The sequence below is a fragment of the Triplophysa rosa genome, linkage group LG16 (genome assembly GCF_024868665.1).
Source record: "Triplophysa rosa linkage group LG16, Trosa_1v2, whole genome shotgun sequence".
NCBI classification, from domain to species: Eukaryota; Metazoa; Chordata; class Actinopteri; order Cypriniformes; family Nemacheilidae; genus Triplophysa; species Triplophysa rosa.
The window spans coordinates 3,884,735-4,164,123 of record NC_079905.1 but is presented as its reverse complement, the minus strand read 5'-3'; the positions used below and the strand labels follow the sequence as shown (position 1 = coordinate 4,164,123).

The 279,389-nt window shown below is 38.4% G+C and overlaps 31 protein-coding genes, 1 long non-coding RNA gene and 1 other non-coding gene across 75 annotated transcripts in view; 11 read left to right on the top strand and 22 right to left on the bottom strand.

Moving 5' to 3' along the window:
- LOC130566846 (nuclear GTPase SLIP-GC-like) overlaps positions 1-3,991 on the bottom strand; it is a 15,349-nt gene extending 11,358 nt beyond the window's left edge. For 4 of the 5 annotated variants that reach the window (XM_057354639.1, XM_057354640.1, XM_057354642.1 and 1 more), the window contains exon 1: positions 786-1,908. In XM_057354639.1, coding sequence (XP_057210622.1) covers positions 786-1,873 — 1,088 coding nt within the window. In that variant the 5' untranslated portion in view covers positions 1,874-1,908. Of the gene's footprint in view, positions 1-785; positions 1,909-3,612 lie in introns of those variants that run through there. The other variant, XM_057354643.1, reaches the window with a different exon arrangement.
- Positions 3,992-4,464: 473 nt separating this feature from the next.
- On the bottom strand, positions 4,465-12,932 carry LOC130566848 (uncharacterized). 3 transcript variants are annotated; one of them, XM_057354645.1, is made up of 9 exons: positions 12,633-12,932; positions 12,175-12,277; positions 8,753-8,961; positions 8,159-8,201; positions 7,940-8,049; positions 7,618-7,859; positions 6,634-6,793; positions 6,407-6,514; positions 4,465-6,276 (listed from the first exon to the last, which is right to left on the bottom strand). In XM_057354645.1, the coding sequence occupies exons 3-9, from the start codon at positions 8,952-8,954 to the stop codon at positions 6,188-6,190; spliced, it is 954 nt and encodes a 317-aa protein (XP_057210628.1). In that variant the 5' UTR covers positions 8,955-8,961; positions 12,175-12,277; positions 12,633-12,932; the 3' UTR covers positions 4,465-6,187. The 3 variants fall into 3 exon arrangements, with proteins under 3 accessions (XP_057210628.1, XP_057210630.1, XP_057210629.1); XM_057354647.1 differs by having other exon boundaries at positions 12,744-12,932; XM_057354646.1 differs by lacking the exon at positions 12,633-12,932 and having other exon boundaries at positions 12,175-12,607.
- A 526-nt stretch (positions 12,933-13,458) lies between these two features.
- Positions 13,459-20,882, bottom strand: LOC130567524 (uncharacterized). Of its 3 annotated transcripts, none has more exons than XM_057355705.1 (8): positions 19,730-20,882; positions 19,280-19,482; positions 19,030-19,084; positions 18,683-18,891; positions 18,384-18,438; positions 18,185-18,273; positions 17,331-17,393; positions 13,459-15,773 (listed from the first exon to the last, which is right to left on the bottom strand). In XM_057355705.1, exons 1-8 carry the CDS (start codon positions 20,845-20,847, stop codon positions 15,640-15,642), a joined length of 1,926 nt encoding a protein of 641 aa, XP_057211688.1. In that variant the 5' UTR covers positions 20,848-20,882; the 3' UTR covers positions 13,459-15,639. The 3 variants fall into 3 exon arrangements, with proteins under 3 accessions (XP_057211688.1, XP_057211689.1, XP_057211690.1); XM_057355706.1 differs by having other exon boundaries at positions 18,683-18,888; XM_057355707.1 differs by lacking the exon at positions 13,459-15,773 and having other exon boundaries at positions 16,450-17,393.
- A 7,154-nt stretch (positions 20,883-28,036) lies between these two features.
- LOC130567092 (uncharacterized) lies at positions 28,037-32,184 on the bottom strand. The gene is made up of 11 exons (XM_057354996.1): positions 31,824-32,184; positions 31,214-31,412; positions 30,869-31,100; positions 30,507-30,783; positions 30,247-30,424; positions 30,048-30,124; positions 29,781-29,961; positions 29,377-29,619; positions 29,087-29,258; positions 28,813-28,949; positions 28,037-28,633 (listed from the first exon to the last, which is right to left on the bottom strand). The coding sequence occupies exons 1-11, from the start codon at positions 32,094-32,096 to the stop codon at positions 28,518-28,520; spliced, it is 2,085 nt and encodes a 694-aa protein (XP_057210979.1). The 5' UTR covers positions 32,097-32,184; the 3' UTR covers positions 28,037-28,517.
- A 679-nt stretch (positions 32,185-32,863) lies between these two features.
- cks1b (CDC28 protein kinase regulatory subunit 1B) lies at positions 32,864-34,635 on the bottom strand. The gene is made up of 4 exons (XM_057355114.1): positions 34,500-34,635; positions 34,056-34,132; positions 33,713-33,840; positions 32,864-33,578 (listed from the first exon to the last, which is right to left on the bottom strand). The coding sequence occupies exons 2-4, from the start codon at positions 34,112-34,114 to the stop codon at positions 33,526-33,528; spliced, it is 240 nt and encodes a 79-aa protein (XP_057211097.1). The 5' UTR covers positions 34,115-34,132; positions 34,500-34,635; the 3' UTR covers positions 32,864-33,525.
- A 1,198-nt stretch (positions 34,636-35,833) lies between these two features.
- znf687b (zinc finger protein 687b) lies at positions 35,834-45,126 on the top strand. The gene is made up of 10 exons (XM_057355576.1): positions 35,834-35,927; positions 37,233-39,540; positions 40,509-40,807; positions 40,992-41,176; positions 41,315-41,491; positions 41,573-41,735; positions 41,986-42,324; positions 42,425-42,537; positions 42,632-42,734; positions 43,469-45,126. Exons 2-10 carry the CDS (start codon positions 37,254-37,256, stop codon positions 44,051-44,053), a joined length of 4,251 nt encoding a protein of 1,416 aa, XP_057211559.1. The 5' UTR covers positions 35,834-35,927; positions 37,233-37,253; the 3' UTR covers positions 44,054-45,126.
- On the top strand, positions 41,774-41,907 carry LOC130567558 (small nucleolar RNA SNORA13). Its single transcript, XR_008964607.1, has one exon. It is a non-coding gene; the product is annotated as a small nucleolar RNA SNORA13 (small nucleolar RNA).
- Positions 45,127-45,148: 22 nt separating the features above from the next.
- aqp10b (aquaporin 10b) lies at positions 45,149-49,041 on the bottom strand. The gene is made up of 5 exons (XM_057355583.1): positions 47,293-49,041; positions 46,871-47,008; positions 45,842-45,960; positions 45,544-45,761; positions 45,149-45,423 (listed from the first exon to the last, which is right to left on the bottom strand). Exons 1-5 carry the CDS (start codon positions 47,480-47,482, stop codon positions 45,156-45,158), a joined length of 933 nt encoding a protein of 310 aa, XP_057211566.1. The 5' UTR covers positions 47,483-49,041; the 3' UTR covers positions 45,149-45,155.
- A 91-nt stretch (positions 49,042-49,132) lies between these two features.
- On the bottom strand, positions 49,133-53,298 carry hax1 (HCLS1 associated protein X-1). The gene is made up of 7 exons (XM_057355584.1): positions 53,143-53,298; positions 51,542-51,792; positions 51,147-51,367; positions 50,997-51,060; positions 50,754-50,875; positions 50,456-50,564; positions 49,133-49,708 (listed from the first exon to the last, which is right to left on the bottom strand). The coding sequence occupies exons 1-7, from the start codon at positions 53,211-53,213 to the stop codon at positions 49,638-49,640; spliced, it is 909 nt and encodes a 302-aa protein (XP_057211567.1). The 5' UTR covers positions 53,214-53,298; the 3' UTR covers positions 49,133-49,637.
- A 628-nt stretch (positions 53,299-53,926) lies between these two features.
- On the bottom strand, positions 53,927-73,302 carry ubap2l (ubiquitin associated protein 2-like). Of its 5 annotated transcripts, none has more exons than XM_057355578.1 (30): positions 73,130-73,302; positions 71,428-71,565; positions 70,454-70,531; positions 69,790-69,900; positions 69,494-69,668; positions 65,523-65,618; positions 65,386-65,431; positions 63,871-63,915; positions 63,327-63,433; positions 63,139-63,198; positions 63,001-63,053; positions 62,671-62,756; positions 62,231-62,408; positions 61,858-62,059; positions 61,485-61,780; positions 61,215-61,393; positions 60,217-60,337; positions 59,947-59,986; positions 59,668-59,860; positions 59,522-59,588; positions 59,007-59,325; positions 58,809-58,909; positions 58,661-58,714; positions 58,498-58,579; positions 57,889-58,109; positions 57,596-57,701; positions 56,702-56,842; positions 55,797-55,864; positions 55,514-55,708; positions 53,927-55,293 (listed from the first exon to the last, which is right to left on the bottom strand). In XM_057355578.1, exons 2-30 carry the CDS (start codon positions 71,521-71,523, stop codon positions 55,198-55,200), a joined length of 3,612 nt encoding a protein of 1,203 aa, XP_057211561.1. In that variant the 5' UTR covers positions 71,524-71,565; positions 73,130-73,302; the 3' UTR covers positions 53,927-55,197. The 5 variants fall into 5 exon arrangements, with proteins under 5 accessions (XP_057211561.1, XP_057211562.1, XP_057211565.1 ...); XM_057355579.1 differs by having other exon boundaries at positions 58,821-58,909; XM_057355582.1 differs by lacking the exon at positions 63,871-63,915 and having other exon boundaries at positions 58,821-58,909.
- A 1,637-nt stretch (positions 73,303-74,939) lies between these two features.
- On the bottom strand, positions 74,940-91,144 carry tuft1b (tuftelin 1b). 4 transcript variants are annotated; one of them, XM_057355061.1, is made up of 12 exons: positions 91,117-91,144; positions 84,811-84,854; positions 82,637-82,694; positions 82,495-82,543; positions 82,351-82,419; positions 81,901-81,990; positions 81,106-81,216; positions 80,809-81,023; positions 76,877-76,982; positions 76,057-76,140; positions 75,872-75,963; positions 74,940-75,656 (listed from the first exon to the last, which is right to left on the bottom strand). In XM_057355061.1, the coding sequence occupies exons 4-12, from the start codon at positions 82,528-82,530 to the stop codon at positions 75,584-75,586; spliced, it is 876 nt and encodes a 291-aa protein (XP_057211044.1). In that variant the 5' UTR covers positions 82,531-82,543; positions 82,637-82,694; positions 84,811-84,854; positions 91,117-91,144; the 3' UTR covers positions 74,940-75,583. The 4 variants fall into 4 exon arrangements, with proteins under 4 accessions (XP_057211044.1, XP_057211045.1, XP_057211046.1 ...); XM_057355062.1 differs by lacking the exon at positions 91,117-91,144 and adding an exon at positions 83,016-83,633; XM_057355063.1 differs by lacking the exons at positions 84,811-84,854; positions 91,117-91,144 and adding exons at positions 83,016-83,144; positions 83,577-83,591.
- A 3,989-nt stretch (positions 91,145-95,133) lies between these two features.
- Positions 95,134-112,891, bottom strand: cgnb (cingulin b). Of its 6 annotated transcripts, none has more exons than XM_057355299.1 (23): positions 112,729-112,891; positions 112,522-112,588; positions 111,064-111,182; positions 108,385-109,383; positions 107,703-107,803; positions 107,093-107,162; positions 104,167-104,291; positions 103,951-104,074; positions 102,543-102,755; positions 102,055-102,182; positions 100,978-101,004; positions 100,491-100,587; positions 100,157-100,366; positions 99,990-100,079; positions 99,622-99,864; positions 99,323-99,493; positions 98,991-99,152; positions 98,712-98,801; positions 97,993-98,076; positions 97,193-97,311; positions 97,012-97,120; positions 96,719-96,882; positions 95,134-96,341 (listed from the first exon to the last, which is right to left on the bottom strand). In XM_057355299.1, the coding sequence occupies exons 4-23, from the start codon at positions 109,372-109,374 to the stop codon at positions 96,212-96,214; spliced, it is 3,447 nt and encodes a 1,148-aa protein (XP_057211282.1). In that variant the 5' UTR covers positions 109,375-109,383; positions 111,064-111,182; positions 112,522-112,588; positions 112,729-112,891; the 3' UTR covers positions 95,134-96,211. The 6 variants fall into 6 exon arrangements, with proteins under 6 accessions (XP_057211282.1, XP_057211284.1, XP_057211283.1 ...); XM_057355301.1 differs by having other exon boundaries at positions 111,087-111,182; XM_057355300.1 differs by lacking the exon at positions 111,064-111,182.
- A 1,010-nt stretch (positions 112,892-113,901) lies between these two features.
- On the bottom strand, positions 113,902-120,531 carry pygo2 (pygopus homolog 2 (Drosophila)). 2 transcript variants are annotated; one of them, XM_057354315.1, is made up of 3 exons: positions 117,707-120,531; positions 116,976-117,025; positions 113,902-116,710 (listed from the first exon to the last, which is right to left on the bottom strand). In XM_057354315.1, the coding sequence occupies exons 1-3, from the start codon at positions 117,750-117,752 to the stop codon at positions 115,079-115,081; spliced, it is 1,728 nt and encodes a 575-aa protein (XP_057210298.1). In that variant the 5' UTR covers positions 117,753-120,531; the 3' UTR covers positions 113,902-115,078. The 2 variants fall into 2 exon arrangements, with proteins under 2 accessions (XP_057210298.1, XP_057210299.1); XM_057354316.1 differs by having other exon boundaries at positions 118,459-120,531.
- A 3,352-nt stretch (positions 120,532-123,883) lies between these two features.
- Positions 123,884-128,746, bottom strand: s100s (S100 calcium binding protein S). Of its 3 annotated transcripts, none has more exons than XM_057354311.1 (4): positions 128,570-128,746; positions 126,083-126,290; positions 125,650-125,803; positions 123,884-124,720 (listed from the first exon to the last, which is right to left on the bottom strand). In XM_057354311.1, exons 2-4 carry the CDS (start codon positions 126,103-126,105, stop codon positions 124,520-124,522), a joined length of 378 nt encoding a protein of 125 aa, XP_057210294.1. In that variant the 5' UTR covers positions 126,106-126,290; positions 128,570-128,746; the 3' UTR covers positions 123,884-124,519. The 3 variants fall into 3 exon arrangements, with proteins under 3 accessions (XP_057210294.1, XP_057210293.1, XP_057210296.1); XM_057354310.1 differs by having other exon boundaries at positions 126,083-126,138; XM_057354313.1 differs by lacking the exon at positions 126,083-126,290.
- A 2,558-nt stretch (positions 128,747-131,304) lies between these two features.
- Positions 131,305-137,849, bottom strand: s100u (S100 calcium binding protein U). Its single transcript, XM_057354309.1, has 3 exons — positions 137,715-137,849; positions 134,040-134,172; positions 131,305-132,557 (listed from the first exon to the last, which is right to left on the bottom strand). The coding sequence occupies exons 2-3, from the start codon at positions 134,157-134,159 to the stop codon at positions 132,132-132,134; spliced, it is 546 nt and encodes a 181-aa protein (XP_057210292.1). The 5' UTR covers positions 134,160-134,172; positions 137,715-137,849; the 3' UTR covers positions 131,305-132,131.
- A 1,234-nt stretch (positions 137,850-139,083) lies between these two features.
- Positions 139,084-140,792, bottom strand: s100a11 (S100 calcium binding protein A11). Its single transcript, XM_057354314.1, has 3 exons — positions 140,685-140,792; positions 140,152-140,307; positions 139,084-139,342 (listed from the first exon to the last, which is right to left on the bottom strand). Exons 2-3 carry the CDS (start codon positions 140,278-140,280, stop codon positions 139,208-139,210), a joined length of 264 nt encoding a protein of 87 aa, XP_057210297.1. The 5' UTR covers positions 140,281-140,307; positions 140,685-140,792; the 3' UTR covers positions 139,084-139,207.
- Positions 140,793-141,367: 575 nt separating this feature from the next.
- On the bottom strand, positions 141,368-149,667 carry pbxip1a (pre-B-cell leukemia homeobox interacting protein 1a). Of its 5 annotated transcripts, none has more exons than XM_057354774.1 (11): positions 149,555-149,667; positions 146,896-146,986; positions 146,725-146,809; positions 146,358-146,452; positions 145,572-146,169; positions 145,187-145,405; positions 144,932-144,955; positions 144,221-144,252; positions 144,064-144,126; positions 143,473-143,650; positions 141,368-143,364 (listed from the first exon to the last, which is right to left on the bottom strand). In XM_057354774.1, the coding sequence occupies exons 2-11, from the start codon at positions 146,950-146,952 to the stop codon at positions 142,427-142,429; spliced, it is 2,289 nt and encodes a 762-aa protein (XP_057210757.1). In that variant the 5' UTR covers positions 146,953-146,986; positions 149,555-149,667; the 3' UTR covers positions 141,368-142,426. The 5 variants fall into 5 exon arrangements, with proteins under 5 accessions (XP_057210757.1, XP_057210759.1, XP_057210756.1 ...); XM_057354776.1 differs by lacking the exon at positions 149,555-149,667 and adding an exon at positions 147,642-148,228 and having other exon boundaries at positions 146,376-146,452; XM_057354773.1 differs by lacking the exon at positions 149,555-149,667 and adding an exon at positions 147,642-148,222.
- Positions 149,668-149,824: 157 nt separating this feature from the next.
- On the top strand, positions 149,825-154,096 carry lix1l (limb and CNS expressed 1 like). Its single transcript, XM_057354778.1, has 6 exons — positions 149,825-150,154; positions 151,312-151,475; positions 151,672-151,812; positions 151,965-152,060; positions 152,225-152,302; positions 152,521-154,096. The coding sequence occupies exons 1-6, from the start codon at positions 149,833-149,835 to the stop codon at positions 152,773-152,775; spliced, it is 1,056 nt and encodes a 351-aa protein (XP_057210761.1). The 5' UTR covers positions 149,825-149,832; the 3' UTR covers positions 152,776-154,096.
- Positions 154,097-154,652: 556 nt separating this feature from the next.
- Positions 154,653-156,700, top strand: mrpl9 (mitochondrial ribosomal protein L9). The gene is made up of 7 exons (XM_057355451.1): positions 154,653-154,964; positions 155,334-155,493; positions 155,580-155,704; positions 155,783-155,836; positions 155,986-156,087; positions 156,189-156,272; positions 156,586-156,700. Exons 1-7 carry the CDS (start codon positions 154,857-154,859, stop codon positions 156,691-156,693), a joined length of 741 nt encoding a protein of 246 aa, XP_057211434.1. The 5' UTR covers positions 154,653-154,856; the 3' UTR covers positions 156,694-156,700.
- A 1,502-nt stretch (positions 156,701-158,202) lies between these two features.
- prcc (proline rich mitotic checkpoint control factor) lies at positions 158,203-161,184 on the bottom strand. Its single transcript, XM_057355450.1, has 6 exons — positions 160,496-161,184; positions 160,363-160,410; positions 159,761-160,255; positions 159,569-159,661; positions 158,551-158,697; positions 158,203-158,367 (listed from the first exon to the last, which is right to left on the bottom strand). Exons 1-6 carry the CDS (start codon positions 160,742-160,744, stop codon positions 158,215-158,217), a joined length of 1,185 nt encoding a protein of 394 aa, XP_057211433.1. The 5' UTR covers positions 160,745-161,184; the 3' UTR covers positions 158,203-158,214.
- A 308-nt stretch (positions 161,185-161,492) lies between these two features.
- mrpl24 (mitochondrial ribosomal protein L24) lies at positions 161,493-165,312 on the bottom strand. Of its 4 annotated transcripts, none has more exons than XM_057354405.1 (6): positions 165,214-165,312; positions 162,666-162,867; positions 162,405-162,500; positions 162,211-162,314; positions 161,960-162,090; positions 161,494-161,851 (listed from the first exon to the last, which is right to left on the bottom strand). In XM_057354405.1, the coding sequence occupies exons 2-6, from the start codon at positions 162,846-162,848 to the stop codon at positions 161,715-161,717; spliced, it is 651 nt and encodes a 216-aa protein (XP_057210388.1). In that variant the 5' UTR covers positions 162,849-162,867; positions 165,214-165,312; the 3' UTR covers positions 161,494-161,714. The 4 variants fall into 4 exon arrangements, with proteins under 4 accessions (XP_057210389.1, XP_057210388.1, XP_057210386.1 ...); XM_057354403.1 differs by lacking the exon at positions 165,214-165,312 and adding an exon at positions 164,898-165,196; XM_057354402.1 differs by lacking the exon at positions 165,214-165,312 and adding an exon at positions 163,677-163,773 and having other exon boundaries at positions 161,504-161,851.
- On the top strand, positions 164,097-174,510 carry rfx5 (regulatory factor X, 5). 2 transcript variants are annotated; one of them, XM_057354399.1, is made up of 10 exons: positions 164,097-164,608; positions 165,874-166,021; positions 166,248-166,281; positions 166,532-166,614; positions 166,755-166,874; positions 168,847-168,966; positions 169,217-169,292; positions 169,405-169,603; positions 169,682-169,773; positions 169,867-174,510. In XM_057354399.1, exons 2-10 carry the CDS (start codon positions 165,930-165,932, stop codon positions 170,791-170,793), a joined length of 1,743 nt encoding a protein of 580 aa, XP_057210382.1. In that variant the 5' UTR covers positions 164,097-164,608; positions 165,874-165,929; the 3' UTR covers positions 170,794-174,510. The 2 variants fall into 2 exon arrangements, with proteins under 2 accessions (XP_057210382.1, XP_057210383.1); XM_057354400.1 differs by lacking the exon at positions 164,097-164,608 and adding an exon at positions 164,646-164,676.
- Positions 174,511-174,624: 114 nt separating this feature from the next.
- On the bottom strand, positions 174,625-181,370 carry mindy1 (MINDY lysine 48 deubiquitinase 1). Its single transcript, XM_057354401.1, has 10 exons — positions 181,172-181,370; positions 179,677-180,922; positions 179,371-179,428; positions 178,630-178,694; positions 177,646-177,804; positions 177,444-177,546; positions 176,889-177,031; positions 176,601-176,789; positions 175,338-175,475; positions 174,625-175,198 (listed from the first exon to the last, which is right to left on the bottom strand). The coding sequence occupies exons 2-10, from the start codon at positions 180,304-180,306 to the stop codon at positions 175,118-175,120; spliced, it is 1,566 nt and encodes a 521-aa protein (XP_057210384.1). The 5' UTR covers positions 180,307-180,922; positions 181,172-181,370; the 3' UTR covers positions 174,625-175,117.
- Positions 181,371-182,772: 1,402 nt separating this feature from the next.
- Positions 182,773-184,770, top strand: mllt11 (MLLT11 transcription factor 7 cofactor). The gene is made up of 2 exons (XM_057354994.1): positions 182,773-182,942; positions 183,960-184,770. The coding sequence occupies exon 2, from the start codon at positions 183,966-183,968 to the stop codon at positions 184,209-184,211; it is 246 nt and encodes an 81-aa protein (XP_057210977.1). The 5' UTR covers positions 182,773-182,942; positions 183,960-183,965; the 3' UTR covers positions 184,212-184,770.
- Positions 184,771-186,123: 1,353 nt separating this feature from the next.
- On the top strand, positions 186,124-192,632 carry gabpb2a (GA binding protein transcription factor subunit beta 2a). The gene is made up of 8 exons (XM_057354889.1): positions 186,124-186,251; positions 186,992-187,099; positions 188,810-188,977; positions 189,073-189,267; positions 189,366-189,507; positions 189,598-189,765; positions 190,445-190,557; positions 191,062-192,632. The coding sequence occupies exons 2-8, from the start codon at positions 186,992-186,994 to the stop codon at positions 191,389-191,391; spliced, it is 1,224 nt and encodes a 407-aa protein (XP_057210872.1). The 5' UTR covers positions 186,124-186,251; the 3' UTR covers positions 191,392-192,632.
- A 112-nt stretch (positions 192,633-192,744) lies between these two features.
- sf3b4 (splicing factor 3b, subunit 4) lies at positions 192,745-195,158 on the bottom strand. The gene is made up of 6 exons (XM_057354890.1): positions 195,070-195,158; positions 194,560-194,688; positions 193,819-194,355; positions 193,382-193,552; positions 193,158-193,301; positions 192,745-193,066 (listed from the first exon to the last, which is right to left on the bottom strand). Exons 1-6 carry the CDS (start codon positions 195,101-195,103, stop codon positions 192,900-192,902), a joined length of 1,182 nt encoding a protein of 393 aa, XP_057210873.1. The 5' UTR covers positions 195,104-195,158; the 3' UTR covers positions 192,745-192,899.
- Positions 195,159-196,080: 922 nt separating this feature from the next.
- rab25a (RAB25, member RAS oncogene family a) lies at positions 196,081-198,569 on the top strand. The gene is made up of 5 exons (XM_057354892.1): positions 196,081-196,278; positions 196,453-196,648; positions 197,058-197,251; positions 197,457-197,537; positions 197,672-198,569. Exons 1-5 carry the CDS (start codon positions 196,242-196,244, stop codon positions 197,794-197,796), a joined length of 633 nt encoding a protein of 210 aa, XP_057210875.1. The 5' UTR covers positions 196,081-196,241; the 3' UTR covers positions 197,797-198,569.
- A 24-nt stretch (positions 198,570-198,593) lies between these two features.
- naxe (NAD(P)HX epimerase) lies at positions 198,594-201,022 on the bottom strand. Its single transcript, XM_057354891.1, has 7 exons — positions 200,839-201,022; positions 200,354-200,537; positions 200,032-200,140; positions 199,814-199,924; positions 199,573-199,683; positions 199,137-199,284; positions 198,594-198,948 (listed from the first exon to the last, which is right to left on the bottom strand). The coding sequence occupies exons 2-7, from the start codon at positions 200,518-200,520 to the stop codon at positions 198,746-198,748; spliced, it is 849 nt and encodes a 282-aa protein (XP_057210874.1). The 5' UTR covers positions 200,521-200,537; positions 200,839-201,022; the 3' UTR covers positions 198,594-198,745.
- A 558-nt stretch (positions 201,023-201,580) lies between these two features.
- On the top strand, positions 201,581-237,944 carry oxr1b (oxidation resistance 1b). 2 transcript variants are annotated; one of them, XM_057354932.1, is made up of 17 exons: positions 201,581-201,611; positions 205,536-205,623; positions 212,425-212,621; positions 219,567-219,646; positions 222,912-223,019; positions 223,836-223,952; positions 225,835-225,987; positions 226,412-226,596; positions 226,809-227,470; positions 228,087-228,249; positions 230,431-230,599; positions 232,932-233,012; positions 234,521-234,640; positions 235,001-235,153; positions 235,855-235,950; positions 236,271-236,344; positions 236,424-237,944. In XM_057354932.1, exons 2-17 carry the CDS (start codon positions 205,607-205,609, stop codon positions 236,557-236,559), a joined length of 2,511 nt encoding a protein of 836 aa, XP_057210915.1. In that variant the 5' UTR covers positions 201,581-201,611; positions 205,536-205,606; the 3' UTR covers positions 236,560-237,944. The 2 variants fall into 2 exon arrangements, with proteins under 2 accessions (XP_057210915.1, XP_057210916.1); XM_057354933.1 differs by lacking the exon at positions 232,932-233,012.
- A 2,713-nt stretch (positions 237,945-240,657) lies between these two features.
- On the bottom strand, positions 240,658-241,622 carry LOC130567394 (uncharacterized). The gene is made up of 3 exons (XR_008964579.1): positions 241,519-241,622; positions 241,197-241,349; positions 240,658-241,086 (listed from the first exon to the last, which is right to left on the bottom strand). It is a non-coding gene; the product is annotated as an uncharacterized LOC130567394 (long non-coding RNA).
- Positions 241,623-243,603: 1,981 nt separating this feature from the next.
- Positions 243,604-248,237, bottom strand: ccdc127b (coiled-coil domain containing 127b). Of its 4 annotated transcripts, XM_057354958.1 has the most exons (3): positions 248,027-248,237; positions 247,568-247,741; positions 243,604-244,407 (listed from the first exon to the last, which is right to left on the bottom strand). In XM_057354958.1, exons 2-3 carry the CDS (start codon positions 247,689-247,691, stop codon positions 243,728-243,730), a joined length of 804 nt encoding a protein of 267 aa, XP_057210941.1. In that variant the 5' UTR covers positions 247,692-247,741; positions 248,027-248,237; the 3' UTR covers positions 243,604-243,727. The 4 variants fall into 4 exon arrangements, 2 of the variants coding, with proteins under 2 accessions (XP_057210941.1, XP_057210940.1); XR_008964539.1 differs by lacking the exons at positions 247,568-247,741; positions 248,027-248,237 and adding an exon at positions 244,702-245,063 and having other exon boundaries at positions 244,297-244,407; XR_008964538.1 differs by lacking the exon at positions 247,568-247,741 and having other exon boundaries at positions 244,301-244,407.
- Positions 248,238-248,350: 113 nt separating this feature from the next.
- On the top strand, positions 248,351-255,783 carry sdha (succinate dehydrogenase complex, subunit A, flavoprotein (Fp)). Its single transcript, XM_057355569.1, has 15 exons — positions 248,351-248,445; positions 249,217-249,300; positions 249,427-249,588; positions 249,887-250,030; positions 250,144-250,308; positions 250,422-250,570; positions 250,801-250,925; positions 251,172-251,340; positions 252,142-252,337; positions 252,617-252,788; positions 252,909-253,027; positions 254,198-254,309; positions 254,432-254,562; positions 254,946-255,059; positions 255,174-255,783. Exons 1-15 carry the CDS (start codon positions 248,386-248,388, stop codon positions 255,258-255,260), a joined length of 1,989 nt encoding a protein of 662 aa, XP_057211552.1. The 5' UTR covers positions 248,351-248,385; the 3' UTR covers positions 255,261-255,783.
- Positions 255,784-256,564: 781 nt separating this feature from the next.
- rxrba (retinoid x receptor, beta a) lies at positions 256,565-270,615 on the top strand. 8 transcript variants are annotated; one of them, XM_057354432.1, is made up of 14 exons: positions 256,565-256,670; positions 257,291-257,427; positions 257,819-258,048; positions 258,731-258,757; positions 259,857-260,010; positions 260,274-260,453; positions 261,025-261,048; positions 261,751-261,911; positions 262,044-262,173; positions 262,431-262,563; positions 265,299-265,340; positions 265,799-265,890; positions 265,993-266,098; positions 266,776-270,615. In XM_057354432.1, the coding sequence occupies exons 2-14, from the start codon at positions 257,412-257,414 to the stop codon at positions 266,921-266,923; spliced, it is 1,443 nt and encodes a 480-aa protein (XP_057210415.1). In that variant the 5' UTR covers positions 256,565-256,670; positions 257,291-257,411; the 3' UTR covers positions 266,924-270,615. The 8 variants fall into 8 exon arrangements, with proteins under 8 accessions (XP_057210415.1, XP_057210414.1, XP_057210418.1 ...); XM_057354431.1 differs by having other exon boundaries at positions 256,566-256,679; XM_057354435.1 differs by lacking the exon at positions 258,731-258,757 and having other exon boundaries at positions 256,566-256,679.
- The last annotated feature ends 8,774 nt before the right edge of the window (positions 270,616-279,389 follow it).

The window sequence follows — 279,389 nt, the reverse complement described above, 5'->3', positions numbered from 1 at the left end:
AAACCCAGTTCTGTTTGATACAAGTTGTCATAATTAAAGGGGTCATATGGCGCGAATATGTGTTTTTCTGTGTCTTTGGTGTGTTATAAGTTGCCCATGCATGTATTAGACACGTAAAATTGTAAAAATTTAAGTGTCGGAACAAAGATGCATTCTATCTAAAAGCGAATGCTCACCCAGACCTGCCTGAAACGCCTCGTGTAACCACACCCCCACAAATCCACGTCAGTTTGTGGTATGAGTTGATTAAGACCGCCCAAATGTATACGTAAGGTGGGCGTACCTGTCAGTACAATTGAAGAGGAACCTGATGTTCCAAATATGGTAAGAGGCGTTACATTTCCGTCATTTAAATTTACCGTCAATGCTTGCAGTATTCGACCAATCACTACGCTCTGGTTAACTGGCCAATCATAGCACACCTCGCTTTTAAGAGTGATGAGCTTTGTAAAATATCCTCGCGTTTCAGAGAGGCGGGGCAAAGAGGAGATACAAACATGCACGGTATGTGGAAAATACAGTGTTTTTGAACTTTAAATCGTGTATACACATTGCATTACATCTAAAACAAACAATAATATTAGTTTTAGCCGTGTCATATGACCCCTTTAAATCAAATTGTGCAGTACAGAAAATTAAAAAGCCTCACACAGGCCTTCTAATGGTAATGTGGTTTACATAAGACCTTTCTGTACTGATATTAGCCAAACGGACAAAATTAACCTGTATATACTGCATTTATGTGGCAACATTAGTGAAACCTTTCAAACTGAATGATTAATTACATTTCGCATGTAGCTGGTGGCAAAGAAGAGAAATTGATGACATCATCACTTTCATAACTTTCTGCTCCATCCGTCTGTCTATCAACATTTCCTCTGTGTAACATCACTATGTCATATTCTTCGTCAGTTCTGTTTGTTACAATAGCATGTACCCTATCTTGGTCCTCAGGTGGAAAGCAAACTATCACACTTAGTTTGAAAATAAAAAACACATGCTTTTCTAAATGCTGAAACAGCTGTGAGGCGTAGCATTTTAGTGCTAATGTTATGAGTACTGGAGTCAAAGGACAGCCCTGACATGGCACAGACGTGTCCTCTACATTTCCAACAAGGTTTTCCGCAGCACGGAAGTCCTGAAACAAATTTGGATTTGACTGTCTTTGCCTGTCCAACTCTTCCCTAATATAACCCAGCACTGTCTGAGTGTGAAGTGTTTTGGGAGTGATCAGGACAGTAACGGACTCTTTTGGTATCCGTCCCTCTGACTGAGACTCCAGGAAGTCTTCTAGACGTCTTGCTAGAATAGTTGCGATGAGGATGTAGTCAACGTTAAAGAAGTGTTGACTGTTGTCATGTGGACTTCTCACAGATTCATTGAAACGTCTCTCTGAGCAGTTAAATGTGCCACTGAGGATCCGGTTATAGAGCATCTTCATGTATGGAATTACAACTTGAATGTTCTCTTTATAGAAGGAAGCTGGAATGCCGTCTGGTCTTGGCGTGTCTGACACTTGAAGGGAATGTACAGCTGAGACAATGTCAACCTCACTGAGTTCACTTTCTTGAACCGATGATGAAGCCGTCATCTCTATCCCTAAATGATTTTTATGACTGAGCAGTTGAGAGAGTGATTGTATTTGGAGATTCTTCTGTGGAGTGTCTGTGGAGACGTTGCATATCTTCAAAACCAAAGGCTGATGGTCGGGTCTCTCTAAAGCTCTGATGTCACAACTTGTGACACGCCACATACATTCTTCTGGAGTAAAGAAGTAATCCAGTCTCGAGGAAACGTTGCCTCTGTGGAATGTATAATTCTGCTTTACAGGATGTTTTCTTCTCCAGATGTCCACCAGCTGAAGAGACGTCATAAACTTTTTCACACAGGAAAACAGATTAAAATGAATTCGGTTAAAAATAACTTTGTTGAAATAACAATTCTTGTCAATAAAGGGGTTGAGAACAGTGTTGAAATCTCCACCAATCACAAGCAACCCTGTGGTCATCGACTGCAGGTATCTTGAAAGTTTTTCAAGGGTTTCTGTGTCAGTTTGGTGGTTATAAACACTAACAAGTGTGTAGAGCTGACCCTTCAGTTTACATTTTAACACAACATAACCTCCACAGTTATCCTTTTCAACACTGATGCATTCAAAGTCTAATGTTTTCATAACAAGTATAGCTGTGCCTTTTTGGGATGGGGTGTACTTTGTATAGAAACTGCGCCACTCATCTTCTGTTATGATTTGATCATCTCCTTCCCCAATGTGCGTCTCTTGTAAGAAAACAACATCAGTGTCACAAAGTTCTGTAAATTTCTGAAATCTTTGTTCTCTGAGTCCATTAACATTCCAAGTGATGAATTTTATTGTTTCTTTAGCCATTAGCAGATCATTCATCAAAAACTTTAGATCCATATTTGAGTTCCCTGTCAAAACAAAAAAGTAAGGGAGGATAGGAAGTAGGAACAATGTGTAAATGAATGCATTGAGTTGTGAAAATACAATAAGAGAAAGTGATACTATGGTTGTATGAATGGTTTCAGCGTGGTTTATTGAAATGCTACTGTGCAAACATTTTTCTTATTACATGACAAGCTTTTTACATGGTTATCAGCATTAAAAGGTAATAATAATTTCTGCTTTTTGCAGTGCAAATTTGGTTTTGATGAATGAAAATAACTATATGGTTTTGTCAGTGAATGTGTGTGTGTGCGTGCGTGCATGCGTGCGTGCGTGTGCGCGTGAGAGAGAAACTGCTACTTGTTTAATGCTGAAAACAGGCTTTACCAAAACATTTCTGATTTGAGTCATCCATCTGTATCAAGCTCGCTAAATATTTAATGTCTGAATTCATGTTAAAAATCCGTTTTATTAAGGGCCGCTGGCATGAATTGTACACATGATGGACCAGTAGTGGAGCGTTCTTGGAGTGAATACCACAATGACTTTTTGAAAATCTGCTCCTCACTCCATTCAAAATGATGCCGCTCCGCTCATATAGTCTGTGCTAGACAGATAGGGAAAACTCAACACTTCATGTTGACAAATCATTTAAAAAGCAAATTGCAAAGCAATTTGATTCAAGTTGACAAATCCTTTTTTAAGAATTTATGTATGTCAAGTACAGTAATCATAATAAAACAGTCAAAAGATATTTGAGCTTGATTGATCATATTTTTACAGAAACATCGTACACGTTTCTGCGACAATTGAACACTTAAAGTTTGTTTCCTGAACCATTTCTGTACAATTGCAGCACAAGTGAAAGAATTACAAAAGTTACAACTTACCCCATGTGTGGGGTTAATTGTAACAAACAGAAAGATTCTGTTTGAACTCACAAATAACACAATATTATTCAATCTATGAACTATGTCAAACATCCGTGTTACAATGAATCCTGTGCTAGTTTGTGCCCTTCTCACCCCACAACACACCACAGTATTCTTATTACACTTGGGTTTTTTTCATGGCAATCTGTTTGCATGCTTTTCTTTCCTTTTACAGGTTAATCAGATGGATTTTACATCATTACTTTTTAGAAGACATTATTTACCCTTACTTTCAAACTACCTTTTAGTACAAAACTAATGTAATGGAAGAGTTACCTTGTCAGGGCGATGTCTGTGTGAAATGACGTTGCTGTTGATTCAGATTTTGTCTAGCCACACCAGGATTTAACCGTAGGGGTGCGGCCACAAAGACAGAACTGGTATAGGACTGAACATGTTGAAACCTGTTTATTGTCTTGTTGTTTACTGTAAATCTTATGTTTTAACCCTCATATTTTTCATTTTGTTCATTCTCTTCCTTGCTTGCTTCAGCTTTAATCCTGGAAACATGGCCTGCTATACTACCAGTACTGTTTAGGGTGTTGACAAAATGTTTAAATGCTCTCCTACTTTTAAGTCGCTTTGGATAAAAGCGTCTGCCAAATGTAAAAACACACAACAAAGAGTTTTGACCTCAGCACTAATCAGAAAGTCACAGTTCGAGTTTATCAACAAAGTTGTTTTTCAATATCAGGCTCTATCATGCTTATTGTGAATAACAAACTAATTGAAAAATGGCATAGACATCATTCATATTACTTTTTTGGCTGAAGAAAATGAATGGTAAACATACTTGTCTCTATCAGCTCTCTAGTTCAGTAGTCAGTTCACTGATCAGGACTCTGTGGTAAAATCACTTACAGTGCACTGAAGTATTTGCTCCCTTGAAAATCCCGCAGTGCAAGGCAAAGTCCAGGTAGCATCAATGGTCATCAATGGAGTTGCGTGCAAACAGTGTCGATCCTAGACGTCTGGGGGCCCCAAGCATACTTGCAGGGGCCCTTGTACAAATACTTAAAATTATACATAAACTTAACTGTAAACTATAAAAAAATGAAAATAATAAATCAATTAACACACTTACACGAATGAAGAATAAAAGACAAAAAAATTAAACTGACAATAAGAAAAAATTGGTATAAATTTTAATTCAAATTCTGATTGACAAAATGCATGGCTCTGGAACACGCAAACGTTGTTTTTACTAACCAAATGAGTGATTTACTAACAAAAATAAAACTTGACAAATACAGTTTAATCAAGAAAACTAAGCATACAAAAACACATCAATAATTCTCTAAATGTGATGGAACAAATTAAAAATACATGTTATCATTGGCAAACGAAATACACCCAGAGTTTGTAAATGAACTGAACCTTCAAAATAAAAATTCTCTCATCATTTACATGCCCTCTTGTCATTTCAAACCTATATGACTTTCTTTCTTCTGCAGAACACAAAAGGAGATATTTTGAAAAATGTTGGTAACAGAACAGCACAGTCCCCCATTCACTTCTATTGCAACCAATGCACGTAAATGGGGAACTGTTGACAGCATTCTTCAAAATATCTTCTTTTGTGTTCTGCGGAAGGAGGTAAGTCATACAGGTTTGAAATAACAAGACGTTGAGTAAATGATGACAGAATTTTCATTTTGAAGGCGAACTACTCCTTAAAGGGATATTTCATAGGTAAAACTAAATTTCCCAATGTTTTACTCACCCTCAAGGCATCCTGACTGACTATGACTTTCTTCTTGAAGAATAATGCAGTCGGAGTTATAAGACCACGTATCATTTTTCTTCCAAGCGGTAGAATGGGAGTGAATGGACGTAGACTCCGAAAAGTGCATCCATCGATCAAAGAACTGCTCGACACGGCTCTGTGGTCTTAACACAGGTCTTCTGAAGCGAATCGATGCGTTTGTTTAAGAGAAATATCCATATTGACAGCGCTATTAACGTTGATGTCTAGCTTGCGTTATCCCTCTGCTGAGCGTGAACCTGAGGCTTGTTTCTCCGGCAAATGATGCAGGCGTGTCGTAAGTTCCGCTGACGAACGCAGCATTTTTTCGTTTTGTTCCAATAGGATGTCGTCTCCTCTGCGCGGGAGCTCTCATCACCGTCATTTGCCGAAAAACAAGCATCAGGTTCACGCGCATAAAACATGGGGAAATTTTATTTTGCCTGTAAAATATCCCTTTAAATAAGACTTGTACAAAAACACATGGCTTCTTGTTCTTTTGCTTCGCATTGTTGCAGGTTTTTTTCCCGCTCCAGACGGATATCTTTGTTTGTATTGACCTTAGGTGCCAGAAAGATTGCAAGCAAGTGAAAATCCTTTGGTCTCTAAACAACATTTGTTACTGGAGTCATCACAGTCATGTCCTAGTGGACATCAGAAACATTATAACTAAGTAAAAACATGTTTGATATAGTATATACAATAGATTATTTGTTATTATCATTACACAATATTTATTACTTTGGAAGCCACACCAGGTTTTGTTTTGTTTTTACTTCGGACATTGGATCTGATTGTTGGCATGCACTAAAGCAGGTTGTAAGTTGTGTGCGAAACATTCTATCTGTAGATTTACAGTAAGTGACAAAGATGAAGTATAGTGATTTTAGCGATTGCAGTAGTGTTTCACTCAAAGCACTTGCATTGATATACAAAGAGATGTTTAAATAAAAAAAAGATTCGCTAAAGTTCCTTGAATGACATTTGGCCGACTGTGCATAAATCAAGAAGTAACCGAAAATTAGGAGAGTAGAAGTGAGGCATTAAGCTGTTGTGCTAGAAAAAGGCGTAATGTTTGTATTATGCAAATGATGCATGTCTGGGCAATTACAGTTGGTTTTTATGATCTTCGAATAAAGAAAACTCAAACTTGGAGGCACTGAAAGAAATCCTATCTTGGTTCACTGCTCCAGGACCTATGGAGGATTTATATATAAAGTATAGAATGGTCATTAAGAGTTTATGTTTACAAGTAACTTAATTTACAACAGTTGACTGTCTCTGAATTTGAATCCATACAAGTACACAAGAACAGCTATCACTCACCCATATCTTTTGGTTTCTTCCGACACAATCGATCAGCTGTGTAGCTCAAATGCTTCTTTATTTCAGTTTCACAATCCTTCTCAGTAATTTTATGCTTGGATGCAGCTTCTGAAACAGTAAATTCACCATTGAATGTACTGAATGAAAAGTGAAGTCAAATGCAGACAATATAAATAAACCCAAGCATTCTTAGAATGTGTGAGGTGTTTCTGCAGCTGATGTGTTACCTTTTATTATATCTGCTAAACCAAGACGAGAGAAGGGTCTTTTTTCCCCTCTCCCCTGCCAGTTAAACTCTTTAGCCAAATCATCTGTTAGGACTTTTTGCATTATATTCTTAATCACAGCCTTCGGCCCAAACCCTCCAAGTCCTGACAGGTATTTTACCTGTGAAGTAAACAAAATTACACTATTATTTATTATTAGGTTTACACATTTCCAATGAGTAATACTTTATTATATCATTGTATAGTAATAAGGACAGTTAGCTTGTAATAAACCCATTTAGAACAGGGGTTTTCAAAATTTTTGAGGCCTTCCACTCTATTCAACAATATTCAAAGGCCCCAGTGTCACTCACAAAAATTCAAAATTTTTACCCAATAAAAATGGCCAAATAATAGGAAATATCTTGTTCTTAATATATTGAAATGCTCATTCTGTCTAATTTTAAAGTATTGGTCATATTGAGGCCCCCTTGGAAGTCAGCTGGGACCCCTTGTTGGTAACGGCCCCCTGTTGAGAACCACTGGTTTAGACCATGTCCACATTACTACGTTTTAATTTGAAAACTGAGTTTTCATTTTAAAAACACTCCTTGTCCACACTCCTGTTTTATATCCTGTTCATGAGTGAAACGTGAGACACTTCAACCTGTGTCGTTTCTGTCAGATGTTTATTTACTTTCTGGCTTATTACATTGCGGCAATGTGGAGCAAAGGCACAGCGTTATTTTTTTAAAGAGAGATAGTGAGGGATAGGGATGTTGATGCAGGTAACACAAAACTATAAATATGCTATAAATAAAACTATAAATAAAAATTTTCATTGACAAAAACGTTGTCTCAGTGTGGACGGAAGGCCAAAACGGAGAGAAAAAGATGCATTTCTAAAGGAAAATGTATGAATGTGGACAACGTCTTGGAGTGATACCTGTACATTATCCTTCACTACACTGCATTATATTGTCTTTAAGTGCAGTGAGGACTCACATATTTTTTGCGCTGTACTGTTTTTTTGAGCTCCTGTTCAGTCTTCTCCAAATCTTCAAGGGTTAAAAGAGGTAGATTTGCGTTTAACGGAATATCTTTCGAGTGCGTGCTGCTTGTGCTGCTTGTGCTGCTGGGGGCTGCGTCAGAAACCTGAGTCTCTTTTAATAGTTTCTGTAACATGGTGGAGTTTTTATCAACCTTGCTCTTGATTTCTTTCAGCATTTGGAGGATTTCATCCTTGTCTGTTATGTAAAAATAGATGAAATTTACAAAGGAAAGAAAAAAGACAATTCTCATGTATGTAAAAAATAACTGGACTGACCATGAGTTGACATTCTGGACGCAGATGTTGATGTAGATGGGTCTAATGGTGGATTTTTGGACATTCCTTGTGGGTTTTCAGGTTTTTGTCTTTTTAGGATTTCAATGACACTAAAAAGAAGCAATCGAATAGAATGACATTTATTTGAGAAAAAAAACTAATAAAAATGATATAACTTTTAATAGGTTAAATCTCCAAAAGATATTTGTACATACATACTTTTTCATTCTTAGTTTTTCCTTCTGAGCCTCTTCCAAAGTGTCTATGATAACAGAAATATTTTATTAGTTAAGCTCTATTTGAACACACAGCAATTCCTCTGTATTCGTTAAGAAAAAATGATAAGACGATTTACTTAAATATTTCATTTTTAATACATTTAGTTTTTAATTATGAATATGAATGACAAATTTAAATTATGTAACTTCAGATGTTATGTTGTGTGTTGGTCATTTAGCTTTGGGTTTTCCACTGTATCGACTAAAATATAGGTCACCATATTAAGAGTGCCTATTGAGCACTTGCCCATGCAGGGCACTTTTATCCCTTAGATTTATCGTGTGTATATTTTTTATATTATTCATTTAATATAATCCATAAAATAGCACTGTTGTTGTAAAATATGTCATGGGGGGGGCTATTGGGTAGAAGTTCATTGATGCTTTTAAACGTGTTCTGCATGAATTTACTTGATCAGACTTCCTGCTGTCTGTATTCAGAAATATGATGTCACTCTGAATGCATCATACATTACTGACATTTAAAAAGTAATGTAACATTATGTTAACAAGATGTTAGAATAGTAACTGTTACCACATTCTTCATGACAGTGAATTTTTAATATATCCCATGGTATTCCTGCTGTTAAAGGCTCAAGTTTGTTTCTGACAGCTTCTGTACACTTCTCTGGTGATCTGAATGAGGGCCAGTAACATTGTCTCTTGTCTAGGGTCAACCAGTTTGATGCTGCCACCATCAATTCGTTTGAATCTTGCAAGGTAACAACTGCATACATTGTCTGCCTAAGTAAAGACAAAAATTGCATTAAAATTGAATAAATTAATAATCAATTCTCAGCAGTGTGTCGCCACATAGACATTTTTTAGAAAGATATTGAATATGACATTTACAAACATTATACAATATGAAGAATGGAAGATGGACGGCGAGGATCACACATGAATCATGAAGAGGAAACAGATGTTGTTTCATCACAGTGTTTAATAAAAAAATTAAATGTTCAAATTAGTTTGTGCATTATCCGTTTGTGTTGTGTTGGCCATTTGTTCACATTTCCTTCTAAATGCCCCCAAATTTCTGTGTACTCTAAAAACAGTTATGTTAAAAAAAACTCCGCCCACAACAGGCAACGACTTGCCCTATTAGCTAAGACACACCCCAGAGTTAGTAGCACAGTGTCCGGCATTGTTGTATACTCTTTGTAGCGATTGTATGATGTCTGTGCCCAAGAGGCATTACAAATGTAGTGTTTTGGGATGAGCATAAAATTCTCTATAGACTTCCACCATCTGACTCACTGAGGACATCCTGGTTACATTTTGTTCTTGCTGTGAAAGCTGAAAAACACTGATATAATGTGTGTTTTAGATACCTCTAAAAACACTTCTATGCCCTTTGAAGTCCTGCTTACAAACGTGTCATGGTCCATATGCTTGTTTTATTATCCAACTTGGGTCTGAACTGATAAAGCATTACTGTTTGTGTAATAGGGATGGGCGATATGGCCCTAAAACTTTATCACGATAATTCCTGGTATTTCTTGCGATAACGATAAAAATGACGATATATCCATAATGTCATCCACCGCTGTTTTTTGCGTCAAGTGATAGTAGCTGCATGTAGTCTAGACCCTCAGAAAAACAAATATTATCAAAAAGTAAAACTTACCCCAAATCAAACAGCTCCTAAAATATACCTACAGTGTTTTTGTAAATATAAAATATAACAGTGAGATTCGACTTCAAAAGGTTGTAGTAAAGAAAAGTTAAATGAACTAAAGCTCAATAAACACATAATGTCATACCTAAAACTGTATATATTCTATTGTTGGGTGGAAACGATCGATCGCATCACGCTGTCAATCACTCTCTCTTGAACTGTGTGAACCTTCTCTTCTCACAGCAACATACACTGAATCTGTCTATGACTCGCGCTACAGAAAGAGAACAGAAAAATGCGGGTAAAAGAAATCTAATTAAATAATCCATGCTTTTATACGCTCATAAACGTATTTAAAATAACGTAATACAAACTCGCATGTGTACCGTATGTGAACAGGCAGCAGTGCTGTGCGCGCTGTGTCGCTATGAAAGCACATGTGCACGGGACGCTCCGTTCATCCTGTATATAACAGGTAAGAAATCATACTAAACTATTTGCGCACGCGCGCATAACATCTAACGAATGTTTAAATAAATACTTTTAGCCAAACGAAATGTTGTGGTGTAACGCATTATGACTATCAACGAATACTTAACAAACGAATTAAATAAAACGAAAGTGAAACTAAACATTAACTCGGACGCATCTACAGTGCCAACCTAAACGAGATTTAGAGCTTTAGTGCAAACTCTTTCTCATCTTCACGTCCGCCCTCCGCTATACCCGTTTTCACTTCACATGTGAGCTGTGAATGGGTCTCACAAAGATATCTACAAAGAGAGGGGATGACGTCATCAACTAGAATTTATCGTTTATATCGCGGGAAGACTAATTCCTATCGTGTGGGGAATTTCTACCGGTATATCGCAAACGATATAATATCGCCCATCCCTATTGTGTAACCGGTCTGACTTGCAACCGCTCCGTGTAACATCCCTTGCCATAGCAGACAGGGTGCACTGCAACCTCGCCGTAATAGAATAAAAACACAATTGCGATTTCTAACGAGGACTGACGTTTACACTAGGGTGACCACCACCCGACAAACCAAATGCGGGACAGGTAATCCGTTTGTGTGAGACAATGTGGGACACCGTTGAAAGCTAGAAAAGTCAGGCTTTAAAAAATAGTGGCGTTTTAATGAGCTCGTTGCACACTGGAGTGCACCGGGGGGCTGCTTGTGACACAGCGCTGTTAAATAAACAATGGCGCAAACAAGCGTCTCATGTGCGTTTCGGGTTAAAGAGCGTGTTTCCTAATGTGACAACTAAAAACCAACAGACTGATGAAAATGCGGGACATTTTCTTAATATGCGACGTGCGGGACAAGGTGTGAAAATGCTGTGCGGTACTCATGTACACTTTCACACACTAACAGGCCATTACGTCTTAAAAAAGGCTACAGATTGATTCGTGTGTTGAACTAATGAGGTGAAACTGACGCCATTCTTACTGTTTATTGCTAAGAGCTAAAGCTCAAGGTATAGTAAGACGGGACATCCTCCACTCTGAGCATTTGACCAATCACAACAGACTGTGAAGCCGAAACAAGCGAATATGGTAAGGGATGGAAAGGTGACCAATCACAATAGATTGACCAATCAGAGCGTATCGGAAAGAGGGACTTTATACAGCAGAGACTGGAAAAAATCCAATCGTTTTGTGAGAAGAGAGACAGCAGTGAAGAATAAAGGTGAGTTTCTTTTTTTTCGAAAACTAAGAGTGAACACCTGTTATAGTGCACCACAAGAACACAATGAAGTAAATAAATATACCCTGAAATATGACCCCTTTAACTCATGTGTACGTTTTCTACACTAACGTTAGTGGGGGTGAGCGGGGCACAACCTAACGCTTTCTGGTTTCAGCTCAATCACTCAAAAAAACATTTGAGCTTGATTAATCGTATTTTTACAGAAGCAACATACACGTTTTTGCTGCAATTGAACACTTAAAATTTATTTCTAGAACTTACCATTTCTGTACAATTAGAGCAAAAGTGAAAGAAGTACAAACGTGACAAGACTGTGGGTGGGGTTAATTGTAACTCCTAAATAACACAATATTATTCTATGAATTAACTATGTCAAACATCCATGTTACAATGAATCCTGTGCTAGTTTGTGCCAGTTTCACCCCTACAACATACTACAGTATTCTTATTACACTTGGTTTTGTTTTCAAGGCAATCTGTTGCTTGCTTTTTCTTTCTTTTTCCAGGTTAACCAGTTGGATTTTACAGTTTACAGACACAGCAATGATTTATACTTAAAGACATTATTCATACTTATAAACTACCTTTCAGCACAGAACTAATTTAATGGAAGAGTTACCTTGTATGTATCAGGGCGATTTCTGTGGAAATGACGCTGTTGTTGATTCAGATTTCAAGTCACACCAGGTTTTAACCATAGGGGTGTGGCCACAAGGATGGAACTGGTACAAGAAAAACAAATACAAAGACACCTCAAAGGCACTGATCAGAAAGTCACAGTTCGAGTTGAACAACAATGTGGTTTTTCGATATCAGGCTCTATCATGTTTAAATTATTGTGAATGCAGAGAGCCCGAGGCATATCAAATGGTTGCATTCCATTCCCATTCATTGTATTGACAGTGGCGCATATTGTAAAGATTTATTATCTTTGGCTGCATTTAACAGCGTGATAGTATGGTGGTTTTTCTAGACATATTATTGACTTTTCTTATATTCTATTATTGAGTTTTCTTATATAAAATAGTTTTCTTATATAAAATAATACATTTAAAGGTAGTTATAGAGTTCATGTACTTCTCTGATCTTAACAAGGGCTACGGGAGTCTTGTACGAGTTTGAGCACTTGAACACCTGCGTATGTTGCAGGCCCCGCTTTCAGAGACCTCACAGACAGATTACTGTAACCTGTAAAACAGGAATAGTGTCAGAAGAACGGGAGAGTCGCATCTGCTCTTTCACAGCTCCTCTGCTGATCTTTTTATTTAATGCACAATCAGTACAATTCCAGTACAAACAATTGCTTTTAAAGCATTTCTTTACATTCTTTTGTCTATGTACAGCACTTGAGTGTCACCAACATCAAAATAAATCACATACTGTCACTTTCTTGTTCCTTTCTTCATATTACCATTTTGGTTAGAAGCATCTTATAAACCGCAATAATGTTATTACCAACACAAAGTGATTTTATATGAAGTTACTCATCATGTTAATGTAAACTTGAATATTTCAAATACTCTTGCTTCTTAAACCAATGTAAACCGCAATTCACTCTTTTTCTTCCCTAGAAGTATATTTATAATGGACTACTAGATTCAGCTTCTCCATGTTTCATCAGTGAGTGGTCAGTGACCATAAAGCGGCCAAACGCGACCGCAGAGTGAGCCTCCAGAGATACTTAACGCTATTAATTACACATTAACCAAAACAGTCAACATTTTGTGACCAAAAAACGTAATACAACAACAGTCAGATATAATGATCACTGGAGCATACTTAAATTACTTTTCTTCAATTAGTGTGAAATCACATTAACCAGACAACAATTCTCAAATCGCATCCCAATTACACTTACATTCACATACATTGTTGCAGGCCCCGCTTTCAGAGACCCCGCAGACAGATTACTGTAACCTGTAAAACAGGAATAGTGTCAGAAGAACGGGAGAGTCGCATCTGCTCTTTCACAGCTCCTCTGCTGATCTGAGGACGCATTCGCAGTTCGTCGTTCTGTCTGCGACTCCCCAGTCAGAATGCCAAAATAAGAGTCCTTTATTTTTCTCTCTTTGTAGCTCAATATGCAATAGTTAGCTTGCACATAAACACTGCATTAAGAAATAATGTGGTGAATGAACTTAAAACAATACAAATAAACCGAAGAAAATAAAGCAAAAACATTACACAGTTGTGTACATACTTTGTGTGTATCACACGTACACACCAAATATCTTATCAAATTACGACAGGAACTGCAAGTACATCACACACACTTTTGTAGAGAAGTTTCATTAAGAACGCTGGGTTGTTTATCATTATCACACTAAACCATGAGTTAATTTTTAATAAAACCAAGGTTAAATCATGTATCGTCCGCAAGCCCCCGGAAAGGTGTCAAGATAAAAAGTACTTGATATACGTATGTGTTATTGCACATGATATACGTATGTGTTATTGCACATGATATACGTATGTGTTATTGAGACGTCCGAAAGCCCCCGGAAAGGTGTCAAGATAAAGAGCACATGATATACGTATGTGTTATTGAAAGCGCTCCCTACAATTAAATCCTAACATGGTACGCCGGAGATCTTAATATGGTAGGCCGGAAATATAACTGTAGCAAGTGCAGGATGAAATATAACTGTAAGAGGCATAAGGGGATGGACTAATAAAAATAAGTGATGTCATGTAAAAACTGGTTGGTAGAAGATGAGGTCAGGTAAAACCTGATTGGTTTGAACTGTGATAACAACTTGAGAACAATGTATAAAAGATGGAGTCAGACATGTATTCGTGGGGCATCTACAGATGAACTCTGTGTGTCTCACTTTACTTGCTCGAGCAAATAAAGATTGAAACCTCTGGAAACCTGGCTCTCTGGTCTTCGTGAATTCTTTCAACATTGGCTGACCGACTTTTCGCCACGACAATAGCCAAAGTGGTGCAAAGGTCTGTTGAAAAGATTATGATCAGTGATACCAGTGATGTGTCATTTGAAGCTTGTTATTGACGTTGGTGAGTGAGACTGGCGTTTGTCTTCTCCTTTACTCATAAAGGCTGCGATGTCTGATCTCTTCCATAGAGCCTCGACATACAACATTCTGTGTAGACTTTAAATGTGCCATTGTTTGGCTGTTTTCGAAGCTTTGATTATGTTCTTTGTGTGTAACAATGGATGTTCATGTTTCTAGTTTCAAAAAACGCTTTATATTTCACATATGCCAAGTCTATTGTTCATCGCTGTTCCTCTTCTTCTCACAAAACGATTGTTTTTTTCTGGTTTCTATAAAGTCCCTCCTTCCGAAACGCTCTGATTGGTAAAGCTGACCCAGTCTGTCGTGATTGGTTCCCCGCTTAGAGCGTGTGTCCCACCCAAACCATATCAGCGAGCTTGATATGTGGGCTACAAATAGCCGGTCTGAATTGGAGCTAAATCGTGGCTACGCACAAAACATTAAACAAATTAAACAAAACGTTTAACAAAAAGTTGTTTTAGGAAAAACGACATGTAACCAAATTCGATGTTATTTGGGCTAGAACCCAGCAAGCAATAGCCTTCATTTCGATGTCTCGGTTAAGTATAGACCATATATAGTCCGGCTATGAGTAACCCACTTCTAGCCCAAATAACCTTGAATTTGGACAAACGTGCGGGCTATGTTTGGACGGCTTATTAGACGTGAAATTGCTTGCTGGGTACTTTCTGTATCCGCCTCTGCATAAAAGTATAACTTTACTGAACTTGTGTTCGTTATTTGTGTTTTTCTGTGATGACTTGACAAGTTTTCAGTCACTCTCAAAAAGTTAAAACAATTCCAGTTCCCAGCATGCTTAACATGGGACTGCATTAGGAGAGTAGCCTACATTTTGAAATTTAAGCATTATTTTATAAAGTTAATTCACCTGTTGTATATACAGATGCAGAAACAATTAAGAGACCATACCAAATCAACAAATTTAAACATCAGGAGTGACATAAAGTCATCCAACAGAAATGTGAAAGACTGACAGCATGACAAGACACATGAAAACTGTGATAAAAGTCAAGGTTATCACATTAAAAATACTTTCTGAACTTTGCCTAAATACATGTACAAATATTATAAGTGAATATGAATATTAAAAGGGAATCATATTCATTCATATTTTTCTTTGCAGTATTTGAGGTCTGAAAAAATACAGAGCATTTTGACCTGTTTCTCCAGTATTCATTTCCTGCAAATAAATCCAAATAAAAGCAATATTTTTATTTATGAAATTTGGGAGTAATATTGTTATTAGTTCACAGAATAAAACACAAATGAACATTTAACCGAAACATACCTATAAATAGTACATTTTAAAATCTGAAAAATGGTCTCTGAAATGGTCTCTTAAATTTTGTCCGCAGCTGTAGTTTTGACAGACTTATGCAGAGTTGTTTTAACCCAGCCATGAGTTGAAACAACCCAGCATTTTTTAAGTATAAAATTCACACTGATCCGACAAACTCCAACAAATGAGTTTGTTGGATCAATTTGAATAAGAATTTAAAATGCTGGTGTTCATTGGTGTTTTTAAGCATTTGATAATTCAGTGTAAAATACCCTTAAAGGGAAAGTTTAACAGGTAATTCTGAGGTGTATAACAATACCAACAATTATACACTCACCTAAAGGATTATTAGGAACACCATACTAATACGGTGTTTGACCCCCTTTCGCCTTCAGAACTGCCTTAATTCTACGTGGCATTGATTCAACAAGGTGCTGAAAGCATTCTTTAGAAATGTTGGCCCATATTGATAGGATAGCATCTTGCAGTTGATGGAGATTTGTGGGATGCACATCCAGGGCACGAAGCTCCCGTTCCACCACATCCCAAAGATGTTCTATCGGGTTGAGATCTGGTGACTGTGGGGGCCATTCTAGTACAGTGAACTCATTGTCATGTTCAAGAAACCAATTTGAAATGATTCGAGCTTTGTGACATGGTGCATTATCCTGCTGGAAGTAGCCATTAGAGGATGGGTACATGTTCTCATTCTGTTTACGCCAAATTCTGACTCTACCATTTGAATGTCTCAACAGAAATCGAGACTCATCAGACCAGGCAACATTTTTCCAGTCTTCAACTGTCCAATTTTGGTGAGCTCGTGCAAATTGTAGCCTCTTTTTCCTATTTGTAGTGGAGATGAGTGGTACCCGGTGGGGTCTTCTGCTGTTGTAGCCCATCTGCCTCAAGGTTGTGCGTGTTGTGGCTTCACAAATGCTTTGCTGCATACCTCGGTTGTAACGAGTGGTTATTTCAGTCAAAGTTGCTCTTCTATCAGCTTGAATCAGTCGGCCCATTCTCCTCTGACCTCTAGCATCAACAAGGCATTTTCGCCCACAGGACTGCCGCATACTGGATGTTTTTCCCTTTTCACACCATTCTTTGTAAACCCTAGAAATGGTTGTGCGTGAAAATCCCAGTAACTGAGCAGATTGTGAAATACTCAGACCGGCCCGTCTGGCACCAACAACCATGCCACGCTCAAAATTGCTTAAATCACCTTTCTTTCCCATTCTGACATTCAGTTTGGAGTTCAGGAGATTGTCTTGACCAGGACCACACCCCTAAATGCATTGAAGCAACTGCCATGTGATTGGTTGATTAGATAATTGCATTAATGAGAAATTGATCAGGTGTTCCTAATAATCCTTTAGGTGAGTGTATGTTGGCGGTGACTAGATTTCAAGTTACAGACATTACTGTTTTTCTGTAGTAATGATAAATTCAGAATTGACTTGCCTGTGATTAGCAGTGACTGCCGGCTGATATCCGGTGACTCATCATCACGTTTTCTTTTAACACCTGTCAAAAGATTTAAAATAACTAATAACTTCCTTAATACCAAGCTGTAACGCAAGCTAACAAACATGAATGAGGTTTTATGAGAAGTATTTTATACCTTGCCTAGTGATTGTGGTTTTGATATAATCAGAAAAAATAAGAAGTGTGAAATGGATTGAATGCATTGGTTTAATTCACCCTAAAGGTGAGGGGGTCTCGGGGGGACTGAATCCCCTTTCAATTCAATTCAAATTGATTTGTATAGCGCTTTTCACAATTTTCATTGTTGCAAAGCAACTTTACATACATCATAATAAAACATTTAATAAAAATTATACTAGGGGAAAATTAAAGAGAATATACAGTATGGTATTAATGGTATTATTGCATGTTTTTCTCTATGCATTGTAACTGATGTCAGTGGATTGTCAGAAACTGTAAATTATTCAATCGAAGTATATTTAATTTAGGCAATTATTTTAAACATTGTTTTCAGGACTGGGAGCCTAAAATTACAATACACCAGACCAATTTGCAATAATACCAAAACGGATATAAAAAAAGAGATATTTAGGTCTGTCCAATATTATTCTGGTTCTGGATGACAGTAGGTTGTGGCTGTAGTTGTCATCAGGTCAATTGCCCAACATCATTAAAACTATTGTTATTCCATGATTTTTATAAATTAAGTAAAAACAGCAAACAAAACAGGAGGTCTGTACTCTGGACAAACAACATTTTTACACTTCAGAAGCCAAAAAACATTCATCTTAGGCCATATATAAGATTCTTAAAGAAACTGGTTATCTCACCAAAGGTTTGAGTGGATTGTGATGTCAGCGCTGCATGGATTGGATTTATTGTTTTTTGTTTTTCAAAACACCCAAGAGAGGTAGAGGGCCTAAATATATATATGCATTTATATTGTATATTTAATATGTTACATTTTATAACTTTAAGCGATTGTAGCAAATGTATTAAACTTAAAGAATCCAAATGTTTATTACTTACCGTTCCATCTGCTCACTAACTGCTTCACGTTTCTCTTTAGCCTGCCTATATGCGGCTACAAGACACGCAAATATTTTATTATATTATGAGAGTACTTTATGGAAAAAGATATCTTAATTAGAAAGTTAAACATGGATTGATCATCAGTTTGAAACATTGTTCAATATTGTCTGTCTGAGATAAGCTGCTGTGCACTCATGCTTCATGAATTTACTTTCAATAGATTTATATCATTATATGAACCTCATCCCATTGATAAATGCTTGTACATGATGCATAAAAAGTACCATATTCTTTACCATATTCTCCATGAAAGACCATTTTTAATTGCTGCCAAGCATTTATTCCTCTTGCAGGTTCAAGTCGGTTCTTTATAACGTCTAAGCACTTTTCTGGTGTCCTGAATGAAGGCCAGTAACATTGTGTCTTTTGTTCATTTAACCAGTTTGTCGGTATCACAGTCAGCTCATTTGATTCTTGCAGGGTAATGACTGCATACATAGGCCTACTTTGTGAATAACAGAAAGAATATAAACTGACTTCTTGATTGACATAGGTTAACATTATCATATTACAAAAGCACGTTTTAAAATTAAAAATTAAGTTGCACATTTAAACGTGAAGGATCAAGATGTTTATTACTTACCGTTCCACCTGCTCACTATCTGCTTCACGTTTCTCTTTAAACTGCTCATAGGTATCTACAAGATATGCAAATGTTTTATTAGATTGACTACTTTACGGAGAAAGAGGAAACCATAATATATCTTTGAAAGTTGTCCTAATCATCAATTTGAAACATTGTTATTAAGTTTGCCTGAGCTACTGTGCATGCATTTTTCATCATGAATTTACTTCAATCTCATTTTACATAAAAGTACAAATTAAATCTTTACCATGTTCCCAATGACAGACAATATTTAGTATCTCCCAAGCATTTATTCCTTTTGCAGGTTCATGTTTGTTCTTTATAACTTCTAAGCACTTCTCTGGTGTCCTGAATGGAGGCCAGTAACATTGTGTCTTGTGTTCATTTAACCAGTTTGTTGGTATCACAGTCAGCTCGGTTGATTCTTTCAGGGTAATGACTGCATACATACTGTGTGAATAACAAAAATAATATTTGTTAACTGATGTCTTGTTTCACATCAGTAAACAATATATTACAAAAGCATGTAAAAATGAAACACAATACTTCTTTAAATGAAAGAAAAGGGCTCTGTGACTGTACATATACGGTATACGCAAGGACAAATATGTAAAAATGTTTAATCATAAGGTACAGTAAGACTTTTATTTATGTGGCAACATTAGTGAAACCTCTCAAACTGAGTTTTTGAAATTACATTTTGCATGTAGCTGGTGGCAAGGTAAAACAATAGAGGATGTCATCACTTTCATCACTTTCTTCTCCATCCCAATCCTCAGGCTCACGTCCCACTCTGTTTAGATGAAATGGTTCACCATTTCCTCTGTGTAACATCACTATGTCATATTCTTCATCAGTGCTGTATGTCACAATGGCTTGTACCTTAACTTGGTCCTCAGGTGGAAAGCAAACTATCACACTTTGTTTGAAAATAAATACATGCTTTTCTAAATCCTGAAACAGCTGCGAGGCGTAGCATTTTAGTGCTAATGTTATGAGTACTGGAGTCAAAGGACAGCCCTGACATGGCACAGACGTGTCCTCTACATTTCCAACAAGGTTTTCCGCAGCACGGAAGTCCTGAAACAAATTTGGATTTGACTGTCTTTGCCTGTCCAACTCTTCCCTAATATAACCCAGCACTGTCTGAGTGTGAAGTGTTTTGGGAGTGATCAGGACAGTAACGGACTCTTTTGGTATCCGTCCCTCTGACTGAGACTCCAGGAAGTCTTCTAGGCGTCTTGCTAGAATAGTTGCGATGAGGATGTAGTCAACGTTAAAGAAGTGTTGACTGTTGTCATGTGGACTTCTCACAGATTCATTGAAACGTCTCTCTGAGCAGTTAAATGTGCCACTGAGGATCTGGTTATAGAGCATCTTTATGTATGGAATTACAACTTGAATGTTCTCTTTATAGAAGGAAGCTGGAATGCCGTCTGGTCTTGGCGTGTCTGACACTTGAAGGGAATGTACAGCTGAGACAATGTCAACCTCACTGAGTTCACTTTCTTGAACCGATGATGAAGCCGTCATCTCTATCCCTAAATGATTTTTATGACTGAGCAGTTGAAAGTGTGATTGTATTTGGAGATTCTTCTGTGGAGTGTCTGTGGAGACGTTGCATATCTTCAAAACCAAAGGCTGATGGTCGGGTCTCTCTAAAGCTCTGATGTCACAACTTGTGACACGCCACATACATTCTTCTGGAGTAAAGAAGTAATCCAGTCTCGAGGAAACGTTGCCTCTGTGGAATGTATAATTCTGCTTTACAGGATGTTTTCTTCTCCAGATGTCCACCAGCTGAAGAGACGTCATAAACTTTTTCACACAGGAAAACAGATTAAAATGAATTCGGTTAAAAATAACTTTGTTGAAATAACAATTCTTGTCAATAAAGGGGTTGAGAACAGTGTTGAAATCTCCACCAATCACAAGCAACCCTGTGGTCATCGACTGCAGGTATCTTGAAAGTTTTTCAAGGGTTTCTGTGTCAGTTTGGTGGTTATAAACACTAACAAGTGTGTAGAGCTGACCCTTCAGTTTACATTTTAACACAACATAACCTCCACAGTTATCCTTTTCAACACTGATGCATTCAAAGTCTAATGTTTTCATAACAAGTATAGCTGTTCCTTTTTGGGATGGGGTGTACTTTGTATAGAAAATGCGCCACTCATCTTCTATACGGTTTATGATATGATCATATGCTTCCCCAATGTGCGTCTCTTGTAAGAAAACAACATCAGTGTTATGTAGTTCTGTCAATTTCTGCTCTCTTTGTTCTTTAAGGCCGTTAACATTCCAAGTGATGAAATTTATGATTCCTTGATCCATGAGTTCCCTGGCGAAACAAAAAGTGAGGGAGGGTAGGAACGAACAAAAACTAAGGATTTTATATGTGATGAACCTATGCTTTCAGTCTAATTCCCACTGGTCCAGAACAATTTAGTGGTGCGGACGTTGTCCCTTAACCTTTTAAAACGTATTTCTAGTACCCCAGAATGATCTTGATGATACTGTTGCCGTTTAGGTACATGCTTACCTGTCTTCCGTGCTTCTTGGTTCTTTACAGCAGTAAAATCCGGTCTAGTAATAAAAACAAGTTTCAACTTAGATTTGAGTTAACGGTCTTTAAGAATACAGGCTTTTACGAAGCAACATGCTAACCAATTGTAAGAAAAAAAATTCTGTAGCGATCACTTTATATTCAGCATAGAGCTGCATCTCTGGAACTGAAGCACTGTCAGTGGGAAACCTCAATTTAAGACTATTATTGCCATTATTATGCTGCAGTTTTGCAGACACAGGCAGGGGCGTAGCAAGCTTTTCAAAAGCTTTTCAAAGGGGATGGATGTGGTTTGTTTGTTAACAATAAAAACGATGAATACAATGACAGAAGGGTACAAAAGACATACAAGATATAAAAAGCTTCCCATTTAAAAGAGTGATACTAGAAAAGTATAAAAACACACTCGGTGGTAAGCTTGATAGTGACATGGGTCTGACAGGACTGTGACTGAGACTGCTAAATTTTGCTTACTTGCGCCTTGAAAAGGGGAGATATAAAAAAACGCCCACACAAAGCTTTTTCTCTGGTGGTATAAATAATGTAACAATTTACTGTTTTTAAACATTAAAATAATATACACTTTTCTTTCATAGTTCTTCAACAGGTATGCAAACAATGACATAATTTCTCACTTTTTCTCCTCAACACGTACAATCAAACACAACAGGTAAATATCCACAAAAGTATTCAGCTAATCAACAAACAATGCTCAAAATATCAAAATCAATTGCACTGGCAATAAACCCATAAATACACTGCTTAACAATGACAATTTGTCCCTCCTCCTCGTCAATTCCCTGCCTTCTTCATCACAGTTACTTTATACATTGCATGCCACATACATAACCGAATTTAGCTATAGCTGCTGAACAATATCCCAATTAGCAATTAGCATTAGTCTAAAAAACGAAATATAATACAGAAAACACTCGACATGTCAACATAACATAAACAGAACATCTTCCCAAACACATATCAAGCTTATTTAAAAACCTCGAAAGCATAAACACTCATTCAAAGTACCTGGAAAAGGGAGATGTAAATAACCATAAGTTCCCGCCTCCCCAGCACGAGCTGACCGATAAATCTAACACACCAAGAGAGGCGGGACTTAAGGCAGAACAGCCAATCATCAGCCGGTCATACTTAAAGCCGGTGTCATGTTTGAGAGGGAGGGGAGAGGAGGCAGCCGCAGCGAGCGCAGACACAGAGCGGCCAGAGAAACGGAGGAGCGACTGCTGTAGGCGTTTGTGCAAAACTGCGGAAAAAGTGCAGGTGTTGAACCCTCTCACCGGGAAAAGTGTGGGTGTTAAAACAGCCATATCCCCCACGGGTGCAACGCCCCTGGACACAGGTGCTGATACAGAACATACTTTGTAAAAGTCCCTGAAAAAAACTAACTAACTTTAATTTTGTTTGTAGACATGATTTCATCGTAACAATAAAAACCCACACCACGCTGAAGAAAATGTCTTTGTAATACTCATTTTAACAATACTGTGTGATTCTCACAGATTTAGAGGTGGGTCTTGTAACAGCACTGCCTTGACTCATATTTTGTCTCATCACATTCCTCGAGCTTAGTGAAGGATGTTATAAACACTTACATTTACGCATTTGGCAGACCCTTTTATCCAAAGCGACTTACATTGCATTGTACTATACATTTGTTTCTGACCATGACGCCTCTGCCGGTTGTTATTTGTCTTTTGCATGGTCTGCGTTTGTTTCAGGAAATTGGCTTGTGAATTGCAGAACACCGGCGCATGGGATTCCTGTCTATTTAAACGGCGTTCTCCGGCTAGATGTGTGTCCTTTCCTTTTTGGACTCCATATTACATTTATTTCGTTGTATTGTTTACCTTGGCTCGAGCTGTGTTCAATTACATCTTTCTTTTTAGTATGTTCTGTTATATATGCGAATAATCGTGGTTAATCATTTGACAGCCCTAAATTTAAACAAAAAAAATAAATGAGGAGTGTAATTAAACATGTGGGCATAAATAATCCTAATATTATTAGACCACTTTGGAAGACATAAACAACACTGGTCCAGACAAATATTCCTGTTTCAGTTTTTTAACATTGCACAAATGTTTGATTAAAATACAACCAACACAGCTTTTATTACCAAATCAAAACGTTGAATTAATATCTTTAAGATTTAATTATTTGTGTAAAATTATATTGTTTAAATGTTGTAGTGTGTTTCGAGAATGTGAAGGGAAATTGCGCTGTACCAAAGTGCCAAGTGATGAACTTCCTACCCTGTGCGCAAACCGATCGGAGCATCAAAGTATCGCGAGCCAAGAGCGATGAGGCAAGTGCTTCCGAATCGTTAACTTTTCACGGTACTTCGACAGCACAGGCAACGATTCACGAACACACCTCAGTGGACGGTCAAAGGAGTCCGGTGTGGATACCTCACCTGACCAGAGAGAGACGTAAGCCACTCATCGAACGCACTAAAAATTCGTGCATTGATTTACCAGCCGGAGAAAACATTGTATCAACTGATATATATTGCCGAATATCTTGCACAGGTAATGTCATACATTACGTAAACAAGAGGAGTCACGAAGCCCTCTCCTGACGTTAGAAAACACAAACGTGCAGCTAAACTGAGGAAAAAATATATTCACGTTTCTACTGCATCATAAATATACTTGAGGAACAACACATCAGTTCAAAGCAGTTCAAAGTGGTTAGACAGGAGACACGTAACTTATTGTTTAATGTTCATATTTCATCGCTTGTAGTTAGGAGAAAGTATTTAGCTGAAACTAAACCGATATTACAACCACTACATCATGTGAGGTAACTTTTTTTATTTATGTGTAAATTGACGGAAAGAAAGTTACCTTGTCAATCTCTGGACGACGGATGGAAACGAAACCAAAGGTGAAGCAGCCACACGGAAATAGGAGGTACTTACTTAGGAGCTAACGTTACTTGCAAATCCTGTGTTCGTACAAAGACTTCGCTTTGTGGTTATAACATATTTATTTAGATTACATTTAGTATTTAATATATTTGCATGCAATGATGATGTAATATTTATATTAACATACATGTATTTATAATATTTATTACGTAATATTTCATTAATTCGTTTAGTGTTCGTCTAGAGTATCAGACTAGATTAATCAGGCCAGAATGTCAGAGCTGAGTTCATTTAAGGTAAACATTAACAGTGTTGGGTGTAACTAGTTACTAAGTAATTAGTTACTGTAATTTAATTACTTTCCCCTTGAAAAAGTAAAGTAAGGGATTACTCTTATTTTTTTCTGTAATTTAATTACAGTTACTTCTGATGTAATTAAACTAAATACTTTGTGTAATATGTGTGTGCTATAGTGGAATTGACATCAAAATTCAAAGTCTAACTTTAAAATCCTTGCTTTAATGTATAATTCTCACATTTGTAATACTTTGGTGAGTTAATAAGAGTACTTTATGTAGTTTAATATTATTTATTTGAATGAATTAAATAAGCCGTTTCATGTCTATCCTTCAATCACTTAAACCATTATTCCTTCCTACAGTGCAACAATACTGGGGAAGGTAAACATTTATGTATTTCAAAATATTCAAGTATCTTCAACACACTTAACATAAACTTTATCAGAATCAGAAAGAGCTTTATTGCCAAGTGTGCTTAGACACAGGAATTTGTCTTAGTGACAGAAGCTTCCTGTCATGGCTCTGCTTCATGTAGTCATGTTTTTCTTGGTCCTGTAGCAGAGCCATGACAAAGTCTTTGGTTATGTGTGGAGAGAAACATATTATTGTCCTTTTGACAATAATATACGTTCTCTCCAGTGTCTTGTCATTGGCCCTGCTCCTCTCGTTTCCTTGTTATCTTTCCCTGAGTGTTTGATTACCCACACCTGCCCTGTGTTATTATCCCTCGTTTGTATTCCCTATATAATACCCTCATATTTCATTGTCCTGTGTCGGTCATTGTATGTGTATGGTGTGCGTTCTACGGTGTCCGTAATGCCTGTGTCTCTTGTTGCTGTTTCGTCTGTTGTAGTAAGTGTTTAGTTTAGTTTAGTCCTTGTCAAGTTTATGTGAGTCTAGTGTTAAGTTAGTTTACGTCTCCATTGCTTGTATTGTTATCTGGTTCTTGTTTTCACCCCATCGCGGGTTTTTGTTTTATGTTTATTGTTAAAATAAAGTCTTTTTGTTCTCCCTGTACTCCCGCTGCCTGCAATTGGGTTCTTCTTCCCCTGTGTTTCGTGACAGCTTCCAGTGCACATACAGGTTAAAAAGGCACAAGTAACAAAACGTAAAAAATAAATATGTGAGCGACAATACACATTTGACAATATTAGACAAAAGGACAATAGACAGTATATTGTATGTACAGATGTGCTATATACAAATGATACTGTGTTACTGTATATACAAGTTATGCAATGGAATGTGGATAGCTGAATATTTTATCAACAACATATGTACAATAAATGTAAGTATATAGTTGTGTATTGCACGTGTTTTATTGCACAGTAGAACATTTAACTGTTCATGAGGTAGATGGCCTGAGGGAAGAAACTTTTCCTATGTCTTTCTGTTTTGGTGCTCAGTGCTCTCTGTAGCACCGACCAGACAGCAGCGGTTCAAAGAGAAAGTGTGCGGGGTGTGAGTGGTCGAGAGTGATTTTGTGCGTTCTTTTACTCACTCTGGATGAGTCCAGTTCTTGTAGATTGGGGAGGGTTGTGCCAGTGATTCGCTCAGCAGTCTGGACTATCCGTTGTAGTCTTTCGAGGTCAGTTTTTGCAGCGGAGCCGAACCAGACAGTTATGGAAATGCAGAGGACGGATTCAATGACAGCTGCGTAGAACGGTAAGAGCAGCTCCTGTGGCAGGTTGAACTTCCTCAGCTGGCGAAGGAAGTACAGCCTCTGCTGGGCCTTTTTGACAATAGAGTCAATGTGATTGTCCCACTTCAGGTCCTGTGAGATGGTGGTGCCCAGGAACCTGAATGACTCTACTGCGGCCACAGTGCTGTTCATGATGGTGAGTGGGGGGAGTGCCGGGGTGTTTCTCCTAAAGTCCACTATCATCTCAACTGTTTTTAAGGTGTTTAGCTCCAGGTTGTTATGACTGCACCAGACAGCCAGCTGCTCAACCTCACGTCTGTAAGCAAACACGTCACCATCCTGGATGAGGCCAATAACTGTAGTGTCGTCTGCAAACTTCAGGAGCTTGACAGAGGGGTCAGTAGAGGTGCAGTCGTTGGTGTACAGGGAGAAGAGCAGTGGGGAGAGCACACATCCCTGGGGGGCACCATTGCTGATGGTACGGCTGTTGGATGTGAATTTACCAATTCACTCTTACTCTTCTTAGCCACTCTAATTTCCTTTGTCAGTGTGTTCTTGGCCTGATTGTATTATTAACATGGTTGCATGCACTGTATGGAAATATTTTATCATAGCATATTTTATTTAAAAAATATATATATTTTCCGGTTCCACAGAAACCAAAAGTCCAAACAAAGTTGTTTCCTTTTTTAACCAACTGTACTGCCTATAATAGCACATAGTTATCTGAGCCGTATACTGACAACTTTTTGTGTAAAGTCCTAAACTAGAGCTAGTAAATTAAATATTAATTTAATTTCTCAAAGCACAGAACACAAATGTTTTTCTAAGCAACAATGCAATTTTACAAAGGTTTTCCTCAGACATTTTCCTCTAATGTGGCCCTCAAACTCATCCTCTATCCTTTCTGCTTCCATTTCCCTGCTTTGCACGAACAAATTCTTATGTCCATCTACAGGGGCCCTTAATGAGTCAAAATAAGATGATCGATATTATTTAGGAACTTTAATTTCATCATGTTTTCATAGCGTACCTCAGTCGCGTGTCGTCACCCTATTGCGCCTGCATGCGCAGCTGCTGTTGTTGCCAGGAAACAGACGCGCACGGGCATAGATTTCTGCACGAGTTGTGTTTTCGGACCTTTCACAGGCGTAAATTAGGTTACTACGTTGCATATATCTGTTTTTGTTGCTATTATCAATGTAAATGACTACACTTAAACAGAGTAAATTGTTTAAACTTAAACTTGAAATGTATACAGGGGCAGGTGCCCCAGTAAAAGGGGTCTAGCGACGCACCTGGCCCGGGGGATGTACTATGAAGCCAGTTTTGAGCCAGGTACGTTTAAGATTAGATGTATTGTGTTACCTGTACATTTAGCATCTTTATCCACTATAGAAGCCTTCTATTTGCTAAAATACAAATAAAGATACATTCACAGGTGACATCACATTAACTATCAGTTTACACAAATTTCTTAGCACCAGTGCATATTTAAGGGATAGTTAACCCAAAAATGAAAATTCTGTCATAATTTACTCAGAAATGTATACAGGTTTGGAACAACCTTTCTTCTGCTTAACACAAATATGATATTTGAAAGAATGTCAGTAACCAGACATCATCCCCCATTTACTGCTATGAACACCATGGGAGTCAATGGAGTAAGTAAATATGAAATTTGTTGACAGATTTTGTGTTTTTGTAATCATAGTGTTGATTCATATCATCAAACCAACGACCTTTTAAGAAATATTTATTTTGTAAGCATAATATAAATACTAAAGATTACTCTCAGAAATAATATTGCTATGTGCAAGGACAAAATATTGCAGACATGTAAGAGGTATTTGTTGACCACAACAGAAGATAACGCATTACTGACAACGTATGTAATTTTCCACCACTCTTTGGCAGACGTTTCAGGTATCTCGCCGTTTTGTTAGTTGCTGCTGAGGATATCTCGGCAGACATGTGCATGTCGTCATTCCAGCATGCGTTGTCCTGCGCCAGGAACTACGTTGGCTTCCGGCCACCACTGGTTTGAACCTAGAGACATGTCGGGAATCGACATCCTCCTTTGCTGATCTGTCAGACTGCACTGATAGGTAAACCTGGGACGGGAACTTTCCGGAGCTCCTCAACAAAGGTGTCAGGTTTGTCAAATACCTCCAGGAACAGCAGTCTCATCAGGTCACTGATGTATTCTGCCATGAAAAAGCAACATTTTTGGAACCCTTGTGATACTTACACTTTTGCAAGTACGATTACGTTTCAATTTGTGTAGTATTTGAAGTATATTTCTATTTAACACCAGACAGAGAAAACTATAACTTTGTAAGTGTGATGCTTGTATTTATAACAAATTGCACATTTCTTAACGTACCAAAGGTGGGCTCCGTTTTTACTGGCTTCGCTGTAGATTGCTCCTTCCTTGATTTAGGATGCATTATCCTGTATACAGCTGTGCCCTCCTGTTCACGATCTGCATTCTCATTGAAATGCATTGCCGCAAGATAAAGCCTATAGAGATCAATTGAAAAAGGTAATAAAAATAATTACTGAAAAGAAAGTGTAATATAAGTTTGAAAATAAGACAATACTTGTGTTTTTGTTTTGATAAAAACTGATTGTTGCATAGCTAAGTGTTATTTTATTACCTGCATAGCATTCCAATAAAAGGATAAACAACATTCTTTGAGGCAAATCTCAGAATGACGCTGTGAAATGCCCCAAAAGCTGAAGTTTGATGTTGGTGGCTCAGCTTGGCCACACCTTCGAGAATTCTTTTGTTCAGGAGCAGCTTCTCTATGTTATGAAGTACCATTGTACCTGTTATAAAATACAATAACAAATGTTACAATTACAGACATGGAGAGTATAATTAAGACTGCATATATGAACATAAATAGTTTATTTGATTCATACACAAGAAATAACACTCACACACCTGGTCTAAACCATTTACTTGTGTCTCTGGACACTCTTTCTGGATGAGCGCACTTGGGGAATAGTGGATCGTCATGAGTGTGGACGTTCTGAATGTGATTAAGTAAACTCTTCCACTTTGCAACCTTCTTGGGTCCTTCCTTGGATGACATGGCTGACCAGTACATGTGATTTTTTATACCCTGCGACCACTTTCGCAGCAACTTGCAGTTTCTTGACAATTTATCCAATTTTTTGGATAGTTCTGAAATTACAAGTACAATTTAACAAAATGTAAATAATAATCCAAGAAACCTTTGAATAATGGTTTGAAGTAACAAAATTAGTACGTATGAATCAACAATAGTTTTATGAGTAAACTTAATTTTCTACACAAATATACATGTCAAATGTAATTCCATTTACCCTTCTCGAGGTGCCAAACATCATAGTACTGTTTAACATTTCTCTCCCTCAGATAATTCTGCACCTGTGTGTTGCGATCAGTCACAATGTAGTCCACATGCAACTGGTTGGACTCAAGAAGCTCCAGACCTCTGCTGAGTCCTTCCTTCTCCATGTGTGCACTGCCTCCCACTTCGATGCTCTTTGACAAATCAAATGAAATGACCAAATGCCAAATCGCATGAAAAACAGGAAGTATTACTAGTATGTACTGGAAAAGAGTGTTACCTGTAGTAGTTGAATGTCCAAAATTTTATTGCTTTTCAGATGCATTAAAGTATAGCTGCCATATTTAGCAAAACGTCCTAAATATAGAATTCATTTTTTTAGTTATTATAGCACTCTTTAAAAAAAAAATTGTTTGGTTTTACATTAGCATGACTGTAAAGTAATGCCAACACACAATAAATATAATTTAAAAAAATACCTGGAGAAACAGCACGCATATCACCACTCAATGGAATTTCACCCTGTGGTTGTAGTTGCTGGAACATGGCCTGCTGATCCATCCTCCACTTGTGATATATGGATGGTTCCAGAAACAAACGAGCATGCCTTCTGAATGTTTTGTACTGGTGTATTTGAAGATTCATTGCTCTGCAAATCTGTAAACATAGCAGAGATTAGGTAACAGGGTGTATCCTTAATGATTTAAAAACATTCTGCACACAATAATCCAATAAATACCTTTTTCGTTTGAATGAATGATCCACCAGTAAAGTAAACCGCCGCTGACATTTGTAGGTTTCCGACCGGGGTACTTCCTTTCACAGGCTGGCTCTGCCATTTTCTATTATATTGACAGTTTTCACAGACCTGACTGAATGACACAAATGTCCCAAGCCGACGTCGCTGGACATCGCAGTTTCGCTTGCACAACGGACACGTTTCGAAAAGCTCTCTTAGAGAGCTTTCAAACACAATGTACTTTGCATCAGTGTAATCACATGTAACCTCCACCCCACTAAAAATAAGGACAAAGCATAGAACATCACTGGTCGATTCAAAGCAAACAGAATGAAGAACAACTCAAATTTACACAACATTACCTAATTTCAGAAGGCTCTGCAGCAGAGTCGCCAGGCTCGTTTGTGCAATCATGAGGTTGTGGAATATCTGATATATCTTCTTCATCCTCTTCCGGCAATTCCATACGTGGCCTTTTAGCAGGTCTCGCACCAAGTCCGGACGTAGAGGCCTTTATTGGTGTAGACGGCAGATGACTCCGTGTGTTAACTTGTGAAGTCTCCATACTAGCACTTAAATCTGTTGTCTGCGTGCCTGACAGAGGAAAGGGGATTTGTATTTTTTCATTTCGGTAACCTTTACATTCTATTACAGAGACTTAAAATGACAAAGAAGTAAAGCTGGTAAAAACCATTTTACATGCATACCCTTGCTCCGTAAGTGTCCTGTATGTTTGGAAAAGGAGAACTGTGTGCCTGTTGTCTTTTGCAATGGCGTAAACCTACACTGAGTGCCTACAGACGACTTCAGTGGGTTGGCTTGCACTTCAACAGACACAGCAGGTCTATGTTCTGTTTGACACTCAGTGTGCTTGATTGACGGCATGGCCTGACTGGTAGATGTGCTCTACAAATAAATAGAACAATAAAAATGTCTGTGTTAACATGAATTTCACAATAATCCTATCATAGATATAGACAGTATGAAGGGCAATGCAGCACTCTGAAACTATGTTAATGTTATTCCTCATTTAATTGCTGTTTTTAGTGGCTATTTACCTGGACAGGTTACTAGAGCTGAAAAATAGGTCAAGTGTGTGGTGGATGATCAGAGCAAACGATGTTTGAAATGGTTTTAGAATAAATCTATGGACACTTATGGTTGTCAACAAAGCACAATTTAACTACACACGATGTGTCGTTACACTATCCCTAACGTTAGATAACTTGTGATTCGCTACATGTTTGTGTTGTTTACATTATATGCACGCAGATTGCTAACAAAACACAGACATCTGACGCTGATTTAATTACTTACCGCCTGGAGTTCCGTCTCCTGAACGGGATATTTTATTGTTGGGACCGCTCCATCATCCAGTTGTAAACGATTTGCAAATCCAGCTTCGAATTGGGCCTTGTTTGTGAAACAATCGTCAGCGAAATGCTGGTAACAGACATACACGTTTTCGCAACTCCGTTTCTGGCCGGGAAAAACAATTCGCATCCATTGTTGTCTTAAGTCCGGGTTCTTTGGAAACCTGAACAATGATTTCTTCCCCTCACATTCAAAAACACACTTCCTTTGTGCCATTGTTGATTCTTGGTCTAAAACTAATTGAAAACTCTTTCAAAGCAGCGCTGCCGACGACTTCTCGAATGTCGCACGCTGATTGGCGTGCTCTTCTTCTTCTGTTTAATGACGGTCGGCATCCAACATTAAGGTGCATTACCGCCACCTAATATAATGGAGTGTGGGCGTGAGTCAACTGCCTCCCAAATTTATACATACATGAAGAGTTTGGTTCCAGAACGAGATAACAAAACTCTTTATTATGTTATCGCGCTTTATTGTGTTAGTTAGCTGTATTTTTTTTGTTATAATGGCTTAAATCAAAACAAACCAACTGCAGTTTGATTGATATTAATTGGAATGCACAATGAAAAAACATGCTTTTTGAAAAATGATAAAAACGGAGTTCTCATTTTGGAACAAAACTCTGCATATATATTCTGATCATTCAGTTTTTTTCTCGGGTAATTTATTAAACTTCAATTGTTTGGGTGTGCTTTTCCAGAAGAATTGTCCAATTGACTTAGAAAAGTTGTTACGTAATGGTAATTCATGTTCGGAAAAAAACTTTCCATAACCCTAGGGGAGTGTATCAAGCCCAGAAATTCTACGTCATACGTCCAACTCGTTTTTTTTTTACAAGTGGACCATGTTATGCATGAGAAGCCAACACGTTTAACAGTGAAGTTAGAATGCATGATAGCATCCCCCCCCCATTTCTTTAAACAATATATTTAAAATTAACTTAGGATAAAACATTGTCTACATTCAATCAAATAATACTGTGGAATTATTTAATTAGTAAATTTAGCTGTAAAACAAATTTATGATGGTACAAACAGTGTCATCAGTTGTTATGTAGATTTACTCAAAACATTCAAACTGCACTTTATAACACAGGTTGCAATGTCTTTATATTTGTTAGTTATCAGGGCCAGCGATACAAAAAAAAGAGATTTGGAACTTAAAAGAATAATAATGCAGAATAACAATAAATACAGAGCAGCGACACAATATGTGGAATTTCATATCAGTTAAGGCAAAGTTTAAGAACAATAGATGAGGATATAGGTCTCACAGAATAGTCTACAATTAGTGTATTTGTCAAAAGGAGCACAAAGGACAATACAATCTAATCCGAGATACACCCAACATATGTGATGCATCTCACTGGAATGCACAATAAAAAACATGCTTTTTGAAAAATGATAAAAACGGAGTTCTCATTTTGGAACAAAACTCTGCGTATATATTCTGAACATTCAGTTTTTTTCTCGGGTAATTTATTAAACTTCAATTGTTTGGGTGTGCTTTTCCAGAAGAATTGTCCAATTGACTTAGAAAAGTTGTTACGTAATGGTAATTCATGTTCGGAAAAAAAACTTTCCATAACAACTTTCTCACTATGTCCATTTATTACAGTTTTGTTCCGTTTCTGATTGTTCTTATGTCACTGAGAATGGGCCGTAGGCAGAGGACGTCGGAAAAGCAGGATGTGAGGTTCTAACAGGAATTAAAACATTCATGAATTAACAGAGCAGGTGACATTTACATTAATGCTGTAAAATATGTAAAAGCACATATTTGGGTAGGATAAACCCATCTTTGCAGCTCGTCAAACAGACAGACACACATACCGGGCTGATGGATCATGTAGTGAACCCATCCTTGACTCTGCTGAACACCCAGGTTCCTCCATTCTGTCTCTGACATTAGATGGGTTCTGGGAACTTTTTTAGCGATATCCTTAGGCAGCATGACATGCCTGACAGCATAAAACATGTTACACGTTAGTCTAATTATGAATTACCCCACAAACAATGTTACCAGATCTGTCAATCGGACTTGTATTAGTGCATATAAAACGAACACATTAAAAGAATTCAAGTAAAAATAGGTTAACTTAGAAACTATGACGACATAATTAGGGTGTCAATGACAAAACGTAACAATGATGTAACCATAAGAATGAAGAGTTACCTGTATTCAAATTTGTCGTCATCGTATTTGTCAGAGTAGAAAATTTGCTTGTGAGACATGTCCTGATCAATTTGTTTCTGGATAAAAATATAGATACAGACTCGGTATATTATAAGGTGATGCCTTGATGTGCATCTTAGAAAAAAACATCAGCCTACATTTTAGATTGCCGTGTCTTTCATTTGTCGATTAACGTTATATTTATTAGAATTAGCGTAACCTCGTATGAAACAGTCATCAGAAAGAGACAGCGACTGTTTTAACTTTAACCTAAATTAAAAAGCAAATGTAGTTGTCAGTTTTATTACCCAAATAACTTATCGCTTTTACTCATGCCAAGTTTGTATTTTTCCCCAAAGCTAGTTAGCTAATCATACCACTCAAGCTGATTAACATGTCATCAAGGTACAATATTTATTAACGTAATTTATTTATACAACTTACTGTTTATCTCTTCCTAAACAACCGTGTTGTTACTTTATAAAACAGTTACTTTGTGAAGTACTTTTTTATCAATGTGCAAAAAACAACCACGGTTTTTCTCCCTGGCTCTTAAACTTCCCTCTTTCGGAGTTCTCAGCCCGCCCACATAAATTCAAATATTTGCACTACCAATACTATTTGAGAGATTTGTTTACGTCACTGCTTTGCCCCACCCTTAGCATGGATACAGTCTCGCTATAGAATACTTTAACTGTCCATCATTTTACGCTTTTTACGTCACTTATGTTCGCAAAGATTTCAAAATAAAAGTCTCGCCGTAGTTTTTGGGGTCGTGATCATCGGTGCGTTCCAAACGGGATATATCGCCCTCCGAAGGGCCCTTCGGTAACAAAACGTCACTCCAAATAAAGAGAAAATTACGCTGTTTTTATTTCTCCTTTTGCCAAGTTAATTTTAAACGGACACATTAAGAGTTACAATTGCGTTTTTCCCTCTAGAGTTTACACAAGATTGCTTTACTTTTCGAAGGGAGTGATGATCACTTCGGAACGGAGCGCAGGAGAAATGCCTTTTTCTTCTGCATAATATGTATTTCAGCGTGCCTTTTTTCTTATTTTGAATTTATATCATCTTGTGATGCCCCAGAACACAACTCTGGGGTCTCGGGGTGTTTCGGGTCTCAAGTTAATCAAGTGTCCAGTGACAGCACAACCTCGCCATGGCCCTCCTATTTAATTTCGTATTATACATGTGTCGCGACTATTCATCTGTAGAGAGCAGTATATTTTAGGGTAAAACCCTCATATGTGAGACCTCAGCTTTGGTTTTGGGTTTTAGGTGATTTATAATTTAGATTAAAATGCACTTGGCCTTGAGAGTCCTATCATAATCCCAGTTTCACTGTCTAATGTATATTCGTATGTTTAGCAAATCTGCCATTACAGCTTTTATTTAATTTTTATCATCAATTTTTATCATCTATTTAAAAAGTAATGAAATAATGGAGTAATTAGATTACAATATCAGACATAATAGAACTGTGGGAATTTGGGGGAAATTATATTTGACGTTTCACCACGACACAGCACAGCGCTCATGTGCTTGTAAAGAAACCCGCAATCCCACTAATCAAAGGCCTAAACCAAATCAACCTAAGGACAGTCCTGGAAGAATAAATAAACAAAATATTACCTCGTAATAAAAAACGACACAGCAGTGTTAAAAATATTTCTGGTAAATTATAAAAGGGTTCATATTACCAGAAAATAGGCATTAAAACATGTAACCATAACAAAGAAATGACACAAATTTATTTTCCGGTCGATTATGTTCCTCGTCATCTTTCCAGACCTGCCCGTACTCGATCGATGACGGGAAGTTAGGGCGCTTCAACTGGAGCGAGGATAGTCGGGAATCTCAAATATACAGGTAAACAAAACATCTGCCCCTGCATGAAAATACGCGATGCGAAAATAATACACGTGTGTGCAAAAATGCATGAACATAAAGGTATAATGTGGCGTACATGCGAGCAGATATATAAGCAGGTAAATGCACATGCAGTGGCCTGCGCTTAAATGACCCTCGCGACGGGGCAGCACGGACCCTGCCGTCATGACAGAACAAACCTAAAAATACACCTCATGTATATGTTTATGTCGCCCTGAGTGTTTAATTAGCAGCCTTTTTGCACCAAAGCGACATTTAAGTGACTACATGTGACAGAAGCCCTTTAATTTTAAGATTAGCGTTTCGATTTCTGTCACCATTTGTAGCTAGCCAGGTCAGTTTTTAGCCGTTCTCGTGCGTTGGTGTTGATCAAATATGCCTCAGATATCGTTTATTAGCGCGTGTTATAGTGCTGCTAAATCCGTATCTACCTTTTGATGTAATTTGTTGTTTATTTATTTATTTAATGTGGTTCGTTAAATCCAATGCGGGTTGTTTTGGCTCTTGTTGATGTAGCAGCTTGTAGCGTGCTAAACAGTCTTGTGTCTTACTGTTAACGTTACTCGTTAAAATGTATTGTTAAACATATGAATGCTAGCTCATATTAATACCATATATGTGTTTTAAAGATGTATTATTTATACAGAAAACATGGCTGTGTGCTTTGGTTTCTACCAATGCTAATGTAATACTGAGCCTGTACGTGGCTGTTAGCCAGGGCTAACAAAAGCCGATATGTGTCATTTGCTGTGCCTCGATGTGTAAGGCGTAGTTTGTTTTACGTAATTGTATGTATTTTGTTCACTTTAAAATGTCTAGCTTTTGAGTGTATTATTAAACAATATAGCAGAATAAATGTGGCTAAAATCATTCAATAAATTTCGCTTCATAGGTACCTCACCAATTAAAATCATTCATTAATAAACTGTGTTCAAATTGGGGCAAATATCAAGTATGGAAATCTATATATGTTATATATGTTTTGCTATGTGTCATTACTATAAGATTTTCACATCTAGATATAGATTGTAATAAAATCGTATTATTGTCCTAGGAGCATATACCCCTTTTCTAATGAAATATTGTTGAAAATTCTCTTTCCTCAAAATTTTTGTTTTAATTACCCCTGACAATAAAACACAATAAATTATGATCCATGGCTGTAAGTCACAGACTGTCTGTTATTTATTGTTAAAAATATGCTTTTCAATATAGCACAACATTTTTTTCAATGCATTTCTTATCTTACACTTTCCTCTGACATTTCATTCATGTGCGTTCTAGGATTGAGTCCACTGTCCCGGCATGGGGGACATGAAAACTCCCGATTTCGATGACCTGTTGGCAGCGTTTGATATTCCTGACATCGATGCCAAGGAGGCTATCCAATCTGCGCCGGATGAGGTGGAGGGGCATCAAGGAACAGGCTCAGGGCCACTCATAAAATCCGGTGACGGTTCGGTTGGAGGAAGTTCATCCCTCAGGTCTCCAAGCCCATCCACGGATTCTCAGAGCGATCCTTCGATTGTCAGCGTGATTGTGAAGAACCGGGTTCGGCCTGAGCCTTTCGATGGCGGTGACAGCTCGGAACCAGAACCTCTCAACCATAATGGTTTTGTGTCATCAGGTGGGGCAGTACATATGTCTCAGGCTCGGTGCCAGCCTAATGGGGACCAGTGGCCTATATGCAGCTCCAAGATGATTCCAGAGACCACAGGGCCTGTCCATGGATCATCCAGCACCTCTAAACAGAGTAGCAACATCTTCAATAAGCTAAAGCCCTTGATGGCACAAGGAGCTGGAGACTCGGTTGGAAGAGCTAGAAAAATGCAGCTTCTGCAACAGCAACATATGCAGCAGGAGATTAATTTAGAAGCTGCGGACAAGGCAAAAGCTCCTGCTGCTCCTAGCGGGGCAGCATCTCCGTTCTTTCCCCCTCCTAAACCACTTCTTTCTACTCCCTCAACAGCTTCATCTTCCTCGCCATCATCATCCTCTCCCTCTGTTGGTTCCCGTGTTTCCGGGGCTGTGGCATCTTCACCGCTGGCTACATCTCTAACAGAACCGTTTAACGGTACCCCACGTCTCGGTTCATCAGCGTTTAGACACGTAGTTTCAGATGATGAGGATTCAGACCCTGATTCAGGAGGATCTCTGGTCATCCATGAAAGTCCAGACTCTCCCAATCCTCCAAAACTGTCACGCCGCTTGAGGTCTCCACCTGAAAGTTCACAGTCTCCTTCTCGCCCCTCTTCAACATCCATATCGTCCAGTCCTTACCCCAAACAAGGTGACGTCCCCCTAGCGTCTCCTGCCTCACCCCAGGCTCAGCAGAACTGGCTTTCTGTACCTGCGCAGACAGGAACCGGAAAGAGTTTACCACAAGAGGAACGAAATCCAGAACATGTGATCGAGGAACGAGACTCACCAGAGAGCCCCGAGCCTGAGATCCCCAAGTCCACCATGCCAACGTCAGCGGTTACCAAGAGATCTTGCAGCCCAGCGGTGGCTTCATCACCATCTCTTCGAGAACCCAAAGAGGAAGAAGAAGAGATGGAAGTAGACAAGGTGTCAACAGAAAACGGACAGGATGTAAATAACACGGATGGGAAGGACAATGCGAAAAGGGATGGAGAGAAAACGGAGGTAGATAGAGAGGGCAACATCGCACAGTCTCTTCCAGAAGACACCATCTCGACACCCAACAGTAGTGGCAAAGCTGTAGCCGGTGGCAACGCCCCCTCGAGGCCTCTTAAAGTCCGTATTAAGACCATTAAAACATCAACGGGAGGCATCACCCGCACGGTCACCAGAGTGGCCGGGAAGGGAGGTGCCGCCAATGCAGGAAAAGGCACGGATCCAATAAAAGTCCAAACAGGCAGTCGAGCCGGCCCGGCCAAAGGAGCCCGGAAAAACGATGCCACCGCCAGTCAAGTTGTAAAAACTCTACCAGTAACCACTCTTGAAGCCAGTAGTGCCATGCTCGCTGCAGCCAGCAAAGTTCAAAACAAAATGTCTGTGCAATCCGATAAAACAAAGGTCTCCGCCACGGCAGTCAGCATCACAAAAGCCGCCAATCTACCGATCACGCCGGCTATCGGTGGAATAAGCGTGCGCCCCACGGTTGCTAAAACTAATGGTGGCACGGCTAACGTTCACGTACCTTGTAAACCGGCCTCAATCGTCAACAGCACCGGTGCTGTTATCTCCCGTAGTCAGTCTAGCCTGGTTGAGGCTTTCAACAAGATCCTAAATAGCAAGAACCTGCTTCCCAGCTACCGCCCGGACCTTTCGACTCCGCTACCACCTGAATGGGGTCTTCCTATGCCCACTGCTGGCTACCGCTGCCTGGAATGCGGCGATGCTTTTGCTCTGGAGCGAAGCCTGGCGCGACACTACGATCGACGCTCTTTGAGAATAGAAGTGACGTGCAATCACTGCGCAAAACGCCTGGCATTCTTCAATAAATGCAGTCTGCTGTTACACGCTCGGGAGCACAAGGAAAGAGGCCTGGTCATGCAGTGCTCACATCTGGTGATGAGACCGGTTACAGTGGAACAGATGATCGGCCAACAAGACACTACTCCTATAGGTCTGTTATTCAATCATTATTTTTAGTTTTGTAATAATTATTTATTTTATATTGACATTAGGGCTGTCAAACAATTAATCGCATCCAGAATAAAAGTTTGTGTTTACATAATATACGTCTGTGTACTGTGCATATGGGTCAAAGACGAAAAAGGGTTTAAGCATTAAAACTATAAGCGTAATACTGCTTTAAATTGTTGTTGTTCAAAAAAAAGAAAACTGTTTTCTGTTTATTGATTTTTTTTATAAATAAACATTTTTTCCCTGATTTACAGAAGACGCCCACTAAAATGTCATTCAGTGTAACAATCTTGTCAGGCATATTTACAACAAAAATCAATTTATGACATAATTAAGAGACTGATTACTTTCACCCTAAATGCTAATTAGTTGTAATTTTGCATTTTTTAAAATTTGCCACTATCCTAGGTTTTGCCCATTATGTCAATAAGATTTCTTTACTCATTTAAAGCACAATAAAATGTAATATGCTCCCTTATTCTTTTATATATTTTAATATGTACAAGTCAGAAAGAGCATGTTGTTTGAATTTGTTTTCTCCAAAAACGTAGTTGAAACCATACTTACATTTAATGTGCTTTCTATGGACATAAAATCACTTTTGTAAATTTCTTTTGATGGGGACATCTTAGCATATACCCACAGACATTTTGTATTTACAAGCACATACATATACATGCATTATATCAATTAAATAAAATGATTTAAGAAAAATATCAAATATAATAATTAATAAACATTTATATATAATTGAATTTTTTGGTAAATATAAATAAATACATGTAAATATTTCCTAAATATGTATACGTGTATGTGTTTATAAATACAAAATAAATATGCACACTACACAGACATATATTAACACAAACTGTTATTCTGGATGCGATTAATCGCAAATAATCATTTGACAGCCCTTTTTGACATATGGTTTTGCAACACTTTCCTCAGGTGTGCTCACTCCCTCGCTCTCTTCTACACCTCTGCCGTCCTCCAATATTCCGTCAGGAGCAACCCCACCGTCCACTTCAAGTCCACTAAAGGACTCCCCCTCTCCAGGCACGACTTTAACCCAGCCCAGCCCTGCACGCCGCGGGCCACAGAGTCCCCAGGCCCTAATGCCCCTACCCTGCAAGAAAGGCGAAGCCCTGCAGTACAACAACTTCAAGTGTCCTGAATGTCAAGCTCAGTTTTCAAGCAAACCTGAATTAGTGACTCATTTTCAACAAATCAGAGCTACTCCTAACTCGGTACGTCGCAAAACCATAAGGGTGGTAAAAGTAAATATAATGCAGGGTAACTAGAAATGACGCAGTATATAGCGATGCACTCGTACTGGCTTTAGTGCAAAACGTAAAATAAATAGCTGTTCGTAAATCTATTTGTGTGTCTCCCACCTCATCTTTATCTATGCACTCTCTCTCTCTCTTTCAGACGTGTATGCTTTGCTCTCCTCCTATGATGCTGCCTAACTGGTGCAGTGTGTCGGCCCATCAGCGCATCCATAAGCATCGTGCTCCTCACGTGTGTCCGGAGTGTGGTGGTACTGCCCGCCAGGCTACCTTTCAAACCCATCTGGAAGAGGCCTGTCTGCATTTTGCCCGCCGCATCGGTTACAGGTTCCTAAAAATTTGTTCTATTGGTCATTTGTATTTGTATGTGGCAAGGAAATAACTCCGTAATTAATGCAAATTTTAAAAAATGTAACTGGCATTTATGAGATTTACAAGAAAGGGACTTGCTCTTATATTATCCAGGTGTTCCAGTTGTCAGGTTGTGTTCGGAGGTTTGAATTCTATCAAGTCCCACATTCAGACTGCACATTGTGAGGTGTTCCACAAGTGCCCCAATTGCCCGATGGCCTTCAAATCTGCCCAGAGCGCCCAGGGCCACATCACTTCCCAGCATCCCACCCTCACAGCTGCACAGGCCAAGTATGTTGACCAATCACAAACCTCAAGTAACTTGAACAACGTTGACATTTGATCCACCTCTTGATTATCTTCATTCTGTAGGATGATCTACAAGTGTGTCATGTGCGACACTGTGTTTACCCAGAAGCCTTTGCTCTACATGCATTTTGACACTCACCTGGCAAAACAAAAGGTGCACGTGTTCAAGTGTCCTGATTGCACCAAACTCTACGCCCAGAAAGGCTCCATGATGGAACACATCAAGGTACGACCTGTTGTTAAAGCTTCATATTTGTAACATTTTGCCTTTTGTGTTACCCATTCTTTGCACATGCCCCAAGGAATGTGGTGTCAATAAAGGCATACAGTAACGTTTGGTTGGCCTTTACAAAGTGACATTGTTGTCACCTCCTCTAAAGCTCAAACCAAGTACAAGACCCACTTCAGTCTGAACTGACACGTTATCTCTCATTCACATTCATTCCACCTTTAACTGAGTGCGTATTTCCTATTAGACTGTTCACAGAGGCCTGTCAGCCAAATCAGAGACGCCGCCCACCACCTCATCTCCTGCCCCCGTCAGCAACTCTGCCTCGAAACCTAAATCAACAGAAAACAATGCTGAAGAATTGAGCCAAGCACAGGGAGAGGAGGAAGAGGAGGGGCAAGAGGAAGAGGAGAGAGAGCAGAAAGGGGAAGGAAGGGATGAGGAGGACGAAGAGGAGGAGAATGATGAAGAAGAGCAGCCCAGTTCTCCAGAGAGCGGGAGCATGGAGTGGAAGTGCAGGGACTGTAAGAAACGCTTCGTAGAAAGTGAAGATTACATTGAGCACATGAAGGACGAACATGGGAAGGTTGGTAGTTCATTTTAAATCATATGAACTTTGTCATAAGTTACAGATGGATATGAAATAATGTTTAGGACTGACTTCTGTTTTTGCTTGTTCCTTTAAGTTAATAAAGAAGTTCCCGTGCAGACTGTGTGAACGTTCGTTCAGTTCGGCCAACAGCTTGCGTCGACATGTCCGTGTAATACACGAAGGTGTAAAGAGAGTCTTCAACTGCCCGTAAGTCATGTTTATTCACCTACAGATCTCAAGAACTTCTCTGTCCTGTGTTTAAGTTTTCTCGAATCCATCCAATGTACGCTCTGTTTCTCAGGCACTGCTCAGAGGGCAAGCGGACATTCAGCAGTCGGCTGATTTTGGAAAAGCATATTCGCGTCAGGCACGGCATCAAAACCCGACAGCCATCAGAGCGACAGGTCAGTTTGGATGCTTTACCGCTTTAGGATGTCAAACCTATTTTAGGATTTGCATCTTAAAGGGGGAGTTCACCCAAAAAGGAAAATTCTGTCATCATTTACTCACCCTGGAGTTGTTTCAAATCTGTATACATTTCTTGGAACACAGAGAAAGATATTTGGAGGAATGCTTGTAACAGTTCTTGGCCACCATTGACTCCCATAGTAGAAAAAATGACAATGGTAGTCAAAAGCGCCCCAGAACTGTTTGCTTTTCCTACATTCTTCAAAATATCTTCTTCTGTGTTCAACATAACAAAGACATTTATAAAGCAATTTTTCCTACTGTGGTAGTCAATAGTGGCCAAGAACTGTTTGGTTACAAGCATTCTTCCAAATATCTTTCTCTGTGTTCATCAGATTTGGAAAATTCTGTCATGATTTTTTCACCCTGTTGTCATTTTGAACATGTGTAATTTTCTTTCTTCTGCAAAACACAAAAGAAGATATTTTGAAAAATGTTGGTAATCAAAAACCGTTGATCCCCATTGACTTCTATTGTATGAACACAAAACCAATGCAAGTCAATAGGGACCAATGGTTTTCTGTTACCAACATTTTCAAAATATCTTCTTTTGTGTTCTGCAAAAGAAAGAAAGTCATACAGGTTTAAAATGACAAAACAATAATGTAAATAATGACAGAATTTTCATTTTTGGGTGAACGGTTCCTTTATCTTGAATTTCTTCTCTCAGACTGCTCCAAACACCAGGAAGCGTTCAGCTCCAGGAGATGGGGCGGGAAGTTCTTCTGATCTTGACAATGAGGGCGGAGCTCCACCCGGAGGAGGAGGGGTCGACCCAGATGATGTTGCGGGAGATGACTCCTCTGGCCCTGCGAAAAGAACTCGAGCATCCGAGAATCGACCGGTCGAGCAGGAGGAGGATGACGGCACATTCCGCTGCACACCCTGCGGCTTTACCACCCAGGACTGGGATGAATTTCAGCGTCACATTCCCGTCCACTGTGAGGCGGAAAGCGCGCCTCAGCAGTGCCTGCAGTGCGGAGCATGCTTCGCCTCGGCCGGCTCCCTCAGCCGCCATAAATTCATCACACACCGCTTACGTCAAGGTCATCATGACAGAAGTGGCGGAAACGCGTCACCCGGGCAGTCGTCGCAGGATGGCTCGCCCTCTTCGCCTAAAGCGGGCGAGGAGGGGGAAGGAGGGGCAAGCTGCAGAGTGTGCGGCCGACGTTTTGACAAAGCATCAGACCTCAACACGCACTTCCGCACGCATGGAATGGCTTTCATCACGGCGCACAGGACCGATAAGCCCTAGTAAGAGAGCGAGACTTCAAAAACAGCCAATCAGAACAAGGCTTTGCACTGCATGTGAGGTTGACCATCCAATGAGAGGAGAGTGAGACTTTTCACCTGTATTTATGATTGTAACATTAAAACGATTCTGATGTGATCTGTCTTCCAAATTACAAAAAAAGTTTATTTTCCTTTTCTCTCCAGCATTTCACTGAATTTACACAAGGTCAAGTCACATTGATTTAGAGCTTTTGAGAGTGCTGCGCTCGAATCCACAAAGCATTAAAGCAAAAAGGTGCTAGTGAAGGTTTTTTAAGAAATCAAAAAAAAGAAAACACTGACTTTTAAATGTAACAAGATTGTACAGACATTGTAGTACTGATATTTATTTATACAAAGCATTCATTTGTCTTTTGATAATCATTCAGAATTTAATTAAAAAAAAATAAGTGGTTGGAAAAAGTTTCAGTTGTGCAGGAGATATACAACAGATATTAGAGGTCAAAGATTATTGATGGATTTTAAAAAAAGGTCAATATAAAGAAACACACAGATACATTTCAATCACAGATACACCTGATCACATTTCTATGTGTATAAATGCATAGCATACATTTTGGTTATGGTTTTTGCATTTAAAAATGTGAATAAGTTCAGTCTTTGTATTTGCATTTTTTCTTAGTTGACTTGTTAACGTGAAAGTACTGATAGTGAACGTTTTTGTTTGGACGAGGGGCCTGGTGTATTTTTATGACTTCTCAAAGTAGACATTCGGTGTGAAGGATTGCTTGTGCGTTTTATTAACTTTGTACAAACTTGAATGTCGTTTGTGTTTTTTTCTTTGGTAAAAGTCTTTCAAAAATATCCGTGCTTGTCGAAAAAGAATCCTTAGAAACAATATTGTGAACCAAACGTGTGAGTGTGAATTTATATCCTTCCCGTAATATATGTATATGTTCCATAGTCACTAGACGGCCATCTTATTCTGTGATGAACTGCCTGTTTCACTGCCGTACATTCTGTGTCATTTCTCTTGCCCTTCTTTCTGAATAAAACAGTAAATTGGTACGGTACAGATGACGGTGTGCTTTCTGTTAAGTTCAGACAATACAAACGTGTTACCACTATGACAAATATGGAATGCAAATACAATTACTTAACTTTGACATGTCTCTTCCCATCACAGGATTTTCCATCTTGTTGTTTTTACCAGTGTCAATGTCCAGTTCTGTTCCTCCCAGCTCTAGAGTTTGTATTGTTGTTTGGTGTTCAGTATCTGTGAGGTCTGTATTTGGATGATGTGCTCCAATAAGAAACTCGTAAAGCAAGGACCCAAGAAGACCACCCGTACACGTCGCCACCAACGGCACCCACCACCACCCGTGTCCAGCCCTGGCACACACACACACACCAAACTTTCAGGACGTTTTACATGGTTTTCACTAGTGCCTACAAATGAATATCATAAAAAATTGGTTTGACCACAACTCAATGGTGTACTTAGGTACTGACCTGAATACATCGTTGCCCCAGCCGGCAATATACGAAAAGAGTCTTGGCCCAAAGTCTCGTGCTGGGTTGATGGCATATCCACAGTTAGACCCCATGGAGACTCCAATCGCCATGACAACTGCTCCAACCAGGACAGGCTCCAGACCGGGCGGTGCTGGTGTGTTGTGAGGATCTCCCAATGCAAGAACACACACCAGAAGAGACGCTGTACCTATTATCTACAGAAGAAAATGTCATGAAGACATTTCATATATATGTGTAGTTTAATATTAATATCAATAAATGAAATTGTACTGACCTGGTCCACCACTCCCCCCCACAGACTCAGGTAATCTGCGGGGTAGGTTGAGAAGATGCCTGCCGTAGCCGTACCACCATCTACCGTGAGGTGTCCTCCACTGAAATGCATTATAGCATCTGGAAAAATACACACATATTAAAAGTAAGATTGGTTAAGATTAAACCCGATTTCATTTAGCCTACAACGTTTCTTAAAGGGAAAGTTCACCCAAAAATTATAAATCTGTCATCATTTACTCACCCTCTTGTCAGTTCAAACCTGTATGACTTTCTTCCGCAGAACACAAAAGAAGATATTTTAAAAAAAGGTTGGTAACCAATGCGAGTCAAAGGGTACCATCGGTTTTTTGTTACCAACATTCTTTAAAATATCTTCTATTGTGTTCTGCCAAAGAAAGAAAGTCATGCAGGTGCAGTGTTGGTTAAGTTACTCTGAAAAAGTAATTAATTACTAGTTACCAATTACATATTCAATAGTGTAATTAGATTACTGTACAAATTACTCTCTCCAAAAAGTATTTAATTACTTATTACTAATTACTTTCTATATCCTATATCAACCTTGATTAGTTAAGTGATTCAAGGATAGACACGAAACGACTCTTAATTCATTCAAATAAATAATATAAAACTACATAAAGTACTCTTATTAAATGACTAAAGTATTACAAATGTGAGAAAGATACATTAATGAATGCATTTTAAAGTTAGACTTTTAGACTGAATTTAATGTCAATTCCACTGTTGTATACATTGCACAGTATTTAGTTCAATTACATCTGAAGTAACTGTAATTAAATTACAGAAAAAATAAGAGTAATCCCTTAGTTTACTTTTTAAGGGAAAAGTAATTAAATTACAGTAACTAATTACTTAGTAACTAGTTACACCCAACACTGTGCAGGTTTAAGTAAATAATGACAGAATTATCATTTTTGGGTGAACTATCACTATAAGTGAGCAGTCTTCAATAATGCCACCCCTGGTAGACTAAGAGGCCAAAGACATCTCGGATGTTGTGACTTACCATGGTACTGAAGAGCAACCGTCGCCGCAGCCAGAAACGCACCTGAAAATTGCGAGCACACATAAAATGGAAGTTGTGTCCAGGAGAATCTGCCCAGGAAACACAGGCTGAGGGACACAGCTGGGTTCAGGTGAGCTCCTTATACAGGCGAAACACACACATATTTATAGAAGAGCAACATACGTTATATAAGACACTTGTGTTGTACAGTAGTTTGTGGAAGATGGATGTCTTTTATTTAGTGGCCCCAAAATCTTTTCATTCTGAATGTATAAAGGTGATTGGAGATGATGGAAAACAGAAAAGAAAGATGCTAGAGATCTCTCAGAACTTTCCTTACTTTTCACTTATTTATCAGTTTACTTAAACCAATTTACTGTACTTGACATACATTCGTGGATGTTAAAAGAAAATTTTCATACCCGACACCCCTTTTGCCACATAGATCCCAAACACGGTCCCCAACGCAAATCCAAGATTGATTGATAGGTATTCACCCTTAGTGTTTTGAGAGGTTGTCACCTGGGCAACTGATCCACAGCCAAAGAGCTTCAGGTAGCGAGGGGGAAAATATGGCAAACAAAACACAAAAAAGAAATCTTTTACACACATTATTTTTTACATTTTTGCACGATGAAAAAATGAACTCAAGTTAATGGCACAGTTAGATTGATGTGCATTCGATGACAGATCAGGATTACACACTGATTTTCTGTCATGGTCTGTGGACCCCATGAAGTAGCCTTGGACACCCCATAAATAAAACTCTAGCTCTGCCAATGAAAGCTGATGGTGTGTGTCAGTAGATGATTAATCAGATGAGTCTGTGATGGTAAATCATTCAAAAAAGTTCAAAGTCTTCAAGCTTGATCTTAGATTGCTGCTGATAACATTCTATGCATTTTCACCCAAAAGTACTGCAAAACAGGAGACAGGGGCGGACTGGCCATCTGGAGTTCCGGGAGTTTTCCCGGTGGGCCGCTAACGTATGGGGCGAATGCATGCAACGCGAAGACATGACAGAAGACATGTATGCATGCCACCCCCCCCGGTCGACAGCCCCGACCATGCACCCCCCCAACACCCCCGTCGACAGAATTGGTGGAGGGCCCATGTGGGCCAAAAAAGCCAGGCCCGATTTTTCTTCCCAATCCAGCCCTGACAGGGGACAAGTTTTTTTTGCCAAATTCAATAGTATTGTGTACAATTCAATGTCATTCATAGATTTTCAGATGTGGCACGAGTGTCCAGATGGCCACTGTATAAAAGATACGTAAGTGTAATGAAATCTGAAAAGTAAAACTTTGTAAGACGAACTGGTTAATAACAATCGAACTGGTTAATAACAATCATTTTGACAAATAACCCCAAAATGTTTGTGTGCAGTAGTTACAGTATGTTATGAAGAGCATTGCTACTTACTATTATGATATAGACTCCAAAAAACTCAGCCAGACATTCTCTGACCAAACTGCTCTTGATCCGACATCTCTTCAGCAGACGATCCATGATATTTGCTTTTCTTGTCTTTTTTATCTAGTTGTTTGAATTCTTGGTCTTTTAAATAAACCAATAATGATTACACCGTAAACTGTGTAGTGGTTAAAGTGTTACATAAACAGGTTTGTATATGCGTGTGTGTGTGTGTCTGAAAGGATAGGTTTAATTACGCAGCACATTGACCTTTTGTGTAATAAAACCATCATTGTTTTATTGTTACATTTTAGCTGTGGTGCATCTACATAGACCTGACAAAATGTAGAAATAATATACGTAGAAACAAGAATATATACACGCTTTGACAGTTTGTAGCGAATATGCTGAATACATATTGTTTTCAATCGAACAATAATTTTAATAAAATAAAAATGTAAAAAAATATTTTTGATGACTTACCTAAATTAAATGTTTCAAGGAGATGTTTACACTAATATCCATAAGACATTGTACTTTTTAAATATCGTGGCTGTCCTTCTGAAGTCTCGTATATCCAAATTTGCTGCTTTTCAGCAAATGGAAAAACCACTGTACTCTTTCAATGATTGCATACTGTGTTGTCAAAGTTGACAAGCACTTTTTAAAACTTTGTTATTGGTTAGATATTTGCAAAACCCAATGACAAATATAAAGAAGGACAGCAGTTATATTTTTACATCCAGTAATATGAATATTTCATCATTTTACTGGATGCGATAATGGAAACTAAGAACAAACTCTTCTCATAAGGTTTTATTAAACATAATCATTCACATTACACATATCTTATTTAATTTTCTTTATTTCATAAAACAGCCTCCAAAAATACATTTTATGATAAATAAATTAAAGTTAATGTTTATTATATTATAGCGTTTATAATGATTTAACGTTTCAGCCTTTACTGAATCTTTATTACAAAGACACTACATGTGTGGCGTTGGGCAGTCTGTGTGATTTTTCTCCTTTTCCTAAAACCTGTGGCATGACCTAACAACTGACACAGTTCAGAATGTTGATAGAATTATCTGCTCATTTATGACTGAAAGCATATTTAAAATAAACAAGGCTGGAGATTTGTCGTAGTCATTTTTGGCAAGAAAAACAATTGTTTTTTCAAAAATCAGCATCAACAACATGGTGTTTAGGCATAATGCAATCCCAAAGCAATGGATTACTTACACACTCACTGGATCTGAACACATGCACAGTGACGAATTCAATCAAACTGAACCATGTGGAATCAGATAGTGGGTTTATGAGGAACTTTTATTTGTGAACTCTTTCAACCTCAAAAGCCTCTAAAGAACTTAGAAAACAGTGAGAAATCATCTTGCATGTCAGTAGATGATCTAGAATCACCTACAACGTAGAAAATAAAAGAATTAATACTGAACTTAAAAAATTAAATACACAGTATGTGACCCTGGACAACAAAACGAGTCTTATGGGTTGATTTTTCGAAATTGAGACTTAAACATCATCTGAAAGCTAAACAAATAAGCTTTCCATTGATGCATGTTTGTTAGGATACGGCAATATTTGGCCGAGATATATCAAAATATTGAGAAAATCGTCTTTGAAGTTGTTAATCAGATGCGCTGTAGCAGGCTGTGGCTAAGAAGAAGAAACAGGTTTGTTTAAATGCTCTCTGTCATTACGGCTTACCGCTGTAATGACGTTATGGAGAGTAGAAGAACCCGAAAGCAGAAATTTTAAGCCTTGCACAGATACCAAACTTGAGTGGGTAATTCTCAAAGAGCGGGCAGCAGCGAGCGATGTTTGTAGGCGTGTTTCTGGCCATTTTGTTTGTGATTTTGCTGCATCCAAAAATATAGTTTTGATATGCTTACTGTAGGAAATTTACAAAATATCTTCATGGAACATGATCTTTACATAATATCCTAATGATGTTTGGCATGAAAGAAAAATCTATAATTTTGACCCATACAATATTTAGTTGGCTTTTGGCATAAATATTCCCATGCTACTTACGACGGGTTTTGTGGTCCAGGGTCACATATGTCAAATATTGCTAGATCTTGCAGTTATCTTTAAGATAATACATGAGAAAAGATACTCTGATGGAGTTGACTGGACACCACTAACCTGGCGTGAGAGGACCAGTTTGATCTTCAACACCTGGACTTCCTGTGATGCTCACTGTAGTCTCTTCATTCCCTTCACTGTCTCTCACCGTTCGCCGTTCTTCAACAGTCTACACACACACACACACACACACACACACACACACACACACACACACACACATCTCCATTACTGTAAAGATTAACACAGCAAGATGTGTTGCATATATTTTGTAATCAGACTTAAATACTTTTCAGATTTGTTCTGTGGATTTGTAGTGATTTCTTCAAGGAGGACAAAACTAAACAGGATCACTTACTCCATCTGGTCGGACCACCTTGGAAACGCTGACAGATTTATAAAATGACCTCATTTTGGGCTGTGAAGGTGCTGGAGTTAAGATCTGATCCAGTCCACCTGATGACACCCGTGAGTCAAGATCTACATACAAGAACCAAAGACAACCAACTAAAGCGGCAGCAATAACTGCAACAAATTACAAAACCATTTCAGAAATTGGTGTATTTACTGCGCTGTTGAACAAGAATCTGAGACATTTTACCTCCATCCTCTTTTCTCTCTTCTTCCTTTGGTCCAAGCAGACCATCTTTCCAAAGGTCATGAAACTAAAAACAAAATAAAAACAGTTGAGACAAACAGGCCAGAATCCAGAACAGACATATGTTAGAAACATGTTGAATCACTGTTCCACCTTTGAGAAGGGTCTCCGTTTAGGAAAGGGGTCATTGGGACCCTGCGGAGATGTGGAATCCCCTTCTTTCGGTGTCGCAGAGGGGGGAGGACGGGATGGCCTGCGGGGTGAACTCTCGGGAGACTTCAACATGAAATCCCTGAGCGAGTTTCCACTTCCCACTCCACCTCTGCCTTTTTCAGCACCATCCAGAGGAGGCGGGGCTTCTATCGATGGGACACCTGGTAGGCGGGGCAGAGCAGCAACAAAAAATAAAACTTAAATCTTAAAAACTTAAAAAATGAAAATGCTAAGGTAATCGTTGAAGGTATGTAGGAAATCTATAGATATAAAATAGTGGCATATTTAGAAAAATACAAATAGGATCACAATTTGATGAAAAAATGGAAACTTACTCCAGTGTCCAAACCCATCTTGGCCATCAAAGTGACCGAGACCAGCAAAGATCTCCTCCATCTCCTTGAAGATCTGGCCGAACCCTCTAGGTTCCTCAAAGCGCATCCCGCCAGGCCCAAAACTGAAACCAAATCTAAAGAGATCATCTAACGGGTCCCGATGGGATCTGGTAAAGTCATCGTAGTGAAATCCACCGTCATCGTCTTCATCTTCATCATCTTCATTCACAATCCCATCAAAGAACGGGTCCCTGATTAAAACACATTAAAAACACAACGAATATTCTAATAACTTTCACAAATAAGAACAGGGTTTTTGATCCGTCTGCTATGTAAGGCTGAATAAATACGTCAAAGGTTTGGACTAATATTTGTATTATTGCCATAAATAGTATTTTCTACATTCTAGACTACTTGTAATGTAATGTGTAATCATGAAAACTGTGAATTACATCTTTTTACAAAAACGTAATCTTTCGTTTTCCCAAATTAAAGCAGTTTAAACATGCAATTGTGTGATTTGGCCAGCAGAAGGCTTCGTTGCCCAATTTAGTTCAGCTGTTTATAGTAATCTAATCTCATGGTTTTCTGTCCCACCGAGAACACGTTTAAAAGAAAATTAAGATAATTTATCAATTTAAATAATAAATTGTACTACAATTAATGTATTGTGTTAAAAACATTTTTTACCGTTATGCGAGGTAAAATAAGTTTATATCAAGAATGTTTTGAAATTCACAACATTTCAACACAACTGTTTCTCACGAATTGAAAGGCTGCTATTGGACAACTAAAGGTAAACGTCATATTATGCGACTAATGCATTACTTTACGGACAGCTTACGAACTACTAGCTACGTTCTGCCTTAAGATCAAATGGGGCAACCGAATAACATACAGATTTAGTTACAAACTAGCTAGTAGTTACTAAGCCTCTTTACGTTCACATTTAAGAAAGAATTTACGAATGGCTGGTGCAACCCTACCCAGACCACTGGGGTAACGTTACGTCAAAATAAGAGTGATTTAGGTTCGAAACTTTGTGTGTAAATACTAACCCTTTAAATAAAAATAAATCTATAATAATATTCACCTAAGGTTAATCATAATCATTACCACGCTGTGCTTTCTAAAACACATTAAATTAACTTAAGAGTTAAATAAAATGAACTACTACTAGTAACGTTACTGATGTGACATCGAGTCTAGCCGCTGTCGAAGTTATACAGTCGTGGCCAAAGTTTTGAGAATGACAGCTTCCAGTCTGTTATTCTAATTCAATCAGCATTACAGAGTGATCTCCGGGCTTGTCCTCGTCAACTCTCACCTGTGTTAACCAAAGAATCACCGACATGATGTCAGCTGGTCTTTTTGTGGCAGGGTTGAAATGGAATGTACATGTTTTTTTGGGACTAAGTTCATTTTCATGGCAAAGAGGGACTTCACAATAAAATTCAATTCATCGGATCACTCTTCATAACATTCTGGAGTATATGCAGTTGGCCATCATAAAAACTGAGGCAGCAGACTTTGTGAAAATTAATATTTGTGTCATTCTCAAAACGTTTGGCCACCACTGTAGGTTAAACTGATGGACTCACCTCCGATCATCTCCACGATTGTAACCACCAGGGACCCCAAAAAAACCACGAAAGAGGTCAAACACGCTCATTTAAGGACGCAAACGGTCGTTTAAATAGAACCATAACAATCCTCTGTTGCATCAGAGATTGTACAGAGGAAACTAAGGAAATTCGCGAGAACTTCCCAACGGCTTCCGGTGAATCCTTTCAAAATAAAAGTCCCTGTATTCTTAAGACTGCATCGTTAATCTAATAAATCTAAACTCAATTTTTCTCATGTAGAATGGCAGAATTGGTTTAACCTGTAGTTAGCAGAACACGTTTTTTATATCGCTACTTTTCGTGACAGATATTGAACACATTTTCAGTGTTTTATATAAATAGACAAATATATCAGTTGTCTTTCCTCTGGTCCCATTTACAAATTAAGTTTGCAAAATTTCCAAACATTAGATTAATACTGCACATGTGCTGTAATAATATACTTTATCCATAATTCATCATATTTAGCTGTCTACTTGTTATTAGACATAATACTTTAATGATAAGTTACCCATTTCGTGCAGGTAAAAACTATAACCTAACACAAAGAATCAAACTTGAGTCAAAAAACACACAAGCTTTGTTTTCTTAAAAAAAGACATTCACATCCAAAAATGATGAAAATGTCTTTTTCTTGTTTATTTACTTAATATGTATATATATTTTTTACAAAATAAAAAACATTATGAAACAAAAAAATGCTAACAAGTCTGTGTGTAAGGATTTGATAGGGGAGGAAAAAGCCATCAAACAAACAGACTACAGTACTTGTGTTTTTATATATATATGTACAGACAATTTTATCCATTTAAATTTTTTAAAACGCACAGTACAAAAAGAAAGTCACTGACAAAGAAAAAAAAAGATACCCATATAGTACAATTCTGTCCATCAGCACTTTCCTAATAATCATATTACTAAAAGAATATATTTGGGGACAGAAGGTGGCGCTTTTTAAAGGGGACAATGACTGCAGGTTTGACAAGAACAACAGGCTGTGAAGAGACACTTGTTTGCAAAGGGCGGCCCAAGAAAACTCTGACCTCTCCAGTACAACACAATCCTAAAGCAAATGAGAGATTTCTCACTTACGGTAAAACGCCGAGGTCAAAATCCATGCTATAATCCAGTCTCCTTTCAACAGGGAGGCCAGTTAATAAAGACAAAAAAACTAAAGTGGAAAATGAGAGTCTAGGTTAAGGTGCACTTCTAACATCTGTAGGGTACAATATGGCTTCAAAGGAATTTACAAACTACACATTGAAGCCAGTAGCATAAGTAGAACATTCATACAGTGGCCACCCTCACAACACACAAAATAACAAAACCAAAACAAACACACGTGCACATACACACAGCTGACAGACAAAGCCTGTGAGCTCACCTATACATTTTTCATATATCTATTTATATTTGGTAAAAATAAACTTCACAACTGCATAAGCCGATTTAGAGTGATCTTTTTTCCAAAATAAAATTCGGTAAAAAACTGCAGGGGAGAACAGACATGTACATACATTTGGATTGCGGGTACTGAAAAAGCAGCAGACAGTAAGGAAATCATAAATGCTGTTCTGGGGAAACAAAATCGCGCTCTACTAAACCTCTCTTTTTCGCTTTATCCACCATTAAAAAGAAAAAGAAAGAAATTAAACAATTTTCATTTTAGAAAACAGATCTATGTTACATATGCCTGAAAGAAAAAGAGCAAGAGGCTTGGTTTTTTTTTAAACACAATACAAACTCCAAATACTCAATACTGAGCTCTTGAAGGCCTAAGTAACTATCCACACACTTGCAAGAACCCTCTCCCCATTAAGACATCTCCCCATACACCTTCCTCAACTGACGCCTTACAGTGCCTTCTCTCGCTCATAACAGTGCCACCAGTGGAATGAGGGTGGTACTGCGTTTTAGGATGACTGTACAGAGAGGAGAGGGTGCGCCGTTGGAGAAAATCGAGAGACCTCTGGGGAGGAGAAGAATCTGTTAATCCAGCCTTTGGAACACCAGACAGGGCAGGAGGGGGTGTTAATTGCCTCCCCAGCTGTAGCTGTTGTAACCAGACTTGTTTATCTGTGACTTCTGTTGAATGGAGGCGTTTTGGCTGCGCTGTCCAGAGCCAGCCTGCAATGCAGCGGATGGAAAAAAATCTGAATTAGAATATCAGTTCATAAAAGGTAAGAAAACGTGGTGAATTTAACCAAAAGTTATGAAACGGGGTGGTGGGGTTGGACAATTATTGTAACTGCCCATATAGATGAATAGAGAGACTCTTAAATATGTTTTTAAAAAAGCATTGGATTTTATTCCAATCTAGGAATGACTTAAATGTCTGCGTGTTTACCTGTCCATCCTGTTGCAGGTGGTGGTGGAGCATCTGGGAGTGGGGCTGCTGATGGGGGGTCAGGATGTGCATGTAAGGAGTCGGTGCATAAGCCGCCGCGGCCGGAGGGTTGATGGGGCCGCCGCTCCCGAGTGCCGAGGGCAAACTGAAGGAAGCGCTGGGGGTTCCTGTGTGGAAACCCTGCTTCTCGAAAGACTGTAGAGAAAAGAAAGCAATTCCTTAGCATTGAAAGGGGTGTATACGTTAGTATACTATGCCATTTTGTAGTATAGGTAGAACTCACCTGCGTCTTTGTGTAAACAGACCCTGAAATGTCAGGAACTCCCGTGTTGCTGGATGTCACAGAAACGCCTAAAAGTTGAAAAACATAACAGAATGAGGGTCAACCCTCTATTAAACCAATCTTAAAAACACATGCACATGAAGTTGAAGACAGCTAAAGTATTCAAACAGTACATTGTGGCATTTAAGTGACGCAAGTCAATTTGACCTTAATAGAACAATTAAAGAACTACTTTGCATGCATAAAGCATACAATCTTGTGACTATCAAACATGGTTTACATACCCATTTAAAATGAACCCCTGAACCCATTAGAATGAATTGAATGCATCAAGAATTAAAAACATAATACAGCAACAACCCCCTAACACACCACAAAAGTACATTTTAAGGTTTGGGACGAAATTAAAGCTCACAGTTTTAATATATTATATACGTAAATGTGTATTATATCATTTTAGAGTATATAATATATCGCTAATACCAAAAGAAATCGATATGAAAGGGGGTTATAACGTGAAAATGTCAATGGCCATTTAAACAAAAGGCACAGAAAAGGCATTTGGAATTAGATAGACAAACCTACTATAATGCAACATGCAATTCATGAAGTGTTTGAACTTACTTCCCCTCTCATACGCTCAATACAACGAGACCCTCGCAAACAAAACGGATTCGATTACATTCATATCAAGGTCACATGGTTAACTACCCTGATGTTTTCCACCCCTGAGTGACTCTTTGTGAAGCAGGCGGAGCTTCGCTCAGACCAGGCGCTCTAGAGGCACAGCATGGCTTTATCGTGCTTGACCAGTCAAGGTAGGAGCCATGAGGAGAGAGAGCGCGCTTAAGAAAGAAAAGGGAGGAGGGAAAGGAAAATGGGGTTTAGCGTGAGGCTGCACTCACCCACTCCGGGCCCGGTGACGGAGCTGGCAGGCTTGTTTTGCGCAGAAGCAGCGGCAACAGCGGCCGCAGCAACGGCTGTGCTGTAGCCGCCCTTACAGAAATCCCCGCTCCCGGCCGAAGCCTGGCCCAAATCCTCATAGCCTGCAAACGGTCAGACACAAACAGCCACAGCCCCACAGCATTAGACACACACCAGGCAGGGCCAGAGGAAAGGAGTGAAAGGGGCGGGGCATGGGGAAAGAGGCGGGGAAGCGGAAAGCCGAGAGGAGGGGTCTAATCTGAAAGCATATTGGGTGAAGGAATAATTCTCCACTCGAGTGATGTTTATGAACATGGGAATGAAGAAAAACAAAAACGTGACGAAAAGGTTGGAAAATATTTTCAAGAAAAGGAAAAAGAGAAACAACAGAGCAGAGGAAGACAATGAGGAAGGCAAACATATAATAAGATTTGAAAGTTCCAGAGAGGAACATTATGGCGCTGGATAGATAAGAGCCAAAGACCAAAGAGATGGCTAAAGGTCGACACACAGTACTCAAAAGTGGTTGATGGACAAAAGCAAGCGGCGTGTAGAAGCATGTGTAGACCCACCACCTCAACCAAGCGACCTCCCTCCCACCTCATCCTCCTTACATCACTGGTTTCACAAACTCGCCCACCCAAAGCTGTCTGACGCTTCGGCTCAGGTACAGTTTTACATCTCCTTTGATTCAAGGTAATCCAACATTTGCTTTTAAAACAGTCTTACCATAGTATTTTTCATGCAGCTGTGCGTGCTTTCGAACTTTTCAGAACACTAGGAAACATTTGACTTCCGATCGAAAAACTTGAATGTTTTTGCGAATTGCATATTAAGGTGTTGCATGAATGGGCAAACATAATGGAAGCGGTTACCAGTGCTATATCCGTGAGAGCCGTAGCCGCTTGCCTGCTGGAAGGCCGTAGCTGATGCGTTGACGCCAACATTCACACCATGCTGTTTGGACGAGGTAGGAGCCACCTGGAAAAACAAAAAAGATTCGAAATTAAACTATTATTTACATATCGCCTTGCTATCTGGATGATCCATCCTTAATGCAAAACAAAACACGTTTATTTAAGACAGACATTTATTTAGACAAAAAAAAGGCACTATGCTACAGTTTTAAAATACAACTACACGGCATAAAAAACATTTAAGTGCTTACCGGAAACATGGCAGGGCCGTACTGGAAGGTGTTGGGTAGACCTGGTACGCCAGTGTAATAGGGAAGGCTGGTGTAGCTGTATCCGGGTGGAAGGGCCGGGTTGAGAAAGGGCTGCTGGGTGGTATGGTGCGTTTGAGTCTGCGTCTGCTGCGGCTGGGCCAGCGTTGTTGCAGGGGCAGGGGACGAAGCATCACCGCGACCAAACTTCGCCAGGTCGCCAGCTTACAGAGAATTAAGATGCAGCGTTTAATAACATAAACAAACGGGCTGATTTCTTCAACTAGAAAGTGCAAACCCAAATGTGATAAAAAAAACTGAGTGGGTTGAAAGGCCTGATGGTTATCAGTTAACAACTGAGCATTCTGCCTGGCACACATTGCCCCCTGGTGTTGCTATGGAAACGAAGGACAAGATCTGCTGTTGCAATGGATTTGTAAGGTTTTGATTGGCCATTGCTGATCTCTGCAACCTATTCTCGACCTATATTTGTCATCGATCCGATGCTAGTTAGAGAATAATGCACCTGTTATGAATCGCGAATCAGCCAATCAACTCATAAACCACCGGTGCTTGATGAATAAAACAATGTCAAAATCATTTGCGCCTTACCAGAATAAGGGTTGCTTGTCAAACTGCCTTCTCTGCCAGTCAGCGGTGTGGTTGGAGTGGCAAATGGGATGCTGTAATAGTCCTGCAGGTAAAGAATTAACGTTACAACCTCAGTCTACAAATAGTCCTGCGTTGGCGTTTAACCCCTGCCGTCACTACTCACCAGTGGTATCCTGGTCTGTAGCATCTGCAAGTCATCGTAGCCATACATTTGAGGCTATAGAACAGAGGTTTGTGAGACAATAAATACATGACAAAGCACCCTCATCACAGAGTACAGAATTAGCAGGTGAAAAAAAAAAATCACAGACCAGAAAACTCACTGGATAGTGGTGAAGCAGACCAGGAGCCACGATGTAAGGATTGGGAAGAAGAGGAGGCACGCCGGGAGGCAAGTTTGGAGGTGCTTTCCCTGTTTTATGCAAGAAAATAAGGACAGACATGACTCATCATCAGTAAGTGGCATTTGTACAAAAGCACATGTTTAATAAAACGACGGTTATTCTCACCTGATGCAGCTGTGCTGCGGGACAAGGCAGTCAAAGAAGGTGCTGCAGCGGCCAAGGCTGCCGAGGATGAGGACACGCCGGCTGTTGGGGGAACCATGGAGACGCCAGCAGCGCTGTTGAGTCCCATTGACAAACTGCTGACCTGGCCCAAAGCGGACTGTGCGGAGACCGAAATGACGGATGAAGAGGGTCCGACAGGGCCGCTGTGGGGGATGGAGGCCACCACAGTAGAGGAAGAAGCGGGTGGAGCTGAAGGAGCCACGGCAGAGACGGAGAAAGACGAAGAGTGCAAGCTGGAATCTCCGTCTACACTCGCGTGCTGAGAGGAAGTCGACAGGACGACAAAAATGAGTTACACAAACTGAACCATATTCTTTAAACCTGAACAGCACAAATGTGGTTAAATTGGTAAAAATTATATGTATGCTTTCAGTCACATTTAGTTCAAGACCATATGTCAATGTTATATGAAATACTAATAAAAAGAACTACCATGTTATATAATGCAAACTCACCAGTAGACTTGTGTTTGAAGTGCGAACTGAAGAAGGCGTCAAACTGTTCTGCTGTGTTGGGAGGGAGCTGAAAAGCAATATACAAGATTATTAGCACCCCTGCTGTCATCAACAAAATGAAGAAATGCCACAAAGCATCATCGTACTTATTGTGTTGTGGAGCCAATGAGCTGGGGGAGGAGTCTTCATGGCCCAGAGCACTGAGAGGCATCTGATTAGATGCGATCAGCAGCGAGGAAGGACCTGATGAGGGGTCGGCCAATGAGGACATGTTGGAAACTGAAGGCGGGACGACAGAATCAGATGTCGGTTTCACAGGCACTGCAGAGCCTGCTGCAGCTGGAGAATAATTGGTTTGATATTTTATTGATACTGAATCTCATTCCTACATTATTATGCATGCGTTTTATGACAGCTAGATATACCTTCCAGAGATTGTGACGTTTGTATTGAACTGAACCCGTTCTGTGTGAGAAAGGAGAAAATATTACACCCAATGTTTAAATCTGCACTAGCCTAAATTCATTTTGTCATTTCACAATATACATAAAAAGAAAGGTGCGCAGACTTTAGGGATTTAAACTTGATAATAAAAATACTGTGATAATGCTTCAGCTATGAATCGAAGTAAAGAAGCAAAAGGATTTAAAACCATGTTGTACTTGTACGAGGATATTTGGGCTGTGGAATCTTACCTTGGTTTGCATGTCTTTCTGTGGTGAGGATGACACAGAAGGAGGGTAGCGCCGCGTCTGGCTGGCTCTCTGCTCGTACAGCTCCATCTGACTGGGGTTAGATAATGCTGAAGCAGACTCACTGAGAAACAAACACCACATTCATTTATTAACATCAACAAACCGTTAAACACATGCTAGAGGTAACACTGAACAATTGGATGTACTAACAGGGTTTTTCCTGCATAGAGAAAATGGAGGCAAAACTTCGTGCCGCCTCTGACTCTCGGCAAAATTACCTTGAGTGTCTTCACAAAAAAACACTGCAGGCATTAAACAAACTTCAATTTGTAACTGCAATTGCGGCATTACGACACAATACAGGAGCGGTCTCGTTATAAGCACAGCGAGGCGCTGAAGAGTTCAGTAGAAGAGCTATATTGTAGAAGAGCTATATTAGGAGCTGTGTTTGACTGCCGTTTAGGTGTTCTGCGTTCAATTTCTTAACGTGTTGTACATCATTGTAATGTTTTAAGCTGTGAAGTTGGCTCGTTGAATCAGCGTTATACTGTACACAGCGAGTTCGCCATTATGAACGCACACTGCGATCAGAACAACTCGCAACCAAATGACTCCTTTGAACCGATTCGTTTAAACAGAATGTAGAAGATCAGCAAATCATTCAAAGCTCAGTGAACCACAAGAGAACATAGGATGTGAATGAGCTTTGCTCATTTATTAAGACTGGTTAATTAAGGGCTGAAGTTAGTTGAAAAGGATAAAAAGATTATATTAAAAATTTCAACTTTTCTGTTCGGGTGAATAAATGTAATGTTTTATATAACTTGTTTTTAGTTGTCATTTTCATCTAATTTTTAGAACTTTGCAAGTGTTTTGTTAAGCCACTTAAAGGGACTGTGGGTTGCAACACCTCCGCCTCATTTTGAGCCAGGAAAAACCCTGAATAAAATATGTTTTAATGCTAGCAACCATTGCGGATCATGATACCAGACACCCACTTGCTAGCGCTTGTGTAAAGGATGTTCTGGCCTTGGTTGCCTGGTGTCGTCGTGGCAACAGATGCCGAGGCGTCATACTCCGGAAGCACCGGTTCAGAGCCAAACTGTAACGCTCCAAACTGCAGGTTTAGCCCGGATATATCTGCAGAGCCTGGCATCTCCACTGCAAGGGCTGGAATCTAAAACGACAATAACATTAGTTTTAAAGAACTGATGAATACTATAAGGTGAAAATACATAAAAGCCCTGTAATGCTGTGGAATAGATCACCTTTGTTGTGATGGAAGCCCTCTTCTTCTGCTGCTTGAGTTTGTGCTGTTGCAGGGGGAGGGGACTGGACGCCTGATGGTCCGCTGGGCCGGAAGAGTTCTGCTGAGCTGAAGCCAGTCCAGACGGTTTGGTGACAGTGGTGGGAACGGACTGGGGCATTGAGGATGAGGTGGTGGGAGGGGGCGTGGCTTTATCTTGCAAAAAGGCATCCATCATGGAAGAGCCAGTGGAAGAGGGCTGGTAGGGCTGACGTTTGGTGAAGGGACTGTGTACAGGCTCTGCTTGAGGCTTCATATCTGCAGAGAAACACAACGATGGATCAAGTTCAAAGTCTTAATTAACCAAACAAATGGTCACATGTAAACCACATTACCGTATTGGCCCAGTGTAGTAGGGTTAGTATCCCAAGTAGAAGGACTGGCGTTGGGCGGTCCACTTTGCGAGTGCTGGGCTGCCAGCTGGGCCAAAGCCTGGGCCGTCTTAAACTGCTCCAAGAATTGAGAACCAGTTGTGGATCCTCCGGTGGTTACCTTAGGGTCTCCAACATCACCAAAACCTTTACTGAGCATGCTCACCTGAGGTAAGAACAGACAAGACTACATGAAGGCAGTCACATGACTTTGTTCATATGTACAAACATCTATACAGCCAAGGAGACGATATAATAAAAGCACAACCGATAGTCCCAGTCCTAAATGCATTCCTGCCCTTTCAACAACTACAATATTCAAACACTGCTAACTGACCATGCTGTGCTGGCCGTACGGCGCACTGCTGGAGGATTGGGACAGTGAGGTCGTCTGCTTGGAGTTGCTGAACACCAAAGACTGAGGCAGAGATGGAGGTCGTGGACCCTCAAGTGAAGCAGGTTCCGCCTCGGAGGAAGATGGAGGCGTCTTCCCCAGCAACACCGCCAAATCAATCCTAAAACAACAAACACACATTAGTACACGACTGTTTAACAATACCGACAAAGACAGACACACGTCAGTACACAATCTGACAATATTTTTGTGCCTTCTGGCTTTCCTGAGCATTTCACACCCAAGTTACAGGGTGAAGCGGTTTACGTGGCTATGATTGGAGTGCCATAGGAATCTTGCACTTGTTTCTGCAAGGTTTGTTAACATAAATATCTGTTCAAGTCATACTTCTGAAACTTCTTCCTACATTTGTACCATCTTACCTCTGTCCAGCTGTTATGGTGACATTCTCTTGTGGAATGGGCATAGATGCCACACTGGAGGCAGTGAAAATCTTGGTCTCTGATAACTGCACAGAGAAAACCAAGAATTAGACTTGCTTAATCTTCAATTCAAACCAGATATAGAAGGTTTCAAGCTTGGCCCAAAGTTAGCTTCCACTCTGTGTTTGACTACAATACAATCATTTATTTGACATTGAATTCATATTAAATTAATACTACACAACAGTTATTGATTCTTTGCAGAGGACTACCGGAAGTTAAGTTTGGGCCTCATAACGTTTATGCTGTTGCCGCTGTTCAAATACTCACATCTTCATTCCAGTCCTCTGTACCCCACTCTTCTGTGGCAGTTCTCCACGCACCTAAAATAAAAACACATTTAGTTCTTTTACATCACCACCAGATGAACAATGTCATTTAGGCCATAAGAACCACAATAAGACTGACCAGGGGTGGAGTCAAACTGTCGAGGATAGCTTGTTCCCTCTCCTCCTGTAAACTCAAGCCCTGTGGAAACGGATTGTTTACAAGCCTGTCTTTTTAAAACGGATTGGTTTTGTGGTATAAAAAGTGCTTGAATGCACCATAGCTAATAGGTCGTGGGGAAGGGGGTTAGTAAAAGTGACCCAACTCACGGTTTCCATCCTCTGGTTCCAGGTTGCCAGTGTTACTCCAAGTGCTGCCACTTGTGTAGCTCTCTTCTGTTTGGGCTGGCTCAGTGTAGTCCGCTGGATTAAACGTACTGACAAAAAACAAGCAAACATATACCTTTTGACTGTCTGTTCAAAGAAACATTGAGTAAATGAGGGAGCAAAGTTGCAGACAAATAATAGCGGAAATGACAACGTACGCTGCTGCAGCAACATACAAAAAATGCAAATAAGACAAATATCTGCCACACTTCCTCTACACCTCTACTATTAAAAACACCCTCATTTTATGCCCGTATGATGCAATTATGCAAAAGATGCAACTGTGCTTGCCTGCCACTCTTAAACCCAAATCTCAGGGTAGAATCGTGACTTTAAGCTACCAGTAAAAACGAACCACATCTGGAGCGCCAAAAAAATCTGCTGCAAAGCACTGCATTCTGAGTTTCATCCGACGGTACTTACTCTTTAACCTTTGACCCTCAAAACAAAAACAGACAAGACACGCCCACAAATGTGTTCAACTCACCTGTCATCTCCTGACAAATCATATCTGGGGCCTTTATCAATCTGGCTTTAGGGAGAAACAACAGGGAGAATTATAAGCAGCTCAACATGGGCAGAAAGAAGGGGGTGTGTTGTGCGATTAGATTTGTTTGCGTGTGTGTATGAGAGTGACAAACACTATGCTCGTGGGTGAGTAACATATCTATATGTCCATTACCAGTCTAACCACCACACCTGTACTGCAGGGGTAACAATCAACGAATTCAACAGAGCCGAATGTGTGACATGGCAACGCAAAACCAAATCTAAACTCTGGGATTAAGAGGTCAAGAACAACCTAACATGCAAGTCCAAACGCACACTTCAAACCAAACACGCAAAAGGTAACAGTCAAGTAGCTCATACAGCAAAACAAGCCATAAAAAAGGGGCTTAGCTGGGGGGCTGATACTTCTAGATTCTTTAGTTTACTATGCTAAAGCGCTAAACTGGACTCATCTAAGAGAAGCTAATGTTGACATACTGTTCTAGCCAAGTTTATAAACAGTAAGACCTTCGCTCATCAAAAGCATAAACATTTTTCCCACTAACAACATTAGTACAAGCATGAATTGCATTTAATAAACAATATATTGCAAAGTCAAAATAAAGAACAATATATTGATGAAAAGTGTATCAAATTCATAAAACTCTTACCTGATCAAACATCAGCAAAGAAAAAGGTAACAACTTAAAAGCGATAATTCTCCCAAAAATTGTAATTCTGTCATCATTTATTGACACTCTTCTCGTTTCAAACCTGTATTATTTTCATTCTTCCACGGAACACAAAAGAAGATATTTTGAAGAAAGTTGGTAAGCGAACAACATCGGCACCCATTTAATTCTATTGTATGGACACAAAAACAACGAAAGTCAAAGGGTGCCGGTTAACAACATTCTTCAAAATATCTTCTTTTGTGTTCTGCAGAACAGGTTTAAAGGTTTAAAATGACAAGAGGATGAGTAAATAACGGCAATTTTAATTTTTAGGAGAATTTAGGATTCTTTTCAAAGACTAATAAAACTTATAAAATGTGCAATTGGTAAAATATATTTGTCAATGACATCCAGCATCTGTTGCGTTTATTTTAATATTTAACATTAGATGTTTACATCTTTTCTTTGAACAAAATGAATTCTTACCAAGTTTGGTTATCTATATCCTTAATGAAAAACAACAACAAAACGGTACAATGACAAACTAATCTGTATTAAAAACTAAAATGGATTGCCGCACAATAATCGTTTCTCCCCATTATTTTGTTTTTATAATTGTTGGATGCCAAAATTGACGATTATGATTAATTGCACAGTCCTGACCACACACACACACCTTTACTATCAACAGAACAGCACTTTGCATCCTAGCTTTAAAATTTAATGAAGCTAAAGATGATGAATTTGGTGAGCTAAATGAAAAGTACTGGTAGCATCCAAAATGCTGTTCTGGGGACATGTGGGAAAAAGAGGAAGCACTCTGAGACACACAAACTTACCCCATTCCCTGAGCTGAAAACCTTCCGCCTCGCCTACCAGCTCCAACTGGATAACAAGACGACAGCGATTTTATTTAAACCCAAACCTGAACAACACATACAGATGTGGACAAGATGAAGATTGAAATACTATGTACCTCTTCCTCTGCCTCTTCCCCGACGGCCTCGTTCAGTTCCTCTGCCCGCTATGCCACCAGCCTTGGTTCCATCCAGTCCGTTTTCCTGCCCACGATCTGAAGAGAAAGAACAAGGGATGAAATGAAGTTTACAGGAATAGAGCAGGAATGATGCAAAGCTCAATAGAACACAGTTTCCTAAAGACTTAATTAGTCTTTTTTTTTAGTTTTAGTTTTTGTTTAAAGTGATTGTGTTGTGGTGGTACATTTTACAAGTATTACCACGCTTTAGTTACAATATATACAATAAAATATACAATATGCAGATGCACTACAGCTCCCCCTAGTGTCTTCTATAGAGATGTGCAATAATTGCGATGATCTGAAACCATCGCGATGAGGTCAAACAATCGCGATGAGACGATTATTTAATAATCGTGACAGCCCTACACCCGATGAAAAATTATATCATGCTGTGTAACCAATTACAACAAAGATCAACAAGGCAATCATTTTAGCGAGTTGGAAAAATCGCTTTGATAAATTCTAGGGATGCACCGAATCTAACATTCTTGGCCGAAGCCGAAGCCGAACATGATGTGAAACACTTGGCCGAAGGCCGAATAATACCGAACACCGAATATGGTTTTTGCATTTCTTCTATTTATTAAGCTATTTTTTCACTATTGCACAAACTGAATAGTCAAAATTTGCTTTTAAAAATTTGTCTTGCTTTTCAATAAAATACAATACAACTTAATATAAAATTGAGCAAAACAAAATACATTAAAACAAAAAATTTAATAGCCTATATTAATTAGGCCTGTAACTGACTGATAAAAGAATGTAATGTAAGTTACTCTGTACCCCTACAACAAAACAGTTCATTAAAAAGTGTCATTCCACATTAGGCATATAAACTAAAAATACGAATAAACTAAAACTGTTGGATTATTATAGGCTACGTTGCAAAATGATTGTAAGAAAAAAAAACATCGAACGCAAACTATTCTGACTGATGCTGACTGACAACCATATCAGTTCACGTCTCTCCTCCAAACTCCGCCCACAAAAGCTGACTGTTCTCTGGTGCACTCGTGGCCGGGATGCACAGAACATACTTTGACAAGTTGTTTAGTACAGGGAACTGTGTGCGCGCGACCACTGTATGATGTCAAAGGATGTCGCGAGCGGCGGGGCTACTGTCAGACAGCCCGCTCCCGTCTGAAGTAGCCACAAGTTACCGACCGGTAAAGACGCTTTCATTCGGAAATTTACTTCCGTGCGGCAAGTCCCGTGCTTTGTCTTTCTCTGACACCTTAAAATGCTCCACACACACACTGCCAAAATGTTTGCGGCATTAATAAAGCGCACGTCTCTCTCTCTCTCTCTCTCTCTCTCTCTCTCTCTCTCTCTCTCTCTGCGCTGGTTGCTAGTTGATCGTTTCTCGAGTCATGTTCGGTAAAATTTATTCGGCCATTTCACATATTCGGCCGAATACCGAACATGCGTTTTTTGCTATTTTCGGCCGAATATATTCGGTGGCCGAACATTCGGTGCATCCCTAATAAATTCGACCTATGAAGTCATGCAAAATGCCAAATAGCATTTCAACAACCATGGGCAGCTAAAGGGATAGTTCACCCAAAAATGAAAATTCTGTTATTTACTCACCCCCAGGTGTTCCAAACCCGTTTAAATTTCCTTGTACTGATGAACACAGAGGAAGATATTTTGAAAAATGTCAGTAACCAAACAGATCTCATCCCCCATTTACTGCCATAGTAGTGAAAATAAATACTGTGGGAGTCAGTAGGGGATGAGATCGGTTTGGTTACTGACATTCTTTCGAATATCTTTCCTTGTGTTTTGCAGAACAAAGAAATTTTTGCAGGTTTGAAACAATGAGGGCGAGTAAATGTTGACAGAACTATCCCTTTAACAGCAACCAGCAAAAAAATCTCTTTAATATATCAATATGTTAATTCATAAAGTCAGTAAGTATTTAGCTGATATTACGAACACTAATTCACATTTTTTGATTCCAAAGAATCACATTTTTGGATCATCAGTTTCCAGGCTCAATCAAATTAGAGAATAAGAGCCTATTTACACCTGGTCACTTCATGCGTTTTCTCTGATCGGATAGCTATATAAAACTGATGCATTTACACTTTTTTATATTATAGCCATATAAATGTGTCTCAGCTGAACGGTTATGAATCCGATCTTCTATTCGAGTGAAAAAAATGCACATTTTAACACCATTTCAGCTGAAAGCACTCACCCTAAACCGTGTCTATGACCCCACAACATATAAATAGCCCCAGCGTGTTGCATGAGTTTCTGCGTTTCGCAGCCGTTACATTCCCGGCTGTTTTATCGGTTTATTTGCTTCAGGCGCGACTAACATGAAAGCACTTCCGTTTGGGAGGAGTAAAGCGCTGACATACGGTTTCAACAACCAGATGCATTTAGACTTGTTTCGTTTTGACTAGAATACATCCCAGATCACTGCCTGAAGTGGTTTGCGTGATTGGATTTAAATTAGTTTCAGATTGTATTTACACCTGGGCTTTTTACGATCGGATAGCCATCCGATCAGAGAAAACACATTAAGTGACAAGGTGTAAATACTCTAAATTAAACCACATTTACTCCACAAAACATTTAGAACTTACATGCAGTGTTATTAAACGTAAAGCGGAGCTATCATGCTATGTCATGCATTCTGACTTCTTTACACTTTTAAACGCGCTGTCTTATGCTTAACTTGTTCAAAAATGAGTTGGACGTATGACGTAGTATTTCTGTACTTAATACACAGCCCCAGCACACCAACTTGTTTCAGAAAGTTTTTTCTAACTCTGGATCCCTGTGTCCTTTTATTGGCCAAAAGCACGGCAAGGCAAAGGCGAAATGAGCCCGCCCACGAGCCAACCGACGAGCGAGACCCGCTTACCATCAAGGTTATCTGCGCTGCGCAAGATGGGCTGCGCTGCGACTCGTTACTCTTGCGAGAAGTTTAGGTGTGTCTGTTTGTTCACAGCATTTCAGTGATGGATGTTATATAAATGGTGGATATAACACTGGATTTGGAGATTGTTTGAAACTAAAAGATGGAGCGTCCCAGTGCTAAAAGATGCCGGACATGAACTGCAAGAGGTAAGTCAAATTAAGTCATACGTCTGTGTTTTGTTGGCAATACGTGCATAATGTACAAAACACGAAGGGATTAATGTGATGATGTGTTGCTTGCTCGTGCTGTAGTTCCATCCCACTCTCCCCACTAGTCCCACCTCTAGCATCTCGTGTTTTTCCGGAAATAATCGTACAGCTGTATCTCTCTTTTATAAATTTGATCAAACTAAATACTCTTCGAAGACATGACGTATGCAATACTACTGTATAGGCACTCAAGATTAATATGAGATTGGCAGAAACTGCCTGTGATGAGCGATTTTTAACATTTTAATCAATTAGATAACCATCACATAGTTCCTCCATATCACATAACTGACAAACTGTACCATTTGTCAAACCGAGAGTCAGATCCTAATCAGACCACAAGACATGAAGTATCGGAGCTTTATGTTGCTCTCTAACTCCGACTGAGACCAAGCGAGAGCATCCGGTATCTGCTCAAACTTTATTCTAGCACACACCGTTCCGTCACAGCTACAGAGCGAGCAGAGAGGGGTATGTGGTGTGCTGAAATCTACCCGAACATGGTTAGAAGTCGAGTGGACCAGGACGATCTGGACAACACACTTTTGTCTATTTAGATATTTAACATATTAGACAGAGGCCACAACAAGCTGATGTAGACTATGTGATTCAATCATTAGGTTACAAAAGTTCATAATGTAAGCAATTTATTTTTCTTCAAGGCAGAGGACAGACACCAGACTCATGCACTCCTGTCTGACTCAAAATGGACTGAATGAAAATGTTGTATAATTCAGAGGAAACAGCACCGTGAGACCACTCACACTCTCGTCCACGGCTGGCTCCACGGCCTCTCCGAGGAGCCCCTCCTCTGCGCCGCGCCACATCTCTTTCTCCACCCTTCTCTCGATTCTCCTTCCCTTCTTCTCCTCCATCTGTCTGTGCGCTCTCCTTCTGTCCCGACACTCCTTTCTTCTTTCCAACCATTTCCCATGAGTCCTAAGGAGAAAAGAAGTCAATTAACATCATATTCAGACTGCAATCTTAGAACTTTTGGTGGTAGACCAGCGCAAAAGTCAAAGGTGTAAATCCCAAGGAAGGAACCTTTGTATAGACTTACAGTGTCAGGACTGCCCTCCAACAGGACGTTGATGGCTCTGTTGACATCTCCGTTGCAGTCGTGCAGCGCTATCATAGACTCATCCTGATCCTTTCCTGTGATATCAACCAGCTAGAAAAGAACATATGTGCATTCTTAGATGCATGAAGACACAGCAGAAACTGCAGGGTGGAATTCAGCAGAGGATGCTGGGGTGTCAGAGCCTTATGTTGCTCTCACACTCAGACTAATACTGAGCGAGAGCATCCGGTAACGGCTCTAACTTTAATCTAGCACGTATCGTTCCCACCAGCGCTATACAGAAAGCGTTGAGGGAACGTTTGCGTGCAGCACAGAATGACAACTGCAGGTAAAAGTGCAACAGGAAAATTGTATGCAAGATGGCTGTGAACTAAAAGCAACATTTTTCTTTCACAGACAATGAGAAAAGTCACCTAAAATCAGAATCAGAAGAGCAGCTTTATTGCCAAGTATGTTTGCACATACAAGGAATTTGTTTTGGTGACAGGAGCATCCAGTACACAGAAACAGCAACAACAGTACACAGAGACCATAACACAATAGAATACAGAGGAATAGCCATTTAAGTTATTGTAAAGACCATTTGAAACTGTGGTACAGCAAAACCAGTTTCTTTTTTTATTTTACGCAACGCTGATCTCACCTGTTTGACCTTTTCCTCAAAGTCTGCATCGTTGTGGTCAGAGATCATCTGCGCGAGTCGGATCTGCTCAGCAGTGGCCTAGACGGACAAAAGCGAAATGTAGTTATATAGATATAAATAGTAATATTTGCGTCAAGATTATAGGAAATCAGCCTCATGTTATAACACCCTGAAAAGCGCAAGTCACTTCCTCTCAACACTTTAAATGATCTAAGCTTGACTGTTAGTCTGTGTACACCATCCATTGTTGTCTAAAATATTAATAACTTGAAATAAATGGTTGTTTTATAGATAATATGTTAGCTTGCATCTCTTTAAGATGAATATGTTGTTTTGGAACAAACATGGAGATCCAAAGCAAGTTAAGCAACATGCACATATTGCAACCTGTGGTTAACATCTCTGATTGCACTATGAGATTCAAGATTATTGTTATTGTTAAAGACCAGAACATCCCAAAAAATATTTCCCATTAACAAAAATGGTGCTTTTACCGTAAAATGCAGCAAGCATTTCACAACAACCTAATCTGGCAAAATAAACCATGTCTGTAGTGAGAATACAGATGAGGAGAAATAGGTCAGACTTGGACTTGTACAGGCATAGATTTGTGAGTTATTCCTAGAACCATTAAATTCATTCAGAGAAACAAATCGAGGGATAGACGGCAGTAATTCTAGCCAAACGTCTGGGGCGAGATCAATAGAACATAACTCACCCCACCACTACAACTGATTAAAGGCGGGGTAACCGATTTCTGAATGACGCTTTAGACAACTGAGTCGGCCGAGTACCAAAACAACCTTGTAGCCAATCAGCAGTAAGGTGCACAGGACGGACATTAGCGAGCCGAGTGCTGACGAAAGCGAAAGATGGGGGTAGGGGTGTGTTCGTTTTGGTGATTTGAACATCAACAACTGCTAAGAGAAATCGGACACCCCGCCTTTAACAGATAGTAATGTGTGTGATCTCACCTGGGGCCTCTGCTTGTGCTGTGACTGGCTCTGTGTCTGACCCTGCGTCTGCTCCCAGTTGCCCCGGGTCCGGCTTCCGCCAACTGAAGTCATCATTTACAGTATATACAAATAACAGTATTTACAAAGGAATAACACCTTTAAAAGAACAAAGAGAGACAAAGAAAAATTGTTAAACAACAAAAGCGAAAGAGATACAAAAACAAAACACTGTGGTGTTGACAAAACATTTTCACACACGTTATTAAATTTGCACGCAAACAAACATGCTAACTGTTGTGTAACGTTAGCTATTTTGAGAAGCCAAACTGAAAGTAAACAACGTGCCTGACGTTCCTATAATAACAACGATGACCCCATTTTGACGAGTTAAATTCCGAGAATTACAAAAGTTCTTGGTTAATTAAATAAAACAAATAAGTTAAACAAACAGCGCGACTTGCTAGTTAAGCTGCAACAGGTCCACCAAACGGCCGCTTCCGGTGCATGAAGCTGCCTTTATCGTTAAAGGCACATACAGAAAATATAACGTTATATACGACAAAGTATTTCGTTAAACGATATTAAAGACTCTCCACCTGATGCAAGTTGTGAAATGTCGAGTGTGTGGACAGCCCGCTGTGGCAGCTCTGCGCATGAGGAAATACACGGGCATGTGGTGGCTGAACGAAACTGCGCACTTAAAAACTAACACAAAAATCACTCGGCGTGACCGAAACACGCGGGACCAGCCGCGGGAAAACCGACCCACGACGCGATTAACGGACCGCCTAACGACAGAAGACAACAAAAACACCCACTGCCACCTTTAAAGGGGGTGAGAGGGCGATATCAGGAGCTGATGAAAGCTGCAGGCGCGAATACATAGCCCACGAATGATTGAATATAATAAACTATATTCCCTTAAAACTATACGATGAATACTCAAAGATTCAAGTTCACGGTCACACAAAGTTACTTGAAGTAAACACAGGTGAATAACAGGCTATATAGCATGCAAACTATCAAGGAATGCAGTTAGTAGCAGCTTGGTTCAGTCAAGTATTTATCTAACTTATTGCTTTTGAAAATAATGGAAAAGCTACAGATCAAGCTCTAACATCGTCAATTATACAACGAGCACTTACCAGTCCAATGCTACAATATGCTATTAAACTCTGTTAATAAAATAATTATTCAGAAGTGAGAGAACATCATCAGTCCAGATGATGGCCAAACAGGGCCCTACAGAAACACGTTGCTAACTCACATCTATCAAAACTGTATAAACCTAGCAAACACGCAAATCTAACCTTCCGACAAGAACATATTTTAATCGACTATAAACTAATTAAAACCCAAAATTAGCACTGCGGGTAAATAGAAGCAATGGACAGACTGACGGGTGGCTTCCGCTCTAGCAGTGTCTAACCTCATGGCCGAGGATCGGGCATCATGATGCTGGTGCTAAAAATTAAACTTTCCTAATAGCTTATCACCTCGATTATTCCCTAAAGTAAACAACAGACCATCTGGGCAAATCGCTCGTTAGAGGAATCGACGCGATTGTATTTTGTATTTGTTTTAACGAGGATACATCCGCTTCCCACACCCTGCGGCGTGAGGGAAGCTCTCTCCGGCTCGCCTGCGCACTCGACACCGAGGCTTCACCGCGGCCTACAGGCCCCGATTGATAAAAATGAACAACAGGCGAGGTACTGACCAAAGACCCGGTGGATGTCAGGGATTTGGAGATAACGCCGACCGATGGAGGCTGTAATATCGACCTCCTAATCAGACGGAAACAAAATACGAATTCTTTTGCGTCCTAAATCGATTCCGCTAGCCGACAACAAGGCCGAGCCGACTCGCGCAGACAACAATCTAGAGAGAGTCGGAATTTACCTGTTTCTCTTCCACACTGACACCCGAATCGCCGCGTCACGTGGTTTATCACAGCAAGGGCTGCTTCACGCGCAAAAGCCCGACCATGTGATCAAAACGTATTCTTGTATATGTAACAACTGATGACACTATTATGTAATGTACATATTCGCTGGCTATCTTATTATGTGTTTTGCAAAAGTGTTTGGAGTCACTGATATTGATTTAATATCGGTGGCAGCTGTGCCATACAGTATGAGAATAGAAGAATTACTGTGGAGCTGAAAAATTGTGGAAATATTTAGTGCTTGTACATATAGCGAATCTATATCTATTTTAACCGGTGTTGTAATATTTCTTAAATGGTCTGTTTGTGTTTATCCTACTGATTCAGCTTCAATTTGGTTTGATTTGACGCTGAATATACTTTGTATGTTATTTATTATGTCTTGTATAATGGCTTGTTTAGATATCATAAACTGAATATCGTGTATTTTAAGACATATATAAATAAGGCAGTGTTGTTTGTTCATAGGCCTACTATTTACGTTTTAATGGTTTTCGTGAAAACCGGTTCACAATCAGATCACTAGATGTCGTTGTTTGTCTCGAAATAGTTTTGTCTTTGAGCAGCGTGCGTACGTAACATACGTACACTAGTCGGCGTAGGTCCAACGCAGAACCATACCGTCACGCATGCACCGAACATCTTATGCTTCAAGACATTGGACAAAAGTGAGTTTAATAAAGAAATGTTTTACAAAGACTAATGTGGTAAAAGAAAGACCAGACCTAAACCATGCTGACCTCGTCACCCAAAACCAAGTGTCTTACCTCACACAGAAGCATTCATCTAGTGAACAAGTCTAACATATGAATGAATGTACATAGTTTTAAAATGAAACCCAACTTTGGGTTAGTATAAATGACAGTTAAGGTTAGTAAATGACAATAATTTATTATGACTTTGAGGTTGAAGTGTAATTGAAAATGTAGTGAAATAGACCTCTTTCTTATTCTTTAATAAATGAACAACAGCTAAAATAATTTGTATCATTAATTATACCAAGGACAAAAGTAAACTTATGGTTTCATTAAAATAATAAGCAACATATATTGTCCCACAAACAGTAATATATTTTTATTCAAGTTTCTTATAGCTATTAGCCTGTCTTTTGAGACATTTACAAAAAGAGACATGCACTTCATTGATAAGTTAAACTTGCTGCCAGCCACCATTAACAATAATCAAACTATTTTAAACAAACCCAAAAACATATATCGACTTATATTCAATTCAATTATCATTTTTTCTTGCTATGTACAGAATATTTGTTTCTTACCAAAAATTGGCATGTAGAGCTATGCTAAGAAAAATAAAATCACAATTTCCTCAGGTCATTTAAAAAAATTTTTTTTTATAAAAGCCTTTATAAAGTAAAGAATCAGAAGGAGCTTTATTACCAAGTGTGTTTACACACACAAGGAATTTGACTTGGCGACAGGAGCTTAGTGCAGAAGAAAGTGTACACATGGTGCAAACATAGTGCATATATACATTAAGATAGAAAAAATGAGAATTAAATAAAAACAATAATGCACTATATACAAAAAGTGAAAATATATAGACAAAAAACTCTTACACGTACTGTGATTAATCTTAAATAGTTTTATTTATTAGCCCTTGAGGTACAGATAGAGAAAAGTGCAAAGTACTACAATTCCATCTACAAGAACAACATTCACATTTAATAACAAATGGATAAAAGGTAAGTTCTCGCACTTAATTCAGTAACATATAAATTCATTCTTTACAACACCAGTAATGTTAATACAATACAAATACAGGAAAAGGCAGGTTTGCAAGGTTCAATGAATTATTCACTAGTGTTTATGTATATACATAGGTTCATAAGTAGCACTGTGAAATATCGGTATGTACGATAATATAAATAACATATCTAGGATAAATAAATCTGATTCCAGCTTCATCACGCTGAATGAAACCAGCTGTCAGTCAGAATAAACTACTAGATCAGTCAAAGGTTTGGTTACATTATCTTATTTTATATGTACATGTTGAAACAGAAATATTGACAGATTTTGTAGAAACACAATTTCACAAACACTTCCACGACCATTTATTATACCCAATGCAACACATTTCAGGTAAAAGACATACATGTATATACATACAGAAAGGTAAAATGCTGCTCATACTGTATATGTGCATAACAAAGAGCTTCTTCCACAGGGGTGTTTTTCATTTAATGTCATCTTCCGTCAGATTAATTCAAGACTTTGTCTCGATCACTTTAATGAAGGGCAAAGACTTGTTTCCCGGGCTTGTAGGTATTAGAGGTTTGCTATAATACAAAATGAGAAATACCTTTTATATTTTTATACATGCACAATATATATTTTTATATATATAAGTATTATCTATGGCAAACTGGTAAAATTACTCACAGACAAAAAAGTAAGGTAATATTTCTCATATTTAATTGACTGAAGTCTACAGTTGAAATGTACCTAAATACAACATGTATTAGGTAATAATATGCCATTAAGTAAGCCATACCTGTAGACAACTTTGGATCCTGTGTCTGAGTTATAAGATGTAGGCACTTGATTTTCACGATAAAACTCCATCCGATCATGCATCTCTCTGTTCTGCAGAAGAAATATGTTACAGTAACACACAGAATGCTAAACAAAGAAAAAATAAGGAAATTAAAGAATCTCTGAAATAGTACAGCCACTAACCTCAGCTTCAAGAAATGAAACTCTTTCTGTAAGGTCATTGATCATTCTGTTTCTTTGTTCGATGATGGTTCGGGAGTTTTGCACCTGTTTATACAGATGTAAGAAATTTAACAATGTCACTTACGCCAATACGCGACAAAATACCATTACTTTTACACCATTCTAACAGATTTTATATACATATACTGTATATTATAGCTCTTGTGACTTTATTCACAATCTAGAAAGATCTCTTGTACCTTTTACCTTTATAAAAGTCATTACTATTTAATTAAAATATTAAATATACAAAACTCTTGTGGAATTTTCTATGCATATCTTGCACTCACGGTTTTAGTGTGCACTGATGTAGTGGTTACATGTAACATGAGAGCTAAAGTGTGCCGGTTGGTTGACAGGGAAATGACTGCATCTTTTATTTATAACCGAGTTTGCGTTTCACTTCCACACACTCCACATAACAACCTTGCTTTGTTTTTATTGAGCAGAACTAAGGACATGCCCGATCATCTTTCCTCTTTACGTCCCTCTTTATTCTTTATTAGCATGTATCTTGAGTAAACATTCATCCTACACACTTATGAAACAGCCTGCATGCTCCATTCTTATTGTGAATGATTTATTGATAGCTATTGATGTTATTTCACAGAAAACTACTTGCCTTTGTAATATTTTATGAAAAAGCAGTTCAACAAAATTCACATCTGAAACAAAATTTGTGTCCTTAAGCTGACACCCTAAAATTGAGATTTTCTATATCTGTTTTTTGACCGTGATTGACTGTTTCAAAAGTAATCTGTGAATGTGTATGTTAAGTCACCTGTTCGATCATGTTTTTAATTTTCTTCTGTATACTTGTGAGCATGTCATTTAAGTTGTGGTTTTTATTCTTCACAGTCGCCAGCTCCTCCTCCAGCTGCACACACCTGTAGATCACAAAACATGTCATCATGATAAAACACGCATGCACATATAACACACAGTGCTGGGCTATTAAACTTACATTCTCTTTTTTGTGTATTTACATACATTAGCATTTCAAAATAAAAGAAACCAAAACTTACAAATATCAATATTTTCTTTTGTATGTACTTTTATAGTATTGTCCTGAATGAGTTGCATAACAAATATTCAGACATATTCTACAAGAGCAAACAATAATTTAATTCACAGACATTACAGTCTTCACATGCCCTTGGTTTGTCCAGACCAGTGGAAGTTTCACAGTCCAGAATATCCCAGAGACTTGCACTATCAATTCAATATGATATGATTTGAGTCAATTCAACATATGCTATTTTGTATATTACAGTATAGACCACTTCGCAAGATGTAAACACTAGTACAGAAGCACTTGCGGTTTTTATTTATTTATTATTATGTTAAATCTCACATACACAATTACACTTAAAAAATATTTTTAATCATATAAATATTCTGTTAGTTGTGTTTTGTTCAGACGTTTTGTGTAGTGAAACAGGAAGTTCTTCTGAATCAGCATAAATAAGCAATGATTAGGTCATTCAATGCAGTCGTGGCCTAATGGTTAGAGATTGTCAAACATATTAAGGCTGGAATACACTACACAATTGAACAGATTTTTTTTAACTAGACATCACACTATGCGATCAAATCTGCAGACTAGCGGCAAAATATGAGCAAAAGTCTTGCAGTGTATTCCAGCCTTTAATCATGGCCCTACTACATTAAGATTTGTTTTTGCAATTTTTATTATCTTTTAGTTTAAAGAAACTAAAATCTTGCAGTATATATATATATACACACTATGAGAACATAGCTCATAAATGAATGAGCAATGATAAACGGTAAGTCCGCTTTTATGAGTCATACTCCACTAAATTCCATTTAGTGTTATTGTGTAAGAGGGGTTGTTTTAAGATATGAGTTACCACAGCAACACACACGCAGAGTTCCAAATAGGCCAACCGGTTACCAAATTGCAGATCGAAAACAATTAACGTAACCAAGGGAACATTGTCAAGCATGACATTCACCTACAACATTTGTGCATATAAAAGTAATTATTTAGGTCAGCAACAAATCTGTCATCACACTCTAAAAAACGTTGTGTTGTTTTTGTAAGCCATTATTTGGGTTAGAAATATTGGGTCATTTTGTTGGGTTATTTCGGACGTTCATTGGGTCATTTCTGTAACAACCCAGCCAGTTGGGTTAAAATTGAGCTGCGTGAGCGGTTAAGTCAAATTTCAACGGTCGACCAGCGCCACTGCTGACAGATGGAGGTCGATTAAAAAGTCCTCGTGAACAGGAAGTTGCGATCGTTTTTACTTCGGTGTTCTAACACATTTCCGAGTGAAAAGGAATTTCAAAGGAGAAAATTTGTGGGCGTGGCTTGCATTTTTCACTGCGAATTGATTGCATGTGCAAAAACAGCTGTTGCATTTTGAAATGAAACTGGCAGCAGACTGACAGTTGAAGGGGAGGAGTTAAAGGATGCTCCGCCAAAGTTGAAGGGGAGGAGTTAACGGATGCTCCACCCAAGCCATCTAATTTACATCACGATGGAAGTGCATTTTCAGATTTTCACTGAAGATTATGAGGGTACATGAATTTTAAAAAGAAAATGACCCACATTGATAAGCTATTTAATATAAACGCTTCAATATTTCATGAAAACATATGAATTGTCAATTTTAATTTCACTGGGACTTTAATATTAATAATATTAATAAAATTAATAATATATAAATAATAATATATAAATAATTTTATTATTATTAATAAAATTAATAATAATAAAAGTGGCTCAGTGGTTAGAGCATGGCGCTAGCAACGGCAACGTCATGGGTTCGATCCCAGGGGACTGCACATATCAGAAACAAATGTACAGTATAATACAATGTAAGTCGCTTTGGATAAAAGCGTCTGCCAAATGTAAATATATACATTTTTGTATGCCGTGTTTTTTCATAGCAACACAAACGTACATCTCTGTCGACTGTTTTTATAATCAGCATGACTGTCGACGCCAACACTTGCTTTTAACCTATTTCAAAAGTAGATAAAAATAGCTTGGGACACCCCCTCGCTTTGTTTTTCTATGTCTGAAATTTTTAGGTAAGTAATAAACTTTTGTGGAAATCATACTTTAGATATTTGGCGGCGCAATCCAGTTTTAGGACCCAGCGGAAGTGTCAGGGCTCCCAACCGCTGCGGCGCTACTCAGTCAAAAGCGGAATTCATGACGAGTGTGTTCATTTAATTTCATTACATTTATTTATTTTATCATATTTTTAAAGCAAATAGCAGCAAATAATTTTTTTTTGGAGTTCATTGACCAAAACAAGAGGGGGCTTGCCTCAGTCACAGGCTAATAACAGACTTGCAGCAATGGCCTTCATTGCCAAGCTTTCAGTATATTTATCTATCTTTTAGAAAGATTATATGCGAAGGAAATCTTCAGAAGTGGGAGCCTGAAGCCTTAACTGACAAATTTGCTTGTAAGAGATAATGTCTGAAAACGTCCTGTTAGGAAAAAAGACCTAAAATGTTTCATTTTTGACATTTACACAAATATGTAATGAAACGTGTACACAATTAATTAATTAATATAATCTATCATATGACACATGAAATTAACATTGTGTACTAATTTTCACAATTAATAGGAAAAGTGTGATCCCTACAGGTCATAAGGCTATGATGTAAAGACCTATGAATTCTTCATCATATTGAAGTGTGCTTGTGCTTTTTTCCACATGACTGTACATCATTTTTGACAAAACAGTTTTAATTATAAATAATTATTGTAATAATAATAATAATAATAATACGGTGTATGTGTGCATATTTACTGAAGAGCATATATGTTTATAGGCTGGAAAAAACATCATTCAGTATCAGGAGGAGCAATAGAAGACCGTCTTTAAGCAGTTGACACGTGTTGTTAATTTACATTTTGGAGTAGGCCTATGCCAAGCCTGGCAGTGCTGCTGTTTGGTAGCTTTTAAGGTAGTTTATAATTATATGAGCTAGACTAGCCGCAGTTCTGTTTATTTATTTATTTGATTCTTGTAAATTGATACTTAATTGCTAGTAACTTTATGATAAAAGGAAGTACATAAATAAAACAACTGCAACCAAAACCTATTGTATTGGAAATAAATTATAATAAAGGTATTTCTATGTTGTGCATGATTTGTTTGCACTGCAATAAAATAATAATAAATAGGATGGCCAAAAATAATAAAAACTAGGGCTGTCAAATGATTAATCGCGATTAATCGCATCCAGAATAAAAGTTTGTGTTTACATAATATATGTCTGTGTACTGTGCATATTAACGTTGTGTTTATAAACACATACACATACATGCATATATTTAAGAAAAATATAAAAATTAATAAACATTTATATGTAATTCAAGTTATTGGAAAATATAAATAATACATCTCAAAATTGTATTAAATATATATACACATTTATGTGTATGTTTTTGTATTTATAAATACAAAATTAATATGCACATTGCACGGACACATATTAAGTAAATACAAACTTTTATTCTGGATGCGATTAATCGCGATTAATCGTTTGACAGCCCTAATAAAAACAATCAAATAATAAATAACATGTTGGCAAAAATGACCCAACAAATTAGTTATTTCATAACCCAACTGCTGGGTTAAACTTGTCCCAACAATGGGTCGGTGCTATTTGTTGGGTCAATTTTAACCCAACTGTTTTAGTGAGCAGTATTAATTTGCTCACCTGTTCTCAGAATCTACTTTTTTCATTCCCTGCTGTTTTTCAAGTTCACTAGCGGCCAATTTTTCCCGTAGCTTGACATTTTCCAGCTCCAAAGAACTCATACGCTTCTGCATGTCTTCCATGTTTCGACTCTGTTCTTCTGCTCTCGTTTCAGCCCTCTGCACACGATTGTTGTGCTCTTCCAAACAGCGCTGTTGAATTTCACGGTTCTCTTCCTAATGAAGGTTTTAAACAGTGATCAATTACAGAAATGAAAGTAAACTGAATTTCTATTGAGCGTTAACAACTTGGTCTGACCTGCAGTCTCTCTTTCTCTTCCTGATGTCTTTGTTCCATCTCTTGCAGACGAGTGTACAGATGTTTGATGACCTCTCTCAGGGTCACGCAGTTGTCTTCATCTTCTTTGCCCTGTGAATGTGCACGAATGGTCGATATAAGATTATGTTATCATCTCCCATGTGTAATGGGTTTCTCAGCCTAACAAACACGTTCGTGGATGCGTATTAGTCCATAGTGACTTCAAATCCTCTCACATGACTGCAATCATATGTGTAATTATTATTCTCAATCATGAGGAGAAGAACAGAAGAGAGGGAGGGAGGGACGATGATACGGGTCGTGCGCGTGAGAGACGCTCTTGTTGTGTAGCTGAAGTCAGGAGATATGATGGCGTGTTTAACGAGCAGCCACAAATTTGGCAAGCGCTGCTCCCAAAGGAATTGATGGGTGAGACTTTTTGCAAGTCAAGAGCAAAATGTTCATTTGCAAACGCACCCGAATCCCAGCACATGGGGTTGTAAACATAAAAACAAAGCTGCTGTTGCTTTGGCCATTTTTTGCGTGAACATCTCTATCAGTGCATTAAGATGTATAGGCGGCCTCTACTGTATGTAATCAAATGTACACAGCTTTATCCTCTCTCTTTAAAACACGGCTCTCTGGCCATTTTTTGAATGCCTTCATTCTCTTGCAATGGGAGCGTCTCGGTTTATTTGTTTGTTTGTTTACGTGTGTGTGACCAGCCTATGCATTCTTGCTAAATAGGTGTGTTTCTAATGGTGAAAGTGAGTAACTGTGTGACAGATAATTCACCTGACATTTAGAGAAGAATCCGTTCACCATGCCATTGGTGCCGTGAGGTTTACTGATGACAGTGTTGACCTTGTGTCCGTTGGATGGGAACTAGGACAAAAAACAATTTGTATTTTACAAATGATGTGTGACAACTGTAAAAAGTATTTTGTACAAATTTGCAAAGGCTTGCAAGCAAATAGAAAAACTGAAACTTCTGGTACATAGCAATTAATTAACTTTAATTCATAATTAATTATAATATAAGTTAAATTAAAATATTTAAAAAGTATAAGAAATATCATATATATTAAATACAATATATTATTTTATTTAACACATAGAACTAATATATTCTATTTATTTTACTTACTGTATATGGGGAAATCTGACAAAAAGATATTTAGACAAAAAAAATCTGTTTTTTTAATTTTGGGATGAAATAAGCTTGAGCAAAAATGTAATATGTACCTTATTGTTGTTATTATTGTTCTGTCTGGCTGCCATTTGCTCTCTCAGTGTCTTTAGGCTGTACCTCACCTGCAGACAACATAAAAATGTTACAAACAAACAGACATTTTCTTTGTTTAATGAGTGGGCAGTGACAACACCGACCTCCTGCACCTGCGGCTCTTCATCCGTCGACGACATCTGTCTCAATCACCTATAACACAGACAGACAGACGCATGTACGGTTTCATAACACACAACATACACACGCCGTCTGCTGTTTAATATTACATCACATTAAATGTACCTTAATCCTTTCCACTGATCCTCTGATCTGTTCGTGTCTGGTTTGGCTTGTCACTTTGCTGTGAGATTAAAAATACAAGGTCAAGGAACAACACAAACACAGCGGTATTGTGTTTATTTGTCCAATGAGTCTAAAGGGGTTTTGAAGAACGTATAGCTGATGGTTAACGTGTGTAATTTGCCCTGTATACGTTTATTAAATTTGTCCACCAGAACAATTTGTCTAATGTCTTGCTGAGGTTAATTTCATAACATCTAATAAGCATTATTAATACAAGTAAAACATGCAAATTAACCAAATTAAACCTTTTGTCCCTTAGTAAACAAGTATATTACACTTTTAAATATATTTATAAATATATATATATATATACACTCACCTAAAGGATTATTAGGAACACCTGTTCAATTTCTCATTAATGCAATTATCTAATCAACCAATCACATGGCAGTTGCTTCAATGCATTTAGGGGTGTGGTCCTGGTCAAGACAATCTCCTGAACTCCAAACTGAATGTCAGAATGGGAAAGAAAGGTGATTTAAGCAATTTTGAGCGTGGCATGGTTGTTGGTGCCAGACGGGCCGGTCTGAGTATTTCACAATCTGCTCAGTTACTGGGATTTTCACGCACAACCATTTCTAGGGTTTACAAAGAATGGTGTGAAAAGGGAAAAACATCCAGTATGCGGCAGTCCTGTGGGCGAAAATGCCTTGTTGATGCTAGAGGTCAGAGGAGAATGGGCCGACTGATTCAAGCTGATAGAAGAGCAACTTTGACTGAAATAACCACTCGTTACAACCGAGGTATGCAGCAAAGCATTTGTGAAGCCACAACACGCACAACCTTGAGGCAGATGGGCTACAACAGCAGAAGACCCCACCGGGTACCACTCATCTCCACTACAAATAGGAAAAAGAGGCTACAATTTGCACGAGCTCACCAAAATTGGACAGTTGAAGACTGGAAAAATGTTGCCTGGTCTGATGAGTCTCGATTTCTGTTGAGACATTCAAATGGTAGAGTCAGAATTTGGCGTAAACAGAATGAGAACATGGATCCATCATGCCTTGTTACCACTGTGCAGGCTGGTGGTGGTGGTGTAATGGTGTGGGGGATGTTTTCTTGGCACACTTTAGGCCCCTTAGTGCCAATTGGGCATCGTTTAAATGCCACGGCCTACCTGAGCATTGTTTCTGACCATGTCCATCCCTTTATGACCACCATGTACCCATCCTCTAATGGCTACTTCCAGCAGGATAATGCACCATGTCACAAAGCTCGAATCATTTCAAATTGGTTTCTTGAACATGACAATGAGTTCACTGTACTAGAATGGCCCCCACAGTCACCAGATCTCAACCCGATAGAACATCTTTGGGATGTGGTGGAACGGGAGCTTCGTGCCCTGGATGTGCATCCCACAAATCTCCATCAACTGCAAGATGCTATCCTATCAATATGGGCCAACATTTCTAAAGAATGCTTTCAGCACCTTGTTGAATCAATGCCACGTAGAATTAAGGCAGTTCTGAAGGCGAAAGGGGGTCAAACACCGTATTAGTATGGTGTTCCTAATAATCCTTTAGGTGAGTGTATATATATATATATATATAATATATGAGATAATGAGATAACTTTTTTCAAAAATCTAGTCTTTTATTATGTTATCATGTTTTTATTGTGTTTTATTGTGTTAGTTAGCTGTATTTTTTATTATGTCTTAAATTAAGATAAACCAGTTGCAGTTTGATTGATATTAATTGAAATGCACAATAAAAAATAAATAATTTTAAAAACAGAGTTACCTCATTTTGAAACCAAACTCTTCATATACTGTATATATATATATATATATACACATGAAGAGTTTGGTTTATGTGTATATACTCAAAGTATATACACATATAAACTTGTCAATTAAATTCATAATTATAATTTCATTTTATGGATTTATGATTAAATCTATTTTAAGAAAAAAAAATATTTTAAGAAAGTCTGAGTCTACTTGGTCTGGGTAAAGCACTAAAGTCAATATGTAAAAGGCATCTGAAATGTCGCGAAAATAAACCATTAACTCTTGCTATAAAAAAAGTGTTAATATAATAAACCGTAATGTTGAAATCTGTTGAAGTGTCCATAGTTCAAGAAACACAAATGAGAGAAAATGTGCATACCTGAATGATCTCCCCGAAGAGAATCAACTTCTGGATGCAGATCTCTGTGAAAGTGGAACAAGTAAAACACAGATATGAGATCCAAAAACACTGGGTGTGAAGGGCAGATAATTAAAGAAAATGAGACTAGGAGGGACATCATTTTCCAAACAGACTTTAGAACAAACCAGAAAAAAAACACAAGCTCAATTATTCATTAATCTCCATAGCAAACAGAACTGTGAAATGTCCATGTTACAAACACAATGGAAACATGTGTAAACCCTTATGACGGACAAATCTGACTTGAAGACTATAATGAGAGACGGAGGACTAAAATAACAGGAAGAATGGGACAAATCATCATTTTATTATGTAATTCAATATAGTTAATGCAGAGGCTTAAGGGTTTTGTAATTCACATCATAGCGCTGGACTGTTTGCCGTCTGTTTACATATTTCAACTTGCTTTCACTTTATCTTAACACAAAGAAAAAAATGGATCAACAATAAAAATGGGCCAATGAATGTTTTATATCGTATACAATACATATTTAAAAAATATTTTAAGGGTTGCTGGGGCCAGAAATAATGTTTGTAGAATGAGAAAAAGTGTTGAGTCGTGTATATAAATCTATAAACAAAATTGAAAATGCATTTACAAATTTCACAAATTCACTCAAAATTAAATTTTTAGTTTTGTGCTTGCTTTTGTGCATCAACGAGTTCCCACATGACTACAAAGTAACATCTATTCTACATATCTCGGAAGTGACTGTATTCTAGTCAAGACCTCAACATGTCCGTGCAGGAGAACAGGGAAAGCAAAGGGTCGGATCCTGTGGGAAGTGATGATCACAGACAGATGGACAGATATCGGTTAAACAGAGATCACTGGAACCCACTTCTGATTCATTTCACGTATAAAAGCTTCACCAGATACCAGTCAAGGGTGTGAGGAATAAAGAATGTTTGTGTAATCAGATGGCAAGCCCTGTGTGCCAGACAGATGTGAGTGAGAGGGTGTAGATGGCCATGTGGCTATCCCAGGTTAGATATCTTTTTTTTTAAAGAGATAACTGTGTGCTTATGTAAAAATGTAAAAAAACCTGTGAAATACCAGAGACATAATAAACACACAGCACGAGCGTATAATCACACGCTTCCGGACTGTAAATACTGCTGACCAGGTTTACAAGAAAGACAAAACTACAATTACTGCTTGTAAAAATGTTTTAAAAAAATTATAGGTTTCTTTTCATAAGATGCTGTAGTAAATGTGTTTTTGTCAAACTGAACGTGAAAGAACTACTTTTTTCTGAATTTTCAGTCATTTGGGTTAAAAAAGTAGTAAGAACGTCCTAATAAAGAAGTGAGATTTGCAAAGTTGCATGCAATTTGATTCTGATTAGATAAAAATATCGAATTTATCAATTTCATCAGATACATAATGCTACCAATCAACAAAAATAATATTGCAGCATTAATTTAATGTTTTTGAAATGATAAGATAATGGGGCGGTTTTCCAGACAAGGCTTAAGCCCCAGACTAACTAGAGGTCTTGATCGACAACAACTCATATCTTAAAATGTATCTTAATTTAACTAAGGCCTAGTCCTGGTTTAAAAGTGTCCGGGAATCCGGACCCATAATTTTGAGAAATGTAGTGTTATTTTTTAGTGTTGTTTTTCAAATGTGCTTGGAGGCCATATCATGCACCTTACATGTATACAAGTTAAAAAAACTTGGTAAAATTTATGTTTTGCTTTTTCCTCTCTTTGTGTGTGTGGTGTGAATGTAAAAAACCATCAGCGCTTAAATGTTTCTTTCCTACATGCCGAGCGGAGGGGGACATGTGTGACATCAAAGAAAGTACAACAGCCGGAGGGTGAACCTGCACACCTAACACACTTGCACTCGAGTACAGTGAAAAGAACACATCAACCGTGTCAGAAAGATTTGAAGATTGACATGTAACATAAAACATGTATGCAAAGCACACTTAAATACATAAACTGCCAGTTGAAAGTTTGGACACCTCTTCATTCTTCATTATGATTACTTTCACCTTTTAGAATAACTGTTAATCATATAAAATAACACAAACAAAAGTTCGGAAACAATTTAGTGACCAAAAAATGCTTTAATATTAATCTTAAATTTCATATTTCAACGCTGAATTTAAAGAAGGTTGTGTACATTCTTCATGATCTACTTTTTTAGGAGCCCCCTAGAATGTTTTTATAAAGATAAAACGAGCTGATTTTTGACAAAAAAATTAACTAAGCATTTTAACTACGTCTTGAGGTATTCAAGATCATAAGAGACATACGTTCAGAGTAATCTTCAAAACTGGAACATACCCAGAAAAGACGTCTGACAGAAAGATGCAAAGATAATTCAAATAAAAAATTGAATCATTTTGCATTCCATAGATAAACGCTGACACACCCTACGCAGCTCGCGTACAAGACTTCATGTTCTCTCTCTCAGCTCACACGCCCATATCTTATTATTTCGTCTATCTCTCAAACACCATTTCACATCTGTCGTCATCGCTAATTCTGAATCACTGTTGCTGCTTTTCAAGTGTTTAATTATTTGCAGTCTAATGGTTTGTCTGCAGTCTGGCTGGTCTGATGGGCCACGGTCCAGTTCTCTCAAACACAGTTTCCCTTAAGGAAAGATGTCATAAACAAGAATTTACTCACAAAAACACACACATTCAGTTCTGTCTCTGATTTACTGTCAAGTAAATCTTTCTAAAACCATTTAAATCTTGAATTTTTTTAAATAATGAAGAAAACTGCAAAGAATATTACAGTATGTTTATTCTATTCCAGTCAGATATTATTTCGGACATAATCAACCTGAATACTTGAAAAATGTCCTTCCTAAAAATGGGCATTAAAATAGTGGCACCAAATTGCAAAAGTAAAAAATGAACAGTGATCCCCAGAACAATCCTCTAGTCTGAACCATAGACAAATATGGGTAGATGCCATAATTGACCACTTGAGACAAGTCAAGGACTCGACACATCCAAACTTGAAATGGTCAACATTTCAGTTGCTGTCGTCACTCACAATAAAAATCATGCAACGCCTTTGACCGTTCAATAATGCAGATGATTTACGTATAGGAGCGAGGCATATGTATAGATGTATCAATGTGACAAACAGCCCCACCCAAAAAAAGGCCAATGTCGCTACGTAAATAAACTGAGCAATCTTGAAAATGCGTTTAATATTACCTTCACATTAAACAAGGCTTGGAGGAAGTATTTTAACTTTAAAAAATGACTTCTGTTCTCATCTCATCTGCGAGTTCCGATGTTTTTACTTTAGACTCTTATTTGCAGCTGTTTCTGGCACGTGACAAGGAATTTCAGCATCATTCACATGCTTAGCTCATGCCTGTATGTCTACATTCAGAGTCAGGCCAACTCAATGACAACATGACATTAATGTCAATAAACGCCACAGTTCTGAAGCTATAAAGAGAGCACATCAACAGAACTTTTCAAACAGGCTTTATTAAGCCCAGCGTCCAGGTTTCATTCCACAGCCTGCCTGTACAGTAGCCTGTGTCCATTAAACCAGAGCGTTATTCTTCTTCAGTGAGAAACATGGAGAAGAAACCTCTGAAGCTATGCTTGATCCACAAAAACGGTATTTCAGACCCCCCCGCCCATTTGGCATGTGTAAACCCAACTGAGATTATAATGACTGCATAGCATTCAAGCTTTTCTAACACTAGAAAAACATGCTGCTACAAATCAAGAGTTTGGTTCCAAAATGAGATAACTCCGTTATATATTTTCTAAAATCATGTTTTTATTGCGTTTTCTTGTGTTAGTTAGCTGTATTTTTTTAGTTATTATGGCTTAAATCAAAACAAAACAACTGCCTTTGATTGATATTAATTGGAGTGCACAAAAAAAAACATGATTTTTGAAAGATTTTAAAAACAAAGTTATCTCATTTTGGAATCAAACTCTTCAAATTATTATGTTTAGTCATGATCTATGAAACACAAAACCACTCTTATGTTTTTAAACTGTTGACCTTTGCATTTATTCTTTTTGTATATATTGACAATATGCTTTGTTTCAAGTGTCGATCTTAAGGAATTTGCTAGAACCATAACATTTAGGAAAAAAAACGAATAAATCTTCTTGACAACTTAATCTCTCAGGCCGCATAATAGCTGTCAATCACTTTGCATGCACGCACTGAGGTTTATGCAGGCTGCTGGCTGCACATCAACACATTACGCAGTATTTCTGATTTGAGGTGTTTTGATAACCAACAGCAATTAACTGCAATGCATTCAGCCACATTAAATTAGCAGTTTTACATCATCTCACATTGATAACCTCTTCTCATTCAATGTTGTTAAAACAGCGTTTGCAGAACTTGTTCAATACTTGTTAAAGTAATGTTGCGCAACCTATTTGTTGGTAATGAGAGATCTGCTTATTGACTTGGGTCCAATAACAATAAAAGCGGATCATTTAATACTCATGTGCAAATTCAAAGGATTTGTACATTCTGCCTGCGGATATCTGTCAATGCATGTACCTGTCACACTCACTTTAGGCTTTGTGTTGCGAAAGCCCTAATGTTTTGTTTATTTTAAATGTATCAAAGGTTTCAATATCAAAAGCAGAAAGAGGAGAAAATTCTATAAAAAAATATTCTTAATATTATTTTATAGGTTACGCTTTAATGTAAAAATCTAAAACCTGTATATGACATCCTTGATCAATTTTAAGTATGCATTCATTGAAATATTACCAGTTCATTTTTATACAAAAGTTTAATACAAATCCAAGATAAAGAAAGAGAGGGGTATATTGTAAACGCATTAAATGTTTTGGCCTTCTACCCTTCAACAAATATCATCTTTCAGTTTTATGAATATATTGACATAGAATTGCATGTGTGCTTGAAAGAAAAAACAAGTCGCTTTAACTGCCAGAGTTCACATGCACATCTTTTTTGAATTGTTATCTGCCTTGCATTATTAAAATGGATTAAATCTGTCATGGGTGAGATAATTTATGACTTCATCTTTTTAGAAAAGGAAAGAAATGACCTCATCTTGGCCCCCCACGCTCCTGTGCATTGTTTTGGCCAAGACATGATCTAACATTACTGAATGAGTCAGCACAAACTCAGACAATTCAATTCAGAATGAAACACGTTTCAATTGTGAATAATGCAGCTGTCAAGTTTTGTTTTCCTTTTGAATAGAAATTATGCATATACAGTACATGCTCTGGACTACAACCTGTAAATTAGTCTATATGATTTTTTTTCAGATACACGTGTATATGTGAAATACTAATAAAAATAAAAATAATTCCATAGAGGTTTTTGCATATTTAAAATCTTTAATTTCATCAGGCAAGATAAGATTACATAAACCAAACCTAGAGAATGATGCAATGACCTCAGATGCACTATAATAATAATGTGGTTAAATCCAGACTACATGAGGCGGTTTCTCGTACAGGGTTTAAGACTAGTCCTAGACTAAAATAAATGTTAGACCTGTCCAAACTGAAACCAACTTGCAAAGACATATCTTATTAAATACATTAGTGCCATTGTGTTGTCTTAAAATGCACACAAGTAATGGTTTTAGTAAGGCTTGTTTGTAAAAACTATCTACATATCCCAATTTAACTATGGACTAGTCCTAGTTTATACTAATCCCTGTCTGGGAAACCACCCCATAAATTTACACCCCAAAAAATGATTTGCAAGCGTCAGATCAGACAGAAGTAGCTACAAACACATCTAACAGCATTTCAAAACCATTATCACAACCAAACAAACGTCACATGGGGTTGGTCATAACAGTTTTAGGGCTTAATGGTTGGTGCAATTAAAAATGACAAAAAACATTTTGTTCCATGTCTTAGAAAAAGTAAAATACTGAAGCCGATAACACGAAGAATGTAATTTTATTAAAAATGTATGTCTTTGTCATTAGACGACAGCTAACATTTACCAGTAAGGGTGGAACTAAACCACAAACCACTGTCAATGCAAGACCATTTCAAACTTATTTCAGAAACTTTTTGTTCAGAAACGTCATTCAGCATTCAAGATAAAAAAAGCAGGTGGTCGCATCAAACTGCAAAATCTAATTACTCAGCATTATCTACGGTATCAAAGTCAACAAAGACCAGAATCACAAGGTAACAAATCGTATTTAAACCATCAATCATATCCTTAATAATATTTATAAATGTAGTTTAAATGCCATTCAGCAAAACGAATTGAAACGAAGGAATAAAAGGCACCCCACCCTACCTCAATGAAAGCACATGCAGACTGTGACTCAGGGTGAGAGAAGGCTGTGCCCATATATGGCAGGGGCGGGGACTTCCGCCAGTCCAGCCCTAATCGCGCCCTCAGATGACGCGCACAGCTCCGACTAGAGGCGGTTCTCCGTCATGAAAACAAAGCAGGCAACGAAAGAATATGTGATTGTTAATTGTAAAACTCTTTGCATTTTAGCTTTTCTTAATTTATTATTTGTATGTAATGTTTAATTGTGTTATTTAATTCAGCGAAGGATCGCTCTACCTCTTTAAATAGTCAGCCCCAAAATAGGGACCAGCTATTTCAGGTACGCTATACTCATTCCAAAATACTCATCATTTTGAATATGGTGGATAATATGAAAATTAGTCTAGAAACATGGACCGTCTTAGAATTAGGTCAAAAGAAGATATTCAGAACATTCAAATATTATTGGATAGAAGAACAATTTTAGGCTGTAGGTTCCATAAATGACTTTTAACTTTGGATTATAAAAAAGTAGCAAAAAATGGTTCTTTTAAAAACCTTTGACTAAATGGGGAATCAAAACCGTTCTACGGCATTGCTGTGAAGAACCTTTTGCAACCCCTTTGCTCTATCATATCTGTGTGCATATACTGTATATTAAAACAATGTTGTTGACTTTACCAGGATGGGAATTACAAGCACAAAATTTAGGCGATTGGATTGCACGTGAAGGGTCATGTGTTTATTTCTTTGTAGTAAGAGGAGAAAAACTAAATAGTTCACACAATAATTCGTTTATTGCCTGTATGTCACTCAAATAAAACAGCTTGACAGATTATTCTATGACCAATATCACAGGAGATCATTTGCATCCTGTAATATGGCGTAACAAACAAATGTCATGTGTAGTCTAAACATTTCGTGTGTGGTTTGAAGATTTGGAGCACATTCTTAACAATTTCAATAAAATTGTGCATTACATTTCATGTTCCTGTGTGTGTTGCCTGTAGCTTATCCTAGAAAAAATGTGTTGAAGGTCACATACACTCGCATCATACTGTATTTTAAAGCCACATCCCATGCATTATTGAACATTGAATATATGTGCATTTCATGTGCATTAATATAAACTACATTATAATTATATAGATTTAAATATATTTTAAGTAATCCTATGATCAGTTGTATTGTATACAAAATACAACGCCGGGGCGAGGTCACCATGGCCTAATTTTTCTTCTTTCTAGTAATATCATCTGATTTTGTCTCGGCAAGCAGTTGTAAATATGCGTTTGACAACAATCACACGTATTATAATAGCACCATTCTCATTTTAAGTTCAAGTATTCGTATCTATTTCTGGCCATTCTCGATCACATCTTTTCCTGGTTATTCTAGATAAACAGAGAATAGAATGCCATAGATGCCATAGAACCTCACCTCAACTTCACTGAAGTCATTCAGATAACATCACCCACTTGTGCAACACTGTTTGTTTAAGTTTGCTGGGTGGTGCTGAGGGGTAAAAAATGTGAGAAGCGAAGATAAAATCAACTTTGGCAACCTTGGCATCTGACATTGAGGCATTGACCTTCTTTCAATATGCTTTATCTAAACAAACATGCATGCTTCAGTGTGCAGAATGAAACATGGATAACATACAAAAACACAGAATACTATAATTCAGTGGGTCATGTTTGGTTATAATGCCAAAAGTAATATTTCACATTTACAGTCAATAATATTTGAGTTTATAATACAATTCTGTGTATAAATGTTTTCCGTTTGTGCATTGTCTATACTCCAAGATTCATGATTGAGCTAATATGTCAGGTGGCCAAGATTTGTTGTTTAGGGTGGATTCAAATGTTTTTTTCTATGTAGTCTGTTAAGACCAAACTGTGTATTTCAGTAATGTTGGCATAGAAAGTAAAAGAGGAATGGTTTCTTTAGAACTGGGCTGGGCCTGTCATCGCTTTGCTCAAGTGGTCTATTAAAGAATCTTGGTTGACAGAATAGCTCAACTAAGCCTGAATAATGGTTTTTGGTTTAGTATCGAAACTACACAAACAATACTACAATTTTCATCATGTCATTCCAACTTAGCATTGCACAAAGTACACATCTGAACTTGCATGTATAGGTATTATGAATTATACATTTCTGAAGTGTTTATTATTTCAAGTGGATTACATAAATGCAAAAGAGATCTTGTGATCTGCGTTTCACATGATGAATGTTAATGAACATGCTTTGTACTTTAGCCCGTGATAATTCTGTTTTGAAAATATATTTCGTGTTTAAAGTTGAAAATCTTGTTAAAAAGATTTTGGAAGTAATGAAAATAAACATTAATAAAGTGCAGAAAATTCTGGTAAAATGAGTCTTCTTCGACAGTTATCATAAAGAATAAACTTTTTCGACCTTTTTACTCCTTGAAATGTTATCAAATGTTATCAACGGCAACAGTAGTTTAGGTGTAACATATCTTTGAATGTTTATCTTATTATATGTTCTTCGTTCTGAAAATATATTTTTTCTAGATTCCATTTACGAGTGAGAATACTCTTAACCTTTTGACACTTTAATAGGCTACTCTGTTATCCACTTTATTAATAAAGCATTTATGATTCATCACCAGTACAGAACAGGATTGCAGATCAATGAAGGCATGTCATTATTCAGTTTTTAACTGTAAACAATTAAATGGTAAACATTTAGCAGTAAATTAGAATACCAACATATTTCGGTTTTGAATTGTGTTTATAGATAATCGTTTTTTAATCGTTTTTTATATCTATAATATGTTCTTTGTATTCTTTTCCTCTAGTAATGTAAATAAATGAACATATTACCATTTATCTCTTGTTTTTCCACCTTAAGAATTAGTTGACAAAAATGCAATGACTAAGAAATTCACAATGTTTTAATTTTGATCGTACCCACCACAACCTGTAGTTCTTGACCTGTAGCATACTACACTACACCTATAGTACTATTTGCTTTGCACATGTAATTCTTTCTGTGATTACCCCTTGTCAAAATAACATGAATGCAGTCGATTGTACAGGACTATCAGGAAGTGATAATCTACAGTGATATAAATAATGCTGTCTTTGTGACCCCATAAATAAGTGTTTTTTGTCTTGCTTCCGTTGTAAGGCAACAGCCCTGATATCATGTTTAATTTATTAGCACAGACATGTAATCTAAAGCAATGCTCTCCGATGACCCAGCAAATGTGTTAAAATAGCATCATATCTGCTTAGAGTTAAAAATACACACAACACAGAAACAACACAACTACTATGAGGTTTTTTATGAAAACAGGAGTCATCTTTGAAAATAATGTGAAAAAAATGTGATGAGGTGTGGATGAAAAAGAGCTGGAGTACGTAGAAAAAAAACAAATGAGGAAGAAGGGGTGAAGGAAAGAAACATTTCTAGTACATTTCTACAACACTGAATTTTGTACTGTCTTTTTGTTATTAATTACTTAATAAATGTTTGAGAAAAAAACATTACTAGAACACTGACTTGTTTACAGCTTCGAAAAAAAATCATATGGTGGAACTTTGCATATCTGAATGTACAGTACTTATTTAAAAACAGTTCAAGCATGCTGGGAAAGAGAGCAATAACATTAGTCAAACACATGAAAAACACGACGAGCTAACACAGACCTTGACTTGAAATGCAAATGTCTGTCATTTGGATGATCGCTGCAGGCTGTTCTTAAACATTTTTAAGGTTAAAAACAGCTGTTATGTAAAAACCTTTTTGGTTATGTAGAACAGAAAGTCTATAAACACAGTTGAAATACATTTTAAAGTTAACAATTCACACTTCATGTTATGAATGTCAATGATAAAAAGTATGTGGGGAAAAAACTAATGACATTTCAAACTCACCACCATAAAACTTCCAGTAATTCCAGTAAGCCATATCTTTAAAAAAAATGGTTTTGTAAATAATGCTAAAAAGCTGCTGAATGATCTTACTGACACTATACAATCATTCGACTTTTATTAAAAAACACAAATATGTGTGCAGAAAAGATAGAGAAGAGGTCTAAAACCAAAATAAGAAAAACTGACATCAGTTTTAAGAATAACAGACTTTATGTAACAAGGCAGTATATAAATCCAATATAGCATAAAGAAATATGTCTTCCAAAACGTTCCTATAAAGAGATAAAAAATACATTTCGTACAGGTTTATTTAGATTCTGGTCAATCTGAATATACATATAAATCTCTCAAAAAGCAGCTTAGGGTTTTTAATAGCAGTTTAAATGTCTGAAAATTTAAGGCAATTTTGATTAATTTCAAAGCCATTACTTCAAAATATTTTCCTTTTTTTGTCTTGGCACAAAAACTAAAGTTGCCATTAATTAAGTGATTTGCATACATTACGACATAATATACAAGTTTTATTCAGAAGTTTAGTTCTGTGGAAGTCCTTCATTATAGTGTGCAAACAAAATTGACAACCCCGTCATCATTTACTGAACACCATTCCAAACTCAGACTTTCTTCTCTGGAACACAAGAGACATTCTTAGGAATGGAAGTGAAGCTGTCAATCAACCTGAAATTTAGTTTAGGCTTTAGAATAAACAAAAAAAATCGAAAAAATTAAAGTACCATTTGTGAATCTGCACCATTTTTTACTTTGTATGTTTATACATTCCACAATGTATGTAATTAAAATCCTTCATAAATGTTCACTACAAACAACTGGAAAATTCAGCAATACAAAAAAAATGAATGACATCTTAAAACAAACATATCATTACACTCATAAACAGAGCAAAAACATAAACAAAAACAATTCTAATGGAGGAAAAAGGTTGACAAATCTTCACAGACTGCTTTTCATCTGTAACACTTTTTGGGGTCTAGCTACTTAACCACTGACCTGTTGTCAGTATCAAAAACAGACATGACACCTGTAGGACAGCCCGCAACAGTTTTTCACCGTTTACATTCATGTTGTGCCGAAATCACTTATGTTTTATCACTCTTTTTAATATAAATAAAGAGCAGCAGTCTTTCATGTCTCTTTCGTCATTTACTAGAAAACAATAATGTGCATCATTTTTTCTCTTTCTGTTGCTAACAGTTGGTGGTCTGGAGTGGTGTTTCAGTCAGGAGAGATGTGATGCTCTTTGACTCCGAGTAACCGTCTTCCTCTTCAGAACTCAGCGTGGACCCCAAAGTTGGGCGTCGGGCCTGGACTTTCCTCCTATCAAACAAATAAACACACACAAACCCAAAGTTAAAGAAAACAGGTATTCATAGATCAAGACTTGAAAGAGCAGAGTCTGGTGTGTGCAGGTGACTGGCTGACGCTGCGAGAGCACCACCTAGTGGGCAACATCACAACCCACCAATAATAATACTTATTTAACAAAACTTTAAAAACAGTGTTGTTGAACCATTTGCAAAATACTTATATCCATATGTACATTTTACAATTTCACCGTTTTCAATATTTAAGATGATTTAGTATAGTTTTACAGGGCTTACCATAGTTTATCACAAAACAAAATCGTATACATTTTAAAACAACATGAGGCTTGGTAAATAAACAATCGTAAGTTTTATGAACGCATCACACACTTAAGCTCGTTCTCCAGCGTGTTCACTTTGGTCTGCAGAACCTCCTGCAGCTCCCGATGCTCCTCGAGCTCTCGCAGAACCTTCCGTCTGATGCCCTCCAGACGCTCCACCTCCCCCTCGCTCTCATCCACCTGACGCTTCAGAGCCTTCACCCGCAGAGACAGCTGAACAGACATACAACAGCTTACATGCATTGGCACACACACGTATTCTCATTTCTATTCTAAAATACATTCAGTGCATTTTTAAGTCACTCATAACCTCTTTGACTTAACGTGAGATGATGTGCTTGCCTGGTCTCTCTGTTCAGCGTGTTGATTTCGCTCCTGGTCCAGGGTTGTGGTCACATCCTTAAGCTTTCTGTCCAATCTCTTCTGAGACGCCAGAATTGTGTTTTTCTCTCTAAATAAACAGCCAACAGATGATGTTGGTTCAGGTATAATGCTATAAGAAATTGCTGGAGTGTATGTGTACCTCTCTTCACTGCACAATCTGTCCTCCAGCTCCTGAACTTTGTTTTCTAACAGCGTGACTCCAGCGGAAGGTCGAGTCTGAGTGCCCAAATCAGCCAAACGAGACTTAAACTCCTTCACCTGAAACAAAGACAGAACATGTGCTGATAATGAGAAATAAATGTAGCAGAAGCATAATAAAGTATTTCAAACATATTCAAGTATATTAATTGATGTATTTAACACACAGAAGTCACTACAGTGGACAGCTATTCAAAGATTTTGATGGCATAGTGGCATATCATCCACTACAAGGGACACTAATGCATCATCCTATACAAAATGTCACCTATAGTGACAAACCATTGTATGTGGAAAATGTGTGAAAATAGCGTTTAACAAAAGCAATAAAAACACATCCAATGCACCATTGTTGTATAGTCTCAAAGGCATCTTCATCCATCTCAAGGTCATGTTCATGTATGTGTGAGTGTGTATTATATGGTTTCAATTTGTGTGTGTGTGTGTTCATGTTTTTATATCCCGGTGGGGACCTAAACCTGAATGCACACCAACACATGGGGACTCGTGTCACCGTGGGGACCAAAATTGAGGTCCCCATGGGCAAAAAAGCTTATAAATTGTACAGAACGATATTTTTTAAAAATCTAAAAATGCAAAAAGTTTTCTATGATCTTTAGGTTTAGGGGTAGGGTTAGGGGATAAAATATACAGTTTGTACAGTATAAAAAACATTACGCCTATGGACTGTCCCCACGGAGATAATAAACCAGACGTGTGTGTGTGTGTGCGTGTGTGTACCTGTCTCTCTAAGGCACTTTTATCCATCTCAAGGTCGTGTCTTGCTGAACGTTCCTGCATCAGTTCAGAGCGGAGCTGATCCACCTGAGATACAAAACACATGAAGCTTAAATTTATATCGCTGCTATGTTACATTACTGTAGCTCAAAATAATATTTATTATCAATATAATAAAAATAATGCAATAAACAGCACAATTAACTAGCAGTTACATTTCTAGAAGTCATGTATGATAGTCACCATGTGCATGTTTCAACATGAAAAAACACCCAAAGACACGAATGCAGTTTTGTTGCTTTTAGTCCATGTCTATTACTGATTTAAAGGTGCTGTGTGTCATTTTTTGGAGGTTCTATTGACAGAGATGCAATATAATATACAAAACTGTGTCTTCAGAGGTGTATAAAGACCTTACATAACGAAGGGGTCCCTTTGCATGGAATTCACCATGTTGTTTCTACAGTAGCCCTAAACGGACAAACTGCTCTACAGAGCGCATTTCGTAAATATGTTATCGCCTTCGGCAAAGAAGTGAAAATGTGACGACATCTTAGTCCTGTGTCAGCCACCATAGTACTTCAAAAGGGAGGGGGGATGGAGTGAGCCATTGGTTGCAATTCGCAACCTCACCACCAGATGCCGCCAAATTTAATACACCGGACCTTTAATGTGTGTGTGTGTGTGTGTGTGTGTGTGTGTGTGTGTGTGTGTGTGCGTACCTGCTCCCGGCTTCGAGTGATGCGTTCATTCATTAAATCTGTTCCACTTCTCTCCTCATCCAGTTCGATCTCTAATGTTTTCACTTTGTCCTGAAACACACACACAAATTACATGAGTGTCCGTTTACATACACCCCGAAACCATCCAAATAAACAGCCCTCGTTTTTTTGACTCTCAATACAACATCCGTTACAGTGCTAAACGTCAGTAGTCAATCTGTCCTGATGAATTTCACAGCCTTGTTCTTTCTTTATATGTTCACACACACACACACACACCTCCATCTGGCGGAGCTCCCTGCTGTGATCTGTGTGTGAGCTTCTCTTGGTCTCCATCTCGCTCTCCAGGTTCTTGAGACGGCTGCTCAGCAGCTCTTTATCCAGCTGAGCGCTGTCTCTCTCCTCGGAGCATGATAACAGATCTTTCTTCAGACGAGACACCTGAGACACAGACAAAGCAATGAGTTCAGCATCATCTATATGAAATCAGTATATTCTTACATCCATGAAAAATTCCTTTAACGCGCTCTCAATGTTTGCAATGAATTTAAAAGCACTGTATAATCTTCTGTTGATCTTCAATGTTGCTGTTGTGTCCGACATGAGCTCACCTCCTCCTGAGTGGTTTTGAGAAGGGCCTGAGATCTCTGTAGCTCGGTTAGTCGGTCTTTACCGAGTCTCTGAGCGTCCAGGAGCTCTCGGCGAGAACGATCTTTGAACTCATCCAACTGAGACTGAAGAACCTGTACAGACTGACGTGAATCTCCCATCATAGTTTCCATCTAATAGAGAGCGAGCATTGCGTTTGTTAATATACAGCATTACTGTTATCACCATTTTTAAATAAAGCTGTGAATTTTACCCCGCAAAGTCAAAAACGACTAGTATCATTATATTTGTGAAGACACACCTCCTTATTGATCTTCTCCAGCGATCGGTCCAGCAGTCTTTTCTGCTCCTCCAGGTCGATCTTGCCGCGTCTCAGAGCTTCTCTCTCTCTCTCCCTCTCCTCCAGCCGCCGGCTGACCTCGTCCTTCTCCTGCCCAAGACGTGACACGATGCGCCGGGACTCCTCCAGCTGGCTCCTCAGGCTACGGTTCTCCTCCTCCAGAACGTCAGAGGAGCTGTCAGGAACACTGGAGTGCAGACGTGTCTGGAGAAGATCAGAGTGTCATAAGCAGACTGAGCAAATGTAAAGAGTTTTACAGATAAATCGCTTGCAATTTGTTCCTTTTTAGATATGATCATCAGTGAGTTTTTGCATGCATGTGCGTTTACTATGCGAGCGATTCGCTCTCTCAAGCGAGCGTTGTCCTCTTGAAGTTCCAGGTTGCTTCCGATATCCTTAGACGACTCAGAAGTGGAGGTCTGCAACAAACAGATGATATGAGTGAGTTTCTTCCTTATTAGAAAATATATTCACCATCATGATTCCTTCCACATACCTGCGACGTCTTCTCCAAAGCTTTCGCGAGTTCTTTGTCTTTCTTTGATTGGTCTTTCAGTCTGTCGATCTCCATCTGTAGTTCCGTTTCTCGCTCCTCATTGGCTCTTGTCACTGATTTGAGCTCCTCCCCCTTTTTCATCATCTCCGCTTTCTGTCTGTCCAGATCTGAACGGGCGTTTTTCAAATCATCTTGGCAGCGCCGCAGCACCTGAAGATTTAAGAAAATGGTTTTGTGCATTGTCATGCATATATTTTTTTAATATAAAATATAAAACTGGATTGCCAGTGGACAAATGCTACAGAAACCGTTTTAACATTTCTATGCATCTAACCTCTGTGAAAGGGTTTGAATCGGTTTCATCTGCTTGTTTTTTGACGGCGTGCAGTTTCTCTTCAAGTTGCTTTTTGTCTTGCTGAGCTTGCAGTAGTCTGTCCAACAAGAGAGACACAAATTAGAACAAACACACAATACTACATCCATCCACTAAACAAATCTGATCAAGTCGTGATTCAGTCTGATTGTTTAATAAGATTTGGCATATTAATAAAAAGATCAAGGACTGTTTCGTTACATTTGTTAAAACAGGCCAGCGCGGAGAGTGAGATTACAGGATTCGTTTCGATTAGTTTTACACAGCTGATTTTGTTTTGTTTTCATCAGACTATACTGTTAAAATTAGGTTAACAGATTCGAATTTAGTGTGTCAGAGTGAGGCAGATATTTGACAGATTTACTTTGATCAATAACAGGTTATTAGTTCAAGTGATTCATTTATGCCCAGGTGACTGTAGACATGTGTCTACAAAACTCAGTCTCACTTCTGAAGTGCGCTGCGCTGCCCTCGCCTGGTGAATGAGAACCGGAAGTAAACGCATGCATCAGAAAAACAACAATTAACATGCAAACAAACACACAACGACCGTATCTGACGGGAGCAAATAAAGCTGTCAACACTGAAATAAACAGTATTTTAGGGAACATGAACACAATTATACCTTTGGGACAAGGTAAAGACATGTTTTTAATGCATCTCATCTCCTATCCTACATCATTTAAAATGAAGTATAATCTCAAAAGTGTGGATTAGATACATGATGTCATTATAACAGGCATATATAACATATATAACATATATATTCTTTCATCTGCAGAACATGAAAAATGATCATTTGAAGAATGTTGGTAACCGAACCATTCACTTGAAATGGTTTTGTGTTCGTGCAATAGAAGATAATGGGTACCGCCGTTGTTCAGTTATCAACATTCTTCAAAATATCTTCTTTTGTGTTCTGCAGATGAAAGAAAGTCATACAGGTTTGAAATGACAAGAGGGTGAGTTTTCATTTTTGGGTGAACTATCTCTTTAAGTTTCAAGAAAATGCGATGCGTGTTGTACATTTTAGTCCAGAGGATCAGACGACAAAAGATTTTAGCAGAACATTCTTTATATAATGAATTGCTTGAGATAACATTGACTGTTAATAATGGGAGTTGGTCACAGGATTGTTTGGGTATGATTACAACTTAGTCATCGAACTCCTTTGACAAATATGGACTTGCACCTTGAAGTGACGTCTTTAGATTTTAAAACGAAAAAAATGATATTTACATCAGAGAGTTTCGATCTGTGACCACCCCCACCCAACTCTTAACCAAAGATCCCAATACAAAAAAACTTATTATTAGCTCCATAATACTTGCTTACACAATCTTTAATAAGCCATTTGTGTTCATTGAAATATTTCCAAAACTCCTATATTTATTGGTATGTGCCATACGTTTTATATATTTGCACTGGTCCCCGGCTGAAAACAAAATCCTTGTTAGGCTTCCACATTGAGCATTGAAATACCAGTGCAATATTACGTGGGTGTTCATAGCCTCTTGCAACTTACTCTTGGTTAGCAGAACTGAACTTATCTTTCCAGTGGTCGCTCTGATCTTTGTAACTCTCCAGCTCCTCCTCCAGAGCCAAGATGGAGGCGTTTACCTTCTCACGTTCTTCCTCGATCTCCAGCTGAGACTGCAGAGATGGTCAGACAGAGAGAGTGAGATAGAGGAGCAGGTGAGGGGAGGAGGTAAAAGTGAAAAACTTTGGATCTGGATCTGATCAAACTAAATGAACTACTCCAAAATCCTGCCTCACTGTCTATTTCACATGAAATATGTTCCTATTAGCTTTGATTTTGTTGCTTTGCACAAAACTTTCAGTAAATCCTTAATGAGCAAAAGTTGTCAAATCCTATATTATGAATGAAATAGTGACATTTAAACTTTAAGACCTGTGGTGACAGATAACTAGAGAAGTCTAGAAAACTAATTTAAACATAAACCTCAGGCCTTTCTCACCCTGGAGGTACCGGTCTGTTTGTGTACACTGTACCTGTGAGACGGTCTCCATGCTCTGACGTAACGCAACCATGTCTTGGCTGTACTGCTCCCTCAGGGCCTCCATCTCTTTATCATGTGACTCCACCTCATCCTTCAGGGCTCCTTTCAGAGCGGTGAGCTCTCGCTCTCTCTGTCTCAGAGTGTCCTCCAGTTTCTGTCTCAGCATCAGAGACTCGGACAGATCTGCCTGCACTGTCATCAAATCCTGCAGAGAGAGAGAGAGACATATAGTGAGATAAAGCAACATGGACAGACAGGCAGACTGACAGACAGAGAAATAACAGATAGACAGACAAAGACATACACAGAGAGAAAGACAGATATACATATAGACTATGGATAGACAGAGACAGATAGTTAGACAGACAGAGAAATAGACAGGTACACAGACAGATAGATGGACAAAGAGATTTACAGAGAGAAAGACTGACAGACAGACGGACGGACAGACGGACAGACAGACGGACTGACAGATAGACAGACAAAGATAGAGAGGTAGACAGAGAAATAGACAGATAGAGGGACAGACAGATAGATAGACGGACAAAAAGATGCACAGGGAGAAAGACAGACAGGCAGACAGACAGATAGAGGGACAGACAGACACAGAGAAATAGACAGACAAACAGACGGACAGACAGACAGACACAGAAATAGACAGACAGAAGGACAGACAGATAGATAGGCAGACCGATAGACGACAGGCAGACGGACAAAAAGATGCACAGGGAGAAAGACAGACAGACAGACACAGATAGAAACAGACAGACAGACAGACACAGATAAACAGACAGACAGACGGACAGACAAAGATAGAGAGGTAGACAGAGAAATAGACAGGCAGACAGGCAGATAGAGGGACAGACAGACAGATGGACAAAGAGATATAAAGAGAGAAAGACAGATAGATAGACAGACCGATAGACGACAGGCAGACGGACAAAAAGATGCACAGAGAGAAAGACAGACGGACAGACACAGATAGAAACAGACAGACAGACACAGATAGAAACAGACAGACAGACAGATAGACAGACAGACACAGATAAACAGACAGACAGACAGACGGACTGACAGATGGACAGACAAAGATAGAGAGACAGACAGACAGACAGACAGATAAACAGACAGACAGACAGACAGACAGAAGGACTGACAGATGGACAGACAAAGATAGAGAGGTAGACAGAGAAATAGACAGACAGACAGATAGAAACAGATAAACAGACAGACAGGGACATAGTAAGGGGCACAAAGAGACTGTGTTCTTTCAGTAGGTGCTGTAGCGATACTGAATTTAAATCTTTCTTAGTTTAACAATAATGAAATAAAACTTTGTTGCCTAAATCGACACTCAAATAAATTCAACACTTCCATATGTCATGCTTTTGCGTTCATACTAGTTGCAATGTGTCCGACTGGGGTGACGTCCTCCTGAGCTCTTCCTGAAGCTGAGCTAACTGATCCTCCTGCTGCCGTAAGCGAGCCTCCGCCTTCTCTCTGTCCATCCTCAGCTCCACCAATCTAAAGACAGAAAGATCATATTAACTCAATTGAAATATCGCATCATTACACATCAAGTTCATACATGACTGTAAGAAAAAGGTCACACTTACTGGTCCTGAACTTCCATCAGTTCTCTTTTGCTCTTGTCCAGCATCTGTTGAAGCTGTGTGTTCTTGTTCAAAGCCTGTTCCAATTCTGTCTTTATATTGCTGTCGGTCACTAGGATCTGAGGACCCTGTGAGACACCAAAAGCCAACAATGATACTTTACTTCAACTATCAACCAAGAATCTTCTACCATTATAGAGCAAGCCCTGAATATAACCTGATCATAAATACAATAGAATAATGGTTTTAACTTTGGCTTTATTTGACTTATAATGACCCATGTTCTGTAGCTTACTAGTATGATCTTAGGGCCATCACTTACTAAGTTTGTCCATGCAAAACTTGTCTAGAGTAGTATATCATGTGTAAAAGTTTGCTGTTGCATGTGCAAAGATACAACAACTAGACTATTGACCTGAATGTTTTTTTTTTAGCAAAAAAACTTAATATTTATGCTTTTAAAACCTTTTGGAATCAGATGAAAACTTACATTGTAAGTGCATATGTATAAACATCTGCACACCATGCAGGAACGTGAAACACAAAACTTTATTTGAAACGTTAAAAAAACATGAACGCACAGCAAATATGCAGCTGTCCTCTCCTCAAATATCTCAGTCTTCTAGAATATCCCTTTCTACACATGTAGATGAGCAACCCCACACTGCTTCATACAACTGCTGTGCCATCATTATAATGACCACACACGGCTGCTATGAGGTCGTTTAAACTGACCTCTTGTTCTTGCGTCTTAACTTGCTGCTTGAATAAAAAAGGAAAGTATTAAGGTCCTCTTCTCCTAGTTACTAAAACATCTGAAAGTAACCTTTAGCACCATGGATAAGACATTATCGTGGTACTTAAATAACGCATTTAATTAACCAAGAGAAATGTAAGCTTTAGCGCAAGTTCTGCCAGGAAGACTCTGATGTTACGTCACCTATTACGTATAGATCCAACCATCATCTAACACTTGGACTATATAAGATCGTTGCTTACTCTTTACGTTCGCACAGTTGATGCCGCCGACATTCGAAAGCGCACAAAGAAAACGTTGTTTAAAAAACAAGAAGTCTACAGCTGAAAAGAATTTCTTCTGTACAGCATTCAAAAAATATACAGCAATGCAAAAAAGAAAAAACAAACAGAAATTAAATTATAATAAAATAGCAAAAAATTTAACTAAAATAAATTACAACGAAAACTAAAAATAAAAAAATAAAAGCCAATTCAAAATATTAATAAAACTATACAACTGAAAACTACAACTACAATAAGTCGGATGAGAGTTACCATGAACTTACGCAAGTAATAAATGCAAGTACGACAGAAGCCACAGTAGTAGTTATAGTAGGTATATTAAATGGTAAATGAATGCAATAATGTTTATAGTATTGTAACTCCTTAACATGCAGGGCCCATGGGAAAGGCGTTGTTTAGCATGTCAGCATTTTTTGGTACCTTTGTTTTATATTATTATTCAATCAACCATCAAAAACTATCCATCAATTGAAAGCTAAAACACTTAACATTCGAACTTGTTTTTGCAATCAGAAATGCTCAAAAATGAGGCGCTTACATAAGAGGTTAAGGTCAAATTTGAAACATGAACATTACGTTACACATACTTGAATGGCATCAGGGTGAGTTAATCATAAGAGCATTTTCATTTTTGCATGAACTATTCCTTTAAACATACAAATCACAAAACAATATGTGGAAAAAAAGGCTATTTTAATAAGCACATTGTCATCACCAAGCATCTTTTCACTGTTTACAAAAAGTAATCACAGTATACCTACACAGAGATCATCAAACATTAAAAGTCTTCAAGTGCCGGGTGAGGTATACCACACGCTACTGCTCTTAATTCACAAGACACAATGTCTCCCAGCAAAATATCGTCCCCAGCAACAGTTTATCACGCATGGACGAGCACTCAGTGGGATATGACACACAGAAGTAAGAGGTCATACAATGAGTCTCCATTACTACTGTAATCTAAACAGACATGCTGAGACCCCCGAGCCGAGGGGAAACCCTCCCTCACCGCTATCCATTTCCAGTTTAACTCAATTATTGATGGATCACAAAGGCTGAGCTCTCGACCACGCGGCCCTAATCAGCTTTCCTTGTTGAGACGACGGTTGCCAAGAGACCGCAGGAAGATATTTCACAGGTTACGCAAACACGCAGGCTCGTGATGCATGTATTAACAAGAGGACAAGATGAATTAACATATAGACACACATACTTTCTCTCTACAAAGAGTCTCACTCTAGCTGTTTGATTCGTTCTCTTTTTAATACATGTTGAGAATTATTTACCATAACTTCAAATCCAACAAGCAACTGGTGGGTTAGTTTCCTGGAAAAGTGCCGACACTGTGGCGTATTCAAATGTCGAGTTTGTACAGAATTCTGACTGGAGGCGGGACTATCGATTTATCGCCCAATGGCAAGCAGAAGCGGTGTTTTGGAAACTACTCATTCATTCAAATGATTACTTTTGAAACTCGTTTGTTGATGCAAGTGGCAAAAAGTGACTTCAGCTTTGAAGTCTGAATACAACTTAGATCTGTATTTACCTGCATGAAGCTTGTCTCATGTTGAAAAACATATATGCATTACCACAAGACTTCTATCGTACAGATCATTTTTCACATCTTTGCATTAGTACAGAATCTTATTTCTTTCTTTAACCAAAAATGTCTTGTTTGACCAAATATTTATTAAAGTTTGTAATTTGTTTCGCCGTTCCGTCTTTCCCTTTCGCTGAAGACACACACATACTCACAATCATGCAAAACCTGGACCAATATGCAAACCATGTACACAGTACACACCCTCTGTGATGTAGTGAACACAGTTGAACTCCACTGAATGTTGGGAAACTGAAACTGATGTATTGAACGTGATCGTGCGCTTACCTTCAAACCACAGAACCTCTCGTGAACGAGGCTCACTTTGCGTTTTATGGCCGTCTCACTCTCAACAGACCTAATGTTGGGAAAAACAAGGATATTGAATTAATGGAAAGAGTAGATTTACATTGTCAGAAGAGAATGTGTCACGAGAAATTAATTTATCGGTACTAATATTTGAAAAACGGACATCTGGGTTAAAGTTTTCCACTATTTTTATTGGATTTGACAGTTGCTCAGCTCCCGTGGCATCATGGGATAGAATAGTGTCGATCCAAGACACACTTACAAATCTAGGCGGAAGCAGTAGACCATCCGGGTATTTCTCGCCTATTGTTTTATGCATAGTGAGGTTTCGGACATACTATAGTATTCAGGATTTATTTTCAGCTACTATATAGTATGAAAGTAGACGATTTTGGACACAGGGCATGACTAGTGCTTTTTCAGATAAGCATCTTGTTGCCAGGGGGCAGTTGCTATGTGGTAACAAAAGTGTTTAAAGTTTTAGCACTTTGCTAAGGAGTTGCTATGGTGTTCTGGGTGGTTGCTAAGGATGGCTTAAGCTTGGACTCCTTTCAATGAACATCAATGAGATTTTATAGTATAATCGTACCCTTCTTTAAGAATGTTGTAAATGGCTTGTTTGGTCTGCGCATCATCTCCATTTGCGATTTCTGTACTCGAAGGCTGGCTCTTTATGAGGTCAGGGGTCACCTGAAAAGACATTGAAAAGATCTATAATTCTAATGGTAAGTTTAAGGGACAGTTCACCCAAAAATAAAAATCGTCATCACTTAGTCACCCTCGAGTTGTTCCAAATCTGTATAAATCTCTGTGTTCATCAGAAAGATGAACATAGAAAGATATGTGGAAGAATGCTTGTAACCAAACAGTTGTTGGTCACCACTGACTACCATAGTAGGAAAAATAATAATGGTAGTCAAAAGTGCCAATGAACTGTTTGCTTTCCTACATTCTTCAAAATATCTTATTTTGTGTTCAACAGAACATATACAGTACATTTATAAAGTGATTTTTCCTACTATGATAGTCAATGGTGGCCAAGAAATGTTTGGTTACAAGCATTCTTCCAAATATCTTTCTCTGTGTTCATCAGAAAAATACATTTATACAGAATTGAGGGTGAGTAAATGAAGACTTTTCATTTTTGGTTGAACTGTTCCTTTAAGCATTGTCATTCTTGGAGACAGAGAGGGGTGAATATAATACCAATTTCTTGCAAGTTTTACCAAAAAAAATAAAGAAACAGAAAAAGCGAGAAGTTCATAACTTACTGGTTTCTTTGGTACAGCAGGTGCCGCCTCCTTAGGAACAAACAGCTTCGGTGATTGGATAAAGGCGGAAGGTTTGGAATTGGGGATGGCGGTCACTTTAGTGACAGATGTTGGCTCTCGCCCCAGACTGCCGGCTAAAGGTTTAGATGAGCTGAGTTTGGGCACTGAAGAGGATGTAATAGGAGCATAGGGATTTATAGTTGGCGAAGTCGGTGGAGGGGGTTGTTCATCATTGGGTTTATTTAGCGCATCCACACTGGGAGACACCCGGTTGTCAAAGCGAGGCCGAGATTGTGCCTCTGAAGTGGGAGCGTCACTAGAACCACCGCCGCCGAACCGGCTGATGAGTTTATTAATGGGAGCCAATGACTTGGTGTCAATAGCTTGTGCTGGTTCTTTATCCAATGATCCATTTAGCCCCGTCCCGTTCAGAATACCACCGATCCCATTCTGCTTGACCTTCCTAAGCCCCGCTTCATTGTAATAATCATAGTCTTTGCTCTCCACCTTTGGAGCTGGTGTAGAAGGGGTGAGACGTTCGGTAGTCCTGGCCTCACCCTCTCCTTGGTTCCCCGCTTGTCCATCACCAGGTGGCCTCTTAAAAGGACTCCCAAATTCCTCATCCGGAGAACTAGCTGTGAGATCTTGGGGAGTTCGAGCACCTTCCCTTAATTCTGGAAACAAGCTGCTGTATGGAGAGGTCCGAGAGACAATTGGGGTCGAGCTCTGGGTCTGTTGGGTCTTCAGCTGTACCCCGTAAGAGTCTCCCTTTTCTCCATCCTGGAGCACCACGTACGGCTGTCCAGAAATTCCTTGCACCCGTACGGCTACTCCATACTTAGAGGGTGAAGAAGTTCCATTGCTGACAACTCCACTGGCCAGTCGACTCCTGTCTGGGAGCCCCCCACCGGCGTCATCCAGATCTTTGATGAAGCGGATCTGGACACCATAGTCCAGAGGGGTCTTCCTGTCTGCTGAGAGTGAACTCATTCTGGCTTTCTGTGATACGAAGACAAAGAATGAATGTGTCATTGCAGTCTGGCATAAATACAAATATTACGTTATATATGAAAGGTCCAGTGCGTGAAATTTAGCGACATCTAGTGGTGAGGTTGAGAATTGCAACCAACGGCTCACTCTACCCCTCCCTTTCAAAGCACAACGGTGGCTGACACAGGATTAAGATGTCGTAACATTTCCGCTTCTTTTTATTGCATTTCTGTCAGTGGATCCTAAAAAAAATTACACACAGCACCTTTCACTAACATAACTAATATACTGTATACATTAAAGGCATATTTCAGAGCCAAAACCTGAGAAAAACAAACCTCAGGTTCACGTGCAGCCGAGGGATAAAGGAAGCTAGACATCAACGTTAATAGCGCTGTCAATATGGATATTTCTCTTAAACAAACGCAACAATTCACTTCAGAAGACCTTTGTTAAGACCACAGAGCCATGTCGAGTAGATCTATGATCGATGGATGCACATTTTGGAGCTTCAAAAAATTTGAAGCGCATTCACTTCCATTCTACCGCTTGGAAGCATAATGATATGTGGTGGTGTTATAAATTTCGACTGCATTATTCTTCAAGAAGAAAGTCATATTCAGTTAGGATGCCTTGAGGGTGAGTAAGACATGGGGACATTTTGTTTTGCCTCTGAAATATCCCTTTAAGATTATTTTAGCACTAGCTGGATTGTTTGGGGGCATCTAACTGAAGAACACATAAAAGTGTAAAATGAGGGTTAAAAGTACACATGAGGGTTGAGGAGGCACAACATGAGATACAAGATCAGTGTACATGTATATTATTATAATATAAATTATAAACTTTGCTATAAATATTATTTGAGGCTGAGCTGGGTATTAATTTGTCAAACCAACTTGTTTTTAAACAACTTGCCTGGATTCTATTGCCTTCAAACTTATGACTATATCAGACAAACAAAAATGAACAAAATGCAAGCAACACGGTATGTTCCATTAAAGATTTCATTCATGCCAAGCTCTCTTATTTCTCAATACAGCGGCACATTTACGCAAATGGTATGTGAAGCAGTTTTGTATGTAATACAGCTATACGATATCAGCCGCGGTATCGAGAGTCTTCTACATTTGAAAAGATAGATATATTATTTGTTTGAGACAAACAGGTGTGCTCGCTGGTAGGAGCAGGTTCTAGCACATTCCACCCTGCTTCCGGTCTTCCCATTTTCCTGGAACACAGTTCCAGGTCACAAGAGCGCTACTTTTAGCTGCAAAGACAACATTCTTAACATGACAACAGAGCACTATGCAACGCATATGACAAATTTTTGATCAAAGACGTGGCACTTAATCTTGATGGTGCACCGAGCGGTGTATTGTTGCTTACACTGTTGTACAAAACCAGTGATGCAGAAAACATCCACAGCTATGCCGAGTATCGTCTAAAGCTTAAATTCCCTGTTTTTCTTCACTCTCACACACGGTGTGTATCACTTGAGTCCTAAAGGCCATTTTATCTGCAATTATTGCATGAATCAAGAAAAGTATTGGGTGTGTTATAAGTACCATGTTTCTTCCTATGTTAACACAACATGCACCAGTGTAGCCTCACGGGCAAAAATCCTGAAATTACTGAAAGAAACTAACACAACGGTCCATAAACATCAGACTCGGATCAATGAATAACCTGGAGTAACGGGGTCTGGTTACATTATAACTGTCAGCGTCCCCTTTGAAGCATTAGGTCCGATTAGCTACTCAAAGTTAGTCATTGTCTTCCTCCCATACACCAGATTCCAGGCATTCCTGCAAAAACGGAACCCACCATGTGATTTCTCACTAGTTACAGGAGCGTATTGAGTATAGGAAAGCATACATTGTCTGATTAAATATGCATATGTGTACTTATGACTTGACCTAAGTTTGTTGATGAGATAAAGTGCAAATAACACATCTAACATCATCAAAGGAGGTCTCCTTCAAAATGTGGGCCTTAGCTCGAGTTCACTTTTGTGCATGTGCGAGTTCTTCAATTATCGCTCATTTGTACAATTCCCTATAGCTAACTATTTCAAAGGAATGCTGAGCACTGGGTCTGACCCGGCATCAGACAGTCTGTGGGTTCAGAGAGGAATGTTACGAGACAGGATCAACAGCTCTCTGTGCCATATTTTTCCTTTCACTGCACATGCACATGGGTTATTAAGATACACTAGATTTACCTGTAATATAGTGTAATTAAAAGGATTAAGTTATGTTAACATTTACTAACCACGTGCCAATCCAATTTGATAAGAATGCACTCTGTAAAAAGATGTTTTAGGATTATAATAACTCATGCACTGACCTTCCCCAGTTGCACATGTAAGATATGGAAATAAGTGACCATTGACTTAACACGAAAAATCTCAAAATAGCCCAAAAAGTGCCTGTAGGATATAGAAATGTCTCTACACAGATGTATAATTTACTAAGACAGTCGGATACATATTTTGTTAACAACTTATTATGTATTATGTGACAGATGTTGGCTCATGTTGGCTTATTATATATTGTATGCACAATATTTGACTTTTTTAGGAAGAGAGCATATTTGTGCTAACCAGAAGCAATAGATCATTCTCACATGAGAATGTTTGACTTTTTGTGCAATTGACAATAACACTACAGTGTGTTCCAGTCGGAGTGTTGGAAATAACCAAGAGCTAAATATTAAATTACACTGACACTGGCACTTTTTCAGTAGCTCTCATTGTCCTTACGTTTCACTGTTTACGAAGAGAGAAACTGCAGGATGAAACTTTTCCAAGCCGTGACATTGCTGTTCAAATTGCGTCACACCCACCCCGCGAGTCAGTCAGTATCGGTAGGAACAAAACCAGTTGCATGTTATGCTACTTTTAATGTTGATGTTACATTTACGATAAGCTGAATATTGCTTAACTTTTTTTATCAGTTGTGTAATCCACTTGTTATGTTGAAATAGATGCATGTCATTTTTTGTTTGGATAGTTAGAAAAGCAACTTGCCGTGTATGAATATAATTACAACAACATGCCCTATTGTTTAACTATGATAATGATATCGTTCTTCCGGCGCAAACATCAAAGCAGAATCTGGATAAATAATGACTTTCTCATACAACCTGGATCACGGCATCTTTCTTCCTGCCCGTCCACTAGACACAAAGCAACAGGTGTTTCTCTGCCTCGCTAAGAGAAACACAGGCGTAAATAAGAAGCCATGTGTGATACCAGATTAAAGAACTCAAAAGCTGGACGCGAACCCAGCGCTAAGAGCAAAAAAAGCAAGACAAGACCGCTGTGAAAAGAACGGCTCTCCTTACGCTTACCTGTTTAGTGAAAGCGTCCGTAATACCGGGTAACTTTAACGAGGGTCAAAGCAATTTTGAAACCTTTTCTTGGTTTGGTCTCAATTAAAAACTCCTTTGAGAGCAGGGATGGACAGCCCACGCCAAACTGTCAGTGCGAAACAACCTGTTGCCTATGCGTCAATCGGCCCGCCCCTGCTGGACGCTCATTGGCCGGGCAGTTGTTTCAAGGCCAACAGATGGGAATTGGTCATTGGCCGAGATCCAACGTCAATCTAATGCGAAAAATGTAGGACATCATTTTGAAACTAGATTACAATGTTTATTGGAGGTAAACTTGTGTTTTAAACTCATACTAAATTATTTTAAAATGAGCAGCTTGAAATATTTGTACTTTATTTATTTAATTTAAGTTTAACCGAGATTAGTAGCCATTTTAATTGTTTATATGTTTGCTTTGTAACTTTGTATGTTTTTTTGTTCAGTTTGGGTGTTTTGTCTTAGGTTTGTTTTGTCATATACAGTACACTTTAGTTAACTTGAGTTATTTACTTTAGTTACACCTTTCTAAAATATATTTCAACGTCAAAGTAAATTTAAAATTTAAATAAAAAATATTTTAAAATGCTATTAAAAAATCTCACGGGTCACATAGAACACTTTTTTGTGGTTATTTTTTTTAAACACAGATTTATAAATTATTTAGAGATTTGTTCTGCTTGGCTTACAAATGAGGTTCATTGTAAAAAACGTATTAAATCCTGAAATTAATATAATCCCCTTTATCATATAAGAAAACCAAGTTGTAAAAAGTTAGGGTGATTTAAAGACCACATAAACAATTCTAGCCTTTTACTTAAGATTTCCCAAATTTCCAACAACGTATTAAACAAGTTTCTTTTCGCATCAGTGTAAATGTAAAAAGAAAATATGCTGGCAACCAGAATACAATCTTTTAAAAAAGCATTATTCAAGTAACACTTAATATATAAAACCTGATTTCTCATCTAAAGATTTCATTTTAATATATACAATCTGATTTCTCATCTGAAGATTTAATATACATTTATAAACTCTATTTTTAAATTACTTCAAAAATATCTGCATCTCGGATTCCTTTAATTATAAAGAGTTATTAAGTGTTTTCAGACCCAAATTTATCACAAGTAAAAGGTCAAAGAGACAGGCAATTGTAAAAAAAAACAATTCAGTTTACTTCTTACAGTAAAGAGCCTGAACCCTGCATACCCCTATAGTACTGCAAAATGCAAATGGAGGGCACCAGAGCAAGCACATTGAACAGAATACACACAAGTACATTAAACCGAAACAAATGAGAAAAAGGCAACTTGGACAAATGTAAAAAAGAGAAAGAAAGAAATTGCAAACATCGTACTCTGCAACATCATTTTACTTCGTCCTGTTATTTGGTCTACTTCATAGCCCAGGTGGAGGCTTAATGGGAACAATGAAAAGTTACGATTAAAACAGATCTGACGAAGTACTGCATTGGTTCACATGCAATCCTTAGAATACATACGTACATTGATATGGTTATGGATTACCACTATTTGCTATGCCACCAGCCACCATTATCCACTTTTGTGTAAAAAAAACAGTGAGTAGCTGTACATAAAGAAAAACAATCAAGAATTTTATTGACAGAGAATAGCAGGACCCTCATCTCTTGTCTTAAAAAAAAACACCCCTGTATTCCATGATGGACGCAGTAAATGTTCTTTAACTACATGTCTAAACTGACGGTTGCCTTTGGATGTACTGAAATGGAGATCAGTGAGAAGAGAGGTTGTGTGGTGACTACACACTTGCTTTAACATCAGTCATTGCTAAAGCGTTCTTTGCCAGACATTTGTCGAATTTTTGAGGTAGAAAGTTGGCATCAGTGCTTTGCAGATCAACAAGCTGGATTTTGTGGAAATAAAATTGGGCAGATCTGGGGTACATCACAAATGCTTGAATTCTTGTACATACCTATCAAATGTCAGATTTTCCACTACTGCCAGAAAATGCTTATTCTCAAATTTTTGTCACCAAGGTAAAGTGAAAACCTAAAAGAAGAGTATGAGAACTGAAGTTTTAAAAGTGTGTCATGGTTTCTATATACAACAAAGTCTTTAAATCTGATTGTGTTTCGTTCAGAAACAGGGGCCCTAAAAGTGCTTATGTGGTCTGAAGAACAATGCAAGGTGTAGCATCAGATTCAAAGTCTGACGTTCTGGTTTCTCTCGCTCTCCTGGTTCTCGGTCTTTTTATTCAGTTCCATTCTCCATTTCACTGTGAAACACATGACATGAAGCACCAAGAAAAAAATCTAATATCTTATCCCCCTTCTTTAACCATCTGAAGTCTTTTAACCATCATTTGCAGCCACAAGCTGGCCCAGTCCCTGACGCACATAAACAGCTTGAATCTCTTTTGTCTTGAGACAGAAGTCACAGGCCCACACTGCGGCACTTTCCCTGGTTAGCAACCCATAAGCTGGCTCGGTTAGGCCCGTGCAGTCTCTATGGAACCAACGTTGGCATGAAGCTTCACATAAGATGGCCTCCTGGTCATCGTGCACTTCTGACATGCAGAGGCCACAGGGGAACACCATGCCTCCACCCAGCTTTGGGGGCCCCGAGCCTGGGCCGGCAGATGTTGGAGCAGGCCCGCTGGGAAGAGGGGACTGGGTGTTGGGTGTAGAGTTAGAGTTGGATGGAGGATTAGGGTTATTACCTGGGGTGTTGCCACCACTGCTGTTGTTAAGGTTGTTCTGGTTGGAGTTGGGTGGCTGGTTTGGCATCGGACCTCCGGAAGCATTGTTCTGCTGGTTGTAGGGGGCGGACCCCGGGGTGGAGTTTGGTGGTGTCGGTTGCTGCTGGTTGGACGGAGTGTTTGGACCAGGACCGCCGGTGGAGTTTGGTGGTGGATGCTGATTGGTTGGTGCTTGTTGAGGCTGTGGACCATTAAGAGGGCCTGTTGGGGAAGAGTTGGGATTGGGGGGTGCGGGAGCCGACTGGGGTTGCCCTGGTGTATTGGGGTTGGGTTGGGAAACATCTGGATGGCCTGGGAAACCTCCTCCAGGATGCGGGGGTCCAGGAGCTGGGGATGGACCGGGGGTAGCATTGTTGGATGGAGGACCAGAGGGATTCATGTTGGGTGGTTGCTGTTGAGATGGAACAGGTGGACCTCCACCTGGACCACCGCCAAAGTTCTTTCCATCTTCACCTAAAGGAGGACTAGATCCAGGGTATGGCCCATCTTGTGGAGGTGGAAACTGTCCTTGTGGAGCCATACCTGGGTGTCCACCCACCATGTTACCCCCACCGCCACCACCTATTCCCATCATGTTCATTCCTCCTCCCATACCCCCCATAGGGTTCATGGGGCCATGTGGGGGCCCACGGGGACCGTGTCCTCCAGGTAAGGGTGGGCTGTTAAAGGGATGGCCTCCCTGTCCATGTGGAGGCTGTTGCTGAGGCATCCCAAACCGAGGATGAGGCGGACCTCCTCCACCACCCGGTCCACCTCCCATTGCTCCAGGTGACAACATTGGGTTGAAGCCCTGTCCAGGGTGCATGGGAGGGCTAAAATTGGGCGGCATGTTAAACTGTGATGGCCCACCGGGTGGAAAACCTCCTCCGCCACCTCCTCCGCCTCCACCACCTCCAAAGCCCGGCATGCCCCCAAACCCAAGAGGGTGGTGTGGTCCAGCGTTTGGTGTCGGGGGACCGAAAGGAGGTCTTCGTCCAGGCTGTCCGCCTCCAGGTCCTCCAGGGCCACCCATGAATCCCAAACCTGCTGTCATTCGACCGGGCCCACTGTAGCCTCCTCCACCTGCCCCTGGGCTGGACAGAAAAGGGGCACCACCTGGACCTCCTCCACCGACAGGTCGTGATGGAGGACCAAAGTCATCGTCAAAAGGGTTAGAGGCCACCAGGTGATCCACCATCGGAGTGGGAGGGGGTGCGAACTCAGAGAGGTGGGAGAACGATGCCCCCTAAAAGAAAATACAACGGATGAGAAAAAAGGCGATGGCACTGAATAGAATAATTTGAGCTCATATTTAGATGCTGAAGAGAGAGCATATTAAGACACTTTGTACATGTTATTACAAACTAATGAGGCAAACAAATCTTCAAATAAATAATAAATAAGTAATGACAATCATACGTGTTTAGAACAACATGACACAAAATTCGTTTTTTTTTTGTTAACTATCCATTTAAGCAATAAGCATAAGAACTAAATAGTAAGATATTTACCTGAGCGTTAGATTTCCTCTTTTTTTTCTCCGGGCTCTTCATCTGGGAACCTGTAGAGGCAAAAATGTATGAATGGAAATAAAAGAAATGGGAGAGGAGGGAGTAGCTTTTAAAGTAAAGCATATATTCAACATTGCAACTTTCATTCTATCAAAAACAAGGACAAGACAAGATGACTTAGAATTTAGATTTGATCTTTTTAATCAATATCAATCCATAATTAAAACTGATCACCAAATCACTACAAATAAGTGTTAATAATGTCAAACACAATATGCTAGTTAAAATAACTTTACATTTCAAGACATCAGACTTAATTTCTATACAATTTGGTATCTTTGTACACCTATGAGACCACGGTAATGAAATCTTATACATTAAATTATTCAGAAGGAATTCAGTATAGCAAAAAAGACATCTAGTTGATAAGCAGGCTTCAACACAACCCTTAAGAGATCCCAAACCCTGCACCCAGGAAAGAGGCTTGCTTTAGGGCAAATAACAAGTAGGAAAAAGAGTTGATGCAGTGTGTAAAAACAAAACAAACGAACACGCCAGGTGAAGAGACAAGTGATGCGACGTTGACATAAAGCTACCCAAAAAACAGCTCCCCACGCAACACAAGGCCACCGTACATTTAGGCATGTGCGGACAGGGAAAGGGAGATTTGCAGCCAGAGCTGTGTGGATTCCCGCTCGGACACAGAGATGCGCTGATGGACAGTTTCCTACCTTTGCCTCGTTTTCCTTGACTCTGTCCCGCCTGCTGTCCCGCCATTAAAATGAGTGTCGATGCGGTGCCATAACACCGTTCATTTACAGAAATGAGTATATTTGACAAATACCTCCTCGGGTCCAACGAGTATCACCCCGCCGTCCCAAAAACTCAAATGCAACTTCACCAATAGGGTAATGAAGTCGAGCACCTATTTAATAACATGTCTGAAGGATGCATTAGGGCCCTAAATCAGATTTGTCATATTCTGCACGTTTACACTCAAATAGTTATGTGATTTGCTTAAGCATCACAGACGTGAAAACGCAACGTCAGATTTTTGCAAGCACGCAAACCGGCCGCTGTAATAGCATGTAACGCAAAATTAATGTGATCAGAATGGACTGAATGTGATTGCACATCTGCCTGTCTGCAATGTGATCACATACAGATGTGTCTCTACCTGGACTGCTGTCTAAATGACATTTAGATGCAAACACACAAAGCATTTGACCCCATTTTAAACGGCCCGATTGATCGGAACGCGTAACGCGAGCGTAAATCACGCGTTAAGCGCAAATTCATCGGTAATTTAATTCAAACGTGAATTGAATGCGCTACATAGCTACCGTTAGCCGTTTAGCCATCAGCAAGCAAGGTACAATTGTGAAACGTTGCTCACACAGCTCATTCATATACACCTGACTGTTGCATCAAGACATGGATGGCAACCCTTATATGACAAACAATCAATGTCAAATAGACTTACGATTTAATATTTATCCCCAAACGCGAAATTGGCCATGTTAATTACGGCCTACTCGTTGCCGGACAAAGAGGGACAGCCGGAGTCTACTCGCGCAGAGCATGTGTGGAAAATAGGGGAGGTATGGCTAATGGCTGTATGTCGTTTTTACAAAATTTTCAAGTTTAAAGACATATTAATGGTAATGTCATAATATAATCTTTATGTGGAAATTTACGCCTGGAAACTTTGTTTCATATCTGCCGCTTTTTTTCTGTAATAGGTCAACATGGTTCTTGTACACCCCCTGTGAAACATATGTGTGGGCCATTCGAGATCGTACCATTTCTGCTTTCATTACGGGATGTAACAATTCTTTGTTGTACATTTAGGGTTTACTTTAACTGTGTTAGGTGATACTATAAATCGTTAAAGTAAAACGTAGTTTGTGACTTGTCGTTTTATGTATACGTTTAGTAAGAAACGTACTCTTACAGTTTTCTAAGTCCGGGCGGTTTACCCCCAAGTCCAGTTATAGGCGCGTCCAAATGTCTGTAGTTTCTGCCTCAGTTGCATTAGTGGATTTGTAGTTTTAAGGCCCATATGAACTGGCGTACGCCTACCCTGCGTTCCATTCCGAAGTGTTCACCCCTATGCCCTACTCCCTTCGAAGAGTAAAACTCTTGATTTGTAAACTCTAGAGGGAAAAACGCAACTCCCTTAATGTGTCCGTTTAAAATTCACTTGGCAAAAGGAGCAATAAAAAAAGTAATTTTCTCTTTATTTTGAGTAACATTTTGTGTGGTGTCCCCTTCCCGAAAGGCCCTTCGGAGGGCGATATGTCCCGTTTACAAGGGAACTTTTAACGGCAAAATGCAAGTTCCTTAACACTCTGGCGATGAAACAGGCGATTTAATGGTGACAAACAATAAACCGTTTTCCTTTCGCACTGATCTAGGACTGCTCCCAATATAAGTCATAAACGGAAAATTGAAGGACAACTTGTAAAACTGATTTAAAGCATGATTTACCGCGAATCCCAGGAGAAGACTGGTGAAAATCATAACATCTATTAAGACATCAACATAATCGACGTTTATCTATAAATGATTCCCATAAATACGTATTGTGATTGCAGTATGCTTTGGTGTGGCGTAGTAATCTAGTGTGCAGTCTTTTGGCGACCTCTAGTGGTTGTACAAAAGAACCACCACTGAAATGGCACATGGGGCGTCAGTTGTTCAAAATGATTGAACAATCAATTTTTACACTATTTTTTCCAATCACTTGTTTTACTGTAACTATCTTAAAAAATATTTCTGCATTAGCTGATCAGGGGTTGCTTTCACGGTGCTCTAAAAATAGCACTGAAGTTGGTACATCTCTTGTAATTCAATCTTGTAGGTGCGTTATCTATGACCCTGTGAAGTCTGCTAAACTAAAAGTAATTGGACACTATATAATTGGACGTTATAAATTCATTGTTTTTTGCCACACACCTAATCTGCATTATTCCACAATGCTTTATCTAAACACTTCATTGTCTTTTGGTGTATTTGTGTATGTTTTAAAGTACTTTCCATGCTCCTATAATTACAACATCATATCAATAAATGTAAATGAAATACCTTACATCATTGAATCATTTCATTGAATCATCCTTGTGTGTGTTTCCCCAGCGTCCATCATGAATGATTTCTGCGTTCTCAGGCCCTCGTCGAGACCCATCAGTGTTAATTTTAGCCCTGGCTTCCAGTTACCGTCTGCATTGCTTTGATTTCAGATGAATTGTTAATCCAGGTATGCTGTCATAGGCGGGATAAGATCACAGTTAAGGTTAGGTGAAGGGGTGACAGAGGTTAATGACTGTATGCGGATCAGATTTAAGGCCCCCAGGTTTAAGGGTAGAATAGCAGCAAGACGTGACAGCCGAAGGGAATCAAAAAATGGGCAAAGTGTTGTTGTCTTGGTATCGTTTCGCTGGTATTAAAGACACTGAACAGGCAGGAAAAAAGCAAATTGACACCAGCCTCCCTCCTTCCTTTTTGGTCTGCACGCTACGATCCCTCTCTTTTTACCTTTCTTAGTTCATCATCGTGATAGCTGAGTCTGATAAGAGGTCTCTTGTGACGCCAGCAGTGATCCAGTTTAAGAGCAGAGCCGTCCTCCATGAGCATAATGCATGAGAGACAGAGAGAGAGAGAGAAGCCAACCATGACAAATAAAGCAAACATGTGGAATCTAATGTAGGCATATGTGCCTAGATTTGCCTTTTTAATGGTGTAGTCATATGCAATCTATACATTCAGGGCAAAAGTCAGTGGATATCACCTCACAAAGTGGCTTTCATCCCAAAAGTATGAGGAAGAATATGAACAACTGAAGACGTCCCAAACATTTCCTTTGACAGCAACGCTTCCACTTCTAAAGATGATAGTAGTTCTAATCTCTGGCATTCTCACCTGTGGCACACTGACTGAACCTGCTCAGACACGCTCACGTTTCTCTGCATCGTGTATGATGATTTCATATTTACCCTAATGTTGTACATGGCATGCCCAAGTCTTTGATGTCATGTCTATACACACGGGTGAATCTTCGTGTGTCTCCACTTTAATGTGCTTAGGTGGAACGTGTTTTTCTGCTTGTGTGAAATGTGATATGGACGCTATTGTTTGAGATTATTATTGAGATTATTTTGTGTCATCCTGTATAGAGATGAGTCGAGTGTGGATGTCAGTGGTGGGAGGAGACCGCGATGGAGGCGTTTGTGAGGTGAGATGAGGTGTCTGTCAGGGCCCGTCCAGACAGCCTGCCCAGATAGCGGTGACATGGAGCACTACGGTTACCAAACGGGTCCGGTCAGGCGACACCGCCACATCAAAGCTGCCACAGCATTCTCAGGCACGTCCAACAGGCTGTCAGAATCTTTGCCTTTGTTAGTTGAAGACGAGATACATTTTAAACATTTTGTTTAATGATTGTGTGCAGATAGAATATACAGTATATGATCTATATAGATGATGCCACAAAACGTGAAAAACATTTCTTTAATAGGTCTAAATAATCTGGATCGCCCACGATTCAGTAATCTACGAAAGACTCCGTTTACTGCAGTTACCTCGGGAATGGTTTGTACTTGGGCGCATATAAATATATGAAGTCATTCCATTAGATAAAAATACCTAAAGTAGCATTTCTTTTAGTGAAAGATAGAGCAAGCATACTTGAAAAAAAAAAATTACAGGAAAAGTTTTGTTAGCTTCCATATTACAAAACATAACTGTAGTTTATATTATAACCTACACCGATGTGATCTTTAAAATCTATAAAAAAATTATCTTTGAGAAACAGTTAGTTGACCAAAAAAGTCTAATAAAAGGTAGGGTCATTTATTCCCAAGTGCACTTTTATTGTTATTGCAAATATTTACTGTTATATGCAATTATATGTAATGCCATCTAATGCAGTGATTCATACGTGTTTAATGCGTATACATTTTGTGTCCATGCGGTATTAGTCTTGTGCAGTGTACATTTATTATTATGAAATGGCTTCCAAAACATATGGAAGTCTTTTGTGGTCGCACTGGCATTCATTCTTGGTCACAAAGGAAAAATGCATTGAATGATTTGCTGAGTAGAACCAGTTCACCACAGAGTCCCGTCTGCCTTTGATGTGCTGTGAATCACTCATTCCAGACCAATATGGTCTACATTTCTACAAAGACGCACACAGGCCCTCATACATGTTTTCAGGGACTGTCACCACTCATTGACCAGAAACTTTATTAGCAAACAGTATTATGGAGTTAATAAAGGTTCAAAATCTGATCTTTGCATATTTTTCAGATTTCTTTGTTTTTGCATTTTTCATTATCATGCAATATTCTCTTTAACTCTGTGTTTAAATCAGCTAAAACGTCTAGATTTGACTCGTATAGTTATTCAGTGAGTTGTAAATGTACATAAAATATGTCAGATTTGATATTTGTGATTTGTATTGCAGCTGATGATTTCATTGCATGAATATCATGAAGCCTTTTAATGTTACTCTGTTCATCTTAATGAACCAAGGAGACACCAAGAACAGCTTGTTTTGCTAATGTGAAACAAGACAACGTGTGATCAATTGCCATGTAACACGAGCCAGTAAATGGCTTATATCACTGAAATTAAAGATAGCATTCATAATTGATTATACATCTTGGTCTGGATCCAAGTAATTAGCTCAGAGTATTTGCTTTTGGGAATGTGAGGGTAGGGTATACACCACAGACACATCTGAAGAATTTTTTCAATCAATTTATCAGTAATAATAGGTAAAGGTTATCAATTAAATATTGTATGTTTGTTGTTGTTGTTATTATTATTACATGAATATTTGCTAAATAATATGGCATTTGTAGTCATGGCTTACTGTTAAAAGAGCCAATCTCCTCTATTTGATCAAGGCTGGGCACAGCCCATGCGACTATTGGAACTGAAGCCCCGCCTTATAGTTTAAACAGCCAATCAGCTGTTAGTTATAATGTTTTGCTGTCAGATTCAAAATACAGCCGCAGAAAACAATAAGAGACCGTTTCAACATTATTTTTAGTTTTTCTGAATTTACTATTTATAAGTAAAACCTTGATTATTATAACAGTTTTCATGTCTTGTCATGCTGTCAGTCTATCACATTGCTGCTGAGGTTTGATTTTGTTGAAATTCAACAGACACTGGACTGGAATGGCCACAATACATCTAGACATGATTACATTAATATTTGGAATGGTCTATTATTTTTTTCTGCGGTTGTATATTATTGCAACTTAATCTTAACCAACAGTTTTGGGGATTTTTGTCTTCACCCATTCACGTAAATGCCCGGAAATGGATGCCCAGGGGTGTTATGAATAGCCATCTAGTGAACTGACGTGCCCAAAGGAGATTTAGCTTATACTTTAGCGAGACTAATTTACAGGCTTACATTTCTTTTCTGTCCTTTTCAAACGTCCTTTTGCTTCCCCAGTTTGTACAGTAAACATAGCAAGTAGTAAATCGGGTCAGACAGGTTCAGCCGGAAGTGAGTCCAGGATGAGCCCCTTTGTAATATTTACACACATCTACTGGGAATCCCCATGCCTATGGTTTTATAATATATAACCTAGCTTAGGTCATCTGGTTACTACCGGGTCAATCAAAGTTGTAAAAGGGTTTTACTACCGCACTATACCAGGGTAAACAAAGTTTATCAGCATATCTGCCCGAAAAGGAAGCCAAAGACGAAATCGCCTTAAACAAAGGCACCATTGTTCTCTGAACCTGTGCAGACAGGATAACTTCATCCATTTCACGTAAATCAGTGATAGCTAAGGATATGTGGTGTAATGAAAACAAATTCGTTTCCCAGATGTGCATTTAAAAATGATGAAAATGACAAAAATATCAAGTTTCTGGAGGTCAGTTGCACGTTTATTATAATTAAGAAGATACGCATTTGTTATTCAATACAAATAGGCAAAAAATAGATGCAAAGACAGAGACAAACCAAGTTCAACACTGAATCATTTCAGATGCGATTGCATGTGAACACTGTTAAGACTTTATGGTAACTTTGAAATGGATGTAATGATGCATAATTTCATAAATAAATTATGTAAAATACCATAACATCAGGTGATTGTTCAGAACTGTCCATAACACATTCCTTGACACGTACGATTCTTAGGCTTTTACATAAACCAAAGAACATAACCATTGCACTCAAACTGAACATTTTTAGCCCCATGTTTTTATATACCCAAACATAACATCTTTCTCCTCAATAACTTTTATCAACTGTGAAAAATAGCTTAGCGTTAGACAAACCAGCTCCTGGCACTACCCCGCGTGTTTTCCATCAGCCCCCCAAGTGTTCACCTTTGGGTTTGACAGTTTTGCATTGAAAGTAACGAACAGCTTGTGTTGAATTATGAAAGCAAATCTCCTTCAGGAACTGTAGGTTTGTCAGTCCCGATGAAAGAAATGAAGGAAGCTAGAATCTCACTCTGTTCTCACCACTACCACGCACTAATACTTCTCTCTTGTTGTGTAAGCCCTCATTATTCTTTCTTTTCCTCCGCAGCTCCGTCGCTCTTGCTGTCGGCCTTGCTTTTGGGCGGCGGGCTGTCCAGGAAGAAGTCGTTGCAGGCCACGGTCAGCGCGCCTATGAGGATGATGAACTCGGTGAAGTCCACCTCGCCATCGTTGTTGGCATCTAGGTCATTCATTACACGTTCCACAGCGTCTTTATCTTGGGCGTTCTGTGGGGGGACCAAAAATAAAACAAGTTGGAATTGAAGATGGTTCCAAAAATGAAAATAGGGTTTTTTTCCCTCATGTCATTCCAAATGTGACTATATATTTCTATATAGAATATGACAGTTATATGGAAATGTGTGACCTGAGTTTTTTCTTTTTGTGTTACATGAAAACTACACTGTTAATGGGAGAGTTCTCTCAAAAAATAAAAATTCTGTCATTCATTTTTCAGCCTTGTGTCGTTTATAACCTGTAACTCAAAAGAAGATATTTTGCATCTCAGCGGTTTTGTGTTCATCCAATGGAAGTCAATAGGGGGACCAATGTTGTTTGATTACCAACATTCTTCAAAATATCTTTTTTTGTGTTTTACCGTAGAAAGTCATACAGGTTTTAAATGATATGCAGATGAGAAAATAATGACAGAATTTTATTCTTGGATGATCTATCACTTTCGTTCAAAGTGGTGCCAACATGTGTGCCATTTTAAGAAAAGAGCCCTGGATCTGAATGCATGTGTAGGACATAATTGCAGGATCACTCTGCAAATGAATCGTTATTAAGTGTTTGTGTGATGCAAATCTTAACTTGTCTTACAGGTTCTTTCACATTGGTTTTGGCTGAGATGTACGTACGGCAGATAGCAGGTGTTCGCAAAAGTGCCACAACATTATGGTGGCAGCCAAATAAAATAAGATAAATATAAAAAAATATTTTATGTTTATTTAATATAATTTAAAATGTACAATGTAATTTAAAAATATTAATTTTGTTAAATAACTATTGCAGGTTTACCCAGTATAAGGGTACCCATATACATATCCTGTACGAGTAACAGCACAGATGCTCCCATCATTCTTTAATGTCTTTGGTGACACATGTAGACATTCATTCATAGACACTGTTCAACACTAATTCTATGTTCTCTTACCCCTAGATAATTTCCAAGCTCCTCTGTCAGCAGCTCCCTCAGTTCTCCTCGACTGAGCGTGAATTTGTCTCCTTCCTTCCCAGAATACTTGTGAAAGGTCTTGATGAGCATCTGCATCGCGCTTTCCAAGTTGGAGCTGGGCTCTTTGGACATGCTGTAAGGTGGCCCAAAAAGGTCAAAGGTTAGACACAACGAGGTGGGGCGCCCCTCGCTAGACCCAGCTGCATGCATGGTCACATGGCTAGCATGGGCAGAGCTTTTGGCTCAATTAATTCTGGCACAAACATAAGGTTTGGGTGAAGGGTAGATAAAATGACAAAAAAATTGGTCTGCAAATGTGTGAGATATTCATTTAAAGTGTGTTGTCTTTTTAAATCAGAGGAAAGGGTTGTTGAGGAAGAGGGGGGGTTTACTCAAAAAGCAACATTCTTACACATCACACTTTGACCGTGGCATCTTGGATCTTCTCTCTCCAGGTTCAGGAAGCTACTGCGCATGTATAGAAACAGACACAGTCATTGATGAGGTGCAATGAACGAGAAACTCTTTGGAGATGAATTCTTCACAAACCGCTGGAACGCTAAACAGTCCAAGCTTTCCTTATTGTGCGAGGTTTGTTGATGTAGCTTTTCTGGACTGCACTTTTAGATGTTGAGACACAAATACGGTTAGTGAGTATTGTTGTACTGTAAATACTTTAACTTTGGCACTTCTGGGAGACACATAGGGCTGTCAAAAGATTAATCGCGATTAATCGCATCCAGAATAAAAGTTTGTGTTTACATAATATATATCTGTGTACTGTGCATAATAATTTTGTATTTATTAACACATACACATCCATGCATATATTTAAGAAAAATCTAAATATTAATAAACATTTATATATAATTTCAATTATTGGTAAATATAAATAAATACATGTAAATGTTTCCTAAATATGTATACTTGTGTATGTGTTTGTATTTATAAATACAAAATTAATATGCACAGTACATAGACATATGTTATGTAAACACAAACTTTTATTCTGGATGCGATTAATCGAGATTAATCATTTGACAGCCCTAACAAATACATTTAGATTTGAAATTTTGAGGGATTATCCTGACTCATTTCGAAATTTGTATAGAGATATACAACTGTAGTTTTCTGGGCTTTGACTTTGAAAGCATCAGGCGGCTATTAATAGCTTGTGAACGCTTCCCTGCTTGCAGCATCTTACAACCACACGTGAAACATTAAACTGTCAAAATGAAGATAAAACTGCAGGCAAGTTCCCCAGGGAAACTTCATACAGGTAATGCGAGACTGACGTGATGACACACATCTACGCACAAACCTGAAGTTTTGCCAAAGAAACAAATAGTTGATTAATGACTGTAGGGGCCAAAGTTAAGTGAAAGAAAACTCACATGCATAAAAAAGTGGTATAGAATCAGAGTTATATGACTTAAAGGAACAGTTCACCCCAAAATAAAAATTCTGCCATTATTTACTCAAATAAATGTATTTGTTTTGATGAACACAGAGAAAGATAATTTGAAAAATGCTTGTAACTAAACAGTTCTTGGCCACCATTTACTACAATAGTAGGAAAAATTACAATGGTGGTCAAAGTGCCCCAGAACTTGTTCTTCTTCAAAGAAATATTTATTGCAATGTTTCCTTCAGTTAATGGTGGCCAATAAATGTTTTGTTACAAGTATTCTTCCAAATATCTTTATCTGTGTTCATCAGAACAAAGAAATTTATACAGATTTGGAAAACATTGAGGGTGAGTAAATGAAGACAGAATTTTCATTTTTGGGTGAACTGTCCCTTTAAGATGTTGTTACTGTAATCAGGCCTCTGTGCTTCAGGTTTTTGTAGTACTACACCATCTAATTGAACTAATTAGTGAACCTAAGAGAAGGTCTAATGAGAAAGCTCAAATGGTCACATGTACATTTGGAACAAAAACCTTTATCCTATAACCAAAAACCACGTCAAATGGGCGCTAACTAGAAAGCACAGGTGTAATGTATAACATAAAAGGCATTTCAAAAATAAAAGCTATAAGGAGGCAGCAGCTTTAGAAAAAAAATGGATTAACAACTAATCTGTACATACTGTACATCATACAATGAAATGCAAAATAAAGGTGCCCTAAAAGGTCAAATTATGGCACATTTTTGAAGGAGACAGGAAAATCGATAGATATCTTAGTAATATCAGAATATAACAGACATTCTGGAAATTCTCTGACACTGTGACAACCAAGACGAGAACAGTAACGTAATACCAAGTGACGAGGTGACAGTGAGAAAACTGACCGCTCTTTGACATACGAGGAAGGAGTGGTGAATTAGTTTAACTACAGGCCAAATAAGGCTTTTTTTCGCGTAAAAAAATATTATTTAAAGTTCATGCGCCTAAATCATTCAAGATGGGAACCAAATATAGAAACGTATTAAACTTTCAAAAATCCGTCGACCACCAATTCGAATTTTGGGCTACACTTTACAAAAATAAAGGGGGTACATGATGCCATAAAGAACGTGTTTCACAAAGGTTCTTTCTAATGTTTAAGGGTTCGTAAGACTAAAAAAGTAAGAAAGAAACTGTTCTTTTAAAACCTTTTTCTGTGTCAACACTGTGAAGAACCATTTGTAGCACCTTTATTTGTAAGAGTGTAGCTTGTGTCCTCCTCAGTATATCTGGTGGTCATTGCCCAAGTCCAAGTGAACCAGATCCTCATCGACACTCCACACCAAATTATATATGTTTGAAATATTTTACGATTTAACAATAGCTCTGAGACGGATATATAAAGGAAACTGAAATAAGATGTATCAGTAGAAAATCCAGAAGAGCATTCATAAGCCTCAAACTCAAGAGAGAAAGGATCCCTTTCTCCCATCGGAGTTGTCCGTCTTACCTGAATGCCTACGGAGAGCTTCCTTTGTTTGAGATGAAGTGCTGGAGATGGTGATAGACAGCCAGGGAGCCGTGGAACATATGAGGAGAGAGAGAGAACCTCTAGGGTTTAAATATCACTCACTCCCCCCTCCTTCCACAACAACATCTAGCATCTTCAGTTTCTACTGTCTACCCGCCTCCTTCACCCCTCCTGTACTCACCTTCTTAAACTCACCTGCCAGCATAAGGGCCATTTGACCCCGCCATGCCAGTTAACTCAAGACAACAAGACTCTACAGGACAGTGGAGTTTGCATTAAAGTCTTTTATTGTTGAGAAGTTAGAGATGGTCAGTCATACAGCATAGGGAAATAATGGAAGAGTACGTGGTCACTCGGTTACATTGAGCGCATGTACACTTCATAAAATGGTCATTTGTTCAGCAGACAGCTGGTTTCATGTTTCTCCAGGCCGTAATCCCTACTGCTGTTAGATTGACAACTTTTTTGCATTTTTATTTATTTAGTTGTTTACATTTAACTTAGTCTTATACATACAGCATGGGTATAAGAAATAAAAAACACATGGGTATATTTATAATATATATTTACAAGAAATTATTTTGAGATGTTGAATCTTCTCTTATAAACATTACAAAAATGGTAAAAAGTGTATTAGCCATGTTTTTGGTTGATTGGTTACCATTTGTATAACAATAGTTTTAAATTAAACTAGTTAACTGTAGCTAAACTATTTTTGTGGTTAACCGTGTTTTTTTTCCGGTTTTAGTAAAACAATGGGTCATTTTTTGTAAGGGTTCTATTTTAACTAAAAAAATTGTACGTAAAATGTAATAGTTATATAATACTTATGGCAGGGTAAAATATGAATATCCAGTCATTGGGTTATAGCCTTATAAAACAAAAATATATAGGAATTTACTAGCAAAAATATAATGGAATATATTATTGAATATTTCATTTAAACCATGTGCTGCATTTCCTTATGTATTATTCAATATATTGTAGTATATTAAATGTATTATTCTGTAAATTATCAAATATATTAAGTCATTTCATACTATACTGACTTTTAATGTATAGGAAAATATAGGGTACAACAACAGGCCATTAGTTCCGTTTGTCCATATTTTACCAAACAATTGTTTACTTTTTATAAAGTGTATATTTTAAAGAAATGTATAAAGTGTATATGTATATAAAGTGTATATTTATACATTTCTATATATTTGCATTTTTTGAAAAATAAACCCATAGGACTATTTAAAATGAACTATTTAGAACAAAGGTGATAAAAACAGCCCCAAATATATTCTCACATGACATTTTAAATCCATGTTGAAATAAAATCTCATGTTATGCATCAAGTCATAAGTGCATGCTAGTTGTCCTTTCTAATCGACAGCAATAAGCATCTTCCACAGCATGCACGCATGCGGTTAAAACATAGCTGTAAATGCTGTATGTTCAGGGATGTTAGGTGTGAACAGGTTTGCATGTTTCACAGACTGATGGATGGTGTTATAATATACTCTGCAGCGTTTGCAGAGTCAGACACACCAAAGCAAACAAGGCCGTAACAGCGCCGGTTTTACGTCGCCAGGATATACATGACAGCATGAGCTAAACGAGACCTGATCAGCATGATCTGAACGAGCGCATTTTACACAGCGTAGGATTTCACACCGATGTGGGCTATACATACTGTATCTCTATAATGCATAATGTATGATCTATAATGTATTATGTAAACTGCTAGACCGTACGGAGATATGGTGACATTTTTAAATGGTGAAAGTGCACATGGCTTTGTGAATTAGACCGTCTGGTGTTGGGATTCACAGAACACATTATGGCTTTTTTCATGAAGTCAGATAGGAAAAAATCGCGTCTTTGCCGTGTTGCTGTATCAAAATTCATTGAATCATTGATAATCAGTGAAAAATTCAGGGAACACTAAGATAAGGTTCCTCTTTAAGTCTGTGTTACACGGTTGCCTAGCATGAGTCTTCCAGGTAATACATGATTCAATGCAACATCAATACATGTCATGTCAGTAATATGGCTTAATATAAATTTGTAAAACCTAAGTTTTACATTTGCAACTATTTCGGTTGATTAAAAGCTATGAGATCAAATATTTTATATATGGTTAAAAGCCTAAAATGTAGTGAAACTGTCTGTTTGAATGAATAAGTACTGAAATGTTTTTATTAAGGGTCCTCAGGGGCCTACATCAGTGAGATGATACTTTGGGACTTCTTGAGGCTCCCACGGGGCCATGAGGGTCCTATGGTGTGGATTCCATCCCTAAGGTTTTAATTATTGAGCGCCCGCTATCATAAGCACACTAAGCATCTAAAATTGCTGCTCTTAAAGCCAGACAATGGGACATTGACAATATTAAAGGGACAGTTCACCCAAAAATTACAATTCTGTCATCATTCATAACCTCTTTCTTCTGTGGAACAAAGAAGAAGATATTTTGAGAAATGTCTCACTGGTTTTGTGCCCATACAGTTGGGGGTCAATGTTGTTTGGTTACCAGCGTTCTTTCAAATATCTTCTTGTGTTCTGCAAAAAAAAGGGAAACATGTTTGGAATGCCATGAGGGTGAGTAAATGACGAAAGCATTTTCACTTTTGGGTGACGAACAAGACAAACTGCATACGAAGGACAAACACAAAGCAAAGACAGCCAGTGGAGCGAGTTAGACATCAAGTAAAGAGCCAGCATGCAATAAAACTACATTTATTTCAAACAAAATCGCTTTATTCTCATGCAAAAAAGGCCTTGCTCAAATTTGGCAAAAATGTGAACAACAAAGCACATTGGCTCAGGTCAGTGTTCCCATCCATATTGAAAATTAACCATGGTTTACTACGGTAACCGTAGCTTTGTGGTATTTGTAATTGTAGTATGACCACGCTAGCCGCAAATTTACCATCGTCTCACCGCAGCGCCCATTGGTCAATATGTGGTATTTGTAGTAAAACTATGGTAACCGATTGTGGCAACACCGTGGTTATTTTTCACATGTGGATGTGCATCACAACACAAGTCTCATAGGGATTGTTAAATTGCCGCAACACTGAAAAATAAATGTACGTCTAGCACCGGAGTCGACTGAGTAACCCTGTCGTTATGATGTGGCACAAACAAGCAGTAAACAGTAGCAGAGAAACAATTTCTCAGATACAAATTCTCCCTTTTCTTCATTCACGGTGGCTTTGTGGAGATATTGAAGAGGGAAGACAGTGGTTGCAGTACCCTTACAACAGCTCTGGCTCATATAAAAATGAATGCAGCCCTCCGGCCACATTTCTGGCTGTTGCCAAGACCTGGACAAATTTACTTACAATCATTACAAAACCAATCACAGGTGCGCATTGTTATTAAATAAGTATTATTGAGATGACTATATGCCTCTTTGCAGTAACATAATTTGTAGTGTATTGGCCGGGTTTCTTGTGTGTGTTTTAAAATATCACAAAAATGAAAACGACAAAAGTAAAACAAACATGAAAGCACAAGATTAGTAGATCTCAGCTTTCTCGAGCTCCTATGAGGCCTCCTCGGTTTTATTCTGCTCTTCCACTTTTTTCTCTTCAGGTTGCACCTCCTCCCGCTCGACTTCCTCCTCCTCTGGCTTCTTCTCTTCCGTGGCAGCCGCCTCTTCAGCCACCGGCTCCTCCTTTGCTGCCTGTGGTTCAGCTTGTGGTTCAGCTTGTGGTTCTGCTTGTGGTTCAGCTTGTGGTTCTGCCTTCGGTTCTGCCTTCGGTTCTGCCGGCTGTGACTCTGTGTTTGCTGCGGCCGATGCCTGAGCTGAACTCTCGGCTTCAGATTCCTTTTCCAAACAACGCTGTGTGCTGACAGACTGCGCCAAATAACCGATCAGAGTCATGTACTCTTGAAAGCTGACCTTTCCATCCTGGTTGTTGTCGAGTTGCTGACGCATGTCTTTCACTGAGTTATTGTCTTCTGTGCCCTAAACACAAAGGTGTTCAGATGTTTAGTATTCTTGCAACATTAAACTTTTTTGCTACAGTAAACACCAGGATCTGCTGAAAGAATGGAGTGATGCAATATCAAATAAATATACAATATTGAATAAAAATTCTTAATTATTATTTGGTCCATGTCAGCAATTAAATTTGTTTTTTTTTTCAAAAATAAATGTTTAGTTTTCTGAAGAAGGAAATGACAAGGTTGGCACAATTATGTCTACAAAAGTCATTTCAAACCTTTAAACATAACTTTCGATTAAAGATTTTTAAGATTAGAGAAACATTTCAGTCAAGTGGTGCAAAACTTGATTTAATGATTTAATCACTTAAACTAAACAGTTTCAAGTCATAAAATGTTATTCACTGATTTTATTATGTTACAAGAAAAGGTTATAGGTTAGCTCCTGTATCTGGTTACCACTTTACAGTATATACTGTATATACATATGTGGACAAAATTAAGAGACCATTTCCAAATTATTTTCTGTTTTTCTTTTTATTTAATATTTATAAGTATGTGTTTAGGTAAAATAATCATTTTTATATTATTTTTTAATTCATTTTATTCTGTGAACTACTAACAATATTTCTTCCAAATTTCGAATAAAAATTAGTTTCTATTTGCATTTATTTGCAGAAAAGGAAAACTGGAGAAACAGGTCAAAATAAAAGATGCTGTGTATTTTTCAGACCTCAAATACTGCAAAGAAAACAAGTTCATATTCACTTTTAAAGTCACCATGAAATCAATCAGTAAAGTTCTAAGTGTTTTACACAGTGTTGTAGTGATTGTTATAAATGATTTGTCCGTGCACACCATTATTTTTTTAAATTCATTTACACTAGTAATCTTTAATCAAAAACGTTAAGCTCCTCTCCCCCTCTCAACAACAACTCTTCACCACATGACGTAAGCAACAAAAAAGAGGAAGGACTATAGGACTGTCCAATGGCCAGGCATTGTTAGCCCTCCCCTCCAGGCCCAACTTACAACAAACCAATCAAAAAGCTAAGGGCAAAATAAAGCCCAGCCCTACATTTTTTTCTAATTTCAGAAGCCGTTTAACTCGGATATACGTCACGACATGGAAAAGAAGTCAGTCGCAACTTCCGTTTCATGGTGACTTTAAGCAATACAACAGTATTATTTATACATGAATTTAGGAAAAGTTCAAAATATTTTGTTATGTGATAAACTGGATTGTTATCACAGTTTTCATGCGTCTTGTCATGCTGTCAGTCTTTCACATTGCTGTTGGATGACTTTATGTCACTCCTGAGGTTTGATTTTTATTGAAATTCAACAGACACTGGACTGGAACGGCCACAATACATCTCGAAATGCTGATTAAATGAAAATTTGAAATGGTCTCTCTCTTATTTTTTTCCCGTGTCTGTGTAGCCCATATGACATTATGAAATATTACTTTTTTTAATGAATAAACATGCACAGAGTTTCTAACCGTCAGAATGTTCTTCAGTTGACTCTTCACAAGACTCTGAAACTCTTTTGCTCCGAGGTTTTCTTTCCCTTTAGCTGACTTCAGGAAGACCCCCACTACTGTTTTAAGGGCTGCCTCCATCTTTGTTTTCGCTCTACAAACAGAAAGAACAGTGACATTGATTGACAGCTGATATAAAACATTCAACATTTTTAGTGTAAAGCACTAGTTTTCATATGGCTTTTAAATATGTCTCAGATTTGAATTGTCAGCATTAGGCGTCTGTTCAAAACCTTAACAACAGTCACAGTAATGCTTGGTTTATCAGGAGCCGCTAATGAAGTTAGAAGAAGGGGTCATTAGACGGTTTGCTCCGCGAGATAAACCCGACGCTCTATCGATTCCATTTACTTAGAATACTGTACCTGAACGTGCATGGAAATCTTGAGGGTTATAACTGACAGTCGATTGCAGATAAGGGAAGAAAGAAGAAAGAGGCAGTGCCCCGGTGGCTGTCCTAATCTTTGATAGGTCACCTGATCCCCGGGTGACCAAACCACAGAGTGGCTTCACCTTTCTCACGCGATTACCAACAGCTCAAAGACATCTCTACATTTATCCCGCTTTGTCTTTCTTCACTAACTCTCGATGGATTTACCCACGGAGAAAGGCATTTACTCTCTCTTGCATCACGCCTCACAATGTTTTACAGATCAGAGTCAAGAGTTTAGAAGAAAATGCAGACAGCCAATCGGCTTGCAGACGAACAGACGGCATTATTCAAATTCTTTGATGAGGTCATCACTCTGGCATGAAGATGTGTCAATCAAATTTTTTAAAATAAAAACAAAAACGTTGTTGCGTTAATGCAAAATGTTGTCAATTCACTACCCTGATAGCACACATACATCTGGTTTACGTCTATTTGACGTCTGCATTTACATCTGCAAGACATCTACAATACATCGTTTGCTCATCTGCAATACGTCTCGGAGATGTCTGCTGTCAGACGTCATATAGACATCTAGAAGATGTCTGTAAGATGTTTATGATTTAGAATGGATGTACAACAGCTCTTTCTAGGATGTTTAGCAGATGTTTTTAAGCAGCAGATCTCCAGATCTTTAACAGACGTATTACAGACGTTCAGATGTCTCCGAGACGTATTGCAGATGAGCAAACTATGTATTTAAGATGTCTTGCAGATGTAAATGCAGACGTCAAATAGACGTAAACCAGATGGATTGTGCTATCTGGGTAAGCACCCTGTGCACAGAAAGCAAGCAAACGTTCCCCCGTGTAGTTTTCAATTCACACATTCGCACGCACACAAACAAAACATTTCATTGATAAAATAACACAATAACATTTAGTGTCCCGTAGAGATAAACACACTCTCAGTGCTTAAAATCCTTAGACGGTTTCCGCAAATGATAGTCTGGGAACCTTATAATTGTAGTTTAAAACAAAATGCCCGCAAAAAACACCCAGAACCCTGTGTGTAGTTCGGTCAACATCTGTGTAGGTGTGTTTGTCACCTGAGAAGGCTTCTGATACCGCCAAATTAGCTGACGCACAAACGCGCAGAGCTTCCCCTTATCGGCAGCAATAACCGCATCAACAGGTAGCAAGCAATTAAGAAACATGGCCATTAGCTTAATTTAATGAGACAGAATGAGATACAGAGATGACGCAGGAAAGGCATAGTAACGGTTCGGGTTTCATAGGCTGTGCGAGAGTGAGACGTAGTTCCTCACGTGTGACCCAAAAACTACGGGTGGAATGGTGTAGGAAATCGTTTTTTTCTTCCTTGACAGATTGCTAACATACTTCCTATAAACCGCCTTAAGTACAAACATACTGTAAATCTAAGTGAGCTGCCTGCATGTTTGGGCCTCGCCGACATGTTCAGATTTCCCAATATGACAACAATGCAGACAAAATATTGTCACAATGTTTTTTCTTTAAAAAGTATAGTTACTTATTTCTGTATTTTGGGATACTGTGATGTGTCATTAACTTTTATGGTTTTAAAAGATATTTACAAAAGCCACAGAGACATCATAAAGCGATAACTGTCTGTCAAACCTGCAAGATAACGTGTCAGTCTGAATACCCAGACTGTGTCTCAACATCTAAACAACTGACTCACTGAGACACAGCCCTACTGTACAATCTGAATACTGTCGGTCCTAATCCACAGTGCATACTATACTTACATGTGCCCAAGATCAAGGGCCGTTGCTTTGTTTGAGTCAATACTGAGTTGTTGTCCCAATTTTACAACCACACCTTGTCTTTACAGTCATATTTCTAGTAACCATTGGCACCCTTCATTGATCCTGTTGACTTTTTCAACCCTTGGTCTCTCCACCCTATCCAGTGCCAGTCTTGAGTCACGTGAATTATTGATGCTTTCGGCCCTTGACCTGGCAATTCCGCACGTGCTACCCAAGACAGTCTCAAGGTTTAACCTCAAAACCACTTCAGACAGACGGCACGTGGATGGTCCGCTCAAGTTTGCTAATAATAAGTAATGAAGCGGGATCTTCCATTACTTAAGTGACTCCCCATAACAGACAAGCCCCCTTTTAGTACGTTGGAGAAATGAATAAATAACCACGCAGAACAAAAAACTACAAAGCGTTTCCATTACAGATATAATTCTGAAGCGTTTCCAGTTAAAACCATTACAAAATTTCTTTACATAGCGTGTTTTGGGCCTTATTCCCCGAATGATATAATGGGGTTCTATTGGTTTCCATCACCAGATTACATATCCCACCGATACAACCCAACACAAGAGACACAAACAATTCCCAATATAACTATTAAATCCTTTCATTTAATTTGAGTTTCTTTTCTCAGCTGGGAAATCCGTGCAAAGAAACTTTAAAGGAAAAACGAGGCATACGGGGGTTAACGGGTGACGTTTCTCTTCAATGCGCAAAAGAGATTGAGAGGTTTGCGTTTCCACGCGGGTGAACGTGATACGCGCGCGCCCTATCCGTTCGCGTGTCTTATGAAAAATTCACAAAGGAACGAGTTTGCCAGTGCATATAAATAGAAGTGGCTTAACAATCTCGAGTTGGCTCTTGTTTTCTGCACTTTGGTGAATAAAAGCGCCACTCGGTAGCTAACAGTGTCAAGTATTAAAACCCTTGTGACTTCATGTCAAGTTGGCACAAGACCTTTTATAATCCACGAGCTAAAACTACTACTATTAATATGGTTTTTATATAATTATTATAAGCATATTTTTATAGTTATTCTGCTATATAAAATATATGTTTCATAAATCACGAACTTTTACCTCTAGCCTACTATTAGTATTTTAATATAAGTCTAGATTTGTATATATATTGAATAAAATAAAATATAAAATAACTGTCGTTGGGTGATCATGGTTATTTTTTTTTTAAATTTAATGCACTTAAAAACGACGCGATGAACAACGTTAAAACCCTTAAAGGCGTATTTATTTGAGTAAATAGTAACGTGTCGCGCATTCAGACAAACCCAACAGCGGTGCGCCCAAACGGCAGATCTCCGATCAGTTGGCGGAGGGTGATCGAAGGGTGTTCCTAAAACGTGGCGTTAACGCTGTACAAAATCTTCTCTAAGTTACAAAATGCAAAGTTTCGTGCTTTTTAAATCAGTCGACGGTGATAAACAAAAACTTTTAAGAGCACTTACCCTTAAACGGGGACAGCACGGATTGACAGTTCGCAGTAGCTGCAGTAAAACCTCTAATCCTTTCCCTTTTTCCTCCCTACGTCAGAAAAAAACTTGTCAGACTCGAACCGCTGCTCGACTCTCTTCCGTGATTTTTTTTTGTTTTTGCCCGACTATCACAAAAGGGCGTGTACCTGGAGGAGGGGAACTAGTGGACAAACGTACGTGGGACACTAAATACAAAACAATAGGTTTTGATAGGAAGAATCGTAAACGTGATGTAATGTTTTATAAAGCTTTAACATCAATGTGTGAATATCAACACTAGAAATATTGGACAACTGCAAGGGGTTTTGTTTAAAGTTTAGTGGGAAGTACAAAAATGTTAACCCTTACCTGGAGCCTACACTATATCAGGCATAATGTTCATGCATCATTATTGTTTACTTTACGTGTGGCAGTGTAAGCCTTGGGTAGACAGACTTATGATTCATAGCCCAGTGGCCAGTATTATCATCTGTGTATGCTTTTGATTATGTGTTTGCAAAAGTCACCGCCTATATAAATTGTATTTTACTGACTGGTGTCAATTGTGTGGACTGTGGCCATGCATGAGTCACGCCTCTTTGATTATACGCAAGTAATAAAGTTCACCCTTGATTTAAAATATGACATTTTCAATTGTGCATAAAAAGTTGTCGGTCTAGGTTTGAAGCTCTGGTTTAACTTTATGTTTATATAAATGGGTGTAAATTGTCGATGTTAACATCAGTTCCATGTTCTCTCCTGCAGTTTGACAGCTGCGGTCATACTCTTCACCAAGACCACTTTCTTTGGGGTCACCCCATAAAACCAGAAAAGTACATTTGTATTTAGATTTACATTTATGCATTTGGCAGTCACTTTTATCCAAAGCGACTTACATTGCATTATACTGTACATTTGTTTCTGATATGTGCAATCCCTCGAACCCATGACCTTGGCGTTGATAGCGCCATAGCAAATTTGACTTTAAAAGTGCATTTGAACAAATTCCTTTAAAGTATATCATAGTTTCATAATGCTTTTTTATCTTAGTCTATTTGCATCAACTTAATATCACTTGCAAATAAGATCTAAATCTCCCTTGTTATCTATTAGAAACCAACACCCTTCCCCCAAGGCACACCTTAAAGCAGCGAACAGCTTTTTATTGTGTGGGAGATCAAATGTGTTAATAAGAACAAAGGGAACTCTGGTGTATAGACACTTCCCTCTGAACTTCTAACTGGCTGGTGGAAGATCGAAGCTGACAGGTGACAGGTGAGGCTACAAAATGTTGCCATTAAATCATTAGAGAGAGAGAAATTTTATATGACATGGTCAGTAAAGAGTCAAGGCAATAGCCCATTAACAGTGGTTTCTTTTATTTAGTGTCATCCATGTTTTAACAGGAAGTAACAGGACACAATGTAACACAATAGTTTCAAAATGGACTATTATTTTGTATAATCATAAAATGACATTCTAGCTCTTCATTGGGCGAAACCACCATGCTTGTTTGCCAGATTGCCAATCAGCTGCCAGAATTCCAGGAACGTCAGCTCCCCATCATTATTAGCATCCAATGAGCTCATGAGCTGGTCAACCACTGCTGGGTCAGAAGCATTCTGTGGGAGAGACACATGGACAGGCATGTGTTTACACTTATGATAAAATCTAGTGCTGCCATCTAGTGTGTGTTGCTGGTACTGTACATTCTTTTCTGTTGACCTATTAATGTGGCAGGAGTTCCTGTTCTGCACTGATGAGGCATTTTTTCCTTTGTCTCTTACCGATTTAGTTTGGCTGTTATCATGCTGAAACCAACCATTGTGTGTTAGTAGCATAGTTTGGATCTGTAAAGGTTCATTTTAGCCTGGATGTATGGGAATTTTGTGGAATGTACAACAATGGAGGTGTGTTTTTGTGTATGTTGGTTAAGGCCCTAAAATAAAGATTTCAGCAAACACCACAATAAAACTAGCTAACAGATAACATGACTTACACGGAAGACTGGAAAATGTAATTGTAACCTACACCAAACTATTTTCAAAATCAAAAATGTAGCTCAAAGGATGCACATAAAGAACAAAGTTTAATAAAAACTCTTAAGAAGTCTTAAGAATAAAGGTTCTTCGAAGGTTCTGTGCAGCACCTGAGGATCAGTAGAGATGCCTCTTCTTACCAAGAACCATTTTGAGTCGGTTATATGGTTCTGTGGAGATTAAAAACGTTCTTGATGTAACATTATACGTATTATTATTTTTAGATTAAGTGTATTTGTCAGAACATGGATATTTTTGTTTTTACAAGTGAACTTTGGAACTTTAGTTGGCTCTAAAGCATAAGACAAGGAGGCTTTAGAGTTGTAATATATCAAGCTATTGTAAAGTACAAGGGATTTTTACAGTACAATGTAATCCTCATGTAGTTTTACCTTCACAAGATTTGTGAGCTGGGATGTAAGCAAACTTTTAAATTCTTCTTTGCTCAGTGTGTAGGCAGAGCCATCCTTCCCAGCGTAAGTCTTGAACTGGGAAACCAGCACATTAATGGCAGATTCCATGATTTTGAGAGCAGGATGCTTAGATGACTAGAAAATAATGAAGACAGGTTATTCATTTAGGTGAAACTGACTATATCATGTTTGTGATAGCAATTAAATCGAAGCTTAAATCAAGTTTACAGACAAGTATAATATATATATATATATAATATACTAATATAAATATTCAATATACACAATATATCATACTATCAGTTACAATACCTATTAATGCATCAACATGTATAAGCTGATCAGAAAACAGATCATTCAAGGGGTATATTTCATCAGTAGCTTGACTTTTGCATGCTCTAACTAACTTAGTTATACACCAAATGAGTATAGTTATGGTTACTTTTATTATTAGAAGGAAGAAATAAAATGAATACACTTAATAATGGAGCTAAAGAACCACACGGACTCACCTGACCTGAGGAGTGATGTTGGAAGTGATGTGCTGAGTAAATGACCACATCTCAGCTTTTATATTCTTCATCTTATTGTCAAACTCAGCGGAAAACTCAAAATCACACCCCCGGCTTCTTTTCACAACCAGTCAGACTGTTCTTATCGCCACTGTTTCCATAGTGAAGCTCGGAATCTCTCACGCACGCATATAGATGAAAGCACACATGATATACATCTAACAATGTGTTTTGTTTTGTTTTATACATATAGGGTTTATGTGTTATAGCATTAGGTTTTTTTGTAAATGCAAAGAAATTGTCCATTTTAAAGCTTAACATTTCACATGTGGGTTGAGTACTCTACATCCCCCCTATCAGGTTTCCTAATTGTTGTCAATGCAAACATCTGTCATCAGGGAAATTTAATCTGATAACTCCATCAAAACTTACTCGGCATCAACTGACATACTGGAATTACACAATGACCTTATTAACACCATCCTAAGATCAATTTTAGAGGTCAGTAATGGAATTTGCTATTATACTGAATATAAACAAAAACTTTTTTGATCTGCTCATGAGGTTATTTTCAATAATTATGATGCAGCATTTATGTCTTACCTTAAAATTTTAAAATTATAAAATTTCTAAATAAATATTTGCACGAATGCATTGCATTCCACTTTTTTTTATTATCGATCAAAAAATGCACACATTGATAAACTGTGACATTTGGTCTTTTATTAATTCTTTGAAACTGTATTAAAGTCATTTTACATCGTTCTTCAAATTAAATATCAAAGGACATTGTGCCATATGATCACCTTTACTTTAAATTACGTGTTCCATCAAATAACATTTTTCTTCATATTTACAAATCGAACGAGAAAAGCCAAAATTCAAATGGTATTCATTCCAGAGATTGCAACAAAAACACACGGCTACAATCAAATCAAATCAAATCTCAATGATTCATTACAATGGCTGATTTCCAAAGACATGGAGTGAAGAGAAACGTCCAAATCAAAACAGTGCAAATAAATCCATTATTTCTCCACTTTCACTCAGTGTGGTGTTAGTGTTGAGACATGAGCCGACCATTTACTTTAGTACCAGCATTCTGTGTTCACTAATAGAGGCACATAAGCAAACATTTCAAACTTCTATTTAGAAAAAAAAAACTCAGAACATTAGTCATTTACAGTGAAGAACGTGGGGTAGAAAGCTCACAATGACCTCTAAAGAGAGGCATATACCAAACTTTAAAAGAAACCAGCTTGTTACCAGCTTAGCAAGTGAAACCACGGGCAAAACGGTATTTAAATAAAATACTTTTGGCTCTTAAAAATTAAGAGCCAAAAATATAGAAAGCTAAAAGAAAATCACTTTTCTAAGTACAATTACATTTTTAAGTTGTATTTTAAAGAAGGGGACCAGCGAGTTTTACTGCACGCACCCAGTTTAGCATTAACCTTGTTCACAACTCCATATTATGGATTACGTAATTGATCCATGTGTTTGCAAAGCACCTACGGAAGGTGACACTTTACACAGCAAGCAAGAGCCAAAGATGTGCCGTTGAAGAACAAGACACAGGTAGCTTACAGCAAAACACCCAAAGCAAAAGTGGGACGTCACTAATGACAAAACTCAATATTATATATACAAGAAAGTACATCTACAGTCTACAGAGCCTAAGACTGTTTCTCAAACATACATAGTTTTCCTTCAAGAGAGTTTTGTATCGAGCACGATCAACATTATGCCGCCGGCGTCGCGAACTTCAACAGTGCGTCCTTCTCAAAATCTTCCATCTGCTCCTCCAGTGAATCATTGTCATCCGGCCCATCTTCCAGACCGTCTGCCAAATCTTCCAAGATGTCCGCGACGTCCTCGGCGAACTCGCCGAAAAGCATCCTGTCGTGGTTGAAAACGCCACCGCTGAAGAACTGAGAAGCGAGTCGCCGGAGAGCCACCTTGTTTTCTTCGGGAACCCCCTCCAGTTTGCTCAGGTAGACCTCGAGGAGGTCCTGAAACTCAACCAGCTTGACGGGAACAATGCCTTCTGCGTATGCACAGTTGTCTACGCCGTGGCAGCCCTCAACCGGATGCCGGTACCTCCTGAGCTTCTCTTCCTGGTGTTTCCAAAAGTCTACCTGCTCATGATGGTGATGATGGTGGTGATGATGCTTGGACGGTTTGCACTGCCAAGGTTTATCTTTCTGTCTCCCCTCTCTCTCCAGTCTTCTCTCGTTCTTCTTGTGGTCCCACTCCTCTTTGTACTTCTTGAAATGCTCTTTGCGTTTGTCGTCACCGTTGTGTTTGTTCTTGCCATGTTTGCGCTCCTTCCCTTTCTCAGCCTCCTTCTTCCAGTGGTTTTGCTCTTCTTTCTTTTTGTCCCATTCTTTCTTTTCTCCTTTGTGCTCTTGGTGTTTCCTCTTCCATTCTTCTCTCTTGCCCAGTTGGTCCACCTGTTTGGAGAGCCTCTTCTGCATCTCCACCAGGCTCTCCCTCAAATCATGTCCGTTCCAGCCTTGCTTCTTCATGCCCTCCAACCTCTTCCTGCTCTCCTCCAACAGAAATTTCTGTCTCTTGAGTTCTTCTTTCTTATCCCAGGGTTTATCAGTTTCTGCTGGATCGGACTCGCCGGTGGAAGGTGGTTCAGTGCTGGGGGCTTGCTGTTGGAGATCTTCTTTAACTGAGGGACAAAGAACATTGCTTAGTAAGGAATATACGGTAGACTCAATGTATGTGCTTGCATATTTTATTCACGGTAATGTTTGAGTAATTCTCTTTCTCTTTGTACCTGCGAGTTGGGTGAGTTCAGCAACTCGAGCTCTGAGCATTTGAAGTTCGTCTTTTAAACCAGGAAGTTCAGAGATCTGCTCCTTTAACCGAATGTTTTCGTTCTCCAGCGCACCTTTCTCTGTACTGTGCTTCACTGCGACCATTTTCAAAGCTTTGTCCAACTCAGCTTTCTGAGACTGAAAAATATATATTTCAAATAATCTACACTGAAATATTCTTCCAAGAATACTGAGTGGAAAAAGTTCATACAATAGAAAATTATACGAGAATACACTGGGGACAGTTCACCAAGAAATGAAAACTCTTGCATCATTACTCACCCTCGTGTCATTTCGAACCTGTATGATCTACTTTCTTTTGCAAAACACAAAAGATATTTTTGAGGATGTTGGTAACCAAACAACATTGGCCCTTATTGACCTCCACTGTATGAACACAATACCACTTAGGCATTCAAATTCTTAAAATTCATGTTTCACGAAATAAAGAGTCATATACAGGTTTTGAACAACATGAGGGTAAAAACAAAGTTAATTTATATCTTTCGTGTGAACCGTCCTTGTAAACCAGATGACATCAAAACGCTAACCTCTATCTGGGCCTCCAATATATTCATTTGTTTATTCTCTTGGGCGAGTTTATCAAGCAGCTCCTGCGAACAGAGATGAAATTCATCAAACAAAAAATGCTTCAGGTGAAAACAACGGCTTCTCAATAAATAAAAAAAACGATGTAACACCACTGACCTCGTCACTTAGTTCGGTACCGTCGAAATCCTCTGCGGGAGGAAAAGAAGCATTCGTCATGTTTTTTAATGAGAAAGTTAAAGTGCAGTTAATGCAGTCTTGTCAGATGACAGAAACTTTTAACCAGCTCTCTAATATCACAAGACACAATTGAGTAATGTAACCAGGTGACACTTTTAAATACCAGCTTGCTTTGACAGCACGACACAAACCACATCATTTTTTGTTTAGGTATGGATTATTTAGTATCCCCGCCATTCAAATTTATTTCAGCACATTCTTAGTGTTAAGCCATTATTTAGAGTATGACACTACAAACAGTAAGAATTAAAGATGAAGTGTGTTACTTTAGCACCACTAGTGGCACCAAATGGAACTGCAATCTGACTGTTGAATGATCAGTTGAAACATACCAACATTGGCTCAACCTGTTACAATCAATAAAATAAATTGCTTTAAAAACGTTATTTTGCAATTCTGCTGGTTACTGTTAATGACACACAAATGACACACTTCACCTTTAGCCCCTCAGAAAAGCAGTGCATTGTGGGTAATGAACAGGGGTCAGGATAGAGGCTGCCCTCAGCAGCTGCCCATGAGATCAAATTCACCCGGGCCTAAAATGACTCTGTAATAAGCATAAGAGGGCAACTCCTATCCACAGCTTAAGCACAAGCATGTACTGCCACCCAGCTCACACGCTGTACCTACCACCAGACTGGTCAACCACAGAACCTGGAGGCATAGTAAAATTAATTCAACCACTGAAAATGTCAAAAACAATTCTCTTATTTTATCACACAATGTGGCATGTAATCATAACCAAGCGTTACGAGTCTCTGCATAATCAATGCTATGCATCACATCATCTGTATTAAATGATGTTCAATGGCAAATGTGTGACATTTCTCAGTTCTTATAATGTAATTTATAACTTTACTTTTGGATGTTAGTCATGCATCTCACCCGTGAGAAAGAAAGAGCCGATGCAGAGCAGCACCAGCAATCCAACTATCAGCTGATTCAAAGAGAAGCCTTGCTTCTCCTCCTTCCTCTCTGGCAGAGTAAACTCCTCCTCTTCTTCTTCGTCTTCATCGTCAGAGCTTCGCTTCAGCACTATGGTTGGCTGCACGTGTCGGAGCCTTAGACCGTCCCCTTCTGTTGAGCCGCCCGCTGATAGTTCTTCTTAATGAGAAGGTAAACAAAACATGAGCTTAGGCAACATTCACTTTCATTGTACAGAGAAAACTATTTCTTTAAACACAACACAAAGACTCAAAATCATAAACAGGTCTCAGTTTCTCATGTTTTTCATTCATGTGTTATTTATAATATTGTATGAACATCATACCTGGCTCTCTGACCACATCTGGGAATTTCCCCTGCAGCTCAATGGTAGGCTCCTCCTCCTCGGTTTCCACCAATCCAATTGTTTCCGGGTAAGGACTGTCAGGGGCGGGGCTTTCTACCATGGAGCCAAAGCCTGTATCGGCCTCATAGGGTGAAGCCAGAGGCGGGGTTTCAGGAGCAGGATGTACATCAGCTTGAATATCAACCACAGGGATTGCCGAAGAATCAGGGGCGGGGCTTATGTCTGTAAATTCAGAGACATCGTGGGAGGGGCTTATTTCTCGAAACGGTTCAGGGGTGGAGGTGATTTTGGGCTCTAGTTCAGGGATGGGGCTTTCTTGAACGGGGATATGCTGGCTGGGGAAGACATCGGTGACGTCCTCTTCAGTGGGTTCATCTAGGGCCGACTCCTCTGAAAACTGGAAGGCCGATTCTATAGCGATGCTGAACGGCACGGCACCCAGAAGGTCACTGTCGGGAGGAGAACTGGTGATGGTGTCGTGGATGACAGGAGCATGGATCTCTGGATCGAGTTCAGCAGAAGCCTGGCCAGATGCGGCCATGTCTTCAAAGCATTCTGGGGATGTTTCCTGGCAAATCTGGATTTTGGAAAGTGTTATATTAAAGTCGACACCATGTTAGTTTTGAACTAAAATGATGCTATATTCAAACAAAATGTCTATAGGGACCAAAAGGTCAATAAAGACTCTATAGACAGTTTATTTATAATATTGAGATTTTGGAAGAAAAGAAAGCACATTATAACTAAAAATAAAAATGTACATACCGGTGTTGATGCACTGACCTGGTGACCCTCCTCTGACAAGATGCTCTCCACCACTGACGTCTCAGGATCAAGTGACCTCACCTCCAAAGAACTCCCTGAAATAACCACAGATTAACAGTTCAATATTAACATTTTTACACCTGAATGACTTTCGTTCTACTGCAGATCACAAAAGAAGATATTTTGAAGATCGTTGGCAACCAAACAACGTTGCCCCCGTTTGACTTCAAGGACATAAAACCACCGAGACATTTCTTCTTTTGTGAACAAAGTCATACAGGTTTGAAATGACACGAGGGTGAGTAAATGAAGTAAGAATGACTATTTCTGAGTTACACTAAAGTGATGGATAAATAGATTTTGTAACCTGCCAACTCTTCTGAAAGACTGGGCGCATCTCCAAGACTTTCTGTCCCATCATCCACGGGGGCGGCAGGGTCAGCGGCAACCTCCTGAAACAAAATAAAAGCACAAATGACTAAACGTGATCCATTCACAAAAACATACTGACCAAGCATTATGATAAAGTTACATTCACCTCTGGGGACAGCAGAGTCCAGCTGTTACTGGAGGACCCGGTGCTGTTATCAGACATGGCCCTCTTGTGGCTCTGCACAGCACCTACAATCCTAACCACAAGCAGAATTGTACAGCATTTATTAAACCTAAGAGAAAGATACACTCAACTAGATTATTATCAAATGCAAGCTTGAAGTATTAAGCAATGGCATACAGTATAGCAGTTACGTTGTGTTTAAAAAAATATAACACCATATTTAGAGAGGGCCAATGTAAGCCACAACAGCTATTATATATCAGCACACAAACATACATGTTCATGTATAACCCATTTCAGAATGCGTCAGCAACGCAATGTTGTGTGTTCGATCCACAAGAAACACGCATACTAATAATATAATGTACGTAGGCTATAGCATACATACACTCTACGTGGCATTGGATAAAATCGTCTGCCATTTAAATACACAAAACATAAATACGCATCAAACAATACGCAAGAGACTGCTGTTTTATAAAGCGGCCCTCTAATGTGCCCAAAAACGGTCAGGCGGCGGACACATTGCATTCCAGCACCTTAACGTGGCCTATTGTTTACATGCATTCGTGGGCTTATCATGGTGATGCGCTGCGTATTTACTTTGCGCACGGTGAGCAATTCAGTTCCCACACTATGCAAAACGATCCCTGCCTTCTTCCGCAAGAAGCACACAGAGCAGATTACACATACTGCGATACGAGGCGATGTCGTTATACAACGCTTACCGTGCTTCAGTCGGTTGAGGCGCGCGCGCTGTTTTCGCTCAATGTGTTTCTACGCGTTTATTTCCAAACGCGCGATCCAAGCAGCGAACTTCGCAACTTCGGATCCGAGTTGCGCTTGTGGCTGGATTGCGGTTGCGTTTCTCTCCAATAGGACACCGATAACGCGCAACGCTACGATCCGGTCAAAGCCTAAACAGCCAATGGGAATAAAGAGTCGTGTCGGCCGGGCAGCGCTTTTCAGCTGTGACTGACAATCGCAGGTGAGAGTGACAATCTACACGTGAAGAGCTCTCTGAACAGTCTTGTCACTGACTCGAGGGAAAGCGAAGACTTGTGATGTCCCAAAAACATGCATGAACGCCCTATATATAGTGACGAGGCATGTTCTTCGATCTCCAGCAGTTTACAGACACGTCTGCACAACGAGAGCTAAATCTGTTGGGGCTTCCCAAAAGTCTGTCCGCTACAGCTGGGCTTCCCTAAATAAACTCTGACCCTGTATTGCAACATTTTTGCAATGAAGACACTAAATGATACTAAACTAAATCAATGTGGAACAACTTTTAGTTGCATTTTATTAAATTGTAACGCATTTAAAGGCAGTTTAGTGTGGTGTGGTGCTTTATGTTCACTCTGAAAAAAGATGCCCATTTTTGGCTGAATGGTTCCATGAAGAACCTTTTCTTTGGATGTTAGTTTTACAAAAGCTTCTTTAGAAATAAATGGTTCTTATAATAACCATTGAGTACATTTTTTTGGAACCACTGCTGTGAAGCACCTTTTTTAAATGGTTGTGTATTGAATAATTAAAATGTTTCGCTTTTGTACTGCTCTTTATGTTTGTTTATCGTGCAACTGCGTTGTACAAATGTTGATAACATTTCAAATGATACAAACAGAATAGTTTAATATTTAAATGACCTCTTCAGTATTCATTCTTCATGTGAGAACAACATTTTTTTAAAACAGACCCAGAAATGACACAAAAAAGATTACCTTCAAGACACAAATCCTCTTCAGCAGTCATTACACTATGCTTTCACACAAAGGTTGGTTATACAAATTGTTTCGACATTAAAGAGGGAGCTTGCAATGCCTGTGAAAAGATCATTAGGGAACACAGAGAAATGATGTAGCATACTGTAGCTCAGACAAAATACTTGCACAATTTTTGTGCATATACATTTCAGTGACCTTTGCCGTTTTAAATTTTAAAATGGCAACACTTCCACACACATAAACACAGAAGATGTATTAGTGAGGACCTCTCATAGCTGAATACGTTATTCTTTATGACACAAAGACCCTTGCATTATTCAGTATAAACCAAAATGTGCAAAGTAACATTTTCAAACCACAACTTACACACACAAAATGTTATTGGATTGTAAACCATGGGTACTACCATAAGACATACCTGAAAACATGGTATTAATTATGCAAAAACAAACTATTACCATCACAGCTAAATAAGAATACTACATGTAAGAATGTTGTTTTTATTAAAATCACAAAGTATGTAAGCAAACCCAAATGGTTACTTCACTTTAAATGGATAGTTTACCCCAAAATGTGTCATTTACACATTTACCTTTATGTTACTCCAAAATGTAGGCCTATGACTTTCTTCTGCAGAACGCAAGAGATAACCAAACAACATTGACCCCCCCGACCTTCATTTTATGGACGCAAAACCACCGAGACATTTCTCAAAATATCTGCGTTTGTTTTACAGGAGAAAGAAAGTAACGGAGGTTTTGAACATGAAGGTTGATTCAGAATTTCGGGTGAACAATGCATTCAATGTCAGGCATTCTTATATATTATAGATTGCTCTGCTTTTCTACTTATGCCACCTTTGTTTGTAATAAAATAAGTTTTATTCGCACAAAAAATAAAAAAAATATACTAACCAGTTATGTGGATCTGTGAGAGGATGGCCGGAGGTGCCACGTCACACAGTGTGACTGCATCCATTGGTCAAACCCGAGGATACGCTGCTCCCTTTTCCTCCCTATGGTTCAGTTTTGCCCCCTAAACATTAAATAATATTTACATCCATTATCCCAACAAAGCTCATACCACCAAGAAACTGTTTACGTTTTTGTCCGATGCATTTTAGCTACATTAGCGATTGATTTTAGGAGTCGCTCGCATTGCGTCGGTTTCTTTCGCATCACTTTTGGAAACAATGGAGTCACTTCGCCATCAGCGTTTACAGCCCGGTATCGGATACGGAGCGAGCGCGACCGGGACTCTTCGGTCCCTGCGACCCGGTGTAACAGGCACCCTTCCTTCGGCACAGCCTGCACACATGTCGGTGTCCGCTTCTCCGGGGCCGCCGCCACCACCGCCGCCCCTTCAGCTCCACAGCCTGATGGGAAGCGGGTTCGGTTCGATGGACATGTCGTCGGGTCTGGGTCTGTCCAATCCCACCAACCCTGCGGTGCTGAGAGAAGCAGTGGACGCGGTGGTCCGGAGCTTTGCGAAACACACGCAGGGATACGGCAGGGGTATGTGGGGTCATGTTTTGCATTGAGCGGATTTCAGGCTAAACGAATCTAGAAATGAGTATTAGCTTATTAAACCTATTATATAGGGTACTTTAGTAACATTTACCATTATTTTAGTATTGTAAAAGTGTAGTAAACATGATTTTTCTTTATTTGACAGATTGCAAGATGCATTACCATAGTTTTACTACAAATATCATGATCACTGTATATAGTGAGATAATAGAACATTTGCAGTTAAAATAGTTTTACTACAAATACCATAGTTAATCTATAGTTACTGTAGTAAAACCTTTTTGTTTTTTGTCAAATACAAGTCTGCGTTTGTGCATATTGTCATTTTGGTTGCAATTCAAAGTCTATCAAGATGTTTCCATTTTATTTCAACCCATAATCAAAAGAAATAATACAAAAATAATAATAAAGGTAAATTATACATAAAGAAAACGAAGTCTAGACTCAAAGTCTGCAAAGAACAAATATTAGGATATTAAAAAAAAAAAAAAAAACACTAACCACAAATGTACCTACCATTGTCTTACACCAACTAAATATCATTTTTAGTATAATAAAACCTAAGAGGGGTAAAGGAGGCTCATAAAAATGGTCTGTTGTCATGAAAATAATTTCACAATGCAAAAAAAGACTGTCTTCATGAAATTCGCTCATTGAGCTGTCAATCCACACGGCCCTTTAGAGGCCAAACATGCGAATCAAGCGTTCTGAATGAAGCAGACTGAACCCCCAACATGCTGACCTAATTACATTAAAGGGATTATTGTCGGATACACTCTGCAGTTTGTGTTGTTTACAGGCAGGTTAAGTGTATTAATCTACCGCCCAGACATCTCGGACCATCTGAACGCCCACACTAGTCCAGTTTCTCTTTGTGAAAGAAGGACCTTTGCACATAATTGTGCGCGTTTGTTTGTGAAGATGTTCTGTCCACATACACCACCCTGATTTCCTGTTTGAACTTGTAGCTAAGCAGTTCCACAACAATAAGCTTCCTTAAGCCATTTACTTGTGCATATTGCCTGTTAAGACTGAACTTCTTTTACAAAATGTTTTAATTAATTTCCTCAATTTTCTGTGTGTGCCATAGCCACTTGCAATAGAAAAAAATATACTGATATGATGTATTCTGAACCCTGCAGTAAATGTTGTGGAGGCGTTACAAGAGTTCTGGCAGATGAAGCAATCACGGGGGGCTGATCTGAGAAACGGAGCGCTCGTTGTTTATGAGATGGTCCCGTCTAATAACCCCCCCTACATCTGCTACGTCAGTCTTCCTGGGGGCAGTTGCTTCGGGAGTTTTCAGGCAAGCGTCCCGTGCAACATTCCCTCTTCATTTACTCTCAGATCTTCACAAAATAAATTGCCTTTGATTGCCGTCTATGTCTAAATATTTTATGTTTTCTCTGGAGGATCTCTTGGAAATGGTTTGAATAGAATTCTCTTGAGCATATTCAGGATTGTGTTACAGTGTGGTTAAACAGCATCTTTGATCTTCTCAGTTCTGCCCAACCAAAGCTGAAGCCAGACGGAGCGCAGCCAAAATCGCCCTGATGAATTCTGTTTTCAATGAACATCCGTCTCGACGCATCACAGATGAATTCATCGAGAAGAGCGTCTGTGAGGCTTTAGCTTCTTTTAACGTGAGTGTGGGACAACGACATACAGCTTTATTTAGAAGTAGGCAGAGATCAAATACCTGCTTTAGGTTTTTTTTAGTTAAGATCAACTTTGACATATTTTATACATTTTGATTTCGCTTTATAGACTGTTTACCTTCCTTTGTTTGCTACAGGGGAACAGAGAAGAAGCTGATAACCCAAACACTGGCATTGGTGCTTTTCGGTTCATGTTAGAGTCGAACAAGGGGAAGTCAATGCTGGAATTCCAGGTAAGAGCGAACATATTGTACCAGTTAAGCTACTGGAATTTGTTATTTGCTTGAATAAAAATACCAGCCAAATGCATGAACGTAAATGATTGGAACTCTTCCAGTCAGTCAGTGACACGCGAGATGAACATTGTGTGCAACTTTACACTTTAAATGTTTCTTAGGAACTGATGACGGTTTTCCAGCTCCTTCACTGGAATGGCAGTCTCAAAGCCATGAGAGAAAGACAGTGTTCCCGTCAGGTGAAAACATATATTTGTATTTTCATTTTTTAATGATTAACAATCCATTTTAAAGAGGCCATTCAACATTATGTGAATATCTGATGTGTTGGTGAAAAGTCAAATATATTCTCTCTAATCAGCTATAGAATTTATAATCCAGGCATCATATTAATTGTTGGAATGTATAAATCCTTACATAAATATACGTAAATAACATTTTGACTTCATTGAAACAGGAAGTGCTTGCTCATTACTCTCACCGAGCGCTGGATGATGACATGCGCACACAAATGGCCGCCGACTGGGTCAGCCGAGAACACACTTTATCCGGGACCATTACCCGAGAGCTGGCTGCTACGGAGCGTGAACTAGAGGATGCTCGTCTGGCCGGACGAGAGCTGCGCTTTTATAAAGAAAAGAAGGACATTCTGCTGATGGCAGTGGGGCAGTTAGGTGGCTCCAATACTACAACTCTGCCCTGCAAATGCTGAAGACCATGAAGATGTGTGACGCGGCATATGATTGTGACAGAGAAGCCAATAGAGAAGTCTCAGCACTCCAAAACTGACTTTTAAAACCTGTGTGTGTGAGTGAGGAGGCAAGAAAAAACCCAGCATTTTAATCAAACGTCAATGAATCATCAGAGGTGATGAAAGAACATTGTAACATTTTTAGGGAAGAATGTTTATAATGATCTGAACAATTAATGCATTTTAAAAACCAAGCACTATATTGCTACCTTATAACTATATCAGTATTATCCACCGGTATAACTGTCATTGATTGACTTTACTGGCATTTGGACTTATTGTGTCTTGAGTTGGAGGAGGCTATGTTCGGAATAGCATACTTCCATGATGCTCTTACTATTTACACCGTTTTACTACAACTACAAAATGTTATGAAATTATTCCTATTGTTTCACTTAATATTTTAAATAAATGTTTGGCAATATACATTATATAATGCACAGCATATAGTAAATAGTAAGGTAGCATTCTATTCCAAACATAACCTCAGTTTTGAGGCCTTTCTAAAAATCTTTGCATTGTAGCTTTCTTTGATTCTGTAATGCATGGGTGCTGCTCTTTCGCCCATTCAGTACATGCAGATTTTTATGTTCTGCATTAAACAGGCTCATCATAGGTGCATTTATTTGTCACATATGTGTTTTAGAATATGAATATATAAGCATTTGTTTTTTTAGTTAATTTTAAGCGCATAACATTTATAGTTATTCCGACTTTTTTAACGACGAGACAAGACTTTTTATTTGTTTGCCTTCCGTTACATTCGTGATTGTAGAGCGTCAATGCTCATTTCAAGGCAACATTTAATTTCTACCTCCTTGCTGAAAGCTTTTGAACATTTATCACACATACACATGCAGATTGTTTTTTGTGCAAGATGAGCAATGGATAATGGTTTGGCTGAGGGGCTTCCCTCAGAAGCAGAAATAAACCATTGATGGCTCTTATAGACACTTTTTAAACAAACAATGTTCAGGTCCTTATGATTCTGAAAATCAGAGTTTTGAAAGCCCCAATTGTATTTTGTTTGTATTTCATTGTTTAAAAATGAGAAGGTATCATATTCATGTATGTATTGAAATGTAAATTGCATAAACATTTCATACAATTTTATACAAAATGTCTGTTCTTTCCTTGCTGTGTGTTTATTTTTTTACAAACTTGTTTACCAAATTAATTTTGTATTAATACTCAAGGTAGTGAAATTACATCAGTGCATGTGAAACATTTTATACATTTTGTATTTGTTTTGTATGAGTAGTTTAAATGCCATTTTAACTGTTTTGTAAGATTTTAATGCATAACCAATGTTATTTTTTGTTGTTGTTGATTTATATACTTTACAGTCAATAAAAAGCTTTTTCTTACATATTTTACTATATCTTTTTGCACTTTTGAAGTTACCAGATCCACTAGCAAACATATGTTGGTGATATAATTGTAAGGCCATAAATTCGCTGTTAAGAGTCATTCTTTAAGGCTTTTATTTGACTTTTTCCCGAGGGACTTTTACGTTGAAACATGTTGTCTCACTACTGGGTTTTGACTATGCCTGCCTGATTTTAGCCCTGTGTAAAATATTTCGCTCATGGTTAACATAATTTATCTTGGGAAAAGATTTTTATGACATATTATTTAAAAACATAGTAATGCACTGTTTATTTGACTAAACGAATGGTCTTGACGTTTTTAGGAGTTTTCTTAATGAAACAATAATACATTATAATATAATATTGTAACCCAAATAACTTACTGTATAACTGATAATAATATTTAAATTAAATAAACGCCGCTCGCTAAATACACGTAAGTGGTATTTTTTGTTTAGGCACAAAAATGGCTGCCTAACTGGGTTTCTAGGGGTCCTATATCATCACATCGCAGTTCATGTGGCTCAGTGAAAGCAATGACAGTTTATGAGATTAAATAGATGTCTGTCATTTGTTACAACGTATTTATGTCATGCTACGCGCTGTAGTTATGATCCTTATTTGCAACTAAATATCTCCATTATTCTTCAATCTTAAAGTCGAGTGTAAATTATGTGGGGAATCACTGCATCACGGTTTGTCCTTCAAGGCTGCTGGAATTTTTCACATCTACAGTGTTCCTTGAATCGCATACAGAACTTGTCACAAACAGCATGCAAGGTAGGCAAAAAAGAACGAAACATCTTTGATAAAGCCAATTAAAAAATGTCTAGAATTCAGTCATTATTCTGGTTCTTATTCTGATCTGCCAAAGCAATTTGATATGGGATCTAGTTGAGTTAGCGTTATATTTGCATCATATAAAGTGCAGGTTAAGTATTTCATATTCCAATATTGTTCCAGACGTCTAAATACTAACTTACACAGAAATGAATAGTGTGTGCATGCATGTGTAATGTGTAAGTAATATATGATCAACTTTTGCTGCACTGTAATGCAGCAATTATATGCAGCAAAAGTAAAATATGAACAGATCACAAATAAAAATGAGGTTTAACTAAGTGCATTACTGATTTTATCTTTTTTTAGAACACAGTTGTTGTGGAGCGCTGGTGGACGGTCCCTTTGTCAAAGGAGGGAAGGCCACCCAGACTTTATGCACGAAGACACAAAGTGTACCGCTTGGTCGAGGACACAAAACATAAGGGCCAAGACAAAATGGAACTCATTCTTACACAGACAGTTCCAAGTATTTGCCCTTGCGTTAGAAAAGTTTACCATGGTAACCAACTCTTGGTCAAAAAGATTTGAAAGTTGTTGATGTTGATTTTACAGAGCTTGGTGGACGAGGAGACACAGTTTTTGTGAAAAAGTCAGTAGGCCGCAACACCTTACTACCCCAGGGCCTGGCTGTCTACCCCTCACAGGAAAACAAAGATACGTTTACAGAGGAAAGAAGGGTCAGTAATCTATTTCAACTCATTAATTAGAGCTTTTATTGACACATTCAAATGTAAAACGGTTATTTTTTTCTTTAGCTACTGAGAGAAGGACGGCCAGAAGACAGAATCCAGACACGCACCGGACAGCTAGTGAGTAATCTTGTTTGTTTTTAAATGATTAAGACCACATAACATAAAAATTGGAGTATACCTATAACTTTTAGCAGATATACTGTATATGTATTTAAGCTGAAAAAACTTTCTATATATTAGTCTTCATTGTGTGTCTGTTTTTTTAGACTGTTGAGTTCCTGAAGCAAACAAAGCTTGAAGTCGGCATGCACACTTCCATTCAGTACTCGCTCACCAAAGAGATTGTTTGCCGACAGTTTCTTAGAAAGGTAAGATTCAAGAAAATATAAAAGTATAAATACTATAAATATATAAATACAAGAAAATATACATTTGTTACATTGTGCTGTTTTGTTGAATTTACCCACAGCTTGGTGTGGTTGTACCTACACACGCCCTATCGCTTCCTGAAGAGCCAATGACAGACCTGGGAGAGTACTGGTGTGATGTCACAGTAAGCATAGATGCATTATGTTGTTATATTTTATAGACAAGTAAATTTATGGTATTTGAGGTTATCATGTATATTAAAAAACAAATAGTGAGTGAAGCTGTACTATGACAGTAGACCTCTGTCTGACCACACATTCAGAATAAATATACTAAGCTGCAAACAGCTATGATGTACTTGGTATTACCGGATGGAGGAGCCTAGGAACCTAGTTGATTTTAGGAAGCTGTAAAGTGGTACCGACTGCAGGTCATTTATAATCATTTGAACTTATAATCATTTAAACTCATAAGCTGACTTGTGTTCTATGTCTCAGGTGAATGGAGTGGACACAGTCAGGGTGCCCATGTCTGTGGTGCCATTTGTGGAGCCGAGACAACTGAGACTTATGAAGAAACAAAAAGAACAGTCTGATTCAGAATAGTGTTTAGTTAATAAAAATGTGTCGTAGACAACAACTTGGAGGATTTACGTGAGGAATTTGTACAAATAACTCTTTTATTTCTTCCTATTCCCTGCATTGTTTTTTACCTTCAGAACACGGCTTAAGTCAAGGCTGAATGTTCATTGCCGTGTATGATATTACTGTAAATCCACATACATGCTTCAATACAACGCACTGATGTGGAACTAAGGAAATTCACTTGAAAAGGGCAATTGTCTGCATCACACTGTTCTTTCGATTGTAATTCTCATTTCTTACATTTATGTGAGATTAAAACCCAAATAAACACATTCTAATATGCATCAAACATTTTTATCCAAAAACATAGTGTAATTTCTCATTCTAAATCGCATACTTAAAGTGAACACCATTTTTTAATTTTTCATGCGTATTGCGATTGTTGCCATTGTTATGCCTACTAATATTTATGGCCATTACGAAAATCAGATCAGCTTGTAAATTCCCAATACATGTTTTATTAACTTTTTGTGAAACTGGACTCTGAATGTGAATAATAAAGAGCAGCTGGTTTTTAATAATCATTTTATTATGATGATTCAAGGAGGCACATGATGCATTTCTAAATTCATAATAAAATTCAGCCTTGAGGTTTTTCTTTCACAGAAAAATAAAGCACTCGCAGTCAATCCCAATGCTAAATCGGTTTTCTCTCAAATTGTACGTTTTTCCATTTATGAGGCTTTAATCAATTTCTTCTACATTTTTGAAAGCTATTTTTCACACATTTGACAACTTGCCATAGCAAGTTAACAAAGTTTCCACTTGTTTTATTAATCTCCCGTGAGACATTAAAAATCCTATTAATTTCACGTTGTGTTGTATAGTTTATTTTGCTCAGATTTATGCATTCTTATTCCTGGCAGTGATACAGGGATTATTTTACACACAAAATGAAACATTTTTGTTAATTCTTTTATAATGCAATAAAACCGTTAACTTAATTTAGGTTTTACATTGCGTTCTTTAAGAATCTAGGTTCAAACAGAAACAAGTACTTAAAACACACAAGAAGGGGAAGATTCACTCAAACATTTGTTTCAATTCACTTTTTACATTTCTTTTTAATGTCTGTTTTCTGGTTGCACAATGGACAGTATGGAAGATGAGATCTTAGACCAAACAAGTCATAATTAAACATGGTTTCTCAATCATATAATAAACATTTAAATCATGTTAACCTAAATTTTATTATAATACAGGTGACTATGTGTGGCAGATCTAAACCTTTGTAACACAACCAAATGGAGAACATAAAAATGGAACAACATTCTTCACTATAAACAGCAGGTATTTGCTGCCATGTTAATGCTGTAATTGCAGCCGGTAAAGAATTGATTATCTTCATCTCCTCTCTGAAACAATATTAGCTGGCATGACATTTCTAAAAGCTATAAAATACAACTTTTCTTTATCGCCCATAGTCTTCTGACAAATCTGCTCTAGTGTAGTGCGCCATGTCTTGATATTCTGTGACGTCGGCTAGAATCCATACTTGGCTTGCGTCTGTCGGCGGGTGAGCTTGTTTTCAGCCCAGCTATTCTTAAGCTCCATCTCACGTTCCTTGGCTTGATGAATCAGATAAGTGATTTGGTGCTTGCGCCTCTGTTGTCCTGTTGGCTGGTCTCCTTTTTTCTGAAAATAAGACAAATACATTTTCAACTGAAATCTAAAACAGTTCTTACTAACTTAGAGAAAATATTATTTATTTAAGCATTTAGCAGACGCTTTTATTTAAAGCAACTTGGTGTGTTCAATCTAAATCTCTGATTGATCTTGTTGTGCTGCAGAATTCGTGTCTTCACTTGTTTTGCTTACCTTGCTAAAGGACTTGCGTGGCTCCAGATCTGCAGTCACATTCTTTGTCATCCACTGCTTGTTGCCGCTCAGCTGATCATCTCCTTTGATCTCCAAGAATTTGATTTCTTCTTTTCCCCGATTCTGTTTGCCCAGCAGCCGCCGAAACTGGAAAAAAATTGCAAATATTGGAAACACTATTCAAAAATCTCTCTGTGCATCTCCCTTAAAACACTCATTGATGATGTGTCCTAGGTGGTTGCTAGGGTGCTTAGATGGTTGTTAGGTTGTGCTGGGTGGTCACTGCCGAAAATTCATCAGAGGCTAAAAAGTTCAGCTCACAATTTGATTATCACAGTATTTTAAAAATAAATAAATAAATCTAAACTCAAGTAAAGGCTAAAATACACTACAAGGCTTTTGCTCAGATTTTCAGTCTGGACTTGTTGCAGAAAGACTGTGCTAGTTTGCAGACTTCATCAGTCAGCGTGTTTCTATCTGAAACTTTCTGCAAGTGTCTGATGTCTAGTTTAAAAGTCTTGTAGTGTATTCCAGCCATAACAGATTCATTTCCAAAACATAACAATATGCGATAACATTTTTGTTGCGAACACTTGTTGTAGATTGAAAAACGTTCAAGGTTTAAATGAACCTTATGGATGTAAATGAATAAAAACAGAACAGGTCTGTCACTGAATAATAAAAACTGAATACAAATTAAAACTAAATGTTAACATAAAATGTACAATTATGAAAAGAATTAAGCAAGCTAAACCCTTCTAAAAAAAAGTCGTAAAAAAACATGTTAAAAACAACATTATATATTGTGACAAGTCACATGCTCTACAACACACACACATTTTTTGTATCATGATATATCGTGTCACGATATATTATTAATCCTCTATATGTTACATTAAGCAATCAAAGACAGATTATGTTCAATGATGTAAAATCTTCTACAGACTCTTTCACAAACTGTGGCCAAAATCAAACAGTGGGCATACAGCTTTCATATAAGCTGTAACAAAGAACTTACTGCTTCATCCTCAAACATTGAAGAAGATCCAGATTCATCTTGCTCTTGTGCTTCAGGGTTTGGGTCTTCGTAGTAACTCTGCCCGTAGTAATCCTGTAAAACATACATACACATTAAACATCAGCTAAAGACATTACAAAGCGCTGCCATGTCACAGCGCTCCTTTAAAGATCGTTACACTAAACTAAGTACCTGTGAAGAAACTTCTGGCAGTTCTGGATACTGTTGGTACTGATTTTGGTCACCTTCCCTCTGATAGTCTTGGATGGCTCCAGCTGTCCTACTGTAACTTTCTGCATTAGAATCAAAGTCCAACGGAGAGTCCTCCACACCGGGTGAAGGGTGAAGAGTGGGAACATAATCTTGGGAATCTGGTTTTTGTGACATCACAGGCTGCGAGGAGCTTTCTGAAAGGGAAAAGTAGTTTTCTGGAGCGAGATCATCATCACTGCCATCTTCATCAGCTGCCATCTTCTGGCGAGCCAACTGCAAGGCGGCGGACTTCGCGGCAGCTTTGATGGCTGATGGAGATGGGCTGGTTCCAGAGACGCCTTGGGATTTACCAGCGCTTCCTTTTGGCTGGTTTGATACAGGGCGTTTAGTCAGGGTGTGGGGCACCAGGGGCCGTTGTTTTTCCTTCACCACTAGATTTTGAGGCTGGGGCAGCAAAGAGGACAGTCCACCGCCCTAGAAGAAATACAGAATAAGAAAATATACTTGTTTAACAAAGGCAATGGTTTTAATGGTAAACAGCTGATGGTTCATTGTGATGAAAAAACTTTATAAACCCATACCTGGGACGATGATTTCTTTCGCACAGGCTGGTCATCATCGGAGTCGGACTAAAAAAATAAATAACGTCAATTAGTAAAATGACTCAAGCTGACTCATTCGAACCAACAGAACTCGTGAACCAACAGAACTCACGTCTGCATGTTTTATTTCAGGAACGGTGATTTTAACGGGCTCTGTGCGCTTCTTGGCTTTGGGTAGATCCATACCCATCCTCTGAGGTTGAGGGGCCGATGTCTGATATCTGTTCGATCCGACCTCTGCTTTTTTCGGCGCGGGCAGAGACGCAAACAGTCCGCCGGACTTCGCCGTGGGTCGAGCGGGTGAACTCGGCGCGTTATCGCGATCGCTGTCGTCGCTGCTGTCGTACGCTACCAAAGACATCTCTACTGCTTATATTAGATCAGACGTGTTCATAAAAGGCTGAATGAGACGCAACGATCGCTGTTTGCATCACTTTTCACCAAAGCGGTTTAACTCGATCTCATGTCCTCCGGTAGCTGCAGTTTTTTATGGACGATTTGTGCACAAGCAGTGCGTTTATAATTCTACCGATATTGCTGATAAATGTCTGATCGAAACATAAATGTCGATTCAAAATAGCGCTGTTTGCTTGTAGCTGGAGCTGTGCTTGCACTGGAAACTCGGCGTCAATATTTTCTCCACAAGAAATTAACACATGAACGCATTAGTTTAAACGTGCCATTTTGGATAAAAACAAACGCAGATAGTTAACTGTGCGATATCGTTGTTCTATTCCTTTAAACAGAGACCCATTTACGCCGTAAACATTTTTTCTTCCACTATCAAATATCCTCAACTTCCGGTGCAATCTACAGGATTTACGCAGTGCTGACACCACGTGGACAGGTCCAGTCAAAATACGGTCCTAAACAGTTTTTGAATTATACAAAGTATCAATTTACTAAAATATTACTATGCACCTCAAAACCAGGTATACTCACATAAGGTGCAGATTCCAGTCTTGTCTATAGCCAAATAAAAAAAATGATAATTTACACAATTTAAATATTAGATTTTCTTGAAACAAGGGAGAGAAAGTGAAAAATCCTTAAGGCTATTAGAGCCCGTTTTTCTTTGTGCTGACCTCCACTTTTTATTCGATGACATGCTGTTCAGGCAAGACAGTGAGTAAACAATACAATATCAGCCAACATCTCACATCTGATAATGGCATCAAGGCAAGGAAACTGTGTACAGCATTTGGTTGTTTTATTGACAAAGTTTGAAGAACACACATTATTTTTCCAATATAAATACTTTTAGAATTTGAAGAACAGGTGCTTCTGTTGTCAAGCTTAAACATGCAGTCAAACACAGTCTCTGTGCCATCTCAGTACCAGTAGCTCTTACGGGGCCTCCTATCTTCCTGTATGTTCATTTTTTCCATAACTTCTTCCTCAAGGGTTTTCAAAGAGGGTGTGTATGTTTTCTGAAGAGCGTCATCAGGTGATGTGTCTTTAGGTCCATCTGTGACAAACAAATAGTCACGGATTGGAGCATTCATAAAACTACATTTTTCCAGTTTACATCTGAATATCTAACATTACAAAAACATCAGCTCCTCTGAAATCTCACCCTTCCACTGCTGGGGAATGATGCCATCTTTTCTCTGGTACACTGGTTTGGGAATAATGCGTCCTGTCCTGAGAGATACACGCACCCTCTCACCCTCTTCTGTGAATCTCCATTCAATACCAGTAGGCTTTCTAGAAAAACATTATTCACAAACACATACAAGCTGTAAAAGCGAAACACACGTATTCTACTGTATGGCCCTGGAGTTCTGTAATTTATGTTTGATGCTCATGTACAGTTTTGAGGCTCACCTGTCAGTAGGGTCGATAAGTGAAATATCCTTAAGCAATAAAGGTGCTTCACTGGCGATGTATGTGCCCCTGTAATCTCCAGACCTGCCAATATACCTGTAATGCTGGAGAACACCATGATTCAAACAGTTAGGTTTATTTACAAAATATCAAGTTATGTTATTCATGAATAGAGCACAAGCTCTTTTTCCTACCGTATTCAACCCTTCAAGTATGACCCAGTTCCTATGTCTGAACACCTGAGAGACTTTCCCCTGCTTTCCTTTGTCCTTACCAGACAGAATCTCCACCTGGATGAATTAAATATAACTGTATTAATAATACAATTATTTAATAGTATAAAGGATGCAAGGAATAGGTAGATTCAAAAATCCTAAACCTATGAGAAACGTGAAAGTAGAAAAAGTAAAGTGGAAACCCTATGTAGGGTCATAAAATGAGTTGGTGTGGCTTACTGTATCGCCTCTCAGAACATGCCAGTCCTCGTTCGCGATTGGTTCAACAAACACCTTTCTTCTTTTCTTGCCGGGTGGATTGACACGGCGCGCTGCTACCATCCATGGTCTGCTCGTTCCATAACGATAATCGTGTGGAAAAGCAGCTTTTGCAGCCATTGAAAGCAATGCTGTGAGTCGCATGGTTCTGTGTTAAACAGCACTAAACACAAAGAAATTATTCATAATTAAAAGTTATTACAATACATTTTGTAATGTTGCACAACTAAAAACCTTCCTTGTAACTTATTAAAATGTTTGTTTTTTTTGTAAATATTAAAGCATACTGCACAGTATTTACTACAGTTTATAAATTCATTAGTTATTACTACAGTAAGTATACTACAGTATTTTTTCATTGTAATAAGAGAAAATGTTCAAAACTCCAGTAATACTTAATGCATTTTTATATCACTTCTGATGAAAGTACCAACTAAAAAAGTATACACTTACTAAAAACAATTATGCACCTTAAAACCAGATACACTCACATAAGGTGGGGATTCTAGTCTTGTCTATAGCCAAATATAAATCTGTTATTAGTTTACACTTTTGTTATTGAGACAAGGGAGAATTTAAAAAAAAATTATCTCCTTACAGTTAATAGTGTCTATGTTTTGCTTTAAACTGACCTGCACTTTTTTATGATGACTTAATGTTCAGGCAAGAGAGTGAATAGGAAAATGTATTTTCTACATCTGACATATTGACCAACGTTTCACTCTGCATTTACAATATATTTAAAGAATGTATGCGTTTTATTAAACCCCAAATCATGTTTTATTAATCTCTTAAATCAACACGGGGCTTCGATCTATTTTAGGTTTGGCTCTAACTGTATGAAAGTGTCAGTTTAGGCACAGACATACCGCTATTTCAGTTGAGAACGTGCTTTTTCTTGTGCTTTGTAATTATAAATTTAAGAGCTACATTTTATACATACCCTGTTTAACAAAGTGACTTTATACGTACCTAAATTAAAGACGCTGTAATACAAAAATTTAATTGTACATCCACAAGGGTCAAACTTGTGCACAACGTCCGCTGCTTCCTTTTCCTGTTGAATAAACTACGTAGGTGTCAAAATAAAAGTCTCCATTGGCAGTCTACAATTAGTCACAATTTTAAACAACATTTTTCTAATTCGTGTATAATTTATAATAATTATTACTATTAATAATTATTATTTATTCGGGGTTTATCACCTTATAAAAAGCGAGACATCTATTTGTCAACTACAAAGGTTGCGTGTTAAAGACAATAATATGTTATTGAAAACGTTTGAGAGTTATATTGAATAATGAATATACCATTACGATTTTAATACATTTGTATCTACGAGAAAGACTCTAGGATTGAGTAGAGGATATAATTTATACTATATATTTATAATAAAGGGTTGTATTTATAAACCTAGAGAAAAATAACTAAAAAACACTTTAGGAATTATATATACTGCATATATACTTATATTAATAATATGCTATTATTAATACAAGGTTAATCTAGACATAACACTCATGCCCCCACTTGTATGACACACAGGAAAATGACATGTATATAAATAAGTCATTATGGAATGGTAAGGTCAAAATATTGACCTATAACGTGTATCTCCAGCATTTTAGGAGACGTACATTATCGTGAGGCCAATGATAATGTGTTTTTACTACAATAACATGTACACAGAATTTATAGCTGCCTGACAGAATATTAAAAGGATTCTCTTTTTTATTCGAATAAAACCCTCAACCAATTAAATCGCACTTTTATTCCGTATCTAAGCAAGATGACTCGGAGCAGCCAATAAGCGTCGAGCTTTGCTTTGTAGTCAGGCAGACATAACACAGTCGTCCAATCACAAAATAAGTCGAAAGGGGATTTTTGCTCTATATTTGTCTCAGGTACTTTCTTTTTCGTTTATAAAATAAACGCTACAATTGTTTTGTATGTACATGTGGTGGTGCACTAGGTAAACTTTGTAGAATGATTACGGATGTCGTTTATGAGAGGAATTAGACATGTTAATGGAATAATTTAAGGTTTTCGAGGCGAACAAATGTGGCTAGCTAGTTCCATAGCAGACATTGCTAACGATATTAACGTTAGCTAGCTCACACATAGCTCATATACTAAAACAAGAGTGATATTTACAAATAATAGCGATTCATTTTTTAATTACGTTAAACTTGCCCTTCATTTCTTGTCCGTTACGTTGAGTCGACGTCTTGTGGCCTATGGCTCATGTTAGCTGCTAACTCATGCTTATTTTACGTTAAGCTTAGCTGCTATGAGCTAAAGGCGTATTGCTGGCTATCAATGATGGCAGCATGTAGTTGAATTTACTTAACTTGAGCAAAGATGAGCTTTTAGTCATAAATAACCAATAGGTTGGTCTAGTTTCTGGTTGGTTAGCTTTGCAATACGCCCATAGAGGGATGCAAAAGATTGTAATCGACCAAAATACAAATTTCCGTATCTCTTGAGTATAATCATGCATTAAACTAACTGGTTGTAAGTGATCATATTGAATCCCGAGGTTTTGTCTGGTATCATGCATACACCGGCCCTTGTGTTCTCCATTAGTCGCATGCGTGCTGAATAGGAGGGAATGTCTGCACTGGGGCTGGAAAAACAGCCCTGCAGTATTTGGGCATGGTCGCTATCCGATTGACCTGACAACAGTTTCATGAGTGGCTGTATTTTCAAAACGGGGAAAAAATCTCGAGCGTTTAGACGTGGCCGAATTAGGCGCTTGCGTGGAGTTGTAGTTGTTTTGTGTTTACTGTTGCTGAAAATATGTTTACAATTCACATCTCCATCCTTTGTGTATGTAAATGTGGCCTAAATGTTTTGGAATTTATTTGCTGTCATACAAACTCCTACTTTTTTAATATCAGTTATGGAGCCTTTTGAGACCAGGAGTAGATGTCTATTATAAAAACTGGCACTGAAGGATGATTTAAAGACCATAACCTTTACAGCTGTAGTTTGTACTTGACCCAGTCGTAGTAGGCCCTGGTGTACATAATACTTGGTCCCATGATTATATTGAAATCGTATTTTGAGCTTCATGTAAGAAATCAGATCCAAAATGTTGAATTTGAAGTTTTGAAGTGAAGGTAAACGTAATGCAGACATATCTTGACAGCTTTCTCATATCTTCTAGAACTTCAAGTCCAGGGGTGTTCTGAATGAGGTTTGTCACTCCAGCGTGGTTGAGACATGGCAGACGATCCATTGAAGAGCGATGCCTCGGCCGGGGAGGGGGACACCGAGCCCAGCATGCTGCTGCAGAAACTCAAGAGCAACATTTCGTAAGAACCGCTTATTTTACGCTGTCACCATGATGCAGAGAAATTGTATTGTCTTGAATGTTTCCTGTTTGTAGTCTTGATGAAAAGAACATGTCTGGCATGGTCTTGTTTTCAGTATATTCATTGTTAATGGTTAAATTTGTTGCCAAAATAGAGGTAATAACTGTGTTTTTTCCCTCACATCATTTTAATGTCATTTTTTTGCTCTCTTTAATTTTTTTGACAGTAAAAATGTGCAGGGTAAAGTGGACAAAATTTTGGTAAGTGTCTTTCAGGGGAAAAAGTGACATTTGTGACCTAACCTGTAGTTGAAATGATCGCAGTTACCTGTGGTCTACTACACAAGTATTATATAAGAAGTCTAAATCCTATAACACACATCTGTGTCAGATCACACCGGTATAATCCTCTCTTTAAATTTTAATGTTTAACATTTATTCTAAGTATAACAGTTAGGGTTTACTTTTACCTTCTGTTTCTCATCATTTCGTCTCTGTATTCTCTTTTCAGGAAGATGTGCAGCGTTTCTCTGATAATGATAAGCTCTACCTTTATCTACAGCTACCCTCAGGTCCAAGTGCAGGAGAGAAGAGGTACAGTTTATTAAATCACACACATACTTCACTCAGCCTACATGCATCTGTTTTTGAGATTTTGAGATATTATAATGACAGCAAGAACGTGTGAGAAGATATATATGTGTAACATTTACAAACTACTCTGTGTATGCAAGTGGTGATTCAAACTCGGTCAACACTGCCGACCAGCTTCACACCTGCAACTGGATTCGTAGCCACTTGGAAGAACATCCTGACACCTGCCTGCCTAAACAAGATGTTTACGAGACATACCGGTAAAATATCAGCCTTGCTGAGTTGCTTATGCATGCTGTTTTCTTAAGCCCAAAGTATAGTCCGGCTGTCCGTGCGCCGCCCGCATGACGTAATTTTCATCATCAGGAGGATCAGTGGTCGTCCGCACACTGCCCATTTTTTGAGGCCACGCGGGCGGAATGCATACAACAGCACATGCCCGAATAAATGTTTGCTGCGTCCCAATTCGCCTACTTATACTATGAACTAAAAGTATGTACTGTTTTTGTTATGGAAAAGTATATACATTTTAGTGTGAATCAAAACAATATGCACACACTGGGACATATTAACAGGAAAAGGAAGTGGCCGTTGTTGCCTAGACAACATTGTGGCCATTAACTGTCACACACATCAAAATACAGCTCTTTTTTCCATTTAAAGGTCGGGTAACAAGCTGTTTCATGCATTCTGACTTCTTTACACTGTTAAACGTGCTGGCTTCTCATGCTCAACATGGTCAATTTGTTCAAAAAAAAAAACAAGTTGGACGAATGACGTAGTATTTCTGTGCTTGATACACTCCCCCAGCACTCCATTCTTTCGGAAAGTGTTTTATGAGTCTGGATCCCTGTTTCGTAACAGGGCAATTCTACCGGAAAAGCACACCCACGGCAAGGCGAAAGAAAGCGCTGGCTGCGCTGCATCAAGATTGGCTGCGCTCTGGGCCTGCACCTGCAGCTCGTTACTCTTGCGATAGTGGGAGAAGTTGTGTGTTTGTTTGTTTGTTCACGTCATTTCGGTGATGGATGTTATATAAACGGTGGATATAACGCTGGATTTGTAGTTCGTTTGAAACTGATAGATGGAGCGGTCCCAGTGTTTAAAGATGCCGGACATGAACTAAACGCAGTAAGTCAAACTAAGTCATATGTCTGTGTTGGCAATCTTGTTGGCAATCGGAGTATACGTGCATGATGTACAAAACACGAAGGGATTAATGCGATGATGTATAGCAGTGGTTCTCAAACTTTTTCGTTGTAAGGCCCCCTTTGTGTTAAGTGCATTGCTTTGCGGCCCCCCATATAAAGACGTATAATCTTAAACTTAGAATTTTAATTAAACCAAAAACATTCAGTTACACAATGCTGGAACCTCAATTCTTTTGGTTGGTGGTGTCATTTTTCTGATGTTTGATTGCATAAAATCTATGATAAATTTCTATATTTCATAAAATGCCACAAAATCTGTGGCTCCCCTGGATCCATCTTGGGGCCCCCCAGGGGGCCATGGGCCCCCAGTTTGAGAACCACTGATGTATAGTGTGCTCGTGCTGTACTTCCGTCTCCCCTGCCCGCCTCCAGCATCTCGTGTTTTTCCGGAAATAATCGTACAGCTGTATCTCTCTTTTATAAATTTGATCAAACTAAATACTCTTCGAAGATACGACGTATGCAATACTACTGTATAGGTACTCAAGATTAATATGAGATTGGCAGAAACTGCGTGTGTTACCCGATCTTTAAGTATTTATTCATTCATTGTTTCATATGTAATGTAAACTCTATAGTTATATTTATTAATTGAGTGACGCATCAGTTATTTAATTTTATTAATGCAGTGGAGCGTCACTAAACTCCGCCCACTCGAGGTGAGTTGTGGGTAATATCAGCCGTCAGAGTGTCCATCGTTCTGCACTTCGAATATCTACCGGAAGTAATAGACCATCCGGGAATATTTGGAATACTATTTTCAACATACTACAATCTGGGACATACTAATTCTACTTTCGAATACTATTTAGGACGGATAGTATGCGGATTGGGACGCAGCAGTTGAATCGGCCGAGTCAACTTGGTGAAGTACTGCGCATGTGTCTATCCGCGATTGAGTATGCTCAAGAAGCTGCGAACGCGTTTGTGCGCAAGACGGACGCGGAAAGTCAAGTATACCCAGCCCTTTAGGCTTTTGGATGTTCTAAAAATGTAATATTGTGTTTTTATGTCAAAACAGGAAGCACTGTGACAACCTACAGCATCAGCCTCTGAGTCCAGCAAACTTTGGCAAAATCATCCGCGACATTTTCCCTAACATTAAAGCACGGAGACTGGGCGGAAGAGGACAGTCCAAATATCCTTCTGCCTATGTTTCCATATGATCTGAAGAGGAAGACAAACATTTATGTCTTATACCATTCCTCTGGGGCAGACAAGAAATTGTCATGATGTCATAATTAACTATGAATTTGATTCATCAGTATTCATCAGGTTAAATGTAACTTTCCACACCAAATCATTTTTACGCTGCACATACTGTTGGTTGATTTTTGTATTGAATTTTCCTTTATGTGTGTATTGTCCTTTAACGTTTCTGCCCGCACATACTGCTATAGTGGAATCCGTAGAAAAACCGTGCTAAACATGCCATTACTGCCCAACCTCGACCTCAAGAATGACCCGGTAGGATTGTCCTCTCATTTTGCTTTTAAATCTGAACCTTTTCCTACCCCATTTAAATGTCTAGAGTCAACTTTGTGTTTTTGAATCATATGACGTGATGTGCCACCTTCAGTCTGAGCTGACAGAACTGGTGCAGACCTACAAGCAAGAGGTCACTGAAGCTGCTTGTGAGCTCATCTGTGACTGGGCCCAGAAGATTCTCAAGCGTTCTTTTGACACGGTGGTGGAGATCGCACGCTTCCTCGTACAAGAGCACATTGTTAACCCACGCTGCAGCCAAGCCGAGCTTGTCACCTCAGCAGCTCTTGCAGGTACTTCTAAGATGAAATGTGAAGTGTTTTTAGAGAGATTGAGGAGTGAAGCTAAATTTCTGTCTTTGTTTTTTATAGGAGGAACTTCTAAACCTCATAAGGTGATTAAAAAGACACCAGCAACATCTCGTACAGGAGCAGAGGAAGAAAGCGGCAGCGTGGAAAATAAGGTATTATAAAATCAGAGCGTTTTGATTTGATTTGAAAAAGAAAGTTATTTCATACAGTAAAATTGAACTTGGTACTGTTTTGTTTTTTGGTAGCAAAAGGAGAAAGATGGTGTGGAACAACCTCTTGCTAGCAAACAGCAGGTCAGTGATAAGCCAGCAAACAAGGATGAAACTGCACGTATGGAGGCCTGCATGAAAAAGTTTCATCAAATCCTTCCCAGAGGCTCTGTCCCTGAGAAGACCTCGCCGACGTGTCTCGCTCCCTCCGACTCGGGCAACGTCCAGGTCACTTTGCCCATTACTGTTGCAACCATACCGTCTCAGCCAGGCGCCACAGTCCCATTCATGGTCACAGTCGCGACCTCCGCTGCCCCAACCCCGGCTGTCCAGAGAGCTCGACTGCCTGCTCCTAAAAGAGGCCCTGATCCCTCAGCATCAGCCCCTGGGTCGGGCACGGTTCCCACGAAACGTAAAAGAGGACGACCCAGGAAGCAAAGACCGGAAGATGCAGCACCACATGTACAGCTAGCCCAACCGTCGAATCCTAATCCAGCTTTGCTCACGGGAGGAGTGATCCAAAAGGCCATGCCTTCCTGTGCACCCGCTCATCCTTCACAGTTACTGGAAATTGTGATCCAGGACCAGCAAAGCCTGGTGATCAGTCAACGTCCTGCCGTACAGGAAGTGACGGATGCTGAGCGAAGGGGCGTGGTGGTGCACTGTCAGCCTGCCCCTGAACCAGAGAATCATCAATCTGTCGTGATACTGCCGGGGCCCAACCAGCCCAGTTACGAGTTGAGCCGGGGCGTGGTCATCAAGCGAACGCCGCTGTCCAGAGAGGGAAGGCCTGCTAGTCAAGAAGCCGTGTCGCACCTTCCGCCACCGACAATATTAGGGGACAGAGGTGAAGTGGAAATAACTCTGACTCCCGTGGAGGACAATTCTATGCTTAACTCAACGGGCATCTCCAGCTCCTTTGGCTCCTCGTATGGAGAAACCCTAAAACCGGACACCCCATAGCAGCAGCAGCACACTAGCCACATACTTCTCATCTGAGACATCAAGATTGCCTTTCCAGAGCTTCTGTGAATTGCAATCTAGCTTGAGATCAAACTGAGGTTTACCACGATTGATCTGTCTAAAACAATGTTGAGTACGATCTGTCATTGTTGCAGTGGACAGTTGTGCTTCAACCAAACGCCTTTAAACCGCAACTACACTCTCGATATTTTAATAATATTAGCTTCAAAAAGAAGTACATTAGTGTGTAATTTCTGTGCCACCAAACAAAATTACAAAGGTGTCACTCCCTCTATCACTCATTGGTTGGACAAAAGAAAGTCCCGCTGGTGCAGAAATGACACACTTGACCTTTAAGAGATTATGAATTGTATATTCAAGTGGCCTAAACTATTAGAACAAATGATTTGACTGTTTCTAAGATGGTGAAGTCACATACGTTTAACATATTAGTCAAATTGTAGTTGAAAAGCACGGATATTCTCATGTATAACAGTTGAATCTGGTCCAGCTCTGATGTGTAAGTCAAATAGGAGTGACGTCTAAAAGAGGTCATTCATCAGAGTCAACAAGGAGCTGCTTACCGTCTGTTGATGCCGTTCGTCCCCTGTGCCATAAGAAGGCAGTCCGTCTTTTATTGCTCTTACCGTCTTTGCATGTTTGTGTTTGTGAACATGAATTGAGACATTCGAGTGCGTTTCTAGATGTTCAAATAACAAGGAGTGGTATTACGGGTTTGTAACTTCAGGGTTCTAAAAGCTTACGACCACCATAAGTCCCTCCCTCACCCAATGATTGGGTAATATTTACACATTCAGTTGTTAACTATAATTTATGTCAAATATAACAGATATATCAAACCTCTGAAGTAACACAACATGGAGGTCAGGAAAACACTTGACACAAGAAAACAAAGACCTCTTTAAGTCCCTTTAAAATATGCAAATAAAACTGGGGTTTAGGGCAGATTAATCATGATTAATCGCATCTAGAATAAAAGTTTGTGTTTACATAATATATGTCTGTGTACTTTGCATATTAATTTTGTATTTATAAAAACATATACATGCGTATCTTGAAAAATATCTAACATTTAAAAATTAACAAACATTTACATATAATTTAAATGATTGGTAAATATAAATAAATACATGTAAATATGTATACACATATGTGTATGTTTTTATAAATACAAAATGAATATGCACCGTACACAGATATATATTTTGTGTAAACAAACTTTTATTCTGGGTGCGATTGATCGGGATAAATCGTTTGACAGCCCTACTGTGGATTCCTTTCAAAAGCACCTGCGTCAAATCTGACCAGTTCACTGACCAGTTTAAGCAACAAAATTGAGCACTTAACAGATGTAAATAGTTTATACGTAAGCCTGAAAGGATATCAGCGCAAGTGAAGCATACCAGAACGAATTTGAAATGTTTTATTTTCCAATTGTTGCAAATGTACAGCCATCGTCACAATATTGCTACTATGAAATATTCTTATTATTAGTTACTAGTAAATTGTGCACTGGCACCCTTAAAGCATGTGCAAAGTTATAAGAAAACATTAGATGAATTTATGAAATTTGATGATTTTAAATTCAAGCTGGCATATGTGCTAAATATTTATCTATACAAATTTTACAGTGATTGAGCCTCAACAACCTGTTTTGAGTTGTGTTTTAATGGAGAATTCTCCCCTTTTTTAAATAGCTTTAAACTATTGTTGTATTCGTTTTGCACACCGTAGCTAGAAGCCTACTTCTATGTTACTTTGAACTGCTTTGGCCCTGAAGTTTAAAAATGTGAGGAAAAAAACGTAATATACAGCTTATATTTGCTAAATAATAATATCAACGTTTTTTGTGCATTTTTGTGCAAGGTTGTTGATGGTTAAAAGACGTTTTTAAAGGCACTTAACAAATAAAGCCACTCCGATTATGTATGAAGAGATTTAAAGTCAGATGTTAATATTTATTGAAATGCTGTAGTAAAATATGTGAGATGGTAAATGAGTATGGGTGATCATTTTACTATTGAGTAACGGTGCTTTAAAAAAGCTAAACGGGTTGAATGGTAAGATACTTACGGTCTCTGTGCATCAGCGGCAGAGCGGCTGTCAGACAGTCTGCTGCATCGCTGTCAATTACATTTAGGCTTGTGAAATGATGTGCTGTATATTGAAGAGACAAAATCTACAATTCTGGACACGTGTTGTTTTTACAGTAAATTGAGAAAAATCCATTATATTTCTATTTAGTTTCATTTGTTGACCTTAATTTTCTTATTTCAGATTTATTTTCCACTTAGAGGCAGTGCACAGTTCACCTGCAATGTTACGAAACAAACTTCTGCAGTTGAGATTTGCATAGTAATGTTAATGTTTCTGTCAATATTTAGACTAAAACCTTTCGCAGATAAAGCAAATTACATGAATAACCTAAGTCGTTTGAATTGCTGCTTACTGTATGAGATTACAACATTCAAATCATGAATGAGAAATATAATGAATATGAATCATCACATCTGACGGATTCAAAGCAGAAGTTTGTTATGCTCCACAAAAGAAGTTAATAAGTGTTCAAGCATTGAAAGCAGTTTAATGTTTCCCTGAGAATAGCTTTTAGAATAGTCAAGCAAATTATAATTTATGACCATTAATGGATGTAATATTAATAACCTCCTTATTGTCCATCAACATTTTTATTATTTGCAAGTACACATGACACCACAGAAATGTAAAATGTTCAGTACAACATAGTGCCTCATACAAACCACTGTGCTCTGTAAATATCCATTGTTCTTTGCATTATTTATAAGGTCGGGTTTTAGCTCTGAAGCTCTTGAGTGGTTTTTGTGTTTACTCTTTGGTTAAAACTGTTGTCCCAAAAAAAGGAAAACCAAAACGACGCACTGTGTCAAAGGGACGATTGTGTGTTGGTCATTCTTATGTTGTGACAAAATCTAAAGCAGCCAAACAAGACTTGTGTGGAACTGTTATATAGCATAAATCCTGTTTTGTTTTATATCAACCTAGTGGAAATATCTGTTCATATGTTGTGAGTGTCAGTAATATGCCATGAGTTGACCTGTCATTTTTACCATAGACATCTAATATGTCTAATGCTTTTTTCGGATTACTGCTCAGTCCATGCATGGTTTGTGTTTTGAGTACACTTTTAAAAAGTTGTTATGTCATACAAATGTCTGGCTGGATTTGAAGTTATGCCATTTCTCTAAAAAAAGATGAAATCTCTGGTGTTTGTTTGCACTTTAATTTTCTTAACGGAAAGCACACGGGGAATAGAATAAATGCAGCACCTAATATGTTGTTTGTTTTTGTACTTGCGTTCATAAAGTTTCTTCTGCGTTTTCCATGTTTAAACTGTAAAATTGGACATCTTCCATTTGAAAAAAACAATCTCTGACTGTGAGCACATTTTCATAAATGAGCACTAATAAAAAATTACGTATAACGTGTTCCTTTATATCAGGCGTTTGGAAACTTCTCTCGTGTTTTCTGAATTTTTATTTATTGGGATAATTCACCTCAAAGTAAATCTGTCATCATTTATTTACCCTCATGTCATTTAGAACGTGTAAAGGAATCTTGTGTGGAACACAAAAGATATTTTGAGAAACGTCTCAGTGGTTTTGTGTCCATACAGTGGAAGTCAATGAGGGCCAATATTGTTTGGTTACCAACGTTCTTCAAAATATCTTCTTTTGTGTTCTGCAGAAGAAAGAAAGTCATACAGGTTTGAAATGACATGATTTACATATTTGGGTAAACTATCGCTTTAAGAATCAAAGGCCACACGCTTGCTTTAACACAGAAGTAGCTTTTATTGGCTCAGCTTAAAGGACAAGACGCCGAGTGAATCAAAGTACATAGTATTACGTACTTGGTGTACTGCACATAACTTTGGATAAGACTATGTACAGATCAACTTCAGACAGTAGTAGTCTGGTATTACAATACCTGATTATTTACCATTACGATCCTTCAAATGCATACTTCAGTCTACTATAATTAGGAGTTCCTTCCTGGCACTGTAAAAAATGCTCAGAGCTTAAAATCAACTGCTACCGTTATTTGGTCCAGCAGAAAATGATAAGCGATAGTTCTGACTATGAGACTAACAGAAAGGCAAAATCAAGGGGATGACTGTGATGTAAAGGCAGACTTGGCAATAGGACGACAGGTCAGCTCGGCTGGGACTAAAGTCCTTTGTTGCAATACTGGTACAGAAGAAAGATGTCAACTGAAACTGATCTGATTTTAAACAGTCTGCTTATTGTCATGTTAAGATGCTTATTTAAAGAATACAACAATCCGAGTTGTCTTTCTTTTCTCTGCGTCTCTGTCCGCTCTGCTGGGCCGCAGGTTGACCTCTCGTCTGCAGATATAATAAGATGAGCTTTAGAGTTCAGCTGTAATCATTCTGTTAAGCTTTTATAAGACATCAAACACAACAGAATTTGTTCCAAACCGTTTGAATGTTTTATGAACAAGACCTTTACACTCTTAGAAAGTACCTGTCCTGCTGATGTCTGTTGTTGGGTTTGGGGTTGTTGGTACTCTTCCTGCTGAAGTTGTCTGGCCAGCTCCAGGTCGCTCAGGGGTCCGGGGGCTTCACCCTGCTCCTGCTGTAGAGACATCGCCACCAGATAATCCTGACAACACATCATAACACAATCTCAACATTTTCAGCTGAGTAAACAGAATAATAAGTGAGAAAGAATGTTGGGTGGGAATAGTGTCGAAATCAGATAACGAAACACAGAGTTTCAATGTGGTTTAAAGGAGTAGTTCATCTTCAAAATGGAAATTCTGTCATCATTTACTCACCCTCTTGTCATTTCAAACCTGTATGATTTTCTTTCTTCCGCAGAACACAAAAGAAGATATTTTGAAGAATGTCGTTAACAGCCCCCCATTGACTTGCATTGGTTACAATAGAAGTGAATTGGGGGCTGTGCTGTTCTGTTACCAACATTTTTCAAAATATCTTCTTTTGTGTTCTGCAGAAGAAAGAAAGTCATACAGGTTTGAAATGACAAGGGGGCGTGTAAATCATGACAGAATTTTCATTTTGAAGGTGACCTACTCCTTTAAGACCTTGGAAGGCGCTTGTTAATGTGTTTTTTGTTCCCTGTGTGGATTTCTTTAGCGAGCACACATACTAATAAAACAAACATGTTTTTCTTCAGAGATGGGTCAGACTAACCTGATCCAACTCAAACAGAAGTGGATTTTGGCAAGAAGCCTAGGTTCACAGGTAATGTTTGGACATGTACTTGTTCTCTGCTCTTACAGGGAAAAATGTGTCATCATTACTCACCCTTATGTCATTACAAACCTGCATGACTTTCTTTCGTCTGCAGAACACAAAAGAAGATATTTTGAAGAACGTTGGTAACCAAACAACCCCACTGACTTCCATTGTATGGACGCAAAACCTCTTAGACATTTCTCAAAATATCTTCTTTTGTGTTCAACAGAACAGAAAGTCATATACAGGTTTTGAATGACATGAGGTTGAATAAATGATAGTATTTTTAGTTTTGAGTGAACTATCCGTTTAACATTTCCTTACTACAATGACTTTGAAACTAAGAAACAAACAGTTCTCCAGGAGGTTTTCATTTGCTGGCTTTAGCTACTTTGCCCATTTTTGGAAACAAAAGCCATGTTTCCACACACATCTACACATCTTTCTGGCATGTAGACTCTTGCAAATCAGTCAAATGAGAAATATTTCAAATTAAAAACCTAAATCGTCCAGTCAACCAAGTCACCTGGTTGATCTGCATCTGCTGTTGCTGTGCGGTGGGCTGGCTGGCTGCTTGGGGTTTCTGGGACGGACGGCACAACCTGAAGTCCGAATCGCAGAAATTTCCATCGCCCTCCACATTATGAAGACTCTCCCACACCACGTTCTCCTCCTGCAGGAAGCCCTGATCTGTGACCAGCAGATACAGATGACCCTGCAATTTCACACATTCAACATCATATTTATAACATAATTAACCAGCAGTCAAAAGACACAATAAATCGTTTCCACCCATGCACATTTTAGTAAACACCTTGTGCTTTATCATTGTGCTGAAGTGGTTGTTCCTGAAGAACACACAGAGCTCTTCATCCTTGGCTGCTGTGTTCAGCTCACACAGGCCGTGATATGACAGCTGCGTTGCCGTGGACTCCAAAAACTGCTCCGCTGTCAAACCTGTTGGGACAAAAAGATTTTGAGAGTTAATAACTTCATTGTATGAAAGGAATAAATGAACATTTATTTACCCTCATGTCATTCCAAAACTGTTTTGACTTTTTTTTCCGCACAACACAAAAGAAGATATTTTGAAGAATGCTGGTAACCAGATTACCCCTATTGACGTCCATTGTATGGAGACATTTCTCAAAATATCTTCTTTTGTGTTCCACAGAAGAACCAAAAACACAAGGGCAAATAATTCTTGACTTGTGTTTTGCTACTGAATTATCTGTAATGGTGTGGTCTCCATATAATGATACATTGATCAACTTTCAAGGAATTTCCAGTTCCAGCACTATGAAAAGTCATGCGAGGGCAGCTGTCGGGAGGATGTCCCACCCTGTTTTAGAAACAACATCACACATACCTTCGCTGACTTTACTGCTATCCGTCGAGTGCTTGAACTCAATGATCTTCTCAACCAGCTGGTTATAGCTGAGCTTTCCCACAGCGGACACCGTTTCAGGACTCTAAAGACCAAAACACTTGCATCTTTATCTTCTGTGACATCAGGATGCAAAATAGTCTACATTTAAAGCAACACGCCTTTCAACACGCTCTTGACATACCTGCGGGTCCACAAGCCAGCCGTGGTAAAGCGGGATGTCGAGCAGATCAAAGACGATGCACTCGGGCGTGTACTCGAAATCAGATACGCCCATAAATCGCACGTTAACGTCGAGGCCTGTCGAGAGTTTGGGCAGCACGGCCATCGCGTCGCTCATGTTCTAGAAAGAAACAAGATGATAATATATAAATACCAGGGCTGTCAGACGGTTAATGGTATCCAGAATAAAAGTTTGTGTTTACATTATATATATATATATCTGTGTACTGTGCATATTCATTTTGTATTTATAAAGACATACACATACATGTATACATATTCAGGAAATATTTACATGTATTTATTTATATTTACCAAATTATATATAAATGTTTATTACATTTTATATTTTTCTTAAATATATACACGTATGTGTGTGTTTATAAATACAAAATTAATATGCACAGTACACAGACATAAATAATGTAAACACAAACTTTTATTCTGCATGCGATTAATCACGATTAATCGTTTGACATCCTTAAAATACATAGTCTTTAAGTGAGTCCAGACTTAAGTTTTAGGATCATAAAACAATATTATAAAATAATGAATTTTCAAGCTTTTGTTAATATTTTGGCTAAACTCCTGAAATCTAGTTTGACAGAGGTAACATCTTGCAAATTGAATCCTCATCATCATCTTTCCAACCATCAATATAAAGAAACAGCACAGATCTGCTTTAAACAAATGACGCTTTGTGTAACACAAACACAAACTCACAGACACAAACACACACTGTAACTGTTCCAATTGTTAATGAATGAATCACAAGCGTTCGTTCACGAATTGCCGGTCTTCAATCACAATGTCTGTCTGTATATTTGCGCTGGAAGCTTCGGAGGTTTTCAGCACAGCTCTTCTGCTTAACATGATAATTCAATTGTCTAGATACTCAACATCTGTGCTGAGAGGAGCCCGTTACATTTGTTTTCCTCTCTTTTACCTGCTGAAAATTGAGTTCCATCCCCACAGCTTTCTCTCGTGGTTTGATGGACAGCACGCACTCCCCTAAAACAACACGGAATCACAGTTAAGCGTTTGAAAATCACTTCAAACTCAGCAAGGGGAGATCTAAACAATCTGAGCTAAAGGCAATCCAAGCTCACTCTGGAGAATTGTCCGTGGCATGCAGTAATGGAATACATTAGTGTGTAATGTGTCCAAGGTACTTTGGATAAAAGCATCAAGTAAATTATTACTTATACTAACATGAGCTGTGTTTGCCAGCAGTAAAATACTGGTTTCAAAGCATGATTGTTGCTTTGACATGATACACCCTGACCACACCCCTCAAGTCACTCCAGCCATCTGTTTTCAACCATAAAGATGACTGAGAGTGAATAATAACACTGCATCAAAGGGATAGCTCACCCTAAAATAAAAAATCTGTGATGAAAACGAAAGAAGATATTTTGAGAAATGTCTCGGTGGTTTGTCCATATAATGGAAGTCAATGGGGACTAATGTTGTTTGGGCACCAACGTTCTTCAAAATATCTTCTTTTGTGTTCTGCGGAGGAAAGTCACACAGGTTGATATCAGGGTGAGTAAATGCTTTTTTGGGCGAACTATCCCTTTGAGGAGATAAGATGAGCCGTGATTTATGCAGAAAAACAGATTTTGTCCATTATTGTAAGTTAAAAAACTGAAGTAAATTCCTCAGTCAGTCATCACGTTCATCCTACCGAGGTGAGACATCAGCTCTTCTGTGGTGACCACTTCTGTTTGAGCCGGCAACTTCACCTGAAGACGAAGATGAAAAACAAACAAAACACAAAAAAATCTCTTTTTTCTGTATGTCATCAGTGCTTTACTGTAAAGTGACATCATGTTTACTGTAACACACAATAAAAACAGTCAGTGCTTCATTACTGGCCTATCATACAGCAAGAGGCCATAATAGTCATGCATGTTCCTAAAGGTTCCAGATTTTACACGAAAATCTCATTTATAAACACAATCATAGCTTCTGAGTTGCGCAGATAGCTCACCTTCCACCGCAGCAACAGAATGTTCATGATGGCTATCAGCGGGCAGGGTCCATTCTCACTCTGTGTGATGATGGCTGTCTTCTTCTCCTTCCACGTAATCCACTTGACAAAATAATACGCTGGCATGGTCGGCTCTGACGCCACATCCCTAGAAACCCCAGCACTTGCTCCTTCAGAGGGAACTTTGTCAGGTGACAATTTGACATCCTGAGCAGATTCGGTTGAAATCGAAGGTCCATCTGGTGGTATCCCATTAGTCTCCTCTGAGAATTCCAGGCTGGCCATGGAGAAAGTGGGCGTCACCTCTGACTGGCTGGGGGTGTGTGATTGGCTATTGATGATCTCAGAATCCTCCGTTTTGTCTTGGCTTTGACTGATCACAGAGTGCGACTGAGCTGCGTTAGCATCATCCTTGAGAGAAGATGTGGTGGTGGGAGGATCTTTGCGTGGTGTGATGTCATCTTTCATTATGTGTGAAACGTTCACAGGACAGGATTGCTCAATGGAACCCACAACTTCTGAGCTTATTTCCTTGTCCTGCGCTCTAGCAGGGTCCTCTTTTCTGGTTTTGTTTAACTTCTGTCCCTCTGAAATCTCACCATCGACTGTGTCTGAACATGAATCTGCCATGACCTGCTCTAGTTTGTGCCTAATTCAAATGAGCTTAAAACAGACTTTTTACTGATAAAATTACAAAATCCTGGCAGTGGGTGTTTGCCTATTGACCCCCCCAAAATTTTTTATTTCATATTCCTGAGTTTTAGCACTTGAAAGTTGGCCGCAAGAGTTTTGCAGGATCGATTCTTTGTGTCTTTATTTCTATCTCATAAAAAATGTGCTATCAGTTTCTTCTGATGTCATAAACTTTTAGGCTTCATCCATCATTGGGATGCAGAACTCAAAACTGCAGAAAGTGGCGGTTTTAGGCACACCTTTGTCTAATAGTGTTGTTTGACCCTAATTCTGGGAACAGCTGAGTCACAGAGTGTCTTACTTTGGACACACGTCAGCGTTTACACACACCTCATATACAAACAGCAGGTGAGATCCAAAGCAAGCACTTCTCAAGTAGCCATAAGATATGAGACCAGTTGTTCCCAAATGGAGAAAATATGTTAAGGACTAGTAGCACACAAAGAAAGAGCCAGAAGCAAAACAATGTGTGGGCAGTAGTAGTTGTTTTCAGATGGAGGTCTTCTGAGATCAACTTTTGAATTTCACAAAAATCCTCTCAATTCGCACAACTCTGAAATAAACAGAATGACTATTGAGACAAAAGGACACTTCAAATGTATTGTAAACACAATGCAACAACAATGTTTCTTTATGCTGTGTTAAACATTACTACACTTACACTTAAACTAAAAAACTACTGAATTGCAAATGAAACGTGCAATTGAGTAACTATTGTCATAGTCATAACCACAAGTTAAATCCAGATAAGAGTTAACAGACAGCAGTTTAGCATGCATTACTCACAACAGCAATAACTCACCATTGTGATATTTTGCTTGTCTTGACCAAAAAAGCTCTTCTTTACTCCATAAGACACGCACTGTGTGATAAATAAAAGAGTTTGGGCTGGTTTTGTTCTCCACTCGTCTTGCTGATACAGCCGTACGTCAGACTCTCTCTCTCTCTCTCTCTTTCGCTCCACTCTTTCCGTAATCTTGTTTTTGCCTGTCTCACTTCCGGTGCTTTTGTTTGTAAACAGTGACGTCATGCCGGTAGGCTAATACTAGGCTCATAACACAGCGATGTTTTTACAGTCTTGGCAAAGTGTTTTTGTTATGGTAATAAATCTTTATGGATTTAAACAAGCTGCTGTAAAGTAGATGTTATTTTAAGACGCGCTCGATTCAAATGTCTTTCATCTCGTGACATCTGGTGGTTGGAGGACAGAAATGCATGTCAAAGTTTCAAGCTCTTGTTAATAAATGAAACATAAACACATCACACCAATAGATAAAAAACATAAATAATTATAAATATAAAATCTAGATCAACACCAGAAGCAACATAAAATAATAATATAATGCCCAGTATACAGTGCTATTTTTTGTATATTTGTTTCATTCACAAAGAGAAACAAAAAAGCAAATAAAAACGTTTTTGAAATTATAAAAAATATGTATTGCTTTGCTGCAAGCACAACATAGGTCGCTAAACATTTCAGCATATATTTAACTACGTATATTCAGAAGTTATAATTTCACAAATTACACACGAAGAGTGTGGTTCCAAAATGAGATAACTCCGTTTTTATTTTTTTTCAAAAATCATGTTTTTTATTATGTTAACATGTTTTATTGTGTTAGTTAGCTGCATTTTTTGTTTGTTACTATGGCTAAACCAACTGCAGTTTGATTGATATTAATTGGAATGTGCAATATAAAAAAAAATTATTTTCGAAAAAAAAAATTTGAGTTATCTCATTTTGCAACCAAACTCTTCATATATTTTAAGTACATTTTACATATATTTTAACTGACTAGTTATAATCTTTTGTAAATAGCCTATATTTTTGTGCAGTTTTTCCACAATATTATCTATGTTTTTATTTCATTTATTTTGAGAAAAAGGAGAAAAATATTCTTTAACTAATAGTACATCTAGGCCTATACTGAAAGATAGCTTACTCAGTCTGTGCATTTTACATTAATGTCATGAAATGTTTTTTAAAATATTAAAAGATGTTATCAAAATAGTACTATAATAATTGAAATATTCAAACTGGTCACTCTCTAAGGACGTTCTACTGTCAAGATCAATATCTACAAATTGTTATAATGAAATTATGCAAGATCTTTTATTCCATAAACAGACGGGCCTTTTAAAAGGATTATCATCTAAACTAGATCGACACTGAGTCCAGCCAACCAACCCTTAAATCTCAAATTAGGCGCATCCACATATAGAAAATAGGGGTCTTCAAAGGATAAAGATACCACAGAGACTGATTTAACATACATCTATAAACGGAATCGCTATTTTCGTTATTCCAGGAGAACAATAGAAAGCCACGCCCATTCGACGGTAATTATGCACCTGTTACTGGAGGACCCCTTCAAATCAAGAAACAGCGCTGGAAGTGGGCGGGGCCAACGCAAATCGCCCACGAATGTCATGTAGTGATGTAGGGTGCGGTTTGTTCGTGCTGAGAGACGAGGCAGCCGGCGAGAACACTGGGATCATACAGACCTGCCAGCGTATTCTTGAAATCTTATTTACTGCAGAACTGAAAAATATCTTCTCACGTTCTGAGGGTATGTTTATTTGTTTATAACATACATAATGATCAGTTTTGTTTGATCCGGTTCATTGTATTTCGTAATTATTGATTGGTGATTGGTGTGATTGGTGTTAAACCCTAACCGTGATGTCAACATTTATGTAGGCTAATCTTTCTAGGTATTTGCAGGTTGAGGATAAGATCATTCCATTGTCTTTTATTGTTAAAATATTTGCTTTAGAACCTTTTTAAGGGTTGATGCTGGAAAAGCTTTCCGATGGACAAATGCATCTCTGAAATGCTTTGTCATGAGATGCGCCATCACTATTTTGGGGTGGGGGTCTCTTTTAATAAACGTGCGTGTCAGATTGTGTAAAAAAACCATGCGGGGGAGGTCATGGTCGTCATCAAAGGTTTTTACTCAGAGATTGGGCGTATTCGGCCATTACATTGTGTGACCAGCGATAAATTACGCCATGATATGACGTTTTAAGGGAACAATTGATTGGAATTTGTTAATTATTATATTATTAATTTATTAATCAGAATAAGTACAATTTAAGAGTGTGTTGTAAATGCAACACCCTTAAGGGATGTCTTAAGATAATGTGCTTTCTTCTCATTCTTTTTATATCGTAACACTTTGAATTTAATTGTAAATAATTAGATCACTAAATAAAGACATATTTTGACCATTTTAATATGTATTTATTTATAATTTGCACATAAATTAAACACTCGCATTACCTACTCTTTAGTTGTTTATTTAATTTTTCAATAATAAGAGTTCTCTGACCTACATATGAAAGTTGTTTTGCAGATGTAAATTGCTCAGGTTTCTCTTAACATAGCATGCAGTTAACTTAAAATAGCACATGGAGATGTCTGTAGGAAATGTCAACGGGTTTTAAATGGGGAGCGATGTCATGTGTCAAGGATCTTTTCGAATTCAAATCTTTGTGATTTGATTGCAACATTGAGTTGACTGATTTTTCTATTTGTGTTGATCAGTAGTGCCAAGCTGACCCTATAATCTCTTCTTAATGCACAGATCAAAATGTTAGACAAAACAAGCAGCCAGTTCGGCTCCTTCCTGTTTTGGAGGCAGCCCATCCCATCACTGGACCTGTCGGAGTTAGAAGACCTTGGCATTTCTATGGCCAAGTCAAAGGACGGGAAGAACTCCTCAAAACGTCCAGCACAGGAGGAGGAAGATTTGGAGTTACTGAAGTACTCCACATTTAACTACTGGAAGGAGCCCATTGCTACCATCGATACCTTAGATTTCAGTCTGCTGTTATAAGACACTTTGATGATCAGTTCTGTCGTTTAAACCACTGTGGTCACACCGATTCTGCTTCTGATATTGATGAATTGATTATGAGATTTATGTATCTTTATTATGCCTCACTTGTTTAGCAATGTCAGTACAACTGTGAAGACTTTGTTCTTACATGTGCTACAACATTTATGGCATTACTGATGTATTCGTTGCAGATAACAAAAGACAACATTAAATAGCTAGTATTTCACTGCCGGATGTTATGTTAGTGTTTGCTTAACTGGTCATGCACATAACATCTCCAAATTTATAAAGGTGCACGTAAAAGGCATGACAAAAATCTGAAAATGCTTTACGTATTAAGTTATTGTCTGCTAAAGCAGTTCGTGTTAAAGCAAGATCTTGCTAATTCGATGTTGGAATCTAACTAAAAGGTTTTTGTACTAAACAAATGTCCATATGAAATCAAGATCAAATGCTTTACTGTTTGCCATCATTATGTCAGATGCCAATTAAATTAAGATTGCTGCTAAATGAATATTGGAAAAAAAAAACATCAGTGTGTTAAGTGTCTTTATTTCTATAACACAACATTTTACGTATGAAAGCTGATTTATCCATGTTGAATAGATTTGAAATTTGAAGTTAAAATCTCAAATGCATAACAGTCATTCATTTTTGTCACTGCCAGCAATTTTCTTTTTCAGTTGTAACTATTTTGTACCTTGCAGTAGTTTGTTTCTAACGGCACCTGTGCCTGAGATGCTTATTGTTGTTGTACGTTATCCCTGTGGTTTACTGGCTTGATCAAAGAACAGGTGTTTTGGTGCGCAGCTGGTTATAAGTTTAGAAATGACTTTTCAGCAAAAGTATTTTCTTTAGCCTAAATCTCTAGAAAACTTTTAAAGATTCCTAATTACTAAACATACCTTCTAAAAACAGAAAGTTCATGTAATTTCAAATAATAAACAATCTCACAAATATGTTATGTTAATCCAATAAATATTTTAGATGTATGCATTTGCAACATGATGTATGTATGCGCTTAAAAGTAGTGTCTCAAAACCTAATTGCCTTTGTTGAGTTTTAACGGCATTTTTAAGCATTTCCCAATCTTAAACGCACCCTCAAATAGTGAAATAGCCAAGTAAAAATAAAAAAATCATGCAAAACAAAAATCCATGTCATCAAAATTCATTAAAAGGGTACTTCACCCAAAAATGACGATTCTGTCAATCAGATGTTCTGAAATGTATACAGATTTGGAACAACTCGAAGGTGAGTAAATGACAACATTTTAATTTGTGGGTGAAGTATGCCTTTAAAAACTGTTATAACCTATTCTAGTTTAGTTTAGTCTAGTCTAGTCTAGTATAGTATGTATTACCTTGCTCAATATACGTTTAGACCCCTAGGAATTATGCATACGTATTTGATGCAATATTGGAAATATATTTTATATATTCCTATTAATAAATCATTTTGAGTGTCTATAATGTTGGAACTTGACATAATATTTTCAGTTGCAAAAAGAAGAGTCATTATTTTAATCCTACCTATACAGTATGACTTCCACACAGTAGAAAATAAAATGTCATATAAGAGTCCCCATAAACTGATGTTGTGTAAGGATAACACCTAAACGTAATCTTTTAGCGTCTTAAAAGGTCATATTTACACCACAGAACATATGCATGACTGTCTGCAGAATATAATGCAAAATATATAATACAGCATATGTCATGAAGGGTTATCAAATGATAAACTACACGTTTACATTAGGAGAAAAAACTGAGGGATGCACATCTCAAAGGGAAGCACACGTCTATAATGCCGAATAATCCTGTCTAGATAGTCATCGCAGTAGGTTTTGCGACACGACAGCGGGGTGCGAAACGGCGTTAGTTTTATTTCCGGGGTTAAAGCAGCCGCCATATCTGAATGCGCTTAAACACAGAGACATGTTTATGTTTAGCCCGTCGACGTCGAGAAATACAATCTGGAACATTATATAGCGCTTTGATTTCCACCTAATAGACCTCCAACAAACAGGTTGAAAAGGTGAGTATCAAACGCAAAGATCCCGTTAGTTTTTGCGTCAGATGGGGTTTGTGAAGTATGCGATCAGCTCGACACTGCATGCATCTGAATGCACATGGCACATGAACTGCAACCTTTAAGCTTTAAAAACAACATTAAACATTTGTTTACTGATGCAGTTGTTTTTTAGCGGATCCGTATATTTTTTCTATGTATAAAGCTTTATATTAAGCTGCGCTGTTTGACGTGAAAGTTTTATTTTTGCTCATATTTATGTCACTTTCTAACAAGAAGGGATTTGCAAGTTGTTGTTAAATACTTTGTATTTATGTTTCGTTGAGCGATTTCAGAAATTCAAAGGGGTTCCATTAGAAACACCTAATGGTGTTTCTTCAGGTATTATGAACCATAATAGTTTACCATTAAAACCATTACAAAATTCCTTTATGTAATGTGGTTTGGGACTTACTCCAGTTAGATTTAATTGTGTTCCATTGGTTCCCATCACCAGTTAACATCCCACCCACAGAACCATTCACATTACCACAAGAGACCCGAAGAAGCCGTTATAGTTCATAGTAAAACCAATACAATTCCTTTTATAGCCACTGAATCCATTAGAATGTCTGTGAGGGGTTCTGTTGGGATGAAAATGTCAAGAATTCAAGTTTTGTGTTCCTTGGCATTGATGGATTGCTTGCTCAACATTTATTTGATAAAATTCTTTAAAGTCTCACCATTTTTGTCCTCTGTTTACCTAGATGTCATTGGTGGATTTGGGAAAGCGTCTTTTAGAAGCAGCTCGCAATGGTCATGATGATGAAGTCAGAACGCTGATGGCCAATGGGGCTCCATTCACTACTGACTGGGTTGGTAACATGTCTTAGATGTCCAAGTCATGTTTGAATTTTTGTATTATTTGTTTATTTGCCCACATTGTCAAGTTTGTCAACGGTATTATTACATGATGACACAGGACCAGATACGCCAGAATTTGATGCTTGTTATAGGTTAGCCTCAGACGTCATGACTCATGCCCACGGACCATTGGCTGAACGTCTGGTGCATAAGGCACCCTTTTCTGGAAACACTTCAGCATGTTTGAAGTTGTCATCTGATTGGTTGAATTTTACAGGATTTCCGGGAGACGTACGTGTCGCGTTCTTTAATGGTCTGCCTGGAAACAGCACGAATCCGTCTGATTGAAGTACTAGGCTGTGTTTGCATCGGTTGCAATTAGAATTCATTACATTCGACTAAACGCTAAATTCTTAAAAGAATGCGAGGTTCACTGCATAAACTCGTAAACGTTGTTGTTGGTGTTAACTTTTGACACGTTCATGAATATACACCGGTCTGTTACTGTGCGGACATTTCCACGCCTCTTAACACAAAACGAACATTTCCACTCAAAACTACTGAAATTGCTTAGGGTCTACTGAAGTTGAGGCACATTAACTTGGTCTCAATAGTTAATTTAAAAGATATTATAGTTCCAAAGGAAAATACTGTCTCAGATAAATTAGCAAGAAAGGATTTTTTAGGCATTTTGGAATGACCAAGAGTTTAAATATGCAGTATAAAAGTCTATTCCCTTTTAGGGCAGAGTGTTAACTTCCAGTGTTGGGCAAGTTACTCTGAAAAAGTAATTAACTACTAGCTACTAATTACATATTCAACAGTGTAATTAGATTACTGTACAAATTACTCTCTCCAAAAAGTATTTAATTACTTATTACTAATTACTTTCTATATCCTACATCAACCTTGATTAGTTAAGTGATTCAAGGATAGACATGAAACGGCTCTTTTAATTCATTCAAATAAATAATATAAAACTACATAAAGTAGTATTATTAACTGACCAAAGTATTACAGATGTGAGAATAATACATTAAAGCACAGATTTTAAAGTTAGACTTTGAATTTTGCTGTCAATTCCACTATTGCACACACAAATATTACACAAAGTATTTAGTTTAATTACATCAGAAGTAACTAATTAAATTACAGAAAAATTAGAGTAATCCCTTACTTTACCTTTTTTAAAGGAAAAGTAATTTAACTACAGTAACTAATTACTTAGTAACTAGTTACACTCAACACTGTAACTTACACATACATGCCCTAAAAAGGGAATAGACTTAGCTATTATGCTGCATATTTAAACTCTTGGTCATGGCTAAAAAATCCTTTCTTGCTAATTTATCTGAGACAGTATTTTCCTTTGGAACTATAATATCTTTTAAATTAACTATTGAGTCCAAGTTAATGTGCCTCAACTTCAGTAGACCCTTAGCAATTTCAGTAGTTTTGTACTAAGATGTTGTTAAAATTGATATGTTCAATGCAGTTGTTTTAAAAGAAAGAAAAAAGATACATTTCTAGATTCAACGCTATTTGTTCTTCAGACATTCCTCTTTAAAAGAAATGAAATACCAGATTTTTGAAAAATGACCCACATTTGGTTTTTGATGACTGAAAATGTGTGCATTTTAACTCATTTCTCATGCTTCATTAGTGGCATTGACTGACCCGTTTGCATTTTTCTATTCCTGTATTTTATATATTTTGTGCAGCTTGGAACTTCTCCGTTGCATTTAGCAGCTCAGCATGGCCATTACTCCACCGCAGAAGTTTTGCTCAGGGCGGGTGTCAGCAGAGATGCCCGAACAAAAGTAGACCGGACCCCACTGCACATGGCGGCCACAGAAGGCCATGAAGTCATTGTTGAGTTATTAATCAAGGTAAGAAGATATAAACTAACTTTAACACATTTTGTACGCATGACACATCTTTAACGTGTATTTTCATTAAGTAGTCTGATATTGTGATGTTTCAGAGTGGAGCGGATATCAATGCAAAAGACATGTTGAAGATGACCGCCCTCCACTGGGCCGCCCAGCACGGTCACCACAGCGTTGCCAAGCTGTTGATCAAGCATGGCGCTGATGTTCACACCCTCAGCAAATTTGACAAGTCAGCCTTTGATATCGCAGTCGACATACAACATGGCGAACTTATACACCTATTACAGGTTTGTCTCGGAGACCTAAAGCAGCTGTAAATATAACAGATTGCAAGATATATTCATTTTAAATGTTGATGAGATGCTCTAATCTGTGTGTCTTTAAGGAGGGAATGCAGAATCAGGTGAACAGAAATGCTGAAATGTCAATCACCAATGGCAGCGGCACACAGCAGTTCATCATCCAGGGCGTTCCCAACATCCAAGGGGGAGTCGTCAACCTCGCCGACTTCATCAAAACCAGCTCAGGTACAAGACTTATAAAATATCGTGAGCTGTTATGGCTAGTTACTGATTGTAAATATAGTCATTGGACTGAAAAGGATGTTTCCTATTAAGGTGACACAGAGGAGGCTATTGCTGTTAGCGCGTTGGATTCGGGGATCCAGCAAGTGGTGAATGAATCTGGTCAGAGAGTTATAACTATATTAACAGATCAACACGGAAACCTACAAACCAATGGACTTGGTCAGCCTTTCTTTGTCACGATGCAAGATGGACGACAAGGTAAAAATGCATTGATTAAATACATGGTTAAATATAGTTTTAGGGTGTATACATGTGCAGCGTATTTACATTTGTGTATATATAGCCGCGGAAAATATTGAGATGCCACTTCAAAATTGACTATTTATAGGTATGTGTTTAGGTAAAATAATTATTTTTGTTTCATTCTGTGAACTACTAACAAGATTTTTCCCAAATTTCAAATAAAAATATAGTTTCTATTTGCATTTATTGGCAGAAAATGAAAACTGGAGAAACAGGTCAAAATAACATAAAAGATTCTGTGTTTTTTCAGACCTCAAATACTGCAAAGAAAACATGTTCATATTCACTTTTAAGCAATACAACAGTAATATTTCTACATGTATAATTTTTATGTGATGACCTTGTTTTTTCACGTTTCTTGTCATGCTGTCAGCCTTTCACATTGCTGTTGGATGATTTTATGTCACTCCTGAGGTTTGACTTTGTTGAAATTCAACAGACATTGGACTGGAATGGCCACAATACATCTAGAAATGCAGAATAAATGAAAGTTTGGAATGGTATCTTAATTTTTCCACGGCTGTATATACTAGTAGACGATGAAAAGCATTATTTATTTTAATGACAAAAGTTAAAAAATATCTTCTGTGCCGTGCCATGTATTTTAAAAATGTTTTTCCATGTTTTCTCACAGTATTGGCAGTTTCAACCAATCAAATTGCAGAGGAAGTGGTGGAGGACTCCGAACCTCCTGCTCGTAAAAGGAAAATCGAGGAATCGTCCAATCACGCAGAGGCTGGTGAAACGGTGAATGTCATTAAACCCTTAAAGGAACAGTTCACCCAAAAATGAAAATTCTCTCTTCATTTACTTTGCCACCATTGACTACCATAGTAGGAAAAATTGCTTTATAAATTTCTTTGTTCTGTTGAACACCAAAGAAGATATTTTGAAGAATGTAGGAAAGCAAACAGTTCTGGTGCACTTTTGACTTCTATTTTTTCCTACTATGGAAGTCAGTGGTGGGCAAGATCTGTTTGGTTACAAGCATTCTTCCAAATATCTTTCTGTGTTCATCAGAACAACGAAGTTTATACAGATTTGGAACAACTCGAGTAAATAATGACAGAATATTTATTTTTGGGTGAACTGTCCCTTTAACCCTAATAATTACTAAGGGGATGTTTTTGTTTCAGGATAGGAACAGAATGCAGGGTTTTAGTCAAAAATAATAAAAAAACAATATCTAAAATAGATATAGAAGTGAACAAGTGTGTTCATCACCTTTCTCTCTCATGGTTTTATCTCCAGGAGCATCTCCAGTGGCAGTTACAAGAAGCCAACAGGAAAGCTCAATCCTATCGACAACAGCTAATTCGCAAAGAGCAGGAAGCTGAAGAGTACCGCATGAAACTGGAGGCCATGTCTAACGGACAGACCAACGGCACCTCTGATCTGAGCCAGGAGCAGGTCGTGTTTGTACAGGAAGAGGTGGGTATAGAGGAAGCGACTGAGGGAGAGGAGGAAGTAGTCATGTTTTCAGAAGGTGACGTCGTCATTAAAACAGAAGAGATCGATTCCTCTGATGAGCAGATAACGCTGGTGGAAGCCACGGCGGGTCACACTGAAGTCATTTCATAGAGGACATCTCGAGAGCGTGGACTCCATGATCAGACAACCAAAGAGTGCATCAGCACGGTTTTGGTCTGGTTAACTTTTTATTTTGGCAATTAAGTCCTTTTGTAATTTATTTCCTTCTGTTTTGCTTAATGTTTTTTGCATCGATGGAAAGTTCAAAAAGGAACAATCGCAGTGCACATTGTTGCACAGAAATTTTGTCACAGATGGTGTTGTTCAAGACAAATGAAAAACACTCAGGTTGGACCTCTTAAACTCCACTAGAAATATTGCTGCCTTATTCGATGTTATCACTTGTTATCAGTTTAAAATTTTCTCAGACTTAAGGTTTTGTTTTTGTAAGTAATATGCATTGGAAATAAACTTGTGCATTAAAGAATTTATAGGCACGAGGGAATGTAATTGAAAGCCAAGACTCACCAAATCAATAAACTTTCATATTTCCATTGGCCCATTTATAAAAATGATCTGTAAAAAGTGCCTTTGCTCTGAATATTTTTTCCATATTTAGGATGCGGTAGGTGCCATGAACTACTGCAAAGAATTTTTGACGAGACATCCAATGCAATTGCCATTCACAGCATATTAAAATAATATTCTTGGAGAAACATGTACAGTATGTAGGCTATGTTTTATTAATCGTAACTAAAGAATGAAGTTTGGAGAGCTCTTGTGCATAATGCAAGTGTAGCGCTCTTACAAATGTAAAATATAATTTCAGTGTCAGGAGTTTGTATTAATTTAGCCTGTATAAGTAAATGAGAGTTCTGAATAATGACGTTCTTAAGTGTTTATGAACTGTGTCTTTAATGTAGTATTTCTAATTAAACCTTCCATACAATTGTAAGACATTACCGTCCTTTCAACATTGTAATGAACCACAAACATACTGGCACTACAGTTTTAAAAAGTCCCACCCCACTTGTATTATGTGCTTAAGCGTATAAAGCTTTTCACCTATTTTTTAATAAAAACCTTGTGATGATCAAGTTTTGGTTTGTATTTTCTAGAGCTCACACCATGTGCACTACCAGTCAAAAGTTGTATATTTTTTCCACCTTTTAGAATAATAGTAAACCCATCAAAACCATGAAATAAATCAATTGTAACTGTGGGAATTATGTTCTGACCAAAAGCAAGAAATTAGTATGTTGGCAAAGTACTTGCCAAAACATGCACCCTAAGATAAGATTTTTAAGATCATGAGAAACATTTTTGTCAAGTGATCCAAACGTTTGACCAATTAAAGATATTTTGTCACTAGTTGTAAGAGAAACAAACGTGACTTTCGGACATCCATTTCAATTGATGTCTGTTAATTCATAGCACCTTCAACCTAAAGAAAACTACACTGTGTTATATAAAATGGTTTATTCCTTGTGAATTCTGTATAAGTACAATCACCAAAAATTAAGAAATCTGTATACAAAGACGCATGAGATCAACCTATTACATCAAAACATAATATGTAAATAAAAACAAGGTTTCAAAAAAGGTCTTGACAGTACAGTTTAGGGTGGCATCGGTGCTCTCATTGGACCCCTTGGTGGTGCGGGTGGACGTGGTGGTAAGGGAGGTCCTCTCTGAAAGCCGAGGGGTGGAGGTCTGGGAGGGCCAGCGCCATAACCGGGAGGAGGCATTGGGGGTGGTCCTCTCATACCTGGATGCATTGGTGGGCCTGAGGAAGTGGTACAACATAAATAAATGATGTAACATGTTTTTTTTATTGTAACTAAAAAATAAAGATCCACTTGAAATAAGACACATACCCATTGGGGGGCCAAATGGTCCTCTGGGAGGGACACCCATGGGTGGAGGAGGCATCCCAGGTGGTCCTCTTGATTGATTGGATCCAGGTGGTGGAGGCACCATACCCGGTGGTCCTGATGGAGGCATTGGCATTGGTGGCATTCCTAGAAAATGAGAATGTCCTGTTAGAAATGTTTCATAAATGTGCACATTTACCAAACGAAATAAAACAACCAGGACTCACCAGGTGGGTGCATTCCTGCCGGGGGGAACGGTGGTGGCCCTGGTGGGGGGCCTGCACCACCTTGTGCTCCAGCAGTTCCTGGAGCAGGTGGCATTTGCATACCGGGGGGCATCCCATGCGGCATTGAACCAGGAGGAGGAACATGTGGAAATGCACCAGGAGGAGGCATTCCTATAACATAAAAGAACAAAACAAATTTAGATTTCTTAGAAATATTATTTTAGACGAACAGAGATACTCAAAGATGCATCATGCACCGATTTTTTTCACCAAGTACTAGCAGCAATGTAATAAAATCGAATATATAAAATGCAAATGAACTTGACAGCGAGTGATATTTACATTGTATGGACAAAGAGCCACTTAAACATTTTGAAAACTATTGTGTCCTATGGAAAGTTTTGAGGGTGGGTAGGTGATGACGGAAAGCAACTAACCTGGTATAGGAACTCCGAGCGTGGTCATGACAGGCGTGGATACACTGGGAGGGGGTGGAGCATCCGCGAAAAGCTGGTGGGGACGGTCGGCCTGTGAAAGTGGATTTTGAGCGGCCAGCAGTCTCTCTGCGGCCGAACCGTGCCTCTCGCCCTTCGAGTCCTTTTTGAACGCATACGACACCGTGATAGGCCGATTGCAGAGATACTGGCCGTTCATGGCCTCGATAGCTGCATCAGAGGCATCAAAGCTGGCATAGTTGATGAAAGCGTAACCCTTAGAGTTGCCCGTGTCCGGGTCACGCATGATCTTGGGCGTCTGAAGGATGACACCAAAAGCGCTGAAAGTATCGTAGAGGAGTTTCTCATCAATTTCAGGGTCCAAGTTGCCGATGAAGATGTTGGCGCCAACATCAAGGTTCTTGTTGTGCGCAGAGGCTTTGTTGACTCGTATAGGCTTGCCGTAGAGTTTGATCATGTTCATGATCTTTATGGCGTAGTCTGCATCTTCTTCGCTGAGGAACTCCACAAACCCATAACCTTTGACAATGGAAAGAATATTTAATATCAGTGTACCATGCATGTACAACTTCAGAATCAGCTATAGTTTATATAGATTTTGTGAATCCACAGTAAAAAAAACACAAATTACAAGGTTTGCCATTTGCAACAAATGTATAAACATTATACTTTGACTAACCTCTCCTTTGGTCAATATATGATGTGGTGTGACGCTGGACTCACCTTGGTGTTGTCCCGTTACTCGATCTTTGGGCATGTGTGTGTTTACAACAGGACCAGCTTGTAGGAAAAGTTCCCACAGCAGAGGCTCAGAGACCTTCTCATCAAGACCGCCCACATATACAGTGGCATCTAGAAAGAAAAAAACACGGTTAAAATGGTGCATGGAAAAAAGAAAACACTATTACGCGTAACATTAGCCACTTATGTGTTTAGTCTTACTAAATCAACAGCAGACTTTCAACAAAGATAAAGCACTATACATAATAACTTTTGAGATTATTATTATTATGAATAGTTTTATCAAAAGTAGTATGAACATCTATTAAGATTTACTACAACAGTTCATTCAAATGTAAGTTAGCTTTTGTTATCTATCATTCCCAAGCAAATTTGAATGACTATCACTGAGTTGCGACTAAACAGATAGGCAAAAACGCTTTATAGTTCTGCTAAAGGTGTATTTGTTTCTGCATGCTGCATTCAATCTCATTAAGTATTTGTACAATTTACCTTGATTTCGTTCAGAAATCGGTCCCGCCGCCATGATGAAAGCGGCGTGTAAACGAACGGAAGCGCTTTTCTCCTTCGACGCAACAGCGCCAGGCAGTTACATCAGTGCTGCCACCTACAGGACAGAGGGATGAACGAGCACAAATTCTGTGGGATATCGCAGGCTCCTGCATAGTACTAGAGCTTGTTGGATGGCTCCTTTGGTTTTGTCTGTTGTACAAAATGTTTGGCATTCCCATTATCCTTGTTCATATATTTAACGCGTAAGCATATCAATAATGTCAAATTGTAAATCAACTCCAAAGAGATCCCGAAATTCCCAAAAATGACAATTCTTGCATCATTTACTCACTGTCATGTCAGTTCAAACCTGTATGACTTTCTTCTGTGGAACACAAAAAAGATATTTTGAGAAATGTCTCAGTGGTTTTGTGTCCATCAATGGAAGTCAATGTTGTTTGGTTTCCAACGTTCTTAAAAATATCTTTTGCGTTCTGTAGAAGACAGAAAGTCATACAGGTTTTCAATGACGTGAGGCTGAATAAATGATTTGAGTCTTTTCATTACCAGTAAAGACCCACAAATCCTATTATAGTTTACATTAAAACCATTACAGCCATTAAATCCATTGCAATTTCTGGTTTCTTTTGTTTTTCAGCAGGGGGAGATGAAAAGTTACTAAAGTACTAAATAGTGCAATTTAAAATTATTTACATGAGACTTCCCTCTTTGTAAGTCTTAAACATTTGAAATAAAAACGTGCGTTTTTACTACAAAATGTGCGTTTGTATTTTTATTGTTTAGAGAGATGTTGATACGTTATTGTTGATTTTATGACGTAGGTTGGCTCAGGCTTGCAGATGTGTAGACTGGTATGCATGTACTAATATGGTGAGTGATTTAATAGCTTTGTACGTGACCATGAAGTCACTCCCATAGTCTATGTGTGCCAGTGGTTTTACCTGTTTCACCTGCTCCCCCACCCTAACTGTCTCTGTCTCTGCAGAGCAACTCAAAGAAGAGCCTAGTGGAATCTGCCAGCAGAAGAACGGATCGTTCGGTTTCAGCCCCATACAGAAACCTGAGCGTCTGCTTTTCTCCTCCCAGTGGATTTTAAGCTAGAGTAACACGTAAGCTGAATACAGACTGACACGTTACAGTCCAAGGTGAACATGGGAACAGATTTGGCCTACAACTTTGTCTTCAAGGGTGAGTTTGTGTCATTAGATTTAAGATCTGATTTTTTTGTGTAGTGACCAATGTCTAACATTTTTGTTTAACTACACCTTGGTATAGAAATACGAAGTGATGATTCTCATATTAAGTGAAAGGAAAGTTTGGTCTCAAGTTCTAATGTAATGTCTAATTTGGTTTGTTTTTCAGTGGTGTTAATTGGTGAATCTGGGGTTGGCAAGAGTAACCTGCTGTCAAGATTTACGAAAAATGAGTTCAATCACGACAGCCGCACAACCATTGGAGTGGAATTCAGCACCCGCTCCATTCAAGTGGATAATGTTACTATCAAGGCCCAGATCTGGGACACCGCAGGTCTAGAGCGCTACCGGGCCATTACATCAGCGTAAGTACCCAAATGTCACGTTTTCATATTTTATCCTTTAGTTTTGATCATTCTCTGCATTGCGCAAAGGAATTTGTTGTCAATGATTTAGCATCACACCCAGAACCACTCCTTTTACAACCTGTTAACAGTTTAAGCGTGAGTTTAATTGTTTATGGATATGATGCACACTCCTGAATGGTAAGAGAACGACACATTCAGAATGAAATATTTTAAATATAACCTGAACAGAAAAAAAGTGAACAGATATTGAGTTCCTCCTTTTCTGCTGCATCGATATATCGATATATAAGGCTTTGTGTTGTAATGAAAATCATTAAAGTTGGAAGCTGTTAGGAAGCCGTCGTAACAATACAGCTGGAACCAATGTGTATCGTCTTTTTTTTATGCATATGTCTTGTTCTTGTAGGTATTACAGGGGTGCTGTGGGTGCCCTGCTTGTTTATGACATCACCAAGCAATTGACGTATGAGAGCGTTGAACGATGGCTGAAGGAACTCTATGATCATGCTGATCCACATATAGTGGTCATGCTTGTGGGAAATAAAAGTGACCTGGACACTCTACGTACTGTACCAAGGGAAGAAGCCAAAGATTTTGCAGGTGTTGTCAAAACCCTTCATAACCTTTTTTTACTTTTACTAAAAATATCAAGCTTTCCCAAAAGACACTTTAATAAAACGTAAACTGACGAATTATGCATAATTTTTTTAAATAAAAAAAATATGAGCATGCACACCCTTATTTTGGATAAAGAAGGAAATTAAGACTGACAAAACTTTTTTGCTTTATTCATTTTGCTGAAAAGAGTCCAAAGACTTGCTTTTTATGGAAACTTCAGCATTGGATTCAAATAATGTTGAATCTGCCTTTCTTGAAGTTCTATCAGGTACATTTTACTTCTTTTACGTTGATGATTATAAATGTATTTTATCTTAATTGTTGCTTTTTGTAACTTACTTTAAATAACCAATAAAAAACCCAATAAAATGTGAGAATATTTGTTGTTGTTCTCTCCATCAGCGATCCACAAGAAGGTCGCGAGTAGAGAGGTCACCAGAGGATCTATCAGTGCTGTGACGCTGGGTCATATGGGCCCCATAAGTGAGTTTCAAGAGGAAAAAAGAGGCTGTTGTAATAACTCCTAGAAGGATGAATGAACATCTACACAGTCACAAAGCCGTCAAGAGACATTAATCAATAACATGGATTACATGTCACACTCTGATGCGTGTTGCATGTCTTTACTCTTGATCCTGATTGGACACTGTACTGGTGAGAGAAAAAGGGGTGTGGTCACAGGTTTGGTAAGGGTTATCGTTTTGTTTACTCCTGGCAGATGTAAACAATAGGGATTGATGATTTGTGTTGTTTTACTGTAAAATAGGAATGGAGATTAATGTAAATTATTTTACTAGACAGAAACACGTGTCTTAGTATCTTATTGCTTAATCTAACAGTGTCTTTTTTGTATTAGACATTGTTATATTCTGCCGTCCTATAATTGCATTCTAAAACTATTTATTTAGCATTGAAATGTCAAGTTTTTTACACGCATACAGTGGAGAATGCCTTTTGATAGTTTGACATTTCTAATACACATGGAAGGTCCATAAAGACTATACTTTTGCATACAAATCCTTTTATTTGGTTACATTTTAGTCTTAAGACCTTCCGTGCGGCATGAGAAGTTTGAGTTTTTTGCAAAATTAACAAAATGAGCAACTTCTCTTTTCTCTACACAACTGCCTACAGTACGTCTGATGCACCTACCTGCAACAATTTAGGTGTAAGATGAACATTTGTGTATAAAAATATTTCATTAACAGATGTAGATGTCACTTTAAGTCTTTGTTTACATTTATTACATCCGAGTGATGGCCAATGACTCATAAAAATAAACGATACAAAACTATAATTAAATACTTGTTTTTATTTATAAATCAACATGTACAATCCTTGGCAACAGAGTTTTACAATTGATTCCTCTAAACATGACACTGATCAATCACCAAGGCCATAACTATTAAATCAGTATGAGAACTCAAAACTGTTCTTAGTGAAATATCATACAGTTATCAATCTAGAGTTTATTGTTCAGTTAAGCTGATGCACACAGTCAGTGCCTGGATACTGAGGAAGATTCAGCTCATACTTCTTTTCAAGAGCAGGAGGAACGAATCGTCCTCCCAGAAAGTGATAGCGTCCTTTGAAGTGATGGGCCGCTTTTTTGGGGGCAGTGAGGGAGATGAGCATGTCTGGCTGAATCCCATGAGGAGAGCCATTCTCTACATCCCAGCCTGGAGAGAGAGAGAGAAAGAACATTGGTATTACTTTAAATTCAGACCAAAAACAACTCATTTAGAGTAAACCAACTCAAATGAACCCAGAGAGTGAAAGTATTTTTTTCATCTGAAGGGTTGGACTGCAGTGAAATCATTGGTCATTTTTTGCTTGCTTGCATCACTGTGTGCGTGTGTATGCTCACCTGAAGGTATGTCAACGCTAGCAATGGGCACTGTGATTTTCTTCAGTTGGGAAAGAATTTCACCGAATGGCTCTCGCACGGCCCCCTTAAAACTGAATCCAAAAATGGCATCGATCACCAGATTATAGGCTTCATCTATCACATCAGCCTGAAAAGAAAGTGAAGGAGTAACCATGTAGTTGCTCAATACACATGTAGAATTCATATACATGACATTTTCACTGCAAAGGTAAAACAGGGAAAAAACATTAAAATGATAGTGGGGTATGCCAAAATGTTTAAACAATTTGAACATTAGGGGTATTTATTACATTGTTTGTTACACAGTTGCTAATGAGCCTATGAGTCGTTAAAGGTGATTTTAGTTGAACTAAGGTGGATAAAACAAAATGGGATCCCCCTCTGATATAAATGATGTGGTATCGAACGGTTGTACCTCAGGCATCTCAGTCAGGAAGGAAATATCCATCTTCTCACACTGGGTGGTAAGATTCTGAAAGAGCGGTTTGTTGGAGCGCTTCGGGTACAGCACAGATGGCTCATATCCCTGGGAAATCCACATACAATATAAATAAAGCCAATACATCTTCATAAAATATTAAGGTTGATAAATTACGCAAAAAAAGGTGCAGTTAGTTTATTTTCACCGATTAAGAAGTCAAGGAGGAGACGCTCACAAACAATTTGAGATGTCTTGCACAGACCAGTCCATCTCCTCCATTATTTCCTGGCCCACAGATGACCAACACTCTGGGTGGGGTCTTGGGCAGAGACTGTACAGGATAGCCCTATAAGACAAGCAACTGCTTTTAACGGATTTACCATTAATGGATGTCTAAAGAGTGCCCTACACAAGCTGTAACGGTGACTCACAGTTCATCACAGAATGGTGTACCTTTGACACAGCAGTGGCACAGCTAAGGCCAGCCAGCTCCATTAACTGATCCACGCTGAAGCTGTACTCGTTGAACAGTTCTTCATCAATGTGCTGAGCTTCCTCTTGTCTGTTATGACAAATAAACAGTAAACCTATAATCAAACAACTTTCACAGTTGTGTCATAAACTACATGTAAGGCAAATTTAACATTTTCATAAATAATGGGAGAGTGGGTGAAGTCTGTCTCTGATGATTAGGATGTATATGAAAAAAACCGTAAACCTGACCTAAAGAGGACTTTTTATAGCATGCACTTACTTGACCCTGACAACCACTTACCCCAAGTATTTGATTGTATTAGCCATAGTGCAGGCTGGTCTGTGAGTGAGATCTTTCCTGTAGATGTTATTGGAAATACGTGTACATGCTCCTGTGTGTGTCAGGACAGAGCCCCCTCGTGACGTCACAAGAAGACCAATGCCAAACAGGGCTCGGACTCCCAACATTCACCTGGCTGCAGCACCTGGATGTGGAAGGACAACCAATATTGTGGCTCTAAATACAGAGTGAAATTGTTTGGGACACTTTCTGACATTGAATGAATGTCCCAATGTGTCTCAACCAACCTGTATTCGTCCTACAATCTCACAAGGCAAGTCAAGTGGGAAAGTTTGCAAGCACATCAAATAATAAAAACACTGCCAACCATATTTTAATGAAACGCAATTAATGTAATGTTACAGTGTTATAAACAACGTTAAACAAGATCAAGGTTTACAATGCAAGTAACGTTATCACAAATACAGAAACATTAGTAACGTTACCTGTTTTTCTACGTCTTTATATAAGCTAAACGCGTTGCAACATGCGATATATCCACAAATGCTACAAAATAGCTCCAATCCTCTTTAATTATTTTGAATAAAAAACAAAACATGCAAGACTGTTTTAAACAAACATGATACTTGCAGCACGAAACTGCATAAACTCCGTATAAATATCCGGGTTAGTGAACCTGCAACCTCTTTTCACAATAAAAGTCCGGCATTTGCGCAATTTGAAAGATGTGTGTAAATAAATAAATGCTTACGTAAATAATGACAATCATTATAGGTTTTCATTCGTTTTATTTATCAAGCGATTTGTTTATAACTGAAGCAAAGCAACGTGAAATAACATAAAAGTCGCTTCGCGCTCTTCGAAACTCTATTTTTACACAATACACATCTTTTACAGGTGTGTTAAGGATAGTATGCCAATATATTTGTTTGTGTAGGCGCAATGTGAGTATTTTAACATTTCTTGTTAGCTGATAAATATGTCCAAAGAAGGTAAATCCTAAATTATTATCTGATATGTATGCGCTTGTTTTCTTATTTTCATGGAAGATTTGTTTTACAGGTCAGCTTATTTTGATTACGTACCCATGCCTGCTTTTGACATCCATGTACTGAGGGCAAGTTTAATTTTGGTTTGATCCACAGCACCCCTCTCGCCACAGCTCGTGATGGTATATTCCTGCTATTTAATATGAGACTCAGCATGCCAGCGTTTACAGAGTAGATGTGTACACAAGCTGACTAGTTACTGAATTAAGGTAAGCCTTTCTTTATTTTACGCGATATAAATAATTGTACATTTGGACTAAAAACCATTTATTAGGTCTGGATGTAGGTAAAACATTGAGGAGGAAAAACTCCGTATGTCTAAACATTAAACTTCAACTTAAAGAGGAAAGATATCAGGAAATAGGAAAGTACGAACTTTTATGTTAAAGATATTTAGATGTCAAATGGGACATTTGGGGAATATAAGTTCCATGCTCAGAATTATCAGTAGGAATTATTTTTTGCTAAAAGAAGTTGTATGGTACAAAATGATGATAATGATGCACAGAAATGATGATTTAAAAAACTGCACAGAAATGAATTCAGCCTAATGTTAATTCGTATTATATATGAATATATGCACCGAGTTACTTTTCCTTTACTTATTGATCCCCCTCCTTTAATAAAAAATAGTAAATACCATGTCATTTTGTTTACCACGTCATTGGGTTGAATGTGGTATTTTTTACTATAGTATATATTAAAGTGCCAGTGTATCATCATGTGCATCATTGTTCTTTTTTGTAAGGTTCTTCTGTAGCCTTATTTCTGGCCAAGTCTCATTCACTTTTACAGGAAGATATGAAGTTCAGTTCTGCTGTTTAGGGGTGGGTTAAATATATGAGTCATAATTATAGACTGACCTGAGGAAAAATATTCAAATAATGTTATGGCATTAATCCGTGGATGGTTTTATTATAGTAAAATGATGGTAACTGCTTTATAGGGAATTGGCGATTATGTGTATTACCATAGTTTTAATTTACTACAAATGTCATAAGGCAATCAGATTAGAGCTTGCGAGAATGAAAAAGTGCTTTTCAGTTTTGCCTGTTATATACTGTACATTAGATAGATAGTCAGAAAACAGGCTATATGTGAAGTTAAGATTAGACTTGTTTCAAATGTTATTTTTATTTCGTTAAACAGCAGTTTTTAATGTAAACTCAGTGTAAGTGAAACTCATAGATGCAGTATCACTGTCAGGCTGTCCTCATCGATTCATCTGAGCCAGCAGTCCTTTTACAGCCAGACAAACACTCATGGAGGCTTGCCATGGAAAATCCCAGTAAATTATAACGATAGCTGATGTCCATAAATCAGAAAAGCGGTAACAGCCTGTTTGCCTTGCTTGGAAACTGTGGTTTAGAGATACAGGCATTGAAATCACTGAAAAATGATATAGACAGTGCAGTGGCTATGCACTCATAGTTTAAAGCGTCATTGGACCGCAATGTCGATCTATTGACAAGTGGCATCTGCATGCTTGGGTGTAAATTAACCTCATTATATAAAGATGATCATTGTCCTCTCATGGTCATGGCTGCTGCACTTCAATAATTCCATCTTGTTTTCCAGCAGGGCTTTTATTGACTTATGTTTGTTGCTAATGTTGCAGGATGAAATGGTAGATTGTAATTGGATACTTGTGATTTGCAGACGTCCAAGCTAAATTCCTTCATGTTAATATACTGTGAAAGAAAATAATGTGACTGTAAATGGCTATAATTGCTATCTTAGTAAATGGGTGCTGGCTCTACGGTGCACTCGTGTCATTGGATCTGTTGGTTGCTGTCCAGTGCTGAAATCACTCCCCCTTTTTAGATTGGAGGTTGCAAGCTATGCAGTTGTTTTTCTTCAACAACTTTATTTTTTAACAGAATATTTAAATTATGGAATTAAAATGCAATTTTTGAAATGAGCATTATCAAAAACAAAGACGTTTTATTCTAGTTACGTTTAAATTTGCAATGGAATCAAAAACTGGATAGTTATTCGAGGCATGTTTATGACTTTAATCTGAGGAAAAATGATCAAATTCTCCTTTTAAGCATGTTATCTTTTGTTGGCAGACTAGTGATTTTGAAACATTGGTTTCAATGCTGTGCTAATTTGAAAGTCTTCTTCTAGAAGAGTAGAGTCTGTGCTGTGTTTAGTAAAACACACTTTGGATAAAAGCGTCTACTGAATGACTGAATGTAAATGTAAAACCAGGAGCCACAATATTCCCATAGGACCAACCAAGAATGCAGTGAGATCAAAAGTCCTACATAATTTAATAGCCAAAGAAACTTTTATTTTATTTCATAACATCACAACTCTTCTGTGGTTGTCCTTTCTTTAAGAATTTTTTTTACCAACTTTATGGAATAATATCGACTGATCAGACATGATGCTTTTTTATCTTTGCTCTCCCTTCAATGTGATAAAGATCAAGAAACCTAAACAGCATGATCCTAATTTCCTAATTATTAACATTAAGAGTGGAAATTCAATGGCCATTGCTCAAAAATGAGCAAACATTTCACTATCCATTTTAATGTGCTGCTGAACTGTGGTGCTACACTATTTGTTTGAAAAAACAACTTTATATATAACTTTAGTCTATATAGCATAGTATAAAATACCTCAGATAGTTCCTCTATTTTTCATTGTATTTAAGTTATGAGTGTTAGTTCTTCGCTCCCAGGGGCCCTAGCCCATCCAATGTAGTTCGATGCATTGTGGCTTTTCTCTGTGTGATGTATTGGACAGCATGTTTATTAATGAAACTCATTAGTGTGTTTTGATCCCCTGCAGAGGTGTGTGCTTCGTATTTGTGACTTTTAAAAAGCACAGGAGAATACACTGTTTGATTTAGCTACATATAATTGACCCAGTTAGTTAAGGTAGTTGATGTATTCTGCAGAGAAAGCTATAATTATGGGTGTTATTATACAGTATAGGATTTACATAAATGAACCTTTGGACAGTGTGGGTTTCAATTAAGTTTATTTTGTCTGAAATCCTCCGTGTATAGTGATGTTCTTTGGCAATTGGATTATGGTGCGCTGGTTCTGTTCCAAACACAGCCAGACCAATTACTGCTGTCATTTTGTGCTGTTGTTCAGGGTAATGAAAGCAGATGGCCTAAAGGTCATCCCCAATTAAAGAAAATCCATTTCCATTCATAGTGTCCCATTACTGGTTAGAAGTAATGAAACACTCTTCATTTAAAACCTTAATTTTTTTAAATCAGTTTTGGAGGACATGCTATTACTCGGCCACATTGTGGATATCCATTGTGCAAGGGCTGTTTTTGTTCCCTTCCAATCCCAGAAATTAAATGCATCTCCTCTTAAAATCTTCACGATCGTGCACCGCTTCATTTTTACCTGTTTTGTGGTTGAGGTAGATCTTTACAAGAGCTTTGCTCCTGACGTAAGATAGGGATGTTAGATGGGCTGGTGGAATAACACTAAGTTTAAGTAGAGGGTTTATTATTGCCCGTGTCTTACACAGGCTGTTTTCATACATTATTGATGCACTCTGCTTGAACTGGCAGACCTTGTTGACATGACTTATCTCTCCCCTGATCTCATTAGCTAACAAAGATTTTGATGGGAACTTTGAAGTTTTTCACAACCATGACTGTGCACATGTGTGGGTGACTGCAAACTTTGGAATTTTATGCCTTATCAAACATTAGCCATTTTAATACCTTTTAAATATCAATTAGGGTTATAAAAGATATTCGTATTGATAAGGGAACTAAACAAATACCAATTGCTTTTGTGTTAACAATATATGTAATCTATACAATAACAAATGCATAGATTCAATCTTTTGCTCTTTGGTGACGTTTGTATTAGGATAACCAAATATTAAAGAAACCTAGAATCTAATTTCTTGGCAAACATCATCTGGTCGGCAGTGAGCAGAATACAGGAAACTCACTGGCCATTGATGTAACAAGCTTCCTCTCACTACTTGTTGGATTGTGAACATCAGCTGTAATTTGCTTACCTGTGTACAGGTCACACCCCTTACAGAGGTGATGTCATTGGTCTTTGGATTTTTTTAACCTGATACTATGAGATGGTGATTGAACTGCTCCTTGTAACCAAACTCTCCTCCGCTCATTCTTTCTCCAGGTCTGGTCCATACAGCTGGCCTATCGCTTTCATAGTGTCACCCAGCCAACACTGGATAACAAGCACCCACAATGTTCAGCACAAAAAGGTTTGTACACACTGCTGTTCTGCAATATTCCTGCCGTGTTATCTTTTGAAATATATAACATCTCGGGTACAAAGAGGCCTCATGCATTTTTAGACAGAGTGTCGGCAAAAGTATTGCTTGCAAATCTGTAGATGGTTTTGCTAACGGTGTTTGGTGTACAGTTATGTTGACTTGTCTTGTTGTGTCATGTTTGTTTACATTGTCTGGTGGTCTTCCCATGTGATGTTTGAATCCATAATAAGCAAAAGTTGTGTTGATTTTTCTATTGATTTTGTGTCGGAGCATTGGCTCATTCGGTGGATGTATCATATACATCAATTTGAAAAAGCTAATCTATTTAAGTTATGAATGCATGGTTTAAAGGTATAGTGCACGTAAAAATGTTGATTCTTTCATCAATTATTCATCCTTATGTACATCCTTTCTTCTGCAGAACACAAAAGCAGATATTTTGAAGAATGTTGGGAACCATACAAAATTACCCCCATTTGCTTGTATTGTATGAACACTACACCACTGAGACATTTATCAAAATATCTTCTTTTATGTTCCACAGAAGAAAGAGTCATATACAGGTTTTGAGTGACATGAGGCTAAATGATGACAGAATTTTCATTTTGGGGTGAGCTCTTCCTTTAATATGCAAGTAGGGTGAATCTCATGGAAACAGATCCATTGCATGTTACAACTCAAAGAAATTAAAAAGCATGTTTCTCTATTTCTGTCTTTCTACTTGGGGGGGTGAAATAATGACATTTCTGATCAAGTTTCATGAGATTCAACCAAGAATTCAATGTGAATACACAATGCCTGAAGCAGACGATATTAAGAGGGGGTGAAATGAGGCAGAGCAGGATGGTACGTTTTCCCAGAGTTACGCTGAACTTTGTAGAGTTGAGGATGAAACTCCTGGAGGAACCCACAAGAGCAGGAGACGGGGGAAAACCGAGCATTATCATGTAAATGGAACAAGCCCCAGGTGAAGTTAATCCTCCATCCTAATAAATGCAAGACCACGCTGGAACACGAGTAGGGCTCTTGAATTTTGCTGTTGCCTTGTAATGCGTCATTAGGCGGTTCACACGTAAAAATCTCAAGTGGATTACATAATCCTCTCTAACACCCTCACCCCACCGCCACTGCACGCAGCTGTCATCCTCTCTGATGGATGCTACTATCTGGATGCCTCCGTATGCACTTAGTTTCCATTCCACTATTCTGAGGATGAAATATTGTCCTCCAGGCTTCTAGACGTGGTCTAATGGCCGGCCCGGTCGCATTAGAACTCTGCACCGTTTTATTGATGGAGGCTTTTTGGGCCCTGCTTCATTCATATTTTGTTATGTATTTCATCTTTTTGTGCCCGTCAGCAGTGTTTTGGGATGTTTGGAGTCGTGGGTTCGTTTGAGGTTTAATGCTATTTTTGGCTGCGACATAGCCAGGCTGTTCTCTGCTGGGAACAGTGCCGGCGTGCTCGGAAGAGGAGATCCCAATGTTTTTTTTAGCTTCCTATTAATTATATGAAAAATGGGATGAGTCACCTGCAAAGCCAGATGTTTTACACAAGATTTGAAGATTCAAACTCTGTAGAATGCAGCTGATAGACGGGTGAATGAATGGATGGATACACATCAAAAGATGGATGAATGGATGGAAGGTCATTTCCAGAGGTTATATCTGTTGTTCCAAAAGCAAAAGCCCAGTGAATACAAATAAAAAGGTACATATTGCATATTTTTTTGATGGACACAATGAAGCAACAAATATAAATTGGATCTACCAAGATTTACAGGACAGTTTGTCTATCCAAAACTGGCAGATGTGCAATAATGGTTGTGATATTCATGGAGGAAGGCTTTGCGCAGGGCTATGCAGTATTGAAAGTTAAAAGCCATTTCTTGGGGATAAAAGTAACACGTTGCTCCATCTAAATTATGCATTTAAAGAAAAATCTTTAGGAAGGGAGAGGTAGGGCAAGTTTTTGACGTACAGCTCCTAAAGTACGACCTCTATAGAATCATGGTATACCCACAAACACACAGGCACACAAACTATGACTGCACAGACTCTCAAAACCACCAGTTCCTACACAAACAATGAGCACTCAGTTCAATCTGTGTGGCTGTCCTGTGGATGTGTTTAAATCGCTGCATTTCCAGTGGAAATCTTTAAAAGCGCTCTCTAAAAGCAAGAAGATATCACATGAGATCACCTTTGTATGCTTCACTTAGTCTATGTTAATTTGTTTTGTGCTCCTTGGTTTGGTTTGATTTTGTGGGTTTCAGTTTTTTAGCTTTTTAGGACATTTATAGCAAAAACCTGAAAATCTCATTTTAAGGATTCAAATCTAACTAACAATCATTATGTCAGTCAATGACGTTTGCTTACAGAAATCTCATTCACTATGTCTGTGACCTGTATTATTTAGGGTTTAGAACTTAAACCTAACACTTGAGGGTATTTCCTTTAAAAAAGACAATCTAGTTTAGTTTTGTCTTATGCGGACAGGAGGAGTGCTGAGGAACACTGAGTGCTTACCTAGACTGGATTAGTGCAGCCTGTACTTGAAGTGAAGTTCTTACGTAATACACCTCGGGTGATGTTTGAGGAGCGATGAGCGAAGAGATATTAAATCTAACACAGAAATTTAAGGTCATACATGTATTTAAATCAGTTGATGTTGCTTTCCTGGACAATCAGTTTATGTTTTTGTTTTTTCATAGACAGATCCTAAACATCTATGCATAAACACACACACTATATAAATGCATACGTATACATGTAAATGATTGAACACACATTTTATTGGACACTGCGTAATTCATTCAGGTCTTTGTTTAACAGAGCATCTCTACCTGCTTCTTATAGAATATATATTTTTAAATCTTATGCTTGACTTGTTTATTCAGAATTGATGTTTGGTGTCTTTTAGTGCATGTCAGTTCGCTTTGATGTCATCTGTATGTTAGTGTGTACCTAAAAATGACATAGACACACAGAAAATAAGCATCAAATGACTTCAAGCTCTGAGACCTCTGAGAACTGCATAAACGGTTCTGTTGCAATCCTTATATTTATGGCAATGTTCCAGTATATCGTTTATTACAGAAATCTTTATTTATGAAGCATGCATTAGAATTTTAGCATTTTAGCTTTGTTTTGTTCGTGTCATCTGCATCTTTTTGTGAAAGCTGAATCCTCCGGTGTAAGTCTCTTTCTATTCGTTAATATTTGTACTTATTCAATATATTCAAAAAGTGACCTAGTTCTGGACTTTGATGTGGGAATCTCCCTTCAACAAAGGCGCAGAATGTGAATATTTTATGTTACCTTTTTTATCAGGCCTGTGGAATAACAAGATCAGTTCAATCTTACTGTCGCACACTACGAGCTTCACCTTCTTGGTTGTACATTTAATACAGTTTCTTTAACAGATTGGTGGTTTTGTGTCAGACGATTTTGTGTGGATCTCTCGTGTTTGTCTAGTTGTGCAGTTATGATTTATATTAGTGTGGACAATAGTCAATGCCTTCCTAAAACAGGAGTGGCATTCATTTTAAACATGCACTGGGAAACATTCATTTCTTAAGCTGTTACCTGCTAAATGCAATTGTTTTAAGTGCATATTTAGGGAATGTAAATGAGTATATTATAGGTGATATAATGTAGGTTATTGTAATGTCTTATAAGAAGCTCACATAGGGTAATGATTTAGCATCTGCTACTTATATAATATTTAAGATGTTTTAGTCAGCAGGATGTCCAGCATCTTAAAATCTGTTATAATCTCTGTTAATGCTCTCATTCCCCTCATTAAACATGTTCCATGCTGATACAGAGGTATTGTGGACGATAATTGGTGGGAATAGATCACCCTCAATTCTGTGTTTATGTTTTTTTAATAATATTACCCTTAATTCTGTTTCAAGAATTTTGACTTCTGTGGAAGACATGGAACCCAGGCTGTACCCAACATATACTTAGTGAAAACAAATGAAAATGTTTTATGATGAAATGTCAGTGCTTTTAAAGGATTTAACGCCCAATAGGAAAGGTTGAAAGCCCTTAAACGCAGTATTTAACGAAAGCCTGTGATATGATTCAACATTTTATAATAATTAAATATGAACCTATTATTGTAAATGCTTCATAATTGTCAGTAAATGGGGACAATTTATAGGATTTTCTAACATTTGTTGAATTTTGGGTTTACATGAGGATACTTTGAGTGGCTTAGTACAGAATTTGAATGCAAGTATTGAAAATGACTCTTTGAACTTGTGTTACCATGCGCCTCTCGTGTCCTTGAAGTTGTGAAGGAGAGCGCTCACTCCTCCCCTGATGGAGCTCAGTTTCATGCCCACCATTTTAATAGGCTGATTTACACGCAATGTGGGAATTCTTGACTTTTTAGCCTGTCAGTATTGATAGCTGACTGCAGAGAGATCGTGTAGAATAACACAAACCAAAATGTTTTCACATTGTGCCTAGTTCACGAAACGCAAGCAGAACGAAATTCTGTAAAGCAATTGCAGAGTGCGTGCTGGTTTTATGAACAAATAGATTTTTTTCTGATATTTTCTGTTTTTTTGTACACTGTAAACCCGAATAAGTTGGGAAAACTCAAAAAATTTGAGGTAATCAGTAAGCAAAACTAGTAAGTTTTAAGTTTGTTGTACTGTTGTTGACTCCTTTTAATTTTGAACATTTAGCAAAGTAACTTTTTTTATTTCCAGCTAAATAAATGAAAGGCCTTAAGACAACCTAAACAGTTCAGCTGCATCAACAATTAACAAACACCCTACACAGAGAGTGATGCTACACACACGACTGCTATTGCACCTCCCACAACCTAAGCATAAGCACCACTCTTATGAACGATGGTAACCCCAAAAGTCAAAAATACAACAAACTCTTCGAAATATCCAAGATAAATGAACATTCATCATTAACAAGGCTTTTTCCTTTCTAAAAACTCATAAAATAACACTTCATTTCAAAATTTACTTTCCTAATGCAGTCTCACGCAAAGCATGCTGGGAACTGAATTTCATTCTCAACAAATCGTCTTGAATTAACTTGTTGAAATTAAGTTAAACTAACTCAAAAGTAAGAATTAGTTACAGGAACTCAAAACATTTAAGTTAGGAATTTTTTTATATAAAATTAAGTTTACACTACTTAAACTGTTTAATTTCTTTGATCATTCGGGTTTACAGTGTACTGTTCCCATGTGTCAGCCTGTTTTTACTTTGTTGTCTCTTTTCTTGTCAGCTATGGACAGAAGTGATTGAACCTGCACTATTTAGTCAGCTGTTACCGGGATGCTGTTGATAAACTGTGTGATAATGCTTCAAGTATAGCTTCCTGGCATGTTGTTTCTCATTCGCTGGGACATTTGCATGTTGTAAATGAGAGCGAGTCCATTAGCTGATAAGTTCAGGATTTATGGCGTCTTTAGGATACGCTCGGGGAGCAGTAAATGCTGGTGATTTAGCTGTCACGATGTAACACAGACGGCTTTGCCAATGTCAACAGCAATATCTTAAACGGCCTGTTTTGTGGAACAGTAGACATTCACATGTTTCACAATCTATATACATACCTCTAAGCTTTAACATGGGAGGCAGAAGTTGCTTTGTCTGTGGGTTGATGGTTAATTCCTGTGACGGGACTGCGAAATTGTCTCGACAGTGTTGGGTTTTATATTGTCCCATTTCTGTCCTGGAGTTTTGTGTCCTGAGCTCGCTGTGCGGGTGAATGAGCAGGACTGATCTGTCTGAATCTAGGTCGGTTTGTCTGTTTGTCCTCGTCTCTTGGAGCTCTTGTTCTTTGGCTACGTCCATTACAGCAGCATTTCCTACAGAACTCTTCAGTGTGTTTGTGGTGGAGATGAAAAGGAAATGTTTAGTCAGGGCTACTTTGCGAAATAAGCAGAATGCAATACGTACGGTATTGATTCGGTGTGTTATTGCAGATAAGCAAAAATGTATAATACAATGCAATGTAACTCGCTTTGGATAAAAGCGTCTACCAAATGCATAAATGTAAATGTAAGATGATGGCCATTCAGTTAAAGGAATGTTGTGGAGATTTTAGCGGCATCTAGTGGTGAGGTTGCGAATTGCTTTGAGGCATTTTATATAGCGCTTTATTGTGTATTGCTGTACACCCAAAGCGCTTTACAATCATATGAGGGAGTCTCCTCAACCACCACCAGTGTGCAGAATCCACCTGGCAGAATTTTAGTGGCATCTAGTGGTGAGGTTGCGAATTGCAACCAATGGCTCACTCTACCCCTCCCTTTCGAAACACTGTGGTGGCTGCACAGAACTAAGATGTTGTTGCGTTTTCGCTTCTTTGATGAAGGAAATAGCATATTTACCAAACAATTCCATGCAAGGGGATCCCCGGTGTATATACAGTAGGTAGAAATAGCTCTTAAGGTAATAAAAAACATAAAGCTTCATTATGTAAGGTCTTTATACACCTCTGAAGACATAGTTATGTATGTTATATTGCATTTCTGTCAGTAGATCCTCCAAAAAATCACACACTGGACCTTTAAAAAATAATTAAATAAGATTAAGAGTGAGTTTCAAAACTACTGAACACACTGAACATGGTCATCTTAAAAAAATAACGCTAAAAGATAAAAATGACATAGAATAAAAAGATTGTATTAAACATTTTATACAATAAAGAACTCTCAAACACAAAAGAACAAATCTGTCTGATCCAATTAATCTTGATATAATGTAACGTCTATGAATTAAGTGCTTTTTTCCTCTTGTTTATCAGGTTAAAGAAAAAGTCGCAGTCTGTGGACATCCCTGATGAAGGTTATGCTAGTTCTCTCCTCAAAGACCCGCTGGCATCACCCATCATACCATCAATGGCCAGAACCCCCATAACTGAAGAACAGGAGATCAACACCACTAACATCCAGAAAGCTCGCACACCTCGCCGCGGAGAACTCAAACGGGGATATACCATTGGTGTGTGAGCTGTTCTTTATAACATTATTGGATAGTGTTACATGTGGTCCTGACTCCTGACAGGATGATAGAGCACTAAAATGAGTTACATTTTGAATGTAATTGTATTTTATTTGGGTGTAAGACTACACTGTAAAAATATTTTAGGTAAACTCATAATGCGCATCATGTAAAATTACTATGTAGTGTTACATATGACACGGTCATATCAGTCAAATTATTTAGAGGGACGGTTCACCCAAAAATAAAAATTCTGTCATCGTTTATTCACCCTCATGTCATTAAAAACCTATATGACTCTTTGTTGTGTGAAACACAAAAGAATTTAATTTGAGAAATGTGTCCATCCAATGACAGTCAATGGGGCCCAGTGTTGCTTGGTTACCAATGTTCTTCAAAATATCTTTATTTTTGTTCTGCTGCAGTAAGAAAGTCATATAGGTTTGGAACTACGCGAGGGTGAGTGAATAATGGAAGAATTTTTCTTTTTTGGTAAAAAAACAGGTCTATGAAGTCACCATTTACAATGTACTGATGCAGTTAATGTGGGTTTTTAAGTAAATGAGTGAAAATAGCCTAGCCTAAAATGATCAATATGTCTGTATTATTTGATGGACACTAATAAGCGCCGTGCTAGCGAGATCTTATCAGCGGAACAGTAGAGTTCAAGTCCAGTGAGACTTCTTAGTTGTGCTTAATCCAGTGTTGGCAGAGGAACTGGGCGACTGCTCTTGTGTTAAGAGACAGTAATGAGAAGAGAGGATTTCAGCCCTCTCTGGATCTCCACACATAGTAATTACTTCTGAGTCACAGCAGGTGCTCTAGTTTTTAGACTTAACTCTTACTGTGATCATATCCGGCCTCGTAAATCTCTCTCACTGTTACTTCCTGAAGATTCTGCAAATTCAAATGGATACTAGTTTTTGTTTTTGTATCATAAAAACGCAAAATAAAAATGTTAGTCGCTGGCAGATGCCATGTTTGGTTCACCTCTGGGCTAGTTAGAAGTTAGTGGAAAATTTAGTCTGGTGAAAAATTAAAGCTGATTTATTTTGGGGTTTTATGATTAATTCCGCGTTTTCTAGGCCAAATGGTTGAAAAATAGTTAGCAAGGTAGTTCACTTTAAAATATTCACAGAAACAGGCAAATTTAAACTTCCAGCCAGTCTGGCTCTTTTCATCCTTAAAGGCTTTTTACTCTTGGCTCTATTCTCCTGAAGATGGCTGTAAAGGATGCAGCTTCTTAATGGCCATCCTAGGAGCACTATTTTTAAACTAAGGTTGTTGTATTTGTAAGAAAAAAAATTGTGAATCTGTCTTCTTGTGTCCTCAGGTGGGTGAACGTGTGCATTGTTTCATACCTAATTGTTGTGCGGTAAGCTCGGTTAACTTTGCTAACACACAGTAATTACCTCCGCAAGAGTTTTCCCAAAGGAAATATACCAGAGGCATCTTGCGACATCCCAGCCCTGTTTCCTTGACTGCTAATGTTTTCCAGCGTTACCTGCAGGGTGGGGTTGACGCCAGTCGGGCAGCTCTGCATCTGTCTCATGGGACGGATGAGGCAGATGATTCAGCCATTGCGATATTAGTTCTCTAGCGGTCGGGCGTCTCCCCCAATGAACCGTCTGTGGAGAAAATCATTTCATCAAAGCTTTCAGATTAGATCTGTGCCGGTCTAGTGCATTGCATGTCGTAAGTCTAACTAATTAGGCTGTTAATCATTACAAATGATTAAATTATCGTTTGCAAGCAGGCTTAAGCAATGTTGCATCTTAATTCATGTAAGTGTCTTTGATCCGAGACTTCCCGATTAAGAGGTTTGTAAGATTTTGTAAATGCTCCTAAATGTTGCTCTGTGCAGTGTGTGCACTCTTATTGGAAGCTTAAGGGTTAAAAGAAAATCACAGTGCTGTGCTGTCTGCCTGCTTTGCCTTTAAAGCCTTTCACAGCTTTTGTGTGTGTATTAGAGATAAAAATTAAGAGACCACTCCAGTTTTGCCTTTGATAAGCATATCTACACACAATGTGCCCACTCCGTTCCAGCGTCTGTTGAATTCCTGCAAAAACACATCACCCAACATCAATGTGAAAAACAATGCAAAGACGCATGAAAGCTATGATTAAAAATAGGGCTTTTTCAATTAAATAATTACTTTCGAACTGTTCCTAAAATACATGAAAGCAATGGTATGGTGTTGTTTACACATGAATATGCCAGTTTTTGTGCCATTTAAAATTTTTGAACATGCATGAATGTAAATAAAAAACAGTGTTTTTATTTGGAATTTGGGAGAAATGTTGTCCTTACTTTACAGGATGAAGCAGAAATGATCGTTTTATTTAAACACAAATATGAATAGTAATTTCAGATAAATTAAAAAATTTGAGGTCTTAAAATAACTAAAAACCTCTTTGAAATTGTGAAGCAAGGCTGTTCTTTGCATTGTGCCATCATCTCAAACTAAATCAACTTATGTTATAAAAGGGATAATGTACAGTCAGCCAGTCGTTACCGCAAAGGAAAACCCCCAGCTCTTGTATCATCCTGAAGCGGTTTATTTTGTGATAATGACCGCTCGACTGTACATTTATCTTGATTATAACACAGCTCCTTAGTGACTAAATAAAGAAATGGACATGAAATATTGATTCCTGTTCAAATTATTTCATTATGTGAGAAGCTATAGCACAGTGGAGGAAATCAGGTTCTCAGTCAATTCTGCAGTGGAGTTTGTATCTTGTGCTGTATGAAACCGTTACTGTGATTATAATGAAGAGATTTTGTCATGGCGGCTGAATTTCTATGCAACATTTATGAGGTTATGGCACTTTTCAACCTCTGAGCAGGTTACAGTATGCATTGCTGAGCTGAGCCAGCAGAGGGTGTAATGCATTATACTGTTTACATCAAAGCTGCTTATGAGAGTTATTAAACATTAAACGGAGCAATTACGTATTTTTTCGGTTATATTAGGACTGCTTGATTACACAACAGACCTAGTTACACTTTATATTACATTTCATTAGTGTATACACAGTATGATGTCTTTAATGTACTGTAAGGTCCTTTGTTAAAGATTATTACTTGATATAGAAGTGCATGTGGCTTTACCTGCCAGAAGACAAATGTTTGTTTTGTTATGTTCCTGTTAGCTGTAGTCGAGTCTGCTACGGCACAATAATGCACGAGAGTAATGCACGGTTGTTAAAAGAATTTTACGTTAAAAGCACGTAAAGAGGTTTAGCCATCAAGTCATCTTTTCTTTAAAGTTTTCTTTGTCGATGTCAAAGCTGCAAACTTCTGCACAGCGGATATGAGCAGGCTAACTGAACGATAAATGTTGAACCGTATTTTGCAGTATCAGCAGATTACGTGGCATGTATCACAGATTCATTGCAATAGAGATGTGAGGCTGTAATACTTGGGCCTGGGGTAATTTGACCTTGTTTGTAAATCACCCACCAATGTTTAAACTCGGCAATTTGCACTTTGATTTATAGATTCATCTAAATGACTTTATTCCAAATTACACTATATTTTACTACATTTTAATCAGAAGAATTTATTACTGTAACGGACGCATAATTTTATGCTAGAACATGCGGGAGTAAAATATAGATTTATTCATAGACAAATATGTTCAGTATATTAAATATAATTGTATTATATTGTAAAAAAGTATTCTTACTAATTAAAACTAATTTGTTTTCTTTTCAGAAGTGAATGTGAGTGAACCTTGACCAAACAAAAGTGTTGTGGATGGTTACCAGGGTGTTGCTATGGTGTTCTGAAAGTGCTGTTTGTTTCTATGGGTGCCGTGGATGGTTACCAGGGTGTTGCTATGGTGTTCTGAATGTGATGTTTGTTTCTATGGGTGCAGTGGATGGTTACCAGGGTGTTGCTATGGTGTTCTGAATGTGATGTTTGTTTCTATGGGTGCAGTGGATGGTTACCAGGGTGTTGCTATGGTGTTCTGAATGTGATGTTTGTTTCTATGGGTGCTGTGGATGGTTACCAGGGTGTTGCTAGGGTGTTCTTTTTTTACACGATTGTTGCAATGCATTTGCTAGGGTGTTTCTGAGTTATTTTGACACATTGGTATGTGGTTGCTAGGGCATTACTAAGTGCTTGCTACTACACTCTAAATAATGCTGGGTTATTTTAAACCCAGCGTTGGGTCAAAAAGGAACAAACCAACCAAAGCTTGGTTGTTTCAACCCAAAATGCTTGGTTGTTTTAATGCATTGATGGGTCAAATATACACATTTTCTGGTTTAATTTAAACTCACTGGTTAGTTTTGTCCATTTTAGACCCAACGCTGGGTTGAAAATAACCGAGCATTTGTTAGATTGTAGGTGGTTGCTAGGGCGTTACTAGATGGTTGCTTACTGACAAGTCAAAAGAGCTCACCCTAGTTTTTGTGGTATTCTGGTCTCACAGCAAGTACCACTAATAATAATAATAAAAAAAAGTATTTCAGTCCATTTTCTTGATGTGCTAATGCATTCCAACAGTACCTTCTGTAGAAATCAGTCTATACTCTCTGAGTCAATTTAAGCCTGTAAAGCCACTCGGGTGTGAATGGTTTTTGCACATTTCTCCGAGTGACAGGCGCTTGACTGACAGTGGATTATAAATCCAAGTAATGATTCCAGTGGCTTCCTCACTTTCCTGTGATGTGACAGGACAGATGATGGCAGGAGACACCATACTGCTGAGCTTGTGTTTCTCATCGCTGACCTCAACGCATTTCATCCCACATCATTTTTGTCTCTAGTGAGTCTAACCGAGAGAAAACAGATGCTGTGACTGTGCTCGTATACAGTACAGACAGACATCTGGTGTGTGAATGTTGGAATCTACCTAGTATATCCAGCTCATTTCAAAAGAGCAAGAGAAAGTCCTTGCTAAGGAGAAGTGGTTTCTGCAATGCTTTAATACTTATTCTGCTGGCATTTGCAGTTTCATTACGACGCCACATTTATGGGACGAATGGGACAGTGCTGTATAAATTGGTCTCGGTAAAAATATCATAAAATGAACGCTGTATCTTCAGCATATCCAAGACTCCGTGTTCAGGTAGTTTGACGGAGTCCCTGGTGTTTCATTTTAGTTGAAGTGTGCAGCTGGCATTTCAAACACTCCTGGTATGCTGTTTTTACATCAGTTTTCCTTGAGTGAGAATGACTTTAATGGGCACTCGAACTTTCTTTTATCTTTAGAGTGTGTTAAAAGAAGCCGGACAGTCTGATGGTTCTTCATCCCTCTGATAGTCTTTAAGTTCTTCTCTGCAGGTTAAAATACTTTCTTGCATCCTAGGTTTAAACATACATTGAATTATCATTTTTAAAACAATTTTTTAACAACAAAATGTCAAGCAGCGATATCAGATTTCAAAAAATTTCAAGGCTCATATTTTATGAAGTTGAGTTCCAACTAACCGATCTGTACTGTTCAAGCAAATCTCAACTCTGGTTATCTGCTCCATTTAATTGGACACATAACATATCATTACATGAAATCCGTACCAATCCGACACCTTCTATACTTACCCAAAGACCCTTCACCCCTGTTGGTGAGCGTCTGTGAAGGACATCTGCTCACGGGCATCAGTCAGAGGGCCGTTTCCGGCCTGCTGGGAGCCGTCTACTAAAAATAACCAGTAATGGCCAAAGGTGCCAAGACAATGAGCGACTGGGAACTAGTCCTGAGCAGATAGAACAGGATGTCTGGATGATCTCATGTCAAATATAGTCCAAGATTTGTGAAGTATTAGCAAATTCAGTATGTTTTGTGTACTGAATGTGTGAAACGTATTTCTCCCGTGCTTTTGTGTGAACAGTGTAGAAGGGTGTGTTTGTTTGAATGCATTTATGTGTTTGACATAATGGTTTATTCTGAAAGTGATATATTGTTATTGTAAATTCTTATTTTATTGTTTTAGGTGGCTTCTCCAAATAATGTAGTATAACGGACTTCTGGCTTTGGAAATGAGACGCACATTTTGACAGGATTCCACATGGTTCAAGATTAAAATATTATGAAGTTTACCCATAAATGAAAACTGTTTCATCATTTACTCACCCTCATGTCATTCCAAGTCTGTTTGTTTTTCTTCTGCAGAACACAAAAGAAGATACTTTGAGGAATGACCATTTACGTCCATTGTGGACACGAAACCACTGAGACATTTCTTCAAAATATCTTCTTTTTTTGTTCTGCAGTGGAAAGATTTAGATGCGGGTTTTGAATGAGACGAGGCTAAATAAATGACAGATTTGTTTATTTTTGGGTAACCCAACCCTTTAAGGCACTCTGTTTTTATTTATTTTTCAAAAACAGATGGAGCGTTTTGCTGTCTTTCCATATGCTAGGCAGAAAAAGAGAAACCATCTAAAGATGCCACACATTAAACACATGGAGGGAGGGTATATATGTGTACGTGTATCTAAATAATATTTTTTTCCATTAAGTGCAGGTCTTAAATGGGTTTTAGATCATCCAAATTAATGATATAGATCTTATAAAGCTTGGTATACCCAAACGTAAACATTACCATGTGGTATCAGTAAGGCAACCAGATACATTTGCTCATGCAAATTATATTTATAACCATTCACAAAACATCACCATGGTTTAACAGCTTCTGATCGCTGGGACCCGGTGGAGATCTCTCAATAGACTGGGCTGGAGAGGTAAATCCAGGCACATGGTGAAGCCACTCCCACACGAGCCAACTGGGCTGCAGACTCTCTCCCTCACTCTCTCTCTCTCTCTCTCTCTCTCTCTCTCTCTCTCTCTCTTCCTCCATGGCTGGTGCTAACGGACGAACAAACACAAGGGGTGGGGGGGAAACAGTCCGTGTAAGGCGCAGAGAGGATGAGAAGAGAGAAAAGGACCATGACTAGCGTAACACGCTCTACCCCTCGTTTACTTTCAGACACCGGGCAGAAGAAAAACACGCTGAAGGATGTTCGGCGGATTTCCTTTCAGAGGCCCAAAGGCACCATGGAGTACGTGGTGAGTATTAGGTTCTCTGTCTGATCCAGGTGCTTCTGTTTACATACTGCACCGGAGCGTCTATGTGTGTGTGTTTGTGCTGGAGTATGTGTACACACATCCACATGTATGTAATTATGTCTGGGACGTATATTTGAGTGTGTATGATTGATGGTGCTGTGCTGTTATTATTTTATAATGCTGTTTAACATGCAAGCCTCCTTGCTGTCTTTAAACAGGAAACATGCATTATAAACTGACTCGTATTGTGAGAGCGTTTATGGTCTGTTCTCAGAAATAAAGCTCTCTAACGAGAGAGAGCTTTCCCACGTGCTCTTGAGATGACCTTAAATCAGGCGGTGACTTTCTCCATGGTAACAGTGGCATTGCTGGTGATGCTGGGAGAGAGTCAGAGACATGATGATAATGTGATCCATCAATCTGCTACTTTTTAAACACCCCTTAAATGGCGACTTTGTGAGTCTTTGCAGCATATGTCAGAAGATAATTTAAATTAATCTGTGTTGAACGCTTAGAATTTAAAAAGGAAACTTCTATTCATCACCATAATGACACCATAATGATATGTTATAGTCTTAAATTATATTTTGGTCTTATGCTTTACTTTAATAGATACCTAACTTGAGCTTTAATATTTTTTCCTTGTATTCAATATTTTAGTTTTTATCATATATTTTATAGTCTACAAAATTGACCAGATTTGCATTTCACTGTTTTATATATAACTCAGATAAAATAAAAGAATAGTATTAAGTAAAAATAAATCATGAGAAATCTAGTATTAAATCTGGAGAAATCTAGTATTAATAGCAATAGTTAATAATATACATATTTTAGAGAAAATCCAGAATTATGTGGCTTTAAAGGAATAGTTTACCTTCACTATGTAAGTTTTGTCATGATTTACTCACCCTGTTGTCATTTAAAACCTGTGTGATTTTCTTTCTTCTACAAGACACAAAAGAAGATATTTTGAAAAATGTTGGTAACCAAAAACTGTTGGTCCCCATTAACTTCTGTTGTATAGACAAAAAACTAATGTAAGTCAACGGGGACCAATGGTTTTCTGTTACCAACATTCTTCAAAATATCTTCTTTTGTGTTCTGCACAAGAAAGTCATACAGGTTTGAAATGACATGAGGTCATGTAGATAATGCCAGAATTTTTATTTTGAAGGTGAACTATTCCTTTAAATTATGATCAGGAATTACAGATTACAGTTTCTTCCACCTTTTCAAAATGCTTGATGGTATTAAACAATATTTATCAATATGTAATCTGATTAAAATAATATTGAAATTAGAAAATATTAAATCAAATATGTTTCATTTAGACAGTATATCTTTTTCTTTAGCGTTCCAAAATAACTAAAGCCAACAAGAAATAATTAACTCGTAAAAAAATGAATTCATATAAGAATAAATTATATTCATGGAAAAAAATTGCCTTATCATTTGCAGGACCTGCTGAGACACAAGTTCACAGGCCCATTCGCACAAAGGATTAAAAATATTTCTAGAAAATATTTTTTTGAAAATTGTTCTAATGCAGCATCCACACGATAACAATACAGAAGAACAATATCGTTGGGATCACTTTCATAACGGTTATTTTTTTCAAGCTGATGAACGATAAAATGTTGACGACCAATCAAAATCCATGCTAATCATCCTTTGGTCTGAATGCTAATATTGTCATCAGTACAAATAGCTTTATAGTTATCATTTTTGGTGTGAACGGACTTTTACATGCCAAAGTTTTGGCGAAACTGTTAGCATGAGCAAACACCAACTACTGTACAAGATTCAAGTGTTTATTCCTTGGTCATAATAGATCTGCTATGGAACTGGCATGGCAGTATTTTGAAAGTTGTTTGTAGCTGGCAAGGAACCTTTCTTCCCCCACACCTTTCTCTTTCTCATTGTCGATGTTGTGAAACCGTACACTATTCCTCTGTAATTGCACACCATCACATCCACACTAACCAATCAGAGTGATTTGTGGCCCTGTGACCACAGTGATTGATTGTCTCAATCAATCAATGCTCTTCGAGGAAGCTCTCGCTACCCAACACACTATACTTATTCCTCAAGCTATGGGAATCCATGCACATCGTGTAAGTTGATTTCATTGGTCAGTTGATACTGGAACTTTAAAAGTTAAAAATCATACTTATATATATATATATATACTTATATTAGTGCATATCATGATACATACATGTTTTTGATCTTCTGTGGTTCTCTTTATGTTGTCTATGTGTTTAGTATGGTAACTGTGTGTGAGACTGATCAGTAGACACCATCTCTCAATGAAGGGTCCATCTGAAGGATATTGAATTGAATGCAGGCAGTGAGATGGGCCTCAATTATTTATATCAGGCTGTTGAGCTGAAAGTGATACCCAATGAGAATCAATGATTTGGATCAGGTGACACCGTGATCCAGTGATCTGGTGACATGCCACATGGGGATTTATCAAAACTTCTGCAACTATAACTAGTTGCATTAAAGGGATACTTCACCCAAAAATTCTGCCATCATTTACTCACATTCTAAATCTGTATAAATGTGTTTGTTCTGGTGAACACAGAGAAAGATATTTGGAAGAATGCTTGTAACCAAACAGATCTTGCCCCCCATTGACTCCCATAGTAGGAAAAAATACAATGGTAGTCAAAAGTGTCCCAGAATTGTTTGCTGTCCTACATTCTTCAAAATGTCTTCTTTTGTGTTCAACAGAACCAAAAAAATGATAAAGTAATTTTCCTACTATGGGAGTCAATGGGAGGCAAGATCTGTTCGGTTATAAGCATTCTTCCAAATATCTTTCTCTCTGTTCATCAGAACAAAGACATTCTCTTCGTTTCGAAATCTACTTCTCAAAGCAGATCCGAATGACCGCCTGTGTTCACTTTGTATGCTTAACATGTGAAGATTAGAGCGCTTCTTGAATGCTATTTGCAAAGCAAACAACAGTCATTGTGTGTCTGTTTTACAGCCTTCAAAAAGCTTTCGAGCTTAGCAGATCTTTTTGGACGCAACTCCTGTTTATAAAGAACAAAATTGCAGAGGGATGATAATGAAACAGTTAAATAACATGTAACATATGACTATGGGGGTCTGCAAATGTATATTATTATGCAATACAAGTTTCCATTCCACGTTACCTAGAAAGCAGATATATCTTCATGTAGAGCTCTGGATTTTCAACCTGGAAAAGGACCAGAAGATGTAATGTTTGTTTTGTGTGTCTCACCTCTAGGTGGAGTCACGGGACACTCTCAACAGCATTGCGCTGAAGTTCGACACCGCTCCCAATGAGCTGGTACAGCTCAATAAACTCTTCTCTCGTGCTGTGGTTCCTGGCAAGGTGTCGTATTCACACAAAGTGTCTTGGTCTTAAATCATATTTTTGATTACTAGTTTGTTTTGTTTGTCCCTAACAATGTTAATTAAAGGATTTATTAGAATAAACTGGCTGATGTTTCTCACACTTTAATTCGTGTAATGTATGATTTTTCATAAACTGACTTTTACATTAGAATGATTTGAACCTCCAATGTACTTAAAGGGATAGTTCATCCAAAAATGAAAATTCTGTCATCACTTTCTCACGCTCATGTAATTTCATACCTGTATAAATGACTTTGTTCCGATGAACACAAAGAAAGATATTTGGAAGAATGCAAGTAATTTTAGTTCTGGGGCATCATTGACTACCATAGTAGGAAGAATTAAATGGTAGTCAAAGGTGCCCGAGAACTCTGTGTTTGCCTAATTTCTTCAAAATATCTCATTATGTGTTCAACAGAACAAAAAAATACAATCTTTTTTTTTCCTGATATGGTAGTGGATGATGTCCCAGAGCTGAAAATTGCTCCGAATATCTTTCTCTGTGTTCATTGGACCAAAGACAATTATACAGGTTTGAAACAACCTGAGGGTGAGTAAAGGATGACAGATTTTTCATTTTTGGGTCTTACTCGCCTCAAATTGTTCCAAATCTGTATAAATATCTTTCTCTGTGCTTATCAGAACAAAGAAATTCACACAGGTTTGAACTTGAGGGCGAGTAAATGATGACAGAATTTTCATTTTTGGATGAACTGTTCCTTTAAAAGCTGTGATGGCCTGTGTGTGATGCAGTTATATAAAGTATAGACGTTCTGTGCATCTTGTGGCGTAGGTGCTGTATGTTCCTGATCCAGAATACATCTCTAGTGCCGACAGCTCCCCATCCCTCAGTCCCATCAGCCCCCTCTCTCTTACCTCTTCTGAGGCCGATCTGGAGAAGACCACCACAGTAAGTGTCTCTTTATGTTTGTCCTATGAAGAGAAAATGTCTTTCTTGGCTTGTACAGGCATTTCAGCTTGGTGTTTCTGTTATATGCACGAATAAGGAAAAGCTGGAATTAAGTTCTATTGAGGTCCATTAAATCACATCTTATTCAATTTAAAACCTGCATTACTAAGTGAAACGGCTTGGATCATGATTTCACACTAATGCAATTTACATTTTGATCTATGCAATCGAGCATTTAAGTAAAATCGAAATGCCGACATGGAGGAGCACTTTGCATAGCTTGCATTTTACATGGATTCAATAATTTCCCATTTACTTTGGCTAGGTTTAATTTGTGCCTGCTCTGCTGAATGGAGCGTGTTTGGCCAAAGCTCCAAATCGTTGCTTTACCTTATTTCTAATGAATCAATGCTAATGTATTTGTATAGATGGATAGTTGCGGTATTCCAGTGGTTGGTTTTGTTCATCAGCTTTGCGAGTTATTTGTGGAACCAAGAAACTCTACACACACATATACGGTATAGGGCTGGAATTTGGGGGATCTCGGGGGAGATTTTAAAAAAGGGTTGGAGTTCCAGTTCAAAATATCTTTATAAATGTATTTTAATGTGCTTTCTTCAATTGTCCATTTTTTTCTGTCTGTGTTTACTTTGTAGTCTATAATTCCCTTTTGCACACTGCTGTTTTTCCGCTGTGACACACCGATCCCAATAATTCTGGTATAAAGACAAATTGCATTCTCTCGGGCTGTAAATTTGTCCCTCGTTGGTGATACAGGATGACAAATAAGATCATTTTAAGAGATCACAACGGCTGCTTTTAAGCTCCCATCAGTCCTTGTGTCTTTTAAGTGCTTTATTTGATTTCTGGACTGCCATTGGTTGCCAAATGGTTTGTGGCACCTCTGTTGGATTAGTGTGTGTCTCTGCGTGCATTTCTGGTTCCATATGGTCCCGAATTAACAGCCCTGCTGCCCGTGCCAGAGATTCTGGGCTACACGGTTCAATGCATAAGAATAAAAACACATTCCTGTAATAATAGTCTTAATAGCCTCCATTATGCTAATAGCCTTTAGTATTAAGTAAAAAATGCCATCAAATATCATGAATACATGCACTGAGATTCCATGGTGGGTAAAAGTTATTTCAACACTGAATCTGTATTGTCAAGCTGGAAATGACTTTTCATGATCATTGAACCTCTATTGCTAAACTGGAAATCACTTTTAGGGCCCTATCGTACACTCGCGCAATGCGGCGCGAATTTGTTTTTGTTCGTTTCAGCCCGACGCAGTTCTCATTTTCCCGTCCTGCGCCGCGTTGTTTAAATAGCAAATGCATTTGCGCCCATTTGTGCACCCATGGGGGTGCTGGTCTAAAAAACAGGTGTGTTCAGGCGCATTGTTGGCACGTTGCTATTTGGGGAACTGAAATGTGTAACTTCGCCCTGAGTGCACCCGTGCCGTTCGCTTTAGCTCATGCGCTTAGATCATTAAAAAGGTCCCTGAATCTGTATTGTCAAGCTGGAAAAACCTTTCCTCATCACTGAATCCGTATTGGTGTGTCAGCAACTGCTTCATCGCTTCCCTCATGTCCTGTAATGAGTTTACAAACACACAGAGATGCTGACTGTAAGTCAACTTCTACAGCATCATGCTTGGAAACCTTCCTCGGTCTCTCGGGTTTCTGGATGTCAGCTTTTCTACACCAGGAATCTCTCTAGAGCTTTCACCTTCTGTTTTAATGGGCTGTTATATTCAAGCCTCCTTGTTGTGCTGACATTGTGGGTGAGAAAGTGTGCACCATGAACTAAGGGCTGGGACACATTCAGTCTGATGTGGCGAGGGCTATCGTTCATTAAGGTTTTGCTATCGTCCCCCCAGGATTCAGATGATGCCCACAGGAGACAAAGCACCCCAGCCTCAGGTCACGGACCCCCACGGCCGGCCAGAGTGGTGTCATCCACCTCAGAGGAGGAAGAGGCGCTTACGGAAAAGTTTCTTAAAATGAATTGCAAGTACATTACAGATGGCAAGGTTAGTTACTTCAAGAGCTTTCTTTTCATTTTTCATTGTTCTCTTCACAATGAGCGCTTTTGAAAATCATGTTTTTATATTTTAATGGTTTTAATACAATTCAGATATTTATTTTATTTTATTTGACTTTAAATAAGTTTTATTTTAAATATGTTTCTGCCGTGTCATTATTTGAAAACCTTTTTTTCCATTATGGTCCATATTTTCCAATATCTATTTTCCATTTCCTTTTATTATTTACTCTATTAATATAATATTAATATAAATTTCAGATTATTTCAACACAAATAGGGAACAATTCTTTCTTGCAGTGTGTTTCGGACACTGACAAAACCAAATGTCTGTCTGTGTACTGTTTCTCACTTTACTTAGCCATAATGTTTTCTTTCCTCACTGGTTCCTGTCCATCTTTCTCCGTTTTTAGGGTATAGTCAGTGGTGTGTTGCTGGTCACCCCAAGCAACATTATGTTTGACCCTCATAAATCAGACTGTCTGGTTCAGGAGCGAGGGTGTGAGGAGTATGGCATCATGTGCCCTCTGGAGGAGGTGCAGTCGACAGCCATGTGCAGGGAGATCACAGACATCAGGATCAGAGAGCTTGTGCCGCTGTAAGTGACTGCGGTCTAAATTCTGTCATTTGATTTGACAATTAACAATTAACAATGACACCTGGACAACCATCCGAAATACCTTAGAAAGGTGGTACTAAGTTGCCCCTCAAAATTTCTTCAAAAATGTATTTGCGCTTCTGTCAATATGCATTTTTTGAAATTATAAGGCTGTATAAGCAAACATGCGTCCATTTTCTTTTGTAACCCAGAGATCTGGAGCTGGAGCCGTCTGTCACCGAAGTAAGCCACCTCAAAAGAGCCCCTCGGCTAAACGCAACCAACGCGGCACACCGCATCCGCGAGACGGGTAACGACAGCGCCAGTACAGCCCCTCGTAGCACCGAAGCCTCACTGTCCGAAGACGTCTTCACCGAGTCTGAACTTTCACCCGTCCGCGATGATGCTGCCGCAACATCATCTGACGAACTTCAGCAAATAAAATCCTCTGGAGCGTCTTCTGAATCCGTGCAGACCATCAACCAGGCCGCCACTGTGATAGAAGAACCTACAGCTAACAAAAAGGATTTTAAAGGCGTGACAGAAAATGCAGGAATGGAGGGAAGTTGTTCAAAGGATAGTGGTTTTGAGCGGAGTCTAAAGACAACAGATTTATCCAATGAGATCTCAGGGAATGTTCTGGAAAATGTAGCCGGGGAACAGGCCGCGAACGAGGCCGAATCACGTACCACCTCCGAATCTCTTTGTTCGGACACTGTAGCACCCGAAGATTCTGTGAAGGATCATGAGACGAGCACAGAAGCTCGTACTATGCAATCGACCAATGAAAAGAAAGAAGGGGAACAAGGATCGGCCAATGAGAACTCGCCAGCCAATGAGCTTGGTGCCAATGTGGGACGAAGTACAGATGAAGGTAACCTACTCTCTTAATACTTCCTTAAGTCAACCTAAAATTTGAAATCAACTTTCCTTTCCAATATTCGTGTTCCTGATCGTGTTGTGCTCTTGTAATCTATTTTAATAGAATAACTGTATCTTGAATTCATTAAAAAATCCTCTGCAGTTCATTTGATAATGTGTGTTTCGTGTTGACACACAGAATGAGTGTATTCCTCATTTGAACCTTCTCATACCACCTCTTTTCCGTTGATATTGCTAATATAAAGTATATCCAATCCTTGATGATATAACAGAACAGAATGTACATTGAAATGTCAGCTTACATATGATCTAATTTGTCACTTCTGCAATGAGGTTTTGGCCCTTAAATAACACGATTTTCTGTGGGTATTATTGACTCGTCCGTAGTTCCACCGATTGAATTTATACCATTTATTAAACCCTCTCCAGCACGCTAACAACTTCATCTCACTCAACATGACAGCTTATTTAGCTGACGCATGCATAAGTGCGGTGTACTAGAATCTAAATGAATCAAGTAGCATGCAATATTTATGTCTCAATTTTACCTTCTGACATAGTGAATAAAGTGGTGCAGACTCTGTGCTGTTTTTTTTTCCCCGTCCCAGTTGCGTCAGGGTCCAAGCGGAAGTCCAAATCGCATAAGTTCCTGTGTCTGAGGGTTGGCAGGGCCATGCGGAAGACCTTTATTTCCCATGCCAGCGCATCCATGCAGCAGTACGCCCAGCGAGACAGGAAACACGAGTACTGGTTCGCCGTTCCTTCTGAGAGGTCAGTGTTGTTTCCCGCTCAGGTGACGAAAATGTCATGTTGTTTGTTTACTGACCTACTGCTTTGGACCCACGTCGAGAATATTTATGGGGTTTAAAGGGTTAGTTCACCCAAAAACAAAATGCAGTCAGAATTTATTCGCCCATATGTTTGTTCAAAAACTTTTTTTATTGGAACACAAAAGAAGATATTTTGAGAAATGTCTCAGTGGTTTTGTTTATGGAAATCAATAGGGACCATGTTGTTTGGTTACCAACATTCCTCAAAATATCTTCTGTGTTCTGCAGAAGAAAGAAAGTAATACAGGTTTGAAATAACATAAAGGTGAGACTTTTATTTTGGGGTGAACTGTCCGTGTAAATGTGTAAATGGTTCTTAATTTTCTGGCCAAAAACGTTTAAGCCTTATCAAAGTATCTCTGCTACCATCTGCATATAATTTTATTGTATATTACTAATAGAGCCTTAGTTTTTTCAGCCCTAATTATGTGTTAATGTGTCTTATTAACACTACAGTGTTTTTCTTGTTCATTTTGTTTCATTTATTTTCCCCTAATATTCCTTCATTTCATTCGTATATGTGATCTAAAGCCCTAATAAGAGATTTCCAAGGATTGGGTTTCTTAGATTGTGATTTTTATCCTTACATGAATCTGTGGGTTATTCTATGTCAATCCTAGGTTTCACAGACACATTTTATCTTAAACCAGGACTATGCCTTAGTTGAATTAAGATATTTATAGGATGCACTAGAAGAAAACATGACTGGTGTGCATCCTGAGACAAAACAATGGCACTGATATATTTTAAGATATTTCTGGGCAAGTTATTTTCTGTTAAGACAGGTCCCACATTCATTTTAGTCTGGGACTAGCCTTAAGCCTTGTCTGTGAAACCGGGCCCTAGTGTCTTTAAGAAACTGGATTAATCCATAGACACTGAATGACCGAGTCTAATTACTTGACATACTAATCTAATGCTCGAACTCAAAGCCTTGTGATCTGGAATCTTTTGCTTCTATATAATACATCTATTCAGCCACTCTAAAAAAATTATGAGAGATTTACATGCTGCATATGTTTTCATCTCAAAACTAAATTATGCATAGATACATTTTTCACCCTGGAGCAAGCACTTGCAAAAATGATATGATCCTTATTTGAAGGCAGTTTGTAATATTATTCCTTTTTAATGACTATGTGTGATCTGTTTGAAGTGTACATGTACATTTATGCAAACACAATTGGCAAAGAAACTTACAGTCGTACATTTGTTTATCATTTGTTTATCAGTAGCCGTTTTGTCAGGGCTCAAACCCATTCTACGTGGCTAAAGCAATGTTGTATCAATTAAGCCTGAAAATTAAAATCGCACACTTTTGTCTAACAACTATTGACTCCTTCATGTTTTTTAAATTCAATTTTGATTTATGTCATGCAAGTATGTATTTGCGTGCAAGAGATCTGTGCTTCATGAATTAAATGCCTGATATTGTATCATAAGCTTGTGGTTATGGGAAGGGTGGCACTGATAACTGCCCCACTGTTGTCTGACCCAGTTACGTGACTGGTCGCATCATGTGTTTGAGGTACCATGCAATGGTCCACTTATTTACTTTTGCACCGCAGGAGAGTATTCTGGGTGCATTCTAGCATGCATGTTAGCGAGTGTACTTTATGTGTATGTGTGTACTTGCTAAAGCCTGAAAGCTGCGCCAAATATCCCCAGGAAACCTTTGGAGCTCGACCAAATCCATCCATGACCGGACCATTTGTGTGTGTGTGTGTGTGTGTCTGCACTTATACAGTTTGTATGCTTGTTTGTATGAGCTTTTGTGTGTAATTATTTTAGTAGGTGACAATAGGTGAGTCTTTGTCTTTTAATACCACATGCAGGACTGGGTTTCATCACTGTCAACATGGTGCAATTACCTATAAGATGTTGTTGACACATCATTTAAAAAATTGAGTAAAGCAATTGAGCAAAGTGGTATATCAGAGTACGCGCATGCATGCATTAGCTTGAGTGAGATGTCAGTATAGAAATGAATAAATAAGTAAACTTTTATTTTATAATGTAAGCCTCAAATGTGTGCTGGAGTTATGGAGATTTACAAATTCAAAGTGAAAAGTAGCGAAACGTGTATGAAAAGCTGATGATCTCTCATTTGTATTTCCTATAGGTCAGACCACCTGTATGCATTCTTTGTCCAGTGGACCCCTGATGTGTATGGAGAAGGTTTGGGGGGAGTGACCCGGGAGCCTGGGTTTGTAGTGGTGAAAAAGAACCAGGAGGCTGAAAGTGGGCACCTGGACAAACCAGTGCCTGATATTACCTACAAAGACTGGGAGGTAAGAGCGGCTGTGGTACGATAACCTAAAACTAAACAGAATATGATTAAATTAAAATACCAAATGTAGAAAGCATTTCTAAACCTCATATGTTGCTTGTGTATTTATAATATAAATGAAGAGTTTGGTTCCAAAATGAGATAACTCTGTTTAAAAAAAAATCCAAAATCATGTTTTTTTTATTGTGCATTACAATTAACATCAATCAAACTGCAGTTGGTTTGCTTTGATTTAAGCCATAATAACAAAAAAATACAGCTAACTAACACAATAAAACACCATAAAAACATGATAAAATAATAAAAACCATGATTTTTGAAAATTTTGAAAAGTTCTCATTTTGGATCCAAACTCTTCAAATATGTACTGTATATTATTAATATATTTGGTAATTTAATATACTGTGGGCCCAAAGAGTGCTTGGACACTTAAGTCATTCTTAAATATTTTTGCATGTTTTATGCATTACATAATAGATCAAGTTGATTTTCTACTGTTATGTTTGGATAATTGTGCTGATGTTTGTTATCGATGTTATACACACATTGTATTCATGATGCTTATGTTGTGTCTGTTCTCCCCACACGAGTGTGTTATTCACTGCAGCGCTGGAGTCTGTGTTCTTGTGTGTTTGTGTGTCCTTCTTTCAGAGTTCTGTCCTCAGAGCTCCTCCGTTACCGACGAACCATGTTTATGCACATACTAACATTTAAGTATAAACGCATGAGTTTTCTGTTCCCAGCCATTGTTAATGTCCATGTAGTTTGCACAGTGTCTTAATGACATATTTATCGTCCATAGGGTGTTGAACTGGGATGTAATGTCATCTTTCATTGTAATGTGTGTTTGGCTTGGTTCTTATGGTGTTCAGTAAGCACTTCATGTAAGCATTTCATCACCCCTCCTAAAACAACCTATAGGTTAGCAGTACTATTTGACTGCTACATTATATTCATAATATAATATTAAAAAGCTTACTTTTTCATATTTCTATTTATTTGTTTTAAGAGCAAACGTGATTAGTTTGAGCCAATCAGCGAGGCATTCACATGATTTATTCGAATTTTTATACAGTATATAAAAAATATTTTTTGTTCAAATATTTACAATTTCTTTATAATGGTAACAATTAGCTAAATCTTTTCTGCATTTTTTATTATGGCGGTTCTCAAATTAATATTTTAATGTTTTATAAATATTAATGTTTATTTCAAACCCTGAACCTCCTCTTGCTTGGGCCGGTCAGAGGAAAGGGTCACATGAGTTCACGCACTTCTATTGGTCAGTGTGGGATATAAACAGCGCAAAGCTGCAGTTCACTTCAAAGCGTGTCTGTATCGGATAGAAACGCGCATGTCCCGGGACAGAAGTCTCTGCAGAAGTCATGTTTTTCTCCAGAAGAATTAAGGAGGGGTTTCAGCCGACGCCTAAATACAGCTTTGGCTTGGTAATGAAAACATGCACTGTATTCTTTATGTGTGTGCGTTGAATGTGCAACGATATGGCTTATACTTTTAAGTTTGTTGTTATTGTCAAACACGTTAAGAAGACGCACAACAGCCGAAAGGAAACGAACGCGCGGGTCTTGATACCCGTTTTTTAAAGTTCAAACTTTGTCATTTTACGAATTTCACGCGAAATGGAAAAACAGCGAGACGCGACGCAAAGGGCAACGACGCCTGCAAGACGCGACGCAAAGGGCGAGACGCCTGCCAGACGCGGTTTTACGCAAAAAATAAATAAACAAAACAAATGGCGTCCGAAAATAACAACACTGAATACATAAAACGCGCTTCTTATGAACCTTTGTACAAAATAGCACGTAATTGTGAATCATTTAGGTTGCATCAACGTAAGAATAGATGTTAGCTTTTGAAATGCGGTTTTCTGTTGCTTTGAGATGTGACGTATGCAGAGCATCTGGACTTGGGCAGGTTGATGGAGATGTCGTTTACATGTGTGTTTTGATCTCGGAAGGTGAATCCTGTTAGAGTAAAGCTTATTTGCTGTGTGAGATCTAATCTGACTGCCTGGTCTCCATGCAGCTGTCTGTCTGCACACATGGGTCAGGTGGATTTGACGTATATTTCATCATTCCTCATTTATTACTTCTTGTATTGGTCTTGGTATGTTGAACAGCTGTAATGAAATTCTGCATTGTGAACATGACCCTTGGTCACCACGTTTATAAGCAGAAGAGGAATAGCAAGCGCACTTACTTACTCCATCTCCTCAGCTGCATCGCTTTGGGTCTTCGACCTTCCCCTCGTGTTTAAGTTGTTATTTGTTCGGTCGGCTCTCATGGCTCACAATTCTTCTGTCTGTGCATTAGGTAGTGTCCGTTACTGAGTACTATCGACGGATAGATGCACTAAACAGCGAGGACCTCCGCTCGCTCTGCAAACGCCTTCAGGTGCCACATGCCATGATGCACACTCAAACCTCACAGGATGGTTTAGTGGCATTTCAGTTTTAAATGGTTTAAAGATGAAGGGATAGAAGTGATAATTGATGCAAATGAATTATCACAGTTATAAGTTGCATAATGCCGTTGATCAAAAATGAAATAAAGTTGCACTTGACTGCAGTGTTTGTTATGATTTACTCTCCAGACAGCATTGATCACACTCAAAGTCAACATGAAATCCAACAACACATTTTTTACGTACATTTACAATACTGTACCTCTAAACATCTTTCCTAAAGTAGCCAGACGGACCATTGTGTTTTGGTTAATGCAGCTTTTCTTAAATCTAACGAATAGTTTTGGCAAGTTCTTGCGTTCCGTCTACGCCCACATTCCTAATAGATATAAAGTCCTGTTTCATTATGGTTTCTAATATTTAAAAGCAAAAGAGGATATTGATCAAAATAGTTTGTGATGGCTGTTTCATGTTGACTTTAAAGGAAAACTTTATTCCTTAAAGTGTGATGATGTGGTCACACTAACCCTGCAAACATCCAAGACTGTGTATCTTGACGCAAAGCTGTAAAGATCAAGCAAACAAGTTTTTATTCTAGTTTTATTATTATTCTAAATTAGGTTTTAAATATACTTTTTCTCTTAATGTAGTGTGTTATTTTATTATTTAATTTTTTATACTGGTGTTGAGGTTTAGTTTTTTTATTTCCAGTTAATAATTTTAGTGCTTCGGTTTATTTCAGTTTATCGCTAAGGCAGCATTTCTTTTCATTCAGTATACAATTTTTCTAAAAAAAAAAAAAGAATAATTTCCCCCATAGTTTTACTACATTTTATTTGATTTCAATTAACAGAAATGTTTTAATAGTTAACTATAAACCTTGGTTTTATTGTCTTGGTCCTTGGGTATTTGCCTTGGTTTGCATCGCTATTGGCGAACTTCCCTTTTTTCCTGCAAATCGAACCCTTATTCTCCTGCTGAGATGCTGGTCATTCCATAACCTCAGGAATAATTCTTCCCTTGGAACCTTTCCTGTCAATCAAACCATGCTGATCTCCATCCATCCTTCCCTTTTCTACATCAGTTGGGGTAAATACTGACGTAGAAGCACACATTACCAAATTGAAATGAAGATGCTTTTGACTTGTAATGTGTGCATCAGCGAACTTCACTCCTCATGTCCTGCTCGTAGTCCATGTAGAGTTTCTCCTTTGAGCTGAATTGCTTTTGTTGACCCCAGTGGTGGGGGCACGATACCATCAAAATTCTGGAACATTCTCTTATATCGAGAGTACTGGTTTTACAGTATTATTAATGTAATGGTTTGGTTTGTGCCATTAGATGAAGTGTTTTATATTTGGAAAATATTTGAAAAAGCATGGTAAATTGGAGCTTAATTCACTCTACATACTCTCAATACAAGATGATGTTCGTGAAATTTTGGGCAAAACAAATAACACAACTGTGCTCATGTGTACTTCTTTCTTTTTTTATTTAGATCACAACCAAGGAGGAGGTGAACTCTAAACTTATGGTAAAAAGTGACCCAGAACCAGAGATATTCAGACCCCATCTGAATGAGCCCAGTGTCCTACTGCAACCGGAGCAGATTGAAAAGGCAAGTATAAATGCTTATCGCTAATCTGTCTGGGACCCGTGTCTGCCCATATCTGTCTGTACACCTCATTTATATTCAACTCTCCAATGCCCAGACTTCACAATCTATTCAACTTCTCTATTGAACGATGAGCTGCCCTTCATCTTTAGGAGTTCTCAGGGGTCTCCTGTGACATTTTCGTTCCTACCTCTGGCATTTTGATTGTAATTTGCCCGCCAAAGCCATTATTTTTCGTTACACTTGCATTTCCAAGTCATACCCCAAAGTTTCTTTAATTCAAGGTCATGCTGCTGTAATGATTTGCCTTTATTAATTTGGGGGGTCCGTTACTCATCTCTGACCTTTCCCCCCAATTCTCAGCTGGCCAAGCACCTGCCCCCCAGGACAATCGGCTATCCCTGGTCTTTAGCGTTCAGCACATCCAATCACGGCATGAGTATCAAGAGCTTGTATCGGACCATGCAGGGTCAGGACTCTCCAGTTCTCATGGTCATCAAAGACAGTGATGGGCAGGTATGCTTTAGGTTCTCTTTTGCATTCTTTGAAAGAGAGATCAATTTGTGTCATAAGTAACACGGGTAGCGATAGCCAACAATACATTGTAATTTATGAAATTATCTTTTTTTAATGCCAAAAATCATTAGTATATTAAGTAAAGATTATGTTCCATGAAGATATTGTGTAAATTTCCTACCGTAAATATATCAAAACTTGACAAAGTTGCGAACATCACTCGCTGCTGCCCGCTCTTTGAGAATTACCCGCTCAAGTTCAGCTTTCGGGTTTATCTACTTTCCACAACGTTATTGCAGCATTAAGCCAATAGAGAGTGTTAAAACAAACCTGTTTCTTCTTTGCAACGGCCTGCTACAGCGCTTCTGATTAACAACTTCAAAGGCGATTTTCTCAATATTTCAAGTTTTTTGCACCCTCAGGGTCCAGATTTTCAAGTAGTCATATCCAAAGATTGTCCTATTCTAACAAACCATACACCACATATGGAAAGATGATTCAGCTTTCAGATTATGTATAAATCTGAATTTCAAAGTACTGACCCTTAAGACTGGTTTTGTGGTCCGGGTCACATTTGAGATTGAAATGGCCATTTTTCTATGCAAATTTGTTTTTCGTTCTCTCTATATTTGCATAATTTATAAATATTCATTCATGTGTCAAATGTTCTGGTTCATACAAGTTGTGTGTTGTTTTTGTAGCTGTTTGGAGCACTTGCTTCCGAACCGTTTAAAGTCAGTGATGGCTTCTATGGCACCGGAGAGACCTTCCTCTTCACCTTCTGCCCAGACTTTAAGGTGAGAATAGATTAGGTATACGTGAAGGGCTTTGATGGACCGGTATGTGAAAGTTTACGTCAAATATCTACAGTTTTATTTATGCATTTTGTCGTACAATGACCAGTAGTCAAAGCAGATGACAAAATCTAAAGAGAAGTGTGTGTGGCCAATATAATGTAGACCTATGAAAATATATTGGATTAAATTGGAAGAAATGTACTTCAAATTAAATGAAGCATGTTTACTAGTGGTGTCATTCTTTTAAACCCAAGTATGTTTTATACAATTTATGAAGAAATGCACCGGTTTATGAGAATAAAGACGTTGCACGTTTCTAGGTTTTCAAATGGACCGGTGACAACTTATTCTTCATGAAAGGAGATCCAGACTCCTTAGCCTTTGGTGGTGGAGGGTATGTATGGATGATGCGTTGCCATAATCTGTGTTTATAAATCAAAGATGCCTACATTTGCTCTCTCTTCTCTCTTCAGAGGTGAGTTTGGTTTGTGGTTGGATGGAGACCTCTATCATGGCAGAACTCACTCATGTAAGACCTTTGGAAATCCAATGCTCTCTAAAACAGAAGACTTCTACGTGCAGGACATTGAGATCTGGGCTTTTGAATAACGCACCCTGCATCATAGACTTTTCAAATAAATGACAATAGGAGGCAATATCAGCAAAGAAGCCCAGAAATCCAATGTACAGTGCCCTTCATTTCTGGAATTGCCGAGATGGGTGGTGAATTTTGCTGTGTGTGATCCTGCGGTCTCAATAGAAGGTTCGTTTGACCTACATCCAGGCGGATTGAGGTCGTGAACCTGTCTTAAACCCATTTGCTGCCTGAGGTCCTCCGGTCTTGAGGATAAGGAAGGGCGGCGATGGACGTTCCTGAATGTTTGTACAAAGAAATGTAGCTCATCCAATTTGGGGTTTCAAGACCTGAAATACAACCCTACTCACCTGTAGCACTGCGTCTATATCGAGCACATGATATCTAACCTCACAAGCCCTGTTATTGAGATGTCTCACACAGGCTCTGTATAATCACGTGTCATTACTTATTGTAATATTCAATACCGTGTTGCTGTAAAAATGTGAAATAACATGCAACCTGTGTGGTGCCCTTATCTCAATATCCGCCTATAAATTCTTTTCTTTCGTCTTGGCGTCAAGGCAGGTGACCCATGTACAGGTCAATGAGAAGGAACAGACTGATTTCACTGGAATTGGGGAAGTATATATACGCATATATAAATACATATAGCAATTATATATTTATATCTCTATTAGTGTACTGTGTACATAACTATCTGACGTATCGCTGTTATGTGTGACAGTGATATGGTTTGCGCTACTATCCTTATAAGTATAATCTGAATTGTACATTTTCCTTGTAAATTTGTTCCAATAAATATTTCTATATGCACAAGATGTAAACACTAATCCAATGTCAACTTGAAGCCCTTCGCTGGTGACGGAGGGGTCTCAAGAGACCGGCTCTTTATGTCGACAGTAACCTAGGAACCGTATATAAGGTGACCTGGGTGTTTGCGATGCGACGAGGGTGATGAGAGACTGGTGACAATCTCCAGGGCTTATGGATGAGTGCTGGCATGAGAAGACCACTTACTGCAATATTTACAAAGAGCCACCCAGGGCACTTGACACCCAAACGACCAAAATACAGGTTTATGGAGTGTAAGTGTAATGAATGCCCTTTTATGAACCGTATTCAACCTGGAGGTTTATGCAGAGAAATGCCAGCTGAAAACAGGCCCAAAAATTTGACCGAACTGTTATGACCGGTGTCTTGTTATGAAGGTCTGATGCTCTCTGCATGTCATAGGATCTTGGAGTCGAAGCTCTGAGATGATCCTCAGGGCCCTCCTGGTCTTCCAGAATAGTATTTGATGGTTATGTGGAATCTCAAATAGATCAATAATCCCTTCAATAAACCCTCACAGATGATTATGTATCAATGTATTAATCACAATAAAGCCTATCTAGTAATGACATTCTGTGGCATTTTCTATGTGAGTGAATGCATGAGATTGAAATGTTTAATAATGTACAACTATATACAGTAGTTTAAAAAAGCCAATAACCCATTTGAAGTTCTGTTTCATACAGTGATTTGCCATCTTTGATTCCCCCTTATGTCCAGTAATATGCTATAACAAAGCAATAGGTTGACACATTGCATTTTGCTGAACAATCAAGATATATTTGACGTTGAAAGATAAGGTAAAACGTGACTGCACATGCAAAAAACATTGTTATTTAGTCAATATAAATTTAGTACTCATGACATTCCAAACCTGTATGACTGACTTTCTGTATGACTGACATAATTTATATTTTTTGGGGAACCATCCCCTTCAAGGTTTTCCCTACCTTTGTCTCCCTCTGGTGGCTACATACGGAAGCATTTTCTTAATCAGATAGACAAGTGGTTGATGGCAAGTTTTCTTTATTCAGATACATTCCGATATTTTAAACAGTTCATGCAGGGCTTGCAAAAGAAAATCTGCCACAACACTCGGCCTCAGATGATTTGTCTTTATTTCATTCTCAAAGATTATTACTTGCTTTGAGGGCAATATATAAAATAATGAGATGTCAAGCAGTAATTCTCATGTTGTTATGCTATTTATTTTTTCCTGGGCTTAGACATCCATTTTTTTATCAACTCAATTTGAGTTGACATGTTATATTCAGCTCCAGGACCAGTTGTTATTAGAGATTTTAGTGTACAGAGACCTTATGAATTACACCCACGGATTTGTTCTCCCTCTGCTCACGATGATCCTCCTCAAATGTATAATCTCCGTGTTTAAATCTGATAACTCTTTCTGATGTCTTTCATCATTTGCTTTCAGAAGACGAATCTCCATTTCAACCTCTGATAGTTTGTTTTGAGTTTTGCTTATGTACTTTTCTGTTAACAGAGAATACAACAGGTCATTTGTACTGTAAGAAGCTGTGTGCACATTGTTTTGCACATGTTTTTAATGCAAGTTAACAAAAGCAATCAATAGATTTTGGGTGGAAACTACATGTAGAAATAATTCAAATAGACACTTACGACAAACACCAAGCCCAGAGCCAGCCAGTAAAACCAGCAGGGGCCATTTCGACTTCCAGATCCAACCCCAGTTCCAGTCCCAGTTCCAGTTCCAATTATTATTCCCACCGCGCTTATTTTGACTAATATTCATCTTATTACGTCCATTGCCATTCATATCGTTCAAACTGACTGAATATAAAATAAGAACAATATCAGCTCTAAACTATAAGTTTATTTTTTATGTAGGCTATGTGAACAAAATAATCTGTTAAAATATACTTATTTAGAAGCTTCAAACACATTCTTGAGAATGCAACATTTTTTGAGAGCTGCCACAGTTGCACAAGTACCCCTCTAACCATATAGACTATAAGATTCTCTTACCTTCTCCCTGAACATTAAAGAGCATATAGTGAACATAATGATGTGTACATCATCCTGTACTGTATGGTGTTTTATGACATTCACCTTTAATTATTCGCATCTGGTGCGACTGGTTTTGCAGATCCTATTTAATTTAAACTTGAAAGGAAAATCCCAACCCTGTTGACACGAACTGGCTTGTCTAGTTTCTTTTGCGCTTTAAAAGGGCTTTGTAGTGCAATATTTTTAATTCAATTGAATTTTTATGTGTTTTTCAAGGGCCACATAATATAGGAAAACCTCTATATCGATTTATTGTATATATTTTTAGAATTCCAGTTTTAAAGAATAGAACTGTAAAGTTTATTTTGAGTTATTTTTGCATGAACCATTTGTTTTGGAAAATAAAAATCAGACAAAGCAACAAAAGATCACATGACCTCTTCCAGTTTCACTTTTGTTGAATTAAATGACACACAGTGTGCCACACCTTATGGTGTGTGACAAAAGCTAAGGAATAGCTGAAGAGAAATAACGTGGAATCCAATAATAAAAGATGTAATGCCAAAAAAGTGTCAAATCATGCAGAACCACAAGACATGGAGAAGAAGGGACACTGTTACATTATTTTGATATTTGTGATACAACAGACACCAGTGTAATGTTTGCCCCTTTGACTGGATGGGAGCAATTTTGCTTTTATTGTTAAACTAAATATTTTTACAACTGTCCAAAAGGTTAGCGTTCATATTGATAGAATACTTATATTTTTATTACCTTTTAGCTCATATATTTTGCTAATGTGATCACAAATAATGCTGTGATTTTTTTATGCTTTTTGAAGATACACTATTCTCAACTGGTCAAACTGGTTCTGTAAATGCAAAGCTTATTTAAAATAAAAATGCCAACCTTATTGTAAACATAACCCAGATTGTGCAGTTGGCCACAGTGAGCAGTTTTACTCAGACAGATACTTTCAGACAGACCAATACATATGTTTTTTAAAGCAAACAATTCATGCAGGGCCTGTGACCAAGCACAGCCTCGTGATTTATAGCCACGTTTAAATTTATCTATTTATTAAAAATATTCTTGATTTAGCACTGATATTTTACTAAATGGTAAATAAATGGTATTTAACCTGTAACAATGTTATGCAACAAAACAAAGCACTTTAGGTACTGTGTGAGTCAACATATTAAATAATGATGTGTCAGCACTCATTCTTATGTTATTACACATTTATTATTATTATTATTGTTTTTTTGTCAAATAAGTTTTTATTGAAGACACAAATTAAGAAGAGTTACAATCTTACATAATTGTCTCTTTTACCATAAACATATACAAACAAATAAGAGAAAACAAACAAAAGAAACTAATAAAATAAAATAAAAATAAATAATAATACATTTATTATTTTATAAGACCTTCAACCCTTTGATTAACTGAATACAAGTTTACGTGTTTTATTTTACTCAATTTCACACAACACTTGTTTGATTTTAGTGTAGTACAACAACCTGCAGACCTTATGAATTACACCCATGGATTTGATCTCCCTCTGGTCACAGCGATTCTCCTCAAATGAATGATCTCCATGTTTAAAGTTGATAACTCTTTCTTATGACTTGCATAATTTGCTTTCAGATGACGAATCTTCATTTCATCCTCTGATGTTTGCTTTTAGAACATTATTTATTGTAATATGTACTTTTCTGTTAAGAAAATACAACAAGTAATTTATACTGTAAGAAGCTTAATCCAACAAAAACAATTAATGCATTTAAGGTAGAAAATACATGTGGAAATAACCAAGTATACATACTATAAACAAGTCCAGAGCCAGCCAGTAAAAATAGCTGAGACCAGTTCCAACTCCAGTTCCAGTTCCAGTTCCAGTTCCAATTATTATTCCCACCATGCTCATCTTGTCTATTCATTTTTTTACGTTCACTGCTACTTACGTCATTTAGTTTGACTGAATAGAAAAATAAGAATAATGTCCGTTCTTAACTACAAGTTTATGTATATGTTATAATAATATAATCTGTTAAAAACGAGCTGTTTCAAACATATTCTGAAAATACAAGTTTTGAGTACAAGTAAACCTTAAATCATGTGCATATATCATATTAAGATTCACTGACCTTTTCCCCGAGCATTAGACATTGAGCATGTAGACTAGTGAACACAATAATGTACAACATCCTGTTTTTATGACATTCACCTGTTATTCATCTCTGGTGTGACTGGTTCTGCAGATCCTGATAATTTACATATTTACATTTGAAAAGAAAATCTCAACCCTGTTCAGGTTGTCTAGTTTTTGTTTTGCTCTTTAAAAATGGCTTGGTAGTGCATTGTCTTTAATTCAGTCTAGGGATTTTAATGTGTTTCTTTTCGGACACAAACAGTAAAACCTTTGTATCTAACAATATTCCAATTTTAAAGCTTATTTTGAGTGTGTGTGTGTTTTTTCATAAACCACAAATGATCACATGACTTATGAGAAGGCATGGCATTTTATGTAAGTTGTTATGTAAGTTAAACAAACATGAATTAATGAGGAAAAAAGTGAAACTGAAAGAGTGGCAGTTTGTGACAAAAGCTAAAGACAGCTGTAATATATATACAGTATATAAGTCTAAATGCAGAACCTTAATAAGACATTATACGGACATTTACTTGCATGCAAGAAGGAACATCATTACAACATTATTATGTTTGTGATACAGAGGCCAGTTTCATTTTTCACCCCTTTTGACTGAATGGAAAAAATGCTTTTATTTTTACAACTGTCCATAAGTTTAGCATTCTTATTGATTGAATGTGTTTATTTATATAACCTATTAGCTGTATTTGACTTATTCCATAATGCTGTGATTTTGCATTATACGCTTTTTGAGGATGAACTATTCTCAACTGGCTAAAGTGGTTCTGCAAATGCAAATCTTTTTTAAATAAAGGAAAATCCCACTTTTATTGTAAACATGAACCAGATTGTTCATTGCTTAATTGAATTAAAATTAGGCATCAAAATTATAATACACGTCAGAGCCAGTGGTCCAGTGGACTGTGTGCAACCCAGTGTTCCCCTCTCTCTCACTGCATAACTTACTCTCAATATCCAATAGCCTATAAACTATAAAGGCCAAAAAAATAAAGAATTGTAGCTTACTATTGTAATTGTGGCATAGATCAATCGCCAGTTTATGAGAATAAAGAGACATTGCTTTGATGATTTGTCCGAAATTTACACATTCTGTAAATATGATTTTCCCGCTCGCAAGCAATAAAATATTTTCAACGACAAATCTGGGTCTCATCTCTCAGAAAAGTTTCCACAAAAGTATCAATATATTAATGACAATAAAGTCTATAATGATGACATTTGTTGTTGTTTTTTGTATGCGTGTATGATTAAACTCATAGCCTGTTGTTGTTTAGCTGTACTTCAGTGATATTTCATTGTCATAGATTTCAACCATAAAAAGAGAGAAATTTCTAGCTGATCTTTTTTTAATATAGATGGAAAAGATGACAGCATTTAATTATGTTATTAATCGATTCATGTAGTGTACACAAGCCTAAAATAATTATATACAGGTTTGGTTTATGGTAGACCTCCATTTAGTGGTTACCATCCAGCTCTGGCAAGCCAAAACAACTCAAACTCTAGAATAAGATACAAATTTTCATCTATTTCTGGTCTGTCCCTTACTATAAAATGTGAGTTACTGGAGATTTCATCTTTGCAATGGTTTTGTATCATCTCTCGATGATTCTTCTCAATTAACTTGTGTTAATAAATCTTAAAATGAACTTTTTCACGTTAAGAGTTAAAATCATTTTTTTATTGTGAGGATAAGGCATATATAAAAAGTCTATGGCCCGGTTTCATAGATAAGGCTTAGCCTAAGTCAGGACTATGCCTTAGTTCATTTGTTTGACCTTTTTTGTGTTTTGTCAGTTTTTCTTATTTTCACCTGTAAAGCTGCTTTGGAACAATGCACATTGTGAAAAGCGCTATATAAATAAAATTGAATTGGAAAAATATCTATAATAAGACAAGTAGAGGCTAATTGTTGTTAAAATCAAACAATTCATACTAACCAAAATTCAGCCTAAACTGAAATTTTTTTTTTGAAATTTTGAAATTGTACATTTTCTTTTGACTGATTCTGTATTGACACGTTCAAAATGTGAAAAAAATCACCAAACACTTTCCTTGTCAAAACCGTTTATTAAAAAATGAATACACCACCACCAAATAACAGTGACAGTATGCAGTCAATAAGACATTAATATAGATCAAGTGCAATTTGTTTCTATTGTATTAATCACTGCTGACGTCTGCTATTTTTTAGTCTGCAAGCCAAGGACAGCAGCTTCTGCTCTCTGGTGTGTTTGTAGGGTGACCTGCATCTGCCAGTATCTAAGGTACAGCCACATGAGACTCCCGTTCCTGCGCTCATCTGTGTTGAGAGGCTCGGCACAACTGCGATCATTCTTGAAAATGTCCCTGAGGCCATCCTCCATCTCCAGATGAGCAAGAAGAGGCTCTTTGGCCGTCCGAACGAACAGATCTTTCTCCAACTCAACCCTCCTCGCACGGGGCACCAAGATACTGCAAAAGGCCCTCTGCCTCTCCACCAGCCTGTACTCTACTTCCTTCAAAGCCACTGACGCCCTCCTCTCTCGATCTTTCTCTTTCTCCAATGCCTCGTGAAAAAGTGCCCCACCGGGACCTCCAGAGAGCCTAGATTTCTCATTTTCTAGCCTTTCACGTTCCAACCTGATGCTTCGCCGTTCTTCCTCGAGACGTTGGCCCTGGGAGGCCAGAGCTTGACGGTACCCATGCGCCCGTTGAAGTTCTTTCTCTAGATCAAGCTCCATTTGAGCTGTTTCTCTGCGGTTTTCAGAGAGAGTCTGACGGTATTTCAGCTCCAGATCCTTCTGGATGGTGTCCATGTTCTGGTCGTACATGACCTTGGCCTCTTCGATTTCCTTTCGAGACTCTTTTGACCAGATCCACCCTAAAAACAGCCACGAAAAACAAACAGTAACACCCTAAAATGAGAATTTTGCCATTGCTCATGTTGTTCCAAAACCTGTATAAAATGAGATTCTTAGTTAGGTAGAATGTTGACACAAAATGACTGACAGTCTCAGTCGCCATTCACTTTTATTGTCTGAAAAAATTGTTAAAGAGTACATTCCTCAATATTTTTAAGGGCTTATTTTGGTTTATGGAGTGTCCGACAACAAGTTTATGTACATACATGATGTAAAAATACTATTATTTCGTAATAATAAGCAGTTTTTATTACCTTACTTCTTGACTGACTCTCAAATGATTCGTTCCGCGATTCATCTGTGTAATCTCCGCCTTTCCGCCAGCGTAGTCTGATCTGATTGGTCAGATAGTGTAGTCTGCTGTGATTGGTCAAACGCGTTCAGCATGTGTCGCAAATGGACCGCCTATCATTACTGCTGTATTACGGTTTGCAGGTGGTTGGATATTAACAGTGTATAGAGAGAGATGGCGTCGATTTTACCTTACCAGTTCGAGCCCGAGTCTGACGAATCATTCTTTAATCCTTATACAGATGCCAGTAAGAAAAAGGACTGTTTTAGACACTTCTCTTGTAACAGTTAGTTATCACGGCATACAGTGTACGGTGTTCGTATCTTCAGATGTTATTATAACTATAGTACACCACGCAGTTCTTGAAATAAAGACTTTGCGAGTTAATATGGTTGAACACTTACATTAGCGCAACGAGTTTATAGCTAACGTTAGGTAAACAAACAGTAACAACCCCAAAAATAACGGTAACGTTAGCTAAACACAGACATGAGATAACGTCACACAAATTTAATTTTAAGTAAAGACAAAAATAAAGAGTCACACTTACAGGTTGTGATTCGGTGGAGCTTACAGGTCCAAATAAAGTTGGTATTGCAACATCTTTTAAGGAAAGACGTTTAATGTATCCTGCAGTAAAGGCGCCAAGATTGATGAAGCAATCTTCGGTAAAATGACGCGCGCAAAGTAAAACGTTCGGTTTATACTCCTTTGGTGTCGTTTGAAAAATAAATAGTAACCATTTTTTCCTCAGAAGTTCTTCCTTTGGTAGTGAAAATAAGACTGACTTAGTTTCACTACATAGAACACAGCTTCTCTTAGACATGATGCACACGTCACGAACGAGCTAGTACAGTGTTTGGGGAGGAGAGAGTTAAGTTTTCGCAGTCAGTAGGCGGGGATTTTTCTAGTGACGTAGGTACATTGTGGTTAAAGATTCGGACAGGTCATGGCTTGTTCGCGTGATTCAGAGTCGATTACCTTTTTTATAAGCTAATAACTTTGTTATTCGTTCACCTTCGGATTTACAACTTGGCAGATTGCTTACATTCAAACACGGCAAAATTAAACACTTCATGAAATGTATTTTTTATGATCTCGAGGAATGTACTCTTTAACCTTATCAAAAATGAGTTATCTTGTTTTCTCTTGTTGGAGAAAAAGTCATTGGAAGGGTTGGAACACTTAAAGGTTAAAAACTGACAACTAATGAAAATCCCAAATTCAGTATCTCAGAAAATTAGAATATTACTGAAGACCAATACACTGCGTTCCAAATTATTATGCAAATGATATCTTTCTCTGGTTTTCCTAATTTGTCGATGCAAATGACAGTCAGTATAATTTTCAAGTAATCAACAGTTAGGGTACATTTGGAATTTTATTGAACAAACCTCCCACTGACAACAGTATTTATTTAAAAAATGAAAAACTCAAAATGCACTGTTCCAAATTATTATGCACAACAGAGTTTGAAAACATTTCATAGGTTGTAAAAAACTGAAAATGGTCATTTGTTGAATTTGCAGCATTAGGAGGTCATATTTACTGAAATCAAAAGCTATTTCAATCAAAAACATCCTAACAGGGCAAGTTACATGTTAACATAGGACCCCTTCTTTGATATCACCTTCACAATTCTTGCATCCATTGAACTTGTGAGTTTTTGGATAGTTTCTGATTGAATTTCTTTGCAGGATGTCAGAATAGCCTCCCAGAGCTGCTGTTTTGATGCTAACTGCCTCCCACCATCATAGATCTTTCGCTTGAGGATGCTCCAAAGGTTCTCAATAGGGTTGAGGTCAGGGGAGGATGGTGGCCACACCATGAGTTTCTCTCCTTTTATGCCCATAGCAGCCAATGACACAGAGGTATTCTTTGCAGCATGAGATGGTGCATTGTCATGCATGAAGATGATTTTGCTACGGAAGGCATGGTTCTTCTTTTTGTACCATGGAAGAAAGTGCTCAGTCAGAAACTCTACATACCTTGCAGAGTTCATTTTCACACCTTCAGGGACCCTAAAGGGGCCCACCAGCTGTCTCCCCATGATTCCAGCCCAAAACATGACTCCGCCACCTCCTTGCTGACGTCGCAGCCTTGTTGGGACATGGTGGCCATCCACCAACCATCCACTACTCCATCCATCTGGACCATCCAGGGTTGCACGGCACTCATCAGTAAACAAGACTGTTTGAAAATTAGTCTTCATGTATGTGTGGGCCCACTGCAACCGTTTCTGCTTGTGAGCATTGGTTAGGGGTGGCCGAATAGTAGGTTTATGCACAACTGCAAGCATCTGGAGGATCCTACACCTTGAGGTTTTCGGGACTCCCGAGGCACCAGCAGCTTCAAATACCTGTTTGCTGCTTTGCAATGGCATTTTTGCAGCTGCTCTCTTAATCCGATGAATTTGTCTGGAAGAAACCTTCCTCATTCTGCCTTTATCTGCACGAACCCTTCTGTGCTCTGAATCAGCCACAAATCTCTTCACAGTACGATGATCTCGCTTAAGTTTTCGTGAAATATCTAATGTTTTCATACCTTGTCCAAGACATTGCACTATTTGACGCTTTTCGGCAGCAGACAGATCCTTTTTCTTTCCCATATTGCTTGAAACCTGTGGCCTGCTTAATAATGTGGAACGTCCTTCTTAAGTAGTTTTCCTTTAATTGGGCTCACCTGGCAAACTACTTATCACAGGTGTCTGAGATTGATTTCAGTGATCCAAAGAGCACTGAGACACAATACCATCCATAAGTTTAATTGAACAATATAAAATTAAATGTTTACGACACTTAAATCCAATTTGCATAATAATTTGGAACGCAGTGTAAAGGCAGCGAGTCCCAGCATGGGCACCAGAAGGGCATAATTCCACTTGCTGCTACCGCCATCACCCTGTTGCTCTGGTCTTATATTCCAGTCGTCAGGGTTATTCAAGTTGTTCATGTGGACTGCAGTCGTACGAATAAATAAATGCTTTTGTAGGGATGGGACACCTACAACAAGCAAATGGCAATGTCATTCAGACTGGACAAAATAAACGTGCATCATTGTTTGCATCATGCCACTGTAATGAAACTGATACGGGTTAAAGTTTGATCGTATTCTCTGGTGAACAAAAAGCGAACAGCACGAGACCACATAGCAGTTGAAATGACCTATTTGCACGACATGTACGCTAGTTTCAGCTAATTTCGTTAAATTTGCATCAAATCGCACATTTCCCATGCATAGACAAACGATACTTGTTATGTCCAAGCAAAAATATTGTTTATCATTACCTTGTACTGTACGTATTAAAAACACTTGTCCTTTTCGCACATTACAGTGCGACTTTAAACAAATCGCTTTCCATTATAGGTAAAGAAGACATCTGCGTCCGTGTTCTCAGACAGTAAACATACTTATTTAATATAGAAGAGCTATATTATACACACATACAGAATAAAATAATTAACTATATCTTCTTTAAAGCGCATGTGTATGCTTCTATTGTTTTATTATATAACGTTTCTTAATACACCCCCCCCCCCGTCCTGGATACACATTGGTACGTTCCTCCTCGCTGAAGAACTGCTTGCATCCTCTGCTAATACGTCAGTTTCAACTGGCGCGTGCGTGCTGGGCGGAATTCAGCAACATGGCCGCTGTGTGCACTGCCTCCCGTGTCCTCGGGAGAAAAATTGTATCATTTAAATCTGTAAGATACCTTATGTCTTGTGCATACTTACGGATTAATGTCATTTTGCCTGTGCATGCTGTATATTTACCGGCGTTATTCTTGGATGAAACTAAAATTAGTTGGTTTTGTAACCATCATCTGCAGTGTTAAGTAACTTGTTCCATAGTAGTCGCATTGGCTCTGTTACGTATAAGTTTCGTTGTCATGTATTTCTGTTTTTATTCACGAAACAAGCGTTGAATAATGATACTTGCTCTTGGTCTTTTACATTGGTGCTCGGGTGGCATCTTTTATTGTGAGTTTTATTTAAAAAATGTGAGGAAGTTTGTAAACGGTGGATTCACTGAAGGTCAAGCAGGCAGCGTTAGCATTAGCCATGTGATGCTGACAGCAGATGTCATTATTTTGGGTTTGATTACTTGATTGTCAAAAGTCTTCATCGGTTATTTTTAAGAGAATTAATGCAGGCTGCCTAAAAGTTGATTTGGTGTTATGGTTTCAGACAGAAGTGACTTAACGTTAGTAAAGTTTGAAGATGATTGTTGACGTGTTTGCATAACTATTCATAAAGCTGTGTACATGCCAATGAGTTCATCAGTTTGTAGTTTTTAATACATTCCTTCATATGCATTCTACAGGGTTTGTAAAAAAAACTTGAGAAAAGATGATCATCATAATAGTGATTGTTGTCGCAATCTAGGTTGCCTTACTGTGATGTATGTAAATAGTTATGAAAAGCAAGCTGTATTCTTAAATCAATGTCACGTGTGAATTTTCTCACTTTCCCAGCTTCCAACAGTATGCCAGGCAAGCAACCGCAAACTGCATTTCTCCATCTATGGCAAAAAGGGAGATGCCAAAGTTTCAGATGGTGTAAGTGTTTTACTTGTTTGGTTTCAATACATGACTCTGCGAACTATTACGCATGTTGTAAAATGTAGTTTCGCAAGAGCAAAACAAAACTAGTTGTGTGATCTTTGTGTTTTTTTTCTCCGTCAGATCTCCACTCAATATCCAGTAGTAGATCATGAGTTTGACGCTGTGGTTGTTGGAGCCGGTGGCGCGGGGCTGCGTGCAGCGTTCGGTCTGTCGGAGGCCGGCTTTAACACAGCCTGTGTCACCAAACTTTTCCCAACCCGTTCACACACAGTGGCTGCACAGGTTTGGAGATTTTCTTACATTTTGAACCTCTGGTATAAATTAAATAACACACTTTTATGGTGTGTATGTTTTTGAGCAAACTGAAATGAAGTTGACTTGTGTGCTTTGCTTTAGAATATAAAGTCTAAAGTTCACAAAGGTGGCGCTCAACCTTTGAGACGGCACCTCTTATAGTCTCTCTAAGTTTGATATGTCCTGTTGTGATCTCACTAATATTCTATTATAACATGTGCTATTATTCTATGAGTGTAAAAACTGAATTCTTAGAGAAGTAAACACACCTATTTAATAATTACAGGGTGGGATTAATGCTGCATTGGGCAACATGGAGGAGGACGACTGGCGCTGGCACTTTTATGACACAGTGAAGGGATCTGATTGGCTGGGAGATCAGGATGCCATTCACTATATGACAGAACAAGCCCCTGCTGCAGTGGTGGAGGTGAGGGACAGTGACATGAGCTGGCACTCTCATTGTTATTGTGCTCTCATTGTTAGAAAATGGGATCATCCTTTGTGTTGTTCTCTCAAGTGTTATAATGCTGGTCTTCACAGCTGGAGAACTTCGGCATGCCGTTCAGCCGCACGGAAGATGGGAAGATCTATCAGCGAGCCTTCGGAGGTCAAAGTTTGAAGTTTGGTAAAGGTGGACAGGCTCACAGATGCTGCTGTGTGGCGGACAGGACGGGTCATTCTCTTCTTCACACGCTCTATGGACGGGTGAGGGACATTCTGGATGCATTTTGTCTGGTGCTAATGAGAAGCGTTAACATTCAGTTATTAACTTCCTTGAACTGGCAACATCAGCTAAACGGTTTCTCATTGTTTTGCAGTCTTTAAGGTATGACACCAGCTACTTTGTGGAGTATTTTGCTCTGGATCTGCTGATGGAGGATGGAGAGTGCAAGGGAGTCATTGCGCTGTGCATGGAGGATGGATCCATACATCGTTTCAGATCCAAGAACACAGTCATTGCCACAGGGTGAGAAATGATGTTTTTAAGCATTAAGAAGATTTGTGGGAAAGTAAAAACTGTAGCTTTTACTTGAAGTAACGATTGATTTCTTATATATTTAGGAGTTTGTTTGGTTATGTCTGTTAAGTGGTTTGAATTAAATATGCCATTTAAAATAATAATTAAATTATTATGCAGAACGTAGGTTATTAATACATGTGCTTTATTGTTTATTTGTTTTTGAATTGTCTCTGCAGTGGTTATGGCCGCACATATTTCAGCTGTACTTCGGCACACACTACCACAGGAGACGGGAATGCCATGGTGACACGTGCTGGTCTTCCCTGCCAGGATCTTGAATTTGTTCAGTTCCACCCCACAGGTGAGCATCTACCTTTTTGTGAAAGTGATTTATAAAGCATACTTTCTCAATATGATTGTTTCATACATTATATAAGCAGTGCTGATCTGTTTTTGAACAGTTATGTATTGCAGTTTTTTTGTGTGTGTTTACATGCATGAGTATAATTGATATAATCTCTGATATAAATATCAGCCTCCTCCCACTGCTGCTCTCAGCCAACTGCTAGGACTGAGTTTCAATTGACCTATGATGTCATTCCTGTAGGTATCTATGGAGCCGGGTGTCTGATCACAGAGGGCTGCCGTGGGGAGGGTGGAATCTTAATTAACGGTGAAGGCGAAAGATTCATGGAGCGCTATGCGCCCAATGCCAAAGACTTGGCTTCCAGAGACGTGGTCTCACGATCCATGACCATTGAGATCAGAGAAGGAAGGTGCGATGTGCATTGTTTTAATATTAAGCTTTCTGTTATGTGTCCAAAACATTGGGCCTCGTTCATGAAACATTTGTAAATGTGTAAATTCCGAGTAATCCGCGTAAAACAGACCTTCCCGAAAACTCTCCTCCGGATACACAAATACTTCGTAAACTTCAGATTTGATAGTAAAATGTGTGTGCGCGCATGCACGCTCATATTACTTCATATGAAAATGCAGTAACCATTAATATGAACTTCTCCATTGTCGTGTATGATGGTTGGTCAATGTAGTGTTTGTCCTGCCTCTTCTCCACTGTGATTGGACGGCTGTGTAAAAAAGGACAGTGACGAGCTCTGCATTTTACACAAAGTAAAAAAGTAAAACATAATAAAAGACAGGGCAAAAGAACTCGTGAAATATCATTACGATACATAGTGCATCAAAATGCAGTGTCATCAGTTTGTCTAAAAGAATACAGAATGTTACGTGCGGTTTTACGCACTATTTACACGTGATATGGAGCAGGTGTACATTTCTTTCATACCACCTAACATTTTGAAAATACGAACATTTTCATGAATCCTAAAATTTACTTCAAAACGACTTTACAGATGATTTACACAAAAAATCGTTCTGCTCGTGTTTCATGAATGAGGCCTATTGACATTTAAATTGGACATACAAACACAAGAATGTAACCTGATTTATCGGTCATAAACTAAGAATCAATGATCGAAAAACCTATATTGTCCTGGATTTATTTTTACACTATCGGAAACTAACTTGTTAACTTTCTTAAAATGTGATTCCCCCAGAGGTGTTGGCCCAGATAAAGACCACGTGTACCTTCAGCTCCATCACCTACCGCCGCAGCAACTGGCTGCCCGCCTGCCAGGCATCTCTGAAACCGCCATGATCTTCGCCGGGGTGGACGTCACAAAAGAGCCCATCCCCGTATTACCCACCGTCCACTACAACATGGGTGGCATCCCTACCAACTATAAGGGACAGGTATTCTGACACCCTTAAAACTGTGATGAACTTGACTTGACTTGTCAGTTTTGCCTATGTTGTCTTTACAGTGTATTACAATTTACTACACTAACTTAACATGTCAAAAGTTCGTTTTAAACCACAGCAACATGAATCAAAACAAACTTTCTATTTTCTAGATGCAGGATTTGTAGATGCATGGTATTCTAAAGAGAAAAATGTTGTCTTGTTTAAAGGAAAATCGCAAACAGCATTCAGGTTGTGAGATCATCCTACTATTCTCTCTAATCCTCTCAGGTCATCACCTATGAGAATGGAGAGGATAAGGTGGTGCCAGGCCTGTATGCCTGTGGTGAGGCCGGCTGTGCGTCAGTGCATGGTGCCAACCGCCTGGGCGCCAACTCTCTGCTGGATCTGGTCGTGTTTGGACGTGCTTGTGCCCTGACCATCGCTGAGACAGACACTCCAGGTAGCTACATCACTTCCAAAAATTCTTATTAAACAAGCAAAATGTTTAATGGATGTGGTGCTGATGGTAATGATTTAACTTTGGTGAATTTTATAATGATTTATGATCCTGTTTTTGCAGGAGAGAAGCTTTCCCCTCTGAAACCCAGTGCAGGAGAGGCGTCTGTCTCCAATCTGGACAAGATCCGCTTTGCAAACGGCAGTACCAGGACATCAGAGATCAGGCTGAACATGCAGAAGGTACATGGGCACTTCATGGGCTGGGGAACTGAACAATACCAAAAAATCTGAGCAAATGTATCTAATAAACTAATTCTGGTCAGGATAGTCAGTAGCTAATGTAAGATTTGCGTGATTTAAAGGGGTCATATGACACGGCTAAAACGAATATTATCATTTGTTTTAGATGTAATGCAACGTGTATACACGATTTAAGGTTAAAAAACCCTGTAATTTCCACATACTGTGCATGTTTGAATCTCCTCTTTGCCCCGCCTCTCTGAAACATGCAGATTTTTACAAAGCTCAACGCTCTGAAAAGCTAAGTGTGCTATGATTGGCCAGTTAACCGGTGCGTAGTGATTGGTTGAATACTGCAAGCGTGTGACGGAAATGTAACGCCTCTTACCATATTTGGAAGATCATCACAACAAAACAGCACAAATGTTTCTAAAGGACCAAGAGCTCGTTCTTTTGACAGTTCTTTTGAAGTGTTTAATACAAGGAAGGTTTGACAGAAAGTTGGTTTTCCTTGATCGCTGTTTAGGTACGTTAAGCGTTTTTCACGTTAAGCGTTTTAGAATGTCCCACATTTAGTTGTGAATGAGGCTTTCCACACTGCTTGATCCACGTCCGACATTTCTCCCCTTGGGTTTTAGGTTTCGGGAAGGGAAAAAATTCCACAACCCTGTCCAAACTTTTAGGATACTGGCTATCAGATTTACACAATCCATACGCACAACGCTTCGGCATGTTTCCCTCGCTCGAAAGCTTGACAGACCTCCCGCGCCTAGTTACGGTTGCTAAACCATGATTGGCCTGTGGCGGTTTTCGGGCGTGGCTTAGCGAAGGGTCAATTGTACTGACAGGTACGCCCACCTTACTTGCATATACATTTGGGCGGTCTTAGTCAAATCATACCACGAACTGACGTAGAGTCAGTTTGTGGGGGTGTGGTTACACGAGGCGTTTCAGGCAGGTCTAGGTGAGCATTCGCTTTTAGATAGAATGCATCTTTTGTTCCGACACTATAATTTTTGCAATTTTACGTGTCTAATACATGCATGGGCAACTTATAACACGTATTTGCACCATATGACCCCTTTAACTTAAGATGGTCGCCCCTGTTATAAAATGCTGTTTAATCACATGTATTAAATCCTGGGTTTCTGTTGTTCTGTTGGATCTCAGACCATGCAAAGTCACGCGGCTGTGTTCCGTACTGGAGCTGTCCTGAAGGAGGGTTGTGTCAAGATGGGTGAAATCTACAAAACAATGGATGATATCAAAACATTTGACAGAGGTTTGACTGTCATTGCACTTAAAATAAATAACGCTCTTTAGGAATCTAACTGTAGGTAATATGAATATTAAAAAATAAAATGTACCATTCTGTAAAAGCTCAATTCTTTTTGGTCTGCTCAGGTATTGTGTGGAACACTGATTTGGTGGAAACTCTAGAGCTGCAGAATTTGATGTTGAACGGAGTGCAGACAATCGTCTCCGCTGAGGCCCGTGAAGAGAGCAGAGGTGCTCACGCCCGAGAGGACTTCAAGGTCAAATTTTTGAACACCGCAGAATTGCTAGTGATTTTCTGATATTCATTTGTAAATTTACAGTACAGCGATTAGAAATATTGGAACTACAAGGATCTTATAAGAATATGGCAGCTAAGAAAGTGGTGTTAGGGAATAGTCAAACCAAATTTGAAATTCTGTCAAACGCGAATGTACATCGTTTTTAACCCAAAAGAAGAAATTCCAAAGAATTGTCACAGCTTGTTTTTGATTGATTTTGTGTATTATGACCATAAAAGTATTCAGTACTTGTTTGGCATATACAGGGTAGCTTTGTGAGGGAACCACACTGAAATGAAAGTTATCAGCTGGTAGTCAGTTTGTGTCTGTAAAGACTCTGTTTGTCTTGTTTTTCCTGATAGGAACGTATGGATGAGTATGATTTTTCCAAACCACTGCAAGGGCAGGTGAAGAAGCCTTTTGAGCAGCACTGGAGGAAACACACACTCTCCTATGTAGATCCCAAAACAGGAAAGGTAACTACATCATCACCATCCTTAACCATTCCTTTGTTTACCTTAAATCTGTCTCGTAAGACTTCATGTAGGAAACAAATATGTTTTGAGCTAACATGACCAAACATGTTTCAGGTTACTCTGGAATACAGACCTGTGATTGACAACTCTCTGAACGCAGAAGAGTGTGCTGCCATTCCCCCTGCGATCCGATCCTATTAAACACATCCCACCGACCCGACCTTCTGCTTGTTATCAATTAATAAATGGAAAAATATCTTAAATAATTAATATCTTGCTTTTGATGTTTGCACTTGATACAAAACTGACTCTTCAGTATCAAAAGAGCATAAACAAATGCTATACTTGTCATATTCGACTGTTCTGTAACTTTAGTGAACTGTAACAGCTGTGCAAAATTTGTGCATATTCTATGAAACACATCCATTGCAGTTGCTTTAAAATGCTGGTAAGTCATCAAATATTTAATATTTAAATATTGAATGAATGTCATAATACTGTCAGGAAGCACTTTCGTCATAGGAGAATAGATAAAAGTAAACAACAACTCAGTTTAACAGTGTGTGATGCCAATACATTATGTGGTTTTACATTGGACCAGGTGGCCTTTCATTCTTTAATATACTCTCATATTTTCACCTGTATGTAACGTTTCTGTACATCTTGCATGTTCTGTTTTGTAGGTTCTATTTAAACCCAATAAAGATGATGAGGGTGATGAAAATGGATTGTGTGTGATGTGTGGACTTAAATGGTAGAGCGTTTGTTTGTAATGACCTTGTTTTCGGGACATTGATTGGTAATAAATTTACAATGTTATAATAACAATGTCTAATGTGTTTAGCTCACTCTTTGACATATGAACTGTACAGAACAGGCAAAATACACCATTACATTATTACTTCACCTGAAAAGCTCATTTGTAGAGTAAGATGAGTAATGTATTCTTGTCATATGTTGGTATATGTGTATAGATTCTTGTAATGTTACAGATAAATAAGTGAGAAGCTAAGTTAAACCATGCTTTTTTCATTCCAAACCTTTATTCTGACGAACACACATACAAAAGATATTTTGAAGGAAGTTTGTAAGAAAACAACATTGCCTCCATTTACTTCCATTATATAGACACAAACCAGACATTCCTCAAAATATCTTCGGTGTCCCTTTAGTTATATAAGGTGTGAATAAATGATAACAGAATTTACATTTATAGAATTCTGACGAACTAAATGTTGGTGCCAGGCTTTTACTATTATTATGTCATTCACACATTTATAAAAAAAAAGAATGTAAAAGACGCCCGCTGTACAGTTTACAAAATTGTTTACCAATTGTTTTAAATTATTATTATATGTTTTATATACAGTATAAAACAGTCTGTTTGGAATCTAGTTACACAAGTCACACACAGAGTTGGACATTTTGGCTCAACTGTTTCTCTGTATGAGCCAAAATGGCGTCTGTTTCATGGCTCAGACATAAACAGCTTCAGCTTCCTTCTCAAAAAGGAAGACCAGGGCAACTGTGAAAATCACACCGAGGAGATAGTAGCGAAGCGTCTTGGTAGTAATTAAACCTTTATTACCACGATTCGCCATAATTGTCGAGGTAAATAAGGTAAACGTAGCTGCTATGTATATTTTTAGGTAGGGATATAGATATGAAACCCCGTTGTAATAATAGTGCGCTTGCTTTTATGCTGTTTGGCTGTGAGCCATAATTTGTGCCTGCAGAGTTGTTAGCATGCCAGCTAACATGCTAATATAGGCGATTAGCCTAATATAAATACATGTGGTTTTATACAGAATATCAATATATTAGCTCGCTGTCATTGTCAAACACGACTGACGAGTTTTTCGGGTGGGTTTATATAACGTTAGTCGTTTTACGAGAAAACAAGGGCTTGTTTTGCTGCAAAAATATCTGAAACTACCAGACGAGTTAATCGGCTAACGTTAGCCGATAGAAAATGCCTTTCGCACGCATGCACGTAATATATGATGGTTTACTGGAGTAAAACAACGTATTATTAAATCTATTATATATTTAATCAACTGTATGAATTTAATAGACGTTAAAGACTTTATGAAAATAAGAATGTACACATTTCCGTCGCGTTAACATCAAAATGTAATGCAACTCGCTTGGAAACACGGTGAAGATTTTTTGTTTCGTGTGCTTGTGGTTTAGGTCTCATACACATCTACTACGTGTTTTGTAAATTGCAGGGAAATCTTGGGTTAGTTAAAGAGCCAGCGGCCCGGGCCTCAGTCCGCGGTCTTGAGTTGAACAGTCGTCCGACACCAGAGCGACTGAGTCGGTGTGATTAGCAGAGCCCGAGCGCTCATAATGGGCGACAGCAGAGGTGAGACTGTTTTTGTTTTATATCTTCTCGTCTTTGCAGTTCAATTTTAGTCTTAGAACTCTGAATTCTGATTTTGTTTGCACCCCTCAGTGTACCATTGTACTGTGTAGCATTAAAAATAGAGGGTTGTGTTTATTCAAATATTAAGTTATATGTTTTTAGAGCATTTCTATGCTTTTTTTAGAAATCCCAGTAAGAATGGTAATATTTGTAAATTTAAATTCTTATTTTCTGATATTTTTCTGTTGCTCTGAGCACAAGAACTATCTCTCCATTACTGCACAGTTGTTTATTGTAAACACATTGGTTAATGCGTTTAATGAATGCATATGTAATAGCAGTTTTACTTCACATTCAAACTGCAAGTGTAATCTTTCCTCACTCCCTGCAGATTCCCGAAGTCCAGACAGCTCGTCCGTATCTTCACCACCATCAGGTCAGCGTTCACCACCACTGGCTCCATCAGCCGCCGCCATGACTTCTCTGCCACCCATCACATCTGCGGTGAACAGTCCCATCAGCAGCATGGGTTCTCCCTTCTCAGTCATCAGCTCCTCTCTGGGTTCTCCCTGCCTTCCTGGAACTCCTTCAGTGGGCTATGGCCCCATCAGCAGCCCACAGGTGAACACTTAATACCTTTGACATTTGTACATATGTTTTTTTCTTGCGAGCAGTAGAGTGGGTGAAAACGGACTTGCATAGAAGAAGCGACCTGAGCAATATTTATAGATCATTGTATAATAAAAGCTCTTTAGCAACACCTCCAAAGAATTGTTACATTATCCATGCATTGCCCCACTGACTTCGCCCCTTTGCTAATTAATAATCTGTTAATAAATGGATGAGTGAAACCACCTTAGATACTGCATGCCACTATTTTGGCTTACAAACCACTTATATTTTGTTTAGAAAATCTAACTTTTCCTTTTGCATGTATTGATAATAAAAACTGAAAAAAATGAGCTTGTCACTAGAGCTGCAGGCTTTGGGGTGCAGTTTCAGAGGTTGCTGGTTCCAAAGTTTTAAAATCCCAGTTTATGTACAGAGGTAATTTGAGGTTTTCCCTTAAAACGGTTAATCTTTAACTGGTGATTTCGTATTTTGACCTTTCTTTTAAAGACCATTCAAAAGTATTTGCCGTTGTACATTAGAGTTCCAAATATTCATAGTCTAAATTTTTGTTATAACACAAGGCAGCGTGGTAGATTTGCACGTTTTTGAGACCAGAATAGTGAGAGTGTCGACTCACTCACTCCACAAGCTTTTCTGCCCCCCTCCTCATCACTGCATTTCTGCTTCACAGATGAGCATGTTTCCCAGAAATATGGAGGTGAGACCTTGTACCCTTTCTCACTTTCTGATGCTCCTCTTGCTTTCTTTTTGTTCATGCGTTCATCTCTGTTTGGATGATTATTTACCTTTTTTTTAAGGGGGGGTTATTCAAATGACACTGAAATGTAATCAAAACGAGATTTGTACTGAATGATCACCGTTCGCCTGTGCTCACAGGGTTTGGATATGTGATTTGGGGAAATGGATGGAAAATCTAGTTGTGATCAGTTAATGCCAAGTTCACACTACATGATTTTGAGCCCGATTTGCAAGTCGTTGAGCTCGCCGACAGGTCGGGCTGTGATCGGGGGCAAAACAGCGCGCAATCAGCGCTCGCCCATCATTATGTGTGAACTAGTAAACAACTCATCAAAGAGGCTCCCTGACGCGTCGCTGATGCCTCGCAGACGGCAGACAAATATTTAGCATGATAAATATCTAGAGCTGTCGTCCGACTCGACCTCATGTAATGTCAAGTGATTCCACAGCCAATGACAGCAAGCCATGGGTTGAGCTCACTGGAACTGCCCCCGTATGCTGATCCATTCTTTCACCCATATCCTTTGTTTTTTCCTTTTTCTAGGTTTTTCCGAGCAGATCATCAAGCAAACAGCGTGAAGCGCAAATTTCTTTCCGACGTCCATTTTCACATAAACAATTCCCGTGTCGCATGTTTTTCCGTTCCGCTTCTCGCGTTGTTTCGTGACAAAGCGTGGTTTGGGGACCGGATTGAGTCACTGGGTGACAGAATTGTTCGCAGCTCGTGTAGTGTGTCGCCTCCGGTTGCAGATCATTCACGTAGTGTGAACACATTAACAACTTAAAGACTCCAGACTTCACAGAGAGCAAGGCATGTAGTCTGAACAGCTCAGCAATCGGCCGACGTTTAAAGTTGTGTGATGTGATCTTGGCTTAACAAGGGTTTAGGGTTAATCAGGCATGTGTTACTGACCACCGTCAATTAACCTTGTGATTCAGATTCAAGTATTTGTTGTGATTATTTCTTAAGGAAGGATCGTTCTCTGAACAACAACCTTTTGATGCTCTTCATGTCACTTTATCACATTCTCCATCTGTCCACCCCTCACCCTTGTCAGATCAACTCGACCGTGTCCATGTCGGGCCTGCACGCTGTCAGCAGCTCTGATGATGTGAAGCCGCCCTTTGGTTTGAAACCACTGTCCGGCCACAGCCCCGGACCCATGGTCTCACAGAAACGCTTGTGTGCCATTTGTGGTGACCGCTCATCTGGTATGTCACCGTGGGTTTCAACTAAAAACAATACTAATTAAATAGGTTAACTAAACACAAAGTATAAGCATTTTATTCACTACAATTTTAATTTTCAATTAGAAATATCTGTAAAATCAATCAATAAATATGTAAACACAACTTCATTACACATATTTATTATCTTGAGGCATTAATATGGAATTCAAGATACACAAGTTGAAACATTGCAATTTATATTCTACAGTAAAACTAAACGGTTCATATTTTCTTTCGTTCTCCAGGTAAGCACTATGGCGTTTACAGCTGCGAAGGCTGCAAGGGCTTTTTCAAGCGCACCGTGAGGAAGGACCTAAGCTACACGTGCAGGGACAACAAAGACTGTCTGGTGGACAAACGTCAGAGGAACCGCTGCCAGTACTGCCGCTACCAGAAGTGCCTGGCCATGGGGATGAAGCGAGAGGGTAAGAACCAGAACACCCCGTCCCACCTCACACATACACATATAATGAGGTAAGAGTTGTGGTGAACCGATATAGATTTATTTAATGACCCATTTGAAAACGTTTAAATAGTGAAATACAGGAGGGTCCAAAAGTCTATTGAAAGTCATAAAAATGAACTTTAGATCATTTGGAAATGATCAAAGGTCTAGCCTTTTAGTAGGTACTGTAATAATTGGGAAAGCAGGTAACTTCAAGTGGGCAGAAAGCCAGGCCAAAATATCGGTTTATCACAAATAAGAAGAGAGAAAGAGAGAGCCAGTGCTTTCTAGAACTGAGGAAGAAACAAAAGAAGTGAAACTGGAGGGTGTATGTATGTATGTATATTGACCTTTTAAAAGTGAGATATAGTGGAGCTGTGTAACTTACAGATTTACACAACAGGTTAACTGTAATAGTAGGAGAAAATTGTCATAAACATTATGGTACGGAGAGGAAAGGGGGAGGGGGCTGTTGTCACCACTAACTCCTGTCCCCTCTCTCCCTCTTTTGTTTCCTCTCGTTCTCTCTCTTTCTCCCTCTCCTTCTGTAGTGGTCCAAGATGAACGACAGCGATGTAAGGAGAAAACGGGGAGGGCGGGGTGTTTCGTTTGTGTGTGTGTGAATGCATAGTTGAATGAGTGTGTTTAATGGACAAGACCATCGAAGGAGTCACATTCACAATTTTTCGAACATTTTTTGTCAAAAATGATTTAGCTTTTAATGCCTTGTAGAATCGTTTTGTTTTTGGATGCTGTGCCTTAACATTGCACATTCATATCAATGTTCTGAATAAACAGTTTTTCTGATTGTGGAATGAGGAAATAGACGTCGAAAGTTTAAGATGCCAACTGTGCAGTATGCTTATTTATATCCATATTAAATTGATATTAGTAGTATTATTAGTAGTATAAATTAATATATTGTAGTATATTAAGCGCATGTGCCAATTTGATTTTACTTTCAAGCTTTTTTTTCATATATGACCCATTTGCCACGACGATGCAAAAAGATATTAATCATGTGATAATGCTTTTTTCTAAAATCTGCATTAAGAAACCGACATGTTTAGTTTTTAATGGGTCACTGAAGAAGAAATGCAGTTGGAGGAATTAAGGGTGTGAATGGATGTTTGAAACTAACCAGGAACTACATGTATCTGCATATCTCTGTGTCTTTCTCCACTTGTTTTCATCTCTGTCACTTTCCTCTCTTCTGTCTTGCATTTCTGTCTGTCCCTCTTATATTCCTCTTCCTCGTTTCCCTGTGTGCGATGCAGCCGTTCAGGAAGAGCGTCAAAGGAACAAGGAGCGAGAAGGCGAGGTGGAGTCCACCAGCGCCGCCAATGAAGAAATGCCAGTGGAGAAGATTTTGGAGGCCGAAATGGCAGTGGAGCAGAAGACCGAGCTGCATGCAGACGGCAGCTCTGAGGGCAGTTCTGTAAGTAAAACATTATGAGAATTCACCCATAGTGTGATCTTAAATCTTCAGGGTGATATTTCACCAAAAGACAAATTCCTACTATTAAATACCAGTATTGACAATTTTTGTTTCCTCTTCTCATCCCTACAGCCAAATGACCCGGTCACTAATATCTGCCAGGCTGCTGATAAACAGCTCTTTACTCTGGTTGAATGGGCGAAACGGATCCCTCACTTCAGTGAACTCTCTCTGGATGACCAGGTCATCCTCCTGCGAGCCGGTAAAATCCTCTCTCTTGACTTTTTACCATCTCAGAGATTCTCAAAGTCCTTAAATTCGCATTTAGTTGGGATCTGTTGACAAATATTCTGGCTGAATCATTTTTATAGAAGATAACTCGTATGTTAGCCAATATTATTAATATTTGCTCTTTTGCGTCCAATCTGGAATCGTTTTAACTGTATTATGTTAAAGGAAATGTTCATTCAAAAAGGACAAATCCGCTTAGTTTCCCATAATCCTCTCTGGTGTTGTCAGGCTGGAATGAGCTCCTGATCGCTTCATTCTCTCATCGCTCCATCGCGGTGAAGGATGGCATTCTGTTGGCCACCGGCCTCCACGTGCACAGGAACAGTGCTCACAGCGCTGGAGTGGGGGCCATCTTTGACAGGTAATACTCATGTCTTATCACCACAGACTGGAGAACATAAGAACAGTGGGCAGTTTTTGGCTTTAAGGGCGATTTATGGTTCTGCGTCAGACCTACGCCGTAGCATACGCAGAGCCGCATATCATACGCCGTACCCTACGCCAAAGCCTGACGCCCAGTTGCGCACCTCGCCAAAAAATGTAACAACGCGTCAACTCGACGCGTTTTACTCGTATGCATTTCTGAATTAATTATCTAAATAAATGATTTGTTCTATATTTAACAGTTCAAGCTGTAACAAAATGCACTGTCTGTTTTCAGCTATCCCTGTTAAATGCTTATCTGAGTGCATGTGCAACAAGCGCTTGCCTTGATACTGCCAGCAACATGCCTGTAGACACTGCCTACTAGAGGTCAGCATGTGTAATTGCACGTTGGCACGGACAACAACTCGCAAGTATAAATAAAAACCCAAGCGAGGTCTGACAGAACCATAAATCGCCCTTTATGTAGATGTTGGTATTTCCTAAACAAAACTGGCTATGTTATACAGAAGCAAATACGCATAATGCCAATAACCTTGCTTTTATATAAATACTAGCAACATTAGGATTATTAAAAATCGTATTAGTGCTAAAGAAAAGTTTACATCTCTGCTTAAGGTTTTTTTAGTGTTACACAAATACTCTGGCGTCATAATTGTATTCTTATAGCAATTTTATTTTGCTGATATCAAATTCAGGTAATTTAGACAAACTAGAATTTAGGGATGCACCGATACCAGTATCTGTATCGGCCCGATACCAAGCTCATGTATTCGTACTCGTAATGACACACCGATACCAAAGACCGATACCTCACATGACATACATAGAGCCCTATGATTTCCGCAATGCGGATAACGCGGACGGAATCGAGGAATCCAGGCATTTCCTAACAAGAAATTAGCGCTTAACACCTAAGGTAACAGTTAACGAAATATTCAGATACTGTTTAAATATGTATTCTGCTTGTTTTGCGTTACCGTGTGTGAAAGAGTGGTGCGGTTGCTTGTACTGAACGCATTGTGCTTGTGGAGCTTTCAGCGCCAGCGTTCACTGTACGAGGACACAAACACATAAACAAACACCATTTGCGGCGATCCGTCAAAATAAAAGTCCGGTTGACTTGAACAAGTTATAATGCACTCACATTTTACCACACCACCCCCCTTAAATTGTTTATAATCCAACCACAGAGTATATTGTTTACTTTAGTAAACTGAAGTAAATGTGCTAGTAAAATTGTGCTACTTATCATAAAAAATAGAACTTAATTAAAAAATAGTACTTAAATTTAAGTAGACCTAAAAACAAAAGAAAAAAAGAAAATGTACCAGTAAGATACTGGTATTATTGTATATTATACAGGCATCGGTTATAGGTATCGGTATCGGTGAGTACCAGAAAAAAATATCGGTACTCGGTCTTTAAAAAATGGTATCGGTGCATCCCTATTAGAATTGTATTAATAGTAGATGGTTTAATGCTTCTCAGCTTTATATTAAGTGTAAATGGTTGAAGTAGAGTCCACACACATGAACCTGTGGTTCTTACACAATTTAAGTCCAAGGTGGTTTGCTTTTTCCTGTGGCATGAGAAAGATAAAGATCTTCCACCTCCCAACATTCTGCTGGCTTGTAGTTGCGTCTTTGGCTGACGCGACGCTGCTGTACAAAGCGCCTTTCTAGAATGACGCAGCACGACCAGAAAGGACGCACGACACATGCACATACAAACACGCAGACGTGCACCAACTCTCCTCTGCTTACAGTCTGTGAAACACTCCTCCTCTGATTTAATTCTTAAATCAGCAAGAAAATGACTTCACATCGCACACATTTGAACCCTGTGCTCTGTGATTAGCTGTTTTGTTGCATTGTTATTCTAAGACAAAGCAAATTGAGCACATTTCTTAAGACTCCTCGAGACTCCACGTTATTTTTTTGTATTTTTTTCCTGTGCAAATCCAGGAATAGCAAGCTACAGGCTGTTGTTTTTAACATGCTTCATACACATTGTGTCTGCTAACGTGCTGTGATATTCATATGAAGGTCTGTGTTTTATAGCCATTCATTTTGTCATAATGTCTCTGCTTCAGAAGTGAGCTTTCTGTCCTTGTGTTTTCATCTCACCTGACGTTTTCTTTTTTACAGCTCTGTCAAGCTAAAGCCATGTGTTGTGTATGCTTGTGCTTCCTGCTTTGCATTCATTGGCTCACGCATTAGATGCCATTTAATCCTGCCAGATTTGTGTGCGTCTCTTAAAATCATTTTAATTTTGAAGAAAATAAAAGGTGCTGTGCATTCATGTGGCTTCTACGTATGTGCATGTGCATTTTAGCAGTATGGAAAATTTGATCAAACCTTATCTTTATTAGCTAGCTAGGCAATGATACTTTGGCGACACATTTAAAATTTGCAAAACACCAAAGTTCAAAGCCTCAAAGAAAGCCAAATGGTTTTGTTTAGGCCATTTTTATCGTCGAGCCCTTTCCTAAGGTTTTGTCTGTCATGTTTGTTGTGTTTGTGCTATGCTGGGAATTGTCATTTCAAGCTTCGCTCACAGTGTGATATCCTCCTAACAAGAGCCTGTAGCTTGTTACTCTTTGAACTGGGAGTCTTACCGTCTGCCTGGGCCTTTCTGGAGCAGGGAGACATTATATAATAATGAAATGTGTACTGACGTTCTAATAACACATTGTGATTGAATACACAGGGAGAGTGCGCACAATGCAGAGGTTGGGGCCATATTCGACAGGTAATAACACTCCGCCACACGCCATAAACTAAAGACAGCAGCAGTCAGGAAATCCTGTAAATTAAGACAGTTTGTTATGTCTGGGGCTGTTTGGGGCAGGTGAAGACCCAGCTGACCTTGTGTATGTGTGTCTGTGTTTGAATGTGATGGTTGACGGTGACACTGGATTCACAACACTACCCGGAGTGACTGATGATTAACGTTGCATGCTCTGTCAAGTTGATTTAATATTGTGATTTTGTTTTATGAACACGGTGAGCAGAAATCTGAAGCTGTTATATAGTCACCAGGGTGTTGTTTTGTTTGAATGGAAATGGCTGTAAGAACGGCTTCACTTTTTTGTCTTGTACCTGATTGTAATGTGTTCGACCTCAAACATTAACTTCAAACATGTTCTTTTATTCTCTGCTTGCATTTCCCCTCCTGCTTTCATCCCTCGCTCCTTTTTATGGCATCAGGGTGCTAACGGAGCTGGTGAGCAAGATGAGGGACATGCAGATGGACAAAACAGAGTTGGGATGTTTGAGAGCCATCATCCTCTTCAACCCAGGTAAGAGCAGACAGTTTTTCATTTGCTCGGAGCGAATCTGGGGTTTTAAAGTCACGTACATGTAGCAGCTAATGACAATTTTACTGTTTGTGTTCTTTGCAGATGCAAAGGGTTTGTCAAGCCCAAGTGAGGTGGAGTTGCTGAGAGAGAAAGTCTATGCATCGCTGGAGGCTTACTGTAAACAGAGATATCCTGACCAGCAGGGCAGGTAAATATATCAGATCAGCTGGTCCTGAAATGTTGCTTCTTAGTCTGAACACTTCACAATAGTCAGTCAGTAGCATATCCTGAACATGTGAAGTACACAAGTAATTAATGGGGCTCTTGGCTTTAAACGTACTGTTTAAAATATGTCTCATTGCCTATTGCAATATTTTTTGTTTTATTTAAAGGTGCTGTGTGTCATTTTTTGGATCTATTGACAGAAATGCAATATAATATACTGTACATTACTGTGTCTTCAGAGGTGTACAAAGAAGCATTATGTTTTTATTACCTTAGAATGAGCTATTTCTATCTACATACTGCGCGGGTCCCCTTGCATGGAATTCGCCATATTGCTTCTACAGTAGCCCTAAACGGACAAACTGCTCTACAGAGTGCGTTTCATAAATATGTTATCTCCTTCTGCATACTTGACAACATCTTAGTGCTGTGTAAGCCCCTGTAGTGCTCTGAAAGGATGGTGGGAGGGGTGGAGTGAGCCATTGGTTGCAATTCGCAACCTCACCACTAGATGCCGTTAAATTTCATAGACTGGACCTTTATTTAAAACAAATAATAGCCCTTATACAGTATATACTGTGCAGTATGATTATATTCCAAACATAGCTTTGCATTAAAACGGTTGTATTCAGTTTAAAATCTTTGCCTCTACGCTTCCAGATTTGCTAAGCTCCTCCTCCGGCTGCCAGCGCTGCGTTCCATTGGCCTGAAGTGTCTGGAGCACCTGTTCTTTTTCAAGCTGATCGGCGACACCCCAATCGACACCTTCTTAATGGAGATGCTTGAAGCCCCTCATCAGCTGACCTAATCTGGACCCATCTCGATCCAGCTCAATCCGGTTTGCACCAGGGTATCGCAGTCCTTCCTGGACTCTGGGGCTTTGCTGTGTCTCACTTTTCATTATCACCTTTCCCATTTCTCCCGAGTCCCCACTGCACCTTCAAACCAGTACAGCCCTGAAAAAAGACTTCAGCTGTCCAAAAAAAATCTTGTTTTCCATGTTCACGTTTTACAGAGAGATGTTATTTTTCAAATCATAATCCTCGGTTTAAGACTTCAGCTTCCGGTTTTAAGACTTCAGCTTCCAGATTTAAAACGATTGATTTGACAGATTCCTGTGTGTCGTGTTGGACTGTATGTTACTTTTGAATGCACAAACTGTACTTTGTTTCATTTTTCACCGCAGTTAGCTTGCCGGCTGAACACAGTGCATTTGTGACTGGGGCGAGAAAATGTACCCAGCGAGCCCTTTGGCTGGTACGAATCGAGTCATGGCAGACCCCTGCCGTTTTAGTCCCAGAATGCAATGTGACTGTGGAACACTGCTAACATGCTATCTTTGGGCTTTAATCTTGAAATCATCCTTTGTACTGTACTCATGAAATGAGTTGTTTAAAATGGCATTGAAATTAATGGCTTGCTGCATCTGGCCCATATGAAATGCAGGCCAAAGTTTTACATTTGTGAATAATGTATGCAGGTTTTTAACGGCGCATGGATTTTTGATCATGTTCCGAAGAGAGCCTAAAGGCACAGAGTCTTGCAGGAGAATCCTGCTATTTTTGCGGCAATAGGAGGGTCGACCTTGTTTTTTGTTCTTTGTTTTTCTTCCTGATAGGAAATAGGATGTTAAGAGATTTCGGTAGCTTCTAGAGGACCTTGTACTTTCTGCCATCACCACAGATCTCATAATCCCAATCATCCACTTCTTAATATTTTCTTCAATTCCTCAATTGGGAATTAAATCCACACCACCTTCCTGAAACAATTCAGATATTTATAAAGTGTGTGTGCTGTTATGTGCAACATGTCTGACCACTCTTGTCCTTGCAGTAGCAGGCCACTTTGTTTTCTGTGTTTTCACCAGTGATGAAATCGACTTGTAAGCAGACTCCTTTGTAATGAGCCGGTACTAACAATGGCATGACAAACAACAGATTCGTAGGTAAAATTTTGCGAAAAGGACCTTTTACATTCCATCACACAGGTCACTTCCGTCATAGCATATAACCGATCCCTGCAGCTCACTAGTGTGCTTTTTCAAACGCATCTTGTCTTGTTCAGGAGGGTCTGAGGGCCACTAGCGAACACAAGAATTCACCTTCTGCTCAAAAAACCAGCATCCATTACAATCTATGCATTTATGGGAGGAGGGCGGAAGTAAAGTCTGGGAGATGAGCTAAACGTGCTGTCAAGAGTCTTGAAAACATTTCTGCATTCAACAAATGGCCCAATATTGATGGTGGATACAATTAGAATATATACTGCTTGGCTTTTGGGGTTCAGACCAAAATCGACCAATCTCAGTCATTTTAAATAGCGACTGAATCAAATACTGACTGTGTTTGAAGATTTGATAGACAATACTAGCAAGTGATCTCATCTGTTCTGTTGCTAATAACAACAAAGGTTATACACCGATATAAACTAACACGCCAGTGCATGACACGCACCAATGATCGAAATATGCAATTCTTCAGATAAGCTTGAATTTAATACACGCCCATTTCTAATTTCTAGTTTAATAAACCATCTTCGGCGTAATGTTTTAAAGTGTTGATAAAACGGTGGTATACATTAATCAGGTGCTTAATTTACTAAGTATGAATATCATATGCAGTTTTCTGAGAAACAGATCTGCGCTTTAGCCACATAGTTCTTAGTTTGGTTTTGAGGTGGTTCGCAGGGGGAATTCAAGAATTGTGCTGTTTGCCACAATACATGCTTGCCATTGACGTGACTGAATCCAGACTTCCAGTTAAAGCTTTGTTCCTTTATAACAGTTGCTTAATTCTTGCCGTCCCTTTTGAAACCACTTTCTTTTGGACACGTGGTAGGAGGGATCTTGCCGTTTTTACAATGTGAATGATGTCTGTACTCCCAGCAGTTTAGATTTCTCAGAGACGTGTCGGTTGCATGTTTTGTTTCATTAATGCAGAAGTGAAGATGGTGTCGATGGTCTGCTCAGTAACTGCACGGATGGCAGTTTTGATGTGCAGTGTTTGCAGTTTTCGTATGGCCTGCTGGAGTTGCTAGTCAGTCTGTGTGTGTTGCATCATTTTGTAAAAGATGGGTATCATGATGAGATGTTTAGATACTTCACAGATCTGTAAGGATTTTCTTGAAATGGAGTGCAATGGACCCATCTTCTGTTACTTGATTGCAGTTTATCATATTTGGTTTTTGCTTTACTATAATAAAAATTAAATGAAAGTGAAATTTGGCCGACCCTCCGTCTTTTGGGGTTCACTCCCCCCTTATATTACGTTTACTCCTAATCATGTATTTTAAAGCCTTCTCTGTTAGTTTCGTGAAATGAGTAATACAACTCTTACACAGACTTATCACTTTTTCACCTGAAATGATACAGCACTGCCAAACAGGTGTGAGGCGAGTCGTCTTATGGGTGTTCCTAACCCCCACTGGTTGACTGAGTACTGTGATGATCACTAAATAGAGCCCATTTTTTAAACTATTTATATAAACTTGAGCAGATTGGACGCGTTTAAAATCTTGAGGGTTCTGTTAGTGCTTTTTTCTTAGGCCATGGCGCTGCAATTTTTGTCAGGTGTGAAAAGCCCTCCTGTTTGTGTATTTGAAGCCGAGCGGCGCTCTGAAATATGCACAGTGCAAACTTGAATTAATCTCTGCCTGAGAATGAAGTGGTTATGCACGTTACCGTCTGAGAGCCCATTCAGTTTGATCTTCATTGTGGCTTATCGGTGAATGTTTGTTTGTTTCTTTAAGGAAAGACATGCATAAGATGCATGAGTGACGTGGAGGTATTTGCGAAGGTGAAGTGGAAATCTTTTAAGAACAGGTTCAGGTCACGTTTTTGTACAAAATCAAAAGAGAAACTGAATAAATATGTTACTTTGAAAAAATGGACAATTATCATTACTGTAATGACTAAAGCAGAGAATAGCTCATGTGGAATAAGTTATTTAATGTACTTTATGGTGTTTGTGATGGAATAATGTCACAATGCAAGAACAAGCCGCCTTAATGGTATTAAAATGTCTTTGCAGATTGTTTTCTTTTAATTTTGTTGTGAAATTTGATCTGAACACATGTTCATTTAATTCACTCATACAGTGAGGTGTTGGATGAGTTTACAGGTGAATGGGAGGTGTTTTTTATTCATTGGGGTTCTGATGAAGATGGTGATTGTTCAATGGGATCTTAAGAGACTCCAAATTGACTCCCACCAAAAGAAAATGTTTTGATTCTCACTATGTTTTCCAACTGCTGTTTTCATGCTTTACATCTGTGTATTCTGATGTATTAGTGCAAGAACTATTTTTGGGGGTCTTTTTCCCCACGCCCCTCTCTCTACTTTTTGTGACTGTTTTCTAATCTGTCCGGCAGTTGTGGAAGTAATTGACTGTACTGAGTGTGGAGAAAGAAGAAAGTCTGTTTTATTTTATTTTTGCTTTGTCATTAATTCAGAATCTGTTTTTGTTGGATGTACCATGTGTAAGTAAAGGTTTTATTACAGCACAGTTGTGTGAAGTTTTTTTCTGCTTTCCACCAATTGCTTTCCTCTTAAAGACATCCTGAAAACATCTTACTCAATTTAATGGCCAACCCTGTAGAAATATTTTGCCCCAATATGTAAATATATTTATTACTAGGTACCAAATTGATGATTCAACATTTTGGGTTTTTAAAAGCTATTAAAAGTTTTAAAAACAATTTGGGACATAGTCATCTGATATAACAGCTATAGATGTCCCTTTATTTAAATGCATGTAACTTTTTTGTGAGGTTAATGTGCTCTAAAATACATTGTGTTTGCTTAAGTATTTAGTAAAAGAACTGTCATTTTAAATTATGGGATGGTAGACAGCTGTTTGTTTGCAGGGGTTCGCCGGGCGCATAGGTGAGTTGGTTTAATGTTCAGTCCGGCAGGACCCCCGGGCCTCGAGCCACTTCTGGCGCCGCAGTTCCCTCCCGAGTCCGCTAGAGGGAGAACTTCCGTTACGCCTCTCCGGTATGTACCACCATTAAAGTTCTGTCTCTACTCCTTCACTTCTCCCTGTTTTTATACATTTTAAGCCACGCGTACAAAAATATGTGAAATGTCATTCAAAGGGTGTGTTTGCGCTGCGCAGAACGGTCGGCTTATGACATCAAAATATCGCGAGAGCGAGTTAAGAGCACAACTTTCTGCTATAGTGCTAGTCCAACGCACAGACCCCAAATGTGTGGCATGTGACAAACGTTATGATAGTCTTGTTTTTTAGGCTGTCACAGAAATGAGCACCAAGGGCGAATAAAATCGACCAAGAGTTAAAAACAGGTAACGCCTCAGCCCGTCTTGATACCTGTGACGTTTTGGAAATTAATTTGTTTTTGGACTGCGCTTTACTCTTGTCCGAAAGGGGGGCTTGCGACCTAGAAAACTTAGGATGCTAGAGTAACATCCTACTGTTTAGTGTAATGTGTTTCTTTATGAACCAGCACATACAATTCTCTTGCTTTGCTCTGTGTGGTAAAGATGCGCCTGTAGTTCCTCTGGCAGCCGTTAGGCGGAGCTCTATCAATGACTCGTCTGTATTAGAATGATGCGGAGTCCATAAGAGCAGCATATTTTTGCCGTTGTATTTGCGTTGCAAACTCTCCGCAGTTAAAGGACTGACGCCAAACCTAATTCTTAACCATTTTGTTTGCAACAACAACAGCCATTTCTTTACCCTCGCAAGTGTACCACACAACAAACCTTGCTATTTTCTTTGACCCTGTATGGTACAAAAATCTTTTCATGTGACATTTTAAATCCCTGTATATGCAAGTGGACCATTTGTGTTGACAAAAATCATTCTCTTCATTTTACTAGAGTTAGTCTCCTTATGATCTTTTTGTTATTGACACATTTGTTTCTATGTCTGTTGCTTTAAATTATATTTGTTCATAATTCTATCCTAGGTGGCTTTTTACAGTTTGTTTGCATTGCAGTGGAAAAGGAATACATGTTTGTTGCGGAGTAAAATATAGATGAGAAATGGTCTATGCTGGCATTGAGGATGCCCAAGGCTTTTTGTTTTCTTAAAAATAATTGATACCGCTCATTTTATTTTAAATGCATAGTTTTCTTTTCCTGAGACGTCTTCGTCTAAGCACACTGGAGTAAAAGTAAAACGCATGTATACACAAATAGACATGCACACAAACCAACAATATAATTCTGGATTTTCAACATGAATACTCTATGATTAAAGTTATTTTTTCTTGTAGGTTTTCATGATTGTAGTCTATTGTTTATTCAGAGCAGAACAAAATGTCAGTAATGATTGTTTTGTAAAAGAATAAATCTGATTGGTGGGTAATGGAACTAAATTGTATTGAGTGTTTGTATTTGTTGCATATTCGAAATTTGATTACATACAGCCTATTTAATTTTGTTTGCTGTGAATAAATGTTCTAATTGTAGGACTTTACATCATTTGAATGAAAGTATTTTTAAACACTTTACCTATATAGCCTATCTGTCAATCATTCTTAATTATTGACACCTGAACATTCTAAAACATTTTTACTCCCAAATATGAAGTAATATTTTTTTCAAGTTTGAGCAGTATATTTAAAAAGTTGTACAAAGTTAGCAGCATCCTGGTTGTTTGTGAAATCTATACTCTATACCAGAGGTGGACGAAGTACACAACTTCCTTACTTGAGTGAAAGTACAGATACTACTGGTCAAATATTACTCCACTACAAGTAAAAGTTGTAAAGACAGATTCTTACTTAAGTAAAAGTACAGAAGTACGTGCTTTTAAAAGTACTCAAGTATTAAAAGTAAATTTCCTTTATGTCAGTTGTGCATTGTTTTATTGTCGTATACCTTATGCATCTGAAGCAACCTACTAAATACACTGAGTAGCTCACAGTATCAGTGGTATTAAAGGAGTAGTTCACTTCAAAATTTGCCCCCATTGACTTTCCATAGTAATTTTTATTCCTATACCATGGAAAGTCAATGGGGGCAAATTTTGCAGTGAGCAACTCCTTCAAGAGCTTTATATGTTTAGCACATACTGTACATGTCTAGTTTAGATATACAGTAATCCTGCATGATCATTTAGCCTAATTATCCTCATTAGCCCCCTAGTCCTATATGTATTTATGAGCAGTGTTCTTTTATTTTGTATATTCCCTTTACCAGTTTTAGCAGCAATTTACCAGTAAGTAGTAAGGTTCTTGTAAATAGTTAAAGGCGCAGTTCTTGAAAATCAGCGGCCACTATCTTTGTATTATAGTTTTGCAACGAATCTCTGAGTCATTTGCCCACCCCTCCCTTTCGAATTACGACAGAGGCCGCAACAGTAAAAAAGGATGTCGTCTACTGAGACAGCGGATAGTAGTGATACAAGCAGGTAAGGCAATATATTAACGTAATTAATCATTTAACATGTATTCTATTGCGAAAGTTACTGTTTTTCAATTCATACAATTATATAATTAGATATATTTCTTGCGTGCTATCTAGTACACGCTGAGAGTAGTGAAGTAACTAAAGTTAGCTAATCATAAATAGCAACGCTGTTCAAAGCGTTTGATCTGACAGCGACATAGGCAGTTAGGTGTAAGTTAGTAGACGTTTGTCTCCCCCTTTGTAAAGTCAGGAAAACCGGAGTACGTACCCAGGGACGAAAAACATTATTATTCGGAGGTTATATGGCCATTTGTATAAAATGCTAACGTTACCGTTTCAACAAAACAGTTGTTTGGTAAACATTGAAAAGTGGAAACATTGAAAATGTTGAATTATCTTACCAGTCTAGCAGAAAACAGGCAACTTCGGCGTCGCCTTGAAAACATTTGTCTTTAACAGTGCCTTCCATCTGGTAATAGATACACCGATGTTTATCCTGGATTTCTGCCGCCGTTTGTCTCTAATTCGTCTGGCAGCATCACGTTTGCGCTTCTTTGACGACGGAGATTCACGCTCTGTCGGCGCTTGTGCACAATACGCATGGTCCTCCATTTTATCAAAACTTCTAAGACAGAACAATCAATTGCTTCAGCTAGACGACGACTACTCCTCCCCTCTCCGTACTACGACTTACTACTTTGTGCGTCTTCAACTCAGTGATGACGCAAGCTGCGTCTAAAAACACAGACGAAGACCAACATATACGAAACGCGCTCTGTAGAGCTGTTTGTCCGTTAGAGCTTACTGTACAAAACATGGCTGCGCAACATAACAAATTCGATGTAGATAGGCCCGCTCCCTATGTAGATACAACTGGTTTATTCTAAGGTAATAAAAACATAACTTTTCATTACGTAACGTTTTTATACACATCTAAAGACACAGTTTTGTATGTTATATTGCATTTCTGTTAATAGATCATACAAAACATCCCGCACTGTACCTTTAAGTGTAGAAGCCATGTGTTTGTTGGATTATTACCATTTGTATTGCCATAATTAAACTACAAACATAAACTATAGCTAGTAAAATGAAACTATGGTATTTTTAGTTGCTGTGGTTTTACTAAAGATTATTAATTGGAGTATGGTTCCTATATATAGAAAATGGTAAATTTGTGGATACGGTGGTTTTACTGAAAATACCATCCCTGCTGAAGAAAAACAATGCATTTTTAAATTAGAATGAGATTTTTTAATTAAATTTCTCTTTGTAGTGTGTTTTGGGTTTTATTACAATAGGATTTACCATCCCACCAATAGAATCCATCACATACAAGTAGACAACAAGTAGTACAATTCCCATTATAACCATTAAATCCATTACATTTTATGTTGTATTTTGGGCAGGGTTCTATTGTTTTTATTTCAACAGGAATACTTCAACTATAGTTACTTCAGTAAAAATATCATTCATTCACAAATCGCTTTAAATGATACAGCAGCAGATCAGAAGTTAACACGCACGTGTAGCACAAGGTGTATGTGATGCTTATTTACCGTTTAGCCATTGTGTCGATCATTTTCATGACAATGTTTCTACGATCTTTGACTGATCGTAACCCACAGATGATTACACCACACTTTATCATCTGCCTTTTTCGTCTTTTATTGTTCTATTTGCCTTTTTAGAGCGCTATCAACGGTGTAGCAGCGCCTACGTTTACATTAGTTTAGCGGGGAAGATCCCAGAGTTGCCAGATTTGTGTTAAAAAAATCTGCCAAATGGCCATTCAAAGCTTGCCGGAAAACCGCGAGCTTAGAAAAACTGAAATACTTGGCAACAGTAAAAGGTCCTGGCAGATCGCAAGCCAGATAAATTGCGCACTCAGGAAACCCCGCTGCTTAGTAACCATTTTCTACTTTTGGACCTTTTTATAAATGTAGTGGAGTAAAAAGTATGATATTTGTCCTTCAAATGTAGTGAAGTTAAAGTACAAGTACTCAGAAAAAAATAATACTCAAGTAAAGTACAGATACTCAAAAAGTGTACTTAAGTACAGTACTCAGGTAAATTTACTTCGTTACTGTCCACCTCTGCTCTATACCCCAATCTCTCATTCTCTACCTCCACTCAGAGTTCTACGGTACCTACTGTGTCTCTCCCTCTCTTCCCGCCTCACAAAAGACCCCTCTGTTCTCTCTAGCTTAACCCAGTCACCCCACCCCCTTCCTCAACACCCAAGTGGTACATTCCCTTTCCTCGTCTTCTAGCCCTGGAGTTCATGTCTCATTGACCGGTCCCATTGTAAAAGCTCTTTCCTCCTCACCTTTGGCTTTAGTTCAGCTACAAAGGTGCATTATTATGCTATAGTGTACGGTACAGATCGTCTGTGCTTCTCGTGCTGATGTGTTAGCGCTGGCTGGAATAACCGGCCTGCTGATTCACACATGCTGTAGAGACGTTGAGATGTTTGGTACTTCCATGTTGATACAAGCAAATACAGAAAGACTGAGAGTGAATAAACTTATTACATTGACATTGTTTGTATGCACATTTTGTTTACTATAAGGTTGCAGAGTGCAGCATTGCTAATTCATAGTTGTTTAGACCAAAGTAGACCAGTTTTGACCTTAGTATGAGGTTTTGCTGTATGAACACAGTCTTTGTAAATGAGCCACAGTGTTGGAGGATAACCCCTCAGAACAGAAGTAACAAACATCCATTTAGTGAGAAGTTAACATGAGTTAAATTATATTTGTTGTGTTGTGTTGCAGGTTCTTTTGAGTTAAAGTGATCTAGACGATTTCATCGGGTGCACGCGTCTGGCCAGAAGTTAACTTTTGGTCTGTGATGGTTATAATATAACCGTTTATTTTATATTTAATTTAATTTATATTAGATTAATATTGTATATTAATTGTATTAACGTAAATTGAAATAGTTATTGATTCTTTGTGGAGGTCTACCGAAAGTTAAGTTTGGGCCACATAACATTTGTTTATGTTGTTGCCGCTGAAACCGCCCATAATTAATATGCTGGAAGCCATTTTGTTGTCATGTGACAAGAAAACCATAAAACAGGAAGTGTAATGACAGACAGGACCTCTGGTGACCTTCATGGCTGTGTGTAAGTTTACTAAAAATATCTGAGTTTGACCTTTATGTGACCTTGTAAGGTTAGTCCAGTTGGTTTAATACCAAGAAATGTGTTTTTATATATTATTCAAAAATGTGTATTTACTTGAAAATATGTTTTGTTTAAAATGATGATTAAGAGGAAAACCTTTGTAAATTGTTACCATCTAGACTAAACATTTGTTAAAAATAGCATGCAACATGATACGTAGATTACCTTTTTAAAGAAATTGCCACGTTTAAACTACACACCATCTTGTATATGTTTATTTGTCAAAGACTAAATAAAAAAATATATATTATGTTTTTAAACAAAATACATTTCTACATTTTTTAGGCTAGTAGTAGATGGATTTTTTCATCACTGCCATATCGAAAATTGGATTTGACATGCAGTGCGACACAGTAACCAGGTAATTCTCATGACATGCGCTCTCTCTCTCTCTCTCTCTCTCTCTCTCTCTCTGTCTTTCCATTACTGTTCTCTCTCTTGACTCATCAGTATGTCCCTAAATTTCCACCTCAGTTAGTGGGTCATTTAGATCAACCTCCTCCCTTCTGCACATGATGCTCTCCGACTCCCTCCCACAGCCACCTCTCTCTCTCTCTCTCTCTGTCTCTCTCTCTCTCTCTCTCTCTCTCTCTCTCTCCGTCAATGGCCCTCATTCATTCCCTCTCTCCTCCTGCATGCCATCGGACCCCCTCCCACCGTCCATTTTCATTCCAGTGATTTTTTCACTCCATGAAATTTTCCGTGACTTCTTCAGGAGTTCATTACCTGTTCTCTCTGATCACATCATTTCTTACTAAAGTCATTTATGTCTCTCATCTCACTGTTTCTTTCACCAGCATGTAAAGTTATGTACTTTAAATAAACTTTGTGCTAGTTCTGTGACTTTGACAACATGAAGTCTTTTGAACATGAGCTAACACCTGTGCCAGTACAAATCACCTTTATGGCCATTAGATTCCCATTTATGATTTTATGGTAATCATAACTGACATTCATCGATTTTGTGAAATATCATACCACATTTATAAATTTACTCAAGGGAATTTTTGTAAGTTCTCACACTATGAGGAGACTTGTAAGATTATTGGGGGTTGTGTTTTGAGAAAAAAACCAGACAACATTTTTTTCAGTTTCAGCTGTCTAGGAGAAATAATTGAGATACAAAAGATGTCTCTGTGTTTTTTCTTTCATGGGCACAAATTGAAACTTGTACCTCTATAAGCAATGGTTAAACATTCTGTAATGGTCACCATTACTGAGGCACTTCAAGTAAATTTTCCTAATGATGTATATTTGTGCTAAATGGTCTGAAGAAATTTCAGCAGGTACATTTAGAACACCAGAAAATGGAGCAGAGCTCTTCATACAAAAATGCTTAAGCATACTCTCTGTTCATGCAAAAATCTGTCAAACACACATAGCCTAATAGGCCTATTAGTGTTTTATTGGCAAACATCATGTTGTCACATTAAAACATTTAACACTCTTCACATAAATGCCAGCCAAATGTAAGTCCTCTTTCGCTCTCCAAATTTAAATTTCCCTCGCCCTTCCCATTTCACAGTATGATCAGGGCCCGTATCCAAAATCACTGACCCATTCTCTCCTCATTCTCGGTTATATTCTGGGTCCCTGCTTACTGGTAACCCTGTAGTAACATAGACGCACATACATCAAGCCATTCTTCAGTGCTTTTGCTGTAACCCCGTACCATCCCAGTCCATTTCCTCACAAACACACACGTACAAATATACATATGCCAGTCTATTCCCCCCATCCCCTTTTCCCTGATCTATTTCTGTGTGTTGTAGTGGGCTAGGGTGTGTGTGCGCGGTTTGCAGCCCTGCCCAGTAAAATACAGACTTTTTTAAGGAAGTCTGCAATATAATCTGGTCGCTTTATTGTAATTACAAGGTCCCCTTTTTAGAAATAACCAAGCCTGTCCGCAAGCACTTGCCGTGGCTGTCTCCAAGGAAAATCTTGCTTTCGTGTGCCCACTCCGTTGAACTGGTTCATGCCCAGCGTAGCCTGAAAACTGGTAGCCTATCGATTCATTTTTTCACACACGGCAAGTTTAAATCGCTCGGTCAGATGTTGTAACATTAAATGTGTTAGTGTGGGTGGCCATACAAAGGCTACAGAACCGCATGGCTAGTTGTCTAAAACCGAGGCCTGACATTTGCAGACTATTAATCTCAACAGCTGTATTAGCACAAGGTGGAAAACATCTGGAACTTCCTTTTTTTTACTTTTCACTTTCTAACTTCAATCGTTCTAGTAAAGTGGCTGTTGCTGATTTCCTGAGCTACTTGCAAAGGGAAGGTCAAGGGTTCGACTCCCAGAATGCATCTGTCAGATAAAAGTAAAGCCTGAATGCACTGTTGCTTTGAATAAAAATGTCTATCAAAAGCATAAATTCATAAAAGCATAAAATGTGTTTAGCCTTTTACAGGATTTGTATGTATGACATAATGTATTGCCGAGACATTATGTCACTCATCTATTTACTGTACGCGAGTATTCTTCTCTGCTACACTTTACAATGTGTGTTAATGCTTTGGTTCTAAACTGATCTCAGGTCAGCTGTGAAAACAGACTTTTAAGAAAAAATTTATATATTCTCAAGGTTTGTGTTCACGTGCTCACTCGTGGGTCAGACAGTGGCATGCATCTTTTTTAACGTGGTTCATAACTAAACTGTAATTATAAGTGTGACGCCCATGCCACCCATAGTTTTTATTCTACTCG

Bases quoted from the DNA above. Each gene is read 5' to 3' on its own strand.
- LOC130566848 (XM_057354645.1), bottom strand. From the start codon at position 8,954: ATGTATGCAGTTGTTACCTTGCAAGATTCAAACGAATTGATGGTGGCA. The intron at 8,202-8,752 runs GTAACAGTTACT...CTGTTATCATAG, and splicing joins TCACTGTCATGAAGAATGTG to ACACTTTGGAAGAGGCTCAG. The intron at 7,860-7,939 runs GTCAGTCCAGTT...TTTACATAACAG, and splicing joins GTCCAGAATGTCAACTCATG to ACAAGGATGAAATCCTCCAA.
- LOC130567524 (XM_057355705.1), bottom strand. From the start codon at position 20,847: ATGACGTCTCTTCAGCTGGTGGACATCTGGAGAAGAAAACATCCTGTA. The intron at 18,892-19,029 runs GTAAGTAATAAA...TTATTCACAAAG, and splicing joins GATAGTGAGCAGGTGGAACG to TAGGCCTATGTATGCAGTCA. The intron at 18,274-18,383 runs GTAAGTAATAAA...ATATATATTTAG, and splicing joins GTTAGTGAGCAGATGGAACG to GCCCTCTACCTCTCTTGGGT.
- LOC130567092 (XM_057354996.1), bottom strand. From the start codon at position 32,096: ATGGCACAAAGGAAGTGTGTTTTTGAATGTGAGGGGAAGAAATCATTG. The intron at 31,101-31,213 runs GTATGCATGTAA...TTCCTCTGTCAG, and splicing joins AGGACACTTACGGAGCAAGG to GCACGCAGACAACAGATTTA. The intron at 29,259-29,376 runs GTGTGTGAGTGT...ATTTTATAACAG, and splicing joins AAGTAAATGGTTTAGACCAG to GTACAATGGTACTTCATAAC.
- cks1b (XM_057355114.1), bottom strand. From the start codon at position 34,114: ATGTCTCACAAGCAAATTTTCTACTCTGACAAATACGATGACGACAAA. The intron at 33,841-34,055 runs GTAACTCTTCAT...TTATGCTGTCAG, and splicing joins GACGACAAATTTGAATACAG to GCATGTCATGCTGCCTAAGG. The intron at 33,579-33,712 runs GTATGTGTGTCT...AATTCCTGTTAG, and splicing joins CTACATGATCCATCAGCCCG to AACCTCACATCCTGCTTTTC.
- znf687b (XM_057355576.1), top strand. From the start codon at position 37,254: ATGGGGGACATGAAAACTCCCGATTTCGATGACCTGTTGGCAGCGTTT. The intron at 41,492-41,572 runs GTATGTTGACCA...TTCATTCTGTAG, and splicing joins CTCACAGCTGCACAGGCCAA to GATGATCTACAAGTGTGTCA. The intron at 41,736-41,985 runs GTACGACCTGTT...ATTTCCTATTAG, and splicing joins CCATGATGGAACACATCAAG to ACTGTTCACAGAGGCCTGTC.
- aqp10b (XM_057355583.1), bottom strand. From the start codon at position 47,482: ATGTGTGTAAAAGATTTCTTTTTTGTGTTTTGTTTGCCATATTTTCCC. The intron at 45,762-45,841 runs GTCAGTACAATT...TTTCTTCTGTAG, and splicing joins GGGGGGGAGTGGTGGACCAG to ATAATAGGTACAGCGTCTCT. The intron at 45,424-45,543 runs GTCAGTACCTAA...TGTGTGTGCCAG, and splicing joins TGGGGCAACGATGTATTCAG to GGCTGGACACGGGTGGTGGT.
- hax1 (XM_057355584.1), bottom strand. From the start codon at position 53,213: ATGAGCGTGTTTGACCTCTTTCGTGGTTTTTTTGGGGTCCCTGGTGGT. The intron at 50,876-50,996 runs GTAAAATGTCTC...TCTTGTATGTAG, and splicing joins AGAGAGAAAAGAGGATGGAG to ATCTTGACTCACGGGTGTCA. The intron at 49,709-50,455 runs GTTAGTGGTGTC...TCTACGTTGTAG, and splicing joins AACTGGTCCTCTCACGCCAG to GTGATTCTAGATCATCTACT.
- ubap2l (XM_057355578.1), bottom strand. From the start codon at position 71,523: ATGATGACTTCAGTTGGCGGAAGCCGGACCCGGGGCAACTGGGAGCAG. The intron at 65,432-65,522 runs GTACATAGTATT...CTTGTTATCCAG, and splicing joins GGGAAGAGGCAGAGGAAGAG to TTGGAGCTGGTAGGCGAGGC. The intron at 62,060-62,230 runs GTCAGTTAGCAG...TTCTTACCTCAG, and splicing joins CGTACGGCCAGCACAGCATG to GTGAGCATGCTCAGTAAAGG.
- tuft1b (XM_057355061.1), bottom strand. From the start codon at position 82,530: ATGTCGTCGACGGATGAAGAGCCGCAGGTGCAGGAG. The intron at 81,991-82,350 runs GTACATATTACA...TTTTTGTCCTAG, and splicing joins ACAATAATAACAACAATAAG to TTCCCATCCAACGGACACAA. The intron at 75,657-75,871 runs GTATGGCTTACT...TTTGTATTATAG, and splicing joins GGATCCAAAGTTGTCTACAG to CAAACCTCTAATACCTACAA.
- cgnb (XM_057355299.1), bottom strand. From the start codon at position 109,374: ATGAGTTCACTCTCAGCAGACAGGAAGACCCCTCTGGACTATGGTGTC. The intron at 107,804-108,384 runs GTAAGTTATGAA...ATGTCTTTTCAG, and splicing joins CTGCTGTACCAAAGAAACCA to GTGACCCCTGACCTCATAAA. The intron at 99,494-99,621 runs GTGTGTCTTCAC...GCTCTCTATTAG, and splicing joins TGGAGAAGATCAATAAGGAG to ATGGAAACTATGATGGGAGA.
- pygo2 (XM_057354315.1), bottom strand. From the start codon at position 117,752: ATGGCGGGACAGCAGGCGGGACAGAGTCAAGGAAAACGAGGCAAAG. The intron at 117,026-117,706 runs GTAGGAAACTGT...TTGCCTCTACAG, and splicing joins TCAAGGAAAACGAGGCAAAG to GTTCCCAGATGAAGAGCCCG. The intron at 116,711-116,975 runs GTAAATATCTTA...ATTTTCTTTTAG, and splicing joins AGAGGAAATCTAACGCTCAG to GGGGCATCGTTCTCCCACCT.
- s100s (XM_057354311.1), bottom strand. From the start codon at position 126,105: ATGCCACGGTCAAAGTGTGATGT. The intron at 125,804-126,082 runs GTAAGAATGTTG...GCCACCTTACAG, and splicing joins CCACGGTCAAAGTGTGATGT to CATGTCCAAAGAGCCCAGCT. The intron at 124,721-125,649 runs GTAAGAGAACAT...GTCCCCCCACAG, and splicing joins AGCTTGGAAATTATCTAGGG to AACGCCCAAGATAAAGACGC.
- s100u (XM_057354309.1), bottom strand. From the start codon at position 134,159: ATGGAGGCAGCCCTTAAAACAGTAGTGGGGGTCTTCCTGAAGTCAGCT. The intron at 132,558-134,039 runs GTTAGAAACTCT...CTTTGTGTTTAG, and splicing joins AACTGAAGAACATTCTGACG to GGCACAGAAGACAATAACTC.
- s100a11 (XM_057354314.1), bottom strand. From the start codon at position 140,280: ATGGAATCTGCCATTAATGTGCTGGTTTCCCAGTTCAAGACTTACGCT. The intron at 139,343-140,151 runs GTAAAACTACAT...TCTCTCCCACAG, and splicing joins AGCTCACAAATCTTGTGAAG to AATGCTTCTGACCCAGCAGT.
- pbxip1a (XM_057354774.1), bottom strand. From the start codon at position 146,952: ATGTCTGATAACAGCACCGGGTCCTCCAGTAACAGCTGGACTCTGCTG. The intron at 144,956-145,186 runs GTGAGATGCATG...CTATGCCTCCAG, and splicing joins CGGCTCTTTCTTTCTCACGG to GTTCTGTGGTTGACCAGTCT. The intron at 143,365-143,472 runs GTACAAAGAGAA...TTTGTCCCTCAG, and splicing joins TGAACTCACCCAACTCGCAG to TTAAAGAAGATCTCCAACAG.
- lix1l (XM_057354778.1), top strand. From the start codon at position 149,833: ATGGAGTCACTTCGCCATCAGCGTTTACAGCCCGGTATCGGATACGGA. The intron at 151,476-151,671 runs GCAAGCGTCCCG...TGATCTTCTCAG, and splicing joins GTTGCTTCGGGAGTTTTCAG to TTCTGCCCAACCAAAGCTGA. The intron at 152,303-152,520 runs GTGAAAACATAT...TCATTGAAACAG, and splicing joins AAAGACAGTGTTCCCGTCAG to GAAGTGCTTGCTCATTACTC.
- mrpl9 (XM_057355451.1), top strand. From the start codon at position 154,857: ATGTGGGGAATCACTGCATCACGGTTTGTCCTTCAAGGCTGCTGGAAT. The intron at 155,494-155,579 runs GTATTTGCCCTT...TTGATTTTACAG, and splicing joins TCTTACACAGACAGTTCCAA to AGCTTGGTGGACGAGGAGAC. The intron at 156,088-156,188 runs GTAAGATTCAAG...ATTTACCCACAG, and splicing joins GCCGACAGTTTCTTAGAAAG to CTTGGTGTGGTTGTACCTAC.
- prcc (XM_057355450.1), bottom strand. From the start codon at position 160,744: ATGTCTTTGGTAGCGTACGACAGCAGCGACGACAGCGATCGCGATAAC. The intron at 159,662-159,760 runs GTACTTAGTTTA...TATGTTTTACAG, and splicing joins TGCCAGAAGTTTCTTCACAG to GATTACTACGGGCAGAGTTA. The intron at 158,368-158,550 runs GTAAGCAAAACA...TCTTATTTTCAG, and splicing joins CACGCAAGTCCTTTAGCAAG to AAAAAAGGAGACCAGCCAAC.
- mrpl24 (XM_057354405.1), bottom strand. From the start codon at position 162,848: ATGCGACTCACAGCATTGCTTTCAATGGCTGCAAAAGCTGCTTTTCCA. The intron at 162,501-162,665 runs GTAAGCCACACC...TAATTCATCCAG, and splicing joins ATGTTCTGAGAGGCGATACA to GTGGAGATTCTGTCTGGTAA. The intron at 162,315-162,404 runs GTAGGAAAAAGA...GGTGTTCTCCAG, and splicing joins TACTTGAAGGGTTGAATACG to CATTACAGGTATATTGGCAG.
- rfx5 (XM_057354399.1), top strand. From the start codon at position 165,930: ATGGCAGACGATCCATTGAAGAGCGATGCCTCGGCCGGGGAGGGGGAC. The intron at 166,282-166,531 runs GTAAGTGTCTTT...TTCTCTTTTCAG, and splicing joins GTAAAGTGGACAAAATTTTG to GAAGATGTGCAGCGTTTCTC. The intron at 169,604-169,681 runs GTACTTCTAAGA...TGTTTTTTATAG, and splicing joins CACCTCAGCAGCTCTTGCAG to GAGGAACTTCTAAACCTCAT.
- mindy1 (XM_057354401.1), bottom strand. From the start codon at position 180,306: ATGGCAGATTCATGTTCAGACACAGTCGATGGTGAGATTTCAGAGGGA. The intron at 177,547-177,645 runs GTATGTCAAGAG...TTTGGTCTTTAG, and splicing joins GCTGGCTTGTGGACCCGCAG to AGTCCTGAAACGGTGTCCGC. The intron at 177,032-177,443 runs GTATGTGTGATG...TTGTCCCAACAG, and splicing joins TAGCAGTAAAGTCAGCGAAG to GTTTGACAGCGGAGCAGTTT.
- mllt11 (XM_057354994.1), top strand. From the start codon at position 183,966: ATGTTAGACAAAACAAGCAGCCAGTTCGGCTCCTTCCTGTTTTGGAGG.
- gabpb2a (XM_057354889.1), top strand. From the start codon at position 186,992: ATGTCATTGGTGGATTTGGGAAAGCGTCTTTTAGAAGCAGCTCGCAAT. The intron at 189,268-189,365 runs GTTTGTCTCGGA...TGTGTCTTTAAG, and splicing joins AACTTATACACCTATTACAG to GAGGGAATGCAGAATCAGGT. The intron at 189,508-189,597 runs GTACAAGACTTA...TTTCCTATTAAG, and splicing joins CTTCATCAAAACCAGCTCAG to GTGACACAGAGGAGGCTATT.
- sf3b4 (XM_057354890.1), bottom strand. From the start codon at position 195,103: ATGGCGGCGGGACCGATTTCTGAACGAAATCAAG. The intron at 193,553-193,818 runs GTTAGTTGCTTT...TTTATGTTATAG, and splicing joins GCTCGGAGTTCCTATACCAG to GAATGCCTCCTCCTGGTGCA. The intron at 193,302-193,381 runs GTGAGTCCTGGT...CTCATTTTCTAG, and splicing joins GGCAGGAATGCACCCACCTG to GAATGCCACCAATGCCAATG.
- rab25a (XM_057354892.1), top strand. From the start codon at position 196,242: ATGGGAACAGATTTGGCCTACAACTTTGTCTTCAAGG. The intron at 196,649-197,057 runs GTAAGTACCCAA...TTGTTCTTGTAG, and splicing joins TACCGGGCCATTACATCAGC to GTATTACAGGGGTGCTGTGG. The intron at 197,252-197,456 runs GTGTTGTCAAAA...TTTGCTGAAAAG, and splicing joins AGAAGCCAAAGATTTTGCAG to AGTCCAAAGACTTGCTTTTT.
- naxe (XM_057354891.1), bottom strand. From the start codon at position 200,520: ATGTTGGGAGTCCGAGCCCTGTTTGGCATTGGTCTTCTTGTGACGTCA. The intron at 200,141-200,353 runs GTAAGTGGTTGT...TTGTCATAACAG, and splicing joins AATACAATCAAATACTTGGG to ACAAGAGGAAGCTCAGCACA. The intron at 199,285-199,572 runs GTACAACCGTTC...CTTTCTTTTCAG, and splicing joins TCCTGACTGAGATGCCTGAG to GCTGATGTGATAGATGAAGC.
- oxr1b (XM_057354932.1), top strand. The intron at 226,597-226,808 runs GTAAGTGACTGC...TTTGTAACCCAG, and splicing joins ATCAGAGAGCTTGTGCCGCT to AGATCTGGAGCTGGAGCCGT. The intron at 234,641-235,000 runs GCAAGTATAAAT...CCCAATTCTCAG, and splicing joins AACCGGAGCAGATTGAAAAG to CTGGCCAAGCACCTGCCCCC.
- ccdc127b (XM_057354957.1), bottom strand. From the start codon at position 247,347: ATGGGAAAGAAAAAGGATCTGTCTGCTGCCGAAAAGCGTCAAATAGTG.
- sdha (XM_057355569.1), top strand. From the start codon at position 248,386: ATGGCCGCTGTGTGCACTGCCTCCCGTGTCCTCGGGAGAAAAATTGTA. The intron at 249,301-249,426 runs GTAAGTGTTTTA...TTTCTCCGTCAG, and splicing joins ATGCCAAAGTTTCAGATGGT to ATCTCCACTCAATATCCAGT. The intron at 252,789-252,908 runs GTAGCTACATCA...CTGTTTTTGCAG, and splicing joins CGCTGAGACAGACACTCCAG to GAGAGAAGCTTTCCCCTCTG.
- rxrba (XM_057354432.1), top strand. The intron at 258,758-259,856 runs GTGAGACCTTGT...CACCCTTGTCAG, and splicing joins TGTTTCCCAGAAATATGGAG to ATCAACTCGACCGTGTCCAT. The intron at 266,099-266,775 runs GTAAATATATCA...CTACGCTTCCAG, and splicing joins TATCCTGACCAGCAGGGCAG to ATTTGCTAAGCTCCTCCTCC.